The 288,358-nt window shown below is 42.9% G+C and overlaps 3 protein-coding genes and 1 long non-coding RNA gene across 12 annotated transcripts; 2 read left to right on the top strand and 2 right to left on the bottom strand.

Moving 5' to 3' along the window:
• Positions 1-25,599: 25,599 nt before the first annotated feature.
• Positions 25,600-29,982, top strand: LOC142827583 (uncharacterized). Its single transcript, XR_012902260.1, has 2 exons — positions 25,600-26,361; positions 29,612-29,982. It is a non-coding gene; the product is annotated as an uncharacterized LOC142827583 (long non-coding RNA).
• A 34,402-nt stretch (positions 29,983-64,384) lies between these two features.
• On the bottom strand, positions 64,385-167,715 carry SH3YL1 (SH3 and SYLF domain containing 1). 2 transcript variants are annotated; one of them, XM_025188605.2, is made up of 11 exons: positions 167,557-167,715; positions 141,562-141,672; positions 140,449-140,562; positions 136,904-136,968; positions 131,919-132,031; positions 128,823-128,951; positions 119,486-119,648; positions 118,533-118,605; positions 117,344-117,400; positions 99,705-99,912; positions 64,732-64,863 (listed from the first exon to the last, which is right to left on the bottom strand). In XM_025188605.2, coding segments are annotated over exons 1-10 (1,032 nt in total). In that variant the 5' UTR covers positions 167,558-167,715; the 3' UTR covers positions 64,732-64,863; positions 99,705-99,706. The 2 variants fall into 2 exon arrangements, with proteins under 2 accessions (XP_006131028.1, XP_025044390.1); XM_006130966.4 differs by lacking the exon at positions 99,705-99,912 and having other exon boundaries at positions 64,385-64,863.
• Positions 167,716-167,840: 125 nt separating this feature from the next.
• Positions 167,841-197,830, top strand: ACP1 (acid phosphatase 1). Of its 5 annotated transcripts, none has more exons than XM_075923564.1 (6): positions 167,841-168,034; positions 174,871-174,944; positions 175,224-175,337; positions 183,649-183,710; positions 197,216-197,321; positions 197,689-197,830. In XM_075923564.1, exons 1-6 carry the CDS (start codon positions 167,992-167,994, stop codon positions 197,782-197,784), a joined length of 495 nt encoding a protein of 164 aa, XP_075779679.1. In that variant the 5' UTR covers positions 167,841-167,991; the 3' UTR covers positions 197,785-197,830. The 5 variants fall into 5 exon arrangements, with proteins under 5 accessions (XP_075779679.1, XP_075779681.1, XP_075779678.1 ...); XM_075923566.1 differs by having other exon boundaries at positions 167,876-168,034; positions 197,471-197,830; XM_075923563.1 differs by lacking the exon at positions 175,224-175,337 and adding an exon at positions 175,054-175,167 and having other exon boundaries at positions 167,876-168,034.
• A 7,279-nt stretch (positions 197,831-205,109) lies between these two features.
• ALKAL2 (ALK and LTK ligand 2) lies at positions 205,110-231,883 on the bottom strand. 4 transcript variants are annotated; one of them, XM_006130964.4, is made up of 6 exons: positions 231,582-231,883; positions 229,591-229,919; positions 226,445-226,498; positions 226,238-226,318; positions 221,534-221,599; positions 205,110-205,778 (listed from the first exon to the last, which is right to left on the bottom strand). In XM_006130964.4, the coding sequence occupies exons 2-5, from the start codon at positions 229,847-229,849 to the stop codon at positions 221,535-221,537; spliced, it is 459 nt and encodes a 152-aa protein (XP_006131026.1). In that variant the 5' UTR covers positions 229,850-229,919; positions 231,582-231,883; the 3' UTR covers positions 205,110-205,778; position 221,534. The 4 variants fall into 4 exon arrangements, with proteins under 4 accessions (XP_006131026.1, XP_075779682.1, XP_014432942.1 ...); XM_075923567.1 differs by lacking the exon at positions 231,582-231,883 and adding an exon at positions 231,126-231,559; XM_014577456.3 differs by lacking the exon at positions 231,582-231,883 and adding an exon at positions 230,433-230,949.
• Between the last annotated feature and the right edge of the window lie 56,475 nt (positions 231,884-288,358).

Genomic DNA, 288,358 nt, shown 5'->3' with positions numbered 1-288,358 from the left:
CTGCCATGTGTTTCCCTGACCCCATCCTCTTTAGTGCTGGCTTGTGGTGGGAAGGTGTCCCACCACAGAACCGGGAGTAAGTCAAGTCTTCCCAGAAACCCTGTGAGCAGCAGCGAAAGTCCTTTGTGGCTGTCTGCTCTGGACTGGTGCTCCACGTGCAGCTACATGCACAGGCTGCTGTGCAATCCCCAGGCTGAGAAGGATGAGGAGGACCATGCAGCCCCCTCGCTGTCCGCCACCTCCCCCTACAAGTGTGTAGGGAAAGGAATGGAACTCACCTGATAGCCCTTTCCCAGCTTCTTCCGACCCCTGGGCGACATCCTAAGAGGGGATACCTGTTCTAGGGACAGGATGACCTCCTGGCTGGTGGGCATTGATTCCTGGCTGGCCTCATCTTCATCTTCCACCTTCTCCTCCTCCTCGTCCTCCTTGTTCATGGCCCTTTCCTCCGGGAGGCTCATGACAGGTGTCTCTAGGCTTGAGTCCATGACCAGGGAGAAGGGAAGGGACCAACCCCCCCTCCCAGAATGAGGTGCAGCTGCTCATAAAAGTGGCAAGTGTAGGGTGCCACTCCTGAGGGGAGCTTTAGGTTCTTTCTTTAACCTGAAAGAACCTAAAGCTGTTTGTTCTAGAACAACAGCACTTCAGAAATTAATTATCCAAGGCATTCCAGCAGTTGAATAGGTTTCAGTCATATCTTGTTTATTACCACAAATAATGTAATTTCTTAGGAAGAAGCCTATTGTGATGTGGTTCCTGCCCCCACATAGCAAAGAAGGGGTTAATCATGCTGTGCTTCAACAGGAACAATGGAAGTGAACCCATAAAGGCTGCATGAAGCACAGCTAATGGGGAAGGAGTTGCAGGGAGCAACCATTCTGGGCCCAGCAGGGTCAGATAAAAGGGAGTTGCAGGCCAGATATAGGTGAGTTGCTGCTGGGTGCTCCGGGAGTAAGGACTGTTGAGGGAAAAGCTGAAGGAAATGTAAGCCCCTTGGACAGAGGAAGTGGCTGGATGCTGGGATTGAGCAGCTGCATGCCTTGAGGTGAGGAGGAAGATGCTGAATCCTGGGGAAAGTGGCCCAGGAAAATAAAGAAGAAGTAGAAGGGTGCTGTTTACATGGTCTGTCAGCTGGGTCCCTGCCCTAAGGCATGAAGGACTTGGTGGGCTTGGGTCTCCCCCACTTGACCCTTAGGGAAGTAACTGGACTGTTGGACAGAGGTGCTCCACCCCAGGGAAAGAGGTCATCAGCTATGTTTCCCATCTGGAGGGTTGAGTTGCAAGTAGGGTGCCATGGTTCTGGGAGCTAAGAGAGGAGCCACAGGCAGGAGCAGAGACGGGGGAGGGGGAGAATGCAGATGTTGGATGAGGGTGTCAGCCTTGATCTAATCCCCTGAACAATCTGGAGGAGGTGCCAGTCTGACAAGAAGGGCTGTTCCACCCTGAACAAAGCATGTTCAGATTTTCAAATTCCCATTGTATGTTACAAGTCAACTCATCAGCTGCCATACACCAAATTATGTCAGCAGAGCTCCTGGCCTTATATTTTTTAATGTATTTCAGTCTCTTTATTATGAGAAGAGCTTTTTAACTTTCTTCTAGGTTGTAATTTATATATATGTTGATAACGACACATCCTTATAGTCAAATTCTCATTTACAATAGTCTGACTCTAAAGTTATTCCACGTCTTCTTCATAGTTCCATTTGTGCAATTCTGCCAACAGAATTTTGGCCTAGTATTGGGCTTTTTCTTCCAGCTCTTCAACAAACAATTATATGCAGTATATTTCTTTATTAAGTATTCAGGCCATGTGTTAGACTGAATAACACAGTCTTTCACCTATCGAATGTCCATCATTATGAAAATCTTTCCAGTACTATTGAGAACTTCCTGGGGGTGATATTCAGAGTGAAACAGAAACAGCAATTCCATTTGATTCATATTTAATTGCCTGGCTTCCTCCTCTAAGCCAAGCTGTGTAGGTATATTAAGTACTTGAGCCTGTTTAAAGAAAAGATTGTTGACAAATCAATCTAATACTTTGTCTGACATTCACATTTGCCTGATAAATTGTTAGCTAAAACTTGATTAGTAGAAAAAGAACTGAGTCAATAATGAGCATGTTAAATTACTCCCTTAGGCTCTGATCCTGCACCTAATCTTACATAGGTGAATCTCTGTGCACAGGTGGAGCCCTGCTGAAGTCATTGGGGCTTTGAGCAAGTGCCAACAGCTGTCTGCATGCAGGCAATTATAGGAGCAGGCTCTATGTACTCATCTACCCTTTTGAGTACATAAAGCGGATCTCCTAAATATATCACCATTGCTACTCAATCCTCTTCTTGTGTGTTGTTGCTTTGTTCCTTGATATGATCCAAATTTTGGCAATACATTAACTGATCTCATGTTACTTGGCAAGGGTAATCATTTTTGGAAGACTACCACCCCAGCCCTGTTTTATGCACACAGGAAGATGAGTAAATGGATGTTCATTTTTGTTAGGCAGCAGAGTTTCTTAACCTAGCTGAGCTCATTTTTCTTTCAATTTAATATATTTTTAAAATGGATTTTAGGAAATAGACACACTATATTTGCTCTTCCCAAAAGTTTGTGGGCAGTGGAAGGGGTATGTTCAGTAATATGTAGCTATCAATTGCACTTCCCTTCATTTTCTTCCCTTTTTCAAGGCTTTCTGGGAAATCTTGATGGTTTTGTTCTTTTCTGTTTATCTCTATCACAAAAATCATAGTATGTAGCATGGACACTTCATGCCTTGAATTCAGTGAGGAGGAGGTTGCTGGTCTCAAATCTTGTATTGCACATCTCAGACTTGCTCAGCATGCTGCCACAAAAGTAGTTATCTTTTTTGCTGTTCTGACTATCACATACTTCTCTTCTCGTGTTCCTCAGCTATCTTCAACTTCCCTGTATTTTATTGCTTGTTACCCTTTCTGTATCCTCGTTCTTGTGTCAACTTGACATAATACAACATGTGATTGCCACTGCAGTGTATTTCAGGTTCCTAGAGTCTTTGCCTTTTAGATCTGACAGATTTCTGCTTTGTTGCAGAGCTGATATGGTTCCAGCATCAATGGAAAGGGGGAAGGGCTTTTATGCCATACAAAGCCAACATGTCATACTGGATTCTATTTTCTGTTATCTACTTTGACCAGTGTTGGACATTGTATCTGGCAGTGAATTAATGAAGTAATGTTACCTTGTCTAGTAAATGTTCACTGACTTCTGCTGGACAATTATTCAGAGAATTAACTGGTACTCAATTTGAAACTTCCTTGGAGAATTCACATGAGTAAAAGCTCATGATGCTATATATTTATTAGTTTATACGGGTATCTGTACACTGCAGAGGTTTTTTTTTCCGGAAAAACAGTTTTCTGAAAACTTCACTTATATCCACACTGCAATTGTGTTCTTTAGGGAAAAAAATTGAAAGAACAGAGGGGTTTTCCCAACATTGGTACACCTCTTTCTACGAGGAAGAAGCCTTTTTCTGAAAGAACTGTTTTGGAAAAAGGAGTGTGTAGACGGGGAAGAGGGAGTTCTTTTGAAAGAAGAGGAAAAAGCACAGGTGCCCTGGTGGCCGCTCTGTCCATAGTAATCACAGCTTAACTGCGAGATAGTGTCCATTCAGTGTGGACGCTATCTTTCAAAAAAGCAGATCACTTTTTCCATGCGCTTTGGCAGTTGGATGGACTCTTTTGGAAGACGTTTTTTCAGAGGATCTCTTCCGGAAAACTTTCTTCCAAAAGAAGCCTGCAGTCTAAACCATAGCCTAAGTTGCCACACGATGAGTCATTTTTAAAGTTATAGACTAACAATGACCTCTCTGATACTTTTCACATGAGTAAAATGAGCAAGATTTGTCCCAATATCTATTTGTAGACTATTGGCACTAAAGACATAGGAAAAGACTAAGTGTGTTGAGACTACAGGGCTTTTTCAAAAGAGAGCATCCAGACCGCCTGGCCACTCTCTTTGGAAAAAGCGTCTCGTTTTTTTTCGAAAGAAGTGGTTGCAGTCTAGACGCTCTCTTTCGAAAGAGGCTTTTTCGAAAGATTCTTTAGAAAAAGCTTCTTTCAAAAGAGGGTTGTAGTCTAGACATACCCTAGTTGCAAGGGAGTAAGAAATTAAGAATTTATTTGAGTGAATTATAAGGAGAACACTGCAGTGTTCTTGGAACTAATCCAGTTGATTCCCACTTCTTCTTATCTTTTCTTCTTTTCCCCATATCAGGCAAGTTACAGGCATAAAAATGTTTCAGGTTCTGCTTGTTCCAACTTACTACTGCATTTATTTGTATTCCCCACAGTCCCACGCAGGGAAGTTTAATCTTTTATTTATCTGAGGAACACTTTATATGTATCGTACAGTAGCAGACTGTTCTAACACTACAATATTGAAAATTCTATCAGCTGTGCCATTATAAACTCATTAGTATGGCTTTTTAAAATGTAAAAACCATGTGGCTACAGATGTGATACACAAACCAATTTATTTTTCTTCATCTTATTTCTCAAGAAAATAAACCAAGAAAGATTTGAGAAGTAAGGTTGCAAGAAAGGCTTCCCAAAAATACAGTGTAATCCACTCACCTACGCTACATCTACACAGGTTTCCTCTTCCGCAAAAACTTATACAAATGAAGTGTGGATTAGCATATTGTCACATTTGATTTGCATAATCAATTAGGAGCGGTTTTGGCGCAAGAGGTTTTTGTGCCAAAAGGCTCTGTCTACACAGCGCCTTTTTGTGCAAAAAACTCCTCTTGTGCAAGAGCCAGTCTTCCTGAACATATGAGGAAAAACAGCTCTTATGCAAGAGGGGGGTTTTGCGCAAAAAGGTGCTTTGTAGATGGAGCTTTTTTGCGCAAAAACCTATAGCATGAAAATGGCTCCTAATTAATCATGCAAATGAAGCATAGCAATAGCTGTGTAGATGTAGCCCTAGTGTGGTTCACTGTCCCCATATAGCGGCACTTAAAGCACACCGAGTGAGAGAAAAGAACAAGAGATCTCTACAGCCTAAGCTGAGAGGCGGCTGGCTGGTGAAATGAGGGTTACAGGAGTTGGAGTAAGAAGTCCTCCAGCTCAACATTATTTTGAAATAATGGCTTATTGTGTAGATGCACTCTTGATTTCAGAATGTCAGTGCTGTGTAGACGTACCCTTAGTGAAATTCAGTGGCCTTTGTAGTACTGATGATCATAGTAGTTCCTTCTGACCTTAGAATCTATGGAAAAAACAAAATTAAAGAATGCTTTGAAAAGATTTTAGATGCAAACATGTATCACTCCACATTTTGAAGGAGACTAAATATATGATCTAGTCACAGTTAAGGATCCTTGAGGCTTGGTAAACTGGGCGCATTCATACAGGGTGCGTCTAGACTGGCAAGATTTTGCGCAAAAGCAGTTGCTTTTGTGCAAAAACTTGCCAGCTGTCTACACTGGCCACTTGAATTTGTGTAAGAGCACTGACTTTGTAATGTACAAAATCAGTGCTTCTTGCACAAATACTTTCACGCTCCCGCTCGGGAAAAAGCCCTCTTGCGCAAGTATTCTTGCACAACAGGGCCAGTGTAGACAGGGAAGAACTGTTTTGTGCAAAAAAGCCTCGATGGCTAAAATGGCAATCGGGGCTTTCTTGTGCAAAATCGCATCTAGACTGGCCATGGATACTTTTGCGCAAAAGCATCTGTGCCAATCTAGACACGCTTTTGCGGAAATACTTTTAACGGAAAATCTTTTCTGTTAAAAGTATTTCCGCAAAATCATGCCAGTCTAGATGCAGCCACAAAGTGTGTTAATACAGCCAAATGAAACATTATACATGTACGAGCAAGGAACACAGGCCATAAGTACAGGGTGAGGGGCTGCTTTCTGGAAAGCTGTGACTTTGGAAAAAAGTTGGAAGGAGAGTAGCAGCTTACATGCTTCCTCCTCTTTCATAGTAAATAAACACTGAAAAGAAAAGGCTGGTTTCCTGAACCCTTTAGCTTGGAAGGCTAATTGAGGGGGTGTGCTCATTTGAAAGGAGCTGGGAGAAGCCTTTTAACTAACTAAGGTGAAGTAAGAGGCTGAGACACAAACACTAGCCCCATAGGGAGGGCTGAAGGGAAATTCCTTTTAGAAGGCAACACTGACTAAGGCAGAGTAGCTAGCAGGATAATCATGAGGCAGAAATTGCTGGGGCAGGCATTGCCTAAAAACATTGTTGGTTCCTCACCGCTTCTCATGGGGCCAACTCCAAAGTTAAAGAGGGATGGAACAGAGCCTGCAGAGCTCATGAAGATGCCATTGAGCAAGGTAAAGGAAGGAAAAGGCCAGGGAAAATGCAAAGGGATAGAAGGAACTGTCCTTAGCTGTCTGGGACCCAAAAGGGAAGGTGGGCCCTGGGTTTTCTTTCTTTTCCCAGACCAAGAGAGACAACAGAGGCATCAGAAATAGAAGAAACTAAAAATAGCCAAGTGTCAGACATGGAGACAAACCTGAAGGCCATTAGATTGTGAATTTTTGGTTTGCTGGACTTTTCTGTTAATCCCAGGATGGGGGAATAGCATGAGTAGTGACCTGTTTGAAGAGCTAGGCTATGTATAATGACAGACTGCTGTGACACCAAAAGGACTACAGGGGGCACTAGATCAGAAAGCCCTGCAGTATGGCATGGAGATGAGGCATGATGCCATTTTACAAATGGAGAGTGAATTTAGCCCATTGACTGCAGAACTAAGGCCCAGACCTTCAAGAATGTTTAGGTGCCTAAGTCCTATTGAAATCAAAGTCCCACTGATTCTGACTGGTTCTAGGCCTAACTCCCCATCTACAATAAGTAAAATATTTAAATTACTACTGTCACTGAGTACCCTTAACCCTTCCTAAAGTGAGTTGGAACTCTGTTTTTCTAAAAGATGCACCTTAGGAGACTCCCTGGCAACCTTGTTATATCTGTGAATTAAACCAGAGCCACAGAGTAAATGTAAATGCTATCAAGATGTGGACAAGACCTTTCCAACAATATCCTAGGAATAACCTCTAACACTTTTGAAATCAGATCAGTTACTTTTTTAGTGAATGATGGTGATACTCTGCATTAAGAATCTCCAAGACAAATAATGTTTTACATGGTCTCTATGTGAATACAAATTCTCTTTATAAAATTACTTTAATTATTTCATGGAGCATTTGAAAGTAAGTTTCAGATTTAATTTTTTTTCCTGTTGCTTTGATGTTTTTAATAGTTTGAAAATAAAAAATTGTAAACCTTATAATCTTAATTGTAATTCCAGTATTTAGGATCCTTATCTTAGAAGTTTATGTAATTCCTAAATCTGTAGGAAATAAAAAATAATGGAAACAATGTATATGGAACTTCAGTAAAACAAATCAAAATGAAGCAACATTTAAAACTGAAAATATGAAAAGTTTGACTACAGGCTTCTTAGCTCTCCTGAAAAATTACTATCTGCTATTGAATCAAGTCAGGACCAGAGCAGAAGATATTACTGTACATGCCCAAATTGGAGCTCATTTTAACAGGATACTTTGAGGAAAACTTTTCTTTGCTAAATTACAGTTCATAATTCTGCTCCATACCAGAGGTGCTTATAAGGCAAATCTAGTCCTGCTATTTTTTTAAAGTGTGCTTGAGGATGATGTGGAAGTTTTTAAAAAAGCACAAATGGTGCTACTGTGATACAAATACATAAAAATGAAGTTTAATTGACAAATCCTTAGGGATGATTAAGTAACTGTACCTTAAACTAAAAGAGCATTGGAAGAAAAAGATGAAAAATAAACCTAAATCTCAATATGATACAATCATTATAGCTAATATACTTCTTGAAATAGATTTAAATAGTTTAAGAATTTTTTTCAACAAAGATTTTCAAAGCTTTCCACCACAGTGGAGTTTGCTGCATATAATAATTTATTGCCATCAGTTTTATGTTACAAGTTACGAGGGTTGCAGATATGGATGTCAAATGCACTGTGTGGCTGTTTGACTGATTGAGCTGTATTTCGACGAAAGGACTAAATAGATTCATACGATTTATAAGATGCCTTTTGCAGTTGATAGCGATAATGGAAAAATTCAGTGATATTCTGTTTTATGTTAAAATGTCTCCCAAAGTGAAAGAGAAGGGCTTTTTTCCTTACTCCTTCAGGGTTTTGTCAATACCCTAGTCCTATTTCACTTCAAATTACCAGGTGCAGGGCTTGAACAAACTAATATCTAGGGGCTCAGCATGTGGAAGATGACAGTACATTGAAACTGACATGGCTTACTGTGGAACTTGGGCCCTCTTGTTTCAATAATTCTAAGCGTGATTTTCAGAAATGCTGGAAACCCTCAATAGAAATCCCTGAGAGCTGTTTGTTTGTTGCGCAGTTCCTTTGTTCTCCAGGGTATCTCCATGGTGTCACCATCTGTAAATATTTAAATGGGGAACAGATTTTTGATAATGGGTTCTGCAGTGTACCAGAGAAAAGTAAAACAAGATCCAATGGCTAGAAGTTGAAGCTAGATAAATGCAGCCTGGAAATAAGTAAATTTTTAGCAATGACAGATAATTAACCAGTGGGACAATTTACCAATGGTCAGAGTAGACTTTCCATCACTAGCAATTTTTAAATCAAGATGGGATGTCGTTCTAAAAGATACACTTTAGTTCAAAGAAGAATTATTTTGAGAATGTTCTCAGGTCTGCCTGATCAGAAGATCAGATTAGAAGATCAAAGTCATCCTGTCCCTTCTGGCCTTCGCATCAAGAACCCTTTCAAATAGTTATGTGCCTTATTTTAATCTGCACAGGGCATTTGATTTCTTCTAAATTATCTTTCTCTATTACACTTGGGAACAGGGAGAAATCTTTAGGCCAATTTTACCATGACATTTTTACTATTTTGCTGTACTTGGCACAAATGAGTTTTGGAATTAAAATACAAATACTGCTAAGCCTTTGATCCAGAGCATCAATATTGTGGAAGCAATATGCTCAGCCCTCTGTGTATTAAGGTTGAATTAATGTTCTCATGAAAATGCATCAAGCACACGTTGGCTGGAAAGATTGTCAGTTACAACTTGGGGGTGGAGGTATGGGAATTAAATAAATTGAATAGTATGGGAAGATCCTTAAAGCACTGAGGATCTTGAGAGAGTGAAAGGGAGAAATAATGACAAACTAGTTAAATCTGAAAAAGTATGGGGAATTTTTGTTCTTGCAGATATGAAAACATTTGTGGGGACTACAATAATTTTTTAACAAATTGAAATTCTGTCAGAACAAGATCCTCCATTGAACTCCTCATGGGGAGAGGATGAAGGAACAAACATAAGACAGATCCTATATAGTGAGCCCAGTAGAGGAACCCAAAGTAGAAAATGTCATAGACTACAGCCCTTTAGCCTTGTCAAATGAAATCTTGCCCTGCTCATGTCCATTCAAATACCATTGCAAAGATCATTTCTCCACCTCTAATTTTCAGTATGGCACCTCTCTCTATGCAACTATCCATTAGCTCCTCTTTCTCTATCACATGAAACATAAGTTAGTCATGTTCACTTTGAAGGCTCTTCATGGCCTATCTGCATTCACCATTCATTTCTCATACACTATTGATTCTTCCCCTCCCCACACTATGGCAACATTGGGCCATTGTTAGGCATATGCAAAATATATGCCTCAGTAGGGCACCTGAGAATTTGGGGCACCAGATTTTTGGGTGCCCATATGAAGTCATGTGTGCTATATGCATAAGGGACTGTGGCTGCATCAGCCTTCAGCATCACAATATACAACTTGAAAACCACAGTGCAACTCATAAAAACTTGATCCAGCCAGGTCTGCTCTAGGAGCGAACCATCTGCCCACCAGTTCACACAACATAGAGTCAACCTGTGGAACTACTTCTCTGAGGATGTTGTGAAGACCAGAACTTGAATGAGGTTCAAAGAAGAAGTAGATAGATTCATGGAGGTTATGTCCATCGATAGTAGTTAGACAGATTAGGCAGGGATGGTGTTTGTTAGAAGCTGGGAATAGGCAACAGGGGATGGATTGCTTGATGATTAACTGTTCTGTTCATTCCCTCAGGGACACCTGGCATTGGTCACCGTTGGCAGACAGGGTACTGGGCTACATGGACCTTTGGTCTGACCCAGTATGGCCATTCTTATGTTCTTACATAAGCAATGTAGGAACTAGATTAGAGGAATTGATGTTGACATAGTCCTGACAAAGACAGGTGCTGCTCCAATGGTGCCAAGTAAACACAATAAGAGACGATTGAATTAGCAGTGAGCAGTGGAGAAGAAAAGCTCTTCCATAGAGCTAAACATCTACTATTAGAGTACTAAACAAAGTACTTCCCAGGAGAAGAGAGTATAGCTTCATGCATGATACAATACATCATTAAAAAACCCTACTAGAAGACCTTATCCTCCAAATAAATCTAAAGAGTCATTTTTTTTCTCTGTCAGGGAGAAGCGGCTGTTTGAGAAACTGAGCGTCTGCAGCACTAACAGCCAAATCCATCCTGATGTTCCTTTAGAGCATCCTTTCAATTCACATTCACCTTTCTGTAAGCACTGCACACTTCTTTTCCACTTTAAATGGGCACTTTTGAAGCAGTATGAAGATAGATTTACAAAAACATTGCCCCCTACAGGCAAGAGCCCTTTGACTCTGGGCTCTATAACTTGAGTATGGCTAATGAAGATGTCACCCTGGACTTGGGAAGCAACATGATGGCAAAGGACAATTAGGTAATAGGCTTTTTTGTCTGAGATCTGTTGTCCCCTATCAATTGTTTGTTGGCACTTGACTGTCACTTTGAAGATTAATTCCCTTGGCTTCATATAATATTTTTACAGGTTTCCATAAATAGCTATAACATTTGTCTTTTTCCCTGCTGGGCTGGGATTGATAAATTTACAGCTGATGATGGCAGACAAGGAAAAAGGAGGTGAAATGAAACTTCTAATAGAAAATCAGGTGAAGCTCAGCAGAGCCTACTGATTTTTCTGTTCCTCAAGGTCATGTCCTGAGCCTGTCTGTAGCTGAAGTAAATGGGATGTGTGAGAGGGGATTCCTGAGAGCTACAAGGGGACAGAACCCTCAGAACAATAATAAACTTTTCTGTTGCAAGATTCCTTTTTGTAGGTGGAGAAAGTTGACTAGAAGCTCAGTACAGTTGCAGAGCCACTTGTAACACCACGGTCCTTGTCAAACCTAGATTACCCAGCCTAGCTTCCATAAACTTGGCTATGGGGAACTCACACAGAGCACAGATTTGGAAATGTGGAAGGGATGTACAGAAGAAGTCTCATGAATCTGTGCCAGACAGCAGAAACACCAGTTCCATGAATTTGCCCCTAAATATACATTTCTCATTTTGGGGAACAGATGCCTGAGCTGTCAGCTTAGTAGACACAAGTCAAAAGAGATCACTGTTACCAAAAGGGAAAATTGAAGAATGGATTGTCAGAAGTACTGAACTGATTTTGTCTCGTTAAAAATCCCATTGATTGTCCTGAAATGCTCATGCTCTGAGTGTCTGCAGAAAGTCACACAGACTATGACAGAACCCCGATATATGTACACAATGACTTTTAATCCTTCCTTATGAGATTACTGCTTGTATTGCTTATATTTATATTTGCCTATTTTCTGTTTGTGTATTTCATTAATAACTGAGATTTTTTTAAAACAAAAATTAAAATCTGGCAATTAAGAATAATCTATATTTGAAATATGCAGGATGAAATTGCTGCAAAACTTTGTTTCATTTTTAAACCATCCGTGGTATTTAGTGACATCTAGGGACTAACTTTAATACTACACTTTCTGAAACTTTGGTATCAAATGTTTCTATGCACATTAGTAGACAGCAGTCAGAAACCTGAAACCTGGCTCACCACATCCAACTATGGCTATGAACATATGCTGACTGCAGATAGACATTTCTATCTTTATGATTGAGAATTGAGAGCTGATTGTCTATGGCAGTAAATAGATGCTCAAACATTATATTATATCAGAAATTAAAACTTCGGAGTTATTTACATCCTAAAATTTATCATTGCAAAAGGAAATTTTCCCTGCAGTTTTCACTATACATTTTTCTCCTAGGAACTTACATACCATACACAACTTGTGGTTCCTTGAAAAGAAATACCATAGTAATCCTAGAGTCATGGTTAGTGAAATAATGTCTTTTAATGGATCAACTTCTCTTTGGTGGGAGACACAAGCTTTCATCCTGAAGAAGAGCTATAGGCAGCATGAAAGCTTGTCTTGTTCACCAACATAATTTGGCTTAGTTAAAAATATTACTGAACTGACTTTGTCTCTCACATTGTGGGCCCAACCCACCTACAACAACAGTGCATCTAGTAATCCTAGCATATGCCAACCAACCTATTGACATTTATTAAACGCTAGAAGATTTACCCAACATTGACCGGGTCCTTAATTCAGTGTTTATTTTTCTTTGTTTAAATCATTATTCTGGGGTGGGGCTGAAAATGATGGGTTCAGTATTCAGGATGGGTTCAGTATTCAGGATGTTCCAGGGAGAGAGAACAACCTCAGCCCTCTCTCACAGCAGCAGTTTGAGGCTAAGTTAGAAATGTTGGTCTGTGGCCACTGCAGCTCCAGCCGCACAGCCAGGGGAGGGGTGCATGTTCCCCATCTGGGGACAGACAGACACACAAAGGGACAAACTCTATGAAATATATGGTAGATAGGTGTCCCTTTCTCCACTCTTTGCTGCCCCCTGTGGTCATTCTACAATATAACTCTCTCTTTCCAGACCTCTCCCTGTTAGAAATAATCGAATTCCAGGCACATCCCATTTTATTGGTACAACCAAATCCTGACCTTGCTTTAAGTTATGATAAGAAAATGCTGCATGCCAAATTTGGTGATCCTAGCTCTTATTGTTTAGAAGGAGATTTTAAACAAATGGACTTATGGATGGATAAACAGATACACATTTCTAAAATATATAGTAAGAAGATTTGCAGGGGAGAATGTGTGGCGTTTTCCCTCATAATTCTTTGAACAGAAGAAATACTTCCTCATAGTATTCTAAGCTTCTGTGTCTAATCAGTATTTTTTCCAAAGCTAAAACAACTGTCTGGGAAATTCTGAATTGCACATATATATAGTGTGTCTGTGTGTGGGGGTTTACTAAAAAATTGCAACAGAGGATGGACTCAGTGTGGGATACACTATAAAAGATACCATCCATATACACTGTAGTTGATTATGAAAAGCAGTTCATTTAGTTCAAAGAAAAAAGATTTCTGTGCTTCAGGATCCTAAAATAGGAATAAGCTTTATGCTTGAATGTGGATCATACAATGAAATAAGTATGATTTAGATATCAAACACCCTTAAATACTTTTACTACTTAGGAAGCCATCATATTCATGAATACAGACCCGTAGATTGAATAATATTCACAATCTATTTTAATCCTCCACACTTTAGAGACGCATTGTTAGGTTAAAAACCATATTTTAGAAAAGATCAGAAATCTCTTTTGAGCTGAACAGAGACCTAAGAGCCAGGTACTGCCGAGAGCTAATTTCAGTGATTTGCTATGTGGCCATAAGGAAGTCATTTAACTCGGTCAAATTCTGTTCTTAATTACCCCGAGCGATGAAAATAAACTGAAGCAAGGGCGGTTGAACCAATGTGATTAAGAAAAGAATATAGTGCCATGTATCAATGTTTGTTTAAAACAGTTTCCTCAGTTGTAAATCAGAACCAGTAACACTCCATTTTCTCCTCACAGGTTTGGGATCAGGGCTAGTTGCACTGCATAGTGTTTTTGAATACATATGAAGTAGTGATTGTTAAATTTTAAGTAAGAAGCATATTACATCCATTCCTTTAGTTGTGCTCCTACAACTACCTTAAATTATTAAACTTAAATATGAAAGTCTAATTTTCTTTCACTTTATTTTTCTCATTTTTCCAATCACATCACTCAGCTGGAAGCAAATAGAGAACAGAAGCAACCTTCAGCTGCATTTCCATTTAGGGGTCACACCTTTCCTGGGTAGGTGCACTGCTGGAGGACACAGGCAGGGGATGCAAGTCTGTCCCTAGAGCAGTGGTGGGTAACCTGTGGCCAGACAGCCACGTGTAGCCTATTGAGGTGCTATGTGTGGCCCATGAGACATTTTGTTTACTGTTGCTCATGTAACCCACACACCTATAGGGTGTGGTTCACTGTCCCATGTAGTGGCACTTAGACCACTTACAGTGAAAGATAAGAACAAGGGAGCTCTATAGCCTAAGCTGAGAACCAGGTGGCTTTATAGCTCAAGCTGTAGAGGCTTCTATACTTGGCTCCACAGGTCTTAGGCTCAAATCTACTTATAGGTGGTTACACTCACATGTGGGGTTGTCAGATTCCACTTACTTTCATCAGCATTTTTCCCCGTGCCAGTATTACTAAAGTACCATGCACATAAAACAAGTGCATGTGTAGTGATTGTACACAACATTGTAAGAGCCAAATGTTTCCCTCAGCATCCAAGCAAAACAGTGCTATGGTTCAGTCAGCACATCCAACAAATTCTAGGCACTAGGGTAGTTTTGCTAACTCCACTTATCTCAGGAGCTTTGTGGCCCACTGAGATGGAGGGCCATTCATGAAGCCTACACACTAGCCTAGGTTGCCCATTGTCGTGATCAGCTGGTATATTACTCTGATAATGAGGGAGTTCAAAAGTGTGTATGGAGTACCAGTTTATCCCAAGCTGCTGCATAATCTGTTGCCTAAGTTTGTGGCCTGAAAGCTAGTATTGCTGTGAATTCTAACTGACTCAGAGCAGGCAGTTCTGGGCCAGCAGAGATGGAGGGAATGTCTGCTTTCACTAAAGCATCAGAATAGTGACACTGGAAGCCCTACAGGCTGCACTTGCCATACAAATGTAGTCACTGCTCTTTCTCCCAGGATCCACATCTGGCCTTGCCCACAGGTACCTTCTGCAGAGACAGATACTCAAGCAGCAGGCCTTCTTCCCTTCCCAGCTGGTCTGGTGCGGGTTCCCCAGAGCTGTAACAGTCCTACACATTTTAGCCTCTACAAGAACCCCCTTCTCCCCCCCTCCCCACACACACCAGAAATATGTTTCAGTTAAATAAAATTAAAAAAAATATGCAGGGACCTGGGGACATTTTTGGAAACAGCACTTACCTGGGAGACCTATACCACATGACAAGATTTCTGTAAAATCAGAAATATATTTCTGGGGAGCTACTTGGCATATAAGTGAAAATGATAGTGTGTGCTGAGCTGTGATCTGCAGTCTTGGGTGTGTTTTGGAAAATCAAAGGTTAACCAGAAGGGTGGATCACCGATGTTTCCATGCCTGACCACAACCAAATAATTATTTGCATCATGTTTCCCCTCTGGCTGCAGGGGCATAGGGAGAGCCAGGGGGGCTCCAAATGCTGCCTCACATGCTAGCTCTATAGGTCCCATTGGCTGGGAACTGTGGCCAATGGGAGCTGTGGGGTTGGTGCCTATAGACAGGATACCTGAATCCCCCATCTCCACCCACCAGCCCAGAGCCCCCTTCTGCCCTCTAAACCCCTCATCTCTGGCCCCATACCTGAGCCTACATCCAAAGCCACAGCCTTCACCCCCTCTCACATCCCAACCCACTGCCTCAGCCCACCCTGGAGCACACCCTCCCCCTTAGTTGGAGCCCTCACCCCCTCTTACACCCCAACCCAGAGGCAACTGGTGAGGGAGACCTGGGGGACCGCTGGCTATATGACTTGCCCCACAGACCAGGGATGGGCTAGACAACTCCTGCCTCTCTCCACCCCTCCACACCTGTGCTTAACGCTCTCCTCACATCTTCTCTATCCTTGCTCCATCCCACCCCACCTTTTCCACAAACCAAGGCAGTCCAGGAGGCTAGTAGGGTCAGGGGGCTGGTGCCAACTGCAGAGGTCCAGCCCCTTCCCCACACTCACTGACAGTGGCAGAGGAAGTGGAGCAAAGTAGCCCCCAGCTTGTGCTGCTCTCTTGTCCGTGTCACGTAGGGGAGAGGAAGGATAGCCCCTGCACTCCCCTGCTGGCAGAGGAGTAGTGTAGCTGGGAGAGCAGTGTGAGCTGGGGCTGCCTTGCTCTGCTTTCCCTACAATGCTGCTGAGTGCGGGGGAGCCAAACCACTGCTGTGGGTGCCAGATCCTTCCCATTAGTCTCTTCCCCACAGCTGCTGGGCAGCCCCTTCTGCGGATGGTATTTGGGGTCATGTGACCTCCCTCATGTTCCCATACATTGTCCCTGCCCCGACTCTTTTGAAACAGCCCACTGAAAATGAGCAAGTGAGTGACAGTGGGGAGAGTGAATGACAAAAGGAGGGAGGATGGCAGGAGTGGGGTTTCAGAGAAAAGTAGAGGGTGGGACAATGGTCTTTGGTCTTGTGTGATTAGAAATTTGGCAACCCTATCACTGGCCTGAAGAGTTTACAATCTGACAACAGACACAGACAAAAGGGAAACAGAGGCATGCAGAGGTGAAGTGACTTGCCCGAAATCTCATGGCACGTCAGTGGAAGACTCAGCAAGTTTGCCTGAGTCTCAGTCCAGTGCACCAACCAGTAGACCAGGCTGCCTCTTGGGCACGGCCAGTCCTGGACAGAGTGATAGTGCAATCTGGCCCGGGCCTCCCAGTGGGCCAATGGGGATCTGTCCATTGCTGACTCCCAAGCCCAGCCTCTTTTCACCATCTTCTCACTCTCTCTCCCCATGGTACCCCGACCCCTGAGCACGTAGCTTTGGGAATCACTAAGGGACCTGGTACCGTGGGTCAATAGTGGTTGCACTCCCTGTGGCAGCAGGAGCCATGAGGGAAGTGGAGTGCACTGTGTAGGCACACTTGCACCACTGTGCTTCAATTACCCATGGCTCCTTGCTGCCGTGCGCGCACGTGTGTGTGTGTGTGTGGGGGGGGGGTAATCTGTGCCAGCACACAGCACCAGACCGCCAATGATCCCCAAGGCCAATGTGGATGGGGTGATCCAGTCGATACAGTATACTTGGATTTTCCAGAAAACCTTTGGCAAAGTCCTTCACAAAAGGCTTATGAGGGAGTTAAGGGCATGTCTACACAGCAAAGAGAAACCCCCTATGTCAGCTGATTCAGGCTCACAGGGCTCAAGCTATGGGGCCATTTCTTTGCTTTGTAGATTTCCAAGCTCAAGCTCAAGCCCATGTTTTGGGGTCCTCTGGCCTCACAGAGTCCCAGAGCCCGTGTCCCATCCCAAGCCCAGACATCTACACAGCAATGAAACAGTTGTGACCACCCAACAAAGAGGGACGCTTTGGCTAGGATAAAAAGTCTAAACATTACCGTCAGGTTGCTGCTTTACTGTTTTTGTAAAGAAAATGTGAGTCTGACTTTGCATTTGTTTCCTATTTTGGAATTTTTCTCCCCGCTCCACCCCCATAACAATACTACATGTCTGTTCTAATCTGAAGCTTAGCACCTGGCATTCTGTGTTCATCCAAGATCCTCCATATAGAGAATTTCATCACTGAAAATTAAGTGTCTCACTTTTGCGTATATTTCAAGAAATATGGTTCAGTCCTGAGCACCACCTACAACAACCACTTTTGTCTATTTATTGAAAAAAATTGGCATAGTTCATGTATTTCCTGCATGTAGAAGGGAAGGATGGTCTAGTGGTTAGAGCACTAGCTTGGAACTCAGAAAACCTCCTTGCTCTACCACAGACCTACTGTGTAATCTTGGGCAAATTGTTTAATCTGTCTGAACTTCAGTTTCCCTCTGTAAAGGAGGATATAATAGCACCTGTGTACCTCACAGGGATGTTGTGAGGCTAAATACATTTGGGAGTGAGAAGCACTCAGATTCTCCAATAATGGGTCTATTAAAGTATCTAGATTGCCCCTTCCCAAAGTTTGGAGGTCACAAAAGGTATGTCTACACTGCTGGTGGATTGACGCTATAGTGATTGATCCATCAGCAGTCGATTTAGTGTTTCTAGTGAAAACCTGGTAAATTGACTGCCGAACTTGCTCCCATCAACCTTAGTACTGCACTGAAATGAAAAGCTTAATAAGATAAGTCAACAGATGGGTTTTCCCCATCAACCCAGAGCTGTGTAAATATTGCAATAAGTTGATCTAAGGTACATGTACTCCAATTACTTCATTAATATAGCTGGAGTTGTGTAACTTAGTCTGACTTTACCCCACAGTGTAGACCAAGCTTAAGACTTGAGTTTCTAGCTCTTCTCCCTCCTACTGTCTGCTTCAAACAGCCTTTTCTCATGCTAATAACCAGCCTATTCTTGTGTTTATGAATATAATGGTTTCTGCCCCTTCATTGAATGCCCCCAAACCCAGGTTCCCTCAGAAAGAAACCTTTGCCTGGTCTCAATTTAAAAAATTTCCCTAACACCATTATAAGAACAAAGCAATGAACAAACTCTAGAGTAATGTAATTTAGTCTGCTTAACTTATCTTTCTGATGGTCTGCTTTATAGTCATTGTGCATCTACTCTCTAGAATAACTTTTTGAGAATTCTTCAAACACAAAACACACTATTGCAGATACATGTATTTCTTAGCTGACTGATCCCCTACAAAGATACCTACCACCAAGTACAGTGGTGCACGCTCCTGAAAAATAATTGTTAAGAGTATTTTTGCCAACTCTGACAATTTATAAATACCAGACAGCGATCAATGATAATATCTACTGGAAAAAATACCAGAAAAGAGAACATTATGAATTGTTTCAGTTAGCGTGCAGTACACCCAGTTTTCCAAACATCAATGATAAGATGTATAAGAGATTTTCTTTAGCAACTTCAAAGGCAAAGTACTAGTGGGCTGTCTTAAACATAAAATATCACTGACTTTGTTTACTCAAATGTAGTTCTGTTTACAATTGGATTCTCATATTTTTCCCGTTTGACCTTGCAACTTATAATACAGAATTTCTTAATCACTAAGGCTGCGTCTAGATTGGCATGATTTTCCGGAAATGCTTTTAACGGAAAAGTTTTCCGTTAAAAGCATTTTCGGAACAGTGCATCTAGATTGGCATGGATGCTTTTCCACAAAAAAGCCCCGATCGCCATTTTCGCGATCGGGGCTTTTTTGCGGAAAACAAATCTGAGCTGTCTACACTGGCCCTTTTGCACAAAAGCTTTGCACAAAAGGGACTTTTGCCTGAATGGGAGCAGAATAGTATTTCCGCAAGAAGCACTGATTTATTACAGTAGGAAGTCAATGCTTTTGTGGAAATTCAAGTGGCCAGTGTAGACAGCTGGCAAGTTTTTCCAGAAAAGCGGCTGATTTTTCAGAAAAACTGGCCAGTCTAGACACAGCCTAAGAGAAAAAAAATGATACACTTACAATATCATGAATAAAAAATAACTTTATTTCAGTCCTTGCTCTAACAGTTGTGTCAAATACAACACAGAGCTCTGGGCCTATCGGAGATTTTGGTACAATATAAACAGGTTAATCTTAGGTTAATGCCTTTGCCTCTATGAAATTTAAAAAGCACTTGGCAAAAATGAGCTTCCTGCCAGTTAATTCAGATTTTTTTCTTCTTTTGAACACACAAAGGTTGTATCTAGGAAATGAAATATTTATAAGAACTTTCATCAACACCATTCAAACAGTTTGCCCTATATTTTTAAAAAATCCGTTTTACTACTGCCAGAAGAGGACCTGTGGTTTGGGAGTGATGCAATTCCAGATCCAGACATTGGAAAAGACAAGAGTTATGATGTGTGAGATACCACCCAAGGAGGGTGCAGGATAACTGAGCTAATTCCCAAAATGACCACCAGGAGGTGCTGTGAGTCCACCCGTTTACAGCACCTTTTGGATGTGGCTATGGAGGTCCAATAATAGCTATCCAGGGGAAGTTGTTTTGGGAGGGGAAAAGTTGGGAGGACTAGTTATTTACATGCACTCTATGCTGTTGACAAGTTATATCTATTTGCCTGACTTTGTCTACTTAGATTATAGTCTTTTCTCTATGAGGGAACACCTGGCCCTGTTGAACTCAATGACAAAACTCCTAACAGACTTCTATGTAGCCAGGATTTTAACCTTTGTGTGTAAAGGAACTAGTACAAGGGAGCCTTAACCCCTGACTGGGAGTTACTTTGCTACCAGGGAATATCTACTATATATTTAATAGACGTTGTGCATCTGTCTGTCCACCCATCTGTCTGTCAGTCTGTTTGTTCAAGAACTTCTCATAAATGGTGTGAGTTAGGACCACCACATTTGGTATGCAGCTTCCTCTTATCATAACTTAGAGAAAGGTAAGGGGTGGCTGTTCCAAGACAATGGGTTGTGCCTTGAATGAGATTGTTTTTCATCAAATGGAAAGGGAAGGCTCTGATAGCAGGCACAGATCTACTCCAGAATGACCACATGGGGGCAGCAAGCATGAGGAACAGATATACTCCAGAATGACCACATGGGGGCAGCAAGCATGAGGAACAGATATACTCCAGAATGACCATAGTGAAAGCACAGCCCGCACTACTCTGACAGACCCCAACATCCACAGAGCAGCTGCCAGTCAGATAATGCAGCCACATCTGCCTGTCCGACCCCAGGGTGTAGCTACCAGCTGTGCAGCATGGCCCTGGCCAGCCCCAGGAAGTAGCTGCCAGCTGTGAAGCATGGCCTCAGCCAGCCCCAGGAAGCAGCCACTGTCCAGCCTGGGCAGCACAGCCCTGGCAGGCCCTGGGCAGTGTGGCCCTTGGTACCCCAGATGGCCCTGGGAAGTTAGTTCCCCACATACTTCCCAACTCATTGCCCTGATTACTGAATTTCCCACCTCCTTCTCTGAACCCCCAATCTGAACCCCCTATACCCAATCTCCTTCCCTGGCTCCTAAAGCCACCATACTCTTCCCTCACCATACTCTTCCCTCCCCCCATGCCTCCCAACCCACTGTCCTGACTCCCACACCCCCACCCCTGCCTGAGCCCACAAGGACCTGAGCAATGCTGGCCAAATATAATATAATATAATATAATATAATATAATATAATATAATATAATATAATATAATATAATATAATAAACTTTTTTCTTGCCGGACGACAGAATGTTCCTGCTGGGTGACGGAATTATGTTATCACGTCATCAGCATCATCAGCATCAACAGGCTCTCTCAGCAAAATGAAAGTGGCCAGAGAGAGGGGGTATGTGAGCGTAGCGAGCAGAGGACTCAGCTCCTTAGTAAAATATAATATATAATATATTCTTTAGTCATTGAAAGGAAAATTGTTCCTAAGTTGTATTTACATTATTTTAACAAACTATTTTGTATTATTTTATTTCATATTTTAATCCATTAGCCAGAAAATTGGTTTTAAAAAATCGTAAGACGAATAATGTTCAACAGTGTCTGAAAGTAGAGGCAATTTCTTTGCACCTGTTATAGTCTACCACTCAAAACATTTACAATTTTTTTTGCAGTCCATATTTGGAGACTTTTAAAAAAACATTATTTACTGCCCAAACTGAGGATCTAAGGGCAGTTTGTACAGTATTTGTTAAATGAATAATAAATAATAGATTCAAAGGCTAGAAGGGACAATTATGGTCAGCTAGTGCAGAGGTTCAACTCATTTACTGTTGTAAGCTGTATATGTAGATGTATATGGGTATGTCTACCCAGCAGTGTTATTTTGGAATAACTGAAGTTATTTTGAAATAACAAAATGTGTATCTACACAGCAAGCCATTATTTTGAAATAATGTCAAGCTGGAGGACTTCTTACTCTGACTCCTGTAACCCTTATTTCATAAGGAATAAGGGAAGTCAAAGGAAGAGTGTTCTTCCTTCATTTTCCTGCTCTGTAGACAGCCCCAAAAGCCAAATTAAGTTATTTCAACTTCAGCCATGCAACTGACCTAGCTGAAGTTGCGTATCTTAATTTGACTTTTGCCCTGCTGGGTAGACGTGCCCATGTATTACATGAGCTGCATTTACACAATATATATGGTACTTGCATGGCCATGAGGATGTCATATAGGCTGCAGCTGTATGCTAATTGGGTCGCAAGTGGTCCAAGGACTGTGGGTTATGAACCACTGATCTAGTCCAACTTCCTGCAGAATACAAGCAATGTAGTATCCCTGAATTAATTCCTGCCTCGGGTCCTATAGCTATGGTTGAACTAGGCCTAGTTTCTTAGGGTATGTCTACACTTGCACCCTCTTTTGAGAGAGGGATGCAAATGAAGACATTCAAAATTGCAAATGAAGCCGGGATTTAAATATCCTGCACTTCATTTGCATATTCGTGTTATGGTGCTATTTCGAAATAACAGATGCTGTTAAGATGCGGTTATTTAGAGAGAAAACCCTTCTCTCGAAATAACTGGTAAACCTCATTGTATGAGGAATAAAGGTTATTTTGAGAGAAGGGTTTTCTGTAGACATAACCGCGTCTTAACAGCATCTGTTATTTCGAAATAGCGCTATTTCGAAATAGTGCCATAACGCGATTATGCAAATGAAGCGCGGGATATTTAAATCCCAGCTTCATTTGCAATTTTGAATGTCTTCATTTGCATCCCTTTCTTGAAAGAGGGTGCAAGTGAAGATAATCTTAGCAAAACATGCAATTACAACTTAAAAAGTGATAGTTCTGGAGAATCCATCACAACCTTTGATATATTACCCTCACTGTTAACAATTTACTTATTTCCAGTCTGAATTTGTCTAGCTTCACATACAAGCCATTGGATTATATTAAACTTTTCTAGATTGATGAATAAATAACCGCATCTTAACAGCATCTGTTATTTCGAAATAGCACCATAACACGAATATGCAAATGAAGTGCAGGATATTTAAATCCCGGCTTCATTTGCAATTTTGAATGTCTTCATCACTCTTTTGTTACCTGTGTAGGTATTTATGAACTGTGATCCAGTCACCCCCTTAACCTAGTATTTATTAACCTAAACAGATCGAGCTCCTGAAATCTCTCTTTATATGGCATAGTCTCTAATCTTTTTGTCATTCTTGTGGATCTTCTCTAACCCTTTCCAATGTATCAGCATCCTTCTGGAGGTCTGGACACCAGAACAGGGCACAGTATTCCAGTAGTGATTGCAACACTGCTAAATATAGAGTCTATAAAACCTTACTCCTACTTGAGATTCCCGTGGTTCTACATGCAAGGACTGCATTAGCCCTTTTGGCCACAGCATCACACTGGGAACTCATATTCAGCTGAATTTCAACCACAATCCTCTAATGATCTTTTTCAGAATCACTGCTTCCTAGGGAAGAGTATCCCATCCTGTAAATGTGGCCTACATTCATTGGTTTTAGATATATATCTATTGTACATTTGGCTACATTAAAATATATATTGTTCGCGCCCAAATTACCAAAATATCCAGATCAGTCTGTATCAGTGACCTGTCCTCTTCATTATTGACCACTCCTCCAAAGTCTGTATCACCTACAGACTTTATCAGGGAAGATTTTATGTTTCCTTCCAGGTTACTGACAAAAATGTTAACTAGCGAAAGGCCAAGAACCAATTTGATACCTCCTGGGGGTCCTCACTTAGAAATACACCTTTTTAGTCATCACTGCCTGTTTACAATTACATTTTGAGAGCTGTCAGACAGTCAGTTTTTAATTAATGTAATGTATGCCGTGTTAATGGAAATTAATTTTGCATGTTTTTAGTTTTTGAATAAAAATGGAATGTGGTACCAAGACTAATGCCTTACGAACTTTACATATATTACATCAACACTATTATCTTTGTCAATCAATCTGATAATCAAATGTGACAAGCGCTGTTTTCCATAAATCCATGTTAATTGGTATTAATTATATTATCCTCCTTTAATTCTTTATGAATCCAGTCCCATTTCAGCTATTTCATTATTTTAGCCAGAATTGATGTAAATTTGACTGGTCTATAGCTAACCTGTGCACCTTTTTTCAATATTGGCACAACATAAGCTTTCTTTGAATCTTCTAACATGTCCAGAATGTTCCAAGAATTGTTGAAAATCAATATTAATAGGACAGCTCTTTTAAAACTCTTGAACATAAGTTATCCAGTTCTGCTGATTTAAAAATGTCTACTCATAATACCTTAAGTTTTACATAATAATTCATTTGCACTTTTGTAGCATATTTTATGTGCAGAACTCAAAGCATTTTCAAATTGTAATTACACTTTGCACAAAATAGATATTATTATAATAATCATTCTACAGATCAGTTATATTGAGGTCCATGGAAATTAAATTACTCACCAAAGATCTAACAGTAATATGTAGATGTTTAGCCTATAACAGCCTAGATCATCAGGTGTGCCTCTTCCCTTTTCCTCCTGGTGCTGGTGGCTGTTTTGCTCCTGAATGCATATTACAACAGCTTCAGACCATATTCTTTGTATTCTCCTAACCTGGGACACCCCCTGCCATTATCAGAGCATCACAAATTAGTGGGAGCAAAGATCTGCCCCTAGGCACATCTCTATTCAAAGAGTTTTGAACAGCCTATCATTTACTTGTTAAATAATTTGGTGTCATGCTTACTACACTGAAGATGACCAAATTAAAAAAAACACACTTGTCAGCTCACTGGCATCATCTTTTGTGTCAATGTGCATTCAGGAGAGTTTTAAAGTAAGATTTGGATACTAGAGACTTTTTGTGTTAGAACTGCGAACACACTTGCACATCAACATTCAAAACCTGCAGTGCTTACTCAGGTAGAATACCTATGAAATCTCAATAGAAATGTAGCCGTGTTAGTCTGGTGTAGCTGAAGCAAAATGCAGGACTATGTAGCACTTTAAAGACTAACAAGATGGTTTATTAGATGATGAGCTTTCATGGGCCAGACCCACTTCCTCAGATCAAATAGTGGAAGAAAATAGTCACAACCATATATACCAAAGGATACAATTAAAAAAATGAACACATATGAAAAGGACAAATCATACTAACACTTCTTGGAGCTAAACACTGTCCCGAGGGAACTGCCCACACAGCTGGGACTCTTGGAGAGGCTGGGAAGGAAAGAATCCTCCCAGAAGCTGTGGAACAGCAGTAAATCCATTCCATGCTAGCGACTGCAGGCTTAAGGTTGAATTAGCCCCTGTGAAAAGGGGAATGGAGGATAAGCTATAATGGCAGGTCAACTGTCTCCTTTCCCACCCCTCTGTGTTTTGCCCTGCTCACACTGAGAACAAAACATCAACAGAGCCCAAAGAACTCAACATCTCAAGATGCTGCTATTCTGCACTCCCCAGTCAGATGCCCAGAATTCTGCCTCCCTGTATAATAGTCCCATTTGTTCCACTGCCATGCAAGCTGTGTGCTCTCATGGGGATGGACACAGTATTTATACCTTCTGGAATATTTGGTGAAAAATCTCTCACAGGCAGGCTCACTACTGTTTTACTAAACTTCCTTCATTTCATGGCTCTTTGATTACCTTGGGCCCAGTTCCACATTCATCACACACATTGAACTCTGGGTGAAATTTGGATGCAAAGGAATACAGGATCAGGCTCTTTTGAGTTAGAGTGAAACCGGCTCAGACCACTGTTGCTTTTATGTTATTCATTTACTGAATTCCTGAAGTGCAGCTTACCAGCTGCCAAATGCAGTATAAATAATTCTCTCCTGAGCAAAGAACTTGAAAGTCAAATTTATGACTGGATCAGGTCTGGGGTCCTGGGGTCTGATTAACAAACTCCTGGAAATACAGACTTATAGTACAAACACAGGGACTTAACCCTAGCCACACATAATCCAGCTGTCAGCCTGGTGGGACTCCCAATGACAGAGTCAATTAGGAAGGGTGAGAGGGGCACTTGCTCCCCCAGTTTTGTGTCAGCTCCTGGTGGCTGGGGCTCCAACTGTCAAGGGGGCTCCAACAGATGCACAGGACTGACAGTGGGAATTCTTGCAGTGTCACAAAACCCAGGGGGCCACACAGAATCATAGAACACTAGAACTGGAAGGGACCTTGAGAGGTCATTGAGTCCAGTCCCCTGACCTCACGACAGGCCCCAGTACTGTCTAGACCATCCCTAGATGTACTCTCCCTGCTCCCTAAATGGCACCCTGCTGTGATCCTCTTTACTAGAGGCACACACCACATGGTTGGGCTAACCTGTGGGTGGGACTGAGCTGTGGTTGTGCCTTCTAGCCACTTACGTGTCCTGTGGCCTCTGGGCTCCTTGTCTAGTACTGGTCGGTTGCAGGCTGGTGGTGGCTGGAGAACTGTGGAGGTGGCAGCAGCAGGGTGAGTGTTAGTGCCAAGCTCCTTCCCTTTACTCCACAGCCCCAGCTACCCCGAGCATGCCAGCATGCAGCCAGTCACTCCCTTCCCACACTAGCCCCCCTCTTCACCAACTGCCCCCACACCGGAGAGTTTCATTGTTGGGTCAAAAGTGTCTGGCAGTCTGGATTTGGCCAGTGGTCTGTCTACTAACTACCCCTGGGTAGATAGGAAGGGGTGATTTCTGTGGTATAATTCAGTCTAATGTGTTACATAGTTAATTTTCCCATTGACTGGGTTCAGGATCTATCTGGAGTACCCACAGGCAGTTGAGAGAGCTCAGCGACCCTGTGTAGGTACATTTCAAATTGTCCTTTGACAGCATATGGCCCGTTTGCTGTAGAGTGCAGAACGGAGAAATCAAAGGAAGTTTGTATTTGTTTAACAAATGGACACCTGCCAAGCAATTCCACAGCTAACTACGGCAGGAGTATGTACAATGTCTTATGTGATCTAAGGAGAGAGTTTCTATTATTATACTCAGCATGTGCCAAATGGAATTGAAATAATAGCATACTGGTCGATCTGTTAACAAATTGTAACTTTGAAAGACCCTTCTGGAAATCAAGCAGGTTTGTTTCATGTAACTTTCACATACTGTGCACAGAAAAGGAACAGAAAAATAAGCATGTTCTTTCCAGACAAATGAGATCTAGAGTGAAAGTTGACCTTACTGGTCAAATGGTAAACTTCTCATTGACTTCAGTCAGTTCAGGATTTCACTCGTAATTTTTAGCAGCCAAACCACAATCAAAATTTACTTTTGCTACAAAAGCTTTTCTCTTTCCATATACTATTTCCTTAGTACAGTAGATCCTGTTATTTCAGGATTTGAAGTAAAGGTATTTTTCATTCACAAGTCCACTTGGGCTTGCAATCAATGTAAAGTATTACGAAAATAATGAATCTATAGAGAGACAAGATGGGTGAGCTAATATCTTTTATTGGACAAACTCTTTTTTGGTGACCATCTTTCAAGCTACACGTAGTTCTTCTTCATGAATCTATAAAATTCATGACAAACTACCAAGTTACCAGAAAGACCTTGATGCCAAAAATGATCAGTGTAAGTAGAATTTATTTTCAATTTAGAGTTATTTTAGGCTCACATAAATGGTTAATGTGCTCTTCAGGTTTCTGTTTATGAAATGCTGGGTCATAGAACCTCACCTACCCGCTCCTGAAATAGCTCCCCTGAGCTCTGGTTGAGTTACTGATGACCTCATATTATAATTAAAGTCTTCATGTAAAAAAGAATCCCCCATTTACATCATTTTAAAGCTCAACTTGATCTGTGCTCCTTGCTGCCAAAGAAAGAAAAAACAAAACAAACCCCCAAAACAAGGAAACAACCCCCCTAAAAGAACCCCTCCAGGATCTCTGCCAATCTGATGCAGGGGAAAAATTCTTCTTGATCCCAAATATGACAATTAGAGACCCTGAGTATGTGGGCAATTCCAAGCAGCCAAACACCTAGAAAGAATTCTCTGGAGTAACTCAAAGCCCTCTCCAGATAATGTCTCGTCTCAGACCATTGGGGATTTTTGCTAATGGTAGTTGCCTATGGCTCTCCATAAACTTATCAAGCTCAGTCTTGAAACCAGTTAGGTATTCTGCCCCAACTGTTGCCTTGGAAGGCTTCTCCAGAACTTTGCTCATCTGGTGGTTAGAAACCTTCACCTAAACTTGTTGATGGCCAGTTTGTTCTTGTACCCACACTGGCAATTCACTTGAACAGCTCCTCTCCCTTCCTGGTTTTTATCCCTCTGATATATTTATAGAGAGCAATCATACGGCTCCAATCACCATAGTACTGAGGATTGGATCAGTAAAGGTTCTTAGTCATTAACCTCCACTCAGCCTAACCCCTAAGGGCATGTCTACACTGCAATACAAACCCAGAGTTAGTGGAAGTTGAGTCAGCTGATCCTGGGTTTGAGATCCCAGGCCTTGAGCATCTATACTGATTGCTAACTCTACATTAAACATTTTCTAATCTGAGCTGTAACAAGGGGCTTTGGTTTTCACACTGTAGCATACAGACCTGAATCAAACCAGCCACGTCCCAGAATCCCTCCCAAAATGGGGCCACTCTAGCTCTTTGACTGTGGTAATAATTGCTGTCTACTCTGCCAGCTAGGGGAAGTCTAACCAGCCCACCAACACAGCCTGCCAAGCAACATGGAGGGGTCACCTTCTAAGAATTTCTCTTACTTGCACTTTCAATTCATACTTATCAGGAATTGGGCAAAATTTCTGTGAGGCTCTGATGGACATTTTGGTGGTGTTTTCTGACCAATCAAAGGCACCTGCCAGAGTTTATGATGGAGGAGGCAGAGAAGAGAACCCAGGCATGGCAAACTCAAATTGGCTGATGCCACTCATGATATTCCACTGATGCTTCTGGGCTGGGGCTGCAAGCACAGACTGGTGGGATTACATCATCAGGCAGACTTGCACTGGCATCAGAACTTTTGCATGAAGAAAGCTACTTTCTGGAGCTTTCCCCAATCCTCCAGAGTAGAGTGGTAAAATCTTCTTTAATTAGTTAGCTAGATCAGTTAACTAGATCTGCTCCAACCCCCACTGGCTAACTGTAACTAGTAAGCCTAACTCATTAAGGGTGAGGCTTATCAGTTAACCAATTAATCATTAACATCTCTATTCCAGATTAAAGATAAATTCATGAGGCCATTTTTGCTAGCCCAGAAACATATTGCTAAGGCCATCTAAAGATGGCTACCCCAGGTTGCTAAAGGTCCACTGACAACCAGTTTGGTGTTGGAAAGTCAGCTGTGAATAATGGAGGTTTCTGAGGTAATCAAGCATGTGGTTTACCCCAATGTGGCAGGTGTAATACATATTCCTGAAGTAACTGCTGGCTTTGAGACAATGGCATTTCCAAATTATGCCAGGGCCATTTATGAGACTCTATAATTTATCTTCCTCAAGGAACACATTATTCCCATCAAATGACATTGTCATAAATGGTGTTCCCATTCCTACCATTAATCTGGGGGACCTTCATAATCCCTTTTGCCTGATTTTTAGAAGCTCTGGCAAAAGGCAGTTTAATTACACTCTCTGGTTGTTGAATGTGGTAGTGACAGATTGAAATCCCATTGGAGATGTCTACAGATTTGTTTGGATGTCGGTATCATCATTGCTGTCCTCATGCCTGTGATTTGCTGTATTCTTCACAATCTTTGTGCAGCCAGAGGTTAGCCATTTCTCCCTGAATGGACCTATGACAGCAAGGTGCCACTGAACCAGGACATTCAGTCAGAGAATGCACCTTCCATTGCAGGAACAAGATTCACCTGAAAGATGCTTTCTGCTCCCATATAATGGATTTGCATGGCCCAATGAAAGAAGGGGATAGTACATTGATAGATGTACTTGTGCGGATTGGGACAAATTGGTTTGGGGAAGGGTTTCATGTTTGGGAATTTATGAATGACGTGACCACTTATGAAATGGAGGGTGAAAGTGTTGCCCAGTCTGGATTCAACTAAGGAAGTGATTGAAATGTGGATTGATGTACATAAGTGTATAGAGGAATAAAGTTTGCTTGCTAATTTCTAATTGTCTCAGCTCATGTGTTTACCTTTATTATTTCAAATACACATGGTATGAAGAGATGCAGTGATAGCAATAAACTTGCTTGGTGCCATAGAATACTTTCTTTGGAACTATGTATTAGAAACATACAGCATTCACCCACTGCTAGGCAGGCCAGCTACCATTGCAACACCAAAGCACAGTAACAACCAAACCTTTTCAAAACAAAAAAAGTGCATAAACAAGTGCAAAGAGAGAAACCATGTACCAGAGGGAACTCCAGCTACCACTGGATGCCCCCCCCATTTGACATGCATTTAGGGCAGTGATGGGCAACCAAGAATAGTGAGTGGACCACATTGTGGCCCTCCAACTCAGTGGGCTGCAAGACCGGTGGGCAACCTGCAACCCATGGCCCACCGGGATTCCACCTTTGTGCTACCCACCCCCTCTCTGCCCCTTTCCCCCATTCCCCTCTGGTGCACTGGAGCCCTTCACTTCCTACTCCTCCCTCTCCTGCCTAACACTTTCAGAGGGCCATGGATCCACTGATTTGAACTCAGTCCCTACTCCTCCCTCTCCTTCCCTCCCTCCCAAAGCTGGAACGCCAGGAATCAGCTGTTCATGCCCTGGGAGGGAAGGGGAGGAACAGGGCCAGAGTGCAAATCAGCAGATTCATTGTGCTCCAAAAGTGATGGGAGGTTCAGGGAGAAGTAGGAAATGTTAGGCTCCAGTGCCTTGTGTGAGAGAGGCATGTGGTGGAGGGAGAGACAGGGGTCCTTGGGCCACAGCTGGAATTCCAGACTGCAGGTTGCCCACCACTTACATAGGACCAGGGGAGGGCAGTGAAAACTTCCACAGGAAAGGGAGTTAAGAAGGAGAACTGTATGGGCATCAGTTGTCCTGGCTAGCCACTCATGGGGCCTAATTGCCTGGGCAACCCAGCCATGAAGTTTTCCAAGCTACTTCTGGCTTGCATCTCATCAGAGCACAGCTCAGGAGACTCAGGGTATAGTGTGGGTGATACAACAGGAACAGGTACTATTGCAACCCCTCAAACAGTTCTCTGCTAAGCTCTGTACTCCTCAATTAGAGACCATTTCTGTTCCAGAAACAGTGAAGCAAACACCAGTTCCAGTGATGAAATCTTGTCCTCAGGCTGTGCAGACTTTCTACCTGACATGCCTTTCCTCCAACTGCAAGTGCCTCTGTCTTTCTGGGAGTGAACCTGCTTGTTGGCCCTCTCCAGAATTTCAGCCACTTCCTCTTGGAACACTCTGTGAAGGTACTTTGGACCAGGCTTGCTCTGTGCTGTGGAGGGACAGCAACCTATAGAGGTCAAGAGACTTGGAATAGGAGAAGACACAGAGGGTTATGGCTTCAAATACCCCAGTGCAGGAGCATAGAAAAAATACTTGTGAAATGTCAAGATTAGAAAATATTATTTTCGAACACTGAACTTCAGTATTTTGTGAGAGGGATACTTCAGTCTACAGAAGCTCCCTGGACACAGATTGGCTAATGAAAGAAATGCAGAGACAATGACAAGCTGAAAATTCAAAGCTGATTTTCGTTTTCTACAAATTGCAGAACTATCTACATTGGGGTGGTGATTATGGGTGGAGCAAACAGTGACGTGCTGCAGAAGCTTTTCCTAGTATTTCAGGCCAAGATCTAGTGGTGCCTAATTGGCAAAGGGAGCTGTTATTCCAAGCTTCCAGTGGGAAACTGCAGAGTATGTAGCCAACACAATCAAATATATAACGATTGAACAACACATCTATGAGTGGGCCAGCCAGCTACCAAGGTGGTCCTGGAAAACAAGCCCTTCTTTACCGTGTGAATACCCATCTGGAGGAAAAGTTTGCAGGTCTGAGTGCCTAGGATTGGGTTAGAATTCATGAAAGCATCAACAGGCTGCTGCATTAGCCTCAGCCTAACAAAGGATACGTCTAGCCTCCAGGCTTCTTTCGGAAGAAGCTTTTTTTGGAAGAGATCTTCTGAAAAAACTTCTTCCAAAAGAGAGCGTCCACACACAAAAGTGCATTGAAAAAGCAATACGCTTTTCCAAAAGAGAGCGTCCAGACTGACTGGATGCTCTCTCGCATATAAGGCCTCCGGAACCACTTCAGCCAGGGCTTTAGGTCACCAGTTGCTTCTGAGTGCTGGTGCTGGAGCCTTGCAGAGACATGCGCTTAAAGGGACCTGGACAGCTGTTTCTCTGCTTCTGCTGCGCACTTGCCTACCTCTTCAAGAAGCTGATAGAGGAGGTATCTGAGCCTTTAGCTATGATCTTTGAAAAATCATGGAAGACAGGGGAGATTCCAGAAGACTGGAAAAGGGCAAATATTGTGCCCATCTATAAAAAGGGGAATAAGAACAACCCAGGAAACTACAGACCGGTCAGTTTAACGTCTGTCCCAGGGAAGATAATGGAGCAGGTAATTAAGGAAATCATATGAAAACACTTGGAAGGTAATAAAATGATAGGGAATAGCCAGCATGGGTTTGTGAAGAACAAGTCATGCCAAACTAATCTGATAGCTTTCTTTGATAGGATAACGAGCCTTGTGGATAAGGGAGAAGCGGTGGATGTCATATACCTAGACTTTAGTAAGGCATTTGATACGGTCTCGCATGATATTCTTATTGATAAACTAGGCAAATATAACTTAGATAGGGCCACGATAAGGTGGGTGCATAATTGGCTGGATAACCGTAGTCAGAGAGTTGTTGTTATCGGTGCTAAATCCTGCTGGAAAGGGATAACAAGTGGAGTTCCGCAAGGGTCTGTTTTGGGACCCGTACTGTTCAATATCTTCATCAATGATGTAGATATTGGGATAGAGAGTACGCTTATTAAGTTTGCAGATGATACCAAACTGGGTGGGGTTGCAACTTCTTTGGAGGATAGGGACATAATTCAAAATGATCTTAGCAAGTTAGAGAAATGGTCAGAGGTAAACAGGATGAAGTTTAATAAAGAGAAATGCAAAGTGCTCCACTTAGGAAGGAACAATCAGTTCCACACATACAAGATGGGAAGCGACTATCTAGGAAGGAGCATGGCGGAAAGGGAGCTAGGGGTTATAGTGGACCACAAGTTGAATATGAGTCAACAATGTGATGCTGTTGCAAAAAAAGCAAATATGAGTCTAGGTTGTATCAACAGGTGTGTTGTAAGCAAAACTCGTGAAGTCATTCTGCCGCTCTGCTCTGCACTAGTTAGGCCTCAGCTGGAATACTGTGTCCAGTTCTGGGGGCCACATTTCAAGAAAGATGTGGAGAAATTGGAAAGGGTACAGAGAAGAGTGACAAGAATGATTAAAGGTCTAGAGAACATGACCTATGAAGTCAGGCTTCATGAACTGGGCTTGTTTAGTTTGGAAAAAAGAAGATTAAGGGGGGACATGATAGCGGTTTTCAAATATCTAAAAGGGTGTCACAAGGAGGAAGGAGAAATTTGTTCCTCTTGGTTTCTGAGGACAGGACAAGGAGTAATGGGCTTAAAGTGCAGCAGGGGAGGTTTAGATTGGACATTATGAAAAAATTCCTAACTGTCAGGGTGGTCAAATATTGGAATAAATTGCCAAGGGAGGTGGTGGAATCTCCCTCTCTGGAGATATTTAAGAACAGGTTAGATAGACATCTGTCAGGGATGGTGTAGACGGAGCTTGGTCCTGCCTTGAGGGCGGGGGACTGGACTCGATGACCTCTCGAGGTCCCTTCCAGTCCTATGATTCTATGATTCAAGGGACAGCAAAGCCTACTTGCAGTACCTACTATGGCTGCCCCACTTTTTTGGATGCCACAGATTTTCTCTTTGTGCCATGGAGCCGGAGCTGCCCTGGGCATGCAATGGCTCCACAAGGCCACGATGCAGTTTTTGCAGAACTTTGTGCCTGCTGCCTTCCTGGTCCTGCATGAGCTTGACCCGGAGCTCATTCTTGGGACCCTCTCCCTGGGTGCGGGAGCTACACTCTGGCAACTGCACCCCACTGTGGAGAGGCATTTGTGGAGGCTCAACACCAGTTTGGACAGGTGGGACCTTCTGGTCATGAAGTGGTGGGACGACCAGTTCCAAAACTTCCGCATGCAGAAGGCCACTTTTTTGGAGCTGTGTGCCTGGCTCACCCTCCCTCTAGAGATGTGATACCCACCTGAGGCCCGCCATCCCCCTGGAGAAGTGGGTCACAATTGCCATCTTGAAGCTTGCCACCCAAGTGGGCAACCAGTTTGGCATGGGAAAGTCCACCATCGGGGCTCTCCTCATGGAGGTAAGGCACTCTGGGGCCACAGCTCTGTGTGCGGGGGTGGGAGGGGGAGAGTCCTGGAAAAGGGGGTCCCTCGGGAAAGGGAGGTTCGGGGCTGTGGAGGGTGGAGTGGGAGTCGGGGGGGAAAGCCCCATCCCCGTGGGGTTGTGCCATCCTGCCCTCACACAGCCCTGCTGCTGGGTGGTGGCCTCTTACAGGGTGGCTCCTGGGGTGTTTGAGGGAGGGGCGGGAGGCAGGCACCTCCCAAGGGCTCAGGCACTCCTCTCATTCTCTGTTTTGTGTGTTTGTTTGTCTCCTTCTGCATGTTGTGAGGGCCATCAACTCCATCCTGCTGCAGAGGGTGATCCGCCTGGGAGACCTGGACCTGATCGTGGCCAGATTTGCTGCCCTGGGTTTCCCAAACTGAACTGGAGCCATAGATGGGACCCACATACTGATCCGCACACCGGAGCATCGAGCGGCTCAGTATATTAATAGGAAGGGCTACTTCTTGGTGGTGCTGCAGGCCTTATTGACCACTGTGGACAGTTCATGGACATTTTTGTCAGGTGGTCTGGCAGGGCACACGATGTCCGTGTGTTTTGGAACTCTAGCCTGTATGGAAAGCTGGAGGCGGGCACATTCTTCCCCCCACTGTGAACTAGCAGTTGGGGATGTGCAGATGCCATTAGGCATCGTGGGGGATGCAGCTTACCCCCTGATGCTAGGGCTTATGAAGCCTTATACCGGACACCTGGACCACACAGTGGACCAATTTAATGACCACCTGAACTGGGCCAGGATCCAGGTCGAGTGTGCCTTTGGCCACCTCAAGGCATAGTTCAGGTGCCTGCTGACTCGCTTGGACATGGGGGAGAACAACATCCCTGAGGTGGTCGTGGCATGTTGTGTCCTCCCCAATATTGTGGAGAGGGAGAGGGAGGCCTTCCTCCCAGAGTGAGGGGCAGATGCCAATCACGAGGGGCGAGCCTTTGAGCTACATGGACAGCTGCCATCCGCCAGGCTCATCAGCCTGGGGTGCACATCTGGGAGGCCTTGAGGGAGAGGTTATCTCAAGGACCCCAGCAAGTCTCCCCAGGGCCTCCTCAAGGGACTCTGGCTTGCTGCCCTATCCCTTCCCCACCAAAACTCCTCCCTTCACCCCTACCCTGACCTCTCAATAAAATGATTTGTTTACAACAAAATGAAGTCTGTATTTATCTTTCATTTAAAAAAAAAGGTGGGGAGGAAGAGAGGTGTTCATAACCTGGATGGGAAGGGAGGCTCGGAGTGGTGACTAGATGTGTCACCTTGGATGCGGTTGCCTCGTCAGAGTTGGGCTTGGGTGGGTTTGGGGAGCAAAGGGACGTGGATAGGAGGGGGTCTGGAGCGGGGTCAGGAAATAGCAGGGGGAGGGGGAATAGGCATCATGCGGGGAGGGGGCATGGGCAGTGCTTGGAGAAGGAGCAGAGGCATTGCATGGGGGCAGTGGGAGCTGGAATGGGCATAGCAGGGGGGTCAGGAGAGTGGTAGGTAGGAGGAGCAACAGCAGGTGGGTGTGCCATCATTTCTCTCATGACAGCACACATGCTATTGTACCGCTGCATGAGCTCGTCCCAGGCACGGTTCTGCCACTCAGCATCCTCGTGGATCTTCTGTGCCAGGGTCTGATGCATGTCACGCAGGATGCTGACATGCTGCCGCATGAGATCTTCCTAGACCCTGGCATGCCTTCAGGTCCCACAGTCTGTGGCAGCTGGCACGGGTGGCGTGGCTTGCCCCTCAGTCTTGACTGGTCCGGCTGTGGAGAACACAAAGAGGGAGAGGCGGTCAGTCATCCATGCAGACACTGTCCCTGAGGCTGTGCCCTCCTCTGTGACCAGTAACCAACAGTCCTTGGGCCAGACGAGGCCTGGGAGATGTCCTGGCTGATGGGCACCAGCTGCAGGGACAGGGTGATAGTGTCCGTCTCCACCTCCTTCTCCTGCTGGCCCTAGTCCTCCTCATCCTCTGTTGTGACCTGTGGCTGGGCAATGGTGGGGACCTTGAGACCAGAGTCTATGACAATAGGTGGGGAAGAAGTTTCCCCACCCCACAGGATCTGGTGGAGCTCCTGGAAGTAGGAGCTGCCCCTGAGTGTGAGCTTCACTCTCTGGCCCTGACGTATCCCTGGCAGAGCTCCTTTACCTTACTCTGGACCTATTCCAAGGTCCTGGGTGGGTGTCTGCACTCCACCAAGGACTCGGCCATGTGCTCGGAGATGTCCGTGCTGAGGTGCTTGGAGCGGAGATCCTGCAATGTCTCCTCCTCACCCCACAGCTTGAGGAGGGACAGTATTTGTGGTGTGCACCAAGAGGATACCCTCCTCTTGGTCCCCTAGGGTGGTCCTGGGACTCCTGGGTCTGTTCCCTGTGAGGGGCAGATGGGTCCCAGGGGGCTTGTGGCTCTGCCATGGGTGGCAAGGCCTATGGCAGGGAGAGCCACGTGGTAAGGGTGCTTCCCTTAGGCCGGCTTCATGCTACAAGGCTTGTTCAGGGTGCCTGTAGCTTTAAGAGCTGGCAGGAGACAGGAACTATAGAGTTGTGATTAGTATGGACGGAGTGTCCAACAGGGCACCTACGTTATTTCCTGGAGGCCTCTTCTTTAGAAAGAAAACCCTCCTCTCCGTCCATACATGCCTTTTTCCAAAAGAGCTCTTTCAGAAAAAGGCTTTTTCCTCATATAAAGAAAGAGGGCTACATCTACACTGGCATGATTTTCCGAAAATGCTTTTAACGGAAAAGTTTTCCGTTAAAAGCATTTTCGGAAAAGCACGTCTAGATTGGCAGGATGCTTTTCCGCAAAAGCACTTTTTGCGGAAAAGCGTCCGTGGCCAATCTAGACGCAATTTTCCACAAAAAAGCCCCGATTGCCATTTTCGCGATCGGGGCTTTTTTGCGGAAAACAGCACTGTGCTGTTTACACTGGCCCTCTTGCGCAAATGATTTGCACAAGAGGGCTTTTGCCCGAATGGGAGCAGCACAGTATTTCTGCAAGAACACTGACGAGCTTACACGAGATCGTCAGTGTTCTTGCGGAAATTCAAACGGCCAGTGTAGACAGCTGGCAAGTTTTTCCACAAAGTCAGATGATTTTGTGGAAAAACTTGCCAGTCTAGACACAGCCGAGGAGTATTGCTGTCAGAAAAACCCCTCTGTTCTTTTGATTTACTTTAGAAAGAATGTGATTGCAGTGTGGACGTAACTCAAGTTTTGTCAGAAAAATGGCCATTTTTTTCGACAAAATGGAGCCTGAAATGTACTAGGCTCAGGGGCAGCTTCTGTCCATTCTGTGTTGCTTCAGGCTCCAAGGCGGCCTGTTCTTCATGAGGGCAGGAAGAGGAGGCATCAAACAGTTCCTCCCAGTATCGACCCAGTATTGGAAATATAAATGGCACCTAAAAAAGCCAGGTGAACACCTAATTGCCTTTAAGGATCAATGCCTTAGTGTTTCACAAGTATTTAAGAACAGAAAGATCAGGTCGTCTCTCTAGTCTGGAAGATAAATTGTGAGATTAGCTGAAAAGGGTATTTTTCTTTAAGGAAGCAAACAGGTGCTTTACGCACAGTAAGGAATTATTCAGGGAATGCCAAGTTTGACAACAGGAATTTTATATTTAGATCTGATGGCTTGGGAAAATCACAGATTTGGTGATATGAACATGAAGATCAAGAGGATTATTTCTTCACTGAGATCTGTACATTTTCTCACTACTACGTTCGATCCTAGCTGAATGCTTTGTGTTTACTGTTCATTCCATTATAGCTGGCATGCTTACTTTAGCTAAAGCTCATGGCAGCTATTAATAATCAACAGAAGGCAATACTTTGCTATTGAAAATTACAAACAGTACTAGCTGAGCCAGTATTCCTCTTCAGAGGCCCTCTAATGTTCTGGCGTTGTGAAATGAGGATGAGCAGCAAATGAAGGGAGTTTTTATAGGAGTTTTTATAGGATCCAAATCCTGCATAGCCCAGCAGAGGTCTTTTTTTGCTTATTTATTAATATATGGAAGGAGTGTTACCCTAGTTTCAATCCCTCCAACCTCCCAGTAATGAAGAATGATTTCCCAAATGAAGCATGTGGTATTTCCATGCAAGATGAAAAACACTGGATAACATTCATTTCCACTGTTCTTTGACAGGTCTGCAGCTACCCTCACAAACTTGTGTCTCATCTGTTCCCCCAGCTAGAGCTTTTCCTTTTCTCACCTCTCACTCATCACTCTACTGATGGGCAGATCTGGGACACAGCTACAGCTTCTCACTAAGGCCAATTGATAAATCCCTGTTAGCTGATCAGGTGCTTATTAGTCTACTGTCCATCTGACTGCACAAGCTTCTGCTACTTCCACACGTTACCCATCTTCCTTCCATTCCTTCCACTCCACCCCACTCTGACCTGCCACACCTTTTTTTTTTGACCTGCAATAATCTTCTCCAAAATCATAGAATCATAGAACACTAGAGCCGGAAGGGACCTCGAGAGCTCATCGAGTCCAGTCCCCTGCCATCACGGCAGGAAAAAGCACTTTCTATATCAGTGGTTCTCAACCTGGGGTCCGTGAAAAAAAGAAGATAAATAAAAATGATCATCGAAAATAAGTTTTAAATAAATTGCAAAGTTACAATAGATTATTATTTTAAAATTAAATATCTTTCAATAATGTTATTTATTGCTGTCTGAAAATCTATGTTGTGGCACCTATGTGTGACAAAACAATTGTGATGGTTAGAAGCATACAAACGTTAGCCATACATTCAACATGGATCTGTGGCTGAAATCAGGCTTGGTGAAGAGAAAGGAGACTGATGAGCACAGTGAAGCATCCACAAGTGGAACGTCTAATCAAACAGATTTAAGTAAATGAAAAGTGATAAAATACTCTTCCCGCTAAACCACTGGATCAAAGTGAAGAGAAGACATAATAGTTTTCAAGTACATATAAGGTTGTTACAAGGAGGAAGGAGGGAGACAAATTGTTCTCTTTACCTCTGAGGATAGGACAAGAAGCAATGGGCTTAAATTGCAACAAGGCAGGTTGAGGTTGGACATTAGGAAAAACTTCCTAACTGTCAGGGTGGTTATTATGAGTCAACAGTGTGCCCTTGTAGTCAGGAATGCTACTGGCATATTGGGATGCATTAGTAGGAGCATTGCTAGCAAATCTTGGAGGTAAGGATAAACATAATTTGTTACGGGAAAGTCAACATGGTTTCTGTAACGGGAAATCATTCCTTACTAATCTGCTAGAGTTCTTTGAGGGGGTCAACAAACATGTAGACAAGGGGGATCCAGTGGATATAGTATATTTAGATTACCAGGAAGCCTTTGACAAGGTCCCTCACCAAAGGCTCTTAAGTAAAGTAAGTTGTCATGGGATAAGAGGGACGGTCCTTTCATGGATTGACAACTGGTTAAAAGACAGGAAACAAAGGATAGGAATAAATGATATGTTTTCCAAGTGGAGAAAGGTCTTTGGGGTCCCCTAAGGGTCTGTCCTGGGATCAATCCTATTCAACTTATTTATAAATGATTTTAGAGAAAGGGGTAAACAGTGAGGTGGCAAAATTTGCAGATACCAAACTGCTTAAGATAGTTAAGACTAAAGCAGACTGTGATGAGCTTAAAAAAATTGCACCAAACTAAGTGATTGGGCAACAAAATGGCAAATGAAATTTAATGTTGATAAATGTAAAGTAATGCACATTGGAAAAAATAATCCCAACTATATCAACAATATGGTAGGGACTAATTTGGCTACAGAGATCTTGGAGTCATTGTGGACAGTTCTTTGAAAACATCAATTCAGTGTGCAGTGGCAGCCAAAAAAGGAAATAGAATCTTAGGAATCATTTAAAAAGGGAGAGAGAATAAGACAGAGGTAATATCTTATTGTTGCTATATAAAACCATGGTATTCCCACATCTTGAATACTGCATACAGATGCGGTAACCTCATCTCAAAAAAGATATATAGGCATTAGAAAAGATTCAGAAAAGGGCAACAAAAATTATTAGGAGTTTGGAACGGGTCCCACATGAAGAAAATTTTTAAAAATTGGGACTTTTCAGCTTAGAAAAGAGGGGAACTAAGGGAGGATATGATAGAGATCTATAAAATCATGAGTGGTGTAGAAAAGCTGAATAAGGAAAAGTTATTTACTTATTCCCACAATATATTAACTAGGGGTTGCCAAATGAAATTAATAGATAGCAAGTTTAAAACAAACAATCAAAAGGAAGTTTTTCTTCACTCAGCGCACAGTCAACCTCTTAAACTCCTTGCCAGAGGCTAGGTGAAGGCTAGGACTTTAATAGGGTTAAAAAAAGAGCTTGATAGATTCATGGAGGTTAGGTCCTTCAATGGCTATTAGCCAGGATGGGTAGGAATGTTGTCTGTGTTTCTCTGGAGGTGGCTGACAGGGGAGGGATCACGTGAGGACTACCTGTTGTGTTCCCTCCCTCTGGGACATCTGGTATTTGCCACTGTCGGCAGACAGGGTACCGGGCTGGATGGACCATTGGTCTGACCCAGTATGGCCATTCTTATGTTCTAAGGGAAGCAGACGGGAGCATTTGCTCTCATCATCTCCCATTGCAGGGACAACTGGGAAACTCGAAACAAGGTAAGTCAACTTCAGCTATGTAAGTAAAGTAGCTGGAGTTGTATAGCTTGACTTGACCTTCCCCAAGGAATATGGCCTAAGTATACTAGGGATGAGGAGGTCACTCTGGGCATAAGAAACTGACTCAGCACTTCTCTGAACCAATATGACAACCATAAAGAGGGTGAGAAATGCAGACAATGTCAGTCCAGGGGAAAAGTTATTCTCTGATGGCTGTAGTGAGAGTAGATGCAAGTCTGTGTGGGCAGTGAAAGGAGAAAAGACTATTTTGAATTAAACATGAAAGGGAGAGAGGGAACATGATTAGCAGCCGTTTATTTATAACTAATTCTCTAAAGCAAATACCCAAACTAGAAACTTCATTCACTTTTCTTTTGACTCTGTTTTTTTTACTTCTGTCTTTACTAATTTCTGGATTTGTGCAGAACACAACTTGTAGCAAAAATACACTACACACACACACAGAGCTTTTATCACAACAAAAAAAGCCACCCCAAACTGTTTAAACAACTCAGCTTTTGAGGTGAAAAATACAACTTAAAATGAACAAGTTAAAGATTTGTTTACCATAAAAAGGACTCCGTGCACTAAAGCTTGTGAAATAGAGCTGAGGTGGGGGAGAGGACATCAGGGAAATATACAAGTTGCTGAAAGTCAATATGTTTTTATGTAAATATTTCGTAAAGAACCATACATTACTTTATGCGAATAGAGTTTAACAAAAATCTTCACTATGTTGAAAAAAGCATTTTCTCCTTCCCCCCCTCAAAAAAACCAATCCACTCCTCACAGCCATTTTATTCATGATTTGGATATATGCTACATTCTCTTGGTTATCCAGAAATAAGGTTGTAAACTGGGAAGGAATATATTTTTCATCCACAGTAAACCAAAGGGTATAAGATCTCACAGTTATCAAACAGCTGAACTTTGCATACTGTACCAAACTGTGGATAAAGTGTTCAAAACCAGAATGAAACCACAGGAAACCCACCTGCCTTTTGGTAACATTAAACATTCAAAGCTTTGTCCAGACTTGTCATGATGTTTGTTAAGGTTTGTGAACTTTTCAAGTGCACCCAGATCCAGTTCAAAGTTAACCTGGGTAGATTTAGGTTTTTTCATCCAATTTGTGGTTTCACATTATTTTGATTCAAAACTACGTAGTAATCTGCAGTTTTGTTGGAATTTTGTTTTGAGGTTTCTTTGAAATACACATTTAAGCAAAAATTGACAAGGTATTCTTTTTTATGCATCAGAAGTTGATATCTACATTGTTCAGCCATTGAACTATGGGCTGACAGCTGTTGCAACCTACCTTTCAGTCTCCTAATTGTGCCCTCTCCCAATCATTTATTTGGGCATCTGCATTGCTGCCCTGTAGTCACACTGAAAAATGCACAAAAATCAAATGGGGCACATGTTCACTTGCTGCCTTCTTCTGGCACCCTTCAGGAGTAGGATTGTTGACTGTCTAATCACACAAACCCAAACAATTTTGCCTCACCCTTGTCTGGGTCATTCCATCCCCCCTCCCTCTGTCACTTGCTGTCCCCCACCCTTACTTTCTCCGGGATGGGGCAGAGGGTTGGTGTGCCATAGGGGGTGTAGGCTCTGGGCTAAGATGCAGGAGAGCCTCAGGGCAGGGAGATATGAGGTACTTGCTCTGGAAGAGGTCAGGGCTGAGGCAGGGGTTTAGGAAGGTGCCATCTTTACCTTAGGCAACTCTGAGCAGGCTCCTCTCTGACCCTGGCCCTGTGTTGCTCCCAGAAGTGGCCAGTACATCCCTGTGACCACCAGCTGGGGGGCCCAGGTGGCTCCATGTGCTGCCCCTGCTTGTAGGCACCATCCACGCAGCACCTGTTTGCTGCAGTTTTCAACCAATGGGAGCTGCCATGTCATTGCTTGAAGAGGGGACAGCATGCTTCTCCCTCCCCTCCTAGGGGCCACAGGGAAGAGGGACATTTTCTTTGCTTCTGGGAGTGGTGCAAGGCTAGGGCAGGCAGGGAGCCTGCCTTAGTCCCACTGCAACATTAGCTTTTAGCAGCCTATTTCTCATTTTGACTTGAGGAGCCTCTGGGAGTTGAGCCTACTTTCGGAAGACTCTCAGCAAAACCAGGAGGGATGGCAATCCTACCCATGAAAGCATAAAGCAGGACGAGAGTAGACAAAATGCAGAACATAGGCTTGCATTCTAAGTGAACATGGTAGGCATCTGCTTGAATCAAAGCAAAGCAAAGATTTCTCTGACTCCTCATGAAGCAAGTCTGCAGAGTTTCACCCTATTTGGTTTAACTTCTCTGCAATGTAATGATGTGCATCCCACCTACAGCACTCTTTCTGTTTTCTGTTTTAGGATTTGTCGATGCCTATAACCTCATCCAGACAACTGAAGACTTCCATATACTTGTGTGCCTCTAGCCAATTCTTCAGTTGAGTTTTCATTTCCCTTTAGAGTTTAACTCACCGCTCTCAGACATGCTCCCCAAGAAACATTTTGTAACATCCTGCCTGGTATCTTAGTAAATATTTAGACACTTGCAAAGTGCTTTGTGAAATTCATGCATGCATTCTTCGATTTGCAAAGCCCATAGCACTCTTATGACAGAATAAAGTTAGACAAGACAATTCAAATGTCATGTTTCCAGAAGGCCTCCACATTTTCTTACAAGGCCCCAAAAATGCTGGGATTCCATTCTCCTCTCATTCTAATATATACATGGGCATGATGCCCTGCATTTTGGCATTCCTCATTCCAGACTATCCTCTTTTCAGTTTATAGTCCAACCTATGGAATGCACCTACCCTGCACATCTGGTACAGCTATAATCTCCTCTATGAGAGAAGTCCCAAGTAATTAAGACAAACTCAGTAATCAGTGGAAAAATAGATTTCTAAGGCAGTCATATTTTGTCCTGCTCCACAACATACTATTTGGTTACATCTAGACTGGCATGATTTTCTGCATATGCTTTTAACGGAAAAGTTTTTCCGTTAAAAGCATTTGCGGAAAAGAGCGTCTAGATTGGCACGGACGGTTTTGTGCAAAAGCACTTTTTGCGGAAAAGCTTCCATGCCAATATAGACGCGGTTTGTGCAAGGAAGCCCTGATTGCCATTTTCGCCATCGGGGCTTTTTTGCACAAAACAGTTTTTAGCTGTCTTCTCTGGCCCTCTTGCGCAAAAGCATTTGCGCAAGAGGGCTTTTTCCCAAGCGGGAGCAGCATAGTATTTGCACAAGAACACTGACAATCTTACATTAGATCGTCAGTGTTCTTGCACAAATTCAAGCGGCCAGTGTAGATAGCTGGCAAGTTTTTCCGCAAAAGCAACTGCTTTTGCGGAAAAACTTGCTAGTCTAGACGCCGCCTTTGTGTTTATAAAGCTCTTCAAAGCACTACAAATAAACTATTTTTCATGTTTCTATAAAATACACAATTTGTGATGAGTTATCCCCCCTTTTTTCCTTTACTGGTTCTTTCCTTTCTTCTGACATGCTCCACCTCTTCATACTTCTGTCAGAATTAAGAAATAAAACCTGTCTTGCTAGCAAGCATTACCAAATACACCATTCTCCTTAATTTGGGACAATGATTTCTTTTTCTTTGGGTTCCCTGTGCCTAGTACAGTAAAACTCCAATTGTCTGGCATCCAGTGGTCCGGCACTCCCGATAGTCCGTCACCAATTGGAACCTGGAAGTACTCCAGCCAGCTGGACAATTGGAGCTGCTCTGCGCCACTTCCCCAAGTCCGCTGCAGCTGCTGCTGAAACTGACCAGTGGCAGACTTGGGGAAGAGGCGCAGAGCAGAGTAGCTGGGGTGCTGCCGGGTTAGTCCCGCAGTGTGGCCCCTCACCCATCTGCTCGGTGCCCAGCAGCACCCCAGCTGCTCTGTTCTGCACAGCTGCTGCTGCTGAAACTGACGAGCGGCAGACTTGGGGAAGGTGTAGAGTGGAGCAGCTGGGGTGCTGCCAGGCACCGAGCAGGGGGGTGAGGGGAGGGGCTGCGGGACCAACTGGGCAGCACCCCAGCTGCTCTGCCCCACTGCTTCCCCAAGTCGCCGCTGCTGCTTGCAGCCCCAGCTGGCCTGTTGCCAGTGGCTGCACACTGCCTCCCTGCAAAATGGCGGAGGGTTCGCCCCATGCTGCACCGTTCCCCACCTAGTCCCCCCCCCTCGACCCCTCACAACCCTCCTTCTGGAGTACCTCCTGATACTCTGGCATATCCAATAATCCGGCACCTCCTGGGTCCCAAAGGTGCTGGATTATCAGAAGTTTACTAGGTATTTCTTCCTGGTGGGAAAGCAGAAGAGGTATTCCCTTTATCAGTTGGATCTTTAGTCTTCTTTGCAAATACACAAATAGCCTCAGGTGCCAAGTGACTAGGATTCATTACCAAATTATGTGTGCTGGTTGGATCATTACTGATGGCAGTGTGGTCTGAATGGTGATCCAAGCCCTCAGGGTCTATAGTAAGTAATGGTCCCAAACAAAATACTAACTCTATTGCATGGAATAACATATTGGATAATTATTGTAGATTGTGTTTTAAAAAAATACAAAATTCTCATGTAAGGTGCCAGGGAGAGTGAACCATAATTCCTACAGCAGAGAGCGTTGAAAGAATGTAGTCAAAATTCTGCTTTCCTTACCACACGCACCACATTTAACCAAGATAAGCTGCTGACTCTTTTGTTCAACAATATCATATATATTGTCTAGGAAGGAGCATGGCGGAAAGGGATCTAGGGGTCATAGTGGACCACAAGTTGAATATGAGTCAACAGTGTGATGCTGTTGCAAAAAAAGCAAATATGATTCTAGGTTGTATCAACAGGTGTGTTGTAAGCAAAACTCGTGAAGTCATTCTGCTGCTCTACTCTGCACTAGTTAGGCCTCAGCTGGAGTACTGTGTCCAGTTCTGGGCGCCACACTTCAAGAAAGATGTGGAGAAATTGGAAAGGGTACAGAGAAGAGCGACAAGAATGATTAAAGGTCTAGAGAACATGACCTATGAAGTCAGGCTTCATGAACTGGGCTTGTTTAGTTTGGAAAAAAGAAGATTAAGGGGGGACATGATAGCGGTTTTCAAATATCTACAAGGGTGTCACAAGGAGGAAGGAGAAAATTTGTTCCTCTTGGTTACTGAGGACAGGACAAGGAGTAATGGGCTTGAAGTCCAGCAGGGGAGGTTTAGATTGGACATTAGGAAAAAATTTCTAACTGTCAGGTTGGTCAAATATTGGAATAAATTGCCAAGGGAGGTGGTGGAATCTCCCTCTCTGGAGATATTTAAGAACAGGTTAGATAGACATCTGTCAGGGATGGTGTAGACGGAGCTTGGTCCTGCCTTGAGGGCGGGGGGCTGGACTCGATGACCTCTCGAGGTCCCTTCCAGTCCTATTATTCTATGATTCTATGATATAGTAGCCTAATGTCTGTGGGTATGTCTACACTACCCCGCTAGTTCGAACTAGCGGGGTAATGTAGGCATACCGCACTTGCAAATGAAGCCCGGGATTTGAATTTCCCGGGCTTCATTTGCATAAGCCGGCCGGCGCCATTTTTAAATGCCAGCTTGTTCGAACCCCGTGCCACGCGGCTACACGCGGCATGGGCTAGATAGTTCGAACTAGCAAGCCATTCCGAGGTGTACAGATAGTTCGGAATGGCTTGCTAGTTCGAACTATCTAGCCCGTGCCGCGTGCAGCCGCGCGGCATGGGGTTCGAACAAGCTGGCATTTAAAAATGGCGTCGGCCGGCTTATGCAAATGAAGCCCGGGAAATTCAAATCCCGGGCTTCATTTGCAAGTGCGGTATGCCTACATTACCACCCTAGTTCGAACTAGGGTGGTAGTGTAGACATACCCGGAGACTCTGTAACGCTGAAACGCTGGCTGTTCACTCTGGACAGCGCTGTTGCCTCCTGCCATGGTGCTCAGTTGACTTCTGCGCCACTCAGCCAGGCCACCGCACAGGAACAAGCAGCGCAAGCAGCTGTTTGGGGTCCGCGCTCCCCATGCAACACAGGGATAGAAGTCAGATGAGTGCCACAGCGGGAGGCAACAGCGCCACCCAGAGGGAACAGCCAGAGGGCAGGGCCTGCATGAGCATGTGTCTCTGACATCAGGAAAGGGCACCGGATTCAAAAGGAGGAAAGTGGAGCAGACACAGAGGACGCGGAGGAGACAGACAGGAGAACGGAGGAGGCGGAGGACAGTGAGAGAGACACAGCAGGAGGAGAAGAAGAGAAATACAGAGTGAGAAGTAGGAGGGGGAGAAGAGAAAAAGAGAGAGAAGGAGAGAGAGGCAAGAGGTGGACGAGAGCTGAGAGAGAAAGGGTGAGGCAGTAGGAGGAGAAGAGAGAGAGAGGCCGTTGGCGCAGCTTGCTCCCGCACGGCGGCCTGGCTGAGCAGCGCACAGCAGGAGGTGAAGGGGGGCGGGGCTGTGACGTACACGCCCAGGGGGTGGGCCTGGATGAGCTTGCATCCCCAATGGAGACAGAGGAGAGCGAAGAGAGAGTGAGAGGCAGGAGGGGGAGAAGAGAAAGAGAGAGATGGAGAGAGAGGCAGAGCGAGAGACTGGAGGCTCAGGAGAGAAGACCGACGTAGAGGAGAAACCTGAAAATCCCATCTTATGACGGGCTAATGACTAGTTGTTTAAGAGAAGACTTTGTCAAGATGACTCCCACTGCATAATTCAGAGCCAAAACTGTACAAAGGGCAATAACTATAGTATTCTGCACATAAATTTGGATTCTCACAGAATCCAACCAAATATCTTGTCTTATCTGACCTACATTACACACGAATCAAACAATTCTAAAATTTAATGAAAAATAATGTGTAATTACATTTAGAGGTAAAATAAAACCACACCTTTAAAGGTAAGATGATACAGCATTTAGTAGCCTATTACTGTATTAAACAGATATGTCTCACTGTCATATTTGTGGTGATCACTGACATGAAACACCAGAATATTGACTCTGGACAGTCAGGGCTAGATGCAAAGTCAGATGAGCACTATAGAAAGACTCCCATTGACTTCAATAGGTTTGGATCAAATCCTTCTCTAATTCTGAAGACTGCAGTTGATCAACCTTTGGAGAAAACAGTACATTAATACGCCAAACCTTTCGAGTAAAGGATTAAAAGGAATAAAAGGATTTTGTTCAGGGAGTAAAGCTGTGGGTGGAAAAGCAATTGGGAAAAAAATCAATACAGGGTCTATACAATTGCCTAAAAGGATGCCGCTTTTTTAATTTTATCTCACTGTCTAGATTTTAATATAAATATACTGAAAAAGATGTGTATAAAAATTAGTAATAGACACAAACCAAAACACAAGAAAAGCCCAAATCAAAATAAAAACAAATCACCCACACTAAGGAATTCACAGCCATTTCATAAATGGTACATGATAACAGCTTTGCAGAATCTAAAAGGTTGTTACAAGGAGGAGGGTGAAAAATTATTCTCCTTAACCTTTGATGATAGGACAAGAAGCAATGGGCTTAAATTGCAGCAAGGGAGGCTTACATTGAACATGAGGAAAAACTTTAACTGTCAGAAGGGTTAAGCACTAGAATAAATTGCCTAGGGAGGTTGTAGAATCTCCATCATTGCAGATTTTAAAGAACAGGTTAGACAAACACCTCTCGGGGTGGTCTAGATGGTGCTTGGTACTGCCATGAGTGCAGAAGAGTGGACTTGATGACCTCTCAAGGTTCTTTCCAATTTTATGATTCTATGATTAATGTACATTCAAATTATTCCAGAGTCAGGGATTGCACTACAATTCTGGAGTACTCAATATTTTATTAAAAGGCCTGCTTGTCACTCAAATCAACAATCTCACATCCTGCAACAGGCTTCTTTTAATCTATCTGTCTAGGTATTTCTGTACCACTTCACTGTTGTCTCTCAGCACCCCGTAGCTTTACCTCCTTCAATTCAGGCCCTCTTAATATTTCGTAATCCTACTTTGAAGTAGGAATAAGACCCTCCGGAAAAGGGCACTTTTTCCGGAGGATCGGGGCCAGTCTAGACGCTCTTTTCCGGCTTTTTTAAAAGCCGGAAAAAAGCGGCAGACATTTTTATTTAAATGCCGCGGGGGATATTTAAATCCCCCGCGGATTTCCCTACGACGACTGGTGAAATTTACATGCCCCTTCCGGAAGAGGGGCCAGTGTAGACGTAGCCTTAGAGTGGGTTAATGAGGAATGAACAAAAGGCCCTACTCACAAGAAGATGAAAGTTTTTAATTAACAGGTAGTTCCAAAATTTGTGCCATAAGGCTGAATTCTCAAAACTACCTATGCGATTTGGACATTCGGCTCCCATTAAAATCAAAGGCAGCTGGGCATCTAAATCATCTGGATGATGTGGCAAATGAGTGAGCTATTAGTACTATATTTCAGGAATGTCATGTACCTCATCTTACCATCTTGATGTTATTCTGACTGTATGGAGTTGAATAAAAATAGGGTGTTAGGAACAGTAATCAGGAAAGTAAACAATGGTAAAGATAAGGCACCTGTGGTAAACAAGTTCAGGGGAATTAAGGTGACAATGGCTGAAGCATTAATTGGGAAGCTGTTTTCAGATGGCAGGACAGTTACACAGCTGTTGTGTCAGGAACAGAGCCTAGAGATCACAAGAATCATAAGCAGTTAAAAGCATTCCCATGGAGAAAGTAGGATGGGGGGAGGAAAGGAAAATTGAATGGTCAGCAGCTAATGAGGATGTGGAAGAGAAAAAAAGAGGCAAGTAGATAGGTAGGCAGGCAAGGGTCTCCGGTTTAAGCGGGACTTACCAAAACTTGCAAGGAAAATATAAGGTTTTAGGTAAGACACACTTTGTAGTTTTAACTCTTTCTCTGCTTGCTACATACCTTTGCAAGAAAAAACAATAGGTTTGTTTTGAAGGACCTGTTCTCTGTCACCTTATTCGGTGACTGATCATAGGTTTGGGGGGAGGGAGAAGTTTCTTGCAGATGCCAAATACTGTTGGGTCTGTTATGCTATCACAGGGGGAGAACAAAGGGTCTGTAACCCAGAGATCCCAACTAAAAGTGATAGAGCCCTAAGACTCTATCCACAGAGAGGTAAAGGCAGCAAAACGAGTTACCTTGGGGTTGCACTCAGGAGGGCCAGCACAAGAGCCTGACAGATGTCTCCAAAAAGCTCTCTATAATTTTCATGTAAAAATTAAATGCATGCCTCTTCCAGGTCCACCAGTGGGGGGAGAGGGGGGGGGGAGAGGGAGGGCCAAATAAGGCAACTGCCCCAAGGTCCAGTGAGGCCACTGCTGCTACTATTGTGACAAGAGAGGCATCTGGAACACTGAGGCCTTTAAATTGCAACTGGAGCACCACACAGCATGCTCCAGGCAAAGGAGGGGGTGCTGTAGTCCATGTGACACTGATGGCTGGCTGCCCCTTGCCACGCCCCTTTCACCCAAGGCTCTGTTACTTCTTGAAGTGCAGAGTTACCCCTACCACACCTTTTCCAGGGGCACGGCAAGGCTGTCAGCTCTCTTGGCTGCTTCTATGGACTTTCAGGTCCTTTCTGCCTCACCCTACTTCCACAGTAGACAGAGGAGAGGAAGTATTAATCCCTCTTCCTTTCTGCTGCAGTTGATTGCTATAGGGAGTATTCAGAACTCTCTCTTCCAGGAAAGTCTTTGTGATATTTAATCAAATCCTTGATACTCTGGGCCACTATGCTACTTTCCACTATGCAGGGTTAAGAAGGGAGAAAGAGACTAAAAAGAAACTGGATACAGACTAAAAAGAAATTGTAATTCAAGGAGGGGAGGAAGAAAAACATGTGTGAGATGCACTTGTGTCCCTGCAAGCACAAAGATACTCAGTTCATCATAGTGTATTCTCTTAAAAACAGTGGAACTACCTGGGGAAGTTATTGTTGCTGCTTTTAACATGATCTTCCCCTGCTGAACCGGAGGCTCTGCTTTCTGCTAAGGAAGACAAACCAGTGGTACGTTGGGCCCTGTTTCTCCATGGTTCCCTGACAGGAGGAGCAAGTGATTCTCAGTAGTGATCCAACATCCTGTATGAGGGAAATCATATTGTTTTGTGGACCTCAAGACAGACATATGTTGAAGGCCATCTCCCATATGGAAACCTGGAACAAGCAGCAAAAAAAGTGTGACAAACTGATTATTTTCCAAGAACTCTATGCTAGAGTTAGTCTTTCATATATATTAAAACATTACTGAAATGAATTGAAGATTCGAATGGTCTATTCTTTAACAGCGTGTCCTGTCTCCATTGAAGCCCATGACAAAGCTCCTTTTGACTTCAATGAGTATAGGATTAGTCTCTATTGGTAACATGGATGATAATAGAGTGTATACTTCATTAAATATGTAAGCACCCCTTGACTTACTGTATAAGGGCTTCAACCATACTAATACTTTGTTTCACTTTGAACTAATAATTTGGTATTCTTTCAGTGCAAATGGTGGCCCTCAGAAACGTTTTCTTTGTTATATATATGCTATATCATTCACGATCTATAAAAACATCTCAAATGCTGAGGTTCTGGAGGTGAAAACAGTTATGTAGACATTAACTATAGCCACCTCTTTACTAGACTTACTAAACTTTCGCCCTCACCTCCCCATTCTAATTTTGTTCCAACATCTACAGTTGTTTTAGGAGGTTTCTTGCAAAATTATTTCATAAACATCTGCAAAAGCACTCCTCTATTCTAAAGGTAAAGATTTTTATTTTTAAAAGAAGGAACAGCCTAGGATTTAGTAGCGAAGAATGACTTTTGTAGTGACAAAAATCCTGTTTGACAGCCTTATTTATGTTGGAGGAAATAATGATTGCTGACAGTCTGAAGGACCACCCAGTGTGTTATTTACATTTGAAACATTTGAAATCAGCTCTGTTTAGATAATGTTTACATTTTGCATCTGGCTTGCCTGCACATGTTGCTTGCAGGGCTTTATTAGGGCTAGTATATCACATTTGAATTGTAATCAATAATGTCAAAGTTTCACACTGTCAGATGAGAGCTATTAATGTAAAATTTTTTAGTCTCTTGTTAAACATTTTGTTCACTTAGATCTTGGAATCTAGCTGTTAATGGAAATGTCTTTACATTATAGAAAAAAGAAACTGGAAGATTTTATTTTAAGAAAATCTAATTTATTCTATATGTTCATCCACTAGAGAGCCACAGAAATGTATTTATTAATTTAATAATTAGTAGCAGAAAGGGATTCCAAGGTACATGAATCTCTAGGATATGGCGAGCACATTTCTGAAGCTATAGATATTGCAAAAAAAATTAGCAGTTTTAAATTAAGTAACCCTGTTAAGACCATCTGTTCAATAGTACTTTTACAATTGCTTAAATAAGGCATTTTTATATGATGTGTACCAATGAGGAACTGCTCCCTTCATTTTATATTGTTTTTGTTTTGCCAATCAGTGAACAATAAGCCACTGGATATTTTGTTAACCTGAATGAAAGGACTGGACACAGTTTTTCTGAACATAGAGAGCCAGGGGTTATATTTTTCCCATCCAGCTGCCATCCTAGTAACAAAAACAAAACAACCCAAAAAATGCTAACAGATAGCTTTAATGTGTCAAAACAAGCAACAGGAATTAACAATTGTCAGCATCATGCATCATTTTCTGTTAAAAATAGATATGAAATTATTTTTCCCAGTATCTTTCCCCTCCATTGATTTTTCAATCTTCACTCAGATTTGCAGAGGTATATCAGTTTGATGTATGATTCAGCTTTTAAACTTTTTTTATGAGGAGTCTGAAATGGGGTCTCTTTGGGTAACTTACTAGGTCATCTGAAGGGGACAAGGCGGACATGCAACCTCTGTATCTGAATGGAAAGAAAAGCATTGGTTTATGGCAGTTATCATGTAGCTTGATCTTAATTGTCTGAAGAAGTGACAGTCTAGAATGACAAGTAATCTTCAGTATTGTAGGCTTTTACACTGCATGTTTCATGTAGCAGAAGTGCTCTTCATATGATGAGCTGATCCCTGAGTTAATGACATGAACAAAACTGAATTACATTCTTAAAAGGTTCTCAGGTAGGAAAGCACTCAGTAGTACACCAAAACTAGCCTTTGGGAGAGTCACTATCATAAAGCAAACTCTTTATCTGACAAAGTGTGGGGAAAAAAGGGTACCTTGATTGCTTTTACCCCCATTATGAGGAAGACAAAGGGAATGCTTTCTTGCTCAGAGGCCAGCTGCAGAGTGGAATGAATATTCTTGACAGCAGGTTTTCAAATTCATCATGTAGCTAAATATTTAACTGCAAAGGATAAATATCAAACTAGGTGTCATCAAACATTTCAATGAGATGGACAGAATTTATTCTTTGGTGATGCAAGTTTCAACATGGAGAATAAGTAGCAAATTATGGTGATTATAATCACTCAGATGAAAGTTGGTATATAAACATGAAGTGACGATCCCCAAGATGATGTAAGTAGATCTCAATAATATGCTTACTTGAACAGCATCCTATTCCCGTTGAAGACAACAGCAATAATCATAGATTTTAAATGAAAGAAGTTTTGTTCCCAAGCCTATGAAGTCAATGAAAACAAACCCATTCATTCCAACGGAGCTGGATTACGTCTATGCTATTAGTTTCAGTAAAAGGAAACTTAAGGTCCACGTTTGAAAAGAATTAAATCAGATATGCAAAAGGAGGGACCCAAACATATCAGACACATTCAGGACTGCTAATATTTATAAAGGGTTTTGTTCTGATATGTGTTTGTCAGAATCTGACTGCTGACAAGAAAGCAGTTCTAATGAGTGTGCAGCGTTAGGTTTATGGCTGAAATGTGGCCTTAATTTTGAAATCAAATATGAAGGAAGGAAATTAGGAACATTGAAATATAAAGGTTGAAATATAAACTGAAGGAAATGCCAGACTGAGTGCAACTAACAACATGAGTCAAATTTTAAAGTGTAATTGGCAAGCGTAGGTTTCATAGAAAATGAACACTCTGAAGAAAGTTTCACAATAATGTAAATCAAGATCAATCCTCAAAAAAGACTGCATTTCTGTTTAAAAGAAATTTGTTTTGATGAAAACACAGTACAAAGGCATCAATGTATAAGTGATACTCTATAAGCCAAAAATATCGACCATAAAGCTGTGTGAACTGAGGCTGTAAATAGTAAAAATATATTTGTACCTCTCACTCTATATATATTTCTTATGTTGCTCAACAATATTGCCCAAATATTCTGACAGATTTATTTTGTGTAATTAATTACTTAACTATAGTGATTTGAAGTTTGAGAATGAAAGACACTGTAGAACTGGATAATGAAGAGGACGATATTTCAAAAGTATAAGCAGCTATGGCAAATATTTTGGAGAAAATAAATTTACAAAGCCATATAAATATTGTTTATGCACCTAATGGATGATGTGGTTTTGAAAGGTCAAAATTAGTGCCTACAGATAACATATGTATTTTTTACTACTAGTAAGAATGTATTTAGTTAGTTAAACTTTTCAGGAAAACTTAGTCACTCCACTGAGTAATAATTACCTACTCATTGGTGAGAGGGGAAAGAAGAGTATTTAACATTTATACTGTACTGTCGGTTTCAATAATGTTGGGACCCCCAATGTGGTAGGCATTATGCAAACATACAGTATCTGACAACCTCTGCTCCCAAATGCATACACAGTCTACAAGATCAAACATAACAGATGGATGAGATAGCAAGCTAGGATAGCTATATGAAAGAAAGAGCCCAACTAAAGGAAGATCCTGGTAGATAAACGGTTGAGAACCACTGAAATAAGCATTTACTCAATCGACAGTATGTTTTAGTTGCTGAAAAGTCAGAGCTAAAGACTGCTTTCACAGACAGAGATGTAATTATGAAGTAACATCCATGAAGTTATACTGGATTTACATGTGTGACACTCCTTTTGTGATATATAGTCTATTCACAAAAATTAATAAAATCTATTTCAATATTAGTATTAGAGGGTAGATGAACTGGTGTGTATGTGTGAATTAACATTTAGACCAAGTATTTCTACAGAATTGCAACCAAAATTGGTGAAGGGTGAAGCAAGTTAATACTTTGCTCACATTTTATGGCATGGAAAAAAAAAACCCAAATAAACAATGAGTTACAAAATGCTAAGCTTTCTTTGTAGTATTTTAACTCAATCAAAACCAAGAACCAATGCAAATCTCAAAATGTAATGGGAATAGGTGTCCCTTTAAGATTGACATGTTTCTAAGTGTTGGAAAAGTCCAGATGTTCCAAGGAACTAACCTTGTAAACATTTTGGCTAAGATTTTCAAAAATAAATGCCTAAATTAGGCTCTTCACATCCAACTTTGGAAAAATCAGACCACCTGTTTACAATGCCTAAAGTGCTGGGCACCCATCACTCCAATTAAAGTAAATGGAAGCTGCTGGGTTTGAGATTTGTGCACATGTAATTATAGATACAGTACAGCAACATCTACCATTAATTCTTAAATAATCGTTTATATGAAGAAAGATTAAGAAAATAGATTTGAGGGAGATATTTATTTGTAAGTTCCAAAAGATGGAATGTTTGCCTTGACATGAAAGTCATGGATGCGATTATTTGCTAATTAGTTGCTAAAATGCAGGAGATGTTAACCTTATGAAAATTTAGGTCTGTACATGAGGAAAGATTTGTTATCATCAAGATTATGAAAAGGCAAAATAAGATTAGACGTTATTAGTTTTAAATTTAAAAATTGCATATTCAAAGAAAGACAATGCTACAATTCATGGAGGACAATTCGACATTGTCTTGGGAAGGATAGTTAAACTCTTCTTTGCAATGTACATTTATGCTTTAAAATGTGTGTACACTTTCAAATATATTACTAATTCCTTAGATGCTATTATCAAAGGGTTAAGCACTTTTACTCCTCGTGACTATGACTAACAGCCTTTCCCTTCTCTCCCTGAATATTTAACAGTGCTATTGATGGGTAATGCAAGTATTTCTAACTCTCTCAATTAAAAATGGATCAAGGTAGCAAGACCTCAGTGTGGGGCACAGGGGCCACATACTGTCAATTCCGCTTGCCAGATCACAATATCCTGTTTATTCACTTCAAAAACCATTACTTTTTGGAGGAAGTACATTGTTCTCTCCATGAAAATAAGCAAAAGTAAAACACAGACAGAAGTTCAGCATCAAAACTGAGTGCAATCCTGTCTGAACAAATCACTAGGATGACATTTGAAGAAATCCTCTCCAGACCAGGAAACTGAGCTTTGTTTAACTTCGGTGGAAAGAAAGATTGAAATAATGAATGCTAAAATGAACCATGTGGACAGGTTAACTCATGTTGCACATACAGCATAGCGTATAAGGATATATGCACATGGGGGAGAAAAAAAAAGAAAGGCTATCTATGGCATATAGAAAAGATGACCCCAAGTAAATTGCCTTGAACACTGAAAAATGCTGATTCATCCAAAGGAAACTTTTTGTGGAAACACAGCTATTTTGACATTCTGTGTGCCTACCCTGACTGAGTAACTTGACACAAGACAGGCTTCATTTCTCAGTGGAAAGATGAACAGAAGACTAAGTCACCAAAAAGGACACAACAAGCTTTAAGCTAGAGACAGCCTAGCTAAAGTAAACAGGCCATAGTACTAAGGGCAATGGACAAGATAAATCTGGAATGTAGAGATCAGTTTATACATGAACAGCACATGGACGTGCTGTACAAGAGCTGGCTCCTGAAAAGTAGCCAATACAATGATGAAGCATGTGATGCAATGCAAAGTCAGGAATGCTGGTGTTATTAAAGAAATATGTATACAAGGAAAAGTTTGATTGTGTAATTTTGGATTTGTGATGTACACTGCTTCCACTGTGTGCGCCTGGCCAGCTTGGATGTGTTGTTTGGCTATATGACAGTAAAGGTACCTGAAGAAATTCTGGAATTGAGCTGAATTTTGGGGAACCCTGTGGAAAACAGTCTTGGGATCTCAACAGAGCCCAGAATGGAATTTCTTATCAAAGTGAGAGATGATGCCTCACTACCCTATTATAGCCAGGAGCCTAGGAGTTAGGACACTCACCGGGGATATGAGAGGCCTGGGTTCAAGTCTTCCCTTTGAATCAGGCAAGACAAGCATTTGAACCTGTGGCCTGGCCTATGCTAGGAGTTTACCCTGAATTTAAGTTGTATATGGTCAGTTTTCTAAATGAAACTTCCACACTACTAAGCCTGTCTCATTGACCTTCAGGGTTACTGAAGTTATTCAGTTACTCCTGATTTGACCTATATCTGACCTTGCATGGTAGAATTTACAGTAAGTGTAGATGCAGCATTGGTGAAAATCGAGGCCATTGGCATCCAGGAGGCATCTCAGAGTTCCCCACTGACTTCTCTGGCCAGAACTTGAGCCTCTACTGCTCTCCAGGTGAACAGAAAACATTCCAGGAAAATCTGAATTTCATTTTCTGTGTAGCCAGCATTGCAAGCACATTTAGGCTACGTCTATATTGCACCCTTTTCTGCAAAAGCTTATGCAAATGAAGCATGGAGTAGAATATAGCTGTGCTTCATTTGCATAATTAATTAGGGGCCATTTTTGCACAAGAGACTTTTGCTCAAGAGCCATTCTTCCTGAAAAAAATGAGGAAAAACAGCTGTGGCACAAGAGGGGGGTTTTGTGCAAAAAGGAGCCGGCCACACAGCTCCTTTCTGTGCAAAAACTCTTGGACAGAAATGGCCCCTAATTAATTATGCAAATAAAGCATGGTGATAGTCTACTCTGTGCTTCATTTGCATAAACTTTTGCAGAAGAAAGGTGCAGTATAGATGTAGCCTTAGAGTGAGCGGCACACGTGGGCATGACTTCAACCAATTCCAAGACTGCAAAGAGTTCCAATACTTCTGCTCCCAAGGGCTCCTGTTCCCTGGGGCGCAGAACAGTGTCACCATGGAGTGCCCAGATCTTGAACCACATCGAGGCATTGAGAGATGAATCTGTTTCTCTGAGCTCCAAACCAACAAGCAGAATGTAGACTTTCATGTGAAGACTGCAAGCTGCCTGGTGGCCAAAGGATAGTCCAGGGATGCCCAGCAGTTCCAAGAAAAAAAAAATCAAGGAGCTGAGGCAGTCCTACCACAAGGCGAAGGAGGCCAACACAACATCTTGTGCAGCACTTCACAGCTGCTACTTCTACAAGCAGCTGGATGCCATTCTGGGGTGTGTGGGGGGGAGGGGGAGGAGGAGGGGGAAGTTCTCCAAGCATGACTATGGAGTTTGGCCAAGACACTCCTGGCATCAGCACGGAGGACAGCATGGTGACAGAGAGGAAGGAAGATGCTGGCCAGTTGGTGATCGATGAGAGCCAATAAGATCTGGTCATGATGCTGGAGCAAGTCCCCTCCTTCAAGGATGTCTCCCAGTTGAGCACTGACCTGGGGGGGAGGGCACTTCTGGTAAGTTCATAATTTTGTTCTTATTACAAGTGGGTTAAGGCAATTGGGTGTGATGTGTAGCATATTCTGTGACTACACAGCGTCTGGCACCTGGAACAGCTTGTTAACGTGTCTGCAGGTGGAGCAGGAATCTTGCCTGAACATCTCCATGAAGCTCTCAGCTAGGAACAATTTGATCCTTTTCACAAGGTTACCGGGGAGGCCAGATTAATTCCATCCTCCATGGTAGGACCCTTCCCACACCAAGCCACCCGTAAGTGGTCTGGCATCATTAAACCACAAAGAATTGCGGTTCAGGGTTATGGCCACAGTCAGCATTTGCTGCGGATCACTCTGTGTGATTCAGAGAAGTCGGATATCTCGTATGGCAACCTGGAGGAGGGAAGCTATTAGCACTCTCCCTGGGAGGTTGTGTGTGCTGGACCCAGAGTGTACTGGACACAGAGGGAAGCTACCTTCTCCCATCTACCTCCCTCCAGGCCTAAAGGCTCCTGCCCTGACTGGGCCCTTACCCTGTCTGCCTGCCTGCCTCTGAATTGTGTGTCCAGAGGCACCTCTGAGAACTCTGTGCACCTGCTCTGAAGTGCCTGCTTTAAAGCAAACATTTGGCCTTGCAAAGAATACATCTCTGGTGTCTTTACAGAGACCTTTGGTGTGGCTAACAGATTAGGGGTAGACTTAACACAATGTATCTGCTGTAATGAGTGCCCTTGTAACTTTTCATTGAAGCTAGGACTGCAGCCAGCTCGGTGCGTATTCCCCCTCTTCCAGCATCTGCCCACCTGACTCAGCTCTGCAGGCAAAAATGAGTAAGGGAAAACATATTCAGCGAGCAGATGGACTGCATGAACATCCTCAAGCAGGAGATGTGGGCAGAGCAGTAGGACTGCATCATGGAACGCCTGGAGAGGAGAGTCTTGAGTGAGCAGCAGATGAGGTAGCAGGCGAACCTCTTTGCCTCCTGACAACCATGTTGGAACACCTGGCTGCGTGTCTGGAGAGGGACTGCTCCCTGAACCCTGTCCACCTCGATAACACCACCACTCCCTCCTCCCCAGGTCCACTGTTTCCATTCCCAAGGTCACCAGGGTCTGCTGGGGCCCCAGGATACTGGGAGAGGCAGGACAGAGTGGAGGACTCAAGAGTAGCCTTATCCTTCAGCATGTTGGGAGGCAAAAGGGGGTCCCATTGACATTCCTGAGACCCCTTCTTTAGGTTCCCACTTTTCATTTCCTACCTGTTTTCCCTAAATACAATCTCAAGTTTTTAGAGCAGTAAAAAACAAGCAAGTTTTATTACTTGAACTGCAGGGCTGGGGCGTGGAATTAAAGGCAAACACAGGGAATACAAGTACAACTTGTTGTGAGCCACATGGAAGAGTCTCAAAACTAGCATACATAAAACTGTCCTTTAAGGCCTCTCTGGTTTGGACTGCCTCACACCGTACTCTCCTTATCACCCTGGTGTCTGGCTGCTCAAACTCTGCCTTAACACCTCACCCTGCCTGGTAAGTTTCCCCCATGTTCTCACAAAAATTATGGAGCAGAGAGCAGGCTGCAACCACAAAAGTAATGTTGTGTTTGCTGAAGTCCAACTGAGTTAGGAGACTCCTAAACCTACCCTTTGAACATCCAAAAGCATGTTCAACCACGATTCTACACTTGCTCAGCCTGTGGTTGAACTCCTCCTTGCTGGTCCAGGCTGACCATGGGAACAAGGGATAGACTGGGCCACCAAAGATCACAACAGGCATTTCCACTTTGATTCGGATTTTTCTGTCTGGGGGAAAAAAGTTCCAATGTGCACCTTTCCTGGCCATCCTACACTGGTGTTGGTGAACCTGCAGCACCCATGGAGAAGTATCCCTTGTGGTTTATGTACTTCTTGGCAAGGTGGTCAGGGCCCAAGATGGGGATGTGGGTTCTGTCTATCACTCCATTGTAGTGAAGCCATCTACTATGGCCACTGTGGCAGGGTCAACCCCACTCCTGGGCCCCTGACCCCTGTTCAGCCCACTGTCCCACAGTCTAGGAGTCACAGTATATAGCTCACTTGCCTTGGTTTGAGATGTTGTCTCCCTGTAGTTCAGTGGTCCCCAACACGGTGCCCGTGGGGGCATTTGTGTGCGCCTGCCAAGTGCTCGAGGCTGGCCCTGCCCCGGGCACGTGGCGCATGTGCGGTGCCGGCCCTAGGCGCACTGCGCATACGTGGCACTAGCCCCAGGTGCATGAGGAGCGCCGACCCCAGGCGCATGGCAAATTGGCCGCCCGTACCCCGGATGCGCAGAACATGGGGAGTGCCAGTCCCAGGCGCCTGGCTATGGGGAGTGCCGGCTCTGGGCGCGTGGCTCTGGAGGGCGCTGGCCCCAGGCTTGCAGCGAATGGGCGGCCCTGCCCGTGGCCATGCAGTGCATGGGGTTGCTTACCCGAGGCACGTGGCTCATAGGTGTGTGGGTGCGCAAGCGTCCCCACCCTCTCGTGCCCAGTAGTTCCAAATGGTTGGAGACTACTGTTGCAGTCTTTAACAAGGTTGATGCCATTCTCTTGGCTCCTCTGATGTCTTTCTCTCTCCAAACTCCTCCTCGACTCTCCAAACTCCTTCTCAATTCTCTCTACACTCTTAGGCTACATCTACACTGGCATGATTTTGCGCAAATACTTTTAACAGAAAAGTTTTTCTGTTACAAGTATTTGCGCAAGAGAGTGTCTATACTGGCATATGCCTTTCCACAAAAGATTTGCTTTTGCACAAAAGTATCCGTGCCAGTGTAGACGCTGTCTTGTGAAAGAAGGCTCTGATGGCCATTTTAGACATTGGGCTTTCTTGCACAAGACATTAACGTTGCTGTCTACACTGGCCCTCTTGCGCAAGAATACTTGCACAAGAGGGTTTATCGCTGAGCGGGAGCATCAGAGTATTTGCGCAAGAACCACTGATTTTGTACATTACAAAGTCAGTGTTCTTGCGCAAATGCTTGCGGCCAGTGTAGACTGGTGGCAAGATTTTGCACAAAAGAGGTTGCTTTTGCGCAAAATCTTGCCAATGTAGACACAGCCTTACAGCTCTCTAAACTCCTTCTCAGCTCTCCTCCCCCTCACTCACAGGGAGAGTTCTTAAATAGGCCTCCAGGCAGCCCCAATTAGTTTCACCTGGGCCTTAATTGATTTTGCAGCCGCCCTGTCTCAGCTGCCCCTAATTAGCCAGGATTGCTGACTCTCTGCCTCTTTCCCCTTCCATCAAGCTCTTTCACCTGCTGTATCACCCCTGCTGTCACACAACACACAAATGAAAAAAAACCCACTCCCCACATTCCGCCTCACACACCAGACCCTAAGGAGGCCCAGCCTAATGGATTTTGGATGTTCCAGCTCCATGGTGGAGCAGCAAGGGAACTAGAGTGCCAGTGTGGGCTCCCCAATGCTGGGGGGGGGGGGGGTGGAAGGAGGCTCTGAGCCTCGAGGGCTGGATCCAGGTGAGCTGGAGGCTGCATCCTGCCCCCAGGCCTGAGTTTCCTCACCCCTGAAGTATGGAATCCATGTTTCCCAGAATCCCAACCCTCCATGGTAGAATGGTATTGATGGTCTTGGCTACTTAGATGACAACAGTCCTCACTGTAGATTTCCCCACACCGCGGTAGCTGTCTGGTGTTGCATGCTTTCAGAGAGCTATTGTCTCCTTTGGGTATTCTGGCACCTAATGGCAGGGGAAAGCTATTCGCAAAGTTCCAAGAAAGTAGCCTTGTGCATTTGGAAGTTTTGCAGGCATTGCTGATCGTCCTATATCTGCATCACAATGTGGTCCCACCAGTTTGAGCTTGTCTCTCGGCGCCAAAACTGGCATCCCACTGTGTCCACAGGATTCAATAGCAGTTATGCTTGTATCAGCACCAGGGCTTGCATGAGCAGTGACTCTACGGCAAGCTGAGATTCATCCTTGTCCTCTTCCTGGTGGAGCAACATGCATACACTTTCGAAGTACTGCACCAGTTGGTACACCACAGCATACATCAGCATCAGAATGGTTCGCTGCAAAACAGGCTCCATACTCACGCTGCTATGGCACCGGAATGGGAAACCAAGACACAAAAAGGAGAGCACATACCTCTTCCCATTGAACTCATGCACGAGGTGGGGGAAGAGACTAGAAGAGTGCATTATGGGACAACTTGAGCCCATAACCACCTGCTACAGAGTTTTGATTCCAGAAGACACTGGAAGCGTAGCCCAGAATGCAAAGTTACCCACGATGTATCACTCTGAGAGTCAACAGTAGGCTCCCTAATAGGTCACACTATTTCAGATTATATTGGATTCTTCCCTGCAATGAGGACATGAACCTTTGACTTTGCAAAATCCGGTGCTCAGAAACTGCCCATATTAGATTTGACCGTGCCTCATTGTGTAGACATGACCTGTGTTTCCTACATCCCAGAAGATGTCCTAAACATCTGATATTCTAGGATGGGGGTTGATCTTTCTCTCCTTTAAAGTTCTCAGTATTGTTCTAATGTGTAATGAAAGCAAATTCCAAAGCCTCAATTTTTTCTAATAAAACAATTCTTATTTTCTGACCAGCAATGTTAACAAGTTACTACACGGTGTACTTCTTTTTATAAGTGGCTTGGGCGATTCTTGTATGCCTAGCACAACATCCTTCACCTTGCCACTCTCATGAAAAAATCTGTAGACAAGCATCATTTGGCCAAGGAAGGAAAAGCAGAAAATGTCTTATTCACAGCTATACTTTGGGCAGTTCATTAACTGAGACATTGTTACTGGAAAGATTATGTGTCAGATTTTTAATATGTACAGAAGAATGCCAGAAAGAGTAGAGACTTTGTTGTAACAAAGTACCGGTTCCAATGGAGAAGACTCTAGGAATGGATAGAACACTGAATTGATAATCAGAAGACCTGAATTCGATTTCCAACTGTTATTGACTTATTATGTTGCTTTGGACTAGTCAGAATCTTTTTGTGAATAAATTTCCTTGATCTATAAAATGGGAATAAAATTACGTATGTACCTTTGTAAATCAAGTGGAGATCGATGGATGGAAAGTGGTATGGAGATGCTACGCATGGATATTTAACAAGAGCACTCAGAAAGCTTATCTGTGCAGAAAACCGGTTTTTCAGGGAACTGAAGAGCATCAGAAGTCCCACAACTTTCTGCTTAAAATACAAGCTGCACTTTTTCAACTTTGGCCTTTTCTCTAATATCTCTCACACACACACACACACACACACACACACACACACACACACACACACACACCCAACTGAACAAAACATTATAGTTCATGCACAATTCTCCCTCTAGGAAGAATGAATCACATCCAACAGATGTTAGTTACTGCTTTTAATGCACTACTGGAAAGTGCTTGGACAATATAACAATTAGGGCCATATAAGAATATTCAGGGGGGCAGACTTGCCGGGCACTTGGGCAATAGGCACTGTGGGGGGAGGGGAACCTCCATGCTCCTAGAAGGGGTGAGGCCTTGGTTGGAAGGGGTGGGGCTGGGACAACTAGCTGTCAGCACCACCTAGATTGAGCCAGTGGCTCCTCACCCATCCAGCTAGCCCTCATAGTTGCTCAGTGGACTGCATGTAGCTCTGGCCATGATTTAAAGGGCCTGGGGCTCAAGACCCTGCTGCTTCTGTGGTAGCAGCAGATGGGAGTCCCAGACCTTTTTGATTCCCTGGGCCTCAGGGCAGCTACCCTCTTTGCCTCACCCTCCTACCATTGGTGAGCCTGAGAATTATAGAATTATTTGTCCTATAAATAAATATACTGATATTAGACTGACAATAAAATTATTCATCTAACCCATATACCTAGGGATAAATGTTTTAAACATATGTAACTAAAATCATTTTTAAAAATGTCCAACATTTAAACATGGAATTTCTTCTGTTATATATACACCTTTTCCAAAATCTCCTCTGAAATAAATGTTCACACATTTCCTAAGAGTCAAGAAAAACTACAACTGATAAGTAGCTCGAATTGAATTTATTAGAGTACATTTATTATCAATCAAGGAAAGAACACTGAAGACAAAATAACTTATTAAAAATCAAAATATCCTTGTAATATATCTTTTTACATTATAATTTTTTCATAAAAATCAACTTTTTAAAAAGTGTTGTAACTGGAAGCAGAATAAAAAATTTGTATAGGATAATTTGTAAAAACAGAAATTGTAAATTGATTGTGCATCATCCAGTGGATATTTCAGAAAAGTTTAGAAAGAAAATTAAGGCCATTGAATGCATTTCAGTTACAGTTTTTAGTAACATAATTGGCTGGGAAAATGCCAGTTTGTCCTTGGATGCTTCCTTCCCACCAGTCAAACTGTGAATCAGTTTTGCTTTTGATAATGATTTTATCTCCAGCTCTGAAATTCAAGTCACCCGGTTGCTGTCCTTCAAATGAATAAAGTGCCGTCACTTCCATAGGTTTACTCCAAGAATTCCCTGAAAAGAAAGATTAATTGAAGTCCTATTTTAATTTTAAAAGCTTTTATTAACATGTTGAATGTCATATACAGTGTATATTCTCAAATTCAGTATTCCTAAATGATGGAAACCACTAAGGAGGGTAACATGCAATTTACTATAGTTTCTCTCTCACACACTCCCTCAGAAGCTGGGAATCTGCAGCTGGGAATGGATCAGGTGAGGATTACTTATTCATTAAGAACATAAGAATGGCCATACTGGGTCAGATCAAAGGTCCATCTAGCCCAGGATCCTGTCTACCGACAGTGGCCAGCACCAGGTGCCCCAGAGAGGGTGGACCGAAGATAATGATCAAGCGATTTGTCTCCTGCCATCCCTCTCCAGCCTCTGACAAACAGACCAAGGACACCCTTTTATCCACTGGCTAATAGTCTTTTATGGACCTAACTTCCATGAAATTATCTAGCTTCTCTTTAAACTGTATTAGGGTATGTCTACACTACAGCGCTAATTCGAACTAAGCTAATTCGAACTAACGGATCCAGACTAAAAAACTAGTTAGAATTAGCGTTTTGCTAATTCGAAATAGCATGTCCACCTGGACTCTGAACCGGGGTTAAGGATGGCCGGAAGCAGTGCCAGTAGGGCATAAGATGAGGACTTAGAGCGTGGAGCTGCTGTCTCAGGCTAGCCGAGGGCTGTACTTAAAGGGACCCGACCCCCACCCCAGACAGACAGTTCTCAGGGGTGCCCCGCTTGCAAAGCAGTCCTGGCTTGGAGTGCCCTGAGTGCCCACACTGGGCACATCACACCACTCGGCCACCAGACCGGCTGCACTTGCCGCAGGCTGCCATCTGGGGAGAGGGGGCAATTGGGGGGCTGCAGGAGAGCTTCCACCCCCCAGAAGCCCACAGAGCCAGCCCAGTCCTCCCCATCGGGGGCTCGTATCCCATTCCTCCCTCACCTCCTTCCACTTACCCTTCCCTAGCCCCCCTTCCTGATGTACAAAATAAAAAAAAAAAAAACATGTGTTCAAAAATAGACTCTCTATTGAACAAAACTGGGGGATACTGGGAAAAGGAGGTGGGAGAGAGGAAGAGAGAGGGTGGAAGAGGGGAGGGCAACTACAATGATCAGAGGTTTGGAAGAGGTCCCATATGAAGATAGGCTAAAGAGACTGGGACTTCTCAGCTTAGAAAAGAGGAGACTGAGGGGGGATAGGATTGAGGTCTATAAAAGCATGAGTGGGGTGGAGAGGGTGCATCAAGAAAAGTTCTTCATTAGTTCCCATAATAGAAGGACTAGAGGACACCAAAGGAAAGGAATGGGTAGCAGGCTTCAAACTAGTAACAGAAAGTTGTTTTTCACAAAGCAAAGAGTCAACCTGTGGAACTCCTTACTGCAGGAGGCTGTGAAGGTTAGAACTAAAACAGAGTTTAAAGAGAAGTGAGATAAAGTGATGGAGGTTGGGTCCATGGAGTGCTATTAGCCAGAAGGTAGGAGTGGTGTCCCTGCCCAAAGTTTGTGGAAGGCTGGAGATGGATGGCATGAGACAAATGGCTTGGTCACTGTCTTCGGTCCATCCCCTCCAGGGTCCCCAGGGTTGGCCTCTGTCAGCAGACAGGCTACTGGGTTAGATGGACCTTTGGTCTGACCCAGTACGGCCATTCTAAGCTCAGGGCCGGGGGTCTCAGTGGACCACCTTGATTTTCATGCATACCTGCTCCTGGGTGGCCAGGCTGGCAGCTCTCCTGCCCTAGATGGCCACTTTCCTATGCCTAGTGCATAGGTTGTGGATGAGGTCCACGATGTCCGCACTAGACCAGGCGGGTGCCCGCCTCTTGCGGTCCCGGGCAATCTCCCGGGAGCCGCCAGCCTGGTCCCGGGAAGAGGGGGAGAGCTGGGGGCCAATCAGGTGGCTGGCTCGAGCCATGCCAGGTGCAGGGTCTGCTGGCTGGGTGCTGGCAGGCTTGCACCTGGCATGGGCACCGTAGCCAGCCCGTGCCCCTTTAAGGGCTCCGGGGCCGAGAGGGGGCAGACGAGTTTCCCTGGTGTTGGCCAGAGTGGCCACCAGGGAAAGCTGGGGAGGGCTAGCCTCCTACTAGTTCGAATTAAGGGGCTACACACCCCTTAATTCGAACTAGTAAGTTCGACCTAGGCTTAGTCCTCGTAGAATGAGGTTTACCTAGTTCGAACTAACCGCTCCACTAGTTCGAATTAAGTTCGAACTAGCAGAGCGCTAGTGTAGCGCCTATCAAAGTTAATTCGAACTAACATCCGTTAGTTCGAATTAACTTTGTAGTGTAGACATACCCTTATTGTCCTAGCCTTCACAGCCTCCTCTGGCAAGAAGTTCCACAGGTTGACTACACGCTGTGTGAAGAACAACTTTCTTTTATTAGTTTTAAACCTGCTACCCATTAATTTCATTTGGTGTCCTCTAGTTCTTCTATTTAGGGAACTAATAAATAACTTTTCTTTATCAGCCCTTTCCACACCACTCATGATTTTATATACCTCTATCATATCCCCCCTCAGCCTCCTCCTTTCTAAACTGAAAAGTCCGAGTTGCTTTAACCTCTCCTCATATGAGACCCATTCCAAACCCCTAATCATTTTAGTTGCCCTTTTCTGAACCCTTTCCAAAGCCAAAATATCTTTTTTGAGGTGAGGAGACCACATCTGTACACAGTATTCAAGATGTGGGCGTACCATAGTTTTATACAGGGGCAGTAAGACATTCTGTGTCTTATTTTCTATCCCTTTCTTAATAATTCCTAGCATCTTATTTGCCTTTTTGACCGCCGCTGCATACTGTGTGGAAGTTTTCAGAGAACTATCCATGATAACTCCAAGATCTCTTTCCTGATTTGTCATAGTCAAATTAGCCCTCATCATACTGTATGTATAATTGGGGTTATTTTTCCCTGATGTGCTTTACTTTACACTTATCCACATTAAATTTCAGTTGCCATTTTGTTGCCCAATCACTCAGTTTGGTGAGATCTTATTGGAGTCCCTCACAGTCTGCTTCTGTCTTGACTATCCTAAACAGTTTTGTATCATCCGCAAACTTTACCATCTCACTGCTTACCCCTTTCTCCAGATCATTTATGAATAAGTTGAAAAGGATGTGTCCCAGGACTGACCCTTGGGGAACCCCACTAATTACCCCTCTCCATTCTGAAAATGTACCATTTATTCCTACCCTTTGTTTCCTGTCTTTTAACTAGTTCTCAATCCAAGAAAGGACCTTCCCTCTTATCCCATGTCCGTGTAAATTACACAAGAGCCTTTGGTGAGGGACCTTGTCAAAGGCTTTCTGAAAATCTAAGAATACTATATCTACTGGATCCCTCTTGTCCGCATGTTTGCTAACCCCTTACTAATAGATTAGTAAGACAGGATTTCCCTTTACAGAAACCATGCTGACTTCTGTCCAACAAATTATGTTCTTCTACATGCTTCACAATTTTATTCTTTACTATTGTTTCGACTAATTTTCCCGGTACTAAAGTTAGACTTACCGGTCTATAATTGCCAGGATCGCCTCTAGAACCCTTTTTAAATATTGGTGTCACGCTGGCTACCTTCCAGTCATTAGGTACGGAAGCCGATTGAAGGGATAGGTTACAAACCACAGATAATAGCTCAGCAATTTCCCATTTGAGTTTTTAGAACCCTTGGATGAATGCCATCCGGTCCCGGAGATTTGTTAACATTAAGTTTTTCTATTTGTTCCAAAACCTCCTCTAATGACACTTCAATCCGGGACAGTTCCTCAGATTCATCACGCACAAAGGACGGTGCAGATTTGGAAACCTCCCCAACGTCCTCAGCAGTGAAGACTGAAGCAAAGAAATAATTTAATTTCTCTGCAATGGCTTTATCGTTCTTGATTGCTCCTTTTATAGCTCGATTATCTAGGGGACCCACAGGTTTGTTAGCAGGCTTCTTGCTTCTAATTTACTTAAAAAACATTTTGTTATTTCTTTTTGAGTTTTTGGCTAGCTGTTCCTCAAAAATCTTTTTTTGCTTTTCCTATTACATTTTTACACTTGATTTGACAGTGTTTATGTTCCTTTCTATTTATCTCACAAGGATTGGACTTCCACTTCTTAAAAGATACCTTTTTGTCCCTCACTGCTTTTTTTACATGGTGGTTAAGCCACAGTGACTCTTTTTTAGGTCTCTTGCTATGTTTTTTAATTTGGGGTATACATTTAAGTTGGGCCTCTATTATGGTGTCTTTAAAAAGTTTCCATGCAGCTTTCAGGGATTTGGCTCTAGCCACTGTGCCTTTTAATTTCTGTTTAACTAACCTCCTCATTTTTGTGTAATTCCCCTTTTTGAAATTAAATGCCAGGGTGCTGGACTGCTGAGGTGTTCTTCCCACCACAGGAACGTTGAATGTTATTATATTATGGTCACTATTCCCAAGCGGTCCTGTAACGGTTATTTCCTGGACCTGATCCTGCACTCCACTCAGACTAAATCGAGAATTGCTTCCCCCCTTGTGGGTTCCTGCACCATCTGCTCCAAGAAGCAGTCATTTAAGCCACTGAGAAATTTTATCTCCGCTTCTCTTCCTGAGGTGACATGTATCCAGTCAATATGGGGGTAATTAAAATCCCCCATTATTATAGAGTTCTTTATTTTGGTAGCCTCTCATCTCCCTCATCATTTCAATGTCAGTATCGCTGTCCTGGTCAGGTGGTCGGTAACATATCCCTACTGCTAATTTCTTATTATTGGAGCATGGAATTACTATCAATAGCGATTCTATTGAACATGTTGATTCACTTTATATTTTTATTTCATTTGATTCTACATTATCTTTCACATAGTGCCACTCCGCCACCCACCCGGCCTGCTCTATCCTTTCGATATATTTTATATCCCGGTATGATTGTGTCCCACAGATTTTCCTCATTCCACCAGGTTTCAGTGATGCCTATTATATCAATCTCCTCATTTAATACAAGGTACTCTAGTTCACCCATGTTATTAGTCAGACTCCTAGCATTTGTGTAGAAGCACTTTAAGAATTTGCCACTGCTTATTTGTCTGCCCTTCCCTGATGCATTGGATTCCTTTGTATGCGGTTGTTTGTCTGCTCTGGTCCATGGTTTGCCCTCTCCCCTCCTCTCTTTCTGACTACAGCTTATAGAATCTCTATCAATAGGTTCTCCTCTAAGAGAAGTCTCCCTCTGATTTACGTGCATCTCCGCACCAATCGGCTTTCCCCCATCTCTTAGTTTAAAAACTGCTCTACGGCCTTTTTAATGTTTAGTGCCAGCAGTCTGGTTCCACCCTGGTTTAGGTGGAGCCCATCCTTCCTGTATAGGCTCCCCCTCTCCCAAAAGTGTCCCCAGTTCCTAACAAAGCCAAACCCCTCTTCCCTACACCATCGTCTCATCCAGGCATTGAGTCTCTGAAGCTCTGCCTGCCTACCTGGCCTTGAGCATGGAACTGGAAGCATTTCCGAGAATGCCACCATAGAGGTCCTGGATTTCAGTCTCTTTCCTAGCAGCCTAAATTTGGCCTCCAGGACATCTCTCCTACCCTTCCCTACGTCATTGGTATCTACATGTACCACGACCACCGGCTTCTCCCAAGCACTACACATAAGTCTATCTAGATGCCTCGAGAGATCCACAACCTTTGCACCAGGCAGGCAAGTGACCATACGGTTCTCCCAGTCATCACAAACCCAACTATCTATGTTTCTAACGAACGAATCACCCACTACTAACACCTGTCTCTTCCTTACTTCCCTCCCCCTCAGAAGTATCCTCAGTGCAAGAGGATACCGCAACATCCTCTGGGAGGAGGGTCCCAACTATGGGATGGTTCCCCTCTGCTCCCATTGAATGCTCTTTTCCCTTGAGACTTTCATCCTCCTTAAGAACACTGGGGCTCTCAGACTGGAGGTGGGACAGTACTACAGTGTCCCGGAAAGTCTCATCAACATATCTCTCTACCTCTCTTAGTTCCTCCAGTTCAGCCACCCTGGCCTCCAAAGCCCGAACTCAGTCTCTAAGGGTCAGGAGCCCCTTGCAACGGGTGCACACATATGCCACCTGCCCACAGGGCAGATAATCATACATTCCCTCTGAAGCCTGCCTTAGTCCCCTGCACCACTACCCAGAAGCCACCCATGGTAAGTGGTGCCCATCTGGAGCCCACATCCAAACCCCAGCTCCAGTCCTGAACCTTTCCTGCACCCCAAACTCCCTCCCAAGCCTGTACCCTGAATCCCTTGCTGCTCAACTACTTAAGCTCAGAATCCCTCTCTCACTCCAGATCTTTAAGCCCCAGGTCAGAGTCTGTATCCTTCTCCTCAACACCCTAGTCCTCTGCCCCCAGCATGATAAAAGTGAGTGAGGATGAGAGAGGGAGAAAGGGTGGAGTGAGCAGGGACGGGGCCTTGAAGAAGGGGCATGAAGGAGGCAAGGCAAGGGTGTGTGGGTTTCAGGTAGATCCTGGATTGCACTTAAATTCAGAAAGTGATCTTATGCTTAAAAAGGTTGGAGACCACTAGACTAGACAGACCTTTGGTCAAACCCAGTATGGCTGTTCTTGTGTTATCATAAATGATCTCAATCTAAGAGCACAGTTAAAACAGAGCCTCAATATAAAAATTGCTGGCTTTCCTTTTCAGGGGCTCAACATTGCACATACAGTCAATGAGAGCAGTAGAAAGCCACAAGATATTGAAGAATCAGCATTCTCGGAGACAAAGCTGAACACAATGTACAAAATCTTAACTATTATGGAATACAAGTAAGTGTTAGGTACATTTTTTTTCAAGTCCTGACTCCAATCATATCCAAATAGCAGCCACATCTCCCAAATGCTACATCTACATGGCTATCATTCTCATGAGATTGGAGCTATTCCCTCTTCTTGGTGACCCTGGCAAGATTGCTTTTTCCTCTTTCTTTTATTTAGTCTCTCAATGGAATAATATCCATCTCAAACAAGGAATAATTCAGCCATTAAAGGAACTAAAACAAGATTGTAACACAGATTTTTGGTTTGTACGCAGACAATATTACATTAATATTATCTTACCTGAAAGACTTACAAAAGAAAAAGAAACTAAAGGTTTAAAAGGTTTGGTTTTAAAGTAAATTACATAAAATCAGAAATTATGGCTACTAATTTTACTGTTTCTGTACAAGATCTCAAATAGAAATGGGCACTTCATTTGTTCTACTTTGAAAAATAAATATTCTAATGAACTTTGAAAAAGTGTAAGTAGTGATCTCACTAATAAATAAAATCTTGGCAAAGCTGAATAAGGTACCTTGAAAATTTTGTGGCTGAGAAAGGTGGCTATAATCAACATAGAATTGCTGTCTATGGCTTACTATTTTTGTGTCTCTCTTTAGAAGTCTCCAGAATATTATTTTAAAATATCTGCTAAATATAATTTTTAACTTTGTAATGGAAAGATAAAGGCCATGAGATGTTACTTAGTTTGCTTGAGCCTGACTGTGATACTTACACACACATTTGATAGTACCTTACTCTGCAAACTGCCCAAATGACACCAGTGACATTCACACCAAGAACTGCACTACTAAGTGTGAGTAGGATATCACATTCTGGTCTTTTATGGTCTAACTGTTACTGACAGCTTGAGAGAATGCCAAGGAAGTCAAAATTGTTTTTTTTTATGGAAAGCAAGACAGCTTAATTAAGTAGCTACCATGGTATATTTTAACACACATCTCTGAAAGAATTTTTTCAGCTTTAAAACGTCAAATTACCAATGCAAACACATAGTACATGACAAAGCAACCAAAAAAAGCAAATTTACAGCTCTATTCGGAGAGAAACTCACCAATGTTTTCAACATTCTGAAATAAGAATATAGTTTTATTGAGGTGTGAGTTAAGTATTTTTTCTACTTTAGAGACTCCACATTCCTGAATGTTAGGTGGTTTAAAACACCAAAGAAAACAGAATAGTAAAATATCTCAGTGGGAGAAAAATAAAAATGGAAGTGTCACCTAACTAATTACATTTTGAAGAGTTAAAACCACCATAACTTTTTGAATGACCCTGTATAATTTTGTCTAGTAAATGTAATAACATTGTTTGTGACCATTATAAATGTAGAAAAAATAGTCTGAGCTCCTTCTCCAAACACTGTGTCAGTCTCATTTGATATATATTTGATGGTTTCCTCCCATTTTGCTGCTCAGTCTTTGCAGTTTATAGCTAAACGTGACAAACCTCTGAATAACACCTACACAGTTTGTTAATGGAAAGAGGGCAATACTACTGGATAAAAGAAAACAACTCTAAGGGAATGGATAACACCTATTTAGCTTCTACTTATCCCCTGAATATTGTTTATATAATCCTGTTCCCATTGTAATAATGGCAAGACTCCTATTGACTTCAATAGGAACAAAATTTAGGACACATTTTTCCCCCCTGCTTGCTGTTTACATCATCTAAATACTTGTGGATAATTATCGTGTCTCCCAGCCCTGTTGTCATTGTTTAACCAATGTATAAATATTTAATCTTTCCTCATAAATTAATCCTTCCAACCTCCTAATGATTTTTGTCGCTCTTAACTCCTTGAACTCTATCTCTGCGCTGCTTTATATACAATACTTGCACTGGTTTAATAAAAACTGGTTCTTAAACTGAATTAGTGAAAGAAGTGCAAACCCTCTGGCTACGTCTACACTATAGAGCTTTTGCTCAAAAACTCGTGAAGCGTCCACACTACAAGCACATTTTTGCGCAAGAAAATTTACAGTACATTGTAAAAAGAGAAGGCTTTTTGCGCAATAGTTATTCCCCTTTCTACAAGGAATAAGCCTTTTTGCGCAAGAGCTCTTGTGCAAAAAGGTGTGTGTGGACAGCAAACGGGTTTCTTGCGAAAAAAACGCCTATTGGAAAAAGCACAGGTGCTCTGATGGCCATTCTGTTAATGGCCATCAGAGCTTACTTGCGCAAGAGCGTCCATGTAGTGTGGACGCTCTCTTGCACAAGAACTTTTTGCGGAAGATCTCTTCTGCAAAAAGGTTATTGCGCAAGAAGCCTGCAGTATAGACGTAGCCCCCATGTGAATACACGTAAGCTGTGTCTATACTTACTGGAGGATCAACACTCCAGTGATTGATCTTTCGGCGTTCGATTTAGCAGGTCTAATACTAAAGGGTTCTCCTACTGTGGGGCCTTCTACTATGGGGACAACCCAGAAAAATCAATGTAAGATATATGGACTCCAGCTACGCCATTTTTGTAGCTTGAATTGCACATCTTGCATTGATTTTCTCCACCAGCGAAGTGGACCTAAATAAATACAAAACTGGCTCATGTCAAATAAATTTCTCTCGGTGAGTTCAGAGAAGAGCAAAAGAAATGATTAGGAACTTGGATGTGTAGACTGACTGAAGAAGAAAGATTAATTATATATTGACCAGCAGTAACAACAGAGTTGGGAAGACATGGTAATTGGCAACAAAATCCTAAAGACCATAAGCAGTTAGGAAGGAAGTAAATGACTATATATTCTCTGATATTTTCTCTGAAGTTGACAGGAGTCTTGCTATCACTGTTCACCATAAGCTGTGCAGTTGTATGGTCACTCAGGAGAGATTCAAATGTTGCCTAGATAATTGGCAGAGCACTCACAGCTAGGTTTTATTTCTAAAGGTGGCGCATATTCACAAATGCCTCAGTGCATATATGAATTTATTCTGCACACAGACTGAAAAAAATTGCATGTGGATGGAAAAGATTAAAAGGAACATTCCTTGCCACTGACTAGTGGGAGCAGTGCCAATTTTTTAGTAAGTGTGGCATAAAGGGTGTGTCTAGACTACAAGGTTCTGTCAACAAAAGTGGCCTTTTGTCGACAAAACTATACCTGCGTCTACACTACTGCTGAGTTCTGTCGACATAACGTCGACAGAACTCGGCAGTTTTGTCAATAGCAGTAAAGCTCATTCTATGAGGAATAACATCTTTTGTCGACAGAGTTCTGTTGACAGAAGGCATTATTGCATCTACACTGTCCTTTGTGTCTACACTCTCATGTCGACAAAGCGGTTTGCTTTGTCGACAGAACTGGATGTCGTCTAGATGCTTTTTGTCGACAGAAGCTTTGTCGACAGTATCTGTCGACAAAGCTTCTGTCGACAAAAGCCTGTAGTCTAGACGTACCTAAAGTGATACCAGCAGTTGCCTCCTTCATGGATGAAGTTACACTGACATCTGCATTTGAAAGGACTAAAATCTGTTTCACACTTCACTGACTGCCAAATTCAGGGCCTAAATCCAGGGTGGCCAACCTGTGGCTCCAGAGCCACATACAGTTCTTCAGAAGTTAATATGTGCCTCCTTACATAGGTACCAAATCCATGGCTGGAGCAAGAGGTGCCAACTTTACACTAGGCCGGAGGTGCTCACTGTTCAACCCCCAGCTCTGCCCTAGGTGCTGTCCCCCTCCACCCTTTTCCCCTAGGATCCTGCCACTTCCTACTCTCTCCACCGAGCCTGTCACACTCACGCTTCTCCATTCCATTGTCTACCACTGAGAAAGAGCTGATCACAGTGGGCAGGAGGAAAAGGAGGCGGCGGCACTGACTAGTGGGGCTGCCAGGAGCAGGATGTGCTGAGAGTGGTGGTGGGGAGATGATGAAGGCTGTTGACATGTACATTGGTTCTTTGACAATGTACATTGGTTCTTTGACAATGTGCATTGGTAAATTCTGGCTCCTTCTCACCAATCTCACTTTAGAAGAACATGATGCTAATTATATTACAAAGATAGCTTCCCCAATTATCACCTCCAATATCACTCTCTCAAAGACACCTCCCCCCCATCCTCCCTCTGTTCTAAACTCTGATTTGTCTATTTTATATGTGTTCACATTTTTTATTATATCCCTTTGGTATATATGGTCATGCCAATTTTCTTCCACAATTTGATCTGAGGAAGTGGGTCTGGCCCACGAAAGCTCATCACCTAATAAATCATCTTGTTAGTCTTTAAAGTGCTGCATAGTCCCGTCTTTTGTTCCAGCAAGACCAGACTAACACGGCTACATCTCTATTACTATTATGGGATTTTTCAGGCATTTTAAAATACAAATATTTACTTTTGCAAAAAATAAAATAAAACAAAATGCTCCTTGGCAGCCTCCCCTATTGGGTTCTCATCCCTAAGCCACCATAGTGCCCCAACTCAAACTTCCTGTACACGTAGGCACTTTTGAAACTAATTACACAATCTTATTCTCCATGTCCATCACAACTTCACTGATCAACACTACCATCAGCCAGAACTGTCAAAGTCTGTCAGCTACATCTGGGTTGTGCTCCCGGCCTGCCTTACCAGACCTACTCACGCAGAGCAAAGGCAGAGAGGCAGAGTCTCAGGAGAGGTAAACTGGGCCTTTAAAGGTGCACAGGGGCTAACCAGGGCTATAACCTATGTTGTACAAAGTATTGGGATCTTCTCATCAATCTAGCTGTGGGGCTGGCCAGAATGGCTCTCCATCTTGTCAGGAGGAGGAAGCTGGACATGGGATTGGAGGTGTTATGTGATTGTGGGACCTATTTCTGGTCCCTCAGACAATTATGCCTGCAGGAAGACTTTACCTGGAAGGCTTAGAGGGGCTCTAAGTTGGGGGGGTGAGTTTAGGGGGGGGCCTAGAATGAGGGCTTTGGGCTGCAGGAGTATCTCGGGACTGGGAGGAGCTTAAGGTGGGGCAGCAGTTTGGGTCTTAGTCTTAACTGGGCAGCTCCCTGCTGGGGTAGGTGAGGAGGGGGCCTTTCTCCCAACGGCAGCAGCTCTGTGCTGCTGTGTGTGTGAGGGGTGCCCTACTTGCTGTCTCCAGCAGCTTCAGGGATTGGGGAGGGATCTCTCTCCCCAAGGCAACCCTCAGCCACTCAGTGTGGCTTAATGGGGAGTGGTGAGGCCGTACTGCTTTGGAGCACTTAGGTATCTCCTATTTTTTTAACCTTTGACCTCTCTCCTATTCCTGTTTTCTCCTTTGTTGTTCCCCCCATGATGTAGTGGGGCACAGACTTAGTAGATTCTTCCCCTTAGGTGAGAGGCAGGGCATTTAATTTTGGACAGCCTAGACTCACACATGCTAGTACTTCAAAAAGTAGAAATAAAATTGTCTCCTCTAGTGTTCCTAGTGTCAGGCAGAAATATTTCATGGATGTTTTGCCACTGCTACTTCAGATCAAGTTTAAGATGCCAGAGCAATCCAGGGGGACTAGAGGGAGAGAATAATGAATACATGTTTGTGGAGAATCTGTACCTTCCATTAGTTATAATTCCATGTATCCTTTCCTCCAGAGAATGAAGGCAAAATATGCCCCCCACTATGCTTTTTTAAAAAAACTCTTCTACATGGGCATTCTTTTCTAAACTCAGATAACCTAAAGCTGTAGCCCTCTTGGTATTACCTATTTTGCATTGCAAGCTCATAGACTATTTGTTGTCTGTTATATCTTCCCAGCCTTTTCTAAATTTATTACTTTCATTTTATTTCTTGATAAGTCTCTATTTTCTCTGTACCTTCTTTCTCTGTCTTCACTTGTTTTAAGAGAACAAAAAAAAAAAGTAAGTCAAATGTATATCAAGATTACCTATAACTCTTGCCTAGACATTGTGCTAAACCATGTTTAAGATCTGTGCATTTTAATAAGTGCTATATTTAATTATATAAATTGTTAAGGAAAAATAGGAACAATCTTTAACTTGCTATTATGTGTTATAGTTCTCAGACTGAATTGTAATAAAATATTCTGAAGTTTATTTCCAAAGTTAACACTGTACATTTTTTATAGTGGAAAAAGGAAGATTTCTGAATACATTACAATCTTTGAAACAGGAATTAATTTCTTGAAACATCAAATTTTCAGCTCACACAAGATGGTGCTACAGTGCTGCATTCAGCATCAAATGTCTAGATTATTGAGACTTTGGATCTAATGCAGTGAAGCTCGCAGATAAAATAGCTGATATTACAAAAGCTCTCTATTTTAATTAGACTATTTCAATGCACATACAATCCCATTAGTTCATTTTTAAATTAAGAATTCTTTAAGTTAATATAAGGTCCTATACCAATGGAAGAAAAAAATCAAAAAGGTTCAGCTAATTTTTATCAATAAAAGAAAGGAAAGACTGGAAGGCACTATACAGCTAGTAGGACACAATCTTCACTGAAGACTTAAGACCTCTGCAGTCACACAGAACCCCATGCCACCAAGAACAATATATTTGGTTCACATACGCATGAAAGCCACATAGAATATGGAGGCGAGGGTGCGCAAACACAAGAAAATACTTGTACAGAGCCCCAAAACCTCTAAGTTTCACACAGTTTTGCTGCCAGGAAACAGAGGGCACCGCTGGCTGCTTGTGCACCATGAAAGCCTGCCCCGCCTGGTTGAGTACCACACAACCCAAATTGCTGCCTACTCTGGAGGACCAACCAAGGGATGTGCTGCTCTTACCATGGTGGCAGCACTCCTCCACATGTAGCTCTGCGGCCTGCACAGTCAGAGAGGGATGAGTTTGCTTTCTTCACCTCCTTGCCTGCCAGCTGGAGCTAGTACTGCAGCCTCGCAACTGCACACCAATCGTGAGGCTGCAGTGGCAGCGCAGGCTCCCTGCTACATGGGAGAGAAGGGGGAGGAGGGTGAGCTCCTACTGTGGACCACCTGGAAGGAGGCCATAGACCACTAGCAGTCTGCGGACTGCACTTTGAGAGCCACGGATTTAAAAGAAGGTAATACTGGGGTGTTTTGAAAATAAGTGAAAGAAGAAGCTGGAATGCATGAGAAGAAGTGAAGCCAGGGCAAATGTAACCCACACACCTACTGGGTGTGGTTCACTATCCCATGTAGTGGCACTTAGACCACTTACAGAGAAAAAGAATGAGTCAGCTCTATAGCCTTAGCTGAGATCCAACTGGCTTTTAGCTCAAGCTGTACAGACTCAAACAGAGCTCCCAGGTTGAGTTCTGCCTGTTGGCCTTACACAAACATTCAAGAGGATGGAATGCAATAAAACAATTAAAGAAATTTTGTGAAACACATGAAAGAAGTAGTGTCAGTCTCTTTCACCAACAGAAGTTGGTCCAATAAAAGATATTATTTCATCACTTCACCCATTTTGTGCTTCTGATATCTTAGCAGAAGTCTTCTGCATGAAGTGGAGTAGGAAGAGATGAGAGAGAGATCAGATATTAGGTAGTGGCAGTAATCAAGAGAAGAAAAACCAGAATATGGACAAATGTATTTGCACCAAGGACTTAGTGGGAGGGGTAACTTTTATAGCAATTGTACTGGAAGAAGGTGGGCAAAACTGGACATACAACTCTGAGGACAATTCCAGTATTGCATGATTTGCTACACATACTTTAGAAAGTTGTGCCATTCTCTGAAATACCAGATCAATGCCCTCACAAAGTAGTGAAGCTCTGTCCTTTTTGATGTATAATCTAGATGACAAAAATCTGAGAAAAAACATGTGATCAATAAAAACACTTCATATTATGACTATGCAGAGTCTTCCAAATTTTAAACTTGGATATTTGCACATGGGTCACTTACCTCCCTCTTCAGCTTCCATCAATCAGGATTACCTTTATTTCCTATCCTAAATTATCATCTAGTGTAGCTGTGATTTTTTGTTTAAGAACATAAGTGTGGCCATCAAGGTTCCTTCTCAGCTGCTTGGTGGCACAGCCCCACAGCTGCTTAATCAGCCCCACCCAGCCAGGCAGCTCCATGCATAGAGTCCGAAGCCCCTGGCTGGGTGGGGCTGATTAAGCAGCTGTGGGGCTGTGTGGCTGTGCAACTTAGAGGGAACCTTGATGGTCATACTGGGTCAGACCACAATCTTGCCCCAGTATCTTGTCTTCTGGCAGTGGCCAATGCCACCTGCTTAAGAGGGAATGAAAAGAACACAATTATTGTGTACAGGCAGTCCCCGGGTTACGTACAAGATAGGGACTGTAGGTTTGTTCTTAAGTTGAATCTGTATGTAAGTCGCAACTGGCCTCCAGATTCAGCCGCTGCTGAAACTGATCAGTTTCAACAGCGGCTGAATCTGGATGCCAGTTCTGACTTACATACAGATTCAACTTAAGAACCCCAGGCATCCCCAAGTCAGCTGCTGCTGAAACTGATCAGCGGCTGATTCCAGGAAGCCCCAGGGCAGGGGCTTCCTGTAGTCAGCCACTGGTCAGTTTCAGCAGCGGCTGACTTGGGGACTCCTGGGGCAGAGCAGCTGGGGTGCTGCCGGGTTGGTCCAGTAGCGCCAAGGAGCGGTGCTGCGGGACCAACCGGCAGCGACCCACCTGCTCTACCACAGGCCCGGGGCTTTGCTCCACGTCTCCCTGGTCTGCTGGGGGGGGGGGGGGTTCCCACTAGCTGCGCTCCCCCCCCCAGCAGACCAGGGACACGGGGAGTAAAGCCGCAGCGGTGGCGGAGTCCCGCGCCTCCCCGGCTTTGCCAGAACAAAGCCTCAGAGGCGCAGGACCCTTCCGTCTCCCTGGCTTTGCTCCGGGCGTCCCTGGTCTTCTGGAGACGGTCCCCAGCAGACCAGAGGCACCGGGAGCAAAGCGGCAGCTGCGGCGGGGTGCCACGCCTCTGAGGCTTTGTTCTGGCAAAGCCTCAGAGGCGCGGGACTCCGCCGCCGCTGCTGCTTTGCTCCGGGTGTCCCTGGTCTGCTGGAGACGGTCCCCAGCAGACCAGGGGCACCCTGAGCAGCTTTTCTCGCCCCGGAGGTCAAGGTGGCAGGACCGCTGCACTCTGGGCGGTCCCACTGCCTGCGAGCTCCGGGGCGAGAAAGCCCTGTTCGTAAGTGCGGATCCGACGTAAGTGCGGATCCGACGTAAGTCGGGGACTGCCTGTATTCATCCCATCATCCAGTCCCTGCATCTAGCAGTTAGAGACTTAGTGACATCCAGAGCTTGGGGTTGCCTCCCTGACTATCTTGGCTAATACTTATTGATGGACCTATCCTCATGAACTTACTTTGTTGTAGTCTTGGAAGTCACAATATCCCTTGGCAAAGAGTTCCACAGATTGTACACTGTGTGAAGTAGTTCTTACTTTTGTTTGTTTAAAACCTGCTGCCTATTCATTTTATTGGGTGAAGCTCCTCCCTCATTCTTGTGTGTCTGAACTTGAACTTTTCACCAAAAAAATGTTGGTTGGAAAGTTACACCCAGCACTCAGGCCTACACATTGCAAGGGCTTTTTGCCCCAATCCAGGATAGCAAAACAATTCTGAAATGTTAAAATATCTTGGAGGATGGGAAATCCCTTTCCCAACCAGCTCTAATTGTTACCTCAGTGCAAGAAAGACCTGAACAGCAGCAAACAGAAGCAGCCCTTCAGGAGACAGTACTTTGGAGTAGAAGAATAGGAGTCCTTCCCACTTTCCGCTACTTAAATAAGTTTGTTTACTCCCCCATGCCAACTCAACTTCTTCCCAATTTGCTGTCTTTGCCAAATGGAAGAATGTGAAGCAACCTTGGTTTTACTTCAGAGTTTGGATGATCAGAGATGCTGTAAAAACTGCATTAATGTAGGACTGGAGCAGAATGATGTACATGATTTTCTACTAAGACTCACATAGGAGAGATTAAAACCTAGGTCACTGATCAATCCAACTTAGGACATGCAATATTGGCATATGTATTTCCTTGAGTTCTCAGTCAATTCCATATGAGACCTGCTTGCTCTATCCTGAATGCAAAATCAGTCACTTTACTTTACTGATTAAATTGACTGTGATTATTTTTGATCTAGCATGTTCTTCAAGATGACAGGGTACAATGTTCCAGTCCAGAAAATTTTTCAAATCTAAGAATTATTTGCAAAATGTTGATGTTGGCCCATCTTAATTCTCATCAGTATTGGGCAATATTGTTGCAATACAGGCAGTCCCCGGGTTACATACGATAGGGACTGTAGGTTTGTTCTTAAGTTGAATCTGTATGTAAGTCGCAACTGGTACATATTTGTAGGGGAAACTCTAGCCAAACATTTCTCCAGAGGTCAGTTTTATTCTCCCACACCTCACTTCCCTCAGTCCTTTATTCTCAAGCTGAGGTGTCTGCTGAGAAAAGCCGCTCTGCATCTCCCTGGTCTGCTGGGGGGAGAGAGGGGGCGCGCTAGCTTCGCGTCTCCCTGGTCTGCTGGGGGGAAGCAGCTAGTGCAGGGTTGCCTCACCCCGTTTGTAAGTAGGGATCCGATGCAAGTCGGATCCATGTAACCCGGGGACTGCCTGTATTGGGTTTCCCTATCAACTCCTCCCAGTTTCTGATTCTGACTCCTCTCTTTCTTCCTCTACTCACAATCTCCCACAATCATCACTTATAATTTAATTTTCCATCCGGATGCTCCATTTGACCCCTAGGTGTATACTTCCTCACCCTCACCTCTTCATTCAACCTGTAGCCCTGGTTCAACACTCCTACTTACCAAAAGGACCATTTCATTTGGTGTGGGCTCTTTATCAACACTGCTTTTTTTGCTCTCTGTGTTGGTGGGTTTCCCCTCACTGACCATCATCTAATTTTGTTCAGAATTGTCCCAACGTGGCTTATGTGACCTCTAGTCACTCAGTGTTGACTACTATTCATCTGCTCTCAGTCCTTTCCTCCCCTTCCCTACCTTCCATTGATATGCTTAGTGATTTTCTTATACTTCACTGTCCTCTACCTTTTGCTCTTATGATTCCCTCACCTCACATAGGCCAGCTTTTCAACCCTTAGTCCTGGTTCACTCCTGACATCCATATCCTCTGCTCCAGCCTTCACAATATGGAGCATCTCTGGCAGATACCCCATGACCAGGTGTGCTGCTCCTCTACAAATTCATGCCATCTTACTGGTTAAACACTTCTACTTCTCCAACTTAATTCAATTCTTACCCTGAAATCCAAACCACCTTTTCTCTATCTGTGACTTACTCTTGAAGCCCTTCCCCCTCCTCCTGCCTCTCTCTCTCTCTCCAGGCCACATCATTCCTATTTCCTTTAAAAGATAAATGACCAAAAATGACATTACCATTACTAACTTTCTTTGGGGGTTCTGTCCTTGGTCTCCTTTTCTCTTCTTCCTCTACAATTTATCTGTAAGCAATCTCATTTTCAAATACAAATTCAAATGTCATCTCTATGCCAATGACATACAAATCTACCTCTCTACACAGAATTTTCTTCTGCCTAAACTAAAAAAAAAAATTCTGTCTCTGGAAGCCTAGCCAACTGGCTAAGTTCAACATAACTTAACAAGCTCGATCACCCAAAACCCTCTTTCCCAGTCTTCTCTTCATAACTTCTCTTTCTCACTTTGGATAATACCACTATCCTCCATGTTGGTCAGGCCCATAATTTGGATGGTATCTTCAACTGAAATTTCTCTCTAAGGCCTCATTTAGGCCATGTATAAATCTTACAGATTCTTTGGCATAATCTCTTTATTATTTGGCTTTTCCTACTCATACAGTAAAATTCTCATCTCACATCTTGATTATCACAAAATCCTTCTCTCTGGCTTTGGCAAATAAAATCTTGCTCTGTTCTAGTCTATATATAGGGTTTTTTTTAAAACTCCACATTCATTACTGTTGTATCTGAGCACCTTATGGTAATAGTTCATTAAGGAACATGAATAGACATCTGTGTTTGTTCCCTCATCCTTTCCCCAGAGGGGAAAGCATAAGAAGTAGAGCATCTTGTTTGGGTGGAGCATAGGAATAGTATAACTGGATCATAACAATAGCCCTCTATTCTGTCTTCTGAAGCACTTGGCATTGGCCACTGTCAGAGGGAATGAACAGAACGGGCAATCATGTAGTGATCTATCCCTTATCACCCATTCCTGCTTGTAGCAAACAGAGGCTAGGGGCACTTCAGAGCATAGTTTTGTATCCTTGCCTATTTTTTCTTCCAGGATAATCACTGATAAAGTCTGCAGATGACACAAAGATTAGGAGAGTGATAAATAATGAAGACAGATCACCAATACAGACCACTCTAGATTGCTTGGGCTGCTTATGCTCATCACATAATCTGCATTTTAACATAGCTAAATTAATTTACATATCAAAGAACAAAGAACGTAGGCCACCCTTATAGGATGGGAAACACTATCCTCAGAAGCAGTGACTGAAAAAAGTTCTAGGCGTCAAAGCAGATACACAGCTGAACATGAGCTCCTAGTGTGATATTGTGGCCAAAAGGGCTAATGAAATATTGGATGCAAAAGTGTAGAGGTTATATTACCTCTGAATTTGGGAATGGTGTGATTACTTTTGAATGGCCTTTTCAATCTAGCAGACAAGATATAGTAGGATCCAGCAGCTTGAAGTTAAAGCTAAGCAAATGAAATGGAAATTTTTAACAGTGAGGTTAATTAACTGTCGGAACAACAAAGCAAAGGGTCACAATGTATTCTCCATAATGGGCAATTTTTAAACAAGATATATTCTAGTTCATAGAGCCATAAATTTTAGGCCTAAAGGAACCACTGTGATCATGTGGTCTGACCTGCATGGCAAAGACTATAGAATTCCCCCAAAATAATTCCTAGAGCATATATTTGAGAAAAAAAACATGCAATCTTAATTTTAAAATAGTCAGAGATGGAGAATCCACCACAACCCTTTGCAAAATGTTCCAATGGTTAGTTACTCTCCCCCTTTAAAAAAATTACCCTTTATTTCCTGTCTGAAACACGAATTATTTTGAGGAAGTTCTATGGCCTGTGTTAAACAGCAGGTCAGACAAGACAATCCCAACAATGGAGCATGAAAATCTATGAAAACAGAAACAAATAAATTGATGCATTCAAGCCAAGGTGATTTACTAAGTTTAAAAGTTCCCATATTGTTTAAGTTTTGTCACAAGCCTTTATTTAAATGATTCTTGACATTTTAGGTGTTAATCTAACCAAATTTTTTGAGACCAAATTCAGCACTAGAAGTAATTGCCTCTGGTTCTTGGACTGGCATCACATAACATTCATAATGTATTATTTGACAGATAGGGCAGAATGACAATTTGCTAGTAACAGATGCGACACATTGCTATCACTAGCCAATTATTTTGTGCAGATAAAGACTCAAAAGTATACATAACATACACAGTTATCTGTTACACTGCACTTTATACTAATTGTAAAGATAAGGTAACATACAGACTTCTTTTAGCTCCTGTTGCTTGTGGATCTATGACTCTGTGCTCATCCCACCACAGTGCTGCAGGCAAAATTTTCCCTCCAACAACTTTCTGTGAGTCCTTAATATATTTAATTCAACTGCTTCAACTTTATTGAAAATTTGGTGCGGAAGCCCTTGTAACATTCCAAACTATGAATGCAAACAGTGCTACCATCGAAATAAAATACAAGAGATGGTCTGACGGCTTGTGTGTGTAACCTTCTTATTTTGAAACATGCTGTAAGGCAGGCTGAGGGAATTATTCTGTTTTAAAAGTCATTTCAAATATTTATAAATGATGTCAATGTTCTCTTTTCTATTTATATTGGTACATCTCTGTACTTTCTCTCAATACAATTTATAGTCTATACTGTGGCAACTGCTGATCACTCTGTTTTATGAGTCTCAACTGATGACCAACATATCCTGCATTCTCCCTTTCTGAAAACTCCATACCATTTCTCTGTGGGATAATCCTATTACACACTGGAAGGTAAATTAATTCAGATAAAATAAAAACACTTTATCTTTGTTCAAAACCTGAACTATACTTGCAATTTTTGAGGTTAAAAATAGTTGGGCTATTTATTGAACATAATTTCTGTGCAATATAATGCAAATTTGAAACTGTAACTTACGAAAACTAAGTTGAAATATTAATTCAAGTAGACACAGATAAGAACACTTATCTAGACTGAAAACTGATTAAAGAACAGTACATAAAAGTTAATTATAAATGGCACCCAGCCATAATCAAGTGGCATCAAGTTGACTGATATGCGTGTTTGTCTGCTTCAGGGAATCTGTGCTATACCTTGTCTCAAATATTTCTTTTGACTACAGGCAGTCCCCGACTTACGCGGATCTGACTTATGTCGGATCCGCACTTACGAACGGGGCTCTCTCGCCCCGGAAGTCGGGGCGAGAAAGCCCCGTTGGTAAGCTGCTCCGGTGCCCCTCGTCTGCTGGAGACCGTCTCCAGCAGACCAGGGGCACCGGGCGGGTTCCCGCGCTTCTGAGGCTTTGCCAGAGCAAAGCCTCAGAGGCGCGGGACCCCCCCGCGGCTGCGGCTTCAGTCCGGGAGCCTGTGGTCTGCTGGGGACGGTCCCCAGCAGACCACAGGCACCCAGATTGAAGCGGCAGCAGCGGCCGTTCCCCGAGCCTCTGAGGCTTTGCTCTGGCAAAGCCTCAGAGGAGCGGGACCCCCCTGCGGCTGCGGCTTCAGTCCGGGAGCCTGTGGTCTGCTGGGGACCGTCCCCAGCAGACCACAGGCACCCAGATTGAAGCGGCAGCAGCGGCGGTTCCCCGCGCCTCTGAGGCTTTGCTCTGGCAAAGCCTCAGAGGCGCGGGACCCCCCCCCGCGGCTGCGGCTTCAGTCCGTGAGCCTGTGGTCTGCTGGGGACCGTCCCCAGCAGACCACAGGCTCCCGGACTGAAGCCGCAGCCGCGGCGGGGTCCCTGCCTCTGAGGCTTTGCCAGAGCAAAGCCTCAGAGGCTCTGCTCCCCGTGTCCCTGGTCTGCTGGGGGGGGGGGGGCAGCTAGTGTGCTGCTCCCCCCCCCCCCCCCCCCCCAGCAGACCAGGCTTTTGTTTTGGACTCTGGGGCAGAGCAGCTGGGGCGCTGCCGATTGGTCCTGCAGCGCCCGCACTGGGCACTACTGGACCAACCCGGCAGCACCCCAGCTGCTCTGCCCCTGGTCCTAATTCAGCCGCTGCTGGTCAGTTTCAGCAGCGGCTGAATCAGGACGCCTGGGGCAGAGCAGATGGGGTGCTGCTAGGTTGGTCCAGTAGCACCCAGGAGCGGCGCTACTGGAGCAACCCAGCAGCACCCCAGCTGCTCTGCCCCAGGCGTCCCCAAGTCAGCTTCTGCTGAAACTGACCAGTGCTGACTACAGGAAGCCCCAGGCAGAGTTGCTCTGCCCCGGGCTTCCTGGAATCAGCTGCTGATCAGTTTCAGCAGCAGCTGACTTGGGGACGCCTGGGGTTCTTAAGTTGATTCTGTATGTAAGTCAGAACTTTCGGTCAGTTTCAGCAGTGGCTGAATCTGGACGCCAGTTCCGACTTACATACAGATTCAACTTAAGAACAAACCTACAGTCCCTATCTTGTACGTAACCCGGGGACTGCCTGTATTTGGAAGAGGCAATATATGGCATATTAGCTAAATTTGTACATGATACTAAATCAGGAGACGTTGCCGAGGAGCGGCGCTACTGGAGCAACCCAGCAGCACCCCAGCTACTCTGCCCCAGGCGTCCTGATTTAGCCGCTGCTGAAACTGACCAGCGCTGACTACAGGAAGCCCGAGGCAGAGTTGCTCTGCCTCGGGCTTCCTGGAATCAGCTGCTGATCAGTTTCAGCAGCAGCTGACTTGGGGACGCTTGGGGTTCTTAAGTTGATTCTGTATGTAAGTCAGAACTTTCGGTCAGTTTCAGCAGTGGCTGAATCTGGACGCCAGTTCCGACTTACATACAGATTCAACTTAAGAACAAACCTACAGTCCCTATCTTGTACGTAACCTGGGGACTGCCTGTATAGTACAGGGAGGTAACAATCCTTCCCAGGAAATAAACTTTTCTCTATGGCTTGTGACATTCAGGCCAGACCAGACCCCTATAGTGATCTCTTCTGACCTTAAACTATCTGAATAATTTTATTGTAATACAGAATTCCATAACATTGATTAAGTATAAAGTTATTTACTTACTAAGACCAAAATTCAAGGAGTTGTTAACCTGCTTCTATCAGTGCTGATGACTTCTTTAACAATTAAACAGACTAGTTATTGTCTTACTGTGGCAATAAGCACGATACAAGAGCCTGAATGGAAAAATTCTCTCTCTTGATTATTTCGTTTGTGCTCTCAGTTCAGAACTCAATAAAGCACTACTTTTCAATTATAAACTACAAATCTTCATCTAAAAATTACAAATAAAGTAGGTTTTAAGTCTTCATTTGTATTCATTTAATAAACTAGAATAATTAACATTTTGTATGTAAGATTATTTTAGGTCACCTTTAACAATTATTCAGAGAGCAGTACTGACACTAAAAACAGAGTTAAAATCAATTTTTTCATTACTGTAACATCACTACTAAATACTGTGGATTGTTTCATCATACTAATAGACTGTAATTCAATCTCATTGACAGCATCCCAGGAATCTAATTATTTCAAGTATTACAAATAAGATTTCTTGTATACTGTACTCATTTAGTTGAAAGCAAAGTGAAGAAACATATCAAAAGTAGCTTTTAAAAAAATCAAAAGTCTATTGCAAAAGTTGATGATTCCCTCTCTCTCTAAATATAAATAAATAAAAAGAGATTTGTGCATCTCCATCTGTCTGTGAGCCTGTTTGTTCAAGAACACTTCGTAAAAGGTAAGAGCTAGGATCACCAAATTTGATATGCAGCTTTCTCTTCTCCTAGCTTACAGCAAGGTCAGGGTTTGATTGTGCCAGAACAACTGATAGTGCCAGGAAAAGGACTGTTTTCCATAACATGGAAAGAGAGAGGTTGTTCAGAGGGATGCGATACTGAACTATCCAGGGTAGAGCTATCCTGCAGAGTGACTGCTGGGGGAAGGCATGCTACCAATGGAATGGTCAGGAGGACTATGACTCCACCATCTTACTTGCCAGCACACCAAGTAGCCCCTCCCAACCATCCCCTTCCTCCCCGCCCCCCAAACCTGGGCAACCTCAATCTCTTTATATCTTATAATCAGCTTGCTCAGAATACTATGTGATTGATTACGTATTTGTTCCAATATGACCAAGTTTCACAGAGAATACTAGGACTGGAAAGGACCTCAAGAGGTCATCAAGTTTAGTCTTCTGCCCTCCTGGTAGAACCAAGACCATCTAGATCATCTCCGACAGATGTTTGTCTAACCTGCTCTTAAATATCCCTAATGATGAAGATTCCACCACCTCCCTGGGTAATTTATTCCAGTGCTTAATCACCTTGACAGTTAGGAAAAACTTCCTAATGTCCAACCTAAACCTTTCTTGCCTCAATTTAAGCTCATTGCTTCTTGCCTATCATCAGAAGTCAAGGAGAACAATTTTTCTCCCTCCTCCTTGTAATACTGTTTTAAGTTCTTGAAACCTGCTATCATGTCCCATCTCAGTCTTCTCTTTTCTAAACTGTACAGGCCCAATTCTTTCAGTCTTCCCTTATAGGTCATGTTTTTTAGATCTTTAATCATTTTTGTTGCTCTTCTCTGGATATTCTCCAATTTCTTCTCATTTTTCCTGAAATGTGGTGCCCAGAACTGGACACAATACTCCATTTGAGGCCAAATCTGTGCAGAGTAGTTTTGAAGAATGACTTCTCATGTCTTGCTCACAACACTCCTAGAATCTTTTTTTGCAGCAGCGTCAGCCTGTTGACTCATTTAGCTTGTGGTCCACTATAACCTATACGTCCCTTTTGGCAGTACTTCTTCCTAGACAGTTACTTCCCAATTTGCATATGTGAAACCGATTGTTCCTCCCTAAGTGGAGTACTTTACATTTGTCCTTATTAAACTTCATCCTGTTTACCTCAAGACCAATTTCCCCAGTTTGTCCAGATGATTTTGAATTATGACCTATCTTCCAAAACACTTGCAACCCCTCCCAGCTTGGTATCATCTGAAAACTTTATAAGTATCTCTATATGGCATTATCTAAGTCATTGATGAAGATAATGAACAGAACCAGTCTTACAACTGGTCCCTGCAGATCCTTACTTGTTGTGACCTTCCAACATGACTGAGATACATTAATAATTGCTCTGTGAGAACCGTTATTCCATCAGTTATGTACCTACATAGCAGCCACATGTATGTTGCATTTCCCTGATTTATTGATAAGAAGGTCATGTGATGCTATATTAGGAGCTTTACCAAAAGTCTAGGTATACCACATCTATTGATTCCCTTTTATTCACAAGGCTTTTTTTCCTATCAAAGGAAGCTACCATTGGTTGGACAGGATTTGTTCTTTATAAATCCATGATGACTTACTTATCACCTCATCTTCCAGATGTTTTTGATGGATTCCTTAATTATTTGCTCTAATATTTTTTCTGCCACAGATGTTCAGCTGACTAGTCTGCAGTTTTCTGGGTTGTCCTTATTTCCCTTTTATAGATGGGCACTATATTTGCCCTTTTCCAGTCACCTAGAATCTCTCCCATCTTCCACAACTTTTAAAAAATGATAAATAATGGCTCAGATACCACCACAATCAGCTCCTTGAGTATTCTAAGATGCATTTCATCAGGCCCTGGTGACTTGAAGACATTTAACTTCTCTATGTAATTTTAACTTGTTCTTTTCCCATTTTAACTTCTGAACCTATCCATTTTCACTGGCATTCAGTATGTTAGGCATCCAATCGCCACCAAAGTTCTTGTTGAAAATTGACAAAAATGTCATTAAGCACCCCTGCCATTTCCACATTTTCTGTTGTTTTTCCCTCCTCTTTGAGCAATTGGCCTACGCTGTGTTGGGTCATCCTCTTGCTTCTAATATATTTGTAAAATGTTTTCTTGTTACCATTCATGTCTCTAACCAGACTGAGCTGATTTTGTGATTTTACCTTTCTAATTTTGCCTCTACATACTTGTATTATTTGTTTATATTCATCCTGTATACTTTGACTTAATTTCCACTTTTTATAGGAATCCTTTTTTGATTTTTAGAGTATTCAAGTTCTCCTGGTTAAGCCAGAGTGGTCAGTTGCCATACTATCTTTTCTATGCAGGGGAATAGTGTTCTCTTGTACCCTTAATGTCCCTTAGAAAAACTGTCAACAGATCTCAATTGTTTTTCCTGTTAGTCTTGCTTCTAATGGCACCTTACATACCAGCTCCCTGAGTTTACTCAAGTCTGCCTTCTTAAAATCCACTGTCTTTATTTTGCTGTTCTCCCTTCTATCATTCCTTAGAAACATGAACACTTTCACTCAAGCTGCTTTCCACTTTGAAATTCTCAACCAGTTCCTCCCTATTTGTTAAAATCAAATCTAGAACAGCCTCCCTAGTAGTTTTCTTCACATTCTGAAATTTAAAAAAAGTATCTCTAATGCATTCTAAGAACTTGTTTGGCAATCTGTGCTTTACTGTTTTATTTTCCCAACAAACTGAAGTCCCCCATCACCACCAAATATGCACCTAGCAAAAGTGAATCCCCAATTAAAATTGTTTCTGAAATAGTTTCCTGGCATTTCCTACTTCTTTATTAGTATTAAGACACAGTTCTTAACAGCTTTGTCACACAAGTAAAAAATAGATTTCAAGTGCTGCAGGATTTAGTTACAGAAAGTAATGTTGGTAACATCAATACAGTCTATAATAACATAAAGACTGCATACCATCAGAGTGCTGAAGAATGCTTGGGCTATAAGGAGAAGAGAAAATCTAAGCAATGGATCCAACCAGACACTTGGAAAGTTATAGAGGAGAGACTTAAATTGAAGAGTTAGATGATTAGCACTCGATCAACAAGATTACAAGAATGTTATAAACAACAGTATAATGAGGCCAATAAGATAGTTAAGAGAATGGTACGTGCTGATCATCATGCTTTTGTCGACGACCTCGCAAAAGAGGCAGAAAGTGCTGCGGCTCAAGGAGAACAAGGACAGCTGTATAGAATTACTAAGCAAGTGTGTGGTAAGTACCATTCCATAGTCAGCCCACCTATTAAGGATAAGCAAGGAAAATTGCTCACAACACAAGCGGAACAAGATGCTTGCTGGGCTGAACACTTCAAAGAAATACTTAACAGAGAATCATCGGAAGAAGGTGTTAATATATGTGGAAGGGAGACAGATTTAGATATTAACATCGATCTACCTACCAAAGAAGAAATTATATCAGCAATCAAGAAAACCCCAGGAAAGGACAACTTGAATGCAGAACTTTTCAAAATAGACCCAGAGACAGCAGCTGGAATACTGGAACCACTTTTCAGAACAGTTTGGACAGAAGCCTGCGTACCGGAGGATTGGACTAAAGGGGTGATTATCAAGATCCCAAAGAAGGGCACACTCAGCGACTGTAACAACTGGCGCGGAATTACCCTTCTATCAATACCCAGCAAGATCCTCGCTAAAATCATCATAGGTAGAATATCAACAGCAGTTAATGAAACGCTGAGGAAGGAACAGGCAGGTTTTAGAAAAGGTAGAACAGATCTTTGCTCTGCGTAACATCATAGAACAGAGTGCAGAATGGCAACGACAACTTTACGTGAACTTTGTAGACTTTGAAAAGGCTTTCGATAGTGTAGACAGAGACAGATTATGGCAGATTTTGAGGGCCTATGGAATACCGTATCATATGGTGAAGCTCATTAGGAGCTTCTACAAAAATTATAGCTGTTGTGTTGGAGGAAGCGATATATGGTTTGAAGTCAAGACCGGAGTTCGTCAAGGTTGCGTAATGTCGCCACTGCTCTTCAATCTTGTTATTGACTGGGTGATGCGACATACGACTGAGGAGGGGCATACCGGCATTAGATGGATGCTTTTCTCTACACTTGAAGATCTGGATTTTGCCGATGACTTGGCACTTCTCTCTTACACTCATCGGCATATGCAAGATAAAACAGATACATTAAATAAGTATAGTTCACAAGTTGGCCTTAAGATAAACCAGAAGAAGTCAGAAGTCATGACTCTGAACACTACAATACAAACCCCCATCAAGATCAATAACAACGATCTTCCTTTTACTGATAGATTCGTATATTTGGGTAGTATCATCACCCCAGATGGTGGAAGTAAGCAAGACATTCAGAATAGACTGAGTAAAGCACAAAATGCCTTTATCAGTATGAATAACATCTGGAAATCCTCAAAGTACAGCGTGCGCACCAAGCTGAAACTATACAACAGCTGTGTTCTCCCAGTGCTTCTCAATGGAGCAGAATGTTGGCGCATGATACAACGAGACCTCACTAAATTGTCTACACTTCATACCAAGAATCTTAGAAGAATAATCAGGATATTTTGGCCAAATAAAATTTCCAACGAAGACCTACTGTATCAGGTCTTGTAAACAAGAAGACATGGCCACTATAATTATGAAAAGACGCTGGCGATGGATAGATCATGTGTTACGAAGAGAAGACAGATCTATTACGAAAATTGCAGTCCACTGGAAACCAGATGGGAAGAGAAAGAGAGGAAGACCAAAAACAACCTGGCGCCGAACGGTAGAACAAGAATTAAAATACCATCATCACACTTGGGGAACAATAGGCGCTTTGGCCTGTGACCGACAGAAGTGGAAGGACTTTGTTGCTGCCCTATGCACCATTGGCGTAACGGGCAGTAAATAAGTAAGTCTTAACAGCAACAAAATTAATACTGAAGGACCACCAGATGGATGTTTATTATTCCTTAAACTAAATATAAACATGTCACAAACCCGGTCAGGAAAATCACAAAAATAGATCAGGCTTGGATAAAACCTTTAAAAACTAAGTACTTTTCAGAGGTTGCCTCCTGGATGTTTACTAAATTTGCACACGTCACTAAGGCTTATGATAGATAAGGCACATTATCCCTCTGTGTAAGTATCTTCTGAAACATATCTATTAGTCACTTTGAGCTGGATTGTTGCTTTTATAGTTTATAATCTGCTATAAATCGCCCCATATATTACTATAAAAAAGAAAATACCACTGTATAGGTTTGTGCGTGTGAACACTTTTGCTTCCATCATGAAGTATCTGTCTCTCTGATTCCAATAAATATTTGTCCTTTCCTTGAGAGTAGATTTATTTTTTCCCATAGTTCTTTTTAGTCCCACTTTATATATATATATATATATAAAATGTACAAATTAATGCTTCCTAAAGGTTGATTGGCCTCATGAGGAGAGTGATAAACAGTGCCTCCCCAGGGGTGCATCTAGACTACATGGCTCTGTCAACGGAGCCATGTAAAATAGTTTACTCAACAGTCAATCAAGCGGGAATTTAAATAATCCCCACTTCATTAAAATAAAAATGGCTGCTGCGCTGTGCCGACAATCAGCTGATCTGGCACAGCGCAGCAGTCTAGACACGGCGCGGTTGACAAGGGAAGCCTTTGTCGACCACACTGCATCTAGACTGCCGTGCTGTGCCGGATCAGCTGATTGTCGGCACAGCGTGGCAACCATTTTTATTTTAATGAAGTGGGGATTATTTAAATTCCTGCTTCATTGACAATGTTGAGTAAACTCCATCGATGGAGCCATGTAGTCTAGACGCACCCCAGGTGTGGAAAATGGATCATGGCACTCAATCTGGACTCTGATAAGGAAGAGACCTGTGGTAGAAAGATTATAAAGAAAGAGAAAGACTCCTGGGTAGTCACTGGGGCAGAGAGCCCATGTGGAAGTACCAGGCAGGACAGAAGTCAGGAGCCTGCGCAGAGGGTGTTGGTCTGTTGTTTTATGAGAAAGACCAAATTAGAAAAGGCTGACGGGCATGGCAAGGCTCCTGCAGGGTCTCTGAGAAACTAGTCTGAAACTCTGTGAGAAGACTGTTATGGGGCTTTCACCACTTTTACTAGACTGGTAAAACCTAATTATATATAAGGCTATGATTTAGTCACAGGTATTTCTAGTAAGAGTCAGGGACAGGTCATGAGCAATAAACAAAAATTAACAGCTTGTGACCTACACATGACATACTAAAATACACGTGTATTATTATATCAAATAATACCTGTACGACAAATATCTTGGGGTGTGAGAGATGCTGGAGGGGTCACTGCTGGGGGGGAGGCACTCAGGGCCAGTAGCACCAGCTACCAGGAGCTATGGATTGTGGCTGCCCCAGCCAGCTGGTTGGGGACCGCTGTTTGGGGCTGAGGATCACAGCTGGAGATAGTGGACTGTGACTGTTCCAGTCAGCTGGTCAGGGACTGATGCCCAGGACCATGGACTAGAACCATCCTGAGATTGCCGCTAGGGGCTGCCGGAGGAGTGGCTGGTGTGGCTGTCCCCAAGGCCACTCTCAAAGTGGCTGGTGCAGCTACTTAGGCTCTGGAGTACTGATGTTAAGAAGTGTGTACTTTGTTAATTGTATAGTCAACAAAAATTGTGTCAACTACACGATTAATCAATAAAGGTTAGCATTGCAAGCACTTAGTCACAGCTCAAGCCAGTTCCTGGCAACTACCCGCACTGCATTTCTGCATTATTAGGAGCCTGGGAAGCTAGCATGCAGGCAAGCTGGCTCATTCCTCTAATAATGCAGAGCCACAGCTGGCATAGTTGCTGGGATCTGGCTTGAGTTGGGACTGAGTTAGCCTGCCTGTGCGCCGGCTCCCCAGTATCCTAATAATAGAGTTGCAATGGGGGTAGCCCCCCTCCAGATAATGTCCTCCAGTACCTCGCTCTTGAATGATCAATCATAGGTGGTGAAACGTGGCTGAGATTGTCTGACATATCTCCGGCAGATATGCTGCTTCCACCTGAATGTTGTGGGCTACGCAGAACTCCTAGAGGGGAAGGGTTTCTCTGCACAGGGGACAGGAGCAAGAGCGACACTGTCTGTTGATATAAACCATTACCGTTGTATTGTCCATTAATACTTAGACTGTCTAGTGGCTCAGATCAGACAAGAATACCTGGCAGGCCTGCCTGAACGCCCTCAGTTCTTTGACATTTATGTGGAGCTGCCGCTCCGAGGGTGACCACATGCCTTGAGTCCACCACTTGCTCAGGTGAGCTCCCCATCCCGAGTCTAATGCATCGGTGATGAGCTGCACCATCAGGCTCTGGCTCACGAAGGGCACCCCCACCGATACTAAGTCCTCTTGCATCCACCACCCGATGGACTGGATGACGTCTTGAGGGACTGTGAGGATTGTGTTCCGTGGTACCTATGCCTGATTGAATGCTTGGATCAGCCACAACTGTAGCGGCCTGAGTCTCAGCCTGGCGTGCAGAACCATGTAGGTACATGTTCCTAGTAGCTTCATGCAATTTCTTGCCGTTGTGATTGGAGAAGCCACCAAGCCCCATATAATGGTGCTTATGGCCATAAATCGGGCCCTGGGGATAGAGGCTATGCCATTTGTTAAGTCTAGTTGAGCCCCCATGAACTCTATAGTTTGAGTGGGTATCAGGGTGGGTTTCTCCTCATTTATCAGGAGACCCAAAGTGCCAAACAGAATCCTGATAAATGTTGTGTGTTCTAGCACCTGTTCCTTTGAACATTCTCTGATGAGCCAAACATCCAGGTAGGGGAATACCAGGACTCTGCACCTCCTGAGGAAGGTGGCCATGGCAGCCATACACTTTGCGAACACCCTTGGTGCCATGGACAGGCCTAAGGGGAGGAAACTGGAAGTGTTCCTGCCCCACCATAAATCTGAGAAACTGCCTGTGGGTGGCCCTCACTGAAATGTGAAAATATGAATCCTTGAGGTCAAGGACAGCAAACCAGTGCCCCAGATCCAGGGAGGGAATAAAGGATGTCAGGGTGACCATCTTGAACTTTGCCTTTATTATAAAGGTGTTGAGATCTCTCAAGTCCAAAATAGGTCTGAGGCCCTCTTTTGCCTTGGGGATAAGGAAATACCAGGAGTAAAAACCCTTTCCCTTGAAGTTTAGAGGAACCCTTTCCACCGCCCCCTGTTGAAGAAGTGAGAGCACTTCCTGGTTCAAAAGAATCTCATGAGAGGGGTCCCTGAAAGAAGGACTGGGAAGAGGAGCGGGAAGGGGGCAAAGAGGTGAATGGGATAGAATACCCCACAGCCACTAGGTCGAAGACCCATCTGTCAGTCATAATCTGGGCCCAAGCCTGATAAAAATGGAATAGTCTGTCCCCAAAGGAACTAGTATGTAATGATGGGAACTGGTACTCTGTCCTCGGGTGCACCCTCAAAATGAGGTCTTAGGTTTCTGGGAAGGAGGCAGCCCTCCATTCCTTTCAGTGTTGGAGCGAGACCTCCATCGCCTATTGCGCTCATTGGCATTATTGTTATTGCCTGCCCTGGGAGAATTCCCTTAATGGCTTCTGGTCCTGAGGTGGCTCTGCCACCTGGTAGGTCAGCTGTGCCTGGTCACGGACCTCTGATCCCTCATTCTGTCTGATAGGATGTGACAAATCCCTTTGTGGGCTGCCTCTATATTCTGAGGCAGGAGCCCTGGACATGGGGGTTGTCAACAGAGTACCCCTGGACTGAGACGCTCCAGATCCCTGGGAGGATGGCACTGGGCCCTGCATTTGGTGATAGGCCCAGGGGGTCCAGAAGGGCCATTACGGTTGCATCTGCAGTGGCCATGTCTGATGGGGCTGGTACTCCTAGTCCCAGGAGTGGTGCCAGAAATGGGAGCGGTACTGGGACGATCTGCACGAGGAAGCCCCTGACCCTGAGTCGGATTCTGATGAGCAGCCTCATGCAGACCAAGGAAGGGCTGTCAAGGGCACCTGAAATAGATGCTGGGGTCGGTGCCTGGCCACGGACTCCGGCTTTCCACTGTGCACTGGAGGAGGAGTGGCCTCATCACCATAGGTGGCAAAGGGGCTGATTCACTATGCAATGTGGTCATAACTGGTGCACTCCTCCTGTCCCCATGGAGCAGCCGTCCCAATGATGAGGATGCTTCTGACACCATATAAGACAATGGTGCTAACACGGCTACTGGTGTTGACAAGGGCAATGGTGCTGACAAGGCTACCAGTAACGACGAGGAACCCAGTGCTGTCCAGGCCCCCGGTGCCATAGTGTTTCCCAGTTCTGACCAGGCCCCCGGTGCTGTAGAGGTACCCAGTACCACTAATGCTGTAGCCACATGGCTTGACTGACCGAAGTGCTTGACGTGGCAGGCTGACGTGTTCAGTGCCGGAGATGAGACCGGCGAGGCAGTCAGATCTATTAGTTCCCTTGAAGTGTTGAATGTTTCGAGGGGAGAGGGTCTGTCCATGTGTATAGACTCTTCTTGGCTTGGGCTTCTTAGCTGCCAGTGCCTAGAGGGGCCTGGAGCATCACGGTGGCAAGGTGAGGCTCTTGCTGGGGTGTGGGTACGGTGCCGACTCTCCAAACATCTCCCCCTAGGCTACCTCTTCTTCTTCGGGGTTGGAGACTGGGATCTGTGCTGTGGCGCCATAACCTTCTTCTGTGCTGCAGAATGCACTGGTGCTGCTGAAGGCTCATGCAGAGACACCGGTGTGCTCCGCAATGCTGGTGCCCGCTCCAGTGCTGGCTGAAGTGCAGATTCCATAAGCATCAGCTTCAAATGGGAATTTTTTCCCCTCTTCGTACAGGGTTTAAAAGCCTTGCAGATTTTACAAGATTCTGTAAAGTGGCCCAGTCATTTCAGACAGGCTTTATGAGGGTCCCCACAGGGCACAGGCTTTGAACAGGTCCCGCACGGGTTGAACCCCTGTGGACCTGGCATCACCCTTCCCAGGAGGGGAGAGGAAAGTTTGCACCCAAAGGAACAATCTACTAAGCACTGGCTATTTACACTACAAAAGAGCTACTAATGAGGTAACTATTTACATACTGGGATTGCTAAAGTCAGAAGACAAGACTCTCCAGCTACCCTCAAGGTTGTAAGAAGGAATTGAGGGAGGGAAGGGCCAGTAGGGGATACTTATTAACCATTATCTCCGTGCCACTCAAGGGGGCACCCTGCTGTCCCAACAGATATCGCTGGGGGACAAAAGCTCTGGATGCATGCACGCGCGGTGTGCGTGAACCTAATTCAAATTCACATAAGCAAGCTCTCAAAGAAGAACCTGTTGATCACTATTCTTACCTACATGGCTCTAGCTTCCACCCAGGACACATTACAAAATCAGTTGTCTACAGCCAAGCCCTAAGATAGAACTGTATTTGTTCCAATCCCACAGAGACAAACACCTAACAAGATATTTATCAAGCACTCTTAAAACTTTAATACCCAGCTGGGGAAGTAAGGAAACAGATTGACAGAGCCAGACTAGTGCCCAGAAGTCACCTATTTCAAGACAAGATCAACAAGGAAAATAACAAAACACCTGTGGTCATCACCTATTGCCCCCAGCTTAAACCCCTCCAACACACCATTGACAATCTACACCCATTCCTGGAAGACACTCTCACTCTTCATGGTCCTTGAAGGACAGGCCAATCCTCACCTAGAGACAGCCCCCACAACCTGAAGTAAATACTTAACCAGCAGTCACATACCACACCTCATATACACTCACCCAGAACCTACCACTTGCAACAAATCCTGTTGCCAACTCTGTCCATATATCTATATAGGAGACACCATCACAAAACCTAACCACGTCAGCCACGCTATCAGGGACTCATACAACTGCACATCCTTTAATGTGATATATGCCATCTAGTGCTAGCAATGCCCCTCTGCCATATAAATTGGCCAAACCGGGCAGTCTCTGCAACAAAGAATAAATGGACACAAATCAGATATCATGAATGGTAACACAAATCTGTACAGGAACATTTTTTAACCTACCTGGACACTTAATCATGGATTTAAAAGTAGCTATTATTCTACAAAGGAATTTCACCATTCAGTTAGAGAGAGAGATTTCTGAACTGGAATTCATTTACAAATTAGACTACCAATCTAGGCTTGAATAAAGACATGACGAAGTTACTAACCTTCATGCAGCAACAATGTTTCTTCGAGATGTGTTCCCTCTTGGTGTTGGGCTCCACTCTTGGTGTCGGGCTCGTCCCAGAGTCACTGGTCGGAGGTTTTCAGTAGCAGTTGTCAGCTGGACCGCGCGTGCACGGTCAGCGTCTTGAGGCTTTTGCGCCTTTGATTGTGTGATCCAGCTCCCATCAGTTCCTCTCACCGCTCGGTTGTCTGCAACAAGAAAGAAACAAATTCCAGAACAGGGAGGAGGGTGGGATGTGGAGCACCCATGTGGACACATATTGAAGAAACATCATTACTGCACGAAGGTGAGTAACTTCGTCTTCGAGTGGTCCCCGTGGGTGCTCCACTCCTGGTGACTATAGAGCAGTACCCAGACAGTGCTCCGGACTTAATGTTTGTCCACCATTGATAATACTGCAGAGGCCACAGCCGAGTCTTTGGCTAAACATTGCACAATTGCATAGTGTCACATGAAGGTAGTATTTGATGACCACGTGGCCGTCCGGCAGATATCTTCCAGGGACACTCCACGGGCAAAGGCTGTAGATGTAGCTATCACCCTCGTGGAATGAGCTTTTGGTTGTGAGAGAAGAGATCTATTTCGGGTAGCATGACAGGTGGTAATACACGTGCCTATGAGTTTCGCAATACACTGGCTGGAAAGCACCTTTGGATCGTTGTGCTATCGACACTAGTAATCTGTCCGTCTTGCGCCAGACCAGTCCCGAGTTCTACTGATATAGAAGGAGAGTGCTCAGCACATATCCAGGGTGCGTAATAAGGCTTCCCCCTGATGAGTGAGGTTTAGTATAAAAAGATGGTCATACTATGGGTTCACTAAGATGGAACAAAGAACATACTTTCGGAATAAATGTCGGATGCAAATGTAGTGTGACTGACTCTTTAGTGAACACTCAACGGTGGATTTGCCATCGGTGCCGCCAACTCACTAACTGTGTGCCGATGTAATCACTAATAGGAAGACTACCTTCATTGTTAACATTTGAAAAATTATACAGCAAACTTGCGATAATCTGACACCTTTAGGACCCAGGGGGTGCCGGATTATCAGATATGCCTGACTATTGGAAGGGGGGCTATGAGCGGTCTGGGGTGGGGTGGGGGGATGCCACCCCAGACCCCTCATAGCCCCCCCTTCTGATAGTCCGGCTCTGCCCCAAGCGTCCCCAATTCAGCCGCTGCTGGTCAGTTTGCTGGTCAGTTTCAGCAGCAGCTGAATCGGGGACACCTGGGGCACTGCCGGGTTGGTCCCGCAGCACCGAGGAGCAGCGCTACGGGACCAACCCAGCAGCATCCCAGCTGCTCTTCCCCAGACGTCCCAGATTCAGCCGCTGCTGAAAGTGACCAGCGGCTGATTCCAGGAAGCCTGGGGCATTGGAGCATTGGATCCACCAATGGAGTTTTACTGTAGTTGCTAATGTCTCAAATGGAGGATACATCATGGTATTGAGTACCAAATCTAGGTTCCACAAAGGGGTAAGCGGTCGCCATGGGGAGGTGAAAGTTTGTCAGCCCTTTTAGGAACCTTTTAGTAGTTGGGTAGGAGAACATGGAGAATCCTTCTATAGGGTGATGAAAAGCACTAATCGCTGCCATGTGTACTTTTACAGACGAGATTGACAGACCGGAACCTTGCAAATGGACAACGTAATCAAGGATTCAATGGAGTGAAGATGCTTCGGGGTTAGCCTGATTGTCGCAACACCACCGTGCGTATCTAGTCCACTTCGCAACGCAAGTCTTTCAGATAGATAATTTCCTACTGTGCAGAAGGATTGCCTCCATTTGCTCTGAACAGACGTGCTCACTTGTTTTGAGCCAATCAGGAACCAGGCTGTTAGGTAGAGTTCCTGGCTTGGGATGAAGGAGAGAACCTTGATTCTGTGATAGGAGATTTGATAGGTGGGAAGTGTGTAAAGTGGTTTCACCAATATCCTGTGGAGGAATGGATACCGTGGCTGTCTCGCCCACGCTGGGGCCAGTAATATTATCCATGCCAATTAGGTGTTTATTTTCTCTAGTGTTCTGGGAACAAGTACTGTTGGAGGGAATGCATAAAGTAGTGATCCCTTCCAGCTGATTAACAGTGCATCCCCCAGCGATCCTTTCTTGTTTCCTGCCCTAGAGCAGAAAAATCGGCATTTCCTGTTGTGTGAAGTGGCAAATAGATCTATGAGAGGAGTTCCCCATCTGTGGAAAATTTGGCGAAGGATGTCCGCTCGTATTTCCCACTCATGATCCAGTGGGAATTGGTGACAGAGTCTGCGATTGTATTGCTGGAGCCAGGTAAGTATGACGCTGTGATGGTGATGTTGTTTTGGATGCAGAAATTCCATAGACTGACTGCTTCTGCACATGGGGAACATGATCTTGCCTCTCCTTGCCGGTTGATATAATACATTGTGGCAATGTTGTCTGTCAACACCCTGACCAGCATGCCTAAGATATGGGTGCGGAAGTGTTTGCATGCCTGAAAAATAGCTCTCAGCTCTAAGAGGTTTATGTGGAGAAGTCTTTCGGAGACTGACCATTTGCCTGGTACTTTCCCGCCATTCATGTGTGTGCCCCAACCAATGAGGGAAGTGTCTGTGGTTATTTGGTAGGAAGGTTGCAGCCAATGGAATGGAACTCCTGCCATGAGGTTGTGAGGCTTCCTCCATCATGTGAGGGACTTGCAGACGTAGGCTGGAGGCGTGACTATCTTTTGGATGCTGTGTCTTGAAGGTATGTATATGGATGCTAGCCAATGTTGGAGGCATCGAAAATGTAGCCGGGCATGAAGAACTACAAAAGTGGTAGCAGCCATATGGCCCATCAACTTCATGCAAGTGTGTACTGACACCATGGGAGCATTGTTGAGCATGGTCACAAGGTCATGTATTGCGTGAAATCTTTCCACAGGTAAGTACGCTCTCGCAGTAATGGAGTCGAGTGTGGCATCTATGAACTTTGTGTTTTGAATAGGATCCAAAGTGGACTTTTTTTTCATTGATAAGGCCCAGGGAGTTGAAAGTTTGAACAGTCAACCATGCATGCTGCCTCCTGCCGCGTTCTGCCCTTCATGAGGCAATCGTTCAGGTAAGGGAATACCACGACGTTCATCTGATGGAGATGTGCCGCCACAACTGCAAGCATTTTCGGAAAAACCCTTGGAGAGGCTGCTAGACCAAAGAGTAGAATGTGATATTGGAAGTGATCGCTTCCTATTGTGAAACGAAGGAATCGCCTGTGTGCTGGATGTATGGCAATACAGAAATAAGCATCTTGCAGGTCGAGGGCTGCAAACCAATCCCCATTGTTGAGCGATGGCAAAATTGAAGCTATCATCACCATCCTGAACCTCTGTTTCCGGACGTAACGATTCAGTCCTCGCAGATCTAGAATGGGTCTCTATCCTTCCAACTTCTTTTGAGTTAAGTAGCAATGGGAGTAAAACCCCCGTCCTCTGAACTGATCCAGAAAACTCTATTGCCCCAATGAAGAGAAGACGGTGGGCTTCCTGCCGTAAGAGTTCCTCATGAAATGGGTCCCTGAAAAGGGACGGGTTGGGGGGGGGGATAGTAGGAGGAACGGAAGTGAGTGGAATTGTGAATCCGGATGTCACCAGTTCCAAAACTCATCCATCAGATGTTATTGTAGCCTACTGATGGTAAAAGGACCGCAATCAATAGTGGAACAAGGGAAGAACATGATGTTGGTTTGCAACGATGTGAGATGTCTGCATGCCCTCGACCGAGGAGTCAAACATGCTGCTTCACGGATGATGGCTTAGCTGCTCGCACAGGTTGAGGTCATCTGCGCTGGGGTCACTGTCTTGGATGTGTCTGTTCATATGGGCACTGTTGTTGCCTCTGATACTGGTGGTCGTATCTCCTCTGGTATGGATAATACCGCTTGCGCCTAAACGGAGTGGTGTACATCCTCAAAGTGCATAAGGTTGTATGGGAATCTTTCCCAGAGTGGAGGACTTCATCTGTTTTCTCCACAAACAGTTTTTGCTTGTCAAACGGAAGGTCCTCCACCTTGCCTTGCAGCTCTTTGGGGACTCCTGCTTTGGCTAGCCAGGTTGCTCTGTGCATGGAAATGGCTGTGGCCATGGAGCGTGCTGCTGTGTCTGACATCCATAGTGATTTGAAGTCCTGCCCTAGATGTAGTATAACCTTTGTGTACCACTGACTAAGATCGGCTTCTTGAAATCTGGAAGATTGAGCCAGTTCAGTTAATTTCGAATAATTATCAAAATTATGATTGGAAAGTAGGGCAGCATAATTCGCTATGTGGAGAAGTAGGGTGGTAGAGGAGTAGGCCTTCCTGCCGAAGGTATCGAGTTTCTTTGCCTCTTTGTCTGCATCAATGGTTCTGAATTGCGGTGTCTTTGACCTTTATTGAGCTGAATCCACAACCAAGGAATTAGGTTGCGGATGATTAAAGAGAAACTCGAAGCCCTTGGCTGGGGAAGAAAAAAAAAAAAAAAACTTTGTCAACCTGTTTGCTTGTCGGGGCTGTAGAGGCTAGTGACTGCCATATTTCGTCTGCAGCCCTCCATGATTGCCTCATCGATTGGAAGAGCAATTTTTGAATGTTGTTGTGGATGGAGATTTTTCAGTAGGCGATGCTGCTTGGTCTACACCTCTGCTAGCTGTACATCCTGAGATTTAGCAACTCGTTTGAACAGTTCCTGAAACTGTTTCAGGTCGTCTGGAGGGGACATATCCTCAGGGAAGACCACCTCATCGGGAGATGCTGAAGACTGGTCTGTTGGTGACATCCGCTCAGACTGATCCTCAGCTTCAGATATCTGTCCTTCTTCGGGATCAGACTGTTGTGGTTGTACCTGAGGACTGATTGAAGGTGGTGTGGAAAGATATTCCTTCTGCTGTGTGTGTGATCCTGCTGGAACGTGCTGATAGTCTGGGGAGTGGCAGCAGCATGCAGGTCAAGTATAGGAGTGGGACCTGTAGTAGCTGTGTGATCTGTGGCATCGATCATGGTAATGGTCAGAATACGCTGGGGAGGACTGTCTGGACGATGTAATGCTGCTATGATGTCTAGAATAAATTGTGCAGGAGAATGCCTTGGTGAACATGGCAAACAAGGTGAGCACCTTGCCGATGATGGAGATTATCTGTGATAAGGCGACATGTGGTGTCTCCGATGTCTAGGGCTGAGCCACAGTGAGTAAGACACCCAAGTAGTGTCCAACCCCATGCCTGGTGGAATAGTGCCAAGGATGTGAAGGAGACGGTGCTGGGGAGAAAGTTGGAGATGGGGAGAGAGATGACAGGCGCATGGTCATTTTACAAGCGGCTTTTCTCGGTGCCGCAGCCAAGCCACTGTCCCACTTGGCACGCTCTCCATTGTCATGAAACATCAGTGCTGGAGATTGCCGTGGTTTCCCGTTGTGCTCTGCCGGCAGATAAGGTGCCTCTAGGGTAGCTGTTCTCCTCGGTGCCGATGCCTCTGGTGCCTGGAGCACCTCTGGCGCTTGCCACATCTCCGGTGCCGCCAGTTGTGCTGGCGGTGCCAAGCCATCTGTATGCGCAGCTCTCAGTGCCGGCGCCGGTGTTTGCTGCACCTTTGGTGCCGCCAGCCGTGCTGGCGGTGCCAAGCTGTCTCTGTGCAAGGCTCTCGGTGCTGGCGCTGATGCTTGCTGAGCCTCTGGTGCTGCCAGCTATGCTGGTGGTGCCGAGCCATGCCCGCATGTGGCTCTCAGTACCGGTGCCTATATCACCTCTGATGCCACCAGCTTGGCTGGTGGAGCCAAGCCGACTTTCCCTGCGGCTTTTGGTGCCGGTGCTAATGCCGCCTTCCATGCTGACATGGCATTTGCTCTCAGTGCGGGGGTGGCTGATTTCTTCGCCGCAGCCCCGGTAGTTGTTCTGGGGCAGCAGGAGTGAATCCCGACATGCCTGGCTCATCCGCTCTGCTGACCCTTGTGGATGGTGCAGCAGGTAGAGAATGAGTGGGAGATGCTCTCACTCTCTTTGCTGAAGATGGCCTGAAGAATGAAGTACCTCTCTTTTGTGCTCCCATAATGATTGCAGCCAGCGGCGGAATGCCGCTTGAAGGCTACAGTGCTTTGTCAAACAAAAACAACATTTCTCTCTCTGCGCCCTGGACATCAGTTTTAGGCAGTGCTTACATTTGTGAGGGATGTGAGCTTCCCCCAGGCAGCTGATACAAGCCACATGCCCGTCCGATGCCGGCATAGTCTCCCAGCAACAGGAACACTTTTTAAAGCCTGAGGAGCCAGGCATGTCAATTTCAAGTTTTTGTTTTTAACTAGATAACTAACAACTAAATACTAACAACTAACTATTACCCTAACATGAAACTAACTATAACTTTTTTTTTTAAACACAGAAGCTGAGCTTCACTGAGGAGAACAGGGAAGCTCCGCCAGCAACCAAGGACGGTTGAAAGGAACTGACAGGAGCCGGACCACACGCATGGTCCGGCTGACAACTGCTACTGAAAACCTCCGACCAGTGACGCTGGGACGAGCCCAATACCAAGAGTGGAGCACCCAAGGGGACCACTCGAAGAAGAAGTGGTTAGCATACTATGAAGCCAATTTCCTCTGCCTGTGACGTTCATATTTTTCACATAAAAAGCTATGCAACACACCCAGCCTACTTAATTAGCTTAATTTACGTGGGTTCTACAATTGACAGGTAACTGCTTCTGCTGTTCTATTTAAACACCTTCATCATCATCAACCACCATGGGCTCAGCACCCGTTGATGTCTGATGCCTCCCCTCACTATTTCCTTCCATCTTTCCTTGTCCAATGCAGAGTGGTTTAGTTTCTGTAGAATAGCTCCGCACCAATCTACCATATCATCTACCCATTCTCTGTGGGGTCTGCCTCTCCTGTTTGGACCATCCATTATGCTGAATACCAGGGTCTTAACTTTTTGCTCATCGTTCATTCTGCAGATATGCCCGAATAGCTGTAACTTCCGTTGTATAAGCTTCTGAAGTTGGTTCTCTTTCGGTTGTATCTTCCTATATAATTCCTCATTGGTAACGTTCTGTATCCATCCTATTCTGAGGATCTTTCTATAACAACTTTTCTCTAACACTAATATACTTCTCTTCAATTCTTTCATTATCATCCATGTTTCACATCCGTACAACATGCTGCTAAACACACGTTTTCAAGACACTCAGTTTCGTTCCTAAGCTAATTGCTTTACTTTTTCAGATCTTGTCCATCGCCTTCAAACTCATTCTTGCTTTTGCTATTCTAGTTGCTATTTCCTTCTTACAGTCTAGATCATACGTCTGGTTGCTCCCCAAATACGTGAACTTCTCTACATTCTCTAGTTTGATCCCATCTACACTGATTTTCCTTGCTATTTCCTTATCTCCAAATACCATTGTCTTCATTTTATCCATATTCATAATCAGTCCATACAGCTTGCCTTCCTAATTTAGTACCTGCACCTTTCTCGCTAACTTCTCTTCATCTTCCTCAATAACTATATCATCCATGAACCTCAAGTTGTTAATTCTCATCCCATGCACCGATATCCCTTCTACCTCTTCCTTGATCTTGTCCATCACTCTCTCTAGGTTTGTAAAGAAGATACTCGATATCAGATCTCCTTATCTCGTACCTCTACTCGTTCTAAACCAACTTTCCAACTCTCCGCACATTCTCACTGTTGCCGCCGCATTATGGTAGATATCCTTGAACAACCATATCAGTCTGCTATCCATTCCATATCTTAGTGCCAATATCTGCTGTATGGTACTTCTATCTTTCCTGAATCCCATTTGCTCATCCACTAGATGTTCTTCTATATGTAATCTCAATCTTTCTGTCATCATCAGCACCTTGCCTAGATGACTCATTAAGGCAATTGTTCTGTAGTTCTTGCACACCTTGGATTCTGTTATTTCCACACCAACTCATCTAATTACCCACAAAAGCTTATGATCCTATATATTTGTTAGTCTCTAAGAGTGCATCTACACACCACTCTTACCTTGAAATAAGATACACAAATTGCATAGCTTATTTTGAGGTGACTTCAGAATAAGGCGCTATTCTGAAACACCCCTTAACCTTCGTGCAATGAGATTTACCGGGCCGTTGGAATAGGGAGCCCATTATATTTCTATATAACAGGCTTTCTCTTAAGACATGGACTAACAGTGTAGATATAGCCTAAGGTGCGACAGGATTACTTGTTTTTACTATTTAATTGTGAATGGCTTCTAGCCAAAACAGTGGTATGTGTTTGGATTTCTTAAATATCTTTCCACTAGCACAAGTTTGACTTTGTTCTGGCTTTTTGGAGGAGGTGCACAATGTCTTTGTTTTCAATTTCTGCTAATTCTTTAAAAAAATTTTTTTTAAAGTTTCTAAGTTAAGGGAACTTTGACAAATGCAAAATCATAGAATTTTTAAATAGTAGCTTTACCCTATGGTATTATTATATGATCTTCATGTCCATAAGTGTCTTATAAATGTGAAAAATGGCAAATTAAGACAGAGAAGGCAAAATGAGTCATTAATTGTATTCATTTTCAGAAATGAGAAACTGAAAACAAAAGGTCAACTACATAAATCATTTATGCACAAAGGACAGCTGAAAGTGATACTATTCTTAGTCACAACACCTTCTATACTGTCATATGAAAACTACATTTTCAGACTTCACCAGAAGCAAGAGTCTCCCTGGGCACTTACAGGAGAATCAATCAGAAAGCCACCTTTCATTTTTGCTTTATATTTTCAAGATACAAACTACAATGTGTCATTTACATTACCCAGTCCTACAGTCAAAATCCTTAACTTTGAGAATCATTAAAAAAACAACAACAACAAATGGTCTGGTAGCACTTTATAGACTAACAAAACATGTGGATGGTATCATGAGCTTTTGTGGGCACAGCCCACTTCTTCAGATGACCGGAGTTATGAGTTTGGGATGTGAACACTTGAAATAAATAGGAGAGGGGAAGCGGGGGTTAGGGGAGAAGAATAAGGGAGGAGGGTGGGAGACAGAGCATCAGTAAGGGTACGTCTAGACTAGATAGCTGATCAGCTGTTTGTCGGCTCAGCGCGGCAGCCATGTAAATTTTTCTATGTCTGGTAGCCTAATCTACATGCCTCTGACAACAGAGGCATGTAGTCTAGACGTACCGTTAGTATCTGGAGAATGGGTACTTAAACCTAAGCAGATAAAACTCAAAGTCAATAGACAGATTTCCATATCAGGAAGGATACTACAGGCAGTCCCCGGGTTACGTACAAGATAGGGACTGTAGGTTTGCACTTAAGTTGAATCTGTATGTAAGTCGGAACTGGCGTCCAGATTCAGCCGCTGCTGAAACTGACCGCCAGTTCTGACTTACATACAGATTCAACTTAAGAACCCCAAGTGTCCCCAAGTCAGCTGCTGCTGAAACTGATCAGCGGCTGATTCCAGGAAGCCTGGGGCAGAGCAACTCTGCCTCGGGCTTCCTGTAGTCAGCGCTGGTCAGTTTCAGCAGCGGCTGACTTGGGGACACCTGGGGCAGAGCAGCTGGAGTGCTGCTGGGTTGCTCCAGTAGCACTGCTCCTCGCTCCTTGGCGCTACTGGACCAACCCAGCAGAACCCTAGGTGCTCTGCCCCAGGCGTCCTGATTCAGCCACTGCTGAAACTGACCAGCAGCGGCTGAATCAGAACCTGGGGCAGAGCAGCTGGGGTGCTGCCGGGTTGGTCCAGTAGTGACCAGAGCGGCGCTGCAGGACCAATCGGCAGCGCCCCAGCTGCTCTGCCCCAGGGTCCACAACAAAAGCCTGGTCTGCTGGGGGGGGGGGGCACACTAGCTGCGCCCCCCCCCCCCCCCCAGCAGACCAGGGACACGGGGAGTAGAGCCGCAGCGGCAGCGGGGTGCCGCGCCTCTGAGGCTTTGCTCTTGCAAAGCCTCAGAAGCGCGGGAACCCGCCGCTGCTGCGGCTTCGCTCCCGGTGCCTGTGGTCTGCTGGGGACCGTCTCCAGCAGACCAGGGGCACGGGGGACTGAAGCCGCAGCAGCGGCGGGTTCCCGCGCTTCTGACGCTTTGCTCTGGCCGCTGCGGCTTCAGTCCTGGTGCCCCTGGTCTGCTGGAGACGGTCCCCATCAGACCAGGGGCACCAGGAGCAGCTTACCAACGGGGCTCTCTCGCCCCGGAGCTCGCAGGCAGCAATCCGCCACCTCGACCTCCGGAGCGAGAAAGCACCGTTCGTAAGTGCGGATCCGACGTAAGTTGGATCCGCGTAAGTCGGGGTCTGCCTGTACTCAGAGAGCTGTTAGGACCTACAATGGTTGTTAAATTGGTAATGTCCTAACCAACCTTCATCACTATTGAGTCCATTAGCATGTGAACTGAATTTGTGGATGAACTGTAATTCCAAAGCCTTCCTTGTGGATCTGGCTTGTAGAGCTGGTTTGTGATAAGACAGCTACTTGGAGATCTGTCATAGTATGATTTGGAAGGTTAAAACAGTCAGAGCCAAAACGAGGCCACTATGGCTCTGCCTTGTTCCATTTGATCTGAATGGGATGTTAACATTTGAGGAATTGAATCAGAAACACCCAGCTTCCCATATCATGTGGCATACTTCCAAAATGTAAAAAGGCTAATGGGGAAGTTAATGGACACATCATATGAGTTGTAATTGACCATTTTTGTTTCCCACCTACCTGGTAGGGTAAGACATGTTACATTATGTGAGAAGAGGTGTAAGTTCTTTTGAAAGCTATCAAACAAGAAGGAAGACATACAGACCACATATTATTGAACATTTTCCGAGAAGAATTTTATTTAAAAAAACCTAAAAAGTAGCAACTCAAAGCTTCTTTTTGAAAAGTCAGATTAAAATCAGCGACTTCTTTTGAGACAACTGGTTTCTGCCAAACACAATGGTATTAGCTAGAACAGGGAATTTAAAAGAATCTTAAGGGAGTTGGATGGTCAAATCCAAGAGATTCCTTTGATAATCTCAACCTACTGAATAAATAATTATACTGCTGTGATTTTTTTTAAAAAATTTCAGAGGTGTGATAATTTCTAGAGATTTACAAGAGTTTCATGAAATAGGCACTTTTCTATTTCTTTAAAATCTTTTACATTTTCTTTACACCATTTACATTTTAGTGTATTAATCTAAATTACTCTTTACAGAACTGAACTGTATAAAAAACTTAGTCTGCTCTGCTTGCATATGAATCAAATATCATAATATCAGTTTAGAGATGCAGGTTTTAAATTTAATAGTCTGTCTTGGACTTGAAACAGGTTATATTACTTTACTCAACAAGATAACTCAGAAGGTCACCATAGCAGATAATTAAAAATGCCTCAAACACAAATTTAATTCTTCTTTAATGTAACATAATAGAAGTATAGAATGTTTCAACCCGTCTGTTAGTTTTATCATTCTCCCCCTCCTCTTTGGGGAGGAGGATTAATTCATTCCTACTTATGACACTGGAAGTACTATAGTTATATGCCAAGATGCAGTATTCCTGCAGCAATGTTTATTATAGTATCATAAAATCAAAATCATAGCTTCCAGAGGATTTGTTCTATTTCTACTTCTATGCATTACCTTCAAATTATTGTAGTTTTCTGCACTGGCAATAGAAGAGATTTATGTTAAATGTTGAAACCATGTTATTAGGTTAGGCTGATTAGGCCTCAGTTGGAGTAGTGTGTCCAGTTCTGAGCACAACATTTCAAGAAAGATGTGGAGAAACTGGAGAAGGACCCAAGAAGAGCAACAAAAATGATAAAAGGTCTAGAAAACATGATGTATGAGGAAATTTAAAAAAGAGTGAATAGTCCTGCAGCACCTTAGAGACTAACACAAAATGTAGATGGTACCATGAGTTTCGTGCACACAACCCACTTCTTCAGATAAATGGAGTTAAGGAGTCCAGGGTCCAAATAAACAGAGAAAGAGAGGGGATGGGAAGGGAAAGATAACAGGAAAAAATGGAGAAAAAATTGTCAGATTATCTATGGTAATGTAGCGGCTCATCCAGGTCAGGTCTTTGTTTAAACCTGTATTCAAGGTGTCAAACTTGTAAATGAAACCAAGAGGGAAGACTGAAAGAATTGGGCCTGTTCAGTTTAGAAAAAAGAAGACTGAGAGGGAATTAAAGCAAAATGCAGGACAATGTAGCACTTTAAAGACTAACAAGATGGTTTATTAGATGATGAGCTTTCGTGGGCCAGACCCACTTCCTCAGATCATGATTGTAGTTTTCAAGCATCTGAAAGGGTGTTACAAGGAGGAGGGAGAAAAATTGTTCTCCTTGACCTCTGAGGATTGGATAAGAAGCAATGGGGTTAAACAGCAGCAAGTAAGGTTTACTTTGGACATTAGGAAAAAATTCCCAACTGCCTGGGTGGTTAAATTCCTGGAGGGAACGGGGTTGTGGAATCTCCATCTCTGGAGATATTCAAGAGCAGGTTTGACAGACATCTATCAGGGATGAAACCGTGCTTGGCCCTGGACTGGACTCGATGACCTATTGCCTGTATCAGGGGTTGTCAACCCCTGGCAGGTATGCCACAAGCAGCATGTGAGCTGACCTTCACTGGCACGTGGGGAGGGAGTTCAGCCCCGCTCCTCTCACACACACGGGGAAGCTCGTGCTGCAGCTACCGCCTCAGCCACACAGTTTCAGGCCAAAGCAACTGTTGGGACGGGAGAGGCACACACAGGAGAGGGTGGGGCTGGGCCTGTTCAGCTGGCAAGTCACAGGTGCTGCACCGTGCTAATCCCCACGGGCTGTGTGCAGGACTAGGAAGCCCCTTCCCCAGTGTCCTGCTATACCCGGCTAGGCTGGAGCCAGCCCTGGGCAGCCCTGGGCTCTGCCTGCCTCAGCCCTGGAGCCGCAGCCTGCAGGCAAAGGGCTGGGCCGGGCATGAAAGAGACTCTGCCTCCCCACACCCTGCTGCCTCTCCCCGTCCCAGAATTGCTGACCTACCAGTGAGGGTTCTGGGGGCACAGTGTGAGCAGGAGAGGGTGTGATGGAGGATGCAGGAGCAGGATGGGAGAGGGCAGGGGTTTCACTAAGGGGCATAGGGCAATGCAGGGGGATCAGGCTGGGGGGGGGTCATGGGGTTGAGGAGAGCGAGGATGGAGCAGAGAGAAGATGTGAGGGGTGGGGGGGGGGGGGGGGGGGAAGATACAATTTTACTTTGCAGAAGTTGCTCCTTCCTTTACTCTCCACTTCTTTGCCTCCCTCCCTAACTAGCTATTTGGCTGCATTCTCATCCTTCCTGTGTTACTCTCCCAATCTTCTCTCACCCTCAAACTCCCTCTTGTACCCCTACCCCACACCCTCTTCTGCCACCAAACTCCCTTCTAGACCCTGCCCTTCTCACCCCATCCTGCATCCCACCTCTCACACAGATCCTGCATCCCTATCCCACTCGCTGGCAGCCCTGTCCCACACATTGAACCCCTCATTTTTGTTCCCACTCCAGAGCCTGAGGGGGTCCACAAAAATCCACTAATTCTGGAACCCCAGAAAAGTAAATCTGGCCTAAGGAAAGCCCTGAACCCTCCCTGCCCCTTCGCCTCACCCCATGAGGCTGGAGTGCCAGAAGAGTGAGGTGTCTCAGCTGAAAGCCACATCAGTGAGGGTTGGGGATTTTGGGAGGAGATTTTTTTTTTTGCTTCTCTCTTGTGTGGTCCCCAACTGATTTTTCTGTGGATCACTTGTGAGGTCCCCAACCCAAAAAGGTTCCCCACCCCTGCCATAAAGAAAGAAGACATTGAAACCTTTTGTATTGGACATAATATTTTACTTTATTTAAAATGAAATTTGATAAACTAACATGAGAAAGTTAAAACGCTTAATCTGTTTAATAATTAAATAAAACTGTTCTCCCCAGCTACAGCACTAGCAAAATGGCTCTGGCGTAATTATGTAATTAACAGTGAGTTTCCATTAGCAACTGGTAATCCGTGGAAAGGTTTGCATTGACAAAGGTAGTACACAGGGTGCACGGTGGAGAGCCCGTCCCCCCTGGGAGAACAGCATGGCCCATGGCAGGATGGTTAAATCTTGGCATGCCACTTCGGAAAGGTTGCTGACCCTAATCCTAAATTAAATGCTTTTCCCCAACAAGAATTTGTATTACTACAAGAAATTGGCAAGTAATTGTTTGTATTTTCTTAAAAGGAAAGCTGAGTACAGAGATGAATAAGGATGTTTAAAATGAAGATGAATTTTTTAAAGTATTATAAATTTTAACATTTTTTATATTTTTGTGTAATTCTTGTTCATTTATTAATGATTCATGGATGTGAAAAAACATCAGTACTTCGATACTTTTGTCAGGACCTTAGGTTAAATTAAATCATACTTAGTGGACATTATGAACACAATGTTTTTAACGTAACTGGACCATTGTGGTTATTTTGATTTGTATTTTTTAAACTGAAAATACATTAAAACATTTTGGTGAAAGTTTTAAATTTTAAGCACTGAGTATCTGAGACACAATGTATTTATGTGGTGCCAATGTTTAGGATCTGATAGTAAGTCTTGGTCAGTATTACTATGTGTAGAAAACTTAGACCTCATCTAGACTGTGTTACTATTTTGGGATGCTGGAAGTACCCCCAAAATAGCAATGCCGCATCTTCAAAAGCACCTGCTATTTACCAAAATAGTGGGTGCACTATTCCGGTGTCACTGTAATGGTTAAGGGATTTGTCAGAACAGTGCCTTATTTTGAAATGTGGCGCTATTTAGATAGTGCCAAATTTCAAAATAAGCTCTTTTGATTTAGACTCGGAATAAGCTACGAAGTTTGCGTAGCTATTCCAACAGAAGGGTGCTATCTAGACCAGTGTTTCCCAATTGGCACTCTGCGGAGCAAAAGTAGGGATTCCACAAGGAGCTGGCACTCCCCTGCCCCTTCTGAAAGAGAGAGCACCGGCTAACCAGCTTCTTAAAGAGGCAGCACACTTGTTTCCCCTTCCTCCCTGGCAATGCAGAGGCATAGCGAGACGGGGGCAGAGGGGAACAGTTGCTCCCAGCCGGCACACTAGAGGGGTGCTGGACAGGGGTGACCCCACGTGACCCACAGCGGGGAGGGAAGCACTTCTCCCTCCCCAAAGGAGCCAGCACGGGCTGCCTGAACAGCTGGGGCTGTGGCACCCAGTAACTTAGTTCTGCGGCCTTTCTGCACAGTGGGGGCGGGGAGAGGGAGGTCAGGAGACCCAGGTCTGCGCAGCTTTGACTGTACAGGCAGTGCTCTCTGCCCTGGGACTCCCCGCACCCTCCCCCCCACCCACAGGATGGCATTGTGGAAGTAAGTTGCTGGAGTGCAACAGCACCTGCTGTTCAGGCAGCGTGCACGCCAGCTGTTTGGAGAGAGGAAGTACAGTCGCACACTTCCTGGAACCCAGAAGTGCTGCAGAATTGCCAGGTACTGGTCCCAGCTACTCCTGTCCAGACCCCCCACGTGTGCCCTGCCCCCCCCCCCAGCACCCAGCAGCACCTTGCCATCCACTCCAGGACCCTGTCCCTAGCTCCACTACCCTGCCACTCACCCCAGCACCCAGCAGCACGCTGTCCCCAGCCCTAGCACCCTGCCACCTACCCCAGTGCCCAGCAGGACCATGTCCGTAACCCCAACATCCTGCCCCAGCACCCCATCACCTATGCCAGCATCCTGTCATCCAGCAGCACCCTCTCCCCAGCCCCAGCACCCACTAGCACCCTGTCCCCACAAGCACAGTTGGGGCCACATTAATGAGGCTTGGGGGGTTTTGGAGGGGTTTTTTTTGCATCTTGTTTGTGTGGCCCCAACTGACTTTTCTGTAGGTCAGTGATCCTTGACTCAAAACAGGTTCCCTGCCCCTTTCATAAATAAAGACGATGCTAAAACCTTTTGAGTTTGACATAATATTTTTTTTTTAAAAATGAAGCCTGGCCAACATGCCCCCAATTGGGACCAAACCCCCATCTCACTGCAGCATCATAACACTCCTGCACCACCTGACCCCAATTCTGGAACCCCGTCCTGAGCCTCTTACTTCCCCAAACTCCTGCATCCCCTCATCCTCAGTCTTCTGCCACAACACTCCTGCACCATCCACACATCACAAATCTGTGTCCTGAGCCCATCATACTCAGCCTCCTTGCCCTGAGCCCCTCACATATCCAACCCAAACTCCTGCACCCTCACATCAACAAGCCTGTGACTTGCTCGGCACCCCAACCTTCCACCTGAGCCCAACACTCCCCAGCCTGGAGCCCCCTCCCGAGCCAGAATCCCCTTCTCCTGCATCCAATCCCTCCCAGAGCTTGCACTTCTCACCCCTTCCCACACCCAAATCCTTCATTCCCACCCCAGAGCCCGCACCTCCTATTTCAACCCAGTGAGAGTGTGTAAGGGCTGGGGATAGCAAGCGATGGAGAGGAGGGGAACAGAGCGGATGGGGCCTCAAAGGGGTGGGATCTTGGGGAAGGAATGTGATTTTCATGCATTGGTGAGTTCCCTCTCTTTTTTTTTTTTTTTTGGGCTTGACAAACCTAGGGGTTCCTTGAATTTTGAAAAGGGTTCCATGGCCAAATAAAATTGGGAAACACTGGTTTAGATGCACCCTTAGTGTTGAACAAGAAAGAAACGTATAGCTCAATAAGCCTATCCAATTTATTTGGGGAAAATATTAGTTTTTTGACTTGCAAAACAATTTGTGGTTCTAGGGGATCAACGCAAACTTGCTTTTTCCATTGGAAGGGTGAGACATACCTGAAGAAACAAAAGCTCGTTTGGCTTTAGCCTTCTCTAAGTGAATTTACCACTTGGCCCATAGAGTTGTATCAGGTGTAGAACAATCTGAACTGTCTGGGCTTCAGAATTAGTTCTAATAGTCTGTGATGCTAAGCTCTCACAGTTCTAACTCCATAAACTATAAGTGGTGCTGGGTGCCACAGAATCATAAATAAGTTAGGGATGAAAATGAGACAGGCCTCTGTTTTGACTTCAGAACAGTGCTGTGGTTTGTACAGTCAACAAGTGATCTCTTTGTTATACTAAAAAACATATTTATAATCTCAAATCACTGCATAATCCTGTAAAAGGATGTAAATGCAATGGCAAACTATCCTTATGATGCTAATCAGATTTGACCATTGTGGATGCCTGTTTATTTAAAGCAGGATTTACACTACATTATGCACAGATAGGTAAACTTGGACACAGGATTATGTCATGTCAAAGTAGTTTCTTTTACCTCATTAAGGTGGTATCATCAAATATAGTGTAGTTATTGGACTGGACATGTATTTGAAATAGGAAAAAGGATTTTTCAAATGTAAGATGTTAGGCCACAAGGAGACAGAAAGTAATGTGAGATTCACCTGCTGCCTGAGCATAGTCAGGGAACAAGATAAGGGAAGATGTTTATAAAACATTTCTAAAACATAAAAAAATGCATAAGGTATTCTTAATTTGTTTAATGCACAGGATGAGTCTAAATAATAAAGATGACAAAGTGATACAAGCACACATTTTTTAAAGTGTAATTTTTCCAAAATATCCCCATGAGGTCTCACCAATTCCAGGTGGCATTTCTAAAATAAATTCAAAGTGTAGTACTTACCTTCAGAAGCATGGCAATTGGGAAGCTCAGGATAAAGTTTCTGTGAATTTTTTACATCTGCAGAAAAAAATGTAAATTATATAACATACCAAAACAGGTCAATTTGCTTTGTTTTCTACTCTGTAATACATGTTCAAGATCCACAAAATTATTGTAGTTAGCCAAGAAGTGGCGGTGGATGGCAGAAATAGCTATTTATTGAACCAGGACTAAGAGATAGAAATCTCAATTCATCTCTTTCCCCAAAAAAATAGGAAAGGAGTTGCAGGAAAAAAATATGAGCAAGAGTAGCACATAGCCTACTTGCTCTGTGGCAGAAGAAAGACTAGACTAGAGAGTAGGAATTAAGGCGATATACTTATGAAAGATCCATATACCTATTTGAAGAGGACATTGAAGTAGTAGCTCAATGGACCCAGACCAGAAGAGATTAACTCCCTGTTAAAATCCAGTAGTTTTTAAAGGTATACAATCCCTTTTTAATAGGAAAAAAAGTCTATCACATACAGTGGACAATTGTTTAGTCAATTAATTTTAATATCTTTTCTGAGCTATTTCATTCATGACTGTAAAACTGGCACTAATTTCTATATTCAGCTGTCATCTATAATAAGCAGTAAAAACAAAATCAACCATTTTGTTGTGTCTTTTTAGTAAGTATGTTATGTTGTATTTAAAAACTAGATAAAAGAATATTTATTAAAACTTAAGCATAAAAGTGTCACCCATTATCTTTCATGAATCTCTCTCAAAATACTTCTACTTTTTGACAAAGCAAGCTGTTATAGAGAATTACCATCTCACATAAGAAAAAGGTGTTGGATAGTATAAAAACATCAAGGCTACGTCTACACTGGCCCCTTCTTCGGAAGGGGCATGCTAATTTTGAACTTGGGAATAGGGAAATCCACGGGGGATTTAAATATCCCCCGCGGGATTTAAATAAACATGGCCACCGCTTTTTTTCCGGCTTGGGGAAAAGCCGGAAAAAAGCGTCTAGACTGGCGCGATCCTCCGGAATAAAGCCCTTTTCCGGAGGATCTCTTATTCCTACTTTCCCCAAGCCGGAAAAATTAGCATGCCCCTTCCAAAGAAGGGGCCAGTGTAGATGTAGCCCAATACTCATAGTAATTCTAATACTTTTATCTGACAGATAGCAACAATTTCATGTTATCAAACATTTTCATACCTCCTGGTACAGGACACACTGGTGGCTTACGTGACTGTGGCCTTGATGATGGTTTAACAGGTGGCTCAGATGCCTAAAATCAATAATTTAAGAAGTAGGGGAGGGTGTGTGTGTGGGGGGGGGGGGGAAATCACATTTCATTAGCAAATAAAGGTTAGTGTAACTGAAGAGCTAGAGAGAGTCTAAAAGAAATTAAGAACCACCCACCAGAAATTGCCTCTTGATAAACTTACATTTCAAACGGTAAAACTAAGGACTGATTTTGATATAGTTGCACAATAATTCACCATGAAGTAATATGCCTAAACTACAAATGGAACTGCTTGATATTTTAACTTGAAGACAAGAAAATAAATTATATTGTAATCTCTCTCTCAGTAGCATCAACTGTTACATCTAGACAGATAATATTGTCCATATATTGACAATGTCTTTTCCCATAATTCTCAATATCTTCTCAGTGATTAAATATGATGGCCCAATCCAAGAGTTGTAATTTTAGACTGGAAACAGAAGGAGCAGATAAACTCAACTAACAACCCCAACTTATTCCAAATATTCTTAAGAATTAACATTTTTCTCAAAAAACAAGCTGCAGCTGAAAAGCATATTTTGAATTAACTTTTCTGAGGGTAGTGAGTCAAATACATATATGTCCCTCTAAACTGGTGGCTTTCGCAGAAACAACGTAATGAACAATTATATTGTTAGATTGGGAAGTTAATAGTAAGGTTCTTCTATAGAAGAGGTTACCATGCAATACTGAAAAATAGACTAGAGTAAATACAGTCACACACACATCCAAAAAAAGACCCCTCATCCTCCCATTCATCAGCACTCTACAGATCCAATGACTTCAATGTGAGTACCGCCCACACAACAATATTAGGATTAGGTCTAATTGAGGAAGCATTTAGCAATAGAGAGCTAATATGGAAAAGATGTGTGCAAACCTTTCTTTGTTCCCATGCTGCTTTCCTTGCATTGTTCTTCTGCTCCTCATTTTCATATTTTTCAGTAAAGGAATCCAGAATTTCATACAGATCATCTGATTGAGCAGGACGAGGTACATCACCAAATAAAATGGCACTAGCTCGAATCTCTTGACCATAAAACCTACCAAAAAATATATCACAAAAGTATATCAGTTGCTTTAACCCAGCATCATCTCATCTATATTTCTAGATTAGCAAACAGTTTCAAAGACTGCACAATATTTATGAAGTTTCAACATGATATATAAACATTTACTTGATTTTTTAAAGCTAATTACCCATGAAGGAATGGTAGAAGTAGTTTTATGTTCAAAATAGAGAACAATAAAGTATGGGGAATAGACTTTTTCTCCTTTTATTATTTACTTTAGCTTAAATTTCCACCAGTGATTTTTTTGTTCCAGCTCATTTTCTAATGAAAAGCACAGTGGTGTCAGTTTCAGAATCACCCTCTCAATTCATAGTCAGCATTAAACAAGAAAATAATAGTGATTTCACAGAAAACTGTCATAATTTAAAGTGTCCTTCTTAGCACTGATCACAACAACTTTGGCAAACCATAGGAAACTTGCTAAAATTTTCTTGCCCAATTTTGATTACAGATTTTATTTATTTAAAGTGTCTTTTCATATTAGAGGAAGAAGTGACACTGAATTCTCGGTAATGTTCAACAGTATCCATTTTTATAAATATGCTAAATATTTCAGTGGATGCATTATTTGTTTCTAACCATGTACAGATTGAACCTCTCTTGCCTAGGACTCTTTGGTCCAGCAACATCCATGGTCTGACAGGACTACAGATATTGCTAGACCAGAGCCCCAGCTGCAGAGGTTGAGAGGAGCTGGGAGCAGAAGCAGTCTGGCAGGTGGCAGCCTGCAGTGCCAATTACCTGGGGACAGAGAGCCAGGAGAGAGGCTGCTGCCCTGAAGTGGAGGAAGGCAGGAACTTCGGTTACCCGGAGCGGGACCAGGCAGTGGGGGCAGGGAGCCGCCCCATGAGCAGCTGCTGCCTTGCATGGGGCCAGGCAGCCGGGGGGTAGGGAGCCCCAGGAGCAGCTTCCACCCCACGTGGGGCCAGATAGCCAAAGGCAGGGAGACCTGGGAGGAGCTGTCTTTGCATGAGGCTGGGCGGTCAAGGCCAGAGAAGCCCAGGAGCAGCTGCCACCCTATGCAGAGCTGGGGACAGGGAGCAGAGTCCTGTGATCAGGCTGGGGGAAACAAAGCCAGAGAGGTGGGCCAAAGGGGGTCAGGCCTCCGGGTTCTCCTGAGGCAGCAGCCAGGAGAGGAGCTCCAGGAGAACCTGGAGGCCTGACATCCCCTGGTCTGGCAAATTCCCTTGTTCCAGACCAATCGAGTGCTAGACCAGGGAGGTCCAACCTGTACAAATAACTGCTCACTGAGTGGCCTACTTTACAGGTTACTTGAACCTATAGGACTTCTAGTATGGACTGCCTGTTCCAAAGGAAGACATGTCCATAACTTCTTCTCCCTCCTGTGTGCATCTTCCTTGCTGGTCTTGTCTCAGCTGTACAAGGGGAGAACCTCCTTGCATAATTTTCTCCATATCTTCCACATGTTCTCATGTAAGGGCCTATTAGAACCATGCTTTTATTAAATATGAATTAATGTCTTTAACTACTGCACAGCTTAAAACTGGTACTGTACATTTTGTATTTTTTTTAAATCTTCACTCTTATAAACAGCAATATGAGAATGTCTCCTTTTTTCTAAAAATCTCCCATTCAATTTACAATTTTAATTGTTTCTAACTAAGACAGGTTTGATTTTAATGTAATATTCAACCAAGTGGTCTGACTCAAACAAGATTTCAAACCCATTACAATATAGCATGAGAAACCTCATGTTAGTGTAACTTTGGAACCATATATTAAGGTAATTGAATATTTTGGGGGGAGAAGAGATGAAAAATGCAATATGTTGGAAAGATTTTTGTTTTATATTATGTATGACTAATTTTGATTTTATAGCACTGCTACTATCTTAGAAAACAGAGAACAAAGTTAAACAAATCTAGTGTGTGTATATATTCAACAATGGCACCATAATGAAAAAAAATTAAGATTTAGAAAAGAGAGGGTTACTCCTCCCTCTGCAGTAATTGAAGTTCTTTGAGATGAGTGTCCCTCTGGGTGCTCCACCTTAGGTTTTTGGGCACCCAGCTGGAAGATTTCTATAGCAGTGCTTGTGGACAGCTTGTCTGTGAATGCACAGCACCCCTCCTGCACCAGGCAGCTAATGTGCATGCATAAGCCTCAATCCCTTCAGTTCCTTCTCTGACCCAGGAGGCATGTGTGAGGATGCCCCGAAGCAGAGGGCAGGAAGGGCGGGTGGTGGAGCATCCACAGGGACACTCATCACAAAGAACTTCAGTTACTGCACAGGGTGAGTAACCCTCTCTTCTTCTCCAAGGATGTCCCTGTGAGTGCTCCACCTTACGTGACTATGAAGCAGTGTGTCCACTAGAGGTAGGTGCTTCGGTTGGCATAGTGTTGTTATGGACAGTGATCAGGATGAAGTGGTTGAACAGGGTTCCCCTAGAGGGGTATATATCAAGCTCATAGTGGGTCACAAAAGTATGGGTGGACAACCAGGTAGCTGATCTACAAATATCTAATGGAGGGGTGGGGGGCTGGATATATGCAGTTGATGCAGCCATGGCTCTGGTTGAAGGTACATGATGTTGTGGAGGCAGATCTCTGCCAAAAGGCTCAGTATGCCAGTCTTATGCACTCCACTGTCCATTTGGAAAGTCTCTGAGAAGAGATGGGAAGTCCCAAAGATGGTTCTGTAGTCAAAATGAATAATCTGTTGGTTCTGCAAATTCGTGTGGATCCGGTTCTGCGAATTCATGTGGATCTGTTGGTTCTGTGGATTCTATCTATGTAGATAGAATGTGGAGATCGAGGGTATGAAGTGTTGCCTGCGTCTCATTGTTGTGAGGTTTGGGAAAGACGACAGGTAAGTTGATAAGCCCATTGCAGTGGAACACGGAGGACATGTTTGGCAAAAATTTTGGATGGGGCCTAAGTTGCACCATATGGAAGACCATAAAAGGTGGGTCCATCATGATGGCCGCAATTTCTCGCACTCATCTGGCAGATGTTATAGCCACCTTCATCGAGAGGGAGTAGTGAGCATGTTGCCAATGGTTCAAAGAGCTCTCTTGTTAGGGCCATAAGAACGAGATTGAGGTCCCAGGCAGGGACTGGTGGTTTGATGAGCGGGTAAGTGTTTCACAGGCCTTTGAGAAAACTTTTAGTTATGGGGTGTGTGAACACCGATGTATTGTCTATTGGTTGGTGTAGAGCTCTGAATGCAGTGAGATGGACTTTAAGGGAGCTCATGGAGAGACCTGAGTTCTTAAGCTCCATGATGTATTGCAAGATCTCAGGTAGTGGAGCTGAGGCTGCATTGAGGTTGTTTCTTTGGGATCAAGCAGAGAAGCGCTGCCATTTGTACAGGTAAGTTTTCTGAGTAGATGTTCTGCAGCTATTAAGAATAATTTACTGGACTTGGTTTGTGCATTGTGATTCTAGTGGAGTGAGCCAGTGAGGAATCATGCCTGGTGCTGGAGAGTGAAGAGGTGCAGGTGATGGAGGTGACTGCAATGCTGGGTGAGGAGATGCAGGAGCAGAGGGAGACGCCATGGCTGCCTGAACAACATTTGGAACAGGTAAGTATACTAGGTCAGTCTGGGGCTATGAGGATAATGTTGGCCCTGTCCAATCGGATGTTGTTCACCACTCAAAGAGGTGGTATCAGTGGAAAAACATAGAGGAGTGCTATGCCCCAGTGGATTGTGAGTCTCCTGGGAAGTGAGAGCCAATGCCTACTCGTGAGCAGTACTGCAGGCATTTTTTGTTTGTCTGGGTCGCAAATAGGTCTATCTGGGGAAAACCCCAGCATTGGAAGATTTTGTGAAAGATGGTGGGGATCTATTTCCCACTCATGGTTGGAGGAGAAGTTCCTGCTGAGAGAATCCGTTGTAGTGTTTTTTTGGTCTGAAAGATGAAAGGCAATTAAGGTTATATTGTGTGCACTGCACCAAGTCCGGAAACAAACTCATAGACTTTAAGGTCAGAAGGGACCATTATGATCATCTAGTCTGACCCCCTGCACAGTGCAGCCACAGAATCTCACCCACCCCTCCCAGAATAATCCTCTCACTTATATCTCAGATATTGAAGCCTTCAAATACTTTGAAGACCCCAAGATGCAGAGAATCCTCTAGCTGTGATCTGTACCCCATGCTACAGAGGAAGGCGAAAAACCTCCAGGGCCTCTGCCAATCTACCCTGGAGGAAAATTCCTTCCCGACCCCAAATATGGCGATCAGCTAAACCCTGAGCATGTGGGCAAGACTCATCAGCCAGACACCCAGAAAGTTCTCTGCTTCCTTGCAGAGGGGGTAAGACCTGACCCCTCCCTGCCTGTTGATATAAATCATTGCAGCTTGGCTGTCTGTAAAGATCTGGACAGTGGAATTGGAGATGTGGCCTCAGAAATGCCAGTAGGCATACAATACCACATGGAGCTCGAGGATATTTCTGTGCAGAGTGGTCTCTGCGGGCGACCATCAGGCTTGTGTGGTAAGGGTGCCAAGGTGGACTCTCCAGCCTATTTGGGATGTGTCCATGGTGATCGTAAAGGATGGGGCTTGTTTATGGAAGGGAACCCCAACACACACGTTTTGTGGATTTGGCCACCATTGGAGTGACTTCCTGATGGTGAGTGGCACCAAGACCAGCTTGAGGAGGCTGTTTCTCCTTGGTCTGTATACTGTGCTGAGCCAATGCTGTAGTGGCCTCATATGCAATCTGGCATGAGGGACCATGGTGGTGGCTGCTGCCACGTAGCCTAGGAGCTGGAGACATGCTTTGGCAGGTAGTTGGGGAGCTGTGCAGTGAAGCTGAGTAAGTTCCCGTATAGCTAGGAATCTTTGGTGGGGCAGAGATGTAATGGCAGTAGTACAATCTAATGGAGCCCCTATTAACTTCAGCACCTGAGTTGGTTGAAGTTGACACTTGGAGAGGTTTATCTGGAGGTCTAGGGATCAAAAGAGTTCCATGGTGGTATTAACTGCTTCTTGTGTCTCCTGAAGGGAGTCAATTCTTATCGTGCTGTCATCCAGATATGAGAACATGGACACACACTGCCTGCGCAGATGAGCAGCAACTACTGCCAGTACTTTGGAGAATACCCTCGGTGTAGTGGAGAAGCTGAAGGGGAGTACCATGTACTGGAAGTGTTATCCACTCGCAGTAAATCGGAGGTACTTCCTGTGTGCGGGGTGGATAAGCACATGGCAATATACATCCTGGAGGTCAAGAGTCACCAAACAGTCATCTTGGTTGAGGGAGCGAATACTGGTGGGGAGGATAATCACGCGGAAGTGTTGGGAAAAGACATGCCTGTTGAGGCCTCTGAGATCTAAGACTGGCCTCCATCCCCCTGACTTCTTTTCTATGTGGAAATAGCTAGAATAAAAGCGAGTATTGCAGGACTGGTGGGGAACACGTTCCTCTGCTTTGATGGAGAGCAGGTGGTTGATCTCTTGGCATCGGATGCTCTCATGAGATGGGTCCCTGAAGAGGAACAGGGTGAGTGGCTGGGGTTTTGGAAAGGACAGGAACAGTATGCAATGCAGTACCCATTCTTTATGACATCCATCACCCACTTGTCAGATGTTATGAGGCACCAGTGGTGATAGAATGGTTCTAGGCATTGTGTGGATATTGGAGTGCCACGAAGGATGGGAGGGGAGGGACGAGTTTGACTATTCCCGACCTGAACTTCAAAATATTTGTCTATTATTAGAGGGCTGGGATGTGGTGGGTTGTTTGGCAGATTGTCGCCTTCTGCTCTGGCATTGTCATTTTCTCTGGTCATACTGTCTTTGTGGTTCAGTAAAGAAGGCAGGTCTGCATCTCTGAGTACAACTCTCATTTTGTTTATGTTTCTGCACAGGAACCTGGATACCCAGCATGCGAAGGGTGGCTCTGGAATCTTTCAGGGCGTGCAACCAAGTGTCAGTGGACTCTGCGAAAAGTGTTGGCGCTCGAATGAGAGATCTTCGACCTTTGTCTGAACCTCTTTTGGGAAGTCAGATATATGGATCCAGAATGATATCCTCATCAGTAATGTGTCTGCAAGGAATGAGTGGCAGTGTCAGCAAAGTCGAGGGAGGCCTGTAGGGCTGTCCTGGCTATTAGGAAGCCCTCATTTGTGTTGGCTTTAAACTGCTCCCTTTTTTGTTCTGAAACATACTTAATAAAAGTGGATATCTGTTAAAAAATGTGGCATGTATATTTTGCCAGCATAGCCGTATAACTGGAGATGTGGAGTTGGAGGGAGGCAGATGAGTAGGCTTTCCTACACATGAGATGAAGCTGTTTTCACTCTTTATCGGGGAAGTGGATTTTGGTAAGATACATTTGGCCCTCTGGTTGGCAGCATCAACTACGAGGGAGTTGGCAGGAGGATGTGTGATGAGGAACTCCACACCCTGTGAGGAGACATAATATTTTCTATCCGCCTTTTTGCCAATGGGGTTATGGTGGCTGGTGTTTGCCACAGGTGTTTAGCAGGATCCATGAGGGCAGGATCCATGGGAAGCGCTAATTTTACCACTGGTGTAGCACATAGGATGCTGGTGAGCTTATGTTGGCTGTTGGGCTGTGTCGTTAATGAGATCTCTAACACATCAGCCACCCTTCTAAAAAGGTCCTGAAATGCCCTGAAATCATTGCCCACTGATGGAGGCAGTGGCATGAGGGAATTCTCCAGGGGAGAGGAGAGCTGAGTTGGCGGATATGATGAATCATTGGAGTCATAGTCACTAAAAGCATGATTGGAGTCAGTTTGATCCCTGGACACATCTAGGGATGTCACAGAAGTGTGTCTTGAGTGGAGCCTGACCAGCATGCTGGTATTGTTGCTGCTGCTGGTGGATTCTGAGAGGTGCCCATGGGTCCCAGTATGGCCAAGTGAGAGGCATGGAAATGATAGGTGGTAGCCACTGGCCGGAATCCCACTGAAGTGTCATTGGTTGTGGCTGAGGTGTTCTCCTCCTAGGGAAGGAGTGCCTGGGTGAGACAGCATTTGACAGACACACAGCTTCCTCCTTACTATATAAAGGAGGTGCAGGAGCTGTTATATTTGCTGGAGAGAACCTGGAAAGTGTAGGAGAGGTGTCAGTACTGAAAAGCAGAGTAGTGGGTACTAAGGTAACCTTTAGCTGGTCCATAGATGTAAAACAATAAGTTTGAGGCATAGGCGACAGGGGGTACTGTGGCTGTGAGCGTTTTGCCTTGCCAGGGAGTGGGGTAGGCGACTTGGGCTTGCTAGCCTGTTTCAGCATTGTAGGCAGGTCCTGGGACTCTCAGGGTGCAGTGGGACTGCAGTCCTGGCAAGCGGAGCCCCCATAGGGGATGGAACTGGCTTGGAATTGTGGCATCACCCTTTCTTGGGTGAAGAGGATTCCCTGTTGCATCTGCATTTATCTTCTTAGATCGTTTAGACTGAGGTTGCAGAACTCGCAGGTGAGGCAGATGCAGCCGCCTTGTCTGACATCGCTATGAGAGAGTGTAAGCGGGGATGCAGGAAAAACCCAGAAACTAAGTCTGGTCAGTTCGCTGTCCAAGTGAAATAGCTGTCTTGCTATATTTGCTCTGGCAATCAGGGCTCTGCGAAGAACGCCCTGAAGTACTCCGTGTTACACCCTCAGGAAGTGGAAATAAACGAACGCCCATCTGGGTGGGAAATATACAAGTGGCAAATAGGTGGAGTCTGAGCACCAGCCACGGTGGTATATACTTGGGGCAGGGGAGAGAGGTTCTGAGGTAGTCACTGTAGATGATCTCCTCAGGCAGATAAAAAGATTAAAATAATAAAAATAGTAAAACCAGCCAAAAAAACCCAAAACAAAACGTAGAGGGGAAAGCCCTTGTGGAGCGATCCCCATAAGGGAAAAGCAGCATGCAGTAAGCCTCCACGTATTTGCGGTCCAATGCAAAGAACGTCGGTTTTGGGGGGGGGTTAGGGTGAAGGAAAAAGATTTTAAAACCTACGTCTGACAAACGCTATGGTAAAAGGCTAACTAACTGAGACACTCAATGCAGAGCTCACTTCGGGATTCAACCAGCGCTGGGCGGCAGAGAAGGAACTGAAGGGATCAGGGCTCACATGTGCCCATTAGCTACCTGGTGCGTGAAGGGTACTGTGCATACGGGAACAAGCTATTCACAAGCACTGCTATAGAAATCTTCTGGCCAGGCATACTGAGGCACCCAAACACCTAACGTGGAACACCCACAAAGACAGCTCTGAAGAACAACCTAAATCTCTCATCAATTCTGACAGTTTTGATCGTCAGATATAGGTAAAATAAAACAAAACAAAACTAAGCAGTAACTCTTGAGTTCTTTAGGAAGGATCTGAACATAGTCCCTAATTTATTTTTTAAAAAGACATTGATACAGATGTCTGTCATTGCCTGCCAAATCCAACACTTCAGTACCTACTTCAAGTTCAAAAACTTCTTGTTTTAGTGAAAAAAGATAAATAACTCACATCACAATTAAACTTTGGCATGTTTCAGTGGAACGCATGTTATATTGTAGCAATATAATTCTAGTACTCAAAATACTACTATGTTTTGGCAATACCATTGGCCAAATTTTGCTTTGGATAATCACCTGCAGTTCTCACAGAAATCATTCCAAAGACAGAATTTGTTCCACTATACCAAAATATCGCAAATATTCACCCTGTGGGTACAGTAGACATTTTACGAATCTGAACAACAAATTACCTTACCCCGATTTGTTTATAAATTAGGGAACTTGTTGTGTACTCAACGCAACGAAAACTAGTACAGAGTATCTCATTCTACAAGTGCACTATAAGATTTATTTTAAATATTTTCCTAAAGATCCATTCCACTAAAATTTCAGTATACCCATTTGATAATGAAGTGCAAGATATGGAGGAAACATACAGGAATATCACAGATCAAATTTCAGGAAAAACTTCCTACCTGTAAATACAGGACAATGAAACAAACAGCCTTGGGAGGTCATGGAAGTTTTTTCACTGGAGCATTTCACAAGAAGGCTGGAAAGTAGTCATCAGCCTTCTATGAGCTGGAGGATTATGGACATTTACACCTTGGATGATTTAGACACAACAAATCCTGCCTCTTGCCAGACAGACTAGATGACACTTATGGTCCCTTCTAATCCTTTGATTCTATTTTTTTAAACTGGACTTACTTGCGATTAGTTTCTTTCCTTTCAATTAAACATGTTCCTTCTAAAGATACTCCTGCAAATAACCCTCGTGATTTGCAGTATGTATAGACAGCAGCTGAGCTTCGTACGGCAACATCACCTTCTAAATTTCTACAAAACAGAACAGTTTGTATGACTCTTAATATGATATTTAACTAGGACAACAATTGACAATTGTTCATTTTAAATTTTACAATTTGATGAAACCTTGATCATATGATTTCTGACCATCTGTATTTCTTATTGTCCCATTATTCTGCTTTTTTTCCCCCTCCACTACAATTGAATAAATATATTTCTTAGTTATTTTTTACATCTGGGTTTTGTGAGGGAAGAAAATAGCAATCGTGCTTTCTTTTAATGAAATAGATATACAGATTTGAGCTGCAGCCATGTGTTCACCTATAATTTTTTTTAAGCTATAAGTTGTAATTAAACCCTTTGCTTCATGACTATCTGCTCCTTTTCCCCTCTATTCAATCCTATTATTTCAATTGGAGATTTTAAAATGCAATATACATTTAAATTAGTTTTTAAAGATATTCTCAGACAACTCAATGACATATTACTTCCATTTTAAAGATAAAATAACTATTTTCCGTATGTTTGAAATGCAGTTTTTTACATCACTGGTACCAAAATTTGTATTGCTATGCTGGGGAACAGAGCAGTTAGTAGGAATTTTGCTTTGCAGAGGAGGTTATAGATACATGGGAATTGCCACATTTTCTTTGGTCCAAGGTCTACCTAACCTAGTATCCTGTCTCCACCAGTTGCCAGTACCAGATGCTTCAGAGCAGGGGTTCTTAACAAGGAATCTGGGGTCCCATTTGAGGCCATGACTGTCAAGGTGGACAACATCAGACTTGCTGGAGTCCAGGGCAGAAGCCACGAGGCCCCACCACCTGTGTCTGAATTAGAATTCTGAAATTTTATTTTGAGTGGCATGCGGTTGCAAGCAATTGTCCTGTTTGCTTCCCTCTAATTCTGGCCCTGGCTTTTATATGCAGAAAAACACTTGTTATAGATGGGCCAAGCATCATTTTTATAGTATGATGGAGGGAACTCATGTGGAAAAAAGGTTGAGAACCCCTGTCACACTCAATTATGGAGTAAGCTTGCTAATAGCTCCCAGCTTCTAGAAAAGAGAGGCTAGAGGTGTTCTTAGAGGATAGGTCCATCAGTGAACTTAACAGATTTTTGTAACGGTTATAATTGTGGCTTTCAAAAGATCTCCACGCAAAAAGAGTTCCACAGGTTGACTGTATTTTGTGAAAAATACTTCCCTTTATTTGTTTTAAGCCTGTTACCTATTAATTTCATTTGGTGACCCCTAGTTGTTATGTTATATGAAGGAGTAAGTAATATTTCCTTATTCACTTTCTCCACAGCAGTCAAGAATGTATAGACCTCTACCATATCTCTCCTTAGTCATCTCTTTTCCAAGCTGAAAAGTCCAAGTCTTTTAATCTCTTCACATAGAAAAGCAGTTCCATACTCCTAATCATTTTATTTGCCCTTTTCTGCATCTTTTTTTTAGATGGGATGGTCAGATTTGCATGCAATATTCATTATGTGAGTGTAAATGAACTTATATTGAGGCATTATATTTTCTGTCTAGTCCTTTTTTAATGGTTGCTAACATTGTTAGGGGGTGGGTTTTTTGTTTTTTGTTTTTGATTGCCATTGCATATTGAGTAGATATCTTTGGTATTTCCAAAATTTCTCTCGAATGGGAAAAGCTAATTTAGAATTCACCATTTTGTATGTATATTTGGAATTATGTTTTCCAACATGCATTACTTTGCATTTATCAACACTGACTTTCATCTGTCGTTTTGTTGCCCAGTCACCATGTTTTCTGAGGTTCCTTTGAAACTCTTGACAGTATTTTTGGACTTAACTATTTTGAATAATTTTGGAAATATGCCACTTTTACAGAACATTTATCAATGTTCATGGCCCAAAGGGGAGAATGGGGACTTGAAGAAACAGAAATACAACTTCCATGAGGTAGCAAACATAACCGAATCAAAATATTTAATTTTGACTGCAATTATTTTTTTCAGTTTATGGAGTTTCTTTAAACCAAAACTCTGTGAAAAGCAGGCACTTTTCACAAAATTGTTTAATACATAATTTTCTATTAAAAAGTAGGTTTGACAAAAATTTGACAAAGTTAGCAGTTAAACAATTGGTCAACAAACAAATGACCACATCAGAATAAAAGTTAGAATGTTCTCCACAGTGATTTCTCTCATGCAAAAGACTGAGTGAAAAAGACCATAAGTTAATCTAGTTCTATAACTTAGGGTCCTCCACTAAGAACTTCTTATACTAATTTGCAGATGTTCAAATTTAGGGCCTTTGTGAACCTACCTGATGTTTTCTCTCTCTGTTATATGCAGAAATAGGCAAGTAATACCTCTTCCCACCTACAAACAATCTCCATCTAAACTAGACTGAACTTCTATTACATTTCTCTTTCCCATTGCTTTCTGCAGGCCTGGTTGAGAGAAAGGGAAGACCTGACAGAGCCTATGTGTACATTACTGTAGAAAGTGGACCCTAGGTACGCAATTCCAGCTATATGAATAATGTACCTGGAGTCAACATACTTTATTTCAAATGACTGTGGGGTGCACAATGTATCTTAGGTCAAGTTATGATGGGGTATCAATGGGAGAAACTCTCTTGTTGATTACCTAGCTCTTCTGGTCAGGGATAAAGCACAGGGTTGACTGCAGAATGACTTGCAGTTGCTCTGGAAGGTCTTTACTAAACCCACTAAATCGACCACTGGTGGATCGATCTGAAAGCAATTATTCCTGCTGTAGGGTAGATATAGTCTGAGACTGCACAATCTGTGTGTAATTAAACTGGCATATTATATCACTGGTCAAGTGAACAAAAGTATTAAGAGTACTTCTGGTATTCAGGTAAAGGAAAGAATATTTTATTCTAACAAACTACTTAGTAATTTAAGTAAAACTTACAAGTATATTTTAAATAGGATTATGGAAGTACACTTTTGTTAATGTACATATTTAAATAATTTTATATGTTAATGATACTCACCTCCCCAAAGGCCCAATTGCCACTGTACAATTTCCTCCAAGTGTAAGATTGCCACCTTTCGCAAAAGCTTCAACTGCTCTTTCATGGTTCAATATTATCACTAAATCTGAGACCTATAAATCAAGTAAAAACAACTGTTTGCGCTATTTAGAGCAAATATTTGAAAGTTCATCTCTCTCAAGAAAGAACGAACATAAACATGCAAATCTGCAGGTGAGCAAGAACACAGGGGTACATTAAACATTTTCTAGAGTTAACCAGCTTTAATATATCCACCCAGTGAAAAATTAGATTAAGAAATTGAGCACTTGTATTACTTTTGACCATTTAAATATTGTGACCACATGACCAAGGATGCAGCAGACACATTTTTGTCGTTGCTATTCTCTCTTCGCTTACCATTCACCTGTCCTGAAAGAAGGAAGCAATAGGAAAAAGAAAAAAAAAGCCATTTAGGAAAATACCTATGATTATGGTTTCCCATTATCAATGGAAACCATTTTCTAGCCACAGCAAGTGAATTATGGTGGTTTGCCAATTAAATGAGACACCAGGCTGACACTAATCCCTGAAAAGATAATGGAGCCGCTGATACCGATTAAATGCTTATTAAGAATGCTTTGCAAAAAGCACAGGCTGGCTGGCTAGGTACATGCTAGTGCAGGGTTATAGCACATGGCACTACATTCCACAAAGCCGCCCAAGGAGTCTGCTATAATTTAGATAGCCTTAGAGAGCAATGAAAGCCTGTGTCTGCACTACCAGATTATTTATTTCAAAATAATAACTCCTGAAATAACTCTTTCAAAAGAAGCTTATTCCTCTTCATAAGCAGGAGTTAATATTTCAAAATAACAAGCCCACTATTTTGAAATAGCAGGCTTCGTAGTGTGTTCACTTGCCTTGTTATTTCGAAATAACTCCCCAGTGTAGACATGCTCTAAATTACATTTGTGGCATTTCCAGTGACTTGGGTGGCCCAGGATCACAAAGGTAGAATGACTAATCAGTAGGCTCCCACTTTTTTGGGCTGTGAATTTCATCCAAGGGAAGCAAACAGCACAGCAATATTAAAACTTTTATTCTAACTAAAATAATGGAACAAACATAAAGGACAATTCTAATTAGGCTTGGTCTACACTACATTGTTTGTGTCAAATAATTATGGCACTGTCTACACTACAATGTTGATTTTGCTGAAGTCACCACTAAGCCCACGTAACTGCACAATAAGAGGTGTAGTGCTTATGTTGATGTAGTGAGGGTGACCCAATGCCCATGTAGACAGTGCATTACTTACATAGCTTATTGGCGGTCAGTCCTAAGAAGAGCTAACGGATGAAACCCCCCACACCAATACAGTCTGGCACCAACAGCTTGAGATGTCAGCCAGGGATGCCAGGCTCCAACTGACAGTGTCCTACAATGCCCCACAACAGTTGGTGTAAGTACTCCTGGTGAGAATGACCAGCACTGACAGATGTGGATAACCACTTTAATTAGCGCCACTGCTATAATTAAAGTCAACTTAATTTTGTAGGGTAGAGAACCCCTCAGAGAACCCTGACCAGTAAGCAGGCTGAGCTTTTTTTAAGATATCACATGGACTGCATTTTCCACTCATAGAAAACCAGGCTGGGAGAGTGGAATCATCCAATGTGAAAGCTGCCAGTTAGTGGAATCTCTCAGGCAAGCATGTGGAAGAGCTATAGGAGGAAGTAGCTAGGCTGAGGTTCATCTGTGCCCATGAGAAAGTCCTCAGGAATATTCACGTGGAGACATCCAAGGCTAAGGAAGCAGTCCAGCTATAGGAGATTGCTGTCATACCACTAGAGGAGGAAGTGTTGGGCTCTGTCAGACAGAGGACAATAGGAGCAGCTTACTTCTTACATTCAACCCTTCCCATATGGTGATGGAGAACCATTATACTGCTCTGCCAGCAAGAGATGAGGTATCACCCCCTAAGGTGGAGGAGAAGCTGTATACCCCCAAGGCTGTGAGGCCTGTAGCCATCATTCCCAGAAGGAAATGCAGAGTAGAGGTGATCGGAGATTCAATTCTGAGAAGGGGATGGATACACCTATCTGTTGTCCTGACATGGCATCCCAGTAGATAGGCTGCCTGTTGGGCCCACACGCAAAACATTATGGAGGGATTGTCGAGAATCACATTTTACTGAAAATATAAAAATCATGGCTCCCTGAGTGACTGACCTTCAGGGAATAAACAAGTTTAAGAAATAGTCCTTTGTTTACTACTTCGCTAATAGTAAGGATTCTATCAGGTTCAGAACTACATAAACACACACTAGAGAAGAACTCTTATAGACAGGCTTGGCAGAATTTCATCTTCATAATTGACAGATAATACATTGATATTTATTTTAAAGATTTTATTGACTGTAATGCTTATAGTTGTGAGAAATTATGGGGTTCCAACAACTATTTAACCATAAATGCTGAGATTCAGCAACTAAAGTTTTAAAACCTTTAAAACAAAAACTGTCAACATCACATCTAAATATTCAAAGTAAATATTCTTAATTCAACAAATCAGACATGTTTGTACTAATCCATTTGTATCAAGCCTAATTTAAAAGTCTAAATTACTGGATTTTTTTATTCTAATAAAGCTTCTCAGGCATTTTTCTTACTTTGCTAGGTGTACATTTTTATGATCAATGGAATTTTTGTCAATCTGTGTATAGTAAAATTTATATTCACAACACTTACATAGAATTAAGTTATATGAGCTGAATAATTATTGGAACAAAATGTGCCATATGAACAGCCAATTGCATATAAGGAAAGTATACCAAGATACTGGAGGAGCTAGGAAGAAGGAAATTCTCGAAGTGCTCCGCCCAGTCCAGTATAATGTGGATGTAAAATATGTAACTTTTTGTAATGTAAGTCTGTAACTTTCAGGTAGTAAAAGTCACGTGACTTAATATGTAACTCTCTGCTGTGTGACTCAGTTGTTCTATGTAACTCTGCTATTGTAAGCCATGTAACTCTCAATTAAGTCATGTAAGTTTCAGTCATTGTAAGCCAGCTCAACTTTCTGTTATTATAAACCATGTAACTTTCTGCAACTTTCATGTAATGTTTCAAGTTCTGCAACTTCTTGCAAGCTTTGTAATTGATAATCTTTAAGCTCTGCAACATTCTATTCTGTGACAAGGGAGTTGGTGGGTGGGTGTGAATGGAGAGAGAGTGTGAATAGGGTAATGTCTGTGCCTTTGAGGAGAGGAGCCATGAGGCTACAGACCTGGAGCCAGGAGCTAGGTGGGGTCTGATCTGATCTTCGCTTGCACATGAAAAAGGAAAGAAATGGAGGTACAGTGAAGATGAGAAGAAGAAATGAATATGCATGAGGCGAAAGAGATCAGAGTGGGCCTCTCGGTGACAGACACAGAGAAAGAACTGAGTGTATGTGAGAGGCCACCCAGCTCAGAAAAGAAGAAAGCATGTAGACCAAGGGCCATATGATTATTCTAGGAGGGGTGGGTGAGATTCTGTGGCCTGCACTGTGCAGGGGGTCAGACTAGATGATCATAATGGTCCCTTCTGACCTTAAAGTCTATGATCAGTTCGCTGGCCCAGACTGGTGACGGCAGGCAGACACACAGCACCCACCATGCTTGGCATCTTCTGCCCTCTCTGTGCAACTCATCACATGTGTAAGTGTATGACTGTCTAGGTGTATGAATGTGGGGGTGCATGTGTGGAGGAGTTCCATTACTTTTTCACTTGATCCAATAGTGGAATTGATTAAATCAGTATATGTGTAACCCTGGATTGGTCTCCTGTGAAATTAGGTAACAAGGTGCTTTGATGCATAAAAATTTACATTAGTGTTACAGGAAGCAGGAGGAAGTCTGTCCTGCACTTTAATCTAAAGAAGTACACACACATATTATACTGTAGTAAGAAAGAAAGAAAAATCAAGTGTTGTGTGGTTATAGAAATACATATAAAACATACATGCATTAGAATTTGAATGATTAGGCACTTTTTCTTGTCCTGATGGCTCATGTGCACCTTACTTAAAAAGTTGCACCTCTCTGTCAAGAGATATTATTTTTGGCACCACCCCAAGACACAGTACAGCAAGTCTGGGCCTGACATAAATGTAAATTTAAATCCTTGACTGTTACAGCATGCTTTGCAAAGCCAGTAAGAAAAGAATCAAAATATGTGTTTTTCTCTAGAGACCACTGTAAGAAACCTTACACATTTTACATTGGGTGCCTCTCACTATAGCAGAGAATATTTCACCTCTGGCATTGAGAAGTTTATTACTTCATTTTCTAATGTTCAGAAACAGCGCACACTATTTAAGAGCAAATTTACTGTTGATATATGCTAAAGTGATTTTCATGTAAAACTTAAATTTTTTGTTAATTAATGTAATCCATTGTAATCACTTAGCTAGCTTTAACTTTAAAAAAGGGCAGCTTTGCTTATTTGTTTTTATGTAAGTTACCTTCACTTGCGCCCATCAATTTTTTTTGTACTATAGTTCTTCTTACTATTTAGCACACCCAGCTATCTCATGTCATGTTATCTGCAAACAAAATCCGTATCTAATCCCATGAAGTCCAAATACAAAATATTCCATCACCTTTATTTCGCTTCTTTATCACAGATACAGTGTTTATTTATCAACAGACCACTTGTTTCTTTAGAAATGCATTAGTTGATGCTTAATTGTACTTCAGTTAATTAGCAAAGACATCAGATAAGTTCAGTTAACACAGAGAGCTAATAATGTATCTATTAGTGGCTGGATCTTTTAAATCCCATCCAAAACATATCATTTTATGAAAACATGAGAAAATTCATACTGTGCATGTATAATTGCAAAATAAATTTTAGTTATGGTTCATGTACACTGAAACAATGCATATTTCTACACATTATGGATGTAGCATAAAGACCTCTACTTTTGTAAGATATTACAATTTTATTATTCTCCCTTACCTCAATTCCAATTTCAAATCCACCACCAAGGCCAGCAATCCCTATTGCAGAAGGAGGAGACCAACCTGACTCACCCAAAATAAGATACATGTTACAAAATTTCAGCAATATACCCATTTAAAAGCAGTATAGAAACTAAAGGTCAACTAATCCATTATGAAAAATAATACAAGTCATTGTATTTGACATCCAAATCTTCAAACTGAAACCTAAAAAAAAAAAAAATTACTAAGCTAAATACATTTTCTCTTGGTTTTGAAATGTGCCTGAGAATTTGAGTGCTTTTTGACTGAGTTTGACAGTCATGTTTTCAAAACAAAAACTGCTTTTCATGAAAAGCATGTGGAGAACTGGCAAAAGCAAGTAGATAGCAAGTGAAACCAGTGCTACATGCGGGCAGTTTATTTGATATATTTTTTCTTTACTGTTGCAATATTATTTTATTGAATTTCAATAGTTAAAAGGACATTGTTACTGAAAAAATACTGAACATTGGAAATTCCACTGTAATTCTGATTACTATTTCAAAGACACCACTATTTACAATAAAGAACTCTTACTTTAGGCCAACTGTCTGCAATTTGTTTTAATATATTAAGGTGCATGTTTTCAAAAGCATCTTTCAAACATCATATATTTAGGTTCAGTTAATCTTTTGAATACCAATACTTCATAAAGGTATCGCAATACTTCACACAGAACATTGGTGGTTTGACAATTTGAAGTTTTATGGGGTGCATCAATGTAGTTAACATTTGGTTTTGCTTACCTTTAGTAGTGGTCATGTATTTCTGCTAACCGTTATTTCTCATTGCTAAGCTTTCGTGTCTTTCACAACATTTTTGTAAACAAAGAATCAGTTCTCATATTTAAACTGATCATTAGAGCAGACATCTATTGCACACTAAATATCTTCATTAGCTAAGATGAACTATTTCATAATACCGTGGCAAGTTTCTGCATATTAAATTCCTAATGCGTATTACCTAATGTAATTTATTGTAATACTTGTACTGGTAAATATAGATTTTAAAACACAAACCACACTATTTTAAATTATAAATCAAGAGACAAATAAGCCTTGCTAGCTGAGTAACAGGAGAGGCATGATGAGTGTCAAACTCCACCAAGCATTGTGAAAAAGGCCATAACTAGGGCAGGGCAAGCAGCAGTTGCCCAGGGCATAAAGTCATGGAGGAAAAAAAATGGGAAAGAAATATGCCCCAGAAATATGCTTGCTAACCCCAGTGCTAAAATGCCTTGTTATAGCTCTGCTCCCAGCATTTCAGTGTAGCTCGGCTTCTGACTTAGGGCTTTGTCCATGACAGAATACTTGAAATTATGTACTAAGAGCTGAACTATAACCTCTCATCCTAACACAGGTGAAGAAATATTAAGAATATCACAATGCTTATAGTTTTGGTACCCAGTAGACATGACCTTCAATTCAACACTCAACTATTTTACAACTTATTTTCTGGACATAATTCCTACCTACCCCTCAATACGTCTGAGCCAGTACACTTGGTTATTTGCAAGTAAATTCTTCCATTCTGGGTAGCATTCCCATGCCTGCTGACAGCAATTCAGTGTCCCAGGGCAGAAAAGTTAATGACCCCCCTAGAAAGGGATGGCCAAGGTTTATGACACTACTGCATTATCAAAGAGATTAAAAAAAATAGAGCCCCCCCGTGTAAATTATTGTATTTAATTTTACTGTTAAATAAATTGTGAGTTTAAATATAAGATGTAGAATTTATTATGAATTATATATTTTAAATAAATAAATATATTATGGAATGAAATTAATATATACAACATTTAAAGAATCACAAAGTAAGAAAACACCTAATGTATCAAGTATTTGAGATTCATATGTAAGGTAAAAATAAGGGAAAAACTGATATACAAGATTTTAATTGAATGTGAACAACATATTTACAATTTACAAGTGTTATACTACTGGTGGACATCAATAACCAGAGGAAATGAGGAAATGGCAGGCATGGTATGCCCCATTTACTGGGAGATCTCTGAGGAAGCTCAAGAGGCAAAGGGAAAAGCCACACCTTTGCTGAGCAGTGGAGGTGGCCCACCATAGTGTGCTTTCAACCAGTGCCAGAAGTAGCGAATGGGGGAGCTAGTTCTGGCTGTGTCTAAGCAAAGTTGAGCAGCTCAACTGAGTGACTGAACTTACTGCCTTGTATTTGGCGAGGAGCTATGGCCTTGGAGGCGGGGGGGAAAATGTGGAATCTGGTAGCACAGAGGGAGCTTGTTTCTCTTTAAAGTCTCCCTGCTCTCAGCTCCACTGCTGCAAAGACATCATGGCAGGCATAGTGGCACCCAACAGCCAAAGGCAGAAAGTTCCGCAGACCCTAGGCTGTTGCTGCTGACTCTGTCAGACCAGCAGGGTGCAGCAATGCTCTGGCAAACCTTACTATCACAAACAACGAGGTACAGCATTTTTTAATCCCATTTTTTATTTAAAAAATATATGTTCCCTATCCCAACCACCTGGGTCTTTTTAAATAGCTGGCCTTATGAGCATTGACCCCTTTGCCTTCTCTGTGGGCAGGCTTGAGCTCTCCTAGAATAATGATCATGCAAGTGCACTTCATAAAGATTGACCTGTATAAGGTTTTCTTCCTACACAGTGCTGCAAAAGGCCATTTAAATTTGTTAATTTTTAAACTGGAGTGTTTTCCAAGCATAACATAAAAATAACCTATGAACTATATTTGCAAAATATCACACAAATTATAATGATGATAATATGTGGATATCCTACTAGGTTAAAATATTACAAGAGATACTAACTTTCATGCTTTAATATCACTATGGTGATATTCCACATTACAATAAAACCTATATTATCCAGTACGCTCGGGGACTAGGGTGTTCCGGTTATCTAAAAATTCCGGTTATCTGAGGGTCCCATCACCCTAGGAAAAACCAATGGATAGTAATAGTAAAACTCAAATTTTTAATATTAGTAGTTTTGTACTATGAGGCAGTTGGTCTCACATTTCTATTTTGAGTTAAAGATGATTAGTACTACTTAAATAAAAAAATGTTAAGCCAATCATGGTAAACCAAGCTAAGCCTGTGCACCTGAAGATGTGAGTTTTGTGGCTGGGGGCAATGCAGGTTAACAAAGTTTTCTGGTTAACAGAGTGCCAGATAACAAAGGGTTCACTGTATTTCAAAGGCTCTAGCACTAACTATTATTACACTGCACATGCACTAGAAAACATTGTGCTGTTTTCCAGCAAAGATGCTACATCCAGTCAACAGTTGCAAGGTTGCTGAAGAACACACAACAATTTTTCTAATGTCAAAATCAGCCTTAGAGACAGGCTACTTACTGGACTAAACAGATCACTGGTTTGATTCAGTATGACATTTCCTATGTTCCAGTTTATTAAAAAAAGGGGGGGTGGGGAGAAGGAAGGAAGAAAAATGAATTACACTTATATTGAAGTTTCCCCTGAGGTAGAAAAGATAAACACTATAATTCTTTGTTTGATTGAGAAACGGCAACTTACTTCCATTAGGAAGACGTGCTAATACAACTCCGCTGCCTCCACGAGCAGTTACCAAAAATCCAGCTTTGATAACAGACAAAATTGCAAGTCCTTTAGCTTTAGCTATTACATTGGCTGAAAAAAAAAAATCAGTTAAAATTAGCATTTTCAAAAAAACCATAAAGAACATACTAAAACACATTCATGACTAAAAAAAAAAAAAAAAAAAGCCATAAGTTTAACAAGTTTGAGAAAGAAAAAAAGACAGTGCTATAGTGAGCTATATTAGTGAAATACAAAAAAGAAATGGAGACTTAACAACCATGACTAGATGGATTTTTTCAAGTGGACAATTTTTATAGAACATAGTATGTGTTAATCTGTAATAATTGTTATTCACTATTTGGGATCATAAAAGAAAATGTAGTCTTATCTCTTTTGGAACACAGCTAGTTTAAAATTCAAAGAAAACATGGAATATGAGATAAAGAGGAGAAATTGGAACACGAGGGGCGTGAGGAGGGTGGGTGGCAAGAGACAGACATGACAGGAAAAAGAAGGGCCATGGGAAAGAGTCAGATGGCCTGATTCTCCTCTTACATCAGTATAAAACTGGTATAACTCCACTGACCTCCGTTTTGATTTAGATGATAAAAATAATCTTTAGATGTGATTTTCTTTATATAATATTTTCAAAATGCATATATAAAGGCTACAGTTCTATCCTGAGGACTCTGGTTGTACTAAAACTACTACAGATGTACAGGTTTTAATTATTATATTTGATCCTCTTTACGTGCCAGTCTATACCAGGCTAATATGGAGATGTCTTCCACAGCATGCAGAGGTCCACCTACATTGCCATTCAAACAATAGTTTCTGCTAATTGAGGTAAGGGAAGGGGGGAGATAAGCCATGAGAAGGATTCAGCACAAGACCTCTGGATGAGACTGAATTTTACATAACAGTAAATTCAGTTGACAAAAATTATAGCTTGAGGTCCAAATTTTTATTACACTTGGAGAACATGTACAATGAACATACTGGGTAGTGAAGAAAACAATAGTAATTTTGCTCAAGAGAATTCTGGAGAAGTGGGCCTTTCAACTACAACAAATTTGTATCTCTGCTAACCTGGTATGATCTTATCAGGTCCATTTCCGGAAGTTATTTCTGTAAATTCTCGTAATATTTTGGATGCCTTTTTTGCTTCTGACCTCAAGTTGGAAGGTATAGGATTATTCACTGTAAAACATAATAGACAAATATATAATGTGACTATTGAAATTATATTCTTGCAATCACAATGTACGAGAGGTCACCTGTTTTCACCAGTTTGTATTTTTAAAGTGACAAGAGCAACCTAACACAAACCAATGCAATCAGAATAAATGTGTAGGTAGGAATCCTAAACAATATAGCAATCACTGAATAATGATACACTAAAAACAAGAAATAGTCTCCACTTTTCTCTGTGCTTTATACCATCAGTATTATTCTGTTAAGTCAGAAGCCCTTTTTATTTAAAAACCCTAAAAGTGAACAAATTCAGTCTATTGTGGACTAAAAGGCGGGGAAGTGGGGAGAGGAGCAAATTTCCAAAGGGAAAAGGACACTTACTCAACAGCAATTTCTCTTTCATACCAAGAGTCTCCAGTTGAAAAACTTCTGTCAATTTCAACTGTGGAAGTGTAACATAGGGAGAGGGACACCTTTGCATGAAGGAAAAACCCTAAATCATTTATGATTTTGTGTGTCCAAACATCAGCATTAACTCTACCCTGGAAACACACCAGGTAGCCAATTTTTAAAAAGAATGACAATTACATTTAGATATTTGGTCAGTATTTTAACCTCCCTCTATAGATGGCATGCATCATGGATTTGATACAAGCATTCAACTGTAGATAAATTACTCAGAAAAGGTTATGTACCCTTACTTGTATTTTTAAATACAAATTTTCTTACTGGCAACCAATTATTAAAACATTTTTTAAAATTTCTATGAAGAGTTCTACAAAAGGTGAGTCCAATCCACAATCCCTTTTTAGTAGGTCTGATCATATTTCTACAACTTAGAGGATTGAAAACTTCATTGAGAGAAGGAGGATACGATCTATCTTCCACAGAACATCTGTCCCAGGCCTTGTCTACATGAGAAAATGTGTCGAGTTTATCTTTCAGTTTGTCCAGCGTAATCTGCCTTGTATCCACACAAATAATTATTTTTTTGCTTTATCTTGCATTTTATTCCACTATAACTACTCTGGAAGAGGAGAGAGAGCTATTTTGGAATTATTTATATCGCTACGAGGCTTGTACTCCCATTTAAAATTAATGATATGACATCAGATAGACTAAAAGCTGAAAATACACCACCAATGTTCATAGCGATTATGGGAACAAGAGTTCCATTTTTCAATGCACGTAACAGTAATGAGTTGCTAAAGTTCCTGTATAGGACCAAACCCTCATTAGCGAACTTGCCAAGATGATCAAGCAAATCTTGCATGATCATGAAAATATCACCCTTTTTCTGCTGATCAGCTCCAAGGTCTGCTTGGAGAGTGTATGGGAGAAAGACAAACAGGGGGACAGGCAAATAGACATATGCATTCCATCAGTGGTCCCTATACAATTTGGCAACCCCAAGCAGTCACAGGAGATAATACTCACACATTTGCATTGCCAAGCCATATTATCCAGGGCAATAACACACATCTGAGACAACATCTCCAACAGTTGATTTTCAAAACCAAATTAATTAGCTACTGATTGGTAGCAAAGAATACAAACTTCTGCAAGGTGATGATCATGTTTCTCAGCTTTGAATGGGACTCACACATTGGTGCCATCATTACAGCACCATAGTAAGTTCTGCACACATGACAAAACTCACTCCACTCATGGATGGAAAAAATCTTATAGGGAGCACTGGTTCCAAGCAGATAAATTTGAAAAAGGAAAAACCAAGGACCAGAACCTGCACCGATGTAAATTGTCATTTTGTGTGACTGAATAGCGATGGGCAACTGAAAGTGTAAAGTAATTAGGACAAAATAGTTTTAAGACAGTAGATGAGGCATTCTCACTGAGCTGAAATGCATCTTGTCATTTCATATTAAGAAATCCTAATTCATGAAATCTGATGAGCACAAACCAGAAAAGATACATTAATTCTTGTCAGGAATCCAGATTATTTCATGCATTTAGTTCCCAACATATATTCTATAACTCATGAACTGGCAACTGCAGATAGATCAAATTATTTCCAGATTTTTACAGTGCTTTTGGAGGGACTTTGGGGAGGATAGCAATAAAAGTTTGAGGCATTCAATGACTTCAGTGATAGTACTTTTTGATATAACTACTTCTATACTTATCAACTCTTCACTGCTGGCTGGTTTGTCAGGGAGGGTTAACCTGACCTCATTAGCAGCTAAAAGAGTAGAGTATAAATCAAATAAGATTTTAAAACAGGCTCAGATTAAAATGAACCTTAAAACACAATGTGATAAAATACCTGTATGTTGTCATGGCTAGCACAAAAAAAGTAAAATTCATCCTAGTGCAGAGTCAAGATAAAATACTACTGCTTGGGCCCCCCTGCATGTGGATTAATTTTCTCCCCAACCAATAAATTAGAATAGTAAGAATAAACAAAAAAAAACCCTAAGACTTGAAATTAACCTTACATGCAGGTATGTGTTGCAATATATTTTGTACAATTACTGATAGCTGATAAATTTACTACTGCTGTACTAATTTTGGAACATACATTGTGAGAGTTGGAGTCCCACCATATGGCCCCAGCTGCCAGAGCGGCCCTGCCTGCCCAAACCTCACTGGCCAGCTGCCCACCATGAGATTCCATCTCTGGCCCCAGCTGGGGCTGCCAGAGCAGCCACTGCCCACCACACGGCTCACAGGTCCAGCTCTGGGGAAGGGCAGAAGCTAGGACTAGGGCCCTATGGTGGCTGCCCTGCTGCTCCTGGAGCAGGACAGCTGCCCACCATGTGATCTTGCCCCAGAGCAGTTGAGCAGCCTCTACACACCTCTGCTGAAGAGGTGGGAAGGCCTCAAATTCTTGGTGTGCTCCTGTGCAGATACATACCTTAGAGGGAACACTGCTTGTAACTATTTTTAATTCTATTCTTCATACTTGAACTCACTCTTCTTTTGTTAATAAACTTGTTTTACATTTAATCTAAAGCAACCAAGTGCTGAACATTGAATTGAACTGATCGTTAATTCTAGGTCAGTGGTCTCTAACACAGTGCCCGCAGGGGCATTTGTGTGCGCCCGCCAAGTGCTCGGGGCTAGCCTGGCCCCGGACACGTGGCACATGCGCTGGCCTCGGGCGCATAATGCACGGTGAGCGCCAGCCCCGGGCATGCGGTTACGTGCCAGCCCCGGGTGCGCATCTATGGGGGGGGGGAAGGGCGCCAGCCCCGGGCGTGCGGCGAAGTGACCATCCATGCTCCGGGCATGCGGCGCATGGGGAGCGCCGGCCCCGGGCGCACGGCTATAGGGGGGAAGGGGCGCCATCCGTACTCCGGGTGCACAGCGCATGGGGAGCGCCAGCCCCTGGTGCGCGGCTATGGGGGGGCGCCAGTCCCAGGCACTTGGCTCATGGGGGTGTGGTATATGCGCAGCCCCGCCCCCAGGTGCACGAGTGTCCCCACCCTCTGGTGCCCGGCAGACGAACGGCCATGCCTCCTGGTGCCCGGCAACGCCAAATGGTTGGGGAGCACTGCTCTAGGTAAAGAGAAAAGGTCTGCAGATTGTCTCTTTAAAGAAGAAAAACCTTACTATTCACTTGAATGGAGCAAAAAAAGAGGGAGGTTGACTTTAGAGAGCATACAGTTTGGATGTAAATTTGAAGCTCAAGGAGGGTAACAGGGTCATTTTGTCAGGTGTAATTAAGGCTAATGGAGGCCAAGGTGTAGCTGTGGTGTTTTGTTTTGTTTTTTTAAATAAAGGTTGCTAGATTTAGAGCTACTGGCCCGGAGATGCTTGTGTCACAGGCTCCCAAAACATATTTGTACTGGCTTGGTATATCCAGACATTAGAGCTACAGCAGAAAAGCATTATAAGATTCCCAGGGTCATAGGACAAAGTGATTACAACACCTCACTGGTCTGAACCGTATACCAAAAAATAACAGGGACATTAAATTAAAAGTTGGGAAACTCAAAATCAATAAAAGAACATGCTTTTTCACATGACTGTATAGTGGAGTTCCTTGATATAGTGGAGATCTTTGAAAAATCATGGAAGACAGAGGAGATACCAGAAGACTGGAAAAGGGCAAATATTGTGCCCATCTATAAAAAGGGGAATAAAAACAACCCAGGAAACTACAGACCGGTCAGTTTAACGTCTGTACCAGGGAAGATAATGGAGCAGGTAATTAAGGAAATCATATGCAAACACTTGGAAGGTAATAAAGTGATAGGGAATAGCCAGCATGGGTTTGTGAAGAACAAGTCATGCCAAACTAATCTGATAGCTTTCTTTGTTAGGATAACGAGCCTTGTGGATAAGGGAGAAGCGGTGGATGTCATATACCTAGACTTCAGTAAGGCATTTGATACAGTCTCACATGATATTCTTATTGATAAACTAGGTAAATATAACTTCGATAGGGCCACGATAAGGTGCGCGCATAATTGGCTGGATAACCGTAGTCAGAGAGGAGTTGTTAACGGTGCTAAATCCTGCTGGAAAGGGATAACAAGTGGAGTTCCGCAAGGGTCTGTTTTGGGACCCGTACTGTTCAATATCTTCATCAATGATGTAGATATTGGGATAGAGAGTACGCTTATTAAGTTTGCAGATGATACCAAACTGGGTGGGGTTGCAACTTCTTTGGAGGATAGGGACATAATTCAAAATGACCTTAGCAAGTTAAAGATATGGTCAGAGGTAAACAGGATGAAGTTTAATAAAGAGAAATGCAAAGTGCTCCACTTAGGAAGGAACAATCAGTTCCATACATACAAGATGGGAAGCGACTGTCTAGGAAGGAGCATGGCGGAAAGGGATCCAGGGGTCATAGTGGACCACAAGTTGAATATGAGTCAACAGTGCGATGCTGTTGCAAAAAAAGCAAATATGAGTAAAGGTTGTATCAACAGGTGTGTTGTAAGCAAAACTCGTGAAGTCATTCTGCTGCTCTGCTCTGCACTAGTTAGGCCTCAGCTGGAGTACTGTGTCCAGTTCTGGGCACCACATTTCAAGAAAGAAGTGGAGAAATTGGAAAGGGTACAGAGAAGAGCGACAAGAATGATTAAAGGTCTAGAGAACATGACCTATGAAGCCAGGCTTCATGAACTGGACTTGTTTAGTTTGGAAAAAAGTAGATTAAGGGGGACATGATAGCGGTTTTCAAATATCTAAAAGGGTGTCACAAGGAGGAAGGAGAAAATTTGTTCCTCTTGGTTTCTGAGGACAGGACAAGGAGTAATGGGCTTAAAGTGCAGCAAGGGAGGTTTAGATTGGACATTAGGAAAACATTCCTAACAGTCAGGGTGGTCAAATATTGGAATAAATTGCCAAGGGAGGTGGTGGAATCTCCCTCTCTGGATATATTTAAGAACAGGTTAGATAGACATCTGTCAGGGATGGTGTAGACGGAGCTTGGTCCTGCCTTGTGGGCGGGGGGCTGGACTTGATGATCTCTCGAGGTCCCAAGAACAGGTTAGATAGACATCTGTCAGGGATGGTGTAGACGGAGCTTGGTCCTGCCTTGAGGGCGGGGGGCTGGACTTGATCTCTCGAGGTCCCTTCCAGTCCTATGATTCTATGATATGGGAATTGAATACTTACAATGGTATTAAGTGTATCGAAAATGTCTTAATGAATGACAAACATTTTGGAAGGGCTATTAAATCTTGTACTGGGGCTTCAGCTATTCTTTGAATAACAGATCTACTGGAGGATACAGATTGTTCTACTGATGTCCACTACAGGGTTCTTATATCATCCTCTTATGTCTGGTAACTTGGCCACTGTCTACAGACCAGAATGCTGGCCTGACAACATATAGCAGTTCCTGTGCTACTGAACAAAGGCAATGCTATCAATAGTCCCAAAAAGAAAAGTATAGTGAGTGACTTGGCAATCAAAATACTGTATTATGTCTAAAAAAATGGTTTTGGTTTCTGTTGGACTTCTGTAATACAGGTTTGGACCACACCCAAGAAGATTAAGTTGTGCCCTAGAAGAATTCTGAAAGAGGAATCATACAACCATAGAGTTAGAAGAGAACTCAGGAGGTCGTCAAGTCCAGCCTCCTCCCTAAGGCAGGAACAATCCCAACTAAATCAACCCAGACAGAGATTTGTCAAGCCGAGACTTAAAAACCTCTAGGGATGGAGATTCCACCACCTCCCTAGATAACCCATTCCAGTGCTTCAGCACCCTCCTAGTGAAATAGTTTTTTCTAATATCCAACCTTGATCTCTTCCACTGTAACTTGAGACCATCGCTCCTCGTTCTGCCATCCATCACTGCTGTGAACAACCCTTTTCCATCGTCTTTGGAACCTCCCCTTCAGGAAGTTGAAGGCTGCTATCAAATCCCCCCTCACTCTTCGCTTCTGCAGACTAAAACAGACCCATATCCCTCAACCTTTCCTCATAGGCTCCAGCCCCCTAATCATGTTGGTTGCTCTCCGCTGGACCCTCTCCAATGCGTCCACATCCTTTCTATAGTGGGGTGCCCAGAACTAGACAATACTCCAGATGTGGCCTCACCAGAGCCCAATAAAGGGGAATAATTACTTCTCTAGATCTGCTGGTAATGCTCCTCCTAATGCAACCTAGTATGTCATTAGCCTTCTTGGCTACAAGAGCACACTGTTCACTCATATCCAGCTTCTCATCCACTGTAATCCTCAGGTCCTTTTCTGCAGAACTGTTTCTTAGCCATTCGGTCTCCAGCCTGAAATAATGCTTGGGATTCTTCCGTCACAAGAGCAGGACTCTACACTTGTCCTTGTTGAACCTCATCAGATTTCTTGTGGCCCAATCCTCTAATCTGTCTAGGTCATTCGGACCCTACCCCGGCCCTCCAGCGTATCTACCTCTTCCCCTAGTTTAGTGTCATCTGCGAACTTGCTGAAGGTGCAATCCATCCCCTCATCTAGGTCATTAATAAAGATGTTGAACAAAACCGGTCCTAGAACAGATCCTTAGGGCACACTGCTAGAAACTGATTGCCAGCCTGACATGGAGCCGTTGATCACTATCTGTTGGGCTTGACAGTCTAGCCAGCTTTCTATCCATCTTACAGTCCATTTATCCAATCCATACTCCCTTAACTTGCTGGCAAGAATATTGTGGGAGGAAAAAGTCAAGGTATATTACATCCACTGACTTTCCCATATGCACAGAGCCAGTTACTTCATCATAGATGCTAATCAGATTGGTCAGGTACGACTTGCCCTTCGTGAATCCATGTTGACTATTCCTGATCACTTTCCCCTCTTTCAAGAGCTTCAAAATGGATTCCTTGAGGATCCCCTCCATGATTTTTCCAGGGACTGAGGTAAGACTGACCAGTCTGTAGTTCCCTGGATTTTCCTTCTTCCCTTTTTTAAAGATGGGCACTACATTTGCCTTTTTCCAATCATCTGAGATCTCTCCCGATCTTCATGAGTTTTCAAAGATAATGGCCAAAGGCGCTGCAATGACATTTGCCAACTCCCTCAGTGTCCTCAGATGCATTAAATCCAGACTCATGGATTTGTGTATGTTTAGCTTTTCTAAATAGTTCCTCACTTGTTTCTTCCCCACCAAGGGCTGTCCACCTCCTTCCCATACTGCGTTGCCTAGTGCATTAGTCTGGGGGATGATCTTGTCTGTGAAGACAGAGGCAAAGAAAGCATTAAGTACTTCAGCTTTTCCCACATGTCACTAAGTTACCTCCCTCATCCAGTAAGGGCCCCCACACCCTCTCTGATCACCATCTTCTTGTTAACATGCCTGTAGAAACCTTTCTTGTTACCCTTCACATCTCCTGCTAGCTGCAATTCCAATTGCGCTTTCGCCTTCCTGATAATTCCCCTGCATTCTCGAGCAATATATTTATACTATTACCTAGTCATCTGTCCAAGCTTCCACTTCTTGTAAGCTTCCTTTCTGTGTTTGACTTACCAGGAAAATCCTTGGTGAGCTTAATCTGGTCGCCTACCATATTTGCTTTTCTTGCTGCGCATCAGGATGATTTCTTCTTGTGCCTTCGATAAGCCTTCTTTAAAATACTGCCAGGTTTCCTGAACTCCTTTTCCCTTCATGTAAGCATCCCAGGGAATCCTGCCCATCAGTTCTCTGAGGAAGTCAAAGTCTGCTTTTCTGAAGTCCAAGTTGTGTATTTTGCTACTCTCCTTTCTTCCTTTGGTCAGGATCCTGAAATCTACACATCATGATTACTGCTTCCCAGGTTGTCACTCACCTCTACTTCACCTACTAGTTTCTCCCTGTTTGGGAGCAGGGGGTCAAGCTGTGCATGGCCCCTGGTAGGTTCCTTCAGTTCTTGTACCAAGAAGTTATCTCCAACATTCTCCAAAACATAAGAATGGCAGCACTGGGCCAGACCAAAAGTCCATCTAGCCCAGTAGCCTGTCTGCCAACAGTGGCCAGCACCAGGTGCCCCAGAGGGGGTGGACCGAAGACAATGATCAAGTGATTTGTCTCCTGCCATCCTTCTCCAGCCTCTGACAAACAGAGGCCAGGGACACCATTTCTATCACCTGGCTAATAGCCTTTTATGGACCTAACCCTCCATGAAATTATCTAGCTTCTCTTTAAACGCTGTTATAGTCCTAGCCTTCACAGCCTCCCCTGGCAAGGAGTTCCACAGGTTGAGTATGCGCTGTGTGAAAAAGAACTTTCTCTTATTAGTTTTAAACCTGCTACCCATTAATTTCATTTGGTGTCCTCTAGTTCTTCTATTATGGGAACTAATGAATAACTTTTCTTTATTCACCCTCTCCACACCACTCATTATTTTATATACCTCTATCATATCCCCCCTTAGTCTCCTCTTTTCTAAACTGAAAAGTCCCAGTCGCTTTAACTTCTCCTCATACGGGACCCACTCCAAACCCCTAATCATTTTAGTTGCCCTTTTTTGAACCCTTTCTAAGGCCAAAATCTTTTTTGAGGTGAGGAGACAACATCTGCACACAGTATTCAAGATGTGGGCGTACCATAGTTTTATACTGGGGCAGTAAGATATTCTGGGTCTTATTTTCTATCCCTTTCTTAATAATTCCTAACATCCTATTTGCCTTTTTGACCACCGCTGCACACTGTGTGGAAGTTTTCAGAGAACTATCCACGATAACTCCAAGATCTCTTTCCTGATTTGTCATAGCCAAATTAGCCCCCATCATACTGTACGTATAGTTGGGGTTATTTTTTCCAATGTGCATTACTTTCCGCTTATCCACATTAAATTTCATTTGCCATTTTGTTGCCCAATCACTCAGTTTGGTGAACTTCAAAAAGATCTCTTCACAGTCTGTTTCTGTCTTGACTATTTTGAACAGTTTAGTATCATCCACAAACTTTACTATCTCACTGCTTACCCCTTTCTCCACATCTTTTATGAATAAGTTGAACAGGATTGGTCCTAGGACTGACCCTTGGGGGACACCACTAGTTACCCCTCTCCATTCTGAAAATTTACCATTTATTCCTACCCTTTGTTTCCTGTCTTTTAACCAGTTCTCAATCCAAGAAAGGACCTTCCCTCTTATCCCATGGCAAGGTAATTTACACAAGAGCTTTTGGTGAGGGACCTTGTCAAAGGCTTTCTGAAATTCTAAGTTTACTATATCTACTGGATCCCCCTTGTCCGCATGTTTGTTAACCCCTTCAAAGAACTCTAACAGATTAGTAAAACAGGATTTCCCTTTACAGAAACCATGTTTACTTTTGTCCAACAAATTATGTTCTTCTACATGCTTCACAATTTTATTCTTTACTATTGTTTTGACTAATTTGCCCGGTACTGAAGTTAGACTTACCGGTCTGTAATTGCCAGGATCACCTCTAGAACCCTTTTTAAAAACCTCTTGGATGTCTGTGTACTGGTCTCCCAACAGATGTCAGGGTGATTAAAGTCGCCCATGAGAACCAGAGCCTGTGATCTGGAAGCTTCTCTTAGCTGTCCGAAGAAAGCCTCGTCTACCTCATCCACCTGATCCAGTGGTCTATAGCAGACACCAACCAGAATATCACCCCTTTTGCTTTCACCTCTAAACTTAACCCATAGTCTCTTAACAGGCTTTTCTCCCTGTATATACTGGAGCTCGGAGCAATCATACTGCTCGCTTACATATAATGGAACTCCTCCTCCTTTTCTTCCCTGCCTGTTCTTCCTGAACAGTTTACATCTATCCATGACAGTGCTCCACTCATGCGAGTCATCCCACCAAGTCTCCATTATTCCAATCAAATCATAGTTCTTTGACTAGACCGGGACTTCTAATTCTTCGTGTTTGTTTCCCAGGCTTCTTGCATTGGTACACAAACACCTTAGATAACCAGTTTATCGCCCTACCTTCTCCATTCAAGTCAGTGGTTCTCCTTTGTTGCTCGTTTCTCCTTTTTTTCTTCCTGGTATCCAACTTCCTCGCTTTCCTCAGGGCTTTGGTCACCGTCCCCCAACGAGCCTTGTTTAAAATTAAAACCCTCCTCACTAGGTTTGCAAGCTTTCCCACAAAGATGCTCTTTCCTCTCATGGTTAGGTGGATCCCATCTCTTCCTAACCATCCTTGTGCCTGAACAGAGTCCCCCATGGTCGAAGAAACCAAAGCCCTCTCTTTGACACTACGTGTGCAACCATGCATTTAATTCCTCAGTTCGACAATCCCTACCTGGACCTTTTCTCTCAACAGGGAGGATGGACGAGAACACCACTTGCGCTTCAAACTCATTGATCCTTCTTCCCAGCACTACGTAATCTGCTGTGACCCGCTCAAGGTCATTCTTGGCTGTATCATTAGTTCCTACATGGAGAAGCAGGAAGGGGTAGCGATCCAAAGGTTTGATCAGTTTTGGAAGACTCAGTAACATCATTGAATGTCAGTTCCTTCTCAAGATTCCAGGTCTGGATGACAGATGGATGACTCTGTCCCTCTTAGGATGGAGTCCCCAACCACCACCACCCATCGTCTTCTTTTGGGGGAGAGTGGGTAGTCGTGAAACCCCCATCCCTAGGACTATGCATCCCATGCCTTCCAGTAGATGGTGTTCCCTTCTGATTTTTTCCCTGAGAGGTTCCTGCCAAAGCATTCTCCACCGCAGTGCCTCTGGAGAGAGCCTGAAAACGATTACTTACCTCTACAGGACTGGGGATAGCTGAGTCGGCCTCCTTCTTCTGAGGTTACATGCTGCCAGTTCTCTTCCTTGTCCTGTAGTGCCCTCACTGGCTGTTCAGCCTGCTGTGCCTGCAGGATTAAATGCTGCCTTCTATCGAGGAAGTCTTCATCCTCTCTGATGGAACGTAGGGTTGATACTTGGGCCTCAAGTTCTCTAATTTTTTCTCCCAAAATGGCAACCAGTTTGCAGATGAAATCCCTTCTTTCTTCTGGGAAGAAGACAAACATGGTACATGCTGTGCAGGTAACAACAGCAGACTTATCACTATCCATACCTGCCTTCCTTCTGAGAGATTCCTCAGATGTTAAATGCCTCCTTGAAGGGCAAGAAATATTTTTTTAAAGGAAAAAGAGCACCCACACTATGAGGGGAGGGGTCTCCCAGGGTGAGCTCCCATGTTGGCTGCTGCCCTGTTCGCTGCTCTGTGCATTCACTCTGGCTGCCTTTTTTTTTTTTTTTTTTTTTTTTTTTTTTAAGGCTAAGGCGAGGCCCGGCTCAAAGCCTTACCTCTGATGCCATCAAGCCTGAAGCCCCACCAGAACTCAGGAAGTTTTGATAATAGGTTACTAAAAAGATTTTAAAGAATGGTGAGTGTCTCTCACATCCTTCCCAACACCCTCTCAAAACTCCATTAGCAGCCCGTTTGCAAGCTCCCTGGTCGCTGACTCACTGCTTTATAAAGCCGTGGATTGCCTGATAATCAGGGGGAGAGGCTAAGACTCAACCAGTGAGCAAAGGCTTCTAGATTTCAAAACTTAATTAGAAGCTCACAGCTTCCACCTGCCAGTCACAGCACACACTCGGGGTGGGGTTGGGGAGGAAAGAAGAAGAAGAAACAGACACACAAGCTCAGCACATAGCAAGAAACCCCCAAACACAGACACACACTACAGCCAGCCACTTGATGGTATCCTGTGGTTCAGGAGAGGATAGCACATTTTCATAATAGAAAAGCTCACAGAATTTGACTGAGCAAGCAATTCTTATAGATCTGGGCACAACAGGAAAGAGATACAATAGCAACAACAAAAAGAAGTAAGCTCAGGAAATACAGAAAATTGTCCTAAGAAAAAATAGTGTTTCTACAAGTATGATATAGGAATAAGAGAGCTGGTTAAGGATTACACTGAAGCTCTTTGGGACAAAGAATATCCTTCAACCCCTTTTATATGGAACATAGAACAATGGGGAACCAATACTAATGGGAAATCCTAAATGCTACTACAATACGAATAATAAATATTATACTGCTGCTCCATATTAGTTAAACTCCAACAATTTTAATAGGACTACATTGTAATTTGAAAACTAAATGATTTTTCATTGAATTTGCTCAAAGATGTTTACAATATATTTTATTTAATAAACCACAACATGATTGCATACTACTGTAACCAGTGTTCCCTCTAAGCTGCACAGCGGCACAACTTCACAGGTGAAGAGCTGACTGACTGGGAGGGGCTGATTAATCACTTGTGAAGCTGTGATGCTACCAGCTTAGAGGGAACACTAACTGTAAGTCATGTCTGCTTGTTGTGGCACTCTGTCTTCCTCTAGTGGCAATTAGATATTCAAGAGTCTACTACAGCCTCAACTAAGAGAGGTGTGTCTTTAAACTCATGCAGTACTGGCTCATGCATTAAACTTCAAGAGTCCCAGGTTTGATCCTAGCCACCAATGACTTGGGTCTGTTGACATTACGCTACCACAGCAATTTTTGTTCCTAAATATAAATACATTATAGTAAGAAAACTTTTACTTATTTCTCTAGTCAGCATATTCTACCACTCTGGGGCTGCATCTTGATTGGCATGATTTTCTGGAAATGCTTTTAACGGAAAAGTTTTCCAGTAAAAGCATTTTCAGAACAGAGCATCTAGATTGGCATGGACGCTTTTCTGCGAAAGCACTTTTTGCGGAAAAGCGTCTGTGCCAATCCAGACGCGCTTTTCCGCAAAAAAGCCCCGATTGCCATTTTCGCGATCGGGGCTTTTTTGCGGAAAACAAATCTGAGCTGTCTATACTGGCCCTTTTGTCTGAACAGGAGCACAATAGTATTTCCACAAGAAGCACTGATTTCTTACAGTAGGAAGTCAGTGCTTTTGCGGAAATTCAAGCAGCCAGTGTAGACAGCTGGCAAGTTTTTCCGGAAAAGCAGCTGATTTTCCGGAAAAACTGGCCAGTCGAGACACAGTCTGGAAGTATAACATGAAATGTATAATAGTGTAATGGGACTAGGCCTTAAGGCCATAGACAAGTCCTCCAAGAGGCAGGAGAAACAGCAGGAACAGTGGCAGGTGGTGGGACCTGGTGAGGGAGACCGAGGCAGTGCAGGAACCTGGCCTTGACCAAACAGGGGTGGTCACAGGACGCAAGTGCCACCCCATTACAAGGAGTCTATTTTTTCATTGCACATTCTTTACTATTAGCTGATAAGCATGCCTTGCGTTAATAGTTACATAATTTTTTGGTTTGTATTCCACCAGTATTCAGGAGAGAGATATTGCCGTACCACTTTTTGCTATAATTTCCAACTAGAGGGTTTACCAAATGCTGTTAGCAGTGAATGCCCAGTGGGACCAAGTTTCATTTACACAGTCGCTTGTTGATGAAGGAAGAGGATAAATCCTATATGAGTCAGCAACACAAATGGCAAAGGAAAATCTCACTGGAAAATTAACTACTTAATTTGCAACCTTTCAAAGTAAGTACATCAGCTTCAAATTTATACTCTAGCAGTAACATTGTGTTGACTGAATATATGATAAAGAGCAAAAATATTTTGCATAATTGTCTGAGTGAAGTGTAGTATGTAGAAAAGTTATTGCAGTCTTTAAAAATTTATTCTGATCTAATCCCAATTTCATCAACCGATGAACCAATGGGTAAACTAATATAGTAGAATTCTCAAAACTTGACTGTCAACAGAGATAAGTATAGTTTACATAGGAGATGGAAGAAGAGATGCCAACAAAGTCATGTGTAACAATCTTGTATGCACAATAAGTCAACTTTGAAAAGTATAGATGGAAAAAAAAATCTGTGTGTTTGGATTCAAGACAAGAGAAAAGAGAAATGGCAGTAAGTATCAGCTATTGTAAACCAAGGAATTATTTAAATTGCATTAAGAATCTAGAAAAAGAGTTAACAGCATTTAGTGGAATGAGTAGCAGATATTAATTCAGAGAAGCTACAAATACCAGTCAGTACAGCAATAATACAAAAATTCAAGACAAATTAGAAACATAAGCAGAAGACAATACAAAATGACAGCTTCAGCTTGTGCAAAAGCTGATAATCAACAAAAAAAATTATTCAGAGGTATTTAATGGGAAGGAGAAACCTGAAAAGCAAAACAGAGTGGTGGGGCAAAAACTCAACACATTGCAATTCAATTCATCAATAAAAAAGGTTGATGCATTTTTGGTTTAATACACACAAAAATACAAAAAATACTTTAGAACAAGACAAACACAAATCTTACACAGCTCTACTGTGATCACACCCATCAGTGAAGGGACTGATAGGAGCACATATTAAAAGAGTGCTGTTTTGCTTAACTTGCAGTATGGAGGGAAACAGAAGAACAATCAACAAATATTCAAAAAATATACACTGAAGAGGAAAATCACTGTATTACATTTGAGCTTTATATTTATACATAGGAAATAACTGAAAATTGAGAAATACTGACTCAAAAGCAGACATTTTAAAATAAAACAGGAGCTTTATAGGAACTGATATGTGAAATAAGTGGCAGCAGGATGGTTTCTTCCTTTATTCTTTCCTTTAACAGATAACTGTTGCTTCCGCGAACCTGGCCTTCTCTTACATGACACCTTGCTTCCTATAAACTTGACTTTTCTTTATTTTCTTTCAGTTTGTATTGGCCCCTATGCCATTAAGCATCTCTGTATTCTGGGGTGGGCAATAATTTTTGGCCAGGGGCCACTTCAAAAAATTGTTGAAGTGGTCCCGGGCCACCCCAGAAGGGGCACGGCCAAGATGCTTCTGAGCTTCTCCATCTCCAGACCATATCTGGTCCCCAAACTCCTTCCCACTAGGCACCCATGCTCCTGGCAGGGCAGGAAGAGGCTTTGCGCACTGCCTCCAGGCCAATCAGGGTCTGGGGGCGGGGGAGTTGCAGGAAGCGTCCTTCTCCCTGCCTCCTCCCTGCACAAGCGTACTACACTTTGAGGTGCCGCACGCTTCCTGCACGGCGGGGGAAACTTCTCACAACTCCCCTACTCCCAGGCCAATCAGAGCCTGGGGGCGGGGGAGCGTGTGACGTCTCCTCCCACCCCACAAGCAGCACATGGTGCTTCAAATCACTGCATGCTCCTGGCAGGGCAGGAGGAAGCTTTGCGTGCTCCCCCGCCCCCAGGCCCTAGTTGGCCTGGGGGTAGGGGAGCAACAGGGTCTCCGCAGGCCGGATCAATCTGCTTGGCAGTGGAGGCCATTTTGCCTACCTCTGATGTATACACTTCCTATTGTAATAAACTTTGTACAAAATATGCTCTTGAGATCTCAACTTAAAATTGATCACTCACTGATCATAATATTCTTCCATTACATATATATGTAATGGGTATTAAAAGTTACAGATGTATACTGGAGTATCTAAAATGTGCATAGGCCAGGTATGTCATGGGGTCTATCCTAAAAAAAAAAAGGAATGTGTTCTTACCTCAGTTTACATATAAGCAGCAAACGAAACAATTAAGGTACCGAGTGGTATAGGCAAATATCACAGTAACAAATTGGAGAGAAGACATCTACACCCAGCAGGACACAGAAGCTTCATCTGAGGTTTACTTTTCAGAAGAATACATTGCAATGACATGGGGCTGAATCTCAAGTAATAAAGAATTGAATCAAAATACTGTATGTACAATATTATTTTAGTAAAGGGTGAACTCCTTACTGAAAGCTAACACCACCCTGGTGATCAATATCATTGTAAAATGTATGTATTAACCAGCAGGGCCACCAGCCACCTTGGGCCCTGGGGCAAGGTACAAAGTGAGCTGGCCCCATGCCCCTGGACGCAAGGAGGTGGTGAGGTGATGTTTCAGACTGATGACAGAGGAGGCAGGGCCAAAAGCAGTCAGCCTCAGCACCACCCAAACCTACCTTATTAATAAACTAGGCAAATATAACTTAGATAGGGCCACGATAAGGTGGGTGCATAATTGGCTGGATAACCATAGTCAGAGAGTTGTTGTTAACAGTGCTAAATCCTGCTCGAAAAAGGGATAACAAGTGGAGTTCCTCAAGGGTCTGTTTTGGGACCCGTACTGTTCAATATCTTCATCAATGATGTAGATATTGGGATAGAGAGTACGCTTATTAAGTTTGCAGATGATACCAAACTGGGTGGGGTTGCGACTTCTTTGGAGGATAGGGACATAATTCAAAATGACCTTAGCAAGTTAGAGAAATGGTCAGAGGTAAACAGGATGAGGTTTAATAAAGAGAAATGCAAAGTGCTCCACTTAGGAAGGAACAATCAGTTCCATACATACAAGATGGGAAGCGACTGTCTAGGAAAGAGCATGGCGGAAAGGGATCTAGGGGTCATAGTGGACCACAAGTTGAATATGAGCCAACAGTGTGATGCTGTTGCAAAAAAAGCAAATATGATTCTAGGTTGTATCAACAGGTGTGTTGTAAGCAAAACTCGTGAAGTCATTCTGCCGCTCTACTCTGCACTAGTTAGGCCTCAGCTGGAGTACTGTGTCCAGTTCTGGGCGCCACATTTCAAGAAAGATGTGGAGAAATTGGAAAGGGTACAGAGAAGAGCGACAAGAATGATTAAAGGTTTAGAGAACATGGCCTATGAAGCCAGGCTTCATGAACTGGGCTTGTTTAGTTTGGAAAAAAGAAGATTAAGGGGGGACATGATAGCGGTTTTCAAATATCTAAAAGGGTGTCACAAGGAGGAAGGCGAAAATTTGTTCCTCTTGGTTTCTGAGGACAGGACAAGGAGTAATGGGCTTAAAGTGAAGCAGGGGAGGTTTAGATTGGACATTAGGAAAAAATTCCTAACTGTCAGGGTGGTCAAATATTGGAATAAATTGCCAAGGGAGGTGGTGGAATCTCCCTCTCTGGAGATATTTAAGAACAGGTTAGATAGACATCTGTCAGGGATGGTGTAGACGGAGCTTGATTCTGCCTTGAGGGCGGGGGGCTGGACTCGATGACCTCTCGAGGTCCCTTCCAGTCCTATTATTCTATGATTCTACCCCCTTCTAGGCCCCAGCTCTCCCATGGAAATTCAAAGCGGTCTGGGGCTCTGGCTGCCACAGTAGCTCTTAGAACAGAGCTGGGCAAAATATTCACTTGCTCAACCATAAACAGGCCTGGATTTGTGGATCTGTCCCGTGAACCCCTCTGCTGTGACCCTCAGGCACGCAGCTGCCGCGTGTAACACACAGTCCCTATGGCTCTCTGCTCTGCAGGAAGGGGAAGCCTTTGTGCAATCTCCCTACCCTCAGCCCATTCCTCAGCTCCTACTGGCCCGACAACTGGCCAATAAGAACTGACCTCAACTAATCTCTCAGCTCCTATTGGTTGGAAACAGCCAGCCAATTGGAGCTGAGAGATTGGCCTGAGAGACGGCGGGGGGTGGGGGGGAGGAGGGGAACAGCGCAAGCCTCTTTCCCCACCTGACACTTAGGGTGAAGGAGGGGCTGGGGTGCCAGAGGCAGGTGCAGGCTGGGAGGAGTTTACCGAACTCTATCCCCCAGATCACCATTCAAACCTTCTACACCCCTCCTCAAGGCCAGAATCCTCTGCACCCACATGCTCTCCCTGACCCTACACCCCAATCCCCTGACCCAGGTCACAACCCCCACCTCCACCCAAACACCCTTTCAGACCTCACACCATCTTGTGTACCCCAGTCCCTTACCCTGTGTGCCCTTCTGCACCCAACCTAGACCACGCACTCCCTCTAAAGAAAAGCGAGGCCCTTGACCACTTACCAAAATCTTGGTGTGCCCCCCCTCCAAAAAATTATTGCCTTAAAAGAAGAAATTTAGGGGTAAATTAGAGCTAAACAACAGCACAGAACACTGAGAGCCAGGACTGGCATCAACAAAAAAACCTGTAAACAAATTTTATGGTACCGCAGGAAACTTGGCCACACTCATGTTAAGTGGATACCTGGCAAACTAAAATCATGCTGGACCATAGGGGCTCATCTACATTGGCCCCTTTTCTGGAAGGGGCATGGTAATTTTTGAAATCGCAGTAGGGAAATGCGCGGGGGATTTAAATATCCCCCGCGGCATTTAAATAAAAATGTCCGCCGCTTTTTTCCGGCTTTTAGAAAAGCCGGAAAAGAGCGTCTACACTGGCCCCGATCCAGCTGAGCCAATCAGCTACAGTGCGGGGTTGATACACCCTGTCACAGGGGGACACTTCACCAATTTTGGCAGTGGTCACAGGCCAGCCCTGGAAGGGGTGGGATCTTAGGTGGAAGGGGTGTGCTTGGTGAGCTGAGGTAGCACTCTCCGCGCTACTGCCAGGCGGCAGAAGCCATGGCACTAGGATTGCCAGGTGTCTAGTATTCATCCCGACAGTCCGGTATTTTCACCTCCTGTCCGTTAAAAAAAATTCAGAGAATACCGGACACCGGAGATGTCCGGTATTCTCTGAATTTTTCCCAGGCCAGGAGGCGAATATGCCAGTCACCTGACAACCCTACAAACACTCAACATCTGGCCTCCTCCCCCCCAAACTCCCGGGCCCTAGCCCCCATGCTTACTTGGTTCCCCAAGGCTGCTGGCACAAAATGGCTGCCGGCCAAAAGACCTAGGGGAAGCAATGCTTCCCCTGGGTCTTAGTGCTCCACCGCTCCCCTGTTCCTATCCTTGCACTCACTCTTAAAGGGGACATGCTGTTTTAATGCTGTTTTATTTTATTTTATTTTTTGGCTTAAGTTCTTGGAGTCCTTTCCTCCCCCCCCCCCCCCCCCCTTTTTCTTCCCTTCAACAGAATTTTTTTCCGGTGTTTTTTTTTTTTTGTTTGTTTGTTTGTTTTTTTGGAGGGGGTGGTGTTCGGTATTTTTGTTTCAACCATCTGGCAACCCTACATGGCACCAGCTCTGATACCAAGCTGCTGTGGTCTCAACCAGACTTTCCCTGCCAGGCTGCCATGGCCCCAGCCCAATGCTGCCCAAGTGACCCTGCCCTGCTGCTGGGTGGCACGTAGCCCCTGGTGCACTGTAGTGGCTGTGGCCAGGCTACCTCTGCCAGGTTGCACTGCTGATTGAGCTGCCAGGGCCTCAGTTGAACTGCTGCAGCTCTGCAGCTCTAGCCCCACTACCAGTAGCCCTCCGGGCTCTCAGCTGCTGGGCCTCCTGTCCCAGGGCTCTCTCGTCCAGAAACATCCTTGATCCTTCCAGACTACAGATGCTGCTGGAGCAGAAAGTCCCAGTTAAGGGAGGTACAACCTGTACTTTGCTCACTTAAGGCAGGCAGTTAGCTCATCCAAACAATTCATCACTTGGTAACTTGTTTTCATATTAATGTTCCATCCAATATACTATTAGCTTTGAGAAAACTCTCAGGCAAATCTGACTTTTAACAATTATAATACAGAGGAAAAAAGTATTATGAATATGATTTGGTGATCTCAGCTCCTAGCAGCTTCTGTATTCAAAATAGCTTGAAACAAACCCCTTAATATACCAACTGAATTTTCTCTCATCCTCCTAGGATAATTTCTCTAAATGATAGCTGATAACAGAACAGAGTAAAATGATACCACTGCAGCTGTATGGGGCACTTTTGGGTTTGTTTGGGTTTTTTTAAGAAAAATAATATATGTTTACAGTACATAGAGAAGTTTCAGGTTTAAGCTAATAAGCTATGTGATGCTTCCTTACTTTTAATTAACTAGAATATATGAGATAAACAGTCATTACGTTCCCGAGGAACTAGTGAGTCAGACAGTTTGTATAAGAAGCACTCAGAAGCATCTGTGTAGCTCCACTGAAAGAAATTGAGCTGAGCAAGTGTAACTAAAAACCTTATTTGGCCTGCAGATGATGCTAAAGAAGAATAAAGTCTAACTTTTCTCTAAGGTCCCATGTTGACTTTGCAGCTCTGGCAGTTACAAAAACATGTTTACTTACAAACATAAAATGATTTTCATATGAAACATGCTAACACATATGCCAATCATGACCATGACATTTTTAGACAGAAATTTTCAGAACAGAAGCACAGTTGAAAACAGGCTAAAATATGTTTATATAAATTGGATTTTTAAATATAAATTAAGGATGTTAAAAACTTTTAAACATTAGTTTTAAATTTGACAGCCTACATTAAGATTTAAGCTTAACACAATATATTGAAATGATTAGAATTATATTAAAAATATCAGAGAAGTAGATGTTCACTGCCAAAGTTTATGAGAGATTACTTCCACTACAGAAATTCATAGATTCCAAGGGCAGAGGGGACCATTTTGATCAAGTCTGACCTCCACTTCAATAGATGCCACAGAACTCTCTCAAAATAACTGCTACAACATTTACTTCACAAAAAAATGGTTAATCTTTATTTAAAATAGTCAGTGATGAAGAATCCATTATGGCCCTTGATAACGTTGCTGAATGAAAAAGCTCATAGCTGGGGCACTTATTGCAGGCCGAGGGAGGGTGATGTGGATCCCCAGCGTGGGGAATTCCCAACAGGACCAGTGGCAGCTGGGGATCCACTGTCATTGACAGCAGGGAAGAGTAAAACAGGATGGCAAGCCTGCATCGGGAGGGAACCTCTCCTAGTCTGGCAATCTCTCTCATTTGGGACTGGTCAGATCCTGAGGGTGCCGGAACAGGGATATCCAACCAATATTTTTTAAATCATTTTTACGGTGCAAATATTTATAATAAGTGAGCACTATACACTTTTTGTTCTGCATTGGAATATAAATTAATATATTTGAAGATGCAGAAAAACATAAAAACAGTCGTACTGTGTTGGAACAAAGGTCCATCCGGCTCAGTGTCCTGTCTTCAAACAGTGACCTATGCCAGATGCTCCAAAGGGAGTGGACAGAACAATCATCAAGTGATCCCTCTCCTGTCATCCATTTCCAGACTCTGACAAAAAGTTTAGGAATGCCATTCCTACCCAATCTAATAAGTATTTATGGACCTAACCTCCTTGAATTTACCTAGTTCTTTTTTGAACTCTGATAAAGTCCTGGTCTTCACAACATCCTCTTGCAAGGAGTTCCACAGGCTGACTGTGCACTGTGTGAAGAAAAACTTCCTTTTGTTTGTTTAAAACCTGCTACCTATTAATTTCACTTGGTAACCCCTAGTTCTTACGTTATGGGAACAAATAAATAACTTTTCCTTATTCGCTTTCTCTATAACTGTCATGATTTTATAGACCTTTATCATATTCCTCCCTTAATCTCCTCTTTTTCTAAACTGAAAAGGCTAGTCTTTTTAATCTCTCTTCAAAGGCACCCATTCCAAATCCTAATAATTTTTGTTGCCCTTTTATGACCCTTTTTCAACACCAATATATCTTTTTTGAGATGAGGTGACTACATCTGTATGCAGTATTCAAGATGTGGGTGTACCATGGACTTATAGCAGCAATAAGAGATCCTTTGTCTTATTCTCTATCCCCTTTAATTATTCCTAACATTCTGTTTGCTTTTCTGATTGCTGCTGCACAGAGTGGATGTTTTCAGAGAATTATCCAATCCAAGAGCTCTCTCGAGTGGTTACAGCTAAATTAGTCCCCATCCTTTTGTATGTATAGTTGGGATTGGTTTTTCCAGTGTGCATTCCTTTGCATTTATCAACATTAAAACTCATTTTTCATTTTGTTGCCCAATCACCTAGTTCAGTGACATCATTTTGAAGCTCTTCACAATCTGCTTTGTTAACTTTCTTGAACAGTTTAGGATCATCTGCAAATTTGGCCACCTCACTATTTACCTCTTTCTCCAGATCATTTATTTATAAATATGTTGAATATCCTAGAATATCCATATTAAGAAATACCAATTGGCATTCTATTGTTTAACAGTGTAATTAATTGTAGTTCATTGTGCGAGTTACCTGTGATTAATGGAGAGCCCTAATCTTAACATTTGTTATGTTTGAAAATTGTGAATATTTTTATGATTATTTCATTTTGAAATGAAATATGCATTTGAAATTCAATTAAAAATGCACAAAACCAGCATTGTTCAATTTTATTTTCTTAATTAAAAACTACCTAAAATATGCATGATTAATAAGGGGGGAAATCCTAAATTTATCAAAACTAATTAATGCATTAAATAAAGTAACTATCTGTAGTTAATTAATTGAATTGGGGGGGGGGGGGGGGTTTCATAGACTTGAAAGCCAGTAGAGATAAACAGACTTTCTGTACATTGCCTACTGAATAGCCTGCTGAATAGGCCAAGGAGTCTAGCATGTAAACAAGTCATAAACTCAAACAAAAGCCAATGAAGGTTGTTTCTAGTCAGCACGTCCTTCAAGATTTGAACTCCAGCTAATCTCATCTTCTCACACCTCATTTTTATTCACATATTACAAGAAGAAAAACAAGCTTTTCTTTTTTAACTCCCAATCCATTTTTCAACTTTGAATGAATTAATCATTTAATTTAAATGAATTAGCTGAATAAAGAAGAAAATATAGTCTATTCACCTGCAGAAGAGACTACTGCAGTCAAAAGCAGGTGTTCACCCAAACCTGGTTCCAGGTCCTTAGCCAGTGGTTTCCACTAAAGGTTACAGAACTAGCAGGAAGCATGTTTTTTTTAAAATGTAGTTCAAATTACTTTTTACAGATTATAGTGAATTTAGTCCTTAATATAGGTTGCCACGTTTTCACATTTTAAAGAGGTTTATTTTGAAAAAGAAAAAAATAAATGTTTATCAACCATGACTAAATTTAGGCAACAGAACTAGAAGATGGTAGTGCAGATCAAGATTATTTCAATCAGCCCAATACAGTTATCAAATTAGAGCACATGAAAGTTGCTTTTATCAGGAAGTGCTAAGAGCCAGATTATTTTGATTAAATGGGAGAGGCAACACTTATTCCCCATTTCACTAATATGGTTATCCAATTTCTGGCCAAAATCTCAAAGGATCAAAATGTCAGATCAGAAATTTGGAGCCAGATTTTAAAGGTGCAGTTGTAGTATCTATGTTCTATATTCCAATGAAAACTGAAGACTTGAAATTCAGCAGGCTCCCCTAGAATCCCAGTATAGACTGTGTTTTTTGTAGTAGTGTTGCATTGAGCTGCAATAACATTTTTTGTTTGTAGGTTTTTGATGAAGCATTGGAAAATAAATTTTATATATTTAAGCTGTATAATTTGCAAGATAGGGAACAAAAAAATAGCCAGTTCCACCTTCCAGCAGATCCCAAAGATTAGCTTTTATGGCACACTGATGTCAGGATTTATGGGCTTAGGGGGCTATTGATGCAAGAGGAATACCTAACTTAGGCCTGGTCTACACTACAGAGTTAGATTAATGGAAGCTGTCTTATATTGGCTTATTTCTAAAAATTGCTACACTACAATATTGCTCCTGCTTGTGCAAGTCACCTAGTATACTGACTGAACAACTTCATCTCTGAAAAAGGTGTGACAATTTTGGTCAATATGGTTTTGTCAATGCTGCATTAGCATTGACACTACATTGCTTACATCAGACTGGCAGTTAAAAGACCAGAAGCCCACTGTGCTGAGCTGATACTCAGAGTAGTAGCATTCCAGCTGCCAGGGTCATCACCTGATTGGAATTTAATCAGCGTGGTTGGGCTTTTTTATGGATTTGCCAGTTGCCCAAAAAGTTCTTTAATCTGTGAGGGGTTTTTTTTCCACATAGGTCTAAAGCAACATTTAGTAATAGTCACAATACACTGGGATATCTAAGTTAAAAGCTTCTCTGTCCTGCTAAAGGTGCTGCAGTACTCCTACTTCCACAGCTTAAGAAAACTGTGCTAACATTATCTAAATGCATTCTCTGTAGATGCTGTAAATAACTACTGAGGGGTATGGGTTGCAGCAGCCTTGCCCAGGGAAGGAAGAGGGAAAGATTCCTTCTATCACAAATTGAAAAATAATAACTCTAGCTGGCTGCCTATCCTGGTGGAGCACTCCAGCTGCCAGTGCACTATCATGCCTCACACTGACAGTTAAATTATTGCAAGTGTAAGCAGGGTCTGAATCAATGCTTCCATTACAGCAGGTTGGAACGGGAAAGAAATCCTGGATGTGTTTATGTAAATACAGTTTGCCCCTGATTTGCTTAGATGTGTTAGATATTCAGCTGTTACAATAGTGTTTTGCTCATTGTAACCAGTTTGGTTGTCACAGAGTCACAAACTGTGTTGACACTAAATTCAGGAATTTTGAGATATGATCACCAGTGCTTGCAGTTATTGTAGGAATGCAGAAAAGTCAGTCTGTGTTTAGCTCAGTTCAAAAGGAGAGAGAATGTCAGTGTAAAGAACCTTGGATACACAAGGTCTCACCTGCCAAAGCTTTGTGACCTTATCTGGGGGAAGAGTAGAATGCTCTGAATCGGCAAGCTACATGCCCTCCAGGTGTGAGCTATAAGATGGGTTCAACCTGTTCCCCCCTGCACTCTATTCTAATGATAGAACTAGAGCATATGCCATAAGGAGTCTCTTTATTAGTTTAAAATTACTCTAATGTATGCTGGAATTTCTTGTGGCTGGACTGTACTTTGGGCCAAGAATTGAAATCACTAAATTTGGCCCAGAGCCAAATTCACCACAAGCCAGTGAAAGATGCTGACAAGTGGTTAGCAGAGTGTCGGCAGCACGATGAACAGCCAGCAGAGTGACAATGGAGAAGCAAAAAAGCAGCCAGCAGGACAGCGATGGAGAGATGTAAAGAGCGGCCAGCAGAGCAACAGCAGCAAGGTGAGACAAATGGCCAGCAATGCAGAGAGCAGCTGGATGGTAGTGACTAATGGAGTAAGATGCCTCCTTATCTCCCCCCACTCAGGATGAGAGGCGAACTCTGCAGATGCACCTCTGAACTCTGGGTTTGTCCTGACCAAGGACAGCAATTGTGAGTGGTGTGCAGAGAAGGATTGGGCACATGAAGGGGACATTTACATTGCTGGATTTAACAAGTCAAGAGGAAAAGGACAGTGTCCAACCTACTTGGGGTAGGACTGTTTCTCATGGTTTTGGTTACAAACCATGTGTTTTTCCCAAATTAATGACACACTAGTTCCCTCCCCTTTTATTAAAGGTTTTTTTTCTCCACTCAGACTCTCTGCTTGGAGTGGGGAAGCATTGCCTCTCAGAGGCACCCATAGAGTATTGTGTGAATTTCCCAGGTTACTGAGTGGAGGCTCACACCAGTTTTATGTTGGATGGATGCAGAGGAACCCTTAGATATTGAACCCAGTCCTGGCTGCTGCTGGTGCTACCTGGCAGAAGACTTACACAAGCACTCTTGGTGAGGGTGCACAATACTGACAGAAGGTGCAAGTGCTAACCTGCAAAAACGTTTTAAGTACTGCAATAGCCACAGGTTGATCTAAGTCAACTTAATTTTGAGGTGTAGACTTACACCCAATTTCCACCTCCCCAGTAGGAGTTGGGAAGGTAGGACCCCAAGAACCACGATCCTTTCCCAGCATAGGGCTGGCCCCCTTCCCCGGCCTGAAAGCACAGCAGCCTCCATACTCACTTCTTGGAACACCTTCCAGAGGCTCCTGGCTACAGCTGCACAGTACTGGGAAGAGGCGAGAGGACGCTGCCAGGCCCAAACTATCTCGCAGCCCTGATTGCCTGCTGCAAGGTGAAGGAAGGGCCCCTGGGAGCTGCTCACCTGGGACAGGTGCAGCTGGGAGGGATAGAGGGGTTGTCCATACAAGTGCCTGATGTTTTTACACACGTCAACGCCATGATGGGTTTATTATTCGGGCCCCAGTGGCTTTGCCAGACTGTGCGAGAATATTGTAGTGCCTTTTATTCCCCACCTTCACTTCCTATCAGGCACACACAATAGACGCCGTTAACGTGCGGCGCCGCAAAGCGCGGGGAAGTTTTCGCGACGGTCTGGCAAAGGGAAGAAGCCCGAAGGAAGGACCCTTCTTCTTTTTGGTTCGGCCGGGGGAGGAAGATGGCGGCTGGGGATGTGAAGTCTGTGCTTTTCGTGTGCCTGGGTGAGTGCGGGGCGGCCGCGCAGGGGAGAGAGGGGCCGTTCCGGGGCAGCAGCCGCAGGAAGGGCGGGCTGGGGAGGGGTAAGAGTAGAGCCCGTGCCCTCCCGAGTAGGTTCCCCCCAGCTCCCCAGGAAGCAGATGAAGGTGAGTGACTCAATGGAGGGAGGATAGAGGTGCACCCTGCGTAGCTGAGGAGCCCCCTGCTCCTTTAATACGCAGTTCGAGTCTTTCCTATCCACGTTCCCCTTCCTAGTCTGCTTGCTCACTCCACTCCCAAGGAGCTGTGGTCTGTGCCCAGAGGCCTTGATACAGGGTCATAGTACGTGTAGCCGCAGGCTACATGTTCATGCTTAGTATCTCCCCGATAGAGTTTGCAGCGAAGGTTCTGGTTATGATACTATCGTGTTTTTATGGGTGAGCTATTTAATGGGGCAGAGAATATGCATGTGTGTGTGACACCAGGTTTGGAAGAAAGGCTGTAAACAAACTTCTGAATTTCCTGAAATAAACAAGATAAACATCAGTGAAGAGAAATGAGAAGAATTTCACTTAGAAATAGGGATATTGGATATATATTAGATAGCATGTAATTTGATGCAGTTACATAATTACTGAATTGTAGTGGTTACATGACTATTCAATAGTCCCTGGGAGTGGGGTCAGCCCTAGTAAGCTCCTAGCCCCGCTCCTGGAGAACCTCCTGCCAGGTCCCGCTCCTACATCTATAAAAAGCATCTCCTTGCACAGACTGGCACAGAGCATCCTCTGTCCGCGAGGAGCTTGAATCCACCAGAAACAGAGGCTGCTGCTGCAGAGCAGCCTTTGCAGTGGCAGCAGCGCCGGGGAGGGTGGGGTGAGTTGGTGGGTCTGTGTTGTTGATGCTCGGGGGAGTTGGCTCCTTGCATGTATCAACTCCTGCCTGCCCCCCTCACTCTCCTCTCTGCTGCCTCTCTATCAGAGGCAGCAGCACAAGAGTGGGGATGGCATGCAGATCCTGTGCTCGTGGAGAGACTGCTTAAAAGCCGTCACCCCCCCCTTGCTGCCTCTTATTCAGAGGCAGAATGGTGTAGGGAGGGAGGGATACATGTAGCCAGCAGGTTTAGCTGATAAACCTATGGTTATCGCTTAATCGTGTCGTTGTCTACACACTGACATCATAATATAAGAGTGTGGCAAGCTAAGATGATCCTTGAGAAGGCCAGTCTTCATTTGTTAAATTAGACCTGTTATGAAACCATATCTGCCTTGTATTTATAATGAAAAATTGATATTCATTACACAGCAAATTACAGTTTAATGTCTTCTGTCTACAATTAATTAAACAGCTAATAACCACTAATAGAGCACCTCTAGATTGTAAACTCTCTGGGGCAGGGACATGGCTTGCTCTGTGTGTTTAGCTCAGTGTTAAATAATACTAGAGAAATTTGGGAATGGAGAGAATAAATCATATTAACTATTTTCAGGGAAGGATGAATAAAGTCTGAAAGAACAAGTGATTGATCTGAAATGATTGTAATGAATGTTAACTCCCTTGAATGTTTTCCTTATATTAGTTACCCAAAGAGTTGGAGTCATATGACAACAAAGGCTGAATGATGTGTGGGAGAGCTTATTTTTTGTAATAAATGCTGACCTGTCAGTTTCATTCATTTAAAATATAATTTTAAGACTGAATTGTGCTTTCTTTCTGCCATTGTTGAGTTTTGTGGTGTTTTTCTACAGGTTTTACCTGCCTTAACCAGGACTCTCTGGTCTGGCAACATCCATGGTCTGGCAGGACCAGGGATGTTCCTGGACCAGAGAGCCCAGGTATAGGGAGGTCTGGCCATGGGGGCGGCAACTCACCAGGGAGCCCCATTGGGGAGGGAATGTGTGCAGAGGGGTGGGTGGTGTAGCAGAGACTTCTCCCTGTGGCCAGGAGGTAGTAGGGTTCAGCAGTGGCCGCAGAGCTCTGGCCCCAGCTGCAGCCAGGGAGCTCCAGCCCCGGCTGCAGAGTTTGGGGTCCCACAGTGGCTGTGGAGCTCCAGCCATTGGAGCTTGGGGTCTGGAAATGGCTGTGGAGCTCTGGCCGCAGAGCTTGGGATTCAGCTGTGGCTGCAGAGCTCTGACTGCGGAGCTTAGGTCTGGCTGCAGCAGCTACGGAGTTCCAGCCTGACTAGCCATGGCCAGGCAGGCAGTAGCAGGGCCAGGCAGTAGCCCTAGCTGGGGCGGAGGCAGGCAGCAGAACAGCACAGGCCATGTTGGGAGAGACCTCCCCTGGTATGGAAAATCCCCTCGTTCAACTTGTAGTGGTCTAAAATTTCCTGTGCTCTAAAAATGATCTTGATAGACTATTAACATTAAGTATATGTAATATTTTATTCAAAGAATAAAACTGAGAGTCCAGTCAATTCAAAATTATAAATGTTATTTTTAATCCACACTTTAAATATCTGAAACTTTCAATAATTCAAGTGTTCAGTTGTCTGAGGGGTGAAACAGCCTATCATTTCTGAAGATACTCCTATGCTCTTGAGAGTTAATTCCACAGTGTAAAAGGGTTCAGACAGTCAGATTGTTTTCTTATGCATTTGTTTCGGAAAAAAAAATAATAGTCAAATATTCACTTATCTGCTTTCTGTTTATAACAAGAGAAACTGATATTCATTATGCAGCAAAATATCTAATTAATACATGCCTAATTAGATCATTGCTGATTTTTTTTTCTTCTCAGTGAACTATAAATTAAACATACAACAATGCAAATAACCCAAATACATAAAAGAGAAATTGGGACTGAGAAAAGGAGAACAAGTTGAAGTTTTTATTTAATTTAAGGGTAGACTTTTTAAAAATATATATATATATATATATATTCTTTTTACACTTGTATAGTATCTTTTGTTGTAGGTGCTCATCCATTAATTTTCCTAGTGCCAGTAACTGGCAGATTATACCCTACATGCAGATTGTTAAATTCTGTGTGTCTTGTAGTTGATTTTATCCACAGGCATGCGACAATTTAGAGCTCCTGTGTTCTTTCCCTAACTTTCAGTTGTCTGCTCTATTCTCTAATCCCAGGGTAGGCAATAAGCAGCCCACAGGCTGGACGTGCTTTACCATGTCAGGGTTAACCCTGGCAAACTACATCCAGCCCCCCTGAGTCTCTTGTTGCCTACCCCTGCCTTGCTGTATGTTTAGGAGTAATAAACATTATATTTTACATAGTGATTGAAAAGCCTCAGCCATATGGACAATAGCTTACTAATATAAACTTAGTTCTTTGCTTGATGAAAGCTGTAGAAATAATCACTTTTGTTTTCTGCTTCAGGTAGAAGGGATTAAGGGGACATGTCCTTACTATTAAAAAGTAGTGAAGAAAAAACATACCTTCTGGAGAAAACTGTTATGCAGTCATTTGGTTTCCTCACACATGAAAATATTTTTTTAACCTTTTTATAAAAGCTTTTGCAGCTGTATTAAGTTATGATCACAGAAACTCACATAGCAAGGATGTCAGCCCAGATATGTATTTGAACAGGAGGCCCTGATATACTGCCAAAAGTGTATTTGGTGATGCATTAAATGATACTCTCCTCCAATAAATACTGGAGCAATGACTTGTCTTAATGCCTCTTTACACTAGAGAAATTTGCTCTAGGGTAACTGCATCTAAATCTAAAATGGGGTTTACACAGGTGCAGTTAACTCTGGTAATTTCCAATTAAGTTGCATTGATGTAAACTACCTCTGTAAAATCCTGTTGAATTGGTTAACTGGTTCTATGTAATATGGAAAAGGTTGTAGAGCAGTTTTTAAACTAAGGGCTGGGTAAAAGCCGATGGGTGCGGAGATGCACATGGATTAGACAGAGACATCTCTTAGGGGAAGGTCTATTAATAGAGATTTTCTATGTTCTAGTTAGGAGTGGATGAAAGATGATAAAATATGGGTCAGATCAGATGAGACAATCAAATGAAAAAGAATCTAACACATCAGGAAATGGCAGACAGATAAATTTTTAAAGTGCTTATACACAAATGCTAGAAGTCTAAGTAATAAGATAGGTGAATGCCTCGTTTTAAAGGCGGATATTGATATACAGTAAACTTCCGATAGTCCAGCACCTTTAGGACCCAGGGGGTGCCGGATTATCAGATATGCCGGGCTGAAGAGTCTGGGGTGGTGTGGGGGGGATACCACCACAGACCCCCTCATAGCCCCTCCCCCCCTTCCGATAGTCCGGCTGTGCCTCAGGCATCCCCGATTCAGCCGCTGCTGGTCAGTTTCAGCAGCAGCTGAATCGGGGACGCCTGTGGCAGAGCTGCTCTGCCCAGGGCTTCCTGGAGTCAGCTACTGGTCAGTTTCAGCAGTGGCTGAATGGGGACTGCTGGGTTGCTGCCGGGTTGGTCCCGCAGCCCTGAGGGGCAGCGCTACGGGGCCTATCAGGCAGTACTCCAGCTGCTCTGCCCCCAGCTTCCCCGATTCAGCCGCTGGTCAGTTTCAGCATTGGCTGAAACAGGGAAGCTGGGGGCAGAGTAGCTCCAATGGTCCGGCTGCCCGGAGCACTTCCGGGTTCCTGATGGTGCCGGACCATCAGGAGTGCCGGACCATCAGATGCCAGACCAATGGAGTTTTACTGTAATTGTCATTACGGAAACTTGGAGGAATGAGGACAATCAATGGGACACAGCCCTACTATGATACTAAATATATTGAATGGTTGTGCTGGTGGGGGAGTGGAACTATACGTGAAAGGAAATGTAGAATCAAATGAAGTAAAAATCTTAAATGAGCCAAAATATTTCATAGGATCTCTGTGGATAGTAATTCCATGTTCCAATAATAAGACTATAGCAGTAGGGATATAGTATTGACCACCTGATCAGGAAAGTGATAGTGATTATGAAATGCTAAGGGAGATTAGAGACTATCAAAATGAAAAACTCAATAAAAGTGGGGGATTTCAACTATTCCCATATTGACTGCGTACACATCACCTTAGGACAGGATGGAGAGATGAAAATTTGGTTCTGGAATCCACAAGAGGAGTGGGCAATTCTTGTTTTAGTCCTCTTGTTTTCCCACCACAGGGATGTTACATTTTATTACATTATGGTCACTATTTCCAAGTCCAGGTGTATTTACCTCTTGGACCAGATCCTGCACTTCGCTTAGGACTAAAACAAGAATTGCCCTCTCCTCTTGTGGATTCCAGAACCGGATTTAAAGAACTGGTCCTACTGCCCCAGTAGAAACAGCCTCACCACAGTCCCAGCTGCCCTTCTCCCCACCTGCCCTGCTGCTGCGTGGATAAGTGGGTAGGAAGGGAATTCCCTGGTGAACTCCAGTGGGGGCGGGGGGCTAAATAAAAGCTTGAGGCATGGTCTGGCAATGTGCCACGGCCAGACAGAGAGAAGTTCATGACCAGTTAGCAGACTGGCACCCCTGTCTGGTAAGTCTTGCGGGGCTGGAGCTGCCCCCTGTCCATGGCAGAAAGGGATCTGCTCAAAATGCTGGGTAAGGATGATGATCACTAGTTGATCTTTTACATCCTTAATGTAAACTAATTTTTATAATGATGCTGTGCATGAGTATTAACAGGAACATATTTATGTACTGTAAACAGCGTATGAGGGACATTAAGCTCCTTCATCTGTGAGATTCTGACCAGTTGTAATCCTTGAAAAGAATCCATACACTTTTTAAGAGTTGGTGGATGGCTTATAGATGCTTGTATTTCCCCCTACAGTAACATTACTTTTTTCTTTGTGAAGAGACCACTTCTAGGAATATAGTTCATTCTTCATATGTGCTGTATTCATGATGTCTGCAAAATTTGTATTGAATTTTATTTTATTTGGGCAAGGATGTGATATTCCCAAATATTTTTAGCATTCTACATTGTTTAAGATTGTTTTAAGAGTGAAAAATGCAGCTCAGGTGGACCATGCTGGGGATTAAGATGAATACTTTAAACAAACTTTTACAAATCATCCAGTTAATCGTAGTCAGAAATATATTCTATATGTTGTGAGTGCATCGGAAATACATGGGGATGAGAGTCATATGAAGTCCCTTAGAACAGTGTTTTTCAACCAGTGGTATGAGTACCCTTAGGGGTACTCGAAGTCGGGAGCGTGGGGGAGTATGTCAACACAACTGAAATTTGGAGAAAACTGAATTTTTAAGTTTTACAGCACTGCTTTATTTTTGTACTTTTTACACACAATTTTCATTGCCTGCTCGGCTACAATTAAGTTGTTTAAACAAATGTGTTGCAATGGTAGAAAAAAAATGTTATGTCTGAAAACTGTAGCTACTGGAGGTACTTTTTTCTTTTTTTTAAAAAAAAGGGGGGGATACTTTATATCTTTTTTTAAAAAAGGGCTGAGAAACGCTGCCTTAGAATTTCCAGACTGTTCTGAGTAAAACTATGAAAGACAGAGACAGAAACTTGGTGTTAACATTCATTTGAGACAGAGTTCAAAATTCTACTATTTCAGTTATGGTTACAGAAAGTCTTTCTGGTGGGGGGAGGAGAAGCAATGTAATTACACCATACAGAAGGGGAACAAGATTCGGGATTAAATGCAAGTGATGTCCCGTATGTGGCAGGCTCCATGGTGCAGTTTCTTCACTCCCCTCATGTACTGAGATGGAAATAAACATATTGCTCTAGCAGCATTGTCTTTACTGGCAATGGATTCACCTAGGGGATTTGATAAAATCAACTGTTAAAGAACTATGTGAACTACAATCCTGTCCATGCAGACTTACGCTGGCCAATACTTTACAACCAATGTCTTGCTTCTTTTACTATAGATAAACTTTAGTTCCATCTCTTGTTTTTGCAGGGAACATTTGCCGATCACCCATAGCAGAAGCGGTTTTTAGAAAACTTGTAACTGATGAAAACATTGAAAATAAGGTCAGTCTTTTATTTTTACAGTTGCCAAAATATACTTTCTTCTAACTAGTCAGTATTTATATAAACTGTGTGAAGAAAAACATAAACATTTGAATTTGTTTTTCTGTAGTGGAGAATAGACAGTGCAGCAACATCTACTTATGAAATAGGAAACCCTCCTGATTATCGGGGACAGACTTGCATGAGGAAGCATGGCATTACCATGAATCATATTGCCAGACAGGTAGTGTACTCTTATTTCCTTTAAATGTGTCTCTGTATGTGGTTCTTCTGTTGCAGTGGATGACAGACAGTGGTGCTGTTTCTGACTGGAACGTGGGGCGCTCCCCAGATGCAAGGGCTTTAAGCTGTCTAAGAAATCATGGCATTGAAACAGCTCATAAAGCACGGCAGGTAGAAAAGAGTATATTTTATTTCTTGAGGAAATTAGTAATTTTGTTCAGCGTAATACTCATAACAATCACAACAGCCATTGTTGAGTATATGGCGTGTCAAATTGAATATTAAATATTAGGAGAGATTGACTTTTAACTATTATGTGATATTTTCAAAAGTCATCAGCATTAGCTTTACTTTTCTAGTTGAAGTAAATGGGAGGAAAGTTAGGCCAACAGTTGAGTGACTTGCAACTTTTAAATCAGGGGTGGGGAACCTCAGGCCCCCCTTGGCATTAGTCCACCCTGGCACTCCAGCTGCCCCTCCCCCTGCTTCTCACTTGTGTACTCCCCCCTACTGATTTTTCTGTGGGTCAGTGGCCTCCAACCCAAAAAAGGTTCCCTACCCCTGTTTTAAATATTTAACATTCTTTCTATGAGGCATATTCCTTCTGTTTTGAATAGTTTTACAATGTCTTGTCTTCTGAGTCCCATGCATTTTGGAAGGGTAGCATTTATATTGTACAGGTCTAATGGAGGACCTGGTTTGCACTCAGACCTGGTACTGCTGCTCTTAGGATCAACATTCTTTGAGTTGAGGGAACTTCTACCTCTCACTAAGGCAGGGATGGGCAATAAGTGGCCTACAGGCCAGATACAGTTCACCAGGTTTGTTGTTTGGCAGCCCACCAGGGGCTGTTCTTGGCAAACCTTGTCTGGCCCGCGAGCTGCTTGTTTCCCAACCCTTCATTAAAGAGCTCAGACCCAAGAATGAAAATCATCTTCAAAGGAAACTTACAAATAGATAATCTTCTTAAACGTACGTTGGAGCATTCTTGTCAAGAATCAGAGGTGCATCCTTCACCAAACGGAAATACTGTCTGAAATTTTCTGCGTATATTTCAAGTATTACACTCCAGAGAGAAATGCCTTGAAATAAACAGAACTTCATGTATTTAAATGACTTACACATTCAAATGAATGCACATAACTTATTTCCATTAACTATTCTGTGTGTATGGAATATTCCTTTAGGACCTGATCTTTCCTTAGTTTGAGTTCATGTCACTAATTCTTGCATTTGACACAAGATCAAGTAGTGCTGTTAGCATCTTTCTTTTCTGTTCCCTTTAGAATTTTTGGTAGACCTTAATAAAGGAGAAACTTAATTTCTCCTTTTCTAAAGAATACATGCATAGTTCCTCTAAGCTTCTGATTACATTTCTTCAGTCATACTAATTGCCCTCCATTGATCTTTCCAGTCTCTAATTTTTATGTAATAACCCAAACTGAATTGAACACAGTACACTATTACAAATTTGCCTGTTTTAATATTAGAACTAGATTTTCCATTTACAGGTAACAATTTTTTATTTTATTTTTTTTATTGCTTGCAAGCAGCATACTTACATTTATTTTTATATTAGGTCAGTGGTTCTCAAACTGACCTGTGAAGCCTCAGTGGTAAAACCTGCAGAGGTCTTCAGGGCTCTTGTGAAAATCCTCCTTTCACATTACCACTTGAATCAAAAAGAAACCATGTCTCAAACATACATGCACATGTGCATTTTTAATGGCTGCTTCAAATTATACTTTGTCGAGTTTTTTAATATAAATGCAACCATGAACAAGTTTGTAGAAATTCCCAGAACAAAATTGTAGCTTGACCTGGAGAGATTACAGCGAAGTGAAAGTAAGGCAATAATGAGTTTGATAAAATATATTTCCTGTCCCTGACTATATAATTAATCACAAATATACTATTTTGAGGGGATGATGAGAAGTTGGCAGTGTATGTCTGAAATAGCTCACTATGTTAGTAATTATTGATCCAGCTGGAAAATGATTGAATTTTTCAAAGGCACGGGCCTTAGGTGTTTAACTACTGACTTGAGAGACCCAACTGTTATTTATACCTTTTGAAAATCCCTCCTAATGGGTTCTTCTGATTCTCTGCTGATGCAGATGGTGTGAGACCATGACTAGCAAAGGTCCTGTAGGAATGGGGAAGTCAAAGGTGCAGGCAAAGAAGTATCGAGATAGACAAGCTTAGAGAAAAGTCTTGATCTGAATTTTGTTTCTTTGTCTAAAAATCCAAGGAAGGAGTAGAGCATGTGGATATCTTTTAGCGCAGGATGAAACTACAGTATAGAACTAGTATACACACAGGTAAACATGATACATTGGATACAGTATGGTTTTTGTAAAGGGAAATCATGCCTCACCAATCTGTTGGGATTCTGCTTTTTTTTAATTGGTCTAGACCTTGCCTGAACTGGAAAATCTTTTTCAGTATAACTTAGAATATAAATGTAAACTAGTGTGGTTATACTAGTATCACTGCTTACTTGTGCAAATACAAGACCTGCTTTTTAGTTTTGTGTGTCAGTTTGAAATACATTTACTTAACCGGACACTCTTCTGGAATAAGAGTATATACAAGGTTGTCTGTGAACTTCTATTTGTTATGCAGATGAGCCCTTGCTTGAATTGCATTAGACCAAGGGTGGGCAATAAGTGGGATGGACGCAGTTCACCAGGATTAGCCCCAGTGGGCTGCCGAGATTGTTTAAGTACAGCTGCTCACAGCTTCCATTGGCCATGGACTGTCATTCCTGACCAATGGGAGCTGCGTGGAGATTGTAGGTTAAGGTTTTAACTTACATTTTGACAGGCGAAAAAAATCTGGAAAATGTTATCAGTTTATGCTCTTTAACCAATTCATAGAATACTAGGACTGGAAGGGACCTCGAGAGATCTAGTCCAGTCCCCTGCCCTCATGGCAGGACCAAATACTGTCTAAACCATCCCAGGTAGACATTTATCTAACCTACTCTTAAATACCTCCAGAGATGGAGATTCCACAACCTCCCTGAGCAATTTATTCCAGTGTTTGACCACCCTGACAGTTAGGAACTTTTTCCTAATGTCCAACCTAAATCTCCCTTGCTGCAGTTTAAGCCCATTGCTTCTTGTTCTATCCCCGGAGGCCAAGATGAACAAGTTTTCTCCCTCCTCCTTATGACACCCTTTTAGATATCTGAAAACTGCTATCATGTCCCCCCTCAATCTTCTCTTTTCTAAACTAAACAAACCCAATTCCTTCAGTCTTCCCTCATAGGTCATGTTTTCTAGACCTTTAATCATTCTCATTGCTCTTCTCTGGACCTTCTCCAATTTCTCCACATCTTTCTTGAAATGCGGTGCCCAGAACTTAACACAATACTCTAATTGAGGCCTAAACAGCACAGAGTAGAGCGCAAGAATGACTTCTTGTGTCTTGCTCACAACACACCTGTTAATTCATCCCAGAATCATGTTTGCTTTCTTTGCAACAGCATCACACTGCTGACTCATATTCAACTTCTGGTCCACAATAACCCCTAGATCCCTTTCTGCCATACTCCTTCCCAGACAGTCGCTTCCCATTCTGTATGTATGAAACTGATTGTTCCTTCCTAAGTGGAGCACTTTGCATTTGTCTTCATTAAACTTCATCCTATTTATCTCATACCATTTCTCCAATTTGTCCAGGTCATTTTGAATTATGACCCTATCCTCCAGATTAGTTGCAGCCCCTCCTAACTTGGTATCATCTGCAAACTTAATAAGCGTACTTTCTATACCAATATCTAAATCGTTGATAAAGATATTGAACAGAGCCGGTCCCAAAACAGACCCCCTGTGGAACCTCACTTGTTATGCCTTTCCAACAGGATTGTGAACCATTAATAACTACTCTCTGAGTACAGTTATCCAGCCAGTTATGCACCTACCTTATAGTAGCCCCATCTAAGCTGTGTTTACCTAGTTTATTGATAAGAATATCATGCGAGACTGTATCAAACGCCTTACTAAAGTCTAAGTATACCACATCCACCGCTTCTCCCTTAGCCACAAGACTCGTTATCTTATCAAAGAAAGCTATCAGATTGGTTTGACACGATTTTTTTCTTTACAAATCCAGGCTGGCTGTTCCCTATCACCTTGCCACTTTCCAAGTGTTTACAGATGATTTCTTTAATTACTTGCTCCATTATCTTCCCTGGCACAGAAGTTAAACTAACTGGTCTGTAGTTTCCTGGGTTGTTCTTGTTTCCCTTTTTATAGATGGGCACTATATTTGCCCTTTTCCAGTCCTCTGGAATCTCTCCTGTCTCCCATGATTTTCCAAAGATGATAGCTAGAGGCTCAGATACCTCCTCTATCAGCTCCTTGAGTATTCTAGGATGCATTTCATCACGCCCTGGTGACTTGCAAGCATCTAACTTTTTCTAGGTGATTTTTGACTTGTTCTTTTTTTATTTTACCTTCTAAAACTACCCCCTTCCCACTAGCATTCACTATGTTAGGCATTCCTACAGACTTCTTGGTGAAGACCGAAACAAAGAAGTCATTGAGCATCTCTACCATTTCCAAGTTTCCTATTACTGTTTCTCCCTCCTCACTGACCAGTGGGCCTACCCTTTCCTTGGTCTTCCTCTTGCTTCTAATGTATTTATAAAAAGTCGTCTTATTTCCCTTTATTCCCCATAGCTAGTTTGAGCTCATTCTGTGCCTTTGCCTTTCTAATCTTGCCCCTGCATTCCTGTGCTGTTTGCCTATATTCATCCTTTGTAATTTGCCCTACTTTCCATTTTTTTATGACTCCTTTTTATTTTTAGATCATGCAAGATCTTGTGGTTAAGCCAAAACGGTCTTTTGCCGTATTTTCTATCTTTCCGACACATCGGAATAGCTTGCTTTTGGGCCCTTAATAATGTCCCTTTGAAAAATTGCCAGCTCTCCTCAGTTGTTTTTTCTACTTGGGTAGGAGTTTAACCTATAAATATTGCTTCTGAATTTTGTCTATCTGATTCTTTACACACAAACCTGATTCTGTTCACACAAAATCCTGTTTTTATACACAAATATTAAGACAGTGGCTAGGCAAACTTATTACGTGTTATTCACAAACAGGGAGGAACTAATACGGGAAGTAGAGGTGGGTGGCAACCTGGGAAGCAGTGATCATGAGATGGTAGATTTCAGGATCCTGACCAAAGGAAGAAAAGAGAGTAGTAAAATACATATCTTGGACTTTAGAAAAGCAGATTTTTATTCCCTAAGAGACCTGATGGGTAGAATCCCCTGGGATGCTAACATGAAGGGGAAAGGAATCCAGGACAGCTGGCAGTATTTTAAAGAAGCCTTATTGAAGGCACAGAAAGAAACCATCCCCATGCATAGCAAGAGAGGCAAACATGGTAGGAGACCGGATTGGCTTACAGGGGAAATCCTTGGTGAACTTAAGCACAAAAAGGAAGCTTACAAAAAGTGGAAACTTGGACAAATGACCAGGGAGGGGTTTAAATGTATAGCTCAAGAATGCTGGGGGGTTATCACGAAGGCGAAAGCACAATTGGAATTGCAACTGGAAAAGGATGTGAAGAATAACAAGAAAGGTTTCTACAGGCATGTTAACAAGAAGAAGGTGATCAGAGAAGGTGTGGGGCCCCTACTGGATGAAGGTGGTAACCTAGTGACAGATGATATGGGGGAAAGCTGAAGTACTCAATGCTTTCTTTGCCTCTGTATTCACGGACAAGGTCAGCTCCTGGACTAATGCGCTAAGTGACGCAAGATGGGATGAAGATGAACAGCCCTTGGTGGGTAAAGAACAGGTTAGGAACTATTTAGAAAAGCTAACCGTATACAAATACACGGGTCTGGACTTAATGCATCTGAGGGTACTGAGGGAGTTGGCAAATGTCATTGAGGAGCCTTTGGCCATTATCTTTGAAAAGTCATGGAGATTGGGAGAGATCCCGGATAATTGGAAAAAGGCCCATCTTCAAAAAGGGAAGAAGGACAATCCATGGAACTATAGGCTAGTCAGTCTTTCTTCGGTTCCTGGAAAAATCGTGGAAGGGATCCTTAAGGAATCCATTTTGAGGCACTTGGAAGAGAGGAAAGTGATTAGCAGGGCTTGACAAATAATGCAATCTACTCGCCCGTGGTGAGTAGATTGCAACCCGGAAGAGCTGGGTTCGGGTGATCTGCTCATGTGCAGATCGCCGGACAGAGCAGCTGGCGAGTGGGGTTCGATGCGGTTCGGCAAGCCCTGGTGGTTAGGAATAGTCAGCATGGATTCACAAAGGGCAAGTCTTGCCTGACCAATCTGATTAGCATCTATGATGAGGCTCTGTGGTCATGGGAAAGTCAGTGGATGTGATATACCTTGACTTTAGCAAGGTTTTTGATAGTCTTCCACAATATTCTTGCCAGCAAGTTAAGAGAGTATGGATTGGATAAATGGACGGTAAGATGGATAGAAAGGCCGGGCCCAGCAGGTAGTGATCAGCGGCTCGATGTCAGGATGGCGGTTGGTTTCTAGTGGAGCGCCCCAAGGTTCAGTTCTAGGACTAGTTTTGTTCAATATCTTTATTAATGACCTGGATAAGGGGATGGATTGCACCCTGAGCAAGTTCGCAGATGACACTAAGCTAGGGGGAGATGTAGATATGCTTGAGGACAGAGATAGGGTCCAGAGTGACTTAGACAAATTGGAGGATTGGGCCACAAGAAATCTGATGAGGTTCAACAAGGACAAGTGTAGAGTCCTGCATTTGGGAAGGAAGAATCCCAAGCATTGTTACAGGCTGGGGACCAACCAGCTAAGTAGTAGTTCTGCAGAAAATGACCTGAGGATTACAGTGGATGAGTAGCTGGATATGAGTGAACAGTGTGCACTTGTAGCCAAGAAGGCTAATGGCATATTAGGGTGCATTAAAAGGAGCATTGCCAGCAGATCCAGAGATGTCATTATTTCCCTTTATTTGGCTCTGGTGAGACCACATCTGGAGTATTATGTCCAGTTCTGGGCCCCCGACTACCAAAAGGATGTGGACGCATTGGAGAGGGTCCAGCGGAGGGCAACCAAAATGATTAGGGGGCTGGAGCATATGACCTATGAGGAGAGGCTGAGGGAGTTGGGTCTGTTTAGTCTGCAGAAACGAAGAGTAAGGGGGGATTTGATAGCAGCCATCAACTTCCTGAAGGGAGCTTCCAAAGAGGATGGAGAAAGGCTGTTCTCAGTGGTGTCAAATGTCAGAACAAGGCGAAATGGTCTCAAGTTGCGGTGGGAGAGGTGCTGGTTGGATATTAGGAAAAACTATTTCACTAGGAGAGTGGTGAAGCACTGGAGTGGGTTACCTAGGGAAGTAGTGGAGTCTCCATCCCTAGAGGTGTTTAAGTCTCGACTTGACAAAGCCTTGGATGGGTTGATTTAGTTGGGATTGGTCCTGCCTAGAGCAGGGAGCTGGACTTGATGACCTTCTGAGGTCTATTCCAGCTCTGATTCTATTCAGGAAAAATAATTTCTTCCTCATCAGGTAACTATTTAAAGATAGTGATAGAAATGTAGCCGTGTAGTCTGGTGTAGCTGAAACAAAATACAGGACTATGTAGCACTTTAAAGACTAACAAGATGGTTTATTAGATGATGAGCTTTCGTGGGCCAGACCCACTTCCTCAGATCAAATAGTGGAAGAAAATAGTCACAACCATATATACCAAAGGATATGTGAACATATGTGTTCACTTTTTTTTAATTGTATCCTTTGGTATATATGGTTGTGACTATTTTCTTCCACTATTTGATCTGAAGAAGTGGGTCTGGCCCACGAAAGCTCATCATCTAATAAACCATCTTGTTAGTCTTTAAAATGCTACATAGTCCTGTAATTTATTTAAAGATAAAAATTCTTTTTTTAATTTAGAAGATCAAAACATGATTTAAAAATAAAAGCAAAAATAGGAAGTGGTTTGTTTATGGTGTTTCTGTATGTTAATCCAGTTTTTCAGTACTAATGACAATCTGAACAAGAGTTGTGTAAATTTGAAAGCTTGTCTTTCTCACAAACAAGCTGGTTCATTCAACACTATTACTTCCCTACCATGGTCTCTAATTTTCAGGGGAACATATAAAAATTATTACTGACTTGGTTTACTTTTTACATATTAGTGAGTGGAATGAAAATGTATGTAACTCTGGAAGTATAACTGACCTAGTATGTTCATTTATGTATAAAAAGATTAGATGATAGCTTTTGAAAACAAACTATATTGTGAAAGTGCAACTGATTATTTTAATCTTCATCATAATTTGTTCATCGTTTTGTTAAAACAATTACCATCGATCTGCAGGGTAGCTCTTGCACTCAGAATGTATTACAATTCCTTTTTTGCGTACATATTTATCATTATCACTTGCAAAAGTTACATTTTTTTTGTAGTGTAAGCAAATATATATTTGCTAGAAAAGTTTAAGCAAATCTTTTTAATTCCAGATTACGAAAGATGATTTCCTTACATTTGATTATATACTTTGCATGGATGAAAGCAATCTAAGGTAATGTATGGTAGAATGCTAATAGAACTCTGATTTGACTCTCTGCTTTTGATGGGCCTGAATGCTTTAGTGCCTAATGTGTCTAATTACACTTGGCAGAATTTTTTATATATGTGTATGTATAAAATATATATATGTGTGTGTATGTAATATATTTCAGTAGATGAGGTGTTTTATTTTTAAGCATTTTTAAAAATTTGTTTTAATTTTCTGCAACTGAAACTTTATGTACATCAGACTACATCATATGGTATTTACATCATATGGTATTTATGTACATCATATGGTATTTAGTTACCATAGACACTGATATTCAAAAATTTAAAATTGCATATCCATCAAAATACAAATTGTCAACATATATCAAAATAAGCAATGTAAATATGCTTCAGTCAGATTCAAAGTTCTTTGAGTGGCATCTCTGTGGATGCTCCACTTTAGGATCCCGAAACCTTTGATCAGAGGTTTTGGTAGTGGTGCCTTTTCGGCCTGCATGTGGTCTTTACAGATCCTCGTGTTCTGTACTGATGCTGCATAAGGCTTTACAGGCAAACTTCTCTTAATTCTTTTTCAGCTGCCTACAGCTTGAGACAGAGTATAGGGTGTGCCTGTTTGCCTGTTTTATTCATATTCAGCTGTGTAGTTGTTTTGTACTTTAAAGTGAGAGAGAGAATACTACTTCCCTTTTTTTATTATTTTCTTTAAAGCTGTGGTTGTTAACTGGTGGTCCATGGTGACTTTTTCTGTAGTCCACGGGAACATTGTCCAAAGTCACATGGCATGAGCAGGCGCCACCGTTAAGCTGTTTTACGCCATGTTCACAAGCATGCGGCACGTCATCCATAGCGTCACCTAGGACGCAACTACGTTGTGTTGCCAGTAACTTCTGTCTGAGGCTCTGAGCATTAGTGTAGCTGCTGCCGTCATGCTGAGCGGTTGCTGTGTCTTTCGTCCTGTGCTACCTGTGCTGGAGGTGGTCCTCAAACTTTTTGATTGGCCTTGTGGTCCATGGACTGAAATACGTTGAGAACCATTGCTTTAAAGAAAGGGCGGGGGAGGGGGATGGATTAAGCATAGACTTGAATAATGGGACAGATCCTAAGGCTGAATTTGGGCCTGGGTTCAGAGAACAGCCCTCCTCATGCCAGGGACCTTCTTCATCTGTCAGTACCCTGTCATCATAAGATCACTGTTACCAAGTACTTCCATATGGGAGAGAACATCAAAACCTCTGTCTACAATACTCTTCTGTACTGAGTTACTGTATCCCAGTATCAAGAGTTTCACATTCCAAGTGTAAGGAAGGGGATAAAAGAAGCAAAACATCAGAGTTCATCTTCAAAGAAGATCCAGTTATTGAAGACCTCAGGCCCTGAGTAGAGTGCTAGTTGAGGTTCCAAGTACTTCAGCTACCATGAAGTATATTAACACTTCATCTAAGTCTCATGCCTCAGTGATAAAGAGCTCCTTATCACAAAAAACTGGCTTCAATAAAATCCTCGATATTCGTGTCAGTTCCTCACATGACATTTACATCATATGCACCGGTACTAAATTCAGTAACGCTTCCAGAACCATACAGTTTCTGTATCCTGAGGTCCTGCTGCATCATTGCCACAGAACCAAGTTCTGGTATGCTTCCAGTAACATAAGAATTCCTATATTTGGCAGAGATTGTGGTAGTGAATGAGATGGAGTCTCTGCTTCTTGCAACCCTCTGAATCACTGACTGCTCATATTCATGGGATACCTACTTCTTCAGCTATGCACAAGGAGGGGTTGACATCTGTACACAATCTAGAAAAGCTTTCCAATTCAAACCTTTTGGTTCAAGGTTCTCTGTTCTTTTGTTCCTAGATGTTGTTCTCCATTGTGAATGCAACAAAGACATGATACCAGAACCTTGCTTTCCAACACATGGGGAAACCAACACTGGATCCCTCTCCACTTCCTTGTGATCTCTCTCATTGGCCCAACTGAGATCCATGACCAGTGCACCTGTAACAGATGTGAGATACCTCAGCTCAGTCCACAGGAAAGATGGAAGTCTTTGTGCCTGACGTTATTCCTCTCTCCTCCCCACTCCTGAGCCCAAGGAGATTTGTAAGGAGCAAAAGCTAGCTTGTGTCCCTCACCTTTGTTTGTCAGAAGCTCAGAATGAGTGATAGGGAATGGATCACTTAGTCATTACCTGTTCTGTTCATTCCTTCTTGGACACCTGCAACTGGCTATTATTGGTAGACAAGATACTGGGCTAGATGGACCTTTGGTCTGACCCAGTATGACCCTTATGTTCTTGAGAGCAGAGAAGGAGATTACCTCACTTACAAAAATCTCATTTTCACCTTATGAGACAGCAAGACCATCACTGCTGTTTCTGGCTGATTGTAGACTATTCCAGGATTTGATTAAATGGGTTGCTAACATCCTGCAAATTCCTGAATGTATTGCACACCTCTACCTCAGCATGGGTGGCACTGTTGGTTTAATGAAGCCCTCCTTGAACCAGCCAAGTTCATCTGGCAAACTCCATCGATTCCTGCAACTTCCATAAATACAAGAGTGCTAATTACACAGAGATCCTAGCCTACTTAGTTTTTCACCTTCCAGAACTGGTGGTTCCATTGGTCTTAAGGCTTACTTTTCAAAGAATAGGCCTATCTCGACTTCATCATCTCAGCCTTCAGCATAATCCAGATGTCAATTTTTATTGAGACTCCAGACCACCTAATGACGAGTTTGTCAGCTCTATGATAGGATCCCTCTTCCTGAGTTGGGGTACTGCCTCTCTATTAATAGCATGAGAGGCTATTACGTCAGACAAGTGGGCTTTGGAGCCAATTTCTTCAAATTATAATGTCTAGTTTACCTCCATCCCTTCCTTCCAACCCATTTCCCCATTCCTCTTCAAAGGCCTTTTTTGTGATCGTTTACACAGGAAATTTCATTACTCCGAGGTCTAGGGGTCATCGAACCATCCCATTTTGACACAGTGGAAAAAGTTCTATTCAGAATACTTCGATGTCAAAGAAAAATGGGGGTTGGAAACCAATAGTAGATTTCAGACATCTGAAATTCAGCATAGTGTCTGTAACAGCTGTAATTCGCTCCCTGGAATTGGGAGGATGGTTTGTGATCATCAACTTCAAAGATGCTTACTTCCATTTAAGAAAAGATGCTTGCTTCCGTTCATCCTTCTCTCAAAAGATTCATTCAGTCCTGTCTTTACCAGTACTAGGTCTTTTCAGCTAGTTATCCATCCTGCATGTGTTCTCAATCATAGTTGGCATAGATGTCTACCTCCATTGCCTAGGAATAACTTTCCTCATCTCAACAATTAGTTCTTCAAGGGTCAATCCTATCAGGAGATTGGATAGGCAGTTCAAACAATGACTTGACTATTCAGAAGTGTAGTACTGTGCAGATGAATCTTAAGAAATTGATTTTGACACCCTCCCTCCCCTTTTGCTCAATTAACTATCTAGGAACACTTTTGGATTCAGTAACAGACAGAGTTTATCTTTCTCTAAGGAGCTAATACAAAGAGTGAAGCTCTGATGAGAACATGTCTGCTGCTGTTGGGACATGTGGTGTCTTTTGTTCTTTGTGAAACAATGCCAGGTTATATCTTGGATGTGTCTATTGGTGACTCAGTGTTGTTTATGTACCTAAATTGTGCTTGTCCATATTGTGTCTGTACCATATCAGATCCTTAAGTCCCTCATGTGGTGGATGAATCCCCACAGAATTTGTACAGGAATCCTGTTCTGCCAAAATCCCTCTACAGTCATATTACATTTCCCTCTGGGAATGGGAGGCGCTGGATATGGACCACAGAGGCCCATTTGTCCACCCTGCCCGAGCAGATGCTTTCCTCATTACATGGGCAAAAGGTCTTTTTATGCATATCCTTCAACTCCATTCCATATCAAGATCAGACAGGGCCAAAGTCATTCTGATTGAACCACTTAGCTAAGATAATTTGATGTCCTTATTTCATCAAATTCATCTCAACTTTCATAGTTACTGCCCATCATACCAGCACATTATATGTAAAGCTTTGTGGATATCTGCTTATTATCCATTGGTACTTGCATACATGAATTGAATGCAGATACATGTTTTGATCTACTAAGGGCTCTAATTATTTGGGTTGGAAACCTCACCACATTTGAATGTTCTATAGCTTCAAGCATGGTCCTAAATAGTTCTTGGGACTAGAGACCATATGTTCATCAGAATGAGAGAAGATAACTATAGGGTGAACCTATCTCAACAGAAACTCTATGATCTGACCACAGATGTTCCATGACCAGAGAGTTTCAGTGGAGGGCTGGTGGCTGGGAGCCCTGCAGGCTGGCAGGGCAGTGTGCTGCCTGGTGGGGTGAGCAGTGGGACTGCCTTTGCAAGGCTGAGAGCCTAGTGGGGCCAGCCAGTGGTGATGGAGTGGGGGAGAAATGACCTCCCCTCATTCTGCAAAATTCCTCATCTGGGACCACTTAGGTCCCAAAGATGCCAGTCCAGGGAGGTTCAACTTGTATTAAATACTAGAAAGGAATCTACTTGCTTTCAGAAGTGGAGAAGATATCCAATGCTACTTTTCTCTGACCAACTCATCTCTTTTTCCTCAATATTTAGTTCCAACAAGCATTTTAATTCAGACCATGCTATGAGTTTCATCCAGGTTCATTTAGCAGTAATAGCTTTCCATATGCCAGCATACGGTTGTTAAGTATGCACTCATTTGACAAGCTAAAATGACTTTTCTCTCAGATTGGAGCCCCTGTGTGGCTTTGGAATCTCATGAAATAACTGTCTTATGAAATAACTCTTGAAACCATTAGCTGTGTGCTCACTATTCCCTATTTCTATGAAGACTGCCTTCTTAATGGACATCACTCCTGCTCAAAAGGTTGCAGAGGTGGAGGCTCTACTGACAGATTCTCCTTTCACTGTACTTTTTCCAGGGAACAAGTGTATTTATGACCTCATATTGACCGAACTATTCATTTGAGGATTTTTTTCCCTAATCCAAATCAGTCTGCTATTTATACATTGAACATTAAGAAGTTAGCCTTTTACATGGACAAGACTAAGCCATTCAGGAAGACTTCTTGACTTTGGTTCCTAACAAATAGATCTGAGGGAATAAACTCAGATTTTTCTAGATGCATATTTGGGTATAATTGCCCGTATGGAGATTAGTTCACCTTGTGCTAGAGTGGGGGAGGAGGAACAATATGCAGCCTGTAGGCTGGACTCGGTTTGCCACAGTTAGCCCTTGGTGTGCTTCCAGACACTTTGTGTGTGCATTTGCAGGTACTTCCTCTTGAAGCTCCCCTTGGCCATGATTTCCCATTCCCAGCCACTGGGGACTGGGAAGTGGTGTTGGCTAGGCCACCCCTTCCTGTAGCTCCCATTGGCAGAGAACAGTGAACAACAGCCAATGGGAGCTATGAGCAGCTGTACAGATAAATAGTGTCTAGCAGCCCATCGGGGCTAACCCTGACAAACTGTATCTGGCCCGTGGGCTGCTTATTGCCCACCACTGCCCTGTAGTGACTGTATTTTACTAGAGCACATCTGCATCTGTTTCCCTGCTCAGAGATGTTCTTGCTGCTGAAATATGCAGAATTATAGCATGATAGGTAAAGGCTCACACACCTCCTTTATCATCTTTGGAAAATCATGGAAGTCGGAAGAGAGTCCAGAAGAGTGGAAAAGGGCAAATATAGTGCCCATCTATAAAAAGGGAAATCAGAACAACCCAGGAAACTACAAACCAGTCAGTTTAACTTCTATGCCAGGGAAGATAATGTAGCAAGTAATTAAGGAATCACCATCTGCAAACATCTGGAAGATAAGGTGATAAGTAACAGACAGCATTGATTTGTAAAGAACAAATCATATTAAACCAATCTGACAGCTTTCTTTGATAGGGTATCAAGCCTTGTGGATAAGGGAGAAGTGGTGGACATGGTATACCTATACTTTAGTAAGGCATTGGACATGGTCTCGCATGACCTTCTTATCAGTAAACTAGGCAAATACAACTTAGATGGGGCTACTATAAGGAGGGTGCATAACTGGCTGGATAACCATTCTCAGAGAGTAGTTATTAATGGTTCCCAGTTGTTCTGGAAGGGTATAACAAGTGGAATTTGGCAGGAGTCTGTTTTGGGACTGGTTCTGTTCTATATCTTCATTAATGATTTAATTGATGGCATAGAGAGTATGGTTATTAAGTTTGCAGATACCACCAAACTGGGACTGCTTTGGAGGATAGGGTCAAAATTAAAAACTATCTGGGCAAACGAGCGAAATTGTCTGAGGTAAACAGGATGAAGTTTAATAAGGACAAATGCAAAGTATTCCACTTAGGAAGAAACAATCAGTTTCACACATACAGAATAGGAAGTGATTGTCTAGGAAAGAGTACTGCTAAAAGGGATTTAGAGGTCACAGTGGACAACAAGTTAAACATAAGTGAACAGTGTGACACTTTGCTTTTTTTTTTTTTTTTTTTTTTTGCAAACATGATTCTAGGATGTGTTAACAGTAGTGTTGTGAGCAAGACACAAGAAGTCATTCTTCCGCTCTACTTTGCACTGATTAGGTCTCAGTTGGAGTATTGTGTCCAGTTTTGGGCACCACGTTTCAAGAAAGATGTGGAAAAATTGAAGAAGGTCTAGAGAAGAGCAACAAAAATGATTAAAAGCCCAGAAAACATGAGCTATGAAGGAAGGCTGAAGGAACTGGGCTTGTTTAGTTTAGAAAAGAAGACTGAAAGGGCACAGGATAGTGGCTTTCAAGTATCTAAAAGGGTATTACAAAGAGGAGGTAGAAAAATTGTTCTTCTTGGCATCTGATGATAGGACAAGAAGCAATGGGCTTAAATTGCAAGAAGGGAAGTTTAGGTTGGACATTAGGAAAAACTTCCTAATTGTCAAGGTGGTTAAACACTGGAATAAATTGCCTAGGGAGGTTGTGGAATCTCCATCACTGGAGATATTTAAGTGCAGGTTAGACAGACACCTGTCAGAGATGATCTAGACCACAGTTTCTCAACTTTTTTTTATAAATTACCCCTTTTAAAAAAAAAAAGTACCCACAGAGCCAGGCACCCCTAGCCCTCCCCCTCTAAGCCAGTGCCGCCCTCCTCCCCCAGAGCCAGGCACTGGACGAATGGTAGCCCTACCTTTGAAGTGTCTGCTCCTGCCACCCGGCCCTGCCACAGTGGCTTGTTTGCAGGAAGCAAGTGGCCTGCCAGCGCTGGGCTCGCTGCGTAGGGCAGTGCGCTCCCACCTCAGCCCGGCACCCCCCTAGCATGGTGCCCTGGGGCAATTGCCTCCCCCCCCCGCCCACACACCCACCCCTTCGTTATGCCACTGATGCGGGGGGGGGGGGAGGGAAGAGGAGTCCTTGGAGCAAAGCTTATTGTGCTGCTTCACCGCCTTTTAGCTCCTTTCCACAGTGCCACATGTGTTGTACTGATCTGCTGACAGGGGTGGGGGTAATGCGTGTCTCCAGGTTCAGCCACCCTGGGGAGGCTGTCGGAGAGGAAACAAACTAGGAGAGGTGGCCATGGAAGTGATTTCCTCCTCTTCCCCCCCGCTTAAACCCGCCCCCCAACTTGGAACTACCCTAGGTATGTTTGGGGGACAGTGATCATGAAATAATAGAGTTCATAATCTTAAGGAAAGGTAGAAGGGAGACCAGCACAATTGAGGTAATGGATTTCAGGAAGGCAGATTTTGATAAGCTCAGAGAACTTATAGGTAAGGTCCCATGGGAAGCAAGACTGAAGGGAAAAACAACTGAGGAGAGTTAAAAGTATTTCAAAGGGACGTTGTTAAGGGCCCAAAAGCAAACAATTCCGCTGTGTAGGAAAGATAGAAAATATGGCAAAAGACCAGCTTGGCTTAACAAGGAGATCTTGCATGATCTCAAAATAAAAAAGGAGTCATATAAAATATGGAAACTAGGACAAATAACAAAGGATGAATATAGGCAAGCAACACGGGAATGCAGGGGCAAGATTAGAAAGGCAAAGGCACAAAATGAGATCAAACTAGCTACAGGCATAAAGGGAAACAAGAAGACCTTTTATAAATACATTAGAAGCAAGAGGAAGACCAAGGACAGGGTAGGCCCACTGCTCAGTGAGGAGGGAGAAGCAGTAACAGGAAACTTGGAAATGGCGGAGATGCTCAATGACTTCTTTGTTTCGGTCTGAGAAGTCTGGAGGTGTGCCTAACGTAGTGAATACAAGCAGAGAGAGGGAAAGTTTAGAAGATAAGATACACAAAGAACAAGTTAAAAATCACTTAGGAAAGTTAGATGTCAGCAAGTCACCAGGTCCTGATGAAATGCATCCCAGGATACTCAAGGAGCTGATAGAGGAGGTATCTGAGCCTTTAGCTATGATTTTTGAAAAATCATGGAAGACGGGAGATTCCAGAAGACTGGAAAAGGGCAAATATTGTGCCCATCTATAAAAAGGGGAATAAGAACAACCCAGGAAACTACAGACCGGTCAGTTTAACGTCTGTCCCAGGGAAGATAATGGAGCAGGTAATTAAGGAAATCATATGCAAACACTTGGAAGGTAATAAAATGATAGGGAATAGCCAGCATGGGTTTGTGAAGAACAAGTCATGCCAAACTAATCTGATAGCTTTCTTTGATAGGATAACGAGCCTTGTGGATAAGGGAGAAGCGGTGGATGTCATATACCTAGACTTTAGTAAGGCATTTGATATGGTCTCGCATGATATTCTTATTGATAAACTAGGCAAATATAACTTAGATAGGGCCACGATAAGGTGGGTGCATAATTGGCTGGATAACCATAGTCAGAGAGTTGTTGTTAATGGTGCTAAATCCTGCTGGAAAGGGATAACAAGTGGAGTTCCGCAAGGGTCTGTTTTGGGACCAGTACTGTTCAATATCTTCATCAATGATGTAGATATTGGGATAGAGAGTACGCTTATTAAGTTTGCAGATGATACCAAACTGGGAGGGGTTGCAACTTCTTTGGAGGATAGGGACATAATTCAAAATGACCTTAGCAAGTTAGAGAAATGGTCAGAGGTAAACAGGATGAAGTTTAATAAAGAGAAATGCAAAGTGCTCCACTTAGGAAGGAACAATCAGTTCCATACATACAAGATGGGAAGCGACTGTCTAGGAAGGAGCATGGCGGAAAGGGATCTAGGGGTCATAGTGGACCACAAGTTGAATATGAGTCAACTGTGTGATGCTGTTGCAAAAAAAAGCAAATATGACTCTAGGTTGTATCAACAGGTGTGTTGTAAGCAAAACTCGTGAAGTCATTCTGCCGCTCTACTCTGCACTAGTTAGGCCTCAGCTGGAATACTGTGTCCAGTTCTGGGCACGACATTTGAAGAAAGATGTGGAGAAATTGGAAAGGGTACAGAGAAGAGCGACAAGAATGATTAAAGGTCTAGAGAACATGACCTATGAAGCCAGGCTTCATGAACTGGGCTTGTTTAGTTTGGAAAAAAGAAGATTAAGGGGGGACATGATAGCGGTTTTCAAATATCTAAAAGGGTGTCATAAGGAGGAAGGCGAAAATTTGTTCCTCTTGGTTTCTGAGGACAGGACAAGGAGTAATGGGCTTAAAGTGCAGCAGGGGAGGTTTAGATTGGACATTAGGAAAAAATTCCTGTCAGGGTGGTCAAATATTGGAATAAATTACCAAGGGAGGTGGTGGAATCTCCCTCTCTGGAGATATTTAAGAACAGGTTAGATAGACATCTGTCAGGGATGGTGTAGACAGAGCTTGGTCCTGCCTTGAGGGCGGGGGGCTGGACTTGATGACCTCTCGAGGTCCCTTCCAGTCCTATGATTCTAGGTCTCACCCGAGCCACCACCGTAGCCACACGCTTTTCCCGCCAGCGCTGGGGTGTGTGCTCAGAGCAGCTGTTAATGTCTGGGTGTGCAGCTCTGAACATTTGATTTGACAGGCACATGCCATCGCCCCCTTCCTGAGCCCCTTTGCAGGGCAAGATTCTGGACATTTTTTGCCAGACTTCACTTGTGTTGACGTACTCCAGACTTCTCTTGTGTACCCCTATGGGTTACATGTACCACTAGTTGGGAAACACTGATCTAGACAGTGTTTGGCCCTGCTGTGAGGGCAGGGGACAGGACTTGATGACCTTTTTAGGTCCTTTCCAGTCCTGGGACTGATCTTCAGTGTACACATTTTCCAAGAACTATGCCTTAATTCATGCTACAAAATCAGATGTGATAGAATGCATTGAGGGACTCTGTTCCAAAATTCCTGCGTTCTTACAGCTAGGGAGATACTGAAAATCATGCATCCACAGGGGCACAGGATACTATCTCGTGAAATAACTGGAGTTCTTCAAGGTGTTCCCCCTTGTGGATGTTCCATTTGCCCACCATCTTTCCCCTCCACTTCAGAGCTGCCTCTGTGGGCTCCACAGTAGAGAAGAAACTGATTCTGGTGGTTCACCCAGACAGCCCAGAACCACAGATCTCCAAACCAGAGTCAGTTTCTCCACCAAATGACTTCCATCTTCATTGTTGAATCCTGATGAGCAAGCTTGTTCAGAGTTAGGCCTGGAAAATTCTCCTGGGCAGCAAGGCTTCTATGAGAACAGCTTACTGTGCAATTTGGAAACATTTTCCCTGTTGTCATGGGGTTCTCCTGATGCATTCTTCAATCCAGCTCATCCAGGACTATCTCCTGTCTTTGAAATAACAGGGTCTAACCTTTCCATTTCAGCATTCCACCTGAAGGTTGACAGTAGGTCAGTGTTCTCACATGAAATGGCAGTTTGCTTCCTCAGAGGTCTGGAGTGGGCATTCCTTTCCAGTGAGAAAAGTGCTCACTTTGTAGGATTTGAACCTTGCTTTCTCAGAACTGATGAGGTCACTATTGGAACTAATGGCAGCGTGTTCATTCCTACATCTCTCATGGAAGATGGCTTTTCTGGTGGTGATTACTTCAGCCAAGAAGGGTTTCAGAACTCTTAAGTCTTTTTGGCGGAGCAACCTGATATGATTTTCTTTAGGAACCAAGGAGCAGGTTTGGACTAAAGCCTAACTCCTAAAGAAGTTTTTTACCCTAAACTTCACGCAACTAGGAAGGAGCAGCACTTGTATTCCTTGGACATCAGGTGGGTTCTGGCTTTTTATATTGAAAAGACCAGACTTCCATAGGTCATGCCAGTTCTTCATAGTACTAGGAGACAGAATGAAAAGGTTTCCATCTCTGCCCAGAGGCTCTCGCCCTGGATCACTTCTTGTATGTGAGCGTGCTATAACTTGACAGGTGTTCCCCCTTCCACCAAAACTAACTGCCCACTCTACAAGAGCCCAACTGCTCTTTGGCAGTTATCTTAATTGAAGTTTGAATCTGGGACATACGTAGAGCAGTGACCTGGTCCTCTGCACGTTTTCAAAACACTGTGCTATCACATTGCGGGCTTTCCCAATTAGGCCAAGCAATTCTATAATGGTATTACAGCCCACTTCCAATGTTACTCCATGCGAGTCAGCTAAGTTGAATGGACGTGTGCAAGTGCTCAAAAAAATGGTTACCTATCTCTTTTAACTGTTCTTTAAGATGTCCATTGCAAAACCCACTCACTGGACCCACCAGAGTGGTTGGTAAGAAGAAACTGAGGAGTAGAGGCTTGGTGAGGCCCTTTACCGGTGTTATGATTTTGTCAAAGCTGAGCCAACAGTTACCACTAAAGGAAAGGTCTCTGATAGCTGTGCTTGGAGCGCTCAGACACAATATTAAATCGGATTTTTTTTCATAAAAAGGGTCATTTTTAGAGGGGGGCAGGAATTAAGAATTTATTTTTCAGATAGAGGTAGGGCTGAAAAAACAAGTTTATTATCCTAGGAAAAAATAAAGCTTGTTTGTTACTATTCCCTATGATCATGGTAACATGTCTCTCTGGGGCCATGTTGCACTTAATAAATGGGAATGGGAATAGCTGCCTAATTTGCTAATTTGGATAGCAGTAGCAAAATTACTTCTTAATTGGTGGATGCATTTGTCCCCAGCCAAATGGTTAAATTAGTATCAAATTCTAAACAATAACCCATTGAAACTTGTCAGGTTTTAAAGACTACAAAATAAAGATGAAATTAAATGTATCAGCCATAAGTCTTTTCAGATTGTTTTGATGGTTTCCTCTTTTACAACCCAATTACACAAGCACTCTGTTTATGGCACTTGAATTGACTGTTAGTAACTAAAGGATATACTTAAGTGACTTCCAGTTTCATTTAAACTCTCCATTTTTATTGGTGTTCTTGACACTTATCAAGATGTCAGTGTTACAGTGAAAAGAGCTATATTAAAGCAATTGGAAAATGTCGGAAGTGTAGAATTGGAGTGATTTCAAAACTGCTTATTATTTGGGAAAACAAATTCATTCTGGTTCCTGTCAGGGAAGCATCACAAAAACAGTGGGAAGAAATCTGCCCCCAGCCACCTCTGCTACACCACCATTCTGGACCTCAGTTTTAGGCCCCAGTGGAATTGCTTTGTGGTGCTCTATCAAAATGTCTGGGAGGCCAGAGTTATTCTAGCTATTAGCATAGTATCATAAAAGGGAGGAAAAAGGACATCTTTACAGGTTTGGGAACCTTTCATTGCACACGTGCCCCAGAATCACAGCATTCTGCTTGCTTCTGTTGATAGTGTGTTGAGAGCCCTAAAGTAAGATTGGGTAATCATTGTGGTTGTCTTTGGGTCAGGTTTTATATAAGAATTTTGGTTTTAGAGCATAGAGCTCTCAACATCTCACCAACAGAAGCAAGCAGAACCATCAGAAGTGCTGTCAACATGTTTACAAGCACTAATGAGAGGAGAGACTTTGTCTAGCACTTCAACAGTCAATATATGAATACAGCAGAACTTGTTAAATTAATTAATTGAAGGCAGAGATAAGAGAACTTACAAAAACAGAACAATTAAAACAGTGTTATTCATACTTTTAAGAAATATATTGACTGTGTTCCAGAAACATTTGTATAATGAAAACTAAAGGGAGATATCGAAAATACTAAGTAAAATTACTGGTGAAAAAAATTGTAAACTCCTTTTTTTTTTTTTTTTTTTTTTTAAAGTGTCTAAAGCCAAAAACTTGGTCCTGCTGTGAGGGCCCGGGACTGGACTTGATGAGCTCTTGAGATGCCTTCCAGTTCTAGTATTCTATGCTTTGATGAAATTAAGGTCATAGTTCAGCACCAAATCCCTTGATTTGTTTTTCCTTTAGTCTTCACTTTATGTAGAAGTCTTTGATATTTAATAAAAGGTAAGCAACAACATAGAGTAAGCCACACAATGAAAGTATAGCCAGCTCTATTTCATCTTCATTCATATCCTGTAAACTTTCTAGTAATTATTGAATTTATAATTAGTTCCAAATAGAGCAGACATCACCCTTGCCATGAAAATAATTATTCAGAATTGTGGTTTTTTTTGTGTTTAGAGATCTGAAAAGAAAAAGTAATCAAGTTAAAAACTGTACAGCTAAAATTGAACTCCTTGGGGCCTATGATCCACAGAAACAGCTTATTATTGAAGATCCATACTATGTAAGTATCACAGATTGACCCAAGAACTTCTAACTATTTGTATGTATGTATGATTGTAAAACCTAACAAACTCAATGTTAAAAGTAGCTGTTGAAGACTTATATTTGGGTGGCTAGATAGTTTTACACTTTTTTCTTATCTTTTTCCAGGGAAATGAAAAAGACTTTGAAACTGTCTATGAGCAGTGTCTTAGATGCTGTAAGGCATTTTTGGAGAAGTTTCATTAGTGCCACGCCATTTTATTTCTGTAAAGAAATAATATTTAGCTCCTTCTTTGAAGTGTTATATAAATTTCACTTGATTGATGTATTTAAAATGTAATATTGTATCTCTGCAGTAAATCCTAATTGCATCTTCTTAATTTTAGTTTTGTATTGTAGCTACTCTGTGGCCTGACTTAGAAGAACAAGAAACATTTTACAAAGTATTTGAGGATCAGCCATTTTGTCAGGCACTGGTGTAACAAATTATTTCAGAGACAAACATAATAAATATATCTATGAACTCTTTCAGTGTCTAAGTTCTATAAAATTAGCCTGTTTTGCTTTTTTGTGTATAATACAAACATATTCTTGTACACATATCCCATTTAAGTATTCAGAAAAATGGATTTGAGAAACATCTTTTAATGTTTTGACGCAGGTGTACATGTATTGAGCATTAACTGATTAATGCTGTATTTTTCAACAAGAATGTTTATTTCAGACAAGGCTATGGCACTGACTTTGCTACAGACAGGTCTGTAGATCAGTTGTCTCCAACCGTTTTACACCCAAGATCATTTTTTAAATGACAGAACAAGCCAAGCTCTGAAGCCCCGCCCTGTCTGTTTTCTTCCTCTCCATCACTTGCTATCCCCAACCCTTATACTGCTGTTTTTTTCCCCAATTCTTCTGTAGGAAGAGGTTTTTCCAACATTTGGCCTGTCTAGACTGGACCAAATGTCAGAAAAAACCCTTCTTTCGGAAGCCCCCTTATTCCTCATGGAAAGAGGAATATACGGGTGACCAAAAGATCATGTTTGCTCTTCCACTAAAAGAAGCAGAAGAACAAACGCATCCCTGGATGCAGAAGAGTTTTTCTGGGATATCTCCGGAATCATGAAAAACTCCTGCAGTCTAGCTGTACACTTGCTTGGTTGAGACAGGATGTGTAGGCTCTGGGGAGGGAATGAGGGATTTGGGAGTGGGAAGGGGTGAGAGGTGCAAGCTCTGGGAGGAAATCTGGATGCAGGAGGAGGTGGATAAGGGAGGACGCTGGCTCGGGGAGGGGGCTCTAGGCCAGGCAGTGTTGGGGTCAGCCTTGCTTTGCCTTTTATGTTTCATTTTCAAAGGGCTCTGAATCTTCTTTGGTGCTTGGAATGCCCTGGTATGCTTTTACCCAGATTCATTTGTTCCTTTATTTGTTCAAATACTATTAAAAACTCTCTTCTTCTGACTGGCCTATGGAAACTTGCGGGGGAGGGAAAATGTTAAAATAAATACTAAATTTTTTTAAATCCCTCACGAACATCCATTTATGAGTTACCACAAGATTTTTATTTTCACCATTCTTCCTTTGTCCTTCCCACTTCCCTCCTATTGTGATGTCTCAGTTGTTAAAATTGGGCTTCGCATTGTTTGGGACAGGGCTCACATCTTAATTTGAGAAGTAAAGCATGCTTTGGTGTCCTCAGGAAATGAGTTACTCCCCTGACTGAAGGTAAGCTCCCCCTCCCATTTTTATTTAAACTATAACCTTTCAGACACATCACTCTATCTTGACATTGTTTTGAAACTCAGCGAGACAGAACTTTCCAAGATAAAGTAGCATGATATGAAAAAATGATTCATATCTTGGTTTAGCAGCAGGGTTGGCAACCTTCAACCTGCAACCCATCATGGTAATCACAAGACATTTTGTTTACATTGACCATCTGCAGGCAAACAGTGTTTCACATCCCACCAGTGGATTACCCTGATGGGCTGCCATGCCGAAGGTTGCCAATAGCTTATCTAGCAATATTAACCTATTAAAGATAAAACTAGGTGTAAATGAAATCTTTCATAATCCGCGTCTGTTAACAGTCAGTGTCACTGAACTCTGTTCAGAGGAGAGTAGGTGGCATATCAAAATTATGCATGAAAGCTCAGTTTTAAACACAAGACAACAAGCCTCACCATAGTAGAGTGGGGTTATTCCATGGGGAGGTCATTCTCCTCTGTCCAGAGAAAGTTCAATTGATTGTAAAATTTATGGGGCATGAATTTGTAACCAGGGCCTCAGTGTCTTCCCCCTCCCCCTCTCCTGTTTTCCTATTCCCTGCGGAGCTGGAGCATGAATTCAGGTTTGCTCTGCTACTAGGGGAAGACCCAAGCTTGTTGAGAGCCAGGTCAGTAGGTTTGTTTGTTCTTTTGTGGGGGGGAGGGGGTTGTTTTTTGCTTATCACTTGTGTATGGCCCTGGATTGATTGATTTTATTTTTTTCCCCCTGTGTCAGTGGCCACTCCCTTGAAAAAAAGTTCCCCACCACTGAGCTAAAGTAACGCTGTGAAACTGCAGCTAAAATGCATTTGTCTCTGTAGTTGTGTGCATGTGCATGCGAGCTTTCAGTTTTTTATCAGTTTCTCTGCTCACAGTGCCTCCTGTCAGCTGCTGTGCTTTTCAGGCAGGTCCGCAGTGACTCACCACTCTAGCTGAGCCACAGTCAGTATGCAAAACAAACCCTTCCCTTCCTGGGTACACAGTCCAGAGTGTCTCGCAGCTGTCCCTGGGCTCAATCTTTTAACAGTCCAATAGGACCCTCTTCACTGGCATCAACTTGCATGGGCTCTTAATTAGTCCAAGGGGTCTATCGCAGTACCTTCTCAATTCGGATATCTTCTTGTAGCTCTCCCTGGGTTCAGTGTTCCGCCTGACCAAAAAGGCCTATTTCTGTACCATAGCTGATGAGCTTATCTGTGAAGGTTCCTGTTCTGGGATGTAGTCATGCCCCCAGGCTTCCTCCCTGGAGACTTTTAACCTGTCTATTAGTCCTCTGACTCCAGCTAGGTCAGACTCAGTTTAGCCCTCTTTGTGGGGGAGGGCAAAAGTAACAGTTCCGTATACAGAGATTCTCTGAGACTATCTAACCTCCTTTTTCTCAAGGCATAACCACTTCTCCAGTGGTTGGTTGGTTGGGTCCAAGTCTTCCCCCCACTGCTCCAATCCCAAGCCAGGGGCTCTTTAAGTGGCAACCATGTCCTTCTAACTATTTCTCTTGGCCACTTCCCTTGGGCCCTTGTCTTCTGAGTGCTAGTCTGCTAGCCAAGAGCATCTCCCTTGTTTACCAGTCCTTGCCAGCAGCAGCTCCCCCCATATCACAGTCTCTCAGAAGTTTTCATTTTGTATTGCATTTTCAATCATTTTCCTTTCAGGTCTGGTCAGTTTTATATTTTTGTAATTGGGACTGTACTTTTAACAATGTATAAAATTGGAACTGGCATGATAAAATTTCATGGCGCTAATTCAGGAGTTCATCCTTTTTCAGGAAGAGTGTTCAGTATGCTTAAAAGCTTACTTAATCTAGACACAAGAGTAACATTGCATTTAAAAAAGACTTTTTTGAATAAGTTATTAAAATAAAGAACAGCTAGCCTTGGGGGAGAGGGGGCAGTTGCACAATGGCATTTATATAAACATATATGTGTAAGATGAGCATCTGACCTAAGAAGTTGTACTAATAACAATCCATAAAGAAGACTGGTTATAAGTCTTAGGAAAAACATTATGCCACATGGACAAATGCGCCATTTCCTCTAACTTTTTTTTAATCCACAGTGGCACACCTTAAGTAGATGGAAAGATATAGTTAGATTTAGCCAGTATCCTCTCTGAGTGCCTGCCACTCCAGGAGAGAGGGTTAAAAGCAGGCCGGAGGGGCCTGTATAACCCTAGCCAATCAGGGTGAAGCTAAGGATTGCCACTTAGGGCCAGGCTGGGTCCTATAAAAGGCTGCAGAGCTATGGGGAGCTCACTCTTGCCTTGACCACCAAGGATGATGGACTAGCTCCCTGCAGAAAGGAAGTACCTTGTACAGAACAGTGCTGGGCAGGCTTAGGGGAGTCAGAGAAGCTCCAGCCTGATACCTCCCAGGCTGTGTTCCTTGAGACAAGGGCCAAGATGGTTCAAGGATCACGGGGAAGTGGCCCAGGGAATGAAAGCAGTCAAGGGAAATGAAGGAAGGCAGGACAAAGCTGCTGCCAGAAGACTCCTGGATTGGGATCCAGAGTAGTGGATGGACTTGGGTCCCCCTCTTTCCCTCTTGCATCCTACCTGGTTACACTGGAGCATGGACTATGGCTTGCACATGAGGCCAGGGGCTAGACTTTGGGGCTGCACTTGGCCATGGTGGCAGGTGTAAGAACTGAGGACTGCTGTTACCTCTGGAAATGGGGGAGAATTGAGTAGTAGGCACTGAAGAGGACACCACGGTCCAGGGAGAAATGCAGGTCAATCACCAGAGGGTGGAGACAGCGGCAGAGTAGAGCAATAATGGGCAAGTCAGCAACCAGAAGGCAGTGTACTCCAAGCAGACCTAATTCCTAGTGTGACCAGCAGGAAAGGCAGCAGTGATGAGTCAATCTGGTTACAATGCTCTAAGCACTGCACTGCACAGTGATTCTCTGGCCCATTAATATTTTAATTATTCAATTATTCAATTGGAACGAGCTTGAGATGCACACGAGTGTTACTTCAGGGGTTAGGGCACTTATCAGACAAGTAGGGAGCTCCGGCTGACATCACTTCTCATCAAGGAAAGCAACTGAAGGATTAAATTCTGAGTATATAACCCCCAGGCTAAAGGTTTTAAGGGAGGTTTCCTCCCTCCCCCATTTTGTTTGGCATTAAGCAGTCTCTAAGGTCACCTAGCAAGATAGATTCTCCCCAGGTTTGTGGATTAGTCTGAGGCTTAGCCATGAGACTTGTATATGAAGGCCTAGACTATGTTGGGATTTTGTGGTACTCAATAACCACCAAATGAGTAAGAGGCCGGGCGCAGAATCAAGGGTCTTCTATACTTTCTTCAGTTCAACAAGACTTTATTCAGTGTGCACAAAGGGAGTCCCTAATACAAAAATCAGCCAGAGTGCCTGGAGCAAGGAGCCCTTCCCCTGGCTATTTTATAACACATGGCAGTTACAAAACAAGTTACATAACACAAACCTCTGGCCAATCATATTTAACCTTTCCATATATGGATTTGTTCATCACATGCTTATACTTCTCCACTCTACATGTTGAGCTCACCTCCCTCCCCTTGTCCTTTTCTAGAATGTTCCTAGGGTGGTGAGCCACAGCATGCTTCTTTATGCATACATACTTTCTAAATCACATTTTGTTTAAAATGAACACAAGCATACCCTTCAACTAGATTGAAGCAACATGCCCAGAAACATAGGTATCTAGAATGATGGACTTCTACACAACAGAAACTTGTACAGAACAGCTTTAGGAATCAAAAAAAGTTTTCACATCTACAGGGCTAGGCAGCAGCCACCCAGAGTTTTTGTGGATTGCAGTAGCTCCTAAAACTGACACTTGGGTTGCTTTGTAGATCTGGCCCTAAATGAATTGTGTAGGAGCCCATTATTCTCCCAGCTGAAATTTTTTGTTATAAATCTATTAAGAAATGTTGGTCAGCTGACATGTTAATGTGTCATGAGGTCACATACCTCAGTGGCTCTCAACCAGAAGTATGTGTATCCTGCTGGTATGTAGATGACTTCCAAGGTGAACATCAACTCACCTATATATTTGCCTAGTTTTATAACCGACTACATAAAAAGCATTAGTGAAGTTAGTACAAACTCAGGGGCGGCCCGTGGATGTAGGCAACCTTGGCAGTTGCCTAGGGCACTGCGTTTAACATGGCACCCAATAATGATGTCACACTATTGAGGGCTATGGAGGTGGGGGGTTCCACCTAGGGTGCCAGTTGCCGGCAGCTCTTCTCGAGCTGCTCCAGTACAAACTAAAAAGTTATACAATGACTTGTTTATTATCCTCTAGTTAATCCTCTAGAGAGAAATCTGAGCAATTTATATTTTAATTTGTAATTGTAAAAATAAAGTGAGCAATTGTTCAGTAATGTGCTGATACACACTTTTTTGTATTAGATTTTGTAGCAAATAGTTTGTGTGAGGTGAAATTTTGGGGCATGCAAGACAAATCAGACTCCTGAAAGAGGTACAATAGTCTGGAAAGATTGAGCCACTGGCATAAATCACATAGTATGGATTTCTCTTACAAAAAGAAGACTGAGGTAGTTAGGTGCTCAAATCCTTTTGGAGTTTGATGAGAGATAGGGCCCTAAACACTTTCACTAGAGGATACTATGGGATATTTGCTTGTATCTTATGTGGCCAACAACAAAACTTTACCTTGGAGTCTAAAACAAAACAAAAAAAAGATGAAGATGTGTAAATGCAAAGTCCTGTTCCCAACAAAGGATGACTATTAGACAAAGACTTAATTACAAGTTTGGTAAATTGCATAGTCAACCAATAATGTGTATATTTGGAGTTTCAAAGGGCCGGTCTTCCAAAGTTTAAAACAGCTGAAAGTATAACTGATTGGGAATATACATTTAAGGGGGAAGTGTTAGTAAAGGTGATGGATTCACTGTTTGGAGCCTTGAAAAACTTTTTTTTTTTTCCCCCCAGAAAGGTATGTTTGAAGTCAGTTTCTGGGAGTTCTGCAGGCTTGGGGTGTCAGTTATGGTTATGCCATCTGGCCCTGGAAGCTATGACCTTAAGGAGAACTTGCTTGTAACACTTTCACTCTGTGTTTGATAATGATTATAATCTGATCTCATGCTTCAGATTGTCACGGGTAATGAAGCATCAGATATCTGTTACAACTAGAGACAGATCACTAGTTAAAATGGAGAAGCACTTGGAATGGGTACATACACAATCCAGTCATTTAAGAGGATTTTATCTTCAGGTGCCTAGGGTATAACTGATCACAAAACTTGGATCATAAAAATTTGCCCTAAATCAGATTGGCAGGAACCTTCAGGGCTTCACATTGTCCTTTGCATCTTGAGGTATGGTTTACCTGCTAGGGTAATCTGAATATCTCACCTAATCAGTTTTCTGACATGGCAGCAGTGGCATTGTGGTTTCTCCTATTAATTGCTTGTGCCACGTAGTTAAGTCTATTGAGGTCTAAAATTCTTTAGTTTAATTGAATTCATGGCACTCAACATAGCGTATTTGGATGGTATATAATAGTGTGAGGTATGCAGGTCAAATGATGATTTCTGGGTTCTTCTGGCCTTAAATTCTATGAAACTGAAAATCCTAGCCCCATTTTCATGTTTCATACTCAAAAGTTCTACACTTATACAGTCTAATATGATTTAAAGCACTTCAATAAAATAGATGCTGCTTTGAAAGAAAGTGTCAAAACTTATGAGACTGTAGTGCGTTTGTTAGAAATGCTCCATAGTGCTTGGGGTTTGGTTTGGATTTTTTTGGTCATAAATGTAATATGACATACATCAGCTGGATTGCATAGGTGAGAGAAAATTAAGATGCATAGTGAGACCTCCCTCCTCATGCAGTCTTTGATTAGCCTTTTCAAAAGTTATGTTCCTGCTATAATTTTGCATTAGGTTTTAATATAATTTACAGATTAATTTGCTTTGAAATGTTGAGCAACCATGTGAAATCAATTCCAGTTTCTGAAAGCCAGTATTCTAAAGAGACATTTAATGAATACACATTGAAGATCATGTACTATATCAAACACTTTATTAGTCATGTTTGTTATTTACAGTATTTACATATTGCACGTTGGCTGGAATGTTTATACATTTATTGAACAGAAAACCAATGGTAAATTGTGTGTATACAAAATCCACACTCCTCTGACTCAAGAAAACATGTTCACTTGGTATTATCTTATGTATTTGTCATGCAATTTGTAACTTGTACTCCAAGGGTACAATGTGACCCTTCTAACATTGAAATTTGTAAATAAGTTTGTTTTAACCAAACTCTTAATTGCATAAGCATGAAGAATATCAAGTGAAAACCGCTGCAGTGGAGTAGATGTAAGAGTTCTGGATATATAAAAACATCCCTCCAAGTCTCAGAATTCAGCAACAGTACATTTATTTCTTGAAGGGTATATGTCCATGTAATTTTTGGCAGCACTACACACCTGATGTGGAGTGTACTTTTAAGTATGGAACAGTAAATACTATTGGCAGTTATACTATTGTAAATAATGTAGATCTGCAAACTGTTCAAAACATACAAAACACATGTTAGAAGAATTATGGGAAATAGTCTGTCAATCTGCAAAAATAAATCCTCTTGTTCACAATGAAATATGTTATAAAGGTATTTAAGTGTTTAAGTTCTATTTCCCTGTTGGTTTCCAAGGCACTTCTCCTGGTTCTTAATGTTTCTCGTCTGTATGGTAGTATCTGTTTCGAAAAAATAAAAAAAATTAGTTGCCTTTCATCATTTTAATACTTTAATTCAGTTCTTTAAAGTGCATTTGGCAACCTGAATAGAGTTAATAGAGACTTCGTAACAACTGTCTATGGAAAATCTGGTAGTACATTTCCGATCTCCTGTTATGGTCATATTGCACGATTCAATAAAGAAACCTTGTAGATTAGTGTTTTGAAAAAGTATCCTACTTTCTGCTATTCCTATTCTCTGCTCTGTGCCTGGAAAACAGATTTTGAAAACTACAAAATTCTACTATTTTTAAATATTTAATACATTAAGCTTTTTTTTTTAAGAATAAATCTCTCTAAATGCAGTAATGAAGCCAAAATCTGAGTATACATCAACAATGCTGTTAATGTACTGTCATTTGTGAAGTCTTAAAATCTCACTACCAATACGGTTTTTGCTGCCCACATTCAGTGGCAGGATTAGGCATTCTTCCAAGAGAAGCCTAGGTATTCTTCCATTAAGGCAAAAATTTACAGTAAAATTATTTAACAGCAGTTGAAGCAGGAAATCTGTGAAGCAGGCAGTGGGACCAATGGTTGACAGAGGTGTTAAAGGAGCACTCAAGGAAGACAAGGCCATTGCAGAGAATCTAACTTAACTCTTCGCAACAGTCTTCACTGCAGCAAATGCAGATGATACCCACATCAGAGCTATTGAGGGAGGAGGGAGCAACAAATGTGAAGTAATGTTCCAAATTCTGTCAGTTGTAAATGTTTTAGAATAAGCTAATTAAACTGTAAGTCACCAGGACCAGATAGTATTTACCCAAGAATTCTGAAATTTACTATTTGAGTTTCTTCAGAACTACAGGTTGGTCCTCCCTAGTCCAGAACCCTCAGGACCTGACCAGTCTCAGACAAGGGAGTTTGCTGGACCAAGGGAGGCCTGGGAGAGGGTGGGGTGCCAGCCTGCCTGCTGGGCTCCTCTCCCAGCCTCCCCACCCTGTGAACTGTCGCCTTGCCACCCTCCTAGAGTTCACGGCCGCCCCACTGGTGCTCCCAACAGCTCTGCAGGCTGTAGGCTCTGCTGCCCTGCAAGCTCACTCCTCCCCCCAGCTTCTCTACCCCACTGACTGAGAGCTCTGGTACCCCATGCAATCCGCTGGCCCCATTGACAGGCTCTGCTCTGCGCTGCCAGCAACCTATGCTGCTGGGGCTCCCTGGTCCCACAACATCTGTGGTCTTTCCAAACCTTGGGGCTACGTCTACACTGGCCCCTTTTCCGGAAGGGGCATGTAAATTTCACCAGTCGTCGTAGGGAAATCCGCGGGGGATTTAAATATCCCCTGCGGCATTTAAATAAAAATGTCCGCCGCTTTTTTCCGGCTTTTAAAAAAGCCGGAAAAGAGCGTCTACACTGGCCCCGATCCTCCGGAAAAAGTGCCCTTTTCCGGAGGGTCTTATTCCTACTTTGACATTTTTATTTAAATGCCGTGGGGGATATTTAAATCCCCCGCGGTTTTCCCTACGACGACTGGTGAAATTTACATGCCCCTTCCGGAAAAGGGGCCAGTGTAGACGTAGCCTGGGTGTTGCTGGGCCAGAGTATCCTGAACCACAGAGGTTACATACTTGCTACTGCAGGTTGAACTCAGCCCCTGTGCCAGAGACATTCTGGAAATCACAGACCAGTGAGTCTGTCTACATCTGGCAAAGTGGAAGCAATTCTACTACAGAACAGAATTATTAGACCTATAGATTAACATGATTTGTTGCAGAAGAGTCATCAAAGTTTAAGCATTATCTTGTAGACGTAATGTGCTTGGATCTTCAGAAAACTTTGGACAAGATCTTTCAGGCTTTTAAATAAACTAATGTAGCCATGGGATAAGAGGAATGCTTCTCACATGGATTAGAAACTGATTGAAAGGTATAACAGAGAAGAGGTGAACAGCAGGATACCCCAGGAATATGTAGTATGACCTGTGGTTTTCATCATATGAGTTAATGATATGGAAAGGGGACAAGCAGTGAAGCAGCAAAGTTTACAAACAATGCAAAATTATTCACGATAGTTCAATCCAAAGCAGACTGGGAGAAGTTAGAGGGAGAGTGGGCAGCAAAATGGCAAATGAAATTCAATATTTATGAATGCAATGGGTAGTGCATGTTGGGGAAAAAATAATCCCAACTCTACATACACAGTGATGGGTTCTAAATTAGTTATTTCCAGCTAAAAGATTTTGGGGTCAGGGTGAATAGTTCTCTGAAATAGTCTGTTTAATGCTCAGCAGCAGTGTGTTAGGAAATATTAGGAAAGGTATAGAAAAGACAGAAATTATCCTAATGCCACTATATAAATTCACTGTATACCCATACCTTGACTACAGAGTGCATTTTTGGGTCACTCTGTTTCAAAATAAAAGGTGTATCATAATTGGAAAAGATAAAGAGAACAGCAACAGAGATGATCAAGGGTATGGAGCAGCTTCCATACAAGGAGGCAGCCCCAAGTTCAGAGCAACCTGAAGCCTCTACCAGAAGATAGAGTTGGATCACTTCATAACTGCCCTGTTCTGTACATTTCCCCCCCTTAAGCTCTAGTATGGGTGACTGCTGGAGATAGGATAGTCAGATGGACCATTTCTAGCCAAGAAATGGGCTTGTGCGGCAGCTCTTATGTTCTTGTGATTAGGAGTTTTTTACTCTGTTCAACAGAAAGATCTGGAGAGATGACAGCAAAAAATTGAATATCATGTTTTGAGACTATCTTACCAGTATAGTCTGACTACAGTGGGACAACTCTTCCTTGAACAACTCCTGGAATGTAGTAACTGGTATTGAATCCTGTTAGCTGAAGAATGTATCTGTTACCTAATGGCCTAGAATTGTTAAATCAGAAGTGATTGAGATATGGAAGCTCATCAAAAAATATTTATCTTTGGCTGTATTTTTGCTGAGTTTGAAAAATAGGAAACTGTGTATAGCACAGTTTCGCATTTAAGTGTGCATTGTAACAAGTATGCCATATTCTTAAGAGATCTTATGGACTTGGATTTATGGATGGGGCTTCATTATATTAAATGCAAATGTGTTATTGTGCTCTTGGATTGCATGTAACTTTTGGGGGCGAGAGGGAAAGTATGATATGAATCCTGGGATTTCAAAGAACTATATTGAAAGGGTACCAGTCAAGAATGAAGTAAGGAATAACTGTAAACAAGATAACCTTGCTTTAGATATTAGGCAAAAACAAATTTCTTACCTCTGGTTATGCAAAAACTCATCTTTTTGAAGCTACACACAGAGGAGTCAGTAATTGTCTGATTATCTGTTTCTGGACATGGGCGATCAAAGGCCTTAACAGTATTTAAAAAAAAATGGCTAAACTGCCCATTCTGGTTCAGATTCTGAATCTTACACACTTACAAACCTGTAGCAGCAAAGGGAACCCAGTTGTGGGATTTGAAAGACTGGCATCTACAAGAGCCTGATGTAGGAGTGGGGGTGGCCTCTGTTAAACTTTTTAGCATGCAGGGTTTTTTTTTAACATTCTCCCTCTACTGCTTGCACCTTAATTGTGCTTGCTTAGAAAGAGCTCTGTGGTAACTCATAATTGTGAGCAATACACTAGGCATAATCTAAGACAAGAGTGGGCAATAATTTTTAAACTTACCAAGATTTTGGTAAGTGGTCAAGGGTCGCACTTCTGCAGAGGGAGGCACAGGGTCTGGGACAGCAGATGGGGTATAAAAAGGAGCTTGGGATAGAGAAGTGGGGTGTAGGAGGGAGTGTAGGGTCTGAGGGATGTTGGGTGAAGGAGGGGGCTTGAGATAAAGGGTTCAGGAGGGGTTATGGGTGCAGAAGAGGATTCTGGCCTGGAGAAGGAGTGGTAGGAGGGGGTGCTGGGTCAGGGAGGGAGTGGTGACCTGGGAGGAGTGCAGAGGGTTTGGGTGGTGAGGTGTGGTAGGGGAATGGGGTGCAGGGTCAGGGAGGTGTATGTGTGCAGGAAAGGATTCTGGCCTAGGGGAAGGGTACAGAAGGGGGTACAGGGTCTGGGAGGGAATAGTGACCTGGAGGAGGTGGGAGAGGAGATACAGAGAGTTTGGGTGGTAGCCCAGGGCAGAGACAGGGTGGGGTGCCAGAGACAGGCTCTGGCTAGGAGGCACTTACTTAGGTGGCTCCCAACCAGCAGCTCTGCACACTCCCTACCTGTGTGCTGGGCAGCTGCTCCTAGTGGCTCTGTTCCAGCACAGGGACTGAGAGGGGATGAGTGAATGAAGAGGCTTCATTCACTGCCCCTGCCTTCAGCAAAGTTACTCAGCTTCTATTGGCCAGAAAGTGATCAATGGGAGCTGGCGGATTTTGCTTGGCAGGGACAGCACATGAAGCTTTCTCCTCCTTGTGCTGACTGCATAGCAATTAGCAGCCTGCTGTTTAAAGCAGCTGCTGTATAATAAAGGTGCTGGCGAGGCAGCTGTGGCCTGGATCCTCTGGCCTGTTAGCCACCTCTTGCACACCCCTGCTCTACGTGAAGCACAGATGCTAGCCTTTTAAGCAGTCTGGCTTTCTGGGGATATTCTAGTGTAGGAAGGGAACTGCAGCTTTAAAGAAACATTGGTCAAGAAAAAGTGAGACATGACTATTAGGAGCTACACACCTTTAAATGGGCCCTCAATGGACCACAGGGGGAAATTAAGTGCATCTTCCTTGATACGGTAGGTCTAGTGGGGTTTTGAGACTACATGTGTGTTTACCTGGACAGCTAATCAGATAAAGCATCTGAAATTCTCCAGGTCTGAGGCAGATCTCACTTCATTCCTATTTTCCCTTACCTTTTCAGAAATCTACAAGCCAAAGATTGACTGGTAGTTACCTTTGTCTTACGTCATGCTGCAAAATTCCCAAAATTTTAAATTTTGACCAGGACTGCTGCAAGCAACTAAACACCTCAACTTTGCTATCAACAAGGGCTCAGCTGAGAGAACACTTAGGACTTCTGTACACTTATAGCACTTAATGAAGACACTTTACATGGATGAGTTTTTCCCATTGGCTTAGGGTAGGGATGGGCAAGATATGGCCCATGGGCCAAATCTGACTCACCCTGCTGAGTCCCCAGGGCAGGTTCTCTGCCTCTTGCAGTCCGAGGTGGCTCAAAATGGCTGGTGGTGCTTTCTGGGTGCTGCATGCCCCTGGTGCCAATGAGAGCTCTGACGACTGGCCTGGGACTAGAACCAGCACACAAAGTCTCTCCCCAACCAGGGGCATGCAGAGAAGGCATGGAGGAAGCCTCCAGCAGCTCTTCCTGAGGATGTGGCAGGCAGAGAACCTGCCTCAGGGTTCCTGTTGAGCTGCCGGAGGGAAGCTACCTAAGATAAAGCACTTCCTTCCTAGAGCCTGCTTCTGAACCTCACCCCCTCCCACAACCCAACTTCCTGCCACAGATCAACATCCAAACTCTGTACCACCCTCCCACCTTAGGTCACAAATCCCTCCAAGACTCTGCGCTCCCTTTTACACTCCTCCTCCAGGCCAGAATCCTCTCCTGCACCCCTGTTCCCTCCTGGACACTGTACTCTAATCCCTTGCCCCAAGTCACAACCCCTTCCTTCACCCAAACTCCCTCTAAGATCCGACACCCTCTCCTGCACCCCAATCTCCTACCCGAAGCTCCCTTCTGCACCCAACCTCCATCCCAGACTCCACAGAAACATGCAGTCTCTGACCACTTACCAAAATCTTGGAGTGGCCTACCATCAAAAATTCTTGCCCACCCTAGCAGTAGCTATGTCAATTACAGAAGCCCACATGTTAACATACTCTATCTGCACTGGGAGTTCATTTGGTATCATCTGTGTCTTTCAGCCCAGGTCTACGTTATCGGGGATGGTCACATTCACATACATAACTCCAGCTATGTTTATTACATTGCTGGAGTCCATGTATTTCAGTTTCTGCATCCTCTTCACAGCTGGAGGTTGACAGGAGCAAACACTCCCGTCTGCTTCTACTCTTCACGAGGATCAGGAGTACCAGCACCGACATGGAAACCCCTCTAAACTAGACCCACTAAATCAAACTCCTGAAGGTCGATCGTGACAGTGTCGATCTTTTGCGTAGTGAAGATGTAGTCTCAGGTACATGGATTTTCGACACCCCTGATTGTCATTGTTCTACAGCCATGCATTTTTAATACAGACCAGGACTCAGTCTGTCATTCTGTTGGTGACCTTGAATGTCATTTTACTGCAAATTCAAACAGGAATGCTGGCACTACCACTTTCACTTCAGCCTATTTTATTTCCTTTTATAATACAAGAAACTATATTCACCATGATGGTTAAGATTTAAGCACAAAAATCAAGAAATGTAAAGTTATGCTGTCATCCTGTTATCCATCCAGCGTGACTGACTACACACAATCTGCTTCAATGATGAGATGTGACAGGTAAAATAGGATTGTAGGACATTAGAAGGTCCCTGTCTAATCAGCCTGACAGATGCATACAGTCTGTAGAATCCTATTCCTCTATAGGGTTCCAGATTGCAACAATGATCAAAAATCCTCAAAAAAACTAATTTGTATAGGACAAGGATCTGACCACAGTGGTTAACAACTTGGAGGTAACAGAGCAGAATTAACCATGTGTTGCCTAGCTAGTTGAGTGTCCAATTTAAAGCTCTGGTCCTCATCTAGTATGTCTAAATTATCTGGGGGTATATTATCAATTGCAAATTGTTCAATTTGGTGACTGAATATGTCCATGATTCTCTGTCAGAAATATCTTGGTTGAGCCTACATGACTGTGAAACAGTCTTACACTGAAGTTTAGGCAAAACCCATATCTTCAGCTCAGGCCTTGTGTAGGTAGAGGTGGCTGCCATTTAACTCATTCAGTCTGACTCTTTGAATAAGAGACTATGTAGAGAGGAAGGCTGTGCTCTCATGAGCTGGAAGTGTTTTCCAATAATTTTTTGTAAACTTGCCAGTAATACTCCTTTGGAAATTTTGTGAAATGACTAAAAACACTATTAAAAGCATGGAATAGGGCTAGTTGATATAGTATTTCAGTTTTCCAATTTGGACCTTTAAAAATCGCAATATTATGTTGCACTTCTTGCAGGTTCTATGAAGATTAATAATTATCTAATGTGTTAACATTTGGTTCTTACTCATTGAGCTGTGCATCAAAAGTATATGTCTATTGTTACCCAGTTTTAAGATGCTGCTAAGAAGAATATTATAAAGGTATCCTATGATGTTTATATATAATGTGATGTAAAGTTTATTCTTGTCCTAGAATGTATTGAATCTGCATCTTTAAGAAGGAAGCAAAGTTTTTCCTGCTACAAAATAATAGGTAGCAGGTTTAAAACAATCAAAATAAAGTTTTTCTTCTCACAGCGCATAGTCAACCTGTGGAACTCCTTGCCAGAGTATGTTGTGAAGACCAGGACTTTAAAAAGTGTTCAAAAAGAACTAGATAAATTCATGGAAGCTAGGTCCATCAATACTTATTACCTAGGATGGGTAGGAATGGCATCCTTAGTCTCTGTTTGTCAGAGGCTGGAAATGGATGACAGGAGAGAGATCACTTGGGCTATGTCTAGACTGCAAGCCTCTTTCGAAAGATGCTCTTTCGAAAGATACTTTCGAAAGAGCCTCTTTCGAAAGAGAGTCTAGACTGCACGTGGAACTTTCGAAAAAGCGGCTTGCTTTTTCGAAAGAAAGCACCCAGTGAGTCTGGATGCTCTCTTTCGAAGAAGCCCTATTTACATTCAAGAACGCCTTCTTTCGAAAGAGGAACTTTTGAAAGAAGGCGTTCTTCCTCGTGAAATGAGGTTTACCGCCATCGAAAGAAAAGCCGCGTTCTTTCGATTTAATTTCGAAAGAACGCGGCTGCATTCTAGACGCAGGGGAAGTTTTTTTCGAAAAAAGGCTACTTTTTTCGAAAAAACCCCTGAGTCTGGACACAGCCTTGATGATTATCTATTCTGTTCACTCCCTCTGGGACATCTGGCTTTAGCCACTCTCAAAAGACAGGATACTGGCTTAGATGGACCTATGGTCTGACTGCTCTTCTGTAAAATAATTTTATCTTTCTTTGAAAACTGAGTTTTCTAATGAGGTACTATTTCACTGCCTAGTTATGATAATTTCTTAATATTAGTTATTTTCACCTTAGTTTAATATTTCTAGATTCACTAATAGTTGGGACTTTTGATTTTTCTAATTTACAGATGTGAATCAATTTCATTGCTACTCTTCCTATGTTATACTTTTTAAGCATTTTTACTTCTTTACAACTGCCATTTAAAAAATCTTTTTCTATCATGTGGCTGGACCAAAAAAATCAAAATTATAGATAAAGAATAACCTTATTGTTCATTTGTAATAAATATTTATCTTTGGAAGATAACAGTTAATAGGTAAACGATTAAAATTTTTAAAAAGTTACAGAAAAATAATATTCAAGGCTCATTGCATAGTGAAGCTCAGTAGGTGTTGAGAAAATAAATTATGCTGTAAAAGGGAGATGACTTACAGTAAAACCACGACATGCATATCCCTCTATAATAGAAAAGGCAAGTTGTATGCAAAATATTTAACAAGTCCCTATCTGACATGTGTAGCTCTGCCCAAAGAAACTTATTTTTCACTCCCAAAGTATGTTCATATTTGTGTGTGGAAATCTCTTATTGCAAGGGCACCTATGAAACTATGTGCAGTCTGTGGAGTGAGACGGGAAACTCCCAGGCACAAAGGAGTTGTGCCTACTGAGGAGCTAGAAATCCAGCCAAAAATTAAGCCTCTTGAGAACACAATGTCAGGATATTCTAATTCATAATGAATAGCTATCACACTAGCCAAGATTTTCAAAAGCGTTTGGAGTGTTAATTTTAAAATTCAATTGACACCTTACAGAGGCCAAATTTTCAGAGGATGGAGGGATGTACACTCTGATAATTGAGCCCTTTTAAGGTGACTCTACGCACCCAAAGTCACTAGCCACTTCTGAAAATCTTGGCAACAGACTCCCAAGATTCACAGAGAAGGACACATAGCCAGAGGTGCAAGCGTCTAAGACAAACGGCTGAGCGAAGAACAAAGGAGAATATGTTCTCTTTGAGGATGTGGTTAAACCTTTTTGGCAACAGTAAATGAGCTCCTATTGTACAGGATTGATGTTTGTAGTTTTGTGTATCTGATGGCAGAGAGATGTTAATAATCTTTTGTTGAAACTAGAGAGCATACAGCCTAACTTGTGTTGGGTTTGGTAGTGAATATCCACCTTTGTTAAAGACTATTGTACAGAAATTGTACATTATATGTTTGTCACCAAGACAATTGGTTAAAGGCTGGCTGTGTCTACTCATTTTATCTGGAATCTGAAGCATTTTACCTACCTTGAAGTTGGGATAATATCAGAGATACTGTGAGCAGAAATCCAAAACAAATCTCAAAACATGGATGTATGTCCTTGCATCTCCAAAGAAAATAAGAAAAGCTAACTGCCAACTTTCCAAACAGTAACAAGCATTAATACACCCACAGCCTGCTGCCAGGAAGGGGTGAGTGAAATAAGTTGGAACTACTGAGCAAAACAGAAAATGCCAAAAATAAGGATAATAAAACCTGACTTTCCTTTGAAAAGCACTTTTAGCTCTACTGATGGTAAAACACAATATAATAATACTGAAATCTTACTCTTTTGACTAGGGATGTTAAATTTAGTTTAATCAACTAATCGACTAGTTGATGGAATTTTCATTGACTGATCAGCAGGGGAGCTAAGCCTGCTGCAGCTCTGCCTTTTAAATGTAATAAGAGCTCACGCCAGGTACCCGCACTGTACACCAGCCTTTTAAATGTATTAAGAACTGGAGAGCTGATTCCTGCCTCAAACCCAGTCCCCCTGCTGCACTTCTGCTTTTTAAATGTATTAAGAGCCATCAGGCTCTTAATACATTTAAAAAGCAGAGGCGTAGCGTCTGAGACTGGGCATGAGCCGAGAATCAGCTGATTCCCAGCTCGCGCCCGGTCCCTACCACTCTTCTGTCTCCCCTGCTCCCTGTGGAGATGGTGTTGGGAGGAACTGGCTTCTAAGCTGGCTCCTGCTCTGCCCCACACCCTTGCTGCCTCTGACAGAGGTACAAGAGGGCGAGGGGGAAAGCGACTAGTCAAGGGACCATTTGACTATCCGATAAGTTTATACCAATCAGATAGTTGACTAGTCGCTTACATCCCTACCTTTGAGTGATATAAACAAAATTCTTCAGACATGCAAATTGAAAATTGCCATTTAACTAGTTTGGACCACGGGTATTTCCATTCTGCCTCAGACCAGTGGTACTTCTAGCAGAGTGCACTGTGTCCGACAGGTGCGAGTACCGGGTGCTTCAGAGGAATATGTAAGAAGCCCTGCATTTGGACAGTTTCTTTCTAATTTTACTAGGTAGAGATGACCAAAAGGATAATTTAAAGATAAGAACAGAACAATGTGATCATATTAAATGTGTGGAATAAAAAGGCATTCATTATACCAAACTGGGTGGGGTTGCAACTTCTTTGGAGGATAGGGACATAATTCAAAATGACCTTAGCAAGTTAGAGAAATGGTCAGAGGTAAACAGGATGAAGTTTAATAAAGAGAAATGCAAAGTGCTCCACTTAGGAAGGAACAATCAGTTCCATACATACAAGATGGGAAGCGACTGTCTAGGAAGGAGCATGGCGGAAAGGGATCTAGGGGTCATAGTGGACCACAAGTTGAATATGAGTCAACAGTGCGATGCTGTTGCAAAAAAAGCAAATATGAGTCTAGGTTGTATCAACAGGTGTGTTGTAAGCAAAACTCGTGAAGTCATTCTGCCGCTCTACTCCGCACTAGTTAGGCCTCAGCTGGAGTACTGTGTCCAGTTCTGGGCACCACATTTCAAGAAAGATGTGGAGAAATTGGAAAGGGTACAGAGAAGAGCGACAAGAATGATTAAAGGTCTAGAGAACATGACCTATGAAGCCAGGCTTCATGAACTGGGCTTGTTTAGTTTGGAAAAAAGAAGATTAAGGGGGGACATGATAGCGGTTTTCAAATATCTAAAAGGGTGTCACAAGGAGGAAGGAGAAAATTTGTTCCTCTTGGTTTCTGAGGACAGGACAAGGAGTAATGGGCTTAAAGTGCAGCAGGGGAGGTTTAGATTGGACATTAGGAAAAAATTCCTGTCAGGGTGGTCAAATATTGGAATAAATTGCCAAGGGAGGTGGTGGAATCTCCCTCTCTGGAGATATTTAAGAACAGGTTAGATAGACATCTGTCAGGGATGGTGTAGATGGAGCTTGGTCCTGCCTTGAGGGTGAGGGGCTGGACTCGATGACCTCTCGAGGTCCCTTCCAGTCCTATGATTCTATGATCTACAGAGGCATGTGAAGGAAGACAACCACTTCCCACCAGTGAGAACAGAGCCTCTTTAAAATTGAAGAAATATTACAGATCTCAATGTTATCCTCAATTTTCACAATCTATCTTCTATCAACAGGCCTTGTTTCAGAAAACATTGAGTATGCGTTCAAAGTTAAACATATGCTTAAGTGCTTTGCTAGACTGGATCCTAAAAGTGTATGATTTGTGTGATCGCTGCCTATCTATCACACTTAACTTGGCTACCTTTCCTCTTACCTTATTGGCATGCTATGTATCACTGTACGCTTTTATTATGAATGCATCCATGAATGTTTTCAATTTAGGGTGCAGTATAGAATACATGTGGGGTAGAATATAATAGACAGGAAAGTGAAAGGAGCATACATGAAACATCACAATCTGGCAAAATATTCCAAAGAGCTATCCAAATTCATAGCAGGTATAATAACGAGCCAAATTCCACACTCTTAGAACCACATAAATCTGGAATAATTCCACGTTAGTAACAGCATTAAAGCAGTAAAACAAAGCAAAACTTGGTTCATGACATTCAATGTTTATCTTAACTCTTAATTTTCTAATAGCTTCCAAAATGACACGAGCAAAAAGTGTTTTCATTCGATTGTGTAAAAATCACCTGTTCATTCCATAGAGCTTCATTATTAGATAAATTACCTTAAATATATAATATGGGCTTTACAGTTTGGTATCTGTATATGTGTATTTAACTGGAATTTATGCTACAAACTTTTGAATGTCTTAAAAACATCCAAAAAGCCAGGTCCAGCAGAAAATAACCACATCCTGCACAGAGATGAGTTTGATTCATTTGTGTGAAAGAGCAAAAGGACTACCTTCTTCAAAAGCTCCTTCTGTGGAGGAGATAGGACATGACAGCGCCACCCTGCTTTTCCACAGGAGAAGGTATCTTGCATGGAAGAGTTGAAATGAATAGCAGTTTCAATGCATTGTCCCTATGGTGAAAAGTTTGTGGAGTGGCAGGAAGAATGGTCCTTTATTGATTTCCCAAGGTTGCTAGTGAAATCTGAGACTCCTGAAGTATCTGTGATAACAACCAGTCCTCCTTCCCACTAAAGCAGATCACTTAAGAATTATGCTTCAATCAGTGACAATCCAACAGAGGTTCTACTTTATGTCACAAAAAAGGTTTATGCTTTATGTGCTTTATGGTATACCTAGACTTTAGTAAGGCATTTGATATGGTCTTGCATGATATTCTTATCAATAAACTAGGCAAATACAACTTAGATAGGGCTACTATAAGTTGGGTGCATAACTGGCCGGATAACCATTCTCAGAGAGTAGTTATTAACGGTTCACAATCCTGCTGGAAAGGTATAACAAGTGGGGTTACGCAGGGGTCAGTTTTGGGACTGGTTCTGTTCAATATCTTCATCAACTATTTAAATATCGGCATAGAGAGTACACTTATTAGGTTTGCAGATGATACCAAGCTGGGAGGGGTTGCAACTGCTTTGGAGGACAGAGTCATAATTCAAAATGATCTGGACAAATTGGAGAAATGGTCTGAGGTAAACAGGATGAAGTTTAATAAGGACAAATGCAAGTGCTCCACTTAGGAGGAAACAATCAGTTTCACACGAACAGAATGGGAAGCGACTGTCTTGGAAGGAGTACGGCAGAAATGGATCTAGGGGTTCCAGTGGACCACAAGCTGAATATGAGTCAGCAGTGTGATGCTGTTGCAAAAAAAGCAAACATGATTCTGGGATGCATTAACAGGTGTGTTGTGAGCAAGACACAGGAAGTCATTCTTCCGCTCTACTCTACACTGATTAGGCCTCAGTTGCAGTATTCTGTACAGTTCTAGGAACCACATTTCAAGAAAGATGTGAAGAAATTGGAGAAGGTCCAGAGAAGAGCAACAAGAATGATTAAAGGACTAGAGAACATGACCTATGATGGAAGACTGAAAGAACTAGGCTTGTTTAGTTTGGAAAAGAGAAGATTGAGAGAGAACATGATAGCGGTTTTTGGGTATCTAAAAGGGTGTCACAAGGAGGAAGGAGAAAACTTGTTCTTCCTGGCCTTTGAGGATAGAACAAGAAGCAATGGGCTTAAACTGCAGCAAGGGAAATTTAGATTGGACATTAGAAAAAACTTCCTGCCAGGGTGGTTAAACACTGGAATAAATTGCCTAGGGAGGTTGTGGAATCTCCATCTCTGGAGATATTTAAGAGTAGATTAGATAAATGTCTATCAGGGATGGTCTAGACCAGTGGTCCCCAACGCGGGTCCTGCCATGGAGGGCAGGGACTGGACTTGATGACCTCTCAAGGTCCCTTCCAGTCCAAGTATTCTATGATTCTATGTCCCATTCTCAAGAGATGGATGGCATGGATTTTCTAACAAAAACTTTCCAAGTTTCAGAGTAAAACAGGTGCCTCTGAAAGCAGCTGCCTTTTGTCCATTCTCACTCTGAAAACTAAAAATCCCAATGGGAAGTGTTGATGTACAGAGACTTTCAGAGAAAAGGAACAATATATTGGAGGATGTGCTCCCCCATCTATGCTTACTGGCCATTTCTGGCAGATATTTGCAACAGTACCATTAAGTTTGTCTTACAAAATAATGTATGGATGATAGGTGACAACGAACTTCTTGAATTATGCAATTCACTATCTTGGAACTGCACAGTTTCCTGACCTAGAACAAGCAATTTACCTCACATGCAATAGGTTTTGTGATTTCACCCTGAGGCACTATCTGGACCATGGAGTTGCCTCCTTGACTGTATTACTAAAGGTAAATGAAGCATTTAAAACAGGGAGCACTTCCCCAAATATAGAACCTCAGAAACCTAAAAAGCTGAATTATGACCAGTTTGATTTACTTGTAAAGCTATCTCTTTTATGAACTAGGGATGGAAGCGACTAGTCAAGTAGACAACCGGGTAGTCAAGTCACTACTTGACTAGTTGTTTCCTCCAACCCTTTGTACAATAATCTGTATCAGAGGCAGCAAGGGGTGGGAGCAGAAGCTGGTGCTGGAGGGAGCTGGCTTAAAAGCCGGTTCCCCCCAGGCACCATCTCCACGGAGGGAGAGGGGGGCAGGAGAGGCAGAGGCGCAACGAGGGACCTGGCGCGAGCTAGGACTGAGCACTCCAGGCTCACGCCATTCCCAGACACTGCGCCTTTGCTTTTTAAATGTAGTAAGAGCCACCTGGTTCTTGGTAAAAGCAGAGGTGCAGCCTCTGGGAATGGGTGCGAGCAGGGATTCAGTTGTCCCGGCTCGCGCTCAGTTCTAGACCACAGCGGCTCTCCCTTTTAAATGTAGCAAGAGCCTCTTACTACATTTAAAATGCAGATCCGCAGTGAATCCCCTTATCAACTAATCAAGTTCTTGATGGAAATTCCATCGACTACTCGATTAGCTTACTAATCACTGTTAACATCCCTAGTATGAACAGAAAAAAGGGAAGAAAGTAAGAGAAGTAAAAAACATGAGGGAAGAGATGTACTTTATTTAAAGTAATAATTCTGAATTGCAAACTTCATTTAGTAACTATATTATAATACTTAAATATGCAGGGAAAACTAAAATATATAATGTATAAAACCTCATTTAAAAATTCTCAAATAAAATCACATACAACTGTATTTTTATCTCAGCTTACTGGGACCAGGACATGGACTAGTCTACGTGGGTAAGGTGTCAACTCCCAGAAGTATAGATATTTTGTGAGGACATCCTTCCTTTTGTTTGCACTGAAATTCCCTTTATTGTTAAAAAGGGAGGTAGGTGCATTAAGAGAAAAATAATCCCATGAGTACAAATTGAATGTAATGAAAATCCAAAGAAATCTGAGTAACGTACATATTTTAGTGCTATAAAATACATCACAACTGAATTATTCTAGAAGTACTAATGACATCTGTTTAAAAAGCTTGCATGTATTTAGATATGTAAGTATCAATATTAAAATGTCCCCATAAAATTTAAAGCTGTGAATGTGAAAGGGCAGCCAGCGCCAGTACACACCACTATGCTGAGTCAACTTTGAAAAAAATCAGCTATAGATGCTGTGTTTTGTTCTGTAAGAGCAAATTCACTATCTGCTAACTGCATACAGCTATGAATAATTCACAACTGATGTCTATAGGTCTTTATAATGCCTTCTAGTAGGGAGTACCCTTTATTTATGGCCAGTATTTTGCCAGATTAAGATAGTTATGTCAAGTGCTCTGAAAGGGAATACCTTAGCCAAAGGATGGTCATTTTTACACTCATGAATTTTTCATGTCCACAATGCAAAATCCACAACCCTGCTATGAAGTAGAATGTTATTACCTCTATCAAAAAGCTTACCTTATCCTTCCATGCACATTGGACTTACTGCCAGTCGAGTAAGAAGCCTGGCACATCTTTTATAATCTGACATGAAAAAGATAAATACAATAACTTAATGACAGAACTAAAGTCACTGATTTTGGTTTCAAAAAATAAACATTTCTAGAGGTGCTATGTAAATTATCATGATTAATTTTAATCTGTACCTAGATTTAACAACTTAGGCTATTATAACAGGATAGACATCGGCTCGATATGCTTAAGAATTTACTGTTTAAATATTAGGTGCCTAATTTCTATGCATTTTCTTTGAAAATTCTTTGGTTCTGAACACAAACAGCACAACTGTAGATGAAAACAGCTTGTGAGTATGAATATATGTTCAGTTGTATATCTAACTAGTTATGGTGTGGACAAGTGTTGGATCTGAACCTGCAAGGATGGCATCTGATTGTGCAAATTAGGTGTTTGCAGTGGCACTGGCCAATCACTGAACTGCAGATCTTAATGACTTAATAGATAAATATCAGTACAGTCATCCAACAAATTCTCCTTTTAGAACAATTGAAGAGGAGAGTAATAGAGTCTTAGAGGCTCAGATCTCTAAAGGTATCTAACTCTGATTGAAATGAATAGTTGTTACATGTCTAAATATCTTTTAAGTCCATAGAGTCAGAAGAAAAGACTAGTTATTTAAATATCTGTTTCCTATGGCAGTACAGGATGGTATAAGGACATAAGAACGGCCATACTGGGTCAGACCAAAGGTCCATCTAGCCCAGTAGCCTGTCTGCCGACAGTGGCCAGCACCAGGTGCCCCAGAGAGGGTGGACCAAAGACAATGATCAAGTGATTTGTCTCCTGCCATCCTTCTCCAGCCTCTGACAAACAGAGGCCAGGGACACCATTTCTATCCCCTGGCTATTAGCCTTTTATGGACCTAACCTACATGAATTTATCTAGCTTCTCTTTAAATTCTGTTATAGTCCTAGCCTTCACAGCCTCCTCTGGCAAGTAGTTCCACAAGCTGACTACACGCTGTGTGAAGAAGAACTTTCTTTTATTAGTTTTAAACCTGCTACCCACTAAAGTATAGTCCAGGAGTGGGCAATAATCTTTAATGGGGGGCTACTCCAAGATTTCGGTAAGTGGTTAAGGGCCGCACTTCTGTGGAGGGGGGTCTGGAATGGCAGGTGGGGTGCAGAAGGGAGGTTGGGACAGAGAACTAGGGTGCAGGAAGGAGTGTGGGGTCTGAGGGAATTTGGATGAAGGAGAAGGTTATGATCTGGGGCAAGGGCTTGGGGTGCAAGATCTGGGAGGGGATATGGGTACAGGAGAGGATTCTGGCCTGGGGAAGAGGTGCAGGAGGAGATGCAGGGTCTGGTATGGAGTTGTGACCTGGGGCAAGGGAGTGCAGAGGGTTTGGGTAGTGACCTGGGGCAGAGGAATGGATGCAGGTTCCAGGAGGGGTTATGGGTACAGAAGAGGATTCTGGCTTGAGGGGGAGGGGTATAGGAGGGGTACAGGGTCTGGGAGGGAGTTGTGACCTGGAGCGGGTGGGGAGAGGAGATACAGAGGGTTTGGGTGGTGGCCTGGGGCTGGAAATAGGAAATAGGGTGTCAGAGGCAGGCCCTGGCTGGGAGGTGCTTACCTAGGTGGCTCCCAGCCAGCAGCCCTACAGGAACCTGAGACAGAATCCATGCTGTCTGCTGGACTGGCTGTTCCACCTGGGTCTGCTCCAACACGGAGGAGGGGAGTGAGGAAGGGAGGAGACTTTGCTCTCTACCCTTGCCTCCAGAAAAATTTCTCTGCTCCTATTGGTAAGAAACTAGCCAATGGGAGCTAAGAGATTTAGCTAGGGAGTGAGGACAGCAAGCAAAGCCTCCCCCGCTTTCCCCAGCATCCAGAGCAATTAGCAGCCAGCTGATTAAAGAGACATGAGCTGTTGTGTTGTAAAGCTCCTGGCGAGGTGGCCTTGGGCAGGATCTGGTGGCTTGGCAGGCCAGATTCAGCCTGCTAGCTGCCTCTTGCCCACCTCGGTATAGCCCATGGTCAGGTGATGCCTACTATCATAAATGAGTAGCCAGTATTATCTGCTGCTCATCAAACCCACTGCTTTGTAGGTAGCATGGGAGGGTATAAGGCTAAGACTGATAGAGAAGCCCCCACTGCCTTGTGGGTGAATTCAGAAGAATGCAAGACTCTGAGAATAAACGTCAGTAGAAAATCTGGAGTGGAGCCCCAAAGGCAGTCAGGTATGAACATTTTAGTATCTTTACTGCAACTCCTGCAGCAGATCAAATACCAGATGTTTGTTCTTCCTCTCCTCTGTCACCAAGAGGGAGGTTCTGATACACTGGCAACTCGGGGCCTCTATATAATTTGCTGAGGCTTGCACCCTGGAGAGGTATTCCAACTAAGGACAAGATGGTTCTTTGCTCTGTATTCCTTAGATCTTTGTATAGTCTTGTTAAACAGATAAGTAAAACTGAAGCGGTCATGTTTGAAAGTGTTTCATAAAGTTCAGTCGGATGATCTATTGTGTGTGCAGTGCAGATTGAAAAGGAATTATTCAAAGATTGCTCACATGCTCAGTTGAAGACCGCCTGCAATTCTATAACTAACAGCCTAAACTACAACTGAAGTGTCAATAGTTCTTGAGCTACCTCATCTGAGCTCATGATACCACCAAACCATGCAAAATGCTTGAAAATGTACTGAAAGAAAAACTTGTACTGGCAGTGAGAGAGCTCTTTCCCCTCTCTGAGACAGCAAAGTGCAAGTGCTTTATTTTCTTGTTTCATTTAATCTTAATAGTTGCACAAAATAAATAAATAGATGTAACCAAAAATCAGAATTATATAAGTATTACAGTATTCATACTACAACATAAACCAGTGGTGGGGAACCGAGGGCCAGATGTGGCCCTCAGCTTGCCTGGATCTGGCCCTCAGGGCTCCCCCTCCAGAATTGGGAATCCTGTGCTGGCGCTCCAACCGCCACCCACAGTGGGGCTGGAGCACACAATCTACTAGTCCGGTCCTCCCTAGGCTCTGGTATGCAAGTGAAAATGGGGAGTGTCTTTCTCCTCAGTCAGGGGCCACATCAGTGAGGATTTTTTTTGTTTGTTTTTTGTGCTTCTCATTTGTGTGTGACCTCCAACCGATTGTTCCGTGGGTCAGCGGCCCCCGACCTAAATAAGGTGCCCCATCCTGACCTAAACCAAACTAAGACTATTATACATTGATAATAAAAACAGCATACATATTTCAAAATGCTATGAGACATTCCCTGAAGGTGTGTCTACACTAGCTTGTAAATTCGAGCTAGGTAGGCAAATCAGGGAACCGGAGTTCCAAATGAAGCCCGGAATTTAAATATCCCGGGCTTTATTTGCATGTTCACATCCAGCTGCCATTTTTAAATCCCCCTTAGTCCGAATGAACTGTCCGCAGCTACACGAGGCAGTTTAAAGTTAATCCGAACTAAGTCCTTAGTTTGGATTAACTGTTTCTCCTCGTGGAGTACTCCTTTGTGCAAAATGGCCCTGTCTCCACTGCATTTTTTGTGTGCGCAAACACCTCTTCTCCAAAAAGGATCAGAAGAGACTATGCAAATGACAGCGTGAGAAATGCTAATGAGCGCTTCATTTGCATTGCCTCTGCTGACAAATTCCTTCAGTCTAGACATAGCCTGAAGGAAAAGCTAATTCATCTTTAAGTGCACTTGATCCTTGGTTTCACTGATGAACATTCGAATTGGCATTAAATCCGATTATTTTTGTGATGTGGTCCACAACAAATTAGGTGGAGACCATCATCTTGTTTTCAAATAGACTATTAAATGACAGATTGGAAGAAGGCTCACAGATGTACAGATAAAATGTTCAGATTGTCACAAATGGAGAAGAAACCTCCTTAAAGTATGAGACTTTCAGTCAGGAAGTCTTGGTTCTATTTCCAGCTCTGCAACTCACCCACTACGTGACCTTTAACATGTACATTAAAGTGGGCCTCTCTTCTAAAAAAGACTTTGGAAAAACAGGTTTACTCTGAGATTTTACTCAGAATCTGCTGTTAAAAAAAAAAAAATAAAAAAATCCTGCAGTGCTGTAGCCCTTTTTGCACTGTCTACACAGCTAATACATTAAGTTGGGTTTTTGTTCATCCATTGTTAATTAATTGCCAACACTGATTTGTTTATTAATCTCCATCAAGTTTACAGTACCTTTGGAAACTCATTGAAGGCAACAAGGTTTCAAGATGTCATTGAGGGCATAATTGGAAGACCACAAGGTTGCTGAAATGCAACATGCCCTAATTTGTAGTGTGTGTATTATAAGTGATGATGCATGAAAAGGAAGTAACACCAGTTGGTTTTCAGAATCTGAAACACTAGCAATTAAATTTGTTCTTGTAAATTGAGTGCACTTCATTTGGATACAAGAGACAATAAACTTGGAATCCTAGAAAACAGTTTTAACACTCATTTTACACAATATATCCAGTGGAAATTGTGCCTCACTTTCCTGTAAAATGAGAATGATAACTTACCTCACATGCAGGGGGTAAAGATCAATTAATATCTCTAAAGCACTCTGAACCCTTTCATTAAAAAGGCACTGTACACTTCTACAGTATTACCACTATTATCTGCTATAACCACCACCCCATTCCATAGCTTTCTGTTTGAAAAAAGTTAGCTTTGGATTATAGCACTTACAAGCTGGGATGGTACAGTCTCTTGTATTGTGATAAAGCCGATGAAAGTGTTTACTACATTTTGGACTAAAATAGAGAGGACCTGAAATATAGAAAAAGAACAAGTCAGTAGTCAACAGTGCCCAAAAGGCCTAGTAGAAGGGGAGTTGGGGCTTAGGTGGTATGTGTATGAAATGATGGATACAATGCAAAATCTAAATTTACCTACCTGTTAAATGCTTTAAAAACTTGTCTTTCAACCTCAGATCTCTAGGAACTATTTCTGTTGGGGTGAAAAAAAAAGGTTTCATTATTCTTCAATGCAAATATATTTGTTAAGGATGCTAGGACTACCACAGGAAGTGCCAAAATTTTGCTTAACTTGAAACTCAAAATAGCCTTTTACTAGGAGATTGAGAGCTGTAAAGCGGAACAAGCTGCAGCTGCCTTTGGCTATTTCTAGACTGCAGGCTTCTTTCGGAAGAAGCTTTTCCGGAAGAGATCACCTGAAAAAACTTCTTCTGAAAGAGAAAGCCCCTACTACCAAAGCACATTGAAAAGGGAATTTGCTTTTTCGACAGATAGTGTCTACATTGAATGGATGCTATCTCACAGGTAAGCTGTGATTACTAGGGTGGAGTGGCCACCAGAGCACTTGTGCTTTTTCCCCTTTCCTCTTCTATCGAAAGAACTCCCTCTTCCCCATCCACACACACCTTTTTCCGAAACAGCTCTTTTGGAAAAGGCATTCTTCCTCATAGAAAGAGGTTTACTAATGTTGGAAACACCCCTCTGTTCTTTCGATTTTTTTTGAAAGAACGCAATTGCAGTGTGGACGTAAGTGAGGTGTTTTCGGAAAAACAGACATTTTTCAAAAAAAACCCTCTGTAATGTAGACATACCCTCAATCTTTCATAGTGACACTAAAAAGAATGTAGAGCATTGCAGTGCTGGGACAGTCTCCATCAGCTCAACAATCACATTAAAAATGACAGCAATCATGATTTATATTGTAGGGCTCTGTGGGCCATCTTGTGGCTACCTCTAATCTAAATGTATCACTTTAATATCACTATGTTTAGAAACTGTACAGACTCCACCTATGATAAAGGTTCAGAGACATACTAGGGAATGATCTCTGGCTACTCCACAGCTGTCTATGCAACATTCTCCTATGGGCACCTGCACTGTTTTGTCACAGGCAAGTGTCAACAAGCACTATCTGAAATAGCTATTATGAACATGAGATTGAATCAATATATTTACAGGAAATCTAGAAACAGACCTTGTTATATCACCAGTATTAAATAAAATCCACAGGAAAGGAATGTACAAAACAAATTGCTTCCCCCCCAACTCTTATAGTTTGCTTCTCTGTATTTTGTGTTCAGCAGATGCAAAAATGAAACTGGTTTATTGAAATCCATATTGCATCAATCCATGTTTGTGTCCTGTTGATTTGCTTTCTGTTACTAACTCTATGCTGATAGCTTAGTGTTGATTGTATAAGATGCTGTACTTTTATTTATTTGACCAGAAATGCCTGAACAGTCTTTTAATTCCCCTGGCACCTCTTATCACATTTAAAGCAGAGAAAATTTTCATCCAGATCTAATTCACTGGTAAGCTTAGACATTTCTCAAAAGTCCGTCTTCATTTACTTCTAACTTTAGTTTGCCTGATTAAAATTGACCATATCATATCTGACCTAATTGTGTTATGAAGAGCATTAAAAGCTTACATGCTTCTCTCAGAAGTTTCCCGTGGGACAAACATGCTGGGAAAGTGATGCTAAGACTGAAATAAAGGAGGGCTCCAAGCAACAATTTCTTTTCAGTGGCAGCAGCTTTTCTGGGAATAAATTTCTTTATAATAACAACAACAATAATAAAACATCCCTTTTAGGAGTCAATGACACTGGTACCAACTAGTCTGCTTCTGAAGTAGTTTTCTCATTGAGTCATATTCACCAGTACACACCAGATGCTTTACACTGATTTGCTTATGGGGGAGAGCCATAAAATCTGCTTAACCTTCTTGTTAGATTGGGTTTACAGCTGCTTTGCTACAATTGCACAGAGTAGTTAGAGTGCATTGGTTACGCTAGCCCATTAAGCTTGTACCTTACATTAAGCAAACAAGTTCTTATTTTTCAGAGTTTATGGGGGACTATTAAGTTGTTTTATTTAATATCCTTGCTAATGATCTAGAGATGGGACTAAAATCACATTTTAGTGACAGTCACAACACCAAATTAGGAGCAGTTTTAAACACTATTAAGTACAAAGAAAAGATACAAAGAGGCTTAGAGAAAGCACAAGAGATTATTAGAAAATAACAACATGAAAATAACATGAGATCCAGTTTGGAAAAGTGTAAACTGACAGATCTAGTGAAAACAATCCCAAACCCAGAAAAATCAAGGGAGGATGAAAAATGGGCAGTAGTAATTCTGTTTAGAAAAGATGGTGAACAGACATGAATTTACGGAGCAACCAGGAAGCAAGAAAAGACCATTCAATTTTGAGCTGCATGTACAGAAGCAGGACCTCATGAAACAGACACATAAACCACCCTTCTCTACATTAGTCTGATGTGACTGCATCTGGGATATTACATACAAGTCTGGAAAACTTTATGTTACCAGCAACAGTATTAACTGGAGAGAGCTTAGAAAAAAACAACTCAAATTATTAGAATGATGATGTACAGACTGATTTAGGAGGAAAGAATTAAAATCCACATGGGTTAACTAAGGGGCTGAAGGACAAATTATGAAAATCAACAAGTGTTTGAAAAGGTGCAAACACCAAAACAAAAAACAAACAAAACCCCTAAAGGAATGAATGGGGGGGGGGGGGGGGGGGGAGAGAGAGGGGAATAAGGCTGCCTAGCAGGAAAAACCTCCAGGTTTGGGATCTATTAGGATGCTGAATAGATTCTCCCCAGGGAGATGGCAAGAAGGTCAAGTCCAGAGAGGTTTGAAACTGTATAATCCACAAAACTCTAGGCCTTTGGACTACATGACTTACAGTAAGTAGGCATTTCTGTCATTTTTTAACCCCAATCTATCCCGCTGTTCTTCCTTAAAAATATAGCCTGTATAAAGCCAAAGCTCATGCAGGTCTGGCTTTGAGTGAAATGCATTTCTAAAGTCCATTAGACAGAAGTAAGAGTGGAGTTCTACTCTGGACTTTCAAAGCCAGTTTCTTGTAGAAACTTCTGTATTTCCGAAGCAAGTTTGCAGATCTCCTGAGAGGTTAGTACCTCTTATAAGAAGTAGTACAGTGATGCCTGTGTTCCCCTTCAAAAAGAACAGATTATTTGCCAGGAAAGGAAAAGAGCAGACTGGATTACAGTCAGTCTATGACTTACCTGCTCTCTGTTCGTCCTGGTACTCTCCATAATCAGCTACTTCTCTTCTGTCTAAAGTATAATCGTGGTTGGAGAAGTATAGAACCCCGTTGTCCTCTTCCGTGTGGTATTTTTTCAGTTCCTGAATAATCTCCATGATGAGATTGAAGAGGCTTTGCCTGTCCTTTAGACCTATGGAGTCAGTTCTCTCTTTGCAATAGCTTGCTGACAGCATTAAGAGCACCAGCCCGAGCAGCACAGGAGACCTCAGTCCACTCATTGCAAGTCTGAACTGGACGGTGAACGAGCAGAGGGAAAGCAATGATCCACTTTGGGGAACTCCTATTTCACTGCAAGAAAAATGGGGTGGGGGTAGGGGCCGTCACGGGGTGAAATCAGAAATACAGGGGAAGAGCAAAGAATCTACTTTGCACATTATGCAATCAGGGTGCCTTGTTTCCTCCCTCCCACTACGTCCTTAGGTTTTAAATGAACCAGATTCCTAACTGGTGTAAACTGGCAGGGTTCAAGTGAAGTCAAAAGATTAGCGCCAGTTGAGGTCAAGAGATGGCACAATCTACCTTTTACCTGCCCTGTCAGCAGCAACTTTATTCTCGCCTGCAGTGCCGACTAGAGAGCCGCTCCGCAGCACGAGAGCTACATGGCCAAAGTACTCCCATGCTGCCTTCTCGGTTTACACAGGCCGGGGCTGACTCCGAAGTGCGCAGCCGAGGGGGCCTCTCGTTCCCTGGGCAGGTCCAGAGGGAGGGTTTCCTTAAAAGTCCCTGTCGCCCACACCGATGGAGAGTGCGTGGCTGCTGCATGGAGAAGTGCGCTCCTAGGGCTCCACTGACGCTTCTTACCCTATCTATCCCCTATCTCCAGCGTGGCAGCAAAGGGCAATCCCTGCGCGCTGACACACAGCGGAGTCACTCCCCGCGCAGGAGGGACAGACCGCGGGCCAGCCTTGTAAGCAGGCGTGTGCGCGCCACGCAGGGGGCAGCCCGCTGCAGAAACTTTTCGAAAACTTGCGCCTTTCAAGGCGCGCTGCTCGCTGGAGCAAAGGCAGCTCCTGGTGCCCAGCCAGGGCAAGCGATGAGGTGACGGAGGTGTAACCCCCGTGGCTTGCGCGCTCCCTGCTGCAGTAACGCAGCGCGGGACCTGCGCCCAACAGGGAGGCATCGCCCCCCGAGAGGCAGCCTGTTCCCTAGTGGCCTGCAAATGAGCCCCCTCGAGGGGCTGCGCCTAGTACTCTGCCGGGGCCTCGGCCCAGCTCCCGCCCCAGGGATGCCTCGCTGCACCAGAAGCGGTGTGACCGCAAGGACAGGCGCAAGTGCCTGCCCCGAGCCGCCGGAGGCGAAGCCACGTGGGAGCCCAGCAGCGCACTGCCCCTCCCTGGCTCCCGCAGCGCCTGGAGAGGGACAGAGCCTTGCCTGGCACCTGCCGCGCCTCTCGCCCCTCGCCCCGACCCTCCCGCGCCTGCAGCAGCCCCTCTCGGCTCTCCCCTGGGGCCCGAGCTGCACTTCGCGGGGCGAGCCGGCAGCCGGAGCCGTTACCTGTCTCTCCTTGCCCAGCGCCGGCCAGGTCCTGCCCCGCGCAGGAGTAGCCCGCGGTGCCCGCTGCCCCCTTCCCGCCCCGGCGCGCTAGCTGCAGCCACACAAGCTACTCCATGGCGGCAGCCCGGGCGCCGCGGCTTATATAGGCTACGGGACAAGCCGAGGCGGCGGCTCCGGCAGATGGAATCGACCCGCAAGTGGGAGGAAATCAACAAAAGTCCGCTTGGCAACCCCGGAGCGGCGCTGCAGCCCCCCCTTCCCCAGGCTCGCGCCGACGTAAGGAGCCGGTCCCCGAGTGGGAGGCAGAGCCCCTGCCTTTAACCCGGTGGCCTCGGAGCGGGGCATCGCCCGCCGTCAGCCGGCCCCCTCGGGCTCCGCGCGCCCGGACCGTCACTGGCGTGGTTGCCAGGAACTTTCCGTCCGTCTGTCCGGGAGGGGGGCAGGGCTGCGCTGCACCTCAGTCGGGAAGCCTGCGGTTATGTGGCAGCGGGGCGCGTTGGGAAGGAGCCGGGGTGTCCCTCGGTTATTCTTGTAAAGGGCAGTTCTCCAGCGCTGGGAGCCGTGCCTGGAAACCCTCCCTCAGCCAGCCCGGCAGCCGACGCGGCTCTGCCCCAAGCGAGGCCGGGACCCCAGCGCAGGAGCTGGCGCTGAGGGCGCGGGGCAGAGAGTTTTCCCGAGGCCTCCTGGGGCCACGCAGCAAAGCCCGGTCTCCTAAGCGCGAGGGGCGGCGTGGAGCCTGCCTCATTCACCCCCCACCCACCCCCCGCCTGGAAAACACTCAAAGGGGGAAAGGGGTGATGCTGAAACATGATCCCGCTGAACTTTTCTGTTTGCGTTCACTGTGTGGCTAAACCTCACCCTCGCAGCTAAAAGGCAAATACAAAGTTGGATCGAGCGGTGGGAACAGTCTCCCGGCCGTACCATTCGTTTAAGGGAGAACCATGCAGGGGACGCCCCCCAGCGCCTGTTTGCCTCAGTAGGGGCGTGAAGCCTGCAGCTGGAAACCAGAGCTGTCCTCTTGTCTTAGGCAAGCCGCGAGCCGAGTGCTGTCCCCTGCCCGGCGCTGACAACAGCGACACGTAGTGGCAGCGAATCTAGTTAAACTCTAGAGAACTTTCCCGGGTGGGGTGTCCTGCTGCAAAGTGAAAGTGACGTGGAGGGCGATGAGGTGAAAGAAACGGAACGGGATCAACATGGGGGGCAATTAATCCGATCCGTTCCTCCAGAAGCCATTCCCCAGTCTTCATCACTTCATCATGGCTTCTGGGAGTGCATTCCACACTTCCAAACTTCTGCAGGACGCCCAAAACTTTAGAATAAATTTTTTACAATGACTAGAATACTGCTGTGCCTGTCTTGTGTGTGAGAGAGACAGAGCTCCGTACTTGTATAGATGCCTGTCAGACTTTTAGTTGGCAAAACAAGACTCACTGTACACAAGAATTTTGTCTTTGTTAGGTGCGCTCTCTTACATACATCTGTATGGGATAAGATACTTGCTTAATTTCAAAGAACAAATGGGACATTTATGCTAGTTCCTAATCAAGGAGCATGAAATATGAACACATCCTGTGTAAACAATACCTAACTTTTATATAGCACTTTTCATTAGTAGATTAAAGTCCTTTACACACACACACACACACACACACACTGGTAGGAGGAGAGGGGATTTTCTTTTCACTAACTCCTGCAAATTGTTTATATATATAGACATATTTTAGTCTAAATCCTAGTTGAACTTGAACACAAGGGCACCATTTTAAATGTTGGTAGGGGAGCAACTTTAACCTTGATTACAGAGGCTACTTGGGCACCTGGAAAATCTCTTTTTTCAGATAATAACTTAGAAATTATCTGACAGGAAGAGTTTCTAATTCCTATAGAAGAAAGAAAATTAAATAAATATTAGACACACTGAGCTCATGTTCTGACATCTTGTTTCAATTCACTTAATGAATATTAGTAAGGTTTAACATTTTAATGTATATTCTTTGTTAGTAACTCTTGAATACAACAATTGAAACAATGGTAAAAATCTAGATTACTTTCCATCACTTTTTCACAGTTCACCAAATTCGAACTGGATCATATAACTTTTGGAAATATTCTGCTAGGGCAAAGGTCTGTGAGTTTCCATGCTAGGAGTGTACCCTACAATAAATAATGGATTAGAAACTGACCTTAAACAGGAACGAAACTGACATTTTCAACTCTCTTTCATAGTATTGCCAACTCCCAATGTTCAAAAATCCTAAAATTGGCTTTAAATTGAGATGATATAAAATAATTGATTTGGTGTTCTTTTTATTTGTATTTTCCTTTTTTGAGTTTTTAGCACTCACATTTTAAAGGTTTCTCCATGGCCACAAGGGCTGGAAACTTCATTTTTCTTTAAGAATGAAGGCTGTAATAATTATACATTCCACTTCACTCTAGGAGTTGGGTCTTTGAGGAAAGCAATTATCATGAGACTCATAAAAATCATGAAAGCTGACAACACCATTTTTACATATGTTTAAAGGTAAGTTACTGTGATGTTACAGTCCATTTTCTTTATGAAAATATGCTTATGATAATGATATGGCATAACTGAGATACATTTTATGCAAGAGAGTTCAACTATGCTATCATTGGAAAGGTTCTGATTTAGTGAATGTGATTATCCTATTTGTATTCCTGTATCATTGTGGTTTCCGAAGTTAGGAATATTGACTATGTATCTTTATTTCAGCTATGCCACTTTGGGTAATGCCTGCTGCCAACACTTCAGGTACAAAAACGGAAAAGCCACAGACAGGGCTGATAGCCCATGAGTAAGGACAATGGACTATGAAAAGGTTTGGTCTTACCTTTTCATAGTCCATTAGATGCATAGTGGCACTGACTCATGGATGCTGCAATACTTCAGAATTAGATGACTCAGTCACTTGATACTAAATTCCATCTTGGACTGTTGAATTGTTCCATTTGGGAGATAGGGTAATCAAACAAAGGATTCCTGCCTTATTAAAATCCTAAATAAGGTGGGGTAGGAAAATGATCAAGGTGCTGAGTTTGCTTCTGTGCCTCCCTCCCCAAAGAGATACTTGAAAACACCTGGAAACAAAAGGAGTGGGGGTGGGGAAGAACTGCTTGACCCAGGCTGAAAAGATACCTGACCTGTGAAGGAATCTATCTAAAAGAAAATTTAGGATGAGGAAATATTATTTGTAACCAATTCCTTTAGTGAATCAAGCTTGGTTTGTATACTTAGTTTTATTTTAGTAATGTCTTGTTCCTTTTGCCACCTTGTTAACCAATTGAAATTCAACTTTGGAAGTTAATAAACTTATTTCTTGTTTATCATATAATCCAGTTTATGTCATTTCTAGCAGGGAGAGGCGGGGCTAGAAGTTGAGCAATTATCTCGACTTTGAGTGAGGGAGCAATTTTCTTATAGTTTTGGGTTTGCCTTCCAAGGGAGATGGGCGCCCTTGTGGCAAGTCCCTTATACTGAGTCTTCCCAGACCTGATTTCAGTGTCTGTATTGTTCTGCAGTTGGGTGCGGCCCTACCTGTGCGTGTGCTGGAGGAGGTTTAAGAGCCTGGCTCAGCAAGACAGGATTAAAGGTGCCCAGGCTAGCAGAAAAGGCAGGCTCAGCAGTATCTCAGTACATCAGGTGACATCCCACAATTACTTTCCAGAAGGGCACACCACAACACTACAGTGACTGAGCTGCAGCTTTTTAAAGGAGAATCTTTAAATCTAAACACCGAGAAAATTCCACATTTTAAAGTTGAGAAAAAAAGTAAACTTAGGAGATATATCCGGATCACTGTAGGTAGAAAAGGAAAATAAACAGGCACAGGAACAGTGGGCAGCTCTTCCTGTTAAAAGAAAGATGGAGGGTTCAATCTTCTAGTCCTTAATCAAGTAAAACTATTGCCATCAGTGCCTCCACTTACAGATGGTAACATCTCAGTGAACTTGTAATGATATATGGTCAATAACTGTACACTTAATACTTAATATCTGAGCCATTGTATTCAGAGTTACAATTCCAATACACATTCACTCAGGCCATGTCTACATTACAGATAAGATTGAAGCATCCATAGTCGATCTTCTGGGGTTTGATTTAGTGGATCTAGTGAAGATGTGCTAATTCAAACTGAGAGGGCACTCTCTGTGTGCTCCCTTGGACTTCCTGCAGTGTGGACAGTGCCAAAATTTGAGTTAAGACATCTCGACTTAAGCTACACAATTAACGTAGCTGAAGTTGCCTATCTTAATTCAAATGTATATCTTAGTGTAGACCAGGGGTCAGGAAGTAGATTTTCTGGCATATTCTGAACATTGTTGAGCACACAGATGGTGCCCAGTGAATAACACAAATCATGACAATAAATGTCGACTTTATGCACTGTAAAAACAGTTTCTGGTTTTTGTTCTGTAATTGGCGTGGATAACGCTGAAACTCTAAGAATTTGAAACATAAACACATCTGATACTCATACAAAACTTTCTCATTCCTTCCTTTTCTTGAACTCAGAACAAAACAAGACAAAACAAAATGGCTTTTAGACTATGTCTAGACTGCCTCTTTTCATCGGAAAAAGGTACGCAAATTGCGCTACGCCATTTGTGTACTTTTTTCCAATAGTTTTGTCAGAAGAAGATATTCTGAAATTTGGCCCATCTACACTGGACCAAGTTTTGGAAAAAACCTCCTCTTTCAGAAGAGCCCTTCTTCCTCATGGAACAAAGAAGACAGGGCTTCCAAAACAACATGTCTGCTTTTCTGCAACAAATGTCAGAAGAGCAGATGTGTTCCCTGGACGCAGCATAGTTTTTCTGAGATACCTCTGTAGTCTAGACATAGCCTCAGTTCACATCTAAAACTTCACAGCAGGCATTGCTCTACAACACAGAGCCTGCTGTGACAGAGTGTGGTCACAGAAGACTCTTTGGGGATGCTTCCTGGAATGCTGACAAAGCCACTGACACTCACCTCCTTGATTTCTGGGGCTTCTCACCGCTCTGTCCTGCTGGGTCAGCTCAGCTGGTCTCCCCCAGCCAAGGCTCAGAGCTGAGATGACTGCCCCCATTCCTCCAAGGAGCAATACAGACACTGAAACACTTCAGGTCCAAGAAAAATGCAGTTTTGGACCCAGCTTTCAGAGAAACCACTCTCCAAATGGCATCAGAACCCCACGTAAATGTTGGCAGCTAAGTATACTCCTCTCCTCTCACACTCATTTTCTCTCTTCATCCATTATGACTGCTGCACTGCCTTTCACAGTGTCCATCATGATGTATTTCCTGATTATCAGGGACCAATTGCTGGAGTCTCAGAGAATTGGCCTGCTTCATTTTCCTCCCCTACATCAGAGGCTTCTTTTTTTGAAGCATGCAGCAAAAAGGGTGGTCAAGTCGACAGTGAGCTAACCCCAAGGGACATAGGTTCTACTCCCTCTTTGGCTACAGCTACATTATATGCTTTGCTGGAAGAGGCAATGCAAATGAAGCATAGATTAGCATTTTCTTGTGCTTCATTTGCATTGCCTCTTCCGGCAAAGCATGTAGTGTAGCCATAGCCTTCCTGTATAACCTCAGACCGGTGTCTTAAGGACAGAGTTTCAAAAGTTCAGCATTTAGGCACCAAAAGATGCTTTTAGTGGGATTTACAAAGCACCTAGATTTCTAGGCACTCTTGAAAAATCTCACTTCGAGCCTAAATGTCTTTGACAATCTGGCCTTTCATCTGTGTGTCTGCCTCAGCACTCCATCTGTATAATGGGGATAAAAGCACTGGTCTACCTCGCTGAAGGTCTGTACTATGACACACTCAGACACTATGGGGTGGGGACCTCTTTAATAACATAGGTAAATGGGAACTTCTTTATACCACTGTTATCCCTTCTCTGGGTTTTGACCCCTTCTTTTCACTTTTACCCCTCAGAGCTCTATCTTTTTTGAACGCAAAGTTGGCTCAGAGGTCTTGGCTGTATTCATGAGAGGTATGTGAACTGTTCACTGGAGGGGTGATAGCTCACAGCTCCACCCCTTCCAGCCGAGGCCCCACTTCTTCCATACCCCCTAAAATGTAGAGTTCCTCACTGTGTCTATTGGCCCCTTCCCAGGTTGGCTAATGCTCTCAGCCCTAGCCCTTTTCAGAGCACCAGGAGAGAGAGCATACAGCAGTGCTGAATCCCCCCTTCCCCTCCTACTCTGGGAAGGTGGGTGGTGTGGCCCCAACCCTGGGAGCCCAGAGGCACAGCCAAAGTGGTGGCTTGGGGCAAAGTGTGGGCAGGACCATGCCTGGCAGTTTGGGAAGGCACAGCCAACTCTGGCCTTTCCCACCCACTGCCCATGGCTGTATTTCTTTTGCCTTCTGTCTCTTCAACACTCCCCTCCACCTCACCCAGATTCCTGTTTTACAGGTTCATCTAACTACATCCAGATCCTTAATTAAATTACCAGCCCCTTCTTATTTTAATCACTCTGCTTCTGTTTGTAAACAAACTATTGACTCCCTGTCCTAGGGGAAGAAGGGGGGAGAAGCACTTCTCTGCAGAACTCACATTTCATACTAATGCCGCGCAGTTCAGAGATCTACTTGGAGCATATCTCCCATACAAAACTCAGGAGTGAGGGGGAAAGGCTGGAATCCTCCTTTCCCCACAAATGGTGCCCCTGCATAAAAGATATAATAGTCTCCCCCTACCATACACTCTCAGGGTATGTCTACACTTGCTCCCTATTTCGAGATAGGGATGCAAATGTAGTGCACCGAAATTGCTAATGAACCATGGGATTTAAATATCCTGTGCTTAATTAGCATAATCACATCCGGTCACCATTTTTAAACCGCATTATTGTGAAATAAAATGCCCCATGTAGCAGTGTTATTTCAAGAGAAAACCCTCTCTCAAAATAACTGTTACTCCTCATACAATGAGGTTTCAGTACACTACATTTGCATTCCTATCTCGAGATAGGGATGCAAGTGTAGATGTACCCTCAGTCTATGCTGTCGCATCTAGCTTGATACTGCAAACCAATGGGAAATATATAACATTGCATAATTTAGAAAGTACCCAAAGTAAGCTCAGTTTAGTTAGAAATCCAGAATATGTCTTTTTTTCTATATTATTATTTATTTTCAATCAGTTTGAAATCTAGAGAATTTTTGAGAGTTGAGCCCAGATTTACAAGAGTATGGCATTTGTATAATATAGAAATAATATGATTATTATTCCGTTTGGGTATGTCTACACAGCAGGGCTAAACTTGAAATATGCTACGCAACTTGAGCTACATAGCAGTTATTTCAACTAATCCTAAGTAAGAAGTCCTCCAGCTCAACATTATTTCAACATTATGTTTAAATAACTGCTTGTGTGTATACATGGACTATGTTATTTTGTAATAACATCAGTTAGGGAACATGTATATAGTGCCGCGTAGCTCAAAATAAGATACCCAATTTGAGCTACACAAATTGTGTAGCTTATTTAGAAAGTCTATTTTGAAATTGGGTGCTGTCTACACAGCACCACATTTTGAAATAGACCGCTATTCCAACAAGTCCCTTAATCCTCGTATATTTCAAAATAATGGGCTTGTTGCTAAGACGTGGAAAACGCTATTTCGGGATACTGGACATATCCCAAAATAGCATCACTGTCTAGATGTACCCTTAATCCAAAATAACGCTGCTGGGTAGACATGCTTCCATATCAAACACTGAGCTCAACTCATCTAGGGAAGTACACATTACTTAGGTACACAGGATTTGACACTTCCCTATGAGTTCTCATTCAGAAGTTTAATTTGCACTTCCAATAGGATGTAGTAGCAGGGTTGCTTAATTGCATAGAACTTCTATTTTAGCATTCAAAGCAAGCCCTCTTACAAATTCATTCTTTGGGAAACAGACATATGTAATTACAAAGCAGACAATTAAAAAAATAATTTAGTACTGGGATGGACATTATTTTATTTTATGAGCATTTGTTCTTTCTGATTTTACTAGTCATATTTAAGTGAATATCATGCAAACAAGGAATAATATTTACCCATATAGCACATTTAAACAGACTCTCCAAGTACTTTACACATATTAATTGCACAAGAGTGAGTTGGGTAAATAAATACAATGATATGTTTTACAGAAATAAAAATGGAGGTAATTTGAGATTAAAGGCCAGTTTCTGATTTAGTTAACACTAGCATATTTAAAATAAAAACAAAACAAAACTAGAATTGTTCCACTGAATTCAGTGTAGTTATTCAAGATTTATACCTGTATAAATGTGATAAACATTTAAGGGCCAGATTGGGTTACCCTTTTTCATGTTAAGTAATATCTTATGCTTCAGATAATTCAATTGATTTCATTTGAATTATTCACGTAGGGTATGTCTACACTACCCCGCTAGTTCGAACTAGCGGGGTAACGTATGCATACCGAACTTGCTAATGAAGCCCGGGATTTGAATTTCCCGGGCTTCATTAGCATAAAGCCGTCGCCGCCATTTTTAAAAGCCGGCTAGTGCGAACCCCGTGCCGCGCGGCTACACGCGGCACGGGCTAGATAGTTCCACGAGGAGTACAGATAGTTCGGAATGGCTACGTAGTTCGAACTATCTAGCCCGTGCCGCGTGTAGCCGTGCGGCACGGGGTTCGCACTAGCCGGCTTTTAAAAATGGCGGCGCTGGCTTTATGCTAATGAAGCCCGGGAAATTCAAATCCCGGGCTTCATTAGCAAGTTCGGTATGCATACATTACCCCGCTAGTTCGAACTAGCGGGGTAGTGTAGACATACCCGTAGTTAAGTACTATTAAATGTGAGCAAGAGTGGCACAATCCAGCCATATAGGATTTGAATTGAAAGGGGAAAATACTAGTTGTTGCTCTGTGGCTTGTGTTATACAGGAGATTGAACCAAATGATCACGGTGACCCTGCATGGACTTAGAAGCTACAAATATACAGATCTATATTATTAAAAAACATCACCTGGTCTTTAAAATAAATGTTCCAAATCCTCTGAATGAACACCTGGACTGTAAAGCAAACATATAAAACAACTATTGACACTCTGGTACAGTAATTCACGGTAAATTGTTCTCCACTCCCTGGGCTGGATATGGAAACCTAACGAAGCAATATATAAAGCAGAAACTACATTTGACATTTAGAATTTTACTTTTTTTCAAAAAACAATAGGCAGGAATTATTTGTTGTGAAATAACACATTAGTAACACTTTTCTGGGTATCAGCATTACTAACAAGCACTGATTCTAATAATATCATACCATGCCAGAATGTAATTGAATTTTGACTTATTTGGCTTGCATGTACACAACAAGAAAATATGTTCCTTATGGTGCTCTTCTTTGTAAGACTGGTGAAATTTTGATGCCAAGAAGCTTAGCAATTTAACCAGGCCGTTGTTCTGAATATAATAAACATCTTAAGAAGTGTGTTGTGCCCATGAAAGCTCATGATACCATCTACATATTTTGTTGGTCTTTAAAGTGCTACTAGACTATTTGTTGTTTTTTTAAGTTTTTCCTGTTACAGACTAACTTGGCTACCCCTCTGAAGCTATAAAGATTTCTATCTATATTTAATAAAAGCAAGTGCTGCATCTTCTGAAGTAATTGCAGAACAGTGCTGGTTGTCTGAATCAAAGTTACATCCGACATATGAACTGTGTGTGTGCTTAGAAGAAAATTCCAGTATGTCTCCTTATAACTAAAATATTACAATATATTTTGGTGTCAGCTGCTCTCTCCTGATCTCAGATCCTCATAATATTTTAAAAATCTATTTTCCAGATACCTCATATTTGCTTGAGATTGTTTTAAAATCAAATAGTAAAAATTACTGTTTTAAAATCATACAAACAGTCTTTGCAGCACTAGCAAATGAGAAGCAACATTTGTCTTACAGCAGTTACAGGTGAATCTGATTGAACAAGAAGGTACTGGTAACTCACGTTTATTGACTAGATATCAATTGGCTGAGTTAACAACTGGACTTCCAAAGCACTGGCCAGAGCCATAATTCAAAATTCACAACCAGAAACATTGTTTATGGCTCAACCTCTTGTTAGAGATACAAGTTAATAGTTCTTTAAACAGAACCATCCCAACTGATGAATAATAATTTTAAAAAAACCATAGGTAGGTGAAAATTACTTTTTCTTTTCTGGTCAGTATAAGTTTAATTATATATATTTGTGTACGTGCCAGGCTCTGTTAATATTCTATTCTAGCAAGCATTCAAATTATATAAGCAAGTATGATAATTTATATTAAATTTCCAATAATAGAAAAATGTGTTACAGCCAACAAAACAGTATTCTAGGTCCTCCATACAAATTTACCAAACTGCAAAATACTTTTTAAAAAAATATAAGACATTGTGCATACATGTAAAATAATATTATGTATCTGCCTCAGTTGTCTCCACAAGTCTCCAACTCTCAAAAGTAATGCCCACTGCAGTGACAGCTGTTAGGGTGGGCAGAAAAAATGAACTAAACATTTATTTCTCCAGAGCTGAAATTAGCCAGAGAACATACATAACTTCCACAGATGTTAGTGATTTTTAAGTCAACGGAACACATTAAGAGCTCTCCCCATTTCCTACCTGGTGTAAATGCCAAGAAGATTAAAATCCCATCAATCAGCCATGGGACCAAAATGAGAGTCCTTCAATCTACTTCCTAAGCATCACACAGTGTCACAGGCTTAGTCTAATGTTCCATGGTGAGTTTATGAAAATTTTCTTTCTGTCTCTTTCATCTCTCTCAGTGTGTGAATTTAAGGCCATACACAACTGGACACCAGCCTATATTTTGGCCTTTGGGCAGATTCACGATTATGCTGTTTTTTTACTGCTGCATCATTGCGAAGTAAATGAAAACCCAGCTTTCCCCGCCAATGCATGTTGGTGAATCTAGCCATTCCTTCTCCCATATAAACCTCCATGCATTTTGCTACACTGCTCTCATGCATCAAATGATTTCTCCCCAATCCTAATTCACTAAACTACTGCCTTCATTTCACTCAGCTCCCCCTGAAAAATGCAGTTCTTTCACTATGTCCAATGTGAAGTATAAGGGAGTTTCTCTTATATATAAGAGGGAAAAAGCTCCAAATGATTTAATTCTCTGGATTATTAAGTGCTTCCTGTCTTTTACAGCTGGATTCTCAAACTTCATTGCACCGTGACCCTCTTCTGACAACACAAATTACTACATGACCCCAGGAACGGGGACTGAAGCCTGAGGCAAAGCCTGAGCCCCAGGATGTGTGTATGGAGCGGGGAGGAGGGGCAAAGCCAAAGTGCTTCAGCGCAAGGCATGGGAACTCTAACCTGAGCTCTGCAGCACAGGGTTGAAGCCCTAAGTCTTCAGCTTTTGCCCTGGACTTGGACTTCAGTTCTAGCCTTGGGCCCCAACGAGTCTAAGCCAGCCCTGGTGACCCCATTAAAATGGGATCCAAATCCACAGCTTGAGAACTGCTGTTCTAGTGTGTGCCTATCTTTTAGGCTGTAAGCACTTTAGGTTAGGGACAGTCTTAATTTTTGTGTATTGTACAGCATTGGAGCAAAACAAACAAAACCCAATACATAATATAAATGATAAAGTAAAGAGGGAGAAAGGATAGACATATGATTATTCATAAAGTGGTTCCATATTGGATTGATTTGATTTACTTGTGTGTTTTCTTACAGCTGCTTATCTAAGACTTTTATATATCTGTCCATCACCATTACGATGGTCCCCCCCATGCTGTATTAAATCTTACATATACAAATATGCATAACTCGAAGATTCTTTGAATAAAATGCCTTAGGTAATGTATGAATTTTGATGTCACAATTTGCTGGCTCTGGATCTCTTATTTTGGTGTATGGATTATTCTTGTTTGTAAAGTTAGAAAGATGGGGTATGGAATGGTTTTAAATGTGCAAATGAAAGCCATCAAGGGTGTTTCCGATACTCTGGAAACCTTGAGGATAGAACGATCACTGGATGATCAACTTAATGGACTGTAAACAGCCTTGTTTTGTCTCGAGTTTGAGCAGTGGTTGGTCCTGGAAAGACATGTGACCATGCCAGTTACTACTGGTAATTTTCTAGAAAAGGGGGGCATGGAAAACAAAGGATTCCCACCCAAAAAAGTTATTTAAAATGGAAAGCTATCAATTTATTTGTGTTTGGCTGGCATGACACACCCAAAATGATAACTGGGGACCCAAGTCAGAGTAAAAGTTCTTCTCTGACTTGAAGGTTTACCTAAAATAAGAATAGTTTTAGGGTAAGTTTGCAATAAACTTTAGTGTATTAGTACTAGCTATATGCTTTCTTTTATTTTATTCTGTGACTTTTTCACTTGAAACCATTTAAATCTACCGTACTTAATACAATACTTTCATTTATTATCAAACCCAGTGTAAATAATTGTTACCTGGGAGGGAACAATTGGTGTGCACATCCTCTTTTCATTGTTAAAGGGGGCTTACCTGAATGAGCTTTCAACATGTGAAACTCTCACACAAAGATGGATTTATTTGGGGTTTTAAGCCCACTTGAGGATTGGTTTCCTGGATGCTGTGCATCCTCTCATAGCTGAAGTGATTTAATATCTGCATTGCTCTTTGTGGGGCAGAAAGGGGGTTATCTCAGTTGTGTGCCTTATCTGGGGGAGACCAGAAGATCTGGTCCAGCAAAACAGGATGGTGAGGAGCCCCAGAGAGCAAGAAGGTGAGTGTCAGTGGCTTTGTCAAAACACCAGGAAACAGTCCCAAGGGGTCTTCTGTGACTGCATTCTATCACAACCATAGTATCTGAGCCCCATTCATGTAAAATCAACAGCCTGAGTAGAGTCCCTAGTGAATGCTCTCTCATCATCTGGACACCATGGGATACAATCTATGGCCTCCCCTGATCTCTCTGCACTGCTCTCATGACATAAAAAAGAATGACAACTGGCTGCAGCTCCCCAGATGTAGATTCCCTAAGTGTAGGAGACTCCTTAATAGTCTTAGAGACAGTGCAGGGGTCTTCAACTACACCTAGCTCTCAGCTTGCAGACTTGCCATTGTTGACACTAGCAATCAAAATATGTGACACATGAACAAAATGTCACACATCTGTGTTTTTGTGGAACACAGTGCTGAAACTGACATATTATAGTAAGTTTTAATTATACAACCTATTTACAATGATATTTTCTCATTGTGTGAATTAAATGCACCAGCTTTTTAAACAAAACAAAAAAATTAAAAAACAAAATTTGATACTTTGCAAACATAAAGATCTCCAACATAAGTTATCAGCAGAGTTTGATGCTTGAACCTCTACCACAGCTATCTACCACATGAGCTAAAGCACAGTGCTTTTTTTGTGATGGTACTGCCCAGTACGCAGTACCAGCACTTCCAGTCAGAGCTCAACAACTTTTCCCCTGGAGTACCGGCACTTTTTTATTTATTTTTTTTAAACAAACAAACAAACAAAAAACCACCACTACTAAAACAATAACAGCTGTTTGTTTCTGTGGTTCACCGCTAATGAGTAACATGACACAGATTTAGCCAGTTGTCAATATTTTAAATTGTCAATATTTCAGCCAAGGGAACCAGAAATGGTTAATCCATCATTTGGTATTATTTAATAATCTGATCTTTTGTCTCCCAAGGCTGATGATACCACATGTGTTATCTCTCTCTCTCTCTCTCTCTCTCTCTCCCTCTAAAAAAGTTCTTCCTGCCAGGTGACAGAATGATGTCATCATGCTCCCACGCTCTCTGGCTATGAAAGCAAAAGCGGCCAGCGGAGGGGGAGTTGGCGCCACCCACTAGTTACTATTACATGGTATAATTTATTTGTTGTACATTTTAATTATCATGATCTGTTTCTACAGACTCTGCTATGACATGACATCCCAATTTAACATTTTTACCATTCTTCAACTGAGGGACTTTCACACACTATAGTGTACAGAATGGGTCATGTTTTGGTGCCAATTAGAACCTTTCAGATATATTTTAGCTGCACTCAATTATTCTTTGTTAAGTATTATGATTACTTTACATGTTTCTGTCTCATTCTGGGCTAAAAGGTCAAATTTGTCTAGGCCTTTCTCATGGAAACTTAGTGCACAATTACACCAGAACTGAACATTGACTTGGATTTGACATGCATTACAGAACAGAACCACACTCTTTGATATTTATCTTCAGTTTTTTTATTCAAATCATATAATACCTATAAAATGTGGCAGTATATATAAGCTTTAGCTCTAGTATTGGCTTGTACTAACTAATTTTTATTTTGAAAGGCTGATTGGGTTGAAAAACATGTTTAAGTCCTTATATTACTGTACTAATGGCAATTTATATTACTAAAAATGAAAGCTTTTAAAAACTTGAATGTATCATTTACTATGTGTGTTATTTAGATTTTACAGTTATCAAAGATTGGATAATAAAAAATAGGTCGATCTGTTTCACCTTTTCCAGTTGTCATATTCAGTTTCAGGTTCTCATGAACTAGCATAATATATTAGCAAAAAATATTGCAGAGGAATGTTTGTTGTTGCAATAAACTCTTTCATTTTTAAAACATTTTTAAAGGGTATTTCTGTTGGAGTCAGATTTGTAATTACTTGTTTTTATGACACCTATCGCTCTAGTCTTGCAATTGATAACACAAAAGCAGATTGTTGCATGGCATTCAGCTATGCACAGGCACAGAACTGTACCTGCAAACTGCCGTTTACTTCAAGCTTACACATTTAATGCAAATCTCATTCTGGTTAATTTATTTCAGCAGGTCTAATCCTCTTCTTTAGTTTGGGCACCACCTCCCATTCACCAAAGAGATTTAAGGGTTTTGTGTTATGCCCCAGCTTTTAAACACTCTCCTGGGAGCAGCCCCTTTAGTGTACTAGCCCTCTAGAGTGCATACTTCCCCAAAAGAAAAGGCCACACAGTCTCAGCAATTCCTAGATTGAACTTTCAGGCTCCAGTGCCCACTGGTTCCCACTGTGGATCTCAAAAGGAAGTCCAAATGAGATCAGAATCCTCAGAGAGACTTTATATTTACAGAATATTTATAGTGAGGCAGGGAAGCCTTTTCAAAACAAGGTACTATTTATTAGTCTAACCCGTAGGGTAAGAAGTGTGGCAAAGGTCCCTCTTTTCCTGGCCTCTGTTTGCACCAGCAGCCTTCTCCCTTTGTCAAGGGTCAGGTCTTGCAGCTGGTTTCTGGAGTAGGGAGCCCAGCCACTACTTCTGTGTCTCTTCCCCCTGCTGTTTCTAGCTCTGTAACTGCTAGTTCTTTGTTTCAGACCCATGCTCTCTACCTCTCCTTCCATGCTCTCTACCTCTCCCCCATCTTCTAACTGGGGAGGCTTTTAAAGGCCTCCAGCAGGACTGAAGTGGAATCAGCTGGCTCCAATCTGCCTGGGCCAGCTCCCTACCAGCTGCTTCTAATTGCCTTGCAGTCTTCCACCTCTAATTAACAGGCCCTTACTCTTTTTGGGCTGCCTTTTCCCATTCTGTAGAAACCCTTATCACACATCTCCCTCCCCTGCTCAACACTGTGGGGTTGGGCTACTTGGGTCATAAACCAGTGTACTCTCAATAAGCCATCTGCATTCCCACGCTGGAATCCTGACCTATGTTGCACATGGAAGTGGAAGGGTTGCAGGGACAGGAACCACCTGATTATCCTTCTATTCCTGTCCTTGTTCTAGGGTATCCACTGCAGGGGTGCATGATCTGTGACAAAGGTAAACTTTCGCCCTAGTAAATTGTAGCGCAGGCTTTCCTTGGCCCATTTTACCGCAAGGCATTCCCTCTCTATTACAGCATAGTTTGATACCTGTTCTCTCGGGAGGAGATTCCTGCTGAGATACAGGACCAGATGTTCTTCTTCTCTGACCATTTGCAACTATACCACTTCTAACCCAACCTTTGCGACATCAGTCTGCAAGATAAACTTCTCAAAGTCAGGGGCTACGAGCAGTGGATCAGTGCAGAGGGCAATCTTCAGATCACTAAAAGCTTCTTCTGCTGCAGTGAGCCATTTTACGATGTCTGGGCTGCGAATTCTTTTCAGGTCCGTCAGGGGATATGCCCTAGAAGCGAAATGGGGAATGAACCCACAGTAATATCTAACCAGTCCTAGGAATGCCCTTATCTGCTTCTTCCAGGCTGGCAGGGGCCTGTTTTGTATTGCTTCTACTTTGTTGGTTCGGGGATCTCACCATGCCCCTTCCCACAATATATCCAATATAACCCGATCACACATTTACTGGGGTTCGCCATACGTCCTGCTCTCCTCAGGGTATCTAACACAGCTTCCACTTTCTCTAAGTTCGTGTCCCAAGCTGGGTTGTGGATAACAACATCTTCAAGATACGCGGCCAGGTACTTGGCAGATGGGCATAGTAGCTTATCCATGAGCCTTTGGAATGTTGCAGTGGCCCCATGTAAGCGGAAAGGGAGGACAGTATAATAGAAGAGACCCTCTGGAGTTGAAAAGGTCGTCTTTTTTTTGGCTCCTGGGGCCAGAGGGATCTGCCAGTAGCCCTTGGTCAAGTCAAGGATGTACAGAAACTGGGCCTTTCCCAGTCGGCTTGTCTACCCACAACATGGAGTAGATGTCAAACTTGGACACCTCATTCAATTTTTGGAAATTATTGAAGAATTGCAGACTTCCTCTGGGCTTGGGTATCAAGACAATCGGGCTGGACCACTGGCTATGGGATTCTTCAGTAACTCCTAGTTCCATCATTTTCTTAACTTCAGCCTGCTCCTCTCTTTTGCCTTTGGGATTCAGTAGAGCTTAACATTCACCTTCTCTCCAGGAGCTGTGAGGATGTCGAGATAAACGTCAGTAGTTCTACCAGGCTTTGCTGAAAACACATTGTAATTTCTCTCAATTATGTCAGCCACCTCTGCTTTGATCTGGGGTCAACTGAAGGGATATTCCCACTTGCATATGAGGGTTTTCCTCTTGGAGTGGTGCTCCTAGGGAAACCAACTGTAATTCTCCATCTCACCAGGGTTTCAACAGGTTGACATGATATATTTGCTCCAACTTCCAGTGGTCAGGCTTATAGTCTACTTCCCCAATGCTTCTATTACCTCATACGGCCCCTACCACCTGGCCAAGAGTTTACTCTCCACCATCAGCACCAACACCGTTACCTGGTCTCCCAATGTAAATTCCAGGTTGTTGCTCGGTGGTGTAATAGGCTCGTTGGGCCTCCTGTGCCTTCCCTATATGTTCCCACACTATGGGGGGTGACTCTGGCTATCCCATCCCTCATCTGGAGTACATGATCAATGATAGTCCTCCCTTCGTTTGGCTGTTTCTCACAAGCCTCTTTGGTGAGGTCCAGTCTGCCACATGGGTTATGGCCATATAACAGCTCAAACAAGGAGAACCCAGTAGAAGCCTGAGAGACTTCCCTTACGGCAAACATGAGGTATGGCAGCAGGGTATCCCAGTTTTTTCATCTTGGCTTACCACTTTCTCTATAATATTTTTCAGACAACAAAGCTGTCAGTTTGGGGATAATAGGCCGATGACCTCAGGGCCTGTATGTGAAGCATTGCAGACAGGCCCCTCGCTAACTTGGACACAAAGGGTGTCCCTTAATTTGTTAGGATTTATTTGGGTATCCCTACCCTAGAAAAAATTTGAATTAGCTTTCTAGCAATTGTTTTGGCTAAGGTATTGCATAGGGGCACAACCTCCGTGTATTGGGTGGCATAGTCCAACCCGACTAGAATGCTCTGATGATCCCACGCGGACTTCTCTAGCAGGCCAATCATGTCCATGCAATCCTCTCAAAAGGAACGTCAATAATTGGTAGGGGTACTAATGAGGCCCTCAGGTGCAGTTGGGGCCCATGTAACTGACACTCGGGAGAGGAGGCACAACCACCACCCGGCAGCTCACACAGAGCCCTGCCTTCAAGGCTCTCAGTTGGGGGAATATCCAACCCTCCTTTTGGCAGAGGGACTCTATTTAAGGAAGTAGTCTGAGCATCTAGAGCAGGGCTACTCAACATGCGGCCCATAGGCCGCATGTGGCCTGCGGCCCGTTTGTTTGTGGCCCGCAGTGCAGTTTGGGTTTACGCGGGGCTCAACACACGGCCCATTGATAGAAGCCAAAACAAAAAGGTAGTCAATATAATGGACTTCTCTTGATATGTGTTTTAGTAGTTAAATTCCTGGACTGTCATTGCTCATTAAAAGTGCTGTCATATGGGTGGAAATCGGGTAAATATTGCATTTTATTAATATCAGCAGAACTGACTTAAATGGGGCCTGAGGGTTGTGTGGTCTTGCCTTAATCTTTGCTTTCATGCCCATCAGTGTGAAAGAAGCTATTTGCATATATATGTATGTATAGGCAACCACACTTAAGTTGTGGCCCTCAGCATGTGCTGAGTATCAGTGTGGCCCCAGGGCTTCCAAAGTTGAGTAGTCCTGAACTAGAGGAATCCCTTGCTCACTGCTACTACAAATCCCCTCCTGCTTACCTGACTCCTAAACCCTGCATTTCTGCCTGTTGTGGGTTCCTGTCTCCTACCAGTTCCTGCTATCACATCCTACTCCAGGTCCCTGCTCTTCTGCCTTACCTCCAATATTGTCTCCAGCTGTGACTCCTGGCCTGTCACCTGAATTTGTTCTTGGTTATAATACTGCCTCTGTCTCTGATGCTTGCCTTGGTACCTGATGCCATCTCCAGCTCTGAACTTTGGCTTGATACCTGATACAGTCTTTGGTTTGGACCCTTAACTCCGACCACTACATCTAACTGCCCACACCTCAGTCACAATTTGACTGGGACTCCTAGGTGGAATTCTGGTTGATGGTAGCCAATGTGCATCTCAGTCAGGATCTCAGATGGATTTCAGGGAAATACTCTGTAAGGAAACCCAAGCTAGTCTCCTTCACCAAGCCTGGGCTGTCTCATTTCCCAGATTTTTTCTGGACTGGGCTCCTCATGGATCAATTGGAGATAGAATGGCCTGGCTTGCCACAGTGGTAGCACATGTTCAGGCATCACCAATGTTCTTCTCCTTCAGTGACAAGTTGCCACTGCATCGGATCAGCTGGGTGCATGGAACCCAATAGCAGCGAGCACAGTTGCGGTGCTCCTCTTCTTTCTTCCTGTCACTTGTGTAGACAATTGTTGATGTGGATGATGAGTTCTCTGAAACCATCCAGAGTCATTGGGATCTCACTTTGGGCAAGTTTGTCCTTAATCTCATCCCACAGCCTCATCAAAATTGATATAATGGGGATGTCTCATTCCATTCTGTCTCATGTGAGATGGTGGAGGTGAGCTACATACACAATGGTACACAATGGTGTTATGCTTATAAGAAGCACACGTGATCTTTTTAGGGGAAGAGACAATACGTCATCTTTATTGAGAGTACAAAGTAAAATGCATATTTGCTTATTCACACACACACACACACACACACACACACACACACACACACACACACACACACACACACACCATCCATCCATCCATTGATGTTATAGTTACCAGTCTATTGTGCATATCAACCTAATGGCCAGCTACACTGAATGTGAGGGAGTAGTTGCGCTTCTGTCAGCACAGGCCAATGCTCCAAATCTTGACAGGACAAAGATCCTGGATTGGTAACTATAACATCGCCTGGTGGGACAGTGTGTGTGTGTCTGTGTCTGTGTGTCTATGTGAGCATATACTAGCTGCTTTACTATTGTATTCTTAAACTTTCTCATTGGCTTCCCTTACTCCTTGCAGAAGGACTCACTAAATCAAACTCCAGAGGATCGATCATGGCAGCGTTGATCTGCCATTTAATGAAGACATGGCCTTGAGTGTATTACTGGACTGGCTATAGGCATTGTCTTTGATGTAAGATCTAAGATACAAATAGATCTGAGTTAAGTGACTGGTCTCTTGGGGCTGGAAGTAACCTGAATATTTTGTAATTTTGGTCGAAGTGACCATTTATCACTAAATCCAGCTTGCCTGGGTAGCAAGATTTATTGGAAAGTCCAAGGGGACAGTCTGTTACTCCATAATAAGACAGTTACAGTGACCCAGGAGTTCACATTTGTCACTGGCTAGGTGAAATCTAATTATAGAACATATCACCAGTTTTGGATGTCTGCCCTGTTTTTGACAGTCTGTTCTGAGGTAGATACTCATGGTCACAAGCCACTCCAGGCAGCGTGATAAGGGCATTCAGTTTCTAATATAAGAAAGCTGTTAAATGTGTTACAGGGATCAGGACTCCATAAGGCTAACGGGAAATATTCCTTTCTTAGCAACCCAAAACACCAAAATTAATTCTGTCTTTTTTCATTTGCACCATAGTAGATGATCTAAGTTTCTTTAGGAAGTAGTTTCTTTTTTTCAGTCACCCTTAACTTTTAAAAATCAGTTTTAACTGGCCTTTGATTGCTTTAATAAAGGAAACACAATACAGCTGCTTCAGTTAGCACCTTAAGATTTTTTTGTAATCAGGTTGCCTGCGCTCCCAAAACAGGATCACTTCTGCTGTTCTAAATTAGTGAGAGTGGTAGAAAAGGCAACAGGATGTATTAAAGACTCTTTAATCCTATATGGTGGGAGGTGGAGGGTGGTGGTGTGCATGATGAGCATGTACTATTTGTATGAGAAGCCTGTTTCCAAATTCTTTTCTTTTCTCCCAAACTTTGTTTATTTTGTGTTATCCCGAAGATGAAAAACCCTCTTTAAAGTTCTCTTCAAATATTTAAAAATGAAATTGTCATTAAACCACAGCTGCCCAGTGGAGACAATGCAGGATCATACCCCCTAATGGAAGGAATCTCAGGAAGGTGATGGAAACACTGCAGAACCCATCTTTGACTGCATCTGGAGAGCTAAGCTGACTAATGCAGAAAAGACTGGGAAGATACAAGATGATTCTGTTAGTGATTCAAAGCCAGTAAAATGGCTTGGCATTACCTCTCTTGCAGCCCTTTTTATAGGAGGTATGGACAAGGTGAATGGCCATAGGCATACTGCAGAAGCATCCTCTCTGTCCCAGTTTCCATGAGAGGTATGGTAAATAATTCACTTACCACACTTTGAATTCGGGTTGCGCACATAGCTTTAGGTCAGGTATTAATTACATTTCAAATATTCTCATTCTGCCAGGGGTGTTTGTTCTGAACCCTCCAGAAGAGCCCAGATCAGTCAGCCATTTGCAGGATTCAGAGGCTTGAAGAAGCTTGACATGTGGATTCTTTTTTAGATAAACCAACCGAGCAGACACTTCACTACACAAACATAATATCTGGACCTTAAAAGTCATTCTGGTCTTGTGTGTAACTGGTTTTCGGGGATGTGCTAAGGACTTGGATCAAACAAAAAACAAAAACAAAACAAAACAAAAAGGTCAAAACTGAACAAATTTTCAGTGAAGTCATAGATCCAGGGTGCAATTTCCATTCATGCTCCTCCTGACATGTCACCTGTGCGGTTCACATATGCATAAAATACATGTACATATCAATGCTAGGAACAGGGATTTATCTCTCTTATTTGGTATTCAGCAAGACATAACGTTTCCATAAACACAAAAGTCAAATACAAGAAATCAGTTGCAGTTATATTTCAATGATTGGCTGATAGAAGATGTGGGCTATTTAATGACATGGTACCTATTACCACTAGGGATGGAGACTTCTGAAAACACTTAGGGTATGTCTACACTACAAAGTTAGTTCGAACTAATGGACGTGAGTTCGAACTAACTTTCATAGGCACTACACTAGCACTCCGTTAGTTCGAATTTAATTCAAACTAACGGAGCGCTTAGTTCGAACTAGGTAATCCTCATTCCACGAGGATTAAGCCTAGTTGGAACTTACTAGTTCGAATTAAGGGCTGTGTAGACCCTTAATTCGAACTAGTGGGAGGCTAGCCCTCCCCAGGTTTCCCTGGTGGCCACTCTGGCCAACACCAGGGAAACTCGTCTGCCCCCCTCCCGGCCCTGGACCCCTTAAAGGGGCACGGGCTGGCTACGGTGCCTGTGCCAGGTGCAAGCCTGCCAGCACCCAGCCACCCACCCGATGCCCCCCAGCCCTCCCCCTCTTCCAGGGACCAGGCTGGCGGCTCCCGGGAGCTTGCCCGGGAGAACTGTCTGTCCAGGGTGGGGGTCGGGACCCTTTAAGCACAGCCCTCGGCTAGCCTGAGACAGCATCTCCACGCTCTAAGTCCTCCTCTGATGCCCTGCTGGCACTGCTTCCGGCCATCCTTAACCCCACTTCAGGGTCCACTTAATGTGGATGCGCTAGTTCGAATTAGCAAAACGCTAATTCGAACTAGTGTTTAGTTATACATGCCTTAGTTCAAATTAGCTTAGTTCGAATTAACTAATTCGAACTAAGTTAGTTCGAATTAGCGCTGTAGTGTAGACATACCCTTAGGTAGTATGAGTTTGAAAATTCAAGCTGAACTGGACAGTTAGGTTGTGTCTACACAGCAAAGTTATTTTGGAATAACGACCATTATTCCAAAATAACTATGCTAGCATTTACACAGCAATTCTGTTAATTCAAAATAATTTCAAAATAACCAACAGCTCATTCTGACTTTGGTAAACTTCATTCTACGAGGAATAATGCCTGTTCCAAAATAGCTATTTCGAAATAAGGTGTGTGTAGACGCTCCACTTCTGCTATTTCAAAATAGCCCCTTGCAAGGGCCATTCTAAGCTATTGCTCCTGGGGCTCTAAATCAAGATAGCATTCTACGTTAGGGAAGCCTGCCTCGAACTAATTTTGTGGCTTCCCTGCAGTGTAGTTGTGCTATTTCGAAATAAGCTATTTTGGAACAACTATTCTGGAATAGCTTTTCCGAAATAACTGTGCCATGTAGATATTGCCTTAAAGGGCTTACATTCTGCTTAGGAAAGACAGAGACGGAAAGAGAACTGGGTGGCAGAGAGAAATACTATACAAAATTGGAACAGCATGTGAGCAGCGTGGGAAACACATGGAGAGACTGTGGAAAACTGAGCAGAGAAAGGAACAGAGATGAAAAATAAAGGCACTAAATATACATCTGTGGCGGGGTCCCCAGGCCCCACCCTCTTCTCCCCAAGGTTAATGCCGGCCCTGAGGCCTAGTCCAACACAATCGCAGGCCCTGCGGCCTAGTCCAACACAATCACAGGCCCTGCGGCCTAGTCCATGTCCTGATGCACGTGATGTCGGATTATAAGTGGATGCGCTCTGTTTCCTTTGAAACGAACATTTAAATATCCCGGGCTTTATTTGCATGTTCCCGTCCGTCCACCATTTTAAAATCCCCCTTAGTTCGAACAACTGTCCGCGGCTACACGTGGCAGTTTAAAGTTAATCCAAAATAAGTCCCGAGCTTTATTTAAACCCCGGGCTTCATTTGCAACTCTGGTTGCCTGATTTGCCTACCTAGCTAGAATGGACAAGCTAGTGTAAACACACCCTAAGGAATTAGACCTAAATATACAAAGGATATCATCCAAAATAGTTGATGGTAGACTGAGCTGATGAAAAAGTTAGAGTATAATAAAGTAACTACATTAGGGTTGCACTTCATTATCTATAACAATGCTTGGAGATGCCATATGCAAGCTATCATTTTGATCTATATGGTAATTTATAAGAATTTTAAATCTGGATATTCCAGATTCTCACTGGTACAAATCAAAATTTCATTGTCTTAAGTGTGTGTGTGTGGTGTGTTTTAACAACTAGGGTGAAATCCTCTTCCCACTGAAGCTTATGAAATTTTTGCTTTTGACTTTGGTGGGGCCAGAATTTCACTCATAGGGATAATTTTTGTTTCTTGTTTTCAAGAAAGCAAATGACTAACAACATTGTGTTGGAATCAGATAATACTTTTAGGATTCCACATGCAGGTGTATCAATTTATTATTCCTATTAATGTAAAATCAGGCTGCACACATTTATAGTGCCAAATTTTTTGATGCACACAGATACTAATTAAAGTCTGTGTTGAAATCTGTAAACTCATTTTCACTTACGAAAAAAGCAATTCCTAATATGCAAAGCTATTGTATTTCATCTAATCTCAACATCTGGAAGTGAATAGAGTCATCAGGGTTAAGGCCAGCAGGGATAATGTAGTCTGACCTCCTGTGTTACAACCCAGAGAACTTTATCCAGTTCCGTCTGCACTGACATAAGACTTCTTGCACTTTTGTAATAAAAGTTTATTTTTGAGCTTTTCAAAATGTTAAGCAGAGATTGTGCAAATACTACCACAGTATTTTTGTTTGAGAATTTAAACATAATCAAATAACATGGCTGTGTTCTGTATCAACAGTACTTCATGTTGTTGTAGCCTCCTGAAGATTTTTGTATTTTCTGAAGAGTTCTTTTCTTTTATGTTAGAAAATGATATCCAGGGTTTACAAAAGTAAATTAAAGTGTCATGTGACTTTTCTATTTTTATGCAGAATGTTTTAATTTGACAGTGGGAGATGCCTTAAGATGATCCTTTACTGTGGGAGGGCATAGGAATTTCCAGTTCCTTTTGAAAAATACGTCTTGGCATATGCCAATGAAAGATCCAGAAGCTTGCAATGTAATGTAAACTAGTTCTCCAGGATGATTTGCATCGAAGCTAATGTTAGTTCTGGATGATGTTTGTATCTACTTCCAGCATATTTATTGCATCTGATAGCTCACTCCAATATTGATTTAAAAAAAATTAGTATGATCCTTATGTTTCCTTGAATCACCTCTACAACATGCAACTGATTTTCTTATGTGCCCTAGTTTCCCTTTGTCCTGCCTGTTTTCTCCCCCATTTACAGTTAAGGTCAGCCTTTTCCCCTCTTACTACCCTCCAGTTTAAATCTGCCATGATAGTTTACACTTATAGGATTCAGGAGGATCTGTTCATTCACAAAGTCTCCTTATGTTGTCATTAAAGGCTGATGGGCAGCATTAGAATTAGTAGGTCATGGTTATGGAACTGCAAAACTTCCCCTGGGAGAAGGTAGAGCTTATGGGTCTATTACAGGGATGGATGGGTGAGATTCTGTGGCCTGCAATGTGTAGGAGGTCAGACTTAGTGATCATGATGGTCCTTGTGGCCTTAAAATTGATGAATTTATTACTACAATTGGAGTTGTTGACTTGTCAAAGTTCACTTTATTCACCAGTTAGGAGGAGAGGGAGGGGAGGAAGATTTAGTGAAGAATCACAATGGAGGTGCCAAAGGAAACTCAAGGAATAACATTCTACCTATGTAAGCACTCCTGAATGTTCAGTGGTCCTCATTCACAAATGTAGGTTGTCGTAGTGTCATTCGCTCCTCATTCATGGCATTTTTTCCCTTTGTCCTAAGATGGTTTCAATGCAGGGTGAAGCAATCTCTGTCCACTTTCCTATCTCAGAGACACTGTACAGCTCATTTAAATAATATTTGGCAGGTGCTTTGAGCACCTTTGATGAATAATGCCAGTCCGTCCTGATCAAAGCTCACTGAAGTCAAAGGAAAGACTCCCATTGAGTGAATTGGACTTTGGCTGAGGCCACAGAAGTGCAAGGCTTTCACAACATCCTTCAGATCACCTCCTGTGCAGATGTAAGACATTAGAGACTTTCCCGATAGTCTGGCATCAAAATGGCAAGACCCTAGTGAGTGAGCTTTGGCAAAAAATGAGGCAGCAGCTGAACCGAGCAAAACTGGATGGGAATGAGTCAGTCTGCCACTGGCATTGTGTGATGCTGGACAGTGAAAGTGCTACAATAAAAAGGGTTAAAACACTTTATATACAGTATATACTGTGTAGATCTATCTATCTATCTATCTATCTATCTATCTATCTATCTATCTATCTATCTATCTATCTATCTATCTATCTATCTATCTATCTATCTATCTAACCGTCTTACAGTACCTCCTGATAGTCCGGCATATCCAATAATCCAGCACCACCTAGGTCCCAAAGGTTCTGGATTATCGGAAGTCTACTGTACTATGAACTCCAGAATGGAAGGTCCATATAATGAAAACACTAGCATTGTAGCATGTATATCCAAATGATATTAGATGTTGACAATGTAGACTTATCATGACACTTAAATGGAAGAAAAAAATGAATTATGAACTCTATACATATTCAATTAAAACAATACCACAGAAGATGGGGGAAGAGAGATTATAGAAGGTACAAGGAAGCTGCAAATTAGCTCATTACTCCCACAACCCTATTACTTGTCATCTCTCAGTTCTAGTGAACTAGCTACTAGTGTTGACAATCCTTAGGACTAAGCCCTCATTTATGACTTATACCAGGGGTGAAGAACCTCAGCCCATAGGCAGTACACGGCTTGTTGGGGTTAGCCACTGGAGGGCTGCCAGATGGTTTGCTTACCTGAGCGTCCACTCTACAGCTGCTTACATCGGATCCCTACTTACAAACAGGGTGAGGCAACCCCGCACTAGTGCTTCCTCCCAGCAGACCAGGGAGATGCGGAGCGGCTTTTCTCAGCAGACACCTCAGCTTGAGAATAAAGGTGTGGGAGAATAAAACTGAGCTCTGGAGAAATGTTTGTCTAGAGTTTCCCCTACAATATGTACCAGTTCCGACTTACATACAAATTCAACTTAAGAACAAACCTACAGTCCCTATCTTGTACGTAACCCGGGGACTGCCTGTAATAGCAATGGGATGACATTTATAGTGCAAAGTGGAAGGGTATTCACCTAGGGTATGTTTACACTACAAAGTTAATTCGAACTAACAGACGTTAGTTCGAATTAACTTTGATAGGCGCTACACATGCAAACCGTTAGTTCAAACTTAATTCGAACTAGCGGAGCACTTAATTCGAACTAGGTAAACCTCATTCCACGAGGACTAACGCCTAGTTCGAATTAACTAGTTCAAATTAAGGGCTGTGTAGCCACTTAATTCGAACTAGTGGGAGGCTAGCCCTCCCCACCTTGCCCTGCTGGCCACTCTGGGCACCACCAGGAAAACTCGTATGCCCCCCTCCCGGCCCCGGAGCCCTTAAAGGGGCACAGGCTGGCTTCGGTGCCCGTGCCAGGTGCAAGCCTGCCAGCACCCAGCCAGCAGACCCTGCACCTGGCACGGATCGAGCCAGCCACCCGCTGCCACCCAGCCCTCCGCTTCTTCCCGGGACCAGGCTGGCGGCTCCCGGGAGCCTGCCCAGGTCCGCAAGAGGCGGGCGCCCACCTGGTCTAGTGTGGACATCGTGGACATCATCCACGACCTCCGCACTAGGCATAGGAACGTGGCCATCTAGGGCAGGAGAGCTGCCAGCCTGGCCATCCAGGAGCAGGTTTGCATGAAAATCAAGGTGGTCCACTGAGACCCCCGACCCTGAGCCCTGAGATTACAATGGCCTTACTGGGTCAGACCAAAGGTCCATCTAGCCCAGTAGCCTGTCTGCCGACAGCGGCCAACACTAGGGACCCTGGAGGGGATGGACTGAAGACAATGACCAAGCCATTTGTCTCGTGCCATCCATCTCCAGCCTTCCACAAACGGAGGCCAGGGCCACCATTTCTACCCCCTGGCTAATACCACTCAATGGACCCAGCCTCCATGAATGTATCTAAATTCTCTTTAAACTCTGTTATAGTTCTACCCTTCACAGCCTCCTGCATCAAGGAGTTCCACAGGTTGACTCTGTGCTTTGTGAAGAACAACTTTCTGTTACTAGTTTGAAGCCTGTTACCCATTCCATTCCTTTGGTGTCCTCTAGTCCTTCTTTATGGGAACTAATGAAGAACTTTTCTGTATGCACCCTCTCCACCCAACTCCTGCTTTTAGAGACCTCTATCCTGTCCCCCCTCCGTCTCCTCTTTTCTAAGCTGAGAAGTCTGAGTCTCTTTAGCCTTTCTTCATATGGGACCTGTTCCCAACCCCTGATCATTTTAGTTGCCCTCCCCTCTCCCAGCCTCTCTCTTCCCCTCTCCCACCTCCTTTTCCCAGTCTCCCCCAGTTTTGTTCAATAAAGACAAATTCCATTTTTGAACACAATTGTCCTTTATTTTGTACATCAAGAAAACGGGCTAGGGAAGGGTAAGTGGAAGGAGGTGAGGGAGGAATGGGGTACGAGCCCACGATGGGGAGGACTGGGCTGGCTCTGCGGGCTTTTGGGGTGGAACCTCTCCTGCAGCCCCCCGATTGCTCCCTTTCCCCAGATGGCAGCCTGCGGCAAGTGCAGCCGGTCTGATGGCCGAGTGGTGTGATGTGCCCAGTGTGGGTACTCCGGGCACTCCAAGACAGGACTGCTTTGCAAGCGGGGAACCCTGAGAATTGTCTGTCCGGGGTGGGGGTCGGGTCCCTTTAAGCACAGCCCTCGGCTAGCCTGAGACAGCATCTCCATGCTCTAAGTCTTCCTCTGATGCCCTGCTGGCACTGCTTCCGGCCATCCTTAACCCCGTTTCAGGGTCCACTTAATGTGGACATGCTAGTTCGAATTAGCAAAACGCTAATTCGAACTAGTTTTTTAGTCTAGATCCGTTAGTTCACTAATTAACTAATTCAACCTAAGTTAGTTCGAATTAACGTTGTGGTGTAGATGTACCCTAGATGAAAGGAATGGTCTGATGAGGTTGCCTGCAATGGCATGTGGCTCATCTGCAGCTGATACTAGTAAACATCCTGAACAGTTGGACAGGAGGCACTAGATCGGAAGAGCTCTGAGTTACTATAGAGAATTCTTCCCAGGTGTCTGACTGGTGAGTCTTGCCGATATGCTCAGAGTCTAACTGATCACCATATTTGGGGTGAGGAAAGAATTTTCCCCCAGCTCAGCTTGGCAAAGACCCTGGGGATTTTTAGCTTTCCTCTGCAGCGTGGGGCACAGGCCACCTAGGGTATGTCTACACTACAGTGTTATTTCAAAATAGCTTATTTTGAAATAATGCGTCTAGACACAAAATGCATTTCAAAATAGCGTTTTGCTATTTCAAAATAGCACGTCCATACTGATAGGATGCTGAATTGCATTTAAGGCTGGCCAGAACCGGTTCTGGCAGGGCATCAGGTCAGGAGTTACCTTGTGTGGCTGCTGCCTGAGGCTATCTGAGACCTGTGCTTAAAGGGACCCCTCTCCCACCAGACAGCCAGTTCTAAGGTTTCCCTGCTTGCTTGCCTACCTTGCTGAGGGACAGCAAAGCGTTTTTTTTTCTGCGTGCTCTGGTTGCCCTCACTCAGGACACTCAGCACTCTGCAGCATGGAGCTGGAGCCATCCCTGGGCACTCTGGTGCTTCTCCTGGACATGTTGCTGCGAGTCTGGCAGCACATTCTGCAGGCAGTAACAGTCTCCCTGGTGTGCCCCACTGGGGGGCTTGTGCCTCATTCCTCCCTCATGTCCTTCCACTTATCCCTCCCTAACCCCACTTCCTGCTGTACAATAAAAGACACATGTGTTCATTATAACAAAGCCTCTTTATTGAGCAAAACTGGGGTGGGGAGAGAATAAAACTGAGGTGATACTGGGGAAAGAAGGTGGGAGAGTGGAGGAGGGAGGGTGGGAGAAGCGAGGGGGAAACCTGGGAGGAGGGAGCTGGCAGAGGGAGTGTGACGGGACGCACCCGTCCGACACGGGGGAGCAGCCTCGGCAAGCCCTGCTTAGCCGGCGGCTGCGGGAAAGCCGGGGATGTCCCGGCTGTTCAGCCGCGGTGCAGTGGGCGCCGACTGATGATGTCATGCCCGGCGTCCGCAAGAGGCAGCCGGGATGCCAGGGTGGTTGCCGCGGCATCTCGGGGCCAGGCCGATGCTGGAAGTGGGGCTTCCGGAGCGCGGCCAGGGTCGCCGACCCGGCGCGACTATAAGAAGGCGCCAGCAACGGGACGGGGGAGGGGGGGAAGTGGCAGGAGCAAGAAGCGGCAGGCGCCCGCTCTCCAGGACCCCAAACATGCCGTAAGTGATGCGACACCCCACGGTGGACGGGGGGACCACGTCAAGAGGGGCGAGGAAGGAAGTGGCCATGGGCGGAGCCCGGAGTTGGCTGGTGCACTGACGAGTTACGGTCTCAAACCCCGTCAGCCGGACCGGATCTCATGGGATCTGAGTCTTTAGAGCCCTGGGCTGGTGCCCGTGAGAGGGGGTGGGCCAGGGCACCCCTTTCCTGCCCTTCCCCCAGAAGGGTTGAGAATAGATAAAAAGGGAGTATTTCGGGGAGAAAACCCCGGAGGCGTTGTTACGCGGAATGGATGACGCACCGGGAGCGTCACGGGGAGCCAAGGGGAGGAAGGGGGAGGAGACGTTCAGGCTCAGGATTGGGGGTCTCACTGCACCATTGGTGTGGGGGTCTCGGCATCCCTGGGGGGCTGAGGAGGAAAAAGGGGGAGGGGAAGAAGGAGTGGGAGGAGGAGCGGTAACTGGGGAGGCAGCAGGGCTGGAGCAGCAGGAGGCAGCAAGCTCTGCCCCAGGGCTGATGACCACCTGGGGGGCATGGACCATCCTGACCCCCAGGATGTGGTCCACAGCATTAAAATAGGGGGAGGGGCCTGGGTCTTCCCCTGGTTGGGAGCTGCTGTCTGTTGCCCTGGCATATGCCTGCCGCAGCTCCTTTATTTTCATGCAAATCTGCTCCTGGGTTTGCATGTGGCCTTTGGTGGCTAGGCTGGCAGCCATCCGCTTGTATACGATTGCATTCCTCCATTTAGTGCGGAGATCATGAATGTTGGAGGCATCCTCCCAAATCTGAATTAGGTCCCTGATCTCCGCACTGGACCTGGTAGGCGCCCACCTTTTCCAACCCCTGGCAGGCTCCTGGGAGCTGGCAGACTGGCCCTAGGGAGCCGTGGAGGGCTGGCTGGCACTGGCTGCCTGGCTCATGCTGGGACCACTGGGTCAGGTTCAGCAACTGCTGGCTCTGGGCTGGCAGGCTTGGAGCTGTCACAGGCAATGTGGCCAGAGTCTACCCCTTTAAGGTCTCTGGGGAGGGGGGAGGGAGAGGAGTTTTCTTGGTTGTGCCCAGAGTGGCTACCAGGGCACCCTGGGAAGGGCTGGAGGCCCCCTATTTTGCAATAAGTGTCTACACAACACTTATTTCGAAATAGCAATTTAGAAATTGGTGCTATTCCTTGTGGAATGAGGTTTACCAATTTCAAAATAAGCACTCCGCTATTTCGATTTAATTTCAAAATACAGTAGCGGTTTGGCTGTGTAGACACTGGTAAGGTTATTTCAAAATAATGGCTGTTATTTCGAAATAACTTTGCTGTGTAGACATACCCCTACACGTTTTAACTAGTCTAAATAGTGGATTCTCTGTGACTTGAGGCCTTCAAATCATGATTTGAGAATTTCAGTAACTCCGTCAGAGGTTATCGGTTTTTTCCAAGAGTGGGTGAGTGAAGTTCCCTGGCCTGTGAGATGCAAGAAGTCAGCTGATCACAGTAGTTCCTTCTGGCATTAAAGTGTATGAGACAGAGTTTGAGCTTAATTTTCTTTTTAACAAATATGCTGAAATGTTTTGTGTGTTTGGAGTGGAAAGAAAAATCTGTACACACACGGCTAGTGGGGACTTGTTCCTAGAAACAATATTTCTGAGGAAAGCTCCACAACCTTCTCATGGTAAAGTACATTTGATCAGAAGCACTATGGTGTTCCTCTTCTTCGGCCTGAAAGAGGGACCATTTTCTATATGTAACTTTCCTATATTCAACCAGAGGAGTTTTCAGAATTGTTCCTATCATCATATCATACCATAGTGAAACTATCCTTCCACTGCATGGTTACAAGATTACCTTCCATCCCAGTCATAATTCCACCAACAGTTGTGCTATATCCCTAGGCAACACCAGTAATTTCTTACAGAAGGAAGTAAGATATATATCTAATTGTCTTTAATGTGGTACATGTGGGATTCTTTTTGCCTTTTATTTCCTCAACCCTTGATTTCTATTGTCTTCATTCCTTCTACTGATACTTCTCACATATTCATCTGGTGCTTCACTCTTCTTTCCCTGGTTGCTGCCTGGTTCTCTTGTCCCCTGAATATTCCACTTCCTCTGACAACTGTTGGCTGATCACCTAAAGCCATCATGATAGGTCTGGCAACTAGCATAGTTTCTCCTTGTTGTCTCTTAGGGTATGTCTACACTACAGCGCTAATTCGAACTAACTTAGTTCGAACTAACTTAGTTCGAATTAGTTAACTCAAACTAAGCTAATTCGAACTAACGCATCTAGAACTAAAAACTAGTTCGAATTAGCATTTTGCTAATTCGAACTAGCATGTCCACATTAAGTGGACCCTGAACAGGGCTTAAGGATGGCCGAAAGCAGTGCTGGCAGGGCATCAGAGGAGGACTTAGAGCGTGGAGATGCTGTCTCAGGCTAGCCGAGGGCTGTGCTTAAAGGGACCCGACCCCCACCCCGGACAGACAGTTCTCAGGGGTGCCCCGCTTGCAAAGCAGTCCTGTCTTGGAGTGCCCTGAGTGCCCACACTGGGCACATCACACCACTCGGCCATCAGACTGGCTGCACTTGCCGCAGGCTGCCATCTGGGGAGAAGGGGCAACTGGGGGGCTGCAGGAGAGCTTCCACCCCCAGAAGCCCACAGAGCCAGCCCAGTCCTCCCCATCGGGGGCTCGTGCCCCATTCCTCCCTCACCTCCTTCCACTTACCCTTCCCTAGCCCGTTTTCTTGATGTACAAAATAAAGGACAATTGTGTTCAAAAATGGAATTTGTCTTTATTGAACAAAACTGGGGGAGACTGGGAAAAGGAGGTGGGAGAGGGGAAGAGAGAGGGTGGGAGAGGGGAGGGCAACTAAAATGATCAGGGGTTGGGAACAGGTCCCATATGAAGAGAGGCTAAAGACACTGGGACTTCTCAGCTTAGAAAAGAGGAGACGGAGGGGGGACAGGATAGAGGTCTCTAAAAGCAGGAGTTGGGTGGAGAGGGTGCATACAGAAAAGTTCTTCATTAGTTCCCATAAAGACGGACTAGAGGACACCAAATGAAAGGAATGGGTAGCAGGCTTCAAACTAGTAACAAAAAGTTGTTCTTCACAAAGCAAAGAGTCAACCTGTGCAACTCCTTGCTGCAGGAGGCTGTGAAGGCTACAACTAGAACTGAGTTTAAAGGGAAGTTAGATCAAGTCATGGAGGTTGGGTCCATGGAGTGGTATTAGCCAGGGGGTAGGAGTAGTGTCCCTGCCCAAAGTTTGTGGAAGGCTGGAGATGGATGGCACGAGACAAATGGCTTGGTCACTGTCTCCGGTCCATCCCCTCCAGGGTCCCTAGGGTTGGCCACTGTCAGCAGACAGGCTACTGGGCTAGATGGACCTTTGGTCTGACCCAGGACGGCCATTGTAATCTCAGGGCTCAGGGTCGGGGGTCTCAGTGGACCACCTTGATTTTCATGCACTCCTGCTCCTGGGTGGCCAGACTGGCAGCTCTCCTGCCCTAGACGGCCACCTTCCTGTGCCTAGTGCGGAGATTGTGGACGAGGTCCATGATGTCCACACTAGCCCAGGTGGGTGCCCGCCTCTTGCGGTCCCGGGCAAGCTCCCGGGAGCCGCCAGTCTGGTCCCGGGAAGAGGGGGAGGGCTGGGGGAATCGGGTGGCTGGCTCGATCCGTGCCAGGTGCAGGGTCTGCTGGCTGGGTGCTGGCAGGCTTGCACCTGGCACGGGCACCGAAGCCAGCCTGTGCCCCTTTAAGGGGTCCGGGGCCGGGAGGGGGGCATAGAGTTTCCCTGGTGTTGGCCAGAGTGGCCACCAGGGAAACCTGGGAAGCCTTAGCCTCCCACTAGTTCGAATTAAGGGTCTACACAGCTCTTAATTCGAACTAGCTATTTCGAACTAGGCTTAATCCTCGTAAAATGAGGTTTATCTAGTTCGAACTAAGCGCTCCACTAGTTCGAATTAAATTCGAACTAGCGGAGCGCTAGTGTAGCGCCTATTAAAGTTAGTTCGAACTAACGTCCGTTAGTTCGAACTAACTCCGTAGTGTAGACATACCCTTACATACCTAGTAGAGCTACAACTGGTGCTGGATCATCCTACTGGTTTTCATTTCAAAAAAAGGAAGAAGGATCCATATCATGTGACTTTCTGGCACTCCACAATCAGTTACTGCTCTGTGGATCACCAGCCTCCCATTCAATAACTGATGCAGTAGAAGGCAGCAGCGTAGCTGCAAGCCAATGCAATGTACTCACCAGACATTAAACAGTGTTGCAAAATAGACATTTATTAACTTTTTCATGAAGATTTTTCAAAGTACTGAACTCTCTTTCTCCCCTTGAATCAGCCAGTCCTTCTTGTCTGTTTCTGTGAAACAAGGCAAGTCATCCTTGGATCATGGAATCCCTTTATCCCATGATTGTCTTCCACACAAATTTTTGCAAGTTTGTTAACATCCTCTGGCATTTCCATGCTTAAGCTTCTCATTGTTGGTAATGCCTTTTCCAGTGCTTATGAAAGATTTTGGCTCTATTTGTTAAGAACAATGTTAGCTGATTTGGTTTTCTGAGGTAGGTATCTTTATCCCTGAGCCCTGATCTACATTAAACCTGGAAGGTCGGCTTACAGTATGCAACTGCATAGCTGAAGCTCGTTTACCTTAAGCCAGGCCGTGGCAGTATCCACACAGTAGGAGGCTGATGGGATCAAACACTCCCATTGGCCTCCCTTACTCCTTGCAAAAGGAGGAATACCAGATGCTGGAAGAGCTGTCCTCAGCATTCAATGTAGGGGGCCTATATCAGACCAACAAAATCAAAAGCCAGAAGATCAACCTCCAGAGTGTCAATCGTCCGGTAAGTATAGACGCACCCTGAGCGAGTTTCATATTTTCTCAAAGGTGTCTCAGTTATTTTGGGTACCCCAGGAAAACAGTCATGATCAAATAGATTCTTTTGTTCTTATACAAAACTTGAGGGCACACATGCTGAGAAGTCCCTTGAAAATTGCTTGGAATATTTCAGATCCATGTGTTTTGTCTGAGGATTCTTCAGAGATTAGATGATGACTGAAGATTTCTTAAAATGCATCTGTTTTGTCTGCCAGTACAGATCATCTTATATTTATCACCCTTTGTGTTGGGTATCTAGGAAACTACCACATTTGAATGTGATGTTTGCATTTTTCAATCTGATATGATAAAATCCCTAATATAAAATGCATGTGTGGACATGCTGGTAGAGAATGCTATATATTCTGCTTCTAGATTTACCACAGATTTGTTGTATTACCATAGCACAGAGGTTGTGAAACTGGTAGGGAAGCCTGCCTCTCCCCCCCCCCCCCCCCCCGACCCGGAGAGCACAGAATGGAGGAGGGGTTGACATGAGAAGCTTTATGAAAACATAACAATGCACACATTTTACTCATAGCAATGAATAATTAGCAAAGCTTATTCCTCCAGACATATCAGATCCTCAGATGGCGCTGTGCATTTGACTCCAGATGGCATTGTGCATTTTGACGGATTTCAGCTAAGCTTGCATAACATTATACAAAGTCGTTGCCATCTGTATGTTAATCCATTTGCTACGATGCGACGTGCACATTAAATTGTAAGCATGAACTACAATCGGAGTTTTGTTTTTGCTCTTATTACAATAAATTGTTGGCTCATTCATGCAATAGAAAAAAAAAAGTCTCAGGTAAAAAACAAAGAAGCCTAAACTGATTCAAGTGAAGCATCGCCATTGCATATATCAGTGTATGTATTTGTGTGGCGGGAGTAAAGTATTACAGATACAAAAAATGGGGGAGTAAGTGATCAAATATGTTTGAAAACCACTGCTGTCTGCAATTTACATAGGATCAAACGCTGTTTAGTGTGGAGCAGGCAGTAGCTAAGCATATGCAGCAAATTGAGTCACATTGTTAAGTCAACCATTGACTGCACTTTAGCTCAGTGAAAAAATGTAAATATGTTTGAACTTATCTCCAATGGTGAAAATATAAGCACTGGCCAGGCCATATCAGCACATGGGTGGAAGAATTGCACTACATGATCGAGAGCAATGTGATCACAGCTTCAGCCAAATCATACAGCCAAGCACCCTTTCACACATAATGAAGGGAGCCAATGCCTGAGGAAAACACAAAACAGACACCATGTATACTCCCTTTACTTCTTCATTGAGGAGGGAGTATCACATCTTTTCCCCCTCTCTCTCCATAGTGGCTTTTACTAGGGATGATCTAGAGAACAGGATATGACATAAAGCCTGGCTCTATACTAGCTCTTCCTCCTTTTTTCAGCGATACTTGCCCTGTTGTAACTTGATGAGTAATCAATAAAGATGATTCCAGCTGTATGCCAGAGATGGATGAATATTAGATTTTCCTCATGTAAGCACACCACTAACTCACCAGTGAGATACTTTATTGCCTTATTCAATGATTGTTAGATGCAATTCTGAGCTGGATTTTGCCTTAAAATCTGTGCCTCAGTTTACCCAGAAGAAACCGTCACATCAATTTTATGCTGCTTAGTAAATTAGTAATGCTTAGCATTAGATAACATTTTTTGCGCATACCAGGTGTTAACCAAACAACATAACACTCTAAGGAATGTTGTTTTGCAGATGGGGAAACCAAGAGATGGTATAGCTATTGTAAGTGATTTTCCCCAGTCCATATAGCAATTCTCATTCTCAGAAGCAGGCTTAGAACATGGGAGAGTCTGGTTCCATTTCCCATTCTCAGTCCATTTGATCATGCTAATTCTGTTGGTGCTAGCATACTCTGTGATCTTAAAATGGAGGCTGATATAGAATGCAAAGTACTGCAGTGTTATACACCTTGCCAAAGGGTTATAACACATGTAACCATATTTTCTCTTATTCACAGATCCTTATTGCCCCATTCTGATATTTTTGCATGGCCACTGAGCTAACCACAAAATTCTTCCTGCAAAATTACCTAGGTAGTTCTATTTTCATGTTTATTCACCAGTGCATTTCTATAGGTGTCCTCAATCTCTTTGCCAATGCGTCTTAGCTTTATTGTGGATGCTTAGTTTGATGAAACTACGTCACTGCATTCATTAACTTCAGCAGGAAGTCTTGCAAAAAAAGCTTTGCTCCAAATCCTTTTCAAGCATTACTTTTGTAACAAAAAGCTAATATTAACCATATTTTAAAATTACATGCTACCTTTCACAAGAACAAAATCCAAATCTATTTTATTTTAGGTTCAAAAGGAGTTTTCAGATTAAATCTATATATCAATATCCATTTTCGTATCTCTGCACGTCCTGCTTCTGATTGGGATTGAAAGCAGAAATGCTCATTTATTACAAATCATGTGCAATGGCTGGAATAACTCAAAGCATGTAGTGTTGTAAATCTTACATGGAAACCATTTATGAGGAAATCTCCAGCTATTTTTTAAAAAAAGGACTCAAAATCTGAATGTTTGGGAGAAGCTTAGTAGTGAAAAAGCCAAATGTGCAGATGCTTTCCCAGGCCAAATCTCAACCTTTTATCACTAGAAGTTGAATTTCTCAATGCTGGGACTCTCTGGTCCGGCAACATCTGTGGTCTGGCACAAGTTTAGTTAGCTGGATGTCTATTTGGTATGGTCAAGTTTTCTGTGGTCCCATAAAGTTTATTTACAGCCACCAGTCCTGGCGCTCAGTGTTCTGTGCTGTTATTTAGCTCTAATTTTGCCCTAAATGTCTTCTAAGAGCCCAGTAAGCAGTGGAAGTGTTAGTAATCCTGCTAGGCAATATTAGCTTCCTGTGGTCCAGCACATTCTCTGGTTCAGTACAGGTCAATTCCTGAGGGTGCTGGATTAGAGAGGTTTAGCCTGCAGCCAACATTGCCACTCTTATGAAAAGTACCTTGGAACTTTTAGTAACCAAGTAACCTGATCCCAATTTTGTTGCTATTGCTAACATGTATTAGGGCAGTGGGACTAACTAATTTCATATTCCTCAACATGTATTTATGAGAAAACATTCAAATATAAAGCAAGACTAGAAGATTTTTTTGCAGTATGAAAAAAAATCACACTACAGTGAGTTGTGGCAGCAGCTTCATGATGACAAGTTGATATAGTCTACCTCCCTCTCCCAGCTTTGTTTTTTTCCACAATGAAGCAAATGTGGTGCCTTCTGCATGTACATTGTCTTAATCTAACATGATTCCTTAGTTAAACTTGAGTGTGAAAAATGGGACCTCTAATTGCACTCATTTAATGCCAAATCCAGCCACAATGTATATGGCAACAAATAAAAGTACCTTCTGACTTTGCATGGGAGATAGGATCATTCTATTTCGAAAGTTATAATGGATGTACAAGAATGAGCCCAATTCACTCCCACAGAAAGAATTCCAGCCAGGACTCCATAATATATTATTGATCTGCTCTTTGAAGAACTCTAAGACTACTATGCACACTGTAAAAACAGGGAAAGAGTTGTCTGGATCAAATACCTTTCTCAATTAAATTTTATAAAATGCATTTGTAATTCTGAAACAAGATCAACTCTCATCTGTTGAGAGGAAAAACATAGTTGTTGCTGCTGTTGGTTGCATTTCAAAGGCGTCCTATTAGAGTCTGAAAGAGGGCTCTCCTACAATACTTTAAAGGTTCAGAGTTGTACATCAGTCCTGGCATCCTATTGTATTGGAAACAAACTTTTTATTTGGGGATAATAGCAATGAACCTATCATACATTTTAGCAGCCTGCCTTCAAATTTATACCTCTGTGGCTGGATTTAGTAATACTATGTCAATAAAGAGTGGGATGAGGCCAATAACATGAGCAGAAAGATGTTCATTAAAATGAGCAATTGCCTTCTTCTTGTAGTTTACAGCTTGAATGAAGTTGAGCTCCTTGAACTACATACATATTAAAAATGAGAACTGAATAAAGAAAGCATCTTTCTTTCTGAAATATATCCCTTATATGTATGTAACTTCATGAGTATACTGTTCTTGATATAAAAAACTCAGACAAACACTGTGGAAAAGAGATGAATGCATTATGCCTGCATGCACCTTGTTGTTCATTTTGTATTGTATTTATTTTGCACCAATAAACTGTTTTCTAAAATTAAAGACCCAGTCCAGAACCCTTTCAAGTCAACTGCAAATATCAATTGTCTTCAGGTCCGGCTTTTGATAGAGGGACGAGATAGTCTGATTGTTTTATCCAAATTGGAATTTGTTTGGATATATTTTAACAGAGCATTTAGATGGTTTGTAATGGGCATGATAAATTAAATTTTAATTTTAATAATATTACAAAAGAAATCAAGAATTTCTCCTGGGACTCAGAAAAGCCAGCAGCCAATTTTCTGGGATTTGGAAGGGGGTAGTGCTGGAGTAATTAGGTAAAATATCTAAGTAGGCGGGAGAAATCAGCTTCATCTTAGCTTATGTTTCAAAGAGTTTTGAAAATGAATGTTCATCCTCATTTAGAAAAGACTCAAATAATAAAACAAAGCCTCCTAATCCTTGGAGGAGTGCCATGTACTGTGTTTTTCCCATTACATCAGAGATTGAGCTCTCTGCATACTATAATCCATACAATCAAGAAGGTGATCTGGTGCCTCCCCCTCCTCAGCTATGATTCATCTTTCAAAAGGTCACTTTGTTTTGGGAGACACTTTTTCCTGCCTCTTCTCAACCTGAAGCACCAAAAGCATGGCCCTTAGGAGAATAGTCTTCAATCAGATCATTTTACTATGCAAGTCCAATTTCTGCTTGCCTTACCCCTCAGAGGAGCAGCTTCAAAAGGCTTCTTACAAAAGCAAGGAAAGTATGATGTGACCCTTCCTTTTTTTAAAGGAAACTGTTGCTTAAAAATAACAACCAAATTCTTAACTGTTAGTGAAAGTTGAAAAAGGTACAGTGAAACTAGAGAGAGTACATAGCTAAAAGCTCACAATAAAAACAGAGAGTGAGGGGTAAAGGGAAATGTCATATTTTAGGACTGTCACAAATATGACATTAATCCTTAAAACACCTGTAAGATCAGAAACTGGCCATATGAAGAGACTCCTTCTCCCTACTCTCCTCACTCTCATATAGATTTATAAACTTATTTTTTAAATAAACCAAAGGGTATCTGAAGGAGATATACTCTAGGTGAAGTCATTGTTAACTACTACCCCCCACAACAATGGTCACCAACCAGTAGATTGGGATCTACCAATAAATCTTGGCACCTCTGACAGGTGATCCTGACTGGTTTGGCCAGGAAGCTGTCAAGTGCTGGCACTTCAGTTGGCCCTTCGCCCACTGTCATGATGCTTCTGCCCTCTGCCTTGGAGCTGCCTCCCTGGAGCCATGTGCTTGCTGTGCAGGGTGTGGGAGGGAGAAGAGAGGGTGTGTGCTGATGTCAGGATGTTCCTCCTCCCCCCATTTCTGTAGCCTATCTCCACACAGAGAGAAGAAGGTGGAAGGAGCTTGGCAATACAAATCTCTGTCACTCACACACTGTGTGTGTCTCTGTCATTCTCTCTCTCTCACACACACTGTCCTGCACTCTCATCTTCTGACCCAACACATATGTGAGGGGTTGTTGTTGCTTCTTTGACTGCTTGCAAAGTGGGCAATTTTGAGTTTTTGACTAGTCTGCATTTCATAATTTTCATTTCTCTCATGGTTAAAATTTAATTATTTGAGTAGTGAGTTCTAAAATGCCTAACTGGAGCAATTATCCCTATGGTAATTATTCCTCCTGGAAGTGGCTGGCATGTCCCTGCAGCCCCTGAGAAAGACAGAGCGGGGAGAACTGTAGCCAGTAGAAGCTATGGGCTAAGTGCAAATAGATGAGGGGCAGCACATGGCTCCTGTACATTCCAGCTGCTTTCGGGAGTGGTGCAGGACCAGGGCAGGAGTGAGACTGCCTTACACCACTGCTCCACCACCCAGAAGCTGTCTCAGTTAAATGGTGCTCAGCCAGAGCCTGCTTCCTGAACCCCTGTCCCAGTCCTGAAACTCCTCCTGCACCCAACCTCCTGCCCCAGACATGAGTCCCCCTGCACCCAAACTTCCCAGAGCTTGCACCCTGAAGCCCCTCCTGGACCATGATCACCCATCCTGGGCTAAGCCCAGAGCCCCTCCCACACTCCAAACCCCTTGGCCCAAGACCAGATCCTGCACCTCAACCCCTTACCCCAGCCTGGTGAAAGTGAATGAGGATGAGGAAGGAAGGGGGATGGAGTAAGCAGAGTGAGGCCTTGGAAAAGGCATGGAGCAGGGGCAGGGCCTCAAAGAAGGGGCGGGAAGAAAGTGGGACAACGGTATTTGTGTTTGAGGTAGATCTTACATTGCACTTACACTGAAAAAATGATCTTGTGGTCAAAAAGGCTGGAGACCACTGGCCTACAAAATTATTCTTGTGGAGAAGTACTGCCAACAAATGACCCTATATCCAAATTACAGGTGACTGTAAGGAGTCTCCCTGTGTAGATGATAACCACATGCCAAGTCCTTGCTTTCTTGAGTAAAGGGACTGTGCTTGCCTAGTGGCAGTAATCACTCCCAAAACCTGCCCAGCTAGAGAGTAACTTGCTTTGCCACCAGCTGTGCCTCCAGTGGGTGTGGTTCCCCCTTACAGCTATATAGTGCTTCTTGGAGCAGTTGCTGGGCTAGTGTGACTTGACACTTTCCCCAGTGTAGGCCAATGCCTACAAAGAACAACTGAGTTCTGGAGTAATGATAGTGTATCATTAAACAAAAAACATTCAACCTGAAATGGTAGGATATTATTTAAATGAAATATGTGATTAAATGCAGGAAGTGTATTGATACAAATAATTGTGCTTAAGATTTCATGTTCATAAATTCAAAGTTAGGACTCAATGAAATAAACATTCTGCTTCCAGCCTCTGGAAACCCAGGCAATGCTGTAGAAAAGACACATAAGACTCCATGGCTACGTCTACACTGGCCCCTTCTTCGGAAGGGGCATGCTAATTTTAAAAGTGGGAATAGGGAAATCCGCGGGGGATTTAAATATCCCCCGCGGGATTTAAATAAACATGTCCACCGCTTTTTTTCTGGCTTGGGGAAAAGCCGGAAAAAAGCGTCTAGACTGGCCCGATCCTCCGGAATAAAGCCCTATTCCGGAGGATCTCTTATTCCTACTTCAAAGGCTTTATTCCAGAGGATCAGGCCAGTCTAGACGCTTTTTTCCGGCTTTTCCCCAAGCCGGAAAAAAAGCGGCGGACATGTTTATTTAAATCCCGCGGGGGATATTTAAATCTCCCGCGGATTTCCCTATTCCCACTTTCAAAATTAGCATGCCCCTTCCGAAGAAGGGGCCAGTGTAGACGTAGCCCATATGTTTTATTGACTCATACCTTTATCAGTGCAGGCCTCACAACTTCGTCAAGCCGCTGATGATAATTTCTCTTTGGCTTCTTATAAATTAATGTTGGTTTACATTTGTTACTTATCATTATCTAATGTATGTCTTAAGCACCTATCACCTTCTTTTATCTTAAAGCCACATGCAGATTCATAACGTAAGTGTTTTAAGATCAGAAAAACATGCTGCCATATCTCTTATCTTGTCATCTGTGGATTCAAATCTGAGCCTGAGTAGCTATGCACAGTTGCCCTGATGCTGTTCTAATAAGATACGCTTTTTTATTTTGTCTACAATAAAGAGCAATTCTGCAATTTCTACATCCCTGAAGAATGTGTATAATGCCCATTCCTTAGAAATACAAGGAAATTATAGTATTAGCATGCCTCAGATGTAATTCAGCCTGTGATATTTGTATTCATTGTGTAAAGCTTGGAGAAATAATTTATTTCGTGCATTGCTTACTTCTCAGTGGCCACCAAAAGTATTTTGTATTGAAAATGTGCAGTGTACATGAGGGCTTTTATAATCCAACCACCTTCAACATATTTAAGGCAACTTTCATTTACTTGTTCTTTTGCTGCATTAGGAATGCTGTCATCTCTACTAAATTGCTGTACTTACAGGGTTGACAAACCCTTCAAAAACACACAAATGGAAACCTTCTAGAGAAATATGCACCAGTAAGTGCATGAATAAAGGTACATTAGGAAGAAAAGTATACAAAGGGGCAAAAAAATTGTAAAATAAATAGTGAAGAATAGAATAAGACCAAAGCCAATCGAACTTAATAGGAGTATTTCCACTGACTTCAATAGACTTTAGATCAGGCCCATACTGAAGAAGAAAAGCATGTGGTAAAGCTTGTCAGAGACTGAACTGAAAGAAAAAGTTGCAGTTTCAAAATTTACCATGAAACAAATTTGTAAAGTATTTATTTTCAGAAATATCAGAATGACTTTATTTAATTGGTTTGTTTGGGCAATGTCAATATTTTGTTTTGTTAGTGTTGGAAAATGTGCAATTAAGCTATCATATATATACTAGCCAATTAGCCCGTCATAAGACGGCATTTTCAGGTCTTCTCTCCTGAGCTCTCTCGCTCCGTCTCTCTCTCTCTCTCTCTCTCTCCTCCTACTGCCTCCCCCCTCTCTCTCAGCTCTCCTCCACCTTCTGCCTCTCTCTCCGTCTCTTTCTTTCTCTTCTCCTCCTCTTTCTGCCTCTTTCTCCCCTCTCTTCCCGCTCCCTTCCTCTTCCCCTTCCCCTTCCCTCCTGCCGTGGCACTTGGCTGAGTGCTGCCTGCTCAGCCAGGCTGCTGTGAGGGAGGGAGGCAGGGTAGTGACATACACAGCCAGGGGGCAGGGCTGTGTATGTCACCACCCCGCCACCTTCCCCTCCCACTACGGGGGAGCCCAAACAGACCCTTGCACTGCCGGTGGCAGCCTGGCTGAGGGGCGCAGCACTCAGTTGAGCACCACAGTGGGAGGGGAAGGAGGTAGACACTGGGCTGAATTATATTAAATGTTAATTTAAAAAGCCTAAAAGTTGAAACAAACAAACAAAAAAGAGCTAGATTGAAATGAAATGAGGAAATCAAAACAAATTACTCCATTTTTATTTGAATGGCTTCAAATTTCTTCAGCTAAAAGTTTTGTCAAAATCAGTATGTTCCTGGAAGTTTTAAATTTGATGAGACATAATTTCTGATGGAAAAATGGCTCCATCTAAAATTTTTCTACCAGATCCAGTGTTTATCAAAAATAACATGCATGCCAGGATAAATAGTTAAGGACACATTCAAATGGCATCCTCTGCCAAGGAGTTCCAAAGGTTGACTATGAGCTACATGACAAAAACCATACTTTCATTTGTTTTAAACCTGCTACCTATTAATTTCATTTGGTGACCCCTTGTTCTTATATTATGGGAACAAGAAAATAATATTTCCTTATTCACTTTTCCCACACCAGACATCACTTTATAGACCTCTATCATATCCCACCTTAGTCTCCTCTTTTCTAAGATGGAAAGTCACAGGTTTTTTAATCTCTCTTCATATGGGACTCATTGCAAACCCCTAATCATTTTTGTTGACCTTATCTGAACCTTTTCCAATGCCAATATATCTTTTTGAGATGATGAGGCAACCCCATATGTACATAGTATTCAAGATGTTGGCATACCATGGCTTTATATGGGGACAATAAGATATTCTCTATCCCTTTTTTAATCATTCCTAATATTGTTTGCTTTTTTGATTGCCATTGCACACTGACAGGATATTTGCAGAGAACTATCCATAATGACTCCAAGATCTCTCTTGAGTAGTTGTAGCTAAATTAATCTTCATCATATTGTATATATAGTTGGGATTATTTTTTCCAATGCACATTACTTTACATTTATCAACATGAAATTTCACTTGTCATTTTGTTCTCCAATCACTTAGTTTGGTGAGATCTTTTTAAAGCTCTGTTTTGGCCTTACCTATCTTGAACAGTTTAGTATCATCTGCAAATTTTGCCACCTCGCTGTTTACCCCTTTCTTCAAATCATTTATAAATAAGTTGACTAGAATTGGTCCCAAGACAGACCCTTGGAGAACCCCAGTAGTTACACCTCTCCATTCTGAAAACTTGCCATTTATTCCTACCCTTTGTTTCCAGTCTTTTAACCAGTTATCAGGCCATGAGAGGACCTTCCCTCTTATCCCATGACAACTTACTTTACTTAAGAGTGTTTGGTGAGGGACCTTGTCAAAGGCTTTCTGAAAATCTAAGTACACTATATCCACTGGATCCCCCTTGTCCACATGTTGGTTGACCTCCTCAAAGAACTCTAGTAGATTAGTAAGGCATGATTTCTCTTTACAGAAACCATGTTGACTTTTCTTCAGCAAATTATATTCATCTATGTGTCTGACAATTTTATTCTTTACTATAGTTTCAACTAATTTGCCCGGTACTGACGTTAGACTTACTGATCTGAAATTGCAAGGATCACCTCAAGAGCCCTTTTTAATATTGGCATCACGTTAGCTATCTTCCAGTCATTAGGTATAGAAGCTGATTTAAAGAATAGGTTACAAACCACAGTTAATAGTTCCACAATTACACATTTGAATTCTTTTAAAACTCTTGGGTGAATGCCATCTGATCTCGGTGACTTATTACTGTTAAGTTTATTAATTTGCTCCAAAACCTCCTCTAATGACACCTCAGTCTTGGACAATTCCTCAGATTTCTCATTTAAAAAGAATGGCTCAGGTTTGGGAATCTCTCCAATAGCCTCAGCCGTGAAGACTGAAGCAAAGATTTCATTTAGCTTCTCCGCAATGACTTTATCTTTTTTGAGTGCTCCTTTAGCATCTTGATCATCCAAGGGCCCCACTGGTTGTTTAGCAGGCTTCCTGCTTCAGAGGTACTTAAAAAACATTTTACTATTACATTTTGAGTTTTTGGCTAGCTCTTCTTCAAACTCCTTTTTGGCTTTTGTTATTGTATTTTTACACTTAATTTGACAGAGTTTATGCTCCTTTCTATTTTCCTCACTAGGATTTGACTTCCACTTTTTAATAGATTTTATTTTTAATCTCTCACTGCTTCTTTTACTTGACTGTTAAGCTGTGGTGGCACTTTTTTGGTTCTCTTACTATGTTTTTCATTTGGGGTATACATTCAAGTTGGGCCTCATTTATGGTGTCTTTGAAAAGTTTCCATGCAGCTTTTAGGGATTTTACTTTTGTCACTGTGCCTTTTAATTTCTGTTTAACTAATCTCATTTTTGTGTAGTTCCCCTTTCTGAAATTAAATGCTATGGTGTTGGGCTGCTGAGGTGTTTTTCCCACTACAGGGATGTTAAAGTTTATTACATTAAGGTCACTGTTTCCAAGTGGTCCGGCTGTGTTTACCTCATTGACCAGATCCTGCACTCCACTTAGGACTAAATCAAGAATTTACTCTCCCCTTGTGAGTTCCAGAACCAGCTGCTCCAAGAAGCAGTCATTTAAGGTATCAAGAAATTTTATCTCTGCATCTTGTCCTGAGGTGACGTGTACCCAATCAGTATGGGGATAGTTGAAATCCCCCACTATTATTGAGTTTTTTATTTTGATAGCCTCTCTTATCTCCCTTAACATTTCATAGTCACTATCACTGTCCCAATCAGGTGGTCGATAACATATCCCTACTGCTATATTCTTATTATTAGAGCATGGAATTACTACCCATAGAGATTCCCTGGAACATTTTGGCTCATTTAAGACTTTTACTTCATTTGATTCTACATTTTCTTTCACGAATAGTGCCACTCCCTCACCAGCATGACCTGTTCTTTCCTTTTGATATATTTTTTGTACCCTGGTATGACTGTCCCATTGATTGTCCTCATTCCACCAAATTTCAGTGATGCCTATTATATCAGTATCCTCCTTTAATATGAGGCACTCTAGTTCACCCATCTTATTATTTAGGCTTCTAGCTTTTGTGTATAAGCACTTTAAAAATTTGTTCCTATTTATCTGTCTGCCATTTCCTGATGTGTTAGACTCTTTCTCAATTGATTGTGTCTCATCTGATCTAACCCATATTTTATCACCGTCCATCCTCTCCTCCTGACTAGAACATACAGAATCTCTATTAATAGACCCTTCTCTAATTGATGTCTGTTTCTGATCCATATGCTCCTCCATACCCTTTGGTTTTCCCCCAAAACCAAAACCACTGTCATGATTATGAGGGTTAGCCAGCAGCCTGGGGATTAAGGAGTTAACTACACCTAGCTAGGTGGAGTGACCAGTAGGAATGTAGGTGGGACTTTCAAACTGGGACAAAGGAATTTGGGTTTTTTCCTTTCTCCTTTTGTCTCTCTGGGGCTATGTCTAGACTGCAGGCTTCTTTCGAAAGAGGTTCTTTCGAAAGCATCTTTCGAAAGAGCCTCTTTCGAAAGATCGCGTCTAGACTGCAGGCGGATCTTTCAAAAGAGCAATCCGCTTTTTCGAAAGAGAGCACCCAGCGAGTCTGGATGCTCTCTTTCGAAGACGGCCTCTTTACATTGAGGAACGCCTTCTTTCGAAAGAGGAACTTTCGAAAGAAGGCGTTCTTCCTTGTAAATTGAGGTTTACCGCCATCGAAAGAAAAGCCGCGTTCTTTCGAAATAATTTCGAAAGAACGCGGCTTGAGTCTGGACGCAGGGGAAGTTTTTTCGGGAAAAGGCTACTTTTCCCGAAAAAACCCCTGAGTCTGGACACGGCCTGGGTGAGTTCTCTGCAGCTACAGAGAGGGACAAGCATGTCTCTCTCTCTCCAAGACACCATTCTTCATTTTCTGTAAGTAGGGTAAAGTTTAGGTAGTTTCGTTAGGCTTTATTGTTTTAAGGGTTGGGTATGGGATCTGATATCTGGCACTGCTTAAGAGATGTTTGGCTTTTCTTTTTAACTAAGTTCTAGCCCAGGGTGTAATTCCTCCATGAGTATATTTGGTTACCTTTCCATCTGATCCTTATGCTTGAAACAGGAATATTGTTGTAATAATAAAAGTTTTCTCTTTTCTTTTTATTAACCTGGCATTGGTTAATTGTGTGCCTGATTTTCATAATAGGGGTGAGATTTCCCAAATGATCTTTTCCCTAATCTCGTTATTAATATTTGGGTGGTGGCAGCGTAAATTTTATTCCCAAAATCTAGGTTTTTAAGATTTTGGGGGAAGTTTTATACCAAAGCCTGGTAGATAAGGCTTTGGAGTACACTTGTTGGCCCCCACTTCTGCATTTATCATGCCAGAGTGGGGAAGGAGCCATGAAAACCACTCTATAACCTTTTTCATGTTCCCTTCTGCAGGGAATCCAGCTCCTGCCCTCCACACATCCCACCTCTCTGAAAACTTTAGGTGAGACGATATGCATTAGTTCTTTGGGGGTAGACGTGGACATAGAGGTGCTATCCTATGCAGCTTCTCTGACTCTTTCATTCAAGATGGGCGATGGACAATATGGCCAAAGAGATTACTCTGGTCCTTAGGTTCCAGTTCCAGTTGCAGAATGATTCTGTGTCCATGCCATGTCCTACCCTCCACTTCCTGAGGAATTTCCTTTCTCCAGCAGAATTTCTGGGGAGACAATGGAGCCTGGGGGGGCGGGGGGTTCATAACCAGCACTAAAACTGAAAGGGATGAAAGAGCAACTCTGGGCCAAGATGACCCCACCCAGCCCCACCTGCAGAATTTAAAAGCAAGCTTGAGTGGGGATTGAAAAAGATGGAGCTAATCCTGGGATCTCCTGATAAGCTGGGGGGGGGGAGGGGGGGGAAGGGAGAAGCTGAAGAAGCCTCTCCTGAAGAAGAGGAGCCTACTTGCTGGGGGCAGACAGACTGAAGGTGCAGTTACTACCGTTGTCAGTTACCTTTTTCCTACAGACAGAAAAACTTGGACATTAGAGTGGATAGTTGGAAGTAGCCCAAGGAGGGAAGCCTTAAGGAGCTCCTGGGTGTCCAAACTTTTGTAACTCTGGCAGGGCAGAAGCCCTGTGGTGTGGGAGCCTCGGCTCCCCAAGGGACTTCCTCTACATGACGGGTGTGTCTAGACTACATGCCTCTGGCAATAGAGGCACGTAGATTAGGCTACCCGGCATAGGAAAATGAAGCAGCGATTTAAATAATTGCCGCTGCATTTAAATTTAAATGGCTGCCACGCTGAGCTGATCAGCTGTTTGTCGGCTCAGCGCGGTAGTCTGGATGCTCCACGGTTGACATCAAAGGCATTTGTCGACCTCCCAAGTATGCCTCCTGGGATGAGGTTTACCTGGGAGGTCGACAAATGCCTTTGATGTCGACCGCGGAGCATCCAGACTACCGTGCTGAGCCGACAAACAGCTGATCGGCTCAGCGTGGCAGCCATTTAAATTTAAATGAAGCGGCAATTATTTAAATCGCCGCTTCATTTTCCTATGACGGGTAGCCTAATCTACACGCCTCTGTCGCCAGAGGCATGTAGTCTATACGTACCCGAAGAGGGGACTGACTCCCCAATCACTAGGCCATGCTTCCAACAGGTGCCCACCATCACAGACTATGCTTTTCCAAAACTCCCTTCATTAAATCTTTTTTTTTTTTAATGACAATATTAAGATCTAAGGATGCAGGATAACTGTCTCTCTTCTCTACCCTGAAAAGCTACGCAAACTCAGAGAAGCCTCAAGGAATACATTTTACTGTGGCTTCTCCAGCCTTCACATAATTGATCTAAGCCCAAACAAAAATACTTTGGGAACAAGACATTTGATATATTAATTTTACATAAACTTTCTAATGATAGACAGGATTGAAAGACATTTATCCTTTCTGTATCTCAGCTTTTTTAAGTGGCTTGTGCAGATCATTCATTAGCTTATAAAAGGGAAAACACAGGAGCATTGAATGTGATATCCGTGATTGCCAATATCAGATTTATTGTACCATTCCCAAATCTCTCAAATCATTGAGAACAGCGAGATTAGTTTTATATTCCCATGCTTCCTCCATTTGAAATGAATTAAAATAGTGTTATTAAAACAAAACCAAACAAAACCTTGATCTTACATGAAAAGGGATGATATATTCTATTTGATTGCTTCTTAAGCACTTGGTATAATGGGGTCTTGATACGTGACTAAGGGTTCTAAATGCTACAGTAATAAAAATCATAAGCAGAGCTGTCCTGTCCATAGGATAGTTTGGGGTGGCTGCCCCAGGCTTGTGCTTTTGGGGGGCTTATGGTGGCCACCCCAACCATCCTATGGATGGGACCTGGGGATTACCTGGGGCCATGGGCCATGTGTCACAGCAGCAGGGAATACCACAGAGGCAGGAACCAAAGTGACCTGGCATCCTTCTCCACTCTGCCCTGCTACCCATTCCTAGCCGGCTGTGCTCAGTTCTCAGCAGTGGTGGGAAGTAGAATGCTCCTGCCCCAGTTCCGTCCACTTCTTGTACTTGTGGAAAAGTAGAACTCAGTGGGCAAGGAGGGTAGCACAATGGAATGGAGAAGGCTGCCAGACTGCTCTGGCTCTTGCTGCCATGGTAAGTGGGAAGGACCAGGGGTGACCCCTGCTGGCACCCTGCACCAGACCCCTCGTAATCCTTTGGGCAGCATTGCTCAGGGGAAGGAATGGGACCAAAGCAGGGATGGGGCTTGGGGCAGGGATGGAGCAAGGATTGGTCAGGGAGGGGGAGGGAGGAGGTTACTCCAAGCCATGTGCAGATCTGGGGATGGCCCTGATCATAATAAATGGAGCTGGATTCTGAACAATGAAGTTAAAGTGGATCTGTGTAGGCAAACAGATAGTAATTTGTAGGATTAGGGCCTAAAGCTACAGGATATTATTTAGTTAAATGACTGTGAAATTTCACACTTTAATAAAACACTGTTCCCTCATTCATTTTATAGACTTTTTGAAAAGGTATTTTCCTCACTTGATTGTCCATTTTCACTCTCTTTGGAGATTAAATGTTTTATTTCTGATTTGTTCTGGTCTTGTCTCCTGCCTCTTGATGTGCCTCCCATCCATCCATGAACTTAATGCAATTATCCTGCACTAGTTACTCTGCACTAGTTAGGCCTCAGCTGGAGTACTGTGTCCAGTTCTGGGCGCCACATTTCAAGAAAGATGTGGAGAAATTGGAAAGGGTACAGAGAAGAGCGACAAGAATGATTAAAGGTTTAGAGAACATGACCTATGAAGCCAGGCTTCATGAACTGGGCTTGTTTAGTTTGGAAAAAAGAAGATTAAGGGGGGACATGATAGCGGTTTTCAAATATCTAAAAGGGTGTCACAAGAAGGAAGGAGAAAATTTGTTCCTCTTGGTTACTGAGGACAGGGCAAGGAGTAATGGGCTTAAAAGTGTAGCAAGGGAGGTTTAGATTGGACATTAGGAAAAAATTCCTAACTGTCAGGGTGGTCAAATATTGGAATAAATTGCCAAGGGAGGTGGTGGAATCTCCCTCTCTGGAGATATTTAAGAACAGGTTAGATAGACATCTGTCAGGGATGGTGTAGACAGAGCTTGGTCCTGCCTTGAGGGCGGGGGGCTGGACTCGATGACCTCTCGAGGTCCCTTCCAGTCCTATTATTCTATGATTCTATGATTCTATCCCCTCTTGCACCCTCATGCCAGGAGTTCTGTGTCTCTCCCTCACAAGATGATGTCGCCTTTTTAAGCAGCCTTAGCATACCTGAAGGGGGAGCATTTAGCTCAGCTGGGACTAATAAAGCATTACTGAATAGTAATCGAAACATGAGGATTACCTGAAAGGGGTCATGTAATTGAATGTCACCTGAAGAAGGTGTAGTTCAGGAGGAAAGAAGAATTAGGAAGAGGAAGTACTGGAACTGAAATGGAGAAATGGCAATGAGACCAGGTCCAGGCTGTCAAGAAAAAGCTGGGCTATAGAGGAAATAAACACTTGTCAGCAGTGGGATTTGAAAGAAGGGCAGAACTATAATAAAGTTGGGTGCTGGTAGAAGGCCTGGACTAAAGGAAGTTGGGTCCTGAAAAAAGAGTCAGGGCTAAGAGGAAGATGGTGGAAAGAAGAGGTGATTTAGAGACTCCAGATGCTTGGCCATTGAAGGAGCTTGAGCAAGATTAGAGTGAGCTACTGAGGTGCATGATTTTAAAGGAACTGTAACACCAAAAGGGCCTGGACATTGAGAAAACCTGGCTGGAGGGCCATGGTTCTAGGAAAAATGTAAAAGATTGTATAATCCAAAATGGAATTCAACAGTAGAGGGCACTTGGCTGGAAAGTAGGACACTATTGAATGTTTTGTGCTCTGAGAGTGTGAGGAAGGGTGTCATATTTTGGGATATGAACAAGACCAGTAAGGAGCCGTGTCACCACCTGCTCCCAAACCATGGGTGTCTCATAATGCTTTGCTGTTATAGCTTCCCAAACAGCAAACAGCATATTAGGTATGCCCTGAATGTCTGAGTATAGCAGTGGCCCTTTACTTATTACGTTGCTATTTACATTTCACCACAATATTATTGATAAGCAAGTTATTAGTTATTAGACGTGGGTAAGGACTCCATTGTGGTAGGTACAAACACAGCTAAAACACAGTTCCTGTCCCAAATAATTGAAAAGCTAAATGCCAGACAAGAGACAACAGATGGATTCCAACACATAGAAATAATTATATAATAATGACCAACATGATAGGTTTCTGGTTTGCTGAGATCACAGAATAAATGTTGTCCAGATTTTGTAGAGATCACAGCAGAAAAGAATTTTAAGGAGAGATTTGAACAAGGATCATGAATTAGTTTGACCACTGTTTCTGGGGAACTCCAAAAAGGGAAATGCCATCAAGATGACTGTAAGGCATCGTAGGCTCAGCCAAACACTTTTTTGGTTGCAGCTGTTAGTATTACTGAAAGTCCCTGTCAAAGCAAAGGGTCAGGAAGGGAAATCACCACTTCTAGAAAAATAAATTGTTTGTGGATGCTCGGCTTTCAGTGGAAAATATAATATCCTTGGATGTGTTTCAGAGGCTCATGTTTTGTGGTGCACGTGACTTTATCTGCAAGAACAAGGATTTTTCCCCCCTGTAATGCCTAAAACAATGACCATATTCTGTTCTCTATTCATTATACTTCATAGTATCACTTGGAAATTTTAAATATCCAACACAGACAGATCATCTGTGAACTTTTCCATTAACATAAGCTTCTAAAGTCCAGAAAAGGTAACTTTGCTAGTTGGACAATAAGATCTCAAATTTGAGAACTTACAATTTCTGTGTTTCATGCTTCTTCTAGCAACAAAAAGCTGTGGACTGTAGCTCTATAATCCATTGAGTAATTCGGGTCTTGTTAAGCCATGAGGACAAATCTAGAGTGGTTTGTGCAGTTGCCAATTTTTTTTATATGGAATTACAACCTACAATTAAGCACCAGTATCTTCTCCATAGATATGCAGATATCTTTATAGTGCTCCCAGCCCAGTTCTCGCAGCACCCCCACAAAGTTCATATCTCACCTCTCCACATTTTTGTCTCCATCTTCTTCCTTAAGGTCACCTATCTCTACCATTAAGATCTTATGTTGATATGCTTATCTTCTGATACCTTTTAATTATACCTCTTGGCCATCCTATAGTCTGAATTTGGCCATGTAATGTCGTGGCTTAGTTCAGCTAAATGTCAAAGACTGAAGTGTCTCATTTAGGCAAATGAACCTTAAAGAACTTAAATTTGTTTCATTTCTCTTTAACTTTGGCTTCACTTTTGTCCAACAGTTGAATCCATTTCAATAAGACCAAAATGGCTTAGGTAACTTTGTTCCCACTTTTTCTTGTTGATTAAGTATGTCCACCATAGTCCTTAAGTTATAGCTGTAGGGTTTTTTTTAATTCATTTTTTTCTGTCTGGTTTTCTTGCATCTATTTACAACATTCATTTATGGAAAATAACTTGATTTACTTTCCATGATTAATTTTCTCAGGCAAAAAATCATTGGTATTTTTGACATCTTATGAACTTTCACACACTTTTCATGGCTGAGCTTACAGTAACTTTTTAGGTTCAATAATCACTACAACTCTCAAAGTGTCTTCCATGGTCCGCTTGTATCAAAGCTGGAAATCCATAAAGTCTGAAGTGTTTCTCCTGCAACAGTCAAGCAATTGTAGTGGCCTTCAGTTCTGTGTCTAGGTATGCCTGGGCATATAGATTTGAAATAGTCAGTCCATAATAAAAAATATCCTACTTTTTTGCAGGCCTCATCTAAAAACAGGACATCAACACATACTCGTTCCAAAAGTTTGTTGCTTGGTAAAGTCTTCCTCTGAACATAATGAATTAGAGGGTTTTGCTGTAGGATCTGCCACAGAGGATGCTTCAATAAATGACGCTTCTGTCCATTGTCCACAGAGAGTCCCTTTTTCCTCAGTTTGTCCCTATCCCAGTTCTGTCTTTTCCCCACTCTGGCTCCCTATCCCAGTCCCGGTATTCTCACTTAACCAGTCCTAGTCTCCACTCCTAAGACTTTTTTCATTACTTTCCCGATTTTCCCATCCAGGTTCTATGTCCAAGCCCAAGTATCCACCTCCACTCAATACCAGTGGCTCCATCTCTGTTCCCAGTTCTGGTCTCTTCCCAGTTGGCTCAAATTCTTGCTGCCTGTCCCCATTCCTTCCACCTTGCTTTATCACAGTCCCCTTTTGGTTCCTCATCCAGTCAATTTTTTCCCTTCTTAAGGGAGCAGTCCCCTGGGGAGAAGTTTCATGAGCAGCCTTAATTTGAGCAATTCCTAACTTTTGACTGCTTAACTTGGCAACTGTATTTTAGTATAGCTTTTTGGATGTTACTATACACAAGGATTGCAATAACTTCAGTCCATAAAATATATTGTGGTTAGCTGTTTTTTGAAAGGAAGTCCTTGAGTACTTTCAGTCCTGACATGAATTAATTGATTTTTAGGATGTAAGTAATTTCAGGGATTTTAGTGAACATTTTTGCTAAGAAAAATAGGCATGTTTTGTATATTCAGAATAATCCCAACATTCCCTGATGGATGTGTAAACAACCAACTGGATTTAATATAAATCAGGATACAAAAAATAAAAATAGAAGAAAAAATTGTATAATTTACACATGGTTATAAGAGAGTGATTTTTGTAATTGCCATAAAAGGCTTAGCTGATGGAATGTTCAAAACAAATGGATAAACAAAATTAACTTGTTCATACTTTGTATTTGGGCAGCAGAATAGTACGTGATAATAGAAGAGCTTATAACATAGGATTGCGATTAAACAGCTCGTTTAATAGCTCTAAATGGCGTAAACCTCCCCCACCTCTGGAAGATTGTAGTATGAAAAGAGGTAACAAATTAAAATATGGGGCAATTTTGAAAAGCACAACAGGCTGTGGGCTAGATAGTGCAAAAGTTTTACAGTAGAAGCCCAGAGTTATGACCACCTCAGCAATAGAGGTTATTTGTAACTCTGAACAAAACATTATGGTTGTTCTTTTGAAAATTTATAAGTGAGCATTGTTTTAATATAGCTTTGAAACTTTATTATGGAGAAAAAAATGCTGCCTTCCCTCTATTTTTTTTAGCAGTTTATGTTTAACACAGTATTTTATTGCATATGTCTGGTTCCAAATGAGGTGCGTGCTTGTCTGGCTAGTTTGTAATTGGTTTGTGTAATTCTGAGGTTTTCCTCTACTTGCTAAATTAATAAGCGGTGTTTTCTAGTAGTTCCTCTTTTCTTTGTTGTCCATATCATCTGAAAAGGACTATAAAAGTAAAATTTGTATGATATGTTTTGAAATCTATAGAAGGATCTTATTTAAGTGATTATAATTGGAATAGGGCACAGAACAAGACAGTGCACAATCCATTCTTTAGTAATCAAATGACTTGGTGGTACAGTTGCAATTCCTGATACTAGTTCAAAAGTGAAAAAGGTACCTAATCTGGTGAGGAACTGAGACCTCAAGTCCCACAAGATGTTGCAAGTTGAGGCCACATGGGCATCTCAAAAGATCAGGCTCATAACTTGCACCATTATCAGTCTCTACTCAAAAAGCTCCTAGGACTAGGAAAAGTGTGGTATTGAAGATCAAAACAGAGATGTGTACTAGAGCTCTGTGGAGACTTTTAGGCTACATCTAAGTTGCAGGCTTCTTTCGGAAGAACCTTTTTTTGGAAGAGATCTTTGAAAAAACTTCTGAAAGAGAGCGTGTCCACACTGCCAAAGTGCATCAAAAAAGCAATCTGCTTTTTCAGACGAGAGCATCTACACTGAATGGACTCTATCTCACATTTAAGCTGTGATTACTATGGACGGAATGGTCACTAGGGCACCTGTGCTTTTTCCTCTTTCCTCTTCTTGCGAAAGAACTCCCTCTTCCCTGTCCACACATGCCTTTTTCCAAAAGAGTTCATTCGGAAAAAGACTTCTTCCTCGTAGAATGAGGATTACCAGTGCTGGAAAAACCACACTGTTCTTTCGATTTTCTTTCAGAAGGACATGATTGCTGTGTGGACGTAAGTGAAGTTTTCAGAAAAATGTCCGTTTTTTAAAAAAAAACCTCTGTAGTGTAGACATACCCTTACAGAACCATTGCTCACATTTCACTTGGTTTAAACCAGCACTATTTGTTCCTCATTAACTATCTGGATAACTTTTTGGATAAGGTTTTGAAGTTAAAATGTGTTTTAGATTTTGAGTTATACATTAATTTTTGTGTCTGTCAGTTGCTTCATCTTAACAGCATTCAACTATGGGAAAAACAGAGATACAACTAATAACAGCTTCACATAAACAATTTAGATACAGCTAGGATGAAAACAAAAGCTCACTTTGATCTTCATTGAAAGTGTCTTCATATTCATATACTGATTATGGAAATGGGATGTTTTTACTTAGTACATTATCAAATATGAGAAAAAATTCTATTTTCAGTGGACTTTCATAAATGCTACCATTATTTCAGTCACGATTTTGGATTTCATGCTAATATATACTGGTAAAATCTGCCATAAAACAAGAGTATTTGAAATATGTGATCATGAAGAAAATGTTATGCTATTTATGGCTTTCATCATGAAAAATTAAATAAATATTGAAATTACAGCTAAATGTTTAAACATATGAGCAGTGGAATATACACATCTTTCCATCAACACTATTCAGGGAAGAAAAAAATATAGCTTTTTTAAGTATAGCTTTAAGTGCAATATTAACCCAAAGAGAAACTGTACTTACTCATTGGAACTAAATTATTTTCTCCTACTTCACAGGTGGAAGGAAGGAATATTGCAGCCTAGGAAGAAGTACTGCAAAAAGGGATCTCAGGGTCATAGTGGATCACAAGCTAAATATAAGTCAA

This window comes from Pelodiscus sinensis, chromosome 3, assembly GCF_049634645.1.
Source record: "Pelodiscus sinensis isolate JC-2024 chromosome 3, ASM4963464v1, whole genome shotgun sequence".
NCBI lineage: Eukaryota > Metazoa > Chordata > Testudines > Trionychidae > Pelodiscus > Pelodiscus sinensis.
The sequence above is the reverse complement of the archived record's forward strand: the minus strand, read 5'-3'. Positions and strand labels throughout refer to the sequence as shown.

What these genes read in the sequence shown, in the direction of transcription:
- ALKAL2 (XM_006130964.4), bottom strand. Translation starts at nt 229,849, where the DNA reads ATGAGTGGACTGAGGTCTCCTGTGCTGCTCGGGCTGGTGCTCTTAATG. An exon ending in GTTTTTAAAGCATTTAACAG is followed by an intron (nt 226,319 to 226,444) that starts GTAGGTAAATTT and finishes TCTATATTTCAG; the next exon opens with GTCCTCTCTATTTTAGTCCA. An exon ending in AGACTGTACCATCCCAGCTT is followed by an intron (nt 221,600 to 226,237) that starts GTAAGTGCTATA and finishes TTTTCATGTCAG; the next exon opens with ATTATAAAAGATGTGCCAGG.
- ACP1 (XM_075923562.1), top strand. Translation starts at nt 167,992, where the DNA reads ATGGCGGCTGGGGATGTGAAGTCTGTGCTTTTCGTGTGCCTGG. An exon ending in TGTGCTTTTCGTGTGCCTGG is followed by an intron (nt 168,035 to 174,870) that starts GTGAGTGCGGGG and finishes TTGTTTTTGCAG; the next exon opens with GGAACATTTGCCGATCACCC. An exon ending in ATGAAAACATTGAAAATAAG is followed by an intron (nt 174,945 to 175,053) that starts GTCAGTCTTTTA and finishes GTTTTTCTGTAG; the next exon opens with TGGAGAATAGACAGTGCAGC.
- SH3YL1 (XM_025188605.2), bottom strand. An exon ending in ACCTGATAAGATCATACCAG is followed by an intron (nt 140,563 to 141,561) that starts GTTAGCAGAGAT and finishes TTTTTTTTTCAG; the next exon opens with CCAATGTAATAGCTAAAGCT. An exon ending in CAATTGCCATGCTTCTGAAG is followed by an intron (nt 99,913 to 117,343) that starts GTAAGTACTACA and finishes TTCTTGTTGCAG; the next exon opens with ACAACCGAGCGGTGAGAGGA.